Source organism: Solea solea, chromosome 12 (genome assembly GCF_958295425.1).
Source record: "Solea solea chromosome 12, fSolSol10.1, whole genome shotgun sequence".
NCBI classification, from domain to species: Eukaryota; Metazoa; Chordata; class Actinopteri; order Pleuronectiformes; family Soleidae; genus Solea; species Solea solea.
In genome coordinates, this window is record NC_081145.1 from 13,785,715 (window position 1) to 14,038,942 (window position 253,228).

Here is a 253,228-nt window from a genome sequence, read left to right on the forward strand (position 1 = left end):
ACTCCAAACCTACAAGAACACAAACAGCGAGGCCATCACACGCGTCGCACATACAGCATCACAGGACACCACGCACCCTCTCAATCATTATATCCACCGCCTACCATCGCGAAGGAGATTCTAAAAAATATGAAATGCAATAAAGCATGATACCTTCAGCCATCTCCACCTTAAACAAAACAAAGCCATATATGTACTGTATGTGATATGTTTTTCTTTTGTGTCCTATATGTTGTTTTCTGCTGTGAGTCTCACAAAGTGAGACATACAAATGTACAGAAACTGTAAAAAAGGATTTGGAAACTAACTAACTAATTAACTAACTAACTAACTAACTAACTAACTAACTAACTGATTGTTAAAAAAATCGTGACTTTCATACCATCCCTCACAGATTCATAGTTTGAGGTTCAGGCCACCTCTCTGAGTCCACAGCCTCTTCTGGAGGAGGAATGAACGGCAGCAATGCCGAGTACAAGTCTGTACACTTTCCCAGCAGACGCGGCAAGCTGCAGCATGTCGGCCATTCAGGAAGAATGCAGAAGCAAGTGTAATGAGGTTTTTAGTTTCGTTTTTTTTTTTTTTTATTTCTGCTTGCAAGGCGCCTGCTATTATCCTGATTTTGAGCTGATGGCAGTTATTACAGCATTTAGATTAATTCCACAGGATTGCTTCATTTTGTTTATATAGACCAGAGAAGAGAAAAAAAAAAAGATTCAAGCAATTAGAAAAAATTCCACTGAGTAAAGGAGAGGTGCTCAGTGATGGCACTGAACGCGTGCTGCTTTACATTGTTGTCCCTTTACTGGTCATGAAATGCCAGGCGGCCTCTACATACTGTAAGGGCCCACTGTGCTGGGGCTGAACGGGCTCCTGTAGCTGCGGGCTCATTCCTATTAGCGATTGTTTGCCATGTTAATGGCTGTAAGAACATCATCACGCCCATCGCCTCTGACAGGCTGTCGCCACTCATACCTGCAGCCACAGGCGAGGGGATGGGTGTTCACATAAATCTGCCGAGGAATCTGTGAGAACCGTGCCATCGTACTCTGCAACAGGCTGAAGGCGGCGGAGGAGAAGAGATAATAAAAGCAGCAAGTCAACCCGCACCTCAGCACCTGAGCGGGTGACAAGAGTTATCAGAACATGAGTGCATGTCATACACTGAGATAGTTCATGTACATGAGTTACTGCTGGAGGAACATAAATATCCAAGTATAGGAGGTGGAGATGTGAGCAGTGAGTGTAGACAGGTTCTTCTTTTGCTCCCACCTTTTTTATGTTGTGACAAATTTACATTAAAAGGAACACACACACATACAAGGCCTATTTCCTGGCACTAAAGGGAGTTCCTGGGTGCTTTTATTAATCCTAAAACAGTCCAATAATGCAAAGTATTAAAATACAAAAGAGAAAAGTCCTAAAAATGAATTAAATCGCTGAAGCTGAAACTTTTTTTTTGTTCCTATCCCATCAATCATCTCACATACTGTGTGAGTGATCTCAGAATCAATCAGAGAAGTCCGACATTGAAGCGTTTAAATTCAAATCAAAATTAGCCCTTAATACCTATGTAGTTTTACTGTGGCTAAAATCTGAACAGGGTAAGTTTTTCTAAAATAGCCTAAAGTTTTAGTACTTGTAATAAATGATTGTTCTTGGGCCAAGGTGTAACCTATTCTCTCTCCACTTCTGCTCCTCTAAATCTTCCATTCTCTGTCTGCTGCTCTGCCTCTCTCCACCTCTCCCCTGCTCTCTTACAGCAAGGTGCTGACAGAAGTTAGCATTCACAATCTTTCTGTTAAGGCCTTAACAGGAGCCAGATGAAAGACGGCAGCAGATTAAGATGTTAAACAGGGATGGCACGGGACGAGTGAAGCAGTTGGGGCTGGAGACAAACAAAAGCCCAGGAATGTCAGATGGAGATCATGTTGCACAGCCCTCGAGGAATAAGACATGTTATTAACACGGCCTGCTCTCATTGGCTGGGAAACCCTCAGGGAAAGCTTATGTTCTCAAGGGACACCACAAAAGAACCGAGCCCGGGGACTGAAAATGATTTGAAAATTGAACTTCATTGAAAAATTTACAGCTTATTCTTACCACGAGACAACTAGTAAAACAGTGCAGGGAGGTATTGTGTTCAGGATCCATGGTATTCAGCAGAACAGGCAACAACTCTGGGCCAGAGATCACTTCCACTGCAAGGATATTGGCCGGGAGGTGAGCATTCAGTAAAAAGTTACACTACACTTGATTTGCCAAGCCTGACATAGTAATACATCTTAGTTTAAAGCACAGGACAGAGACAGAATCAGGACTAAGTCTGACTCAGGGCCCTTAGGTTTGGATTCATCTACATTTTGGTTTTTTAAGTATATCAGTTGTTTCCTTGTGACTCGACAACACGTGAAGATGCAGCGACGTTTGTGAAATCGATGGTATACTAAATCTGAGCCCCATTTATATCTGTGACAGAGCATCATTAATTAGTGATTTACTTTCTCCTCACATTACCCATATAAACACGGTTCAAAGACGCCGAAATAAACACTATTGTTAAAATAATGAAAACCACGGTGTGCAGCTGGACGCTGGTGTTCACGTCGCTCTCGCTATTAAAGTCGCAGTAAAATGACTGAACAATTATAAACACAAGTTGGTTTTGTTTAGCGAGGCTTTTACACTAAAATAAAACGCAGCACAGCAGCGGTGCAGCGGTTCAGACTCTCTGGATTCCTCAGGGTTTCAAAGGCACAAACTTAAAAGCTGTTTTTTTTTTATTATTATTTCTTTTGGACTCACACCCACCCTCTGAGCTGATTGTGAATGGCATGCATGGAGTAATGAATGCTTAGTTTGATAAAGTGAGCCAAATCCTCCATACATCTGTGTGTACCCCCCCCCCCCCCCCCGTATAACACATGTGAGAGGGGAGGGACTACCTCCTTTGATTGATACGTTCTTTTCGTTGCATGTCTGATGATGTGAATGTTATTTATTTATTGTTACACACATCAGTTTGAATGAAAAACACACACACACACATACACTCACTCCGCCACGTGCAAGTGTACACAAATACACTTGAGCGCGCACACACACACACACACATTTCTGCGCCTCTCGCTGGCACTCGTGCACTCAGCAGGTATGCCAGTTTGGAGACAGGCGGTGGTGTGTGTGCCCCAGGAATGCGAAACCTGACCTCTGGGCTGGAATTTGAGCCTCCTCACTCATCTCCACTCTTCTCAGAGATGCTCTCTCATAGCTGGGCCTCACACTGCTCTACTACCCCCCCCCCCCCCCCGCACAGCACTTCATCCCCGAACAACTGAAGCGCTGAAGGCTGAAGGTTTAAGATCTACACACAGTAAAGAAAATGAGGATCAAGAGAACTTTATCAGTAACTCTCTCTCTGTAGAGCACAGGCTCGCTCATATTCGGTGACTGAAATGTGATCTTTCCTTATAGAAAAGTCAACTTTATAACCGTTCATTTCCATGCATTAGCTGCTTTGGATGTTAATCTACTCCCGTTTGTTAAATGTGTAGAAAAACAGATGAGGCCAGCTGCTAAACTGCTGCTCGTGGCCTCATATTTACTCTTCAGACATCAGCGAGGACTCAATCTTCTCTTCTGACGCTTGGAGGGAAAACTCACCACCAAAATGTTTCACAAAACATGTCAGTCTATTTCTTTTAAAGCAATTCTGAAGCCAGCAGCGTGATGAAGCACGGAGCAACCAGAGGCCTGGATGAGGATGAAGTGCTGTCGTCAAGACCTCAGGACCAAAACCCAGAGAGACGGTTCTCGGTCTTCTGGTTTCTAACAATCAACTTTTATTTCCTAAAAAAAAATATAAGAGCAGCTGATGAAAGTGTAAAACATCACCGGTGATTGAAGAATTATAAATTATAAATCAGCGATTGTATTCAGTATTTATAATCAACTTTCTACAGCTGCACCTACTCAACACACAAGACACTAAGGTGATGCATGGATATTTGAACTTTGTCTGTGGATACAGACTCAAATTAGTTCTCATAAAGTAATATCCTGAGTGTTTTTTCCTCAGTAATGGAGGTGCATTCATGTAAATCCACTCTGCTGTCACATCTCTCTCAACCAAGTGAGGGAGCTGTGCTGTGGTGAGTTGTGTTTCTAGTGTGTTTTCCTTAAGATGTTGTCATGCAAATAAATTCTTTGTGGTTTAGGAAAGCAAACTTCGTAACAGACAACTTGGCGACATCTCAGCTGCCAGACAAACACACAGCTTCTTCTCGTCACGTTGTCTCCATGAACTTAACTTTACTTTGAATAAGAGGGGGATGGGGAGGGAGAGCAGCTGTTATTGGTAACGAAACATTCTAAGTCAGTGTGTTACTGGTCGCATCTGAAGATAGAAGTTTTCCATTCAGTTACAAGAATGATTTGTGATTTCAAATCCAGAGACTGAAACGAGGCAGAATGAAAATGTGACTCTAGCACTGCAGCACAGCCAGAATTAGAGCCTTTTAATGTGCAGTCTACAGGAACTGGCACTCCAGTGCAGGCGGAGAAATATAACAAGACAGAACCATTGACGTGGACATCTCGGCTCCTGAGAAGAGGAGGAAGAAAGCCCACATGGCTGAGCCTAACCACCTCGGCAGCTCCAGCGGTCCAATCAGCCCGACTCCACAGAACCACCAGCACTGCAGGCCAAACCTCAGACTGGAAGCTTGGAAGGCAAAGTAGTGTGACTGCATTTCCTGAGTCCACCCCATTTAAACTCACAATATGGAACATATTAGAAGCCCTGCAGAAGAAAAAAAAAGGGGCGGGGGGGGGGGGCAGCGTTCCTAGATCTTCTCTTTTACAGCCCCTCGGAAAAAAAAAACCCAAAAAAACCTCAGATTTCTAAAAGACAAACCAGGACTGTGGAAAACGTTTCTTAGCACTTGAAGAGATCAATGAGCACGGCGTACTTTAACATAAAGGGTCGCTCCTCAAAACATGTGAGACTGTGTGTTAAGTTCATGTATTTCATGTATTAACAAACTGCAAAAGCATGTGAGCTTGGTAAGACTTACACATGATATCCCTGCTCCACTGTAACAGAAGTGCATTCATGTGCTTCTGCCTCAAAATGCAGACCGAGGGGTCTGCAGGAATTTGATTATAACCCAGAAAAGCAACTTTATTAAAGGCTGGAATAAATGATCTTGACTTCTTGTCACACTGTCAGACAGAACTCAGCAAACATTTTCCCTTTCATCTGTCTTCAGCTTTTTCTTTTATACTCAGCATGCCAACAAGTGATAGAAATATCTGTAAATCCTTTGTGCTCCTATGTTATCAGTTGGACGAGGGAAGGCAGGAATACAACTGTTGATAAATGCTCTCAGGATTGAGCCTAAGGGTATGTGTGTAGCCGCGTGTGTGTGTGTGTGTGTGTCCCAATGTGCGTGTACTCACTGTGGCATTCTTTTAACCTCTGTGGAAACTCACTAAAATAAATCCTTTTCATACGTCAGAGAGGCCCCTGTGCACCCTGTAATTACTGAAGGGAGGGTGGGATCTGCAGAGGAGCATCAGGACCAGGCTGCTTTTGGCTTCTGAAAAACCACCTAAATGCTTACTCAATGGTCTGTTCCAGGCTCAGTTAAGAAGCCTGCACAGTAGCAGAATCATAAGTTTGCCACGAGGGCAATGCGAAACAAAAAGGACTTTCTAAAAGTGTCAGAAAAGTGTGCAAAGCGGCTTCTGATGCTTCTGACATGGACACGCATCGCACACCTGTTCGGATACAGACACAATCAAACCACACCAAAGTACAGACACATGTATTGCCTTGAATTCAGTCTATTAAAGTGGAAAAACACCCTTAAGAAAACGTCTGCCTCTTCTGGCTTACCCTTCATGTCGGCCCATAATCCCCTCTGAGAGCGTGGATCCCCTGCGCACTGGCAAGTGTGAGCATGCCCAGTAAGTGGTGAGCATGGCAGCTGTGAGGAGCCGTAATTAACACCCTCAGCCAAGGTGAGAAGACTTCCATGAGCTGTCTTCATGAGAGAGAGAGAGCAACAGAGGGAACACAGGAAGTGTTTCAGGCGCTCTGTGTAATCTCTCTGCATTTCAAAAGGTGCTATTACCTCACTGTGCTTTTACTGGGGCCAGATGTGCAGGACAGGGTCACTAGAAGGAGTGGATGGTTGCGAGGTTGTGGCAGTTCCACATGAATCCTGCTCCAGTGACCCACTGAATTTTAAAGTTTCAAGTTTTAACTCTCTAAACACCAATTAGAAATAATTATTCTTAAATGTAGTCATCATTTAATACGGGTGCTCAGCTTTTATTTAAAAAAGGAATGAATGTAGTGTCATCGTTATCGTGCTACGAGACCTCAGGCCTTCGCTGAACATGGAAGATCCAGGCCTTAGGAGAAGCTTACAGACAAGAATCTACAGTCTAAGGAATGTGATGAGGCTTTGGCAGAACACAAGTCATAATAACAGGGTTTCAAAATTCAGAGCTCTAAAAAAGAAGTTGTCTGCACACATACTCGCAGGGAGACTCGTGTGCACATGAACACAAACACAGATACGGCCACATGAAGCATTTCCGCGCGCTTCGTGTTTGTGCTGCCGTGAAAAGTAGCAGCTTCGGTTGTTTTCTCTCTCCCATCCGTTTCTAATCAGCGCAAAGTCGCGACTCGGGCTCGGCGCATCATCGACAGCGGAACAAAATGGCGGCTTGGTGTTTGGGGTCGACGAACGACTCAGACTTCTCTAGAAAATGATTGAGGGCTGCAGCCTGCTAATCAATACCATTCCTGAGCTCATGGAACACACAAAGCTGCTTACATGGCTTTTCCCCCTTCTCTGCTCCATCTTACCCAGACTTACAGTCCTCCCGCCACAACCATTCCAGCTCTGGAGCGGAGCAGAGTCGGCGCCTTCACAGAGATGAAGCTTTAGTAGATGTGTACTCTTGCTTGGCCTCTACCCAGACCTGTCTAATTAGGCCCCCTCTCATACCCTGTGTCGTGGCTTGTGTAATCTGCCCACGATGCATCTCAGTTCCTCGCCACCTCATATAATTGTCTGCCAGTTCCTCTCCAGTGGTGATGTGGGCCCTTTTCCCATAACAGAGACACAAAGGAGCAGGATAATGGCCCCCAGTTGTAGGGAAGAGAGCAGAGGCAGAGGCGGAGTGGAGCCACTCCTCTCTGCTGTTTGAACTCTACACAGTCTTGGCTCCAGACAGACAGTGAAGGCTGTCTGAGCCTTCATTGAGGAATGGAAGGACAGAGACACTGCATTCAGCAGCACACCTCAGTGGAAATGAGTTTGGGACACAAAACCAGCCATAAAAAAAGAACCTCTTCACAAAACGCTCGTCCAGCTGATTCAGTGTCTTTGAGGCCCACTTTTAAAAAGGCATATCCTTGCAACAGCATAGTTGAGCGCTCACTGAACCAGGATCAGTGCGTTACTGAATGCCTCTATTGCTGAATGTTGGCAGAGAGGCATCTGCCCCCTTCCTCACTACCACCACCGCCAATCTGACAACCCAACACCAGCAATTATGGAGGAAGCCAGCTAAACCACATCCACCTTGGCTGCAGTTTTTAAGATTCCAGTAGGCTTGTAAAACTTCTTGGTTTCTCTGCATACATTCCAGTATCACAGCGCTGGTTTCATGGTGCCGCATCTCTGGTCAGTTATAACAACGTCCTTTGTGAGACGAGCTGGCCGTGGAGGCCTGAGCCCGGCAACCATGAGCCAGCAATGACGTGCTAAATTAGGAACACCTATAGAGGGACGATCTTACTGGTCTGCCGAGCGTGAGTAGTTCAATTATTTCCTACTTCTCTGTCCTCCACGACACCATGTCTTCTTGATCCTCATTACTGGGGCTCTTTAGGACCTCAAGGACACATGGATCAGCTTGATGCTTGTTACTGTAGATGCAACTGAAATATAAGCATCTTAGGTTTCTAAATTTACTCCACTAAACCAAGGGCTAGTGCGGACATTACTCTTTTAAAAGTGGAGTAAAAGCCCTGCAAAGACAACCACGGGATGAGGACAAGCTGTGATCCTTGTTGTGAAATCACGTACTCCGAACAGAAAGTGGGAAAACAGTATCGCGAATATCAAACTAAATGTCAAAATACACCACAAAACATGTACCTAAATTCAATATAATACAGTATAAGGTTCAGCATAATGTTAGGAAATCAGAACACCATGAAACTGTGAGGGAAAAGTTGTTTGTGTAATAAAACCAAGCTAGTGACACAGACCAAACAAAGAATTATTATGCGAATACTTTATTATCAATGTGTGAATGGTGTTAGCTTTTTGTCTGGATAATAATAGTATATGAAAACTATACACCAAATCCAGGCTCATCCTAATTTTGCTGTATAATTTCTCACGTTGGTATTGAAAGATTCTTTATCTTTATATATATTTATATATATAATATATATAAGCCAAAGTGCATTTTCCATTTTTTTTCCTCTTGTCCATATACACATTGCACCATACATAAATAATTACATTGTAAAAATGACTCCGTATTTACAAGTATAATATATATTTCATATAATATATAAAACTTTATATTAAATCTAGGTAGATGATATTTGGGATAGTTTGTGGGGTCCATCTGTGTTATCTGTGGTTGCTGAGGAGGATCTCCAGCCAGCAGGGGCAGGAGGTGATGAACTGTCTTGAGTAGCAGGGGCCCCAGCCCTTAGCAAAGCTGATGCGCACACTGTTGGGGTCATAGGGTCCGTCGAGGAGGTCAGCCTCTGTGGTGTGCCTCAGGAGGAACGAGCGCTCATAGTCGAATACCTTGATGGAGTAGCCAGGCATCACCTTCCGCACAACCAGAGTTCTGCTGTTGGGCATGTCCAGAGTGGGGGAGTTGACAAATATGGGGTGCTCGCTGCGGTTATACGCCCACACACCGTCCGGCTCTTTGCTGAGGAGGATGCCGTAGCCGATTTTGCCTCGTGTGCGCTGAACGGTGCTGCTGCGGTGTTCCAGGTTGAGCTGGCCCAGGCAGAAGCCCGTGCCCTGAGGTAGATCATAAAAGATGCTGACTGAGTGCTCGTACACTGTGTAGAGGCGACCCACGCGTGTGCGGTGCTCCCAGTACGCCACATTACACCAGTGGCTCTGTTTGGGGGCATCAGGCGACATACTGGCATCTAGAGGAGAGAAAGGAAGAGAGAGAGAGAGAGAGTCATTAAAAAAACATGAACTAGAGAAAGCACTTAGAGAGCATGAACCTACCAACAAAGCTGTTCAGATTCCCACAGTGTCAATAATGTCAATTAGGGCCCAACAATTTATTGTTTTCAAATCAAAATTGCAATTTGAAGAAATGTAAGTTACAATTTAAAAAACAACAACAACATACGGTCCATGTTGTGAACAATTCATAGCTTTAAATTCCACTTATTACATTACATGTATGGTCAAACATGTCTTGATGTTATCCCATGTGGTAATACTCCTAATCGGAATACACAGTGAATATTGAATTTAAGATTGACTCAAGAAAATTGCAAATTGTCAATATCTGTCAACAAAATAGCTTAGATATTTCCCTCAAAAGTGGATAAAAATATAATAATTTCTTCCTTGGGTCACCTACGTACCCAGAAAATCTCATCAAAATCCAGTTTACTTTTTAAACACCTCCTTGGCAGACGTAACAAAAGCAAACAGGGCTAGTAAAAAAGGGAAGGCTTGAGTTTTGAGGGATTAGCTATCTCGTTTTTATTGTTCAGAGCAGATGGCTACACTATAAATACTGACAGAGGTACTGTATTGAAATCTAAGCCTTGTATAAATACCACCGCATGGACATTCGTCTAACACACACACACACACACACACCATTCTATACATATCCTGTACATAGTCCTGGCAATAGAGGGTGTAGTGAGGTCAGTCTGAAGACCCAAAATTCCCTGCTCTGCCTCAAGAGGGCACTGTAATAATTAAACTCTGACTACCCAGTACAGAGCTCGTCTCTGCTGCTCTCACATGCAGATTCAAAATATTTACTAAATATGATTTCAGGATACACTTGATGTTTAGACGGACATCTGACAAAAAAAGCTCATTGCATTTTGTCCTGGACTAAAATGTATTTACTGTACAACTGTATTTTTCACTGTGTTTTTTTCTTTTTACAGTGGGAGCACATTTGCATCTCATTCCCAAACATATCTGTCAGGTAAAGTAACTTGTTAATTCAGCTCTCATGGCTGCAGTCTGTGAACCCTTTGCAGTGACAGCCTCCAGCACTCCAGAGTGAGTTACTGCTCCCTAGGTAGACTTCTGTCTTCACCATAGTGAGCAGACACACACCACTGCTGGCTGCGTTCAGAGGCTGCTGCGCTCCACACGGCTCATAGCTGTCGTACGTTCATGTTGCTTTTAAAAAAAGAAGAAGAAAAAAAAGCGCGGCATGAGGAGTGGAGGGGAGAGACTAATGAATGGGGAAGAAAAAAGTATAATGTTCCATGATCTCACATCCTCACATCCGTCTCTGCACCCACTCCTCCAGGAGTACGAGGGTCCCTCTTTCCTCATCTTCCTCACATTCCACAAGAGTGGGGGGTGACGGCAGAGAGCCAGGCAGGGGGTCTTCCCTCCCCCCTCCACCCAGCTATTCCCCCTGCTGTGGGCCCAGGGACGGCATTCAGCTCCCTGACAACTTAGCACAAGCCTGTGACCCGCTGACCCCCCAGCCTTCATGCTATCAGCTCCCATTAACTCACACACAGAGTGATGCCATTATTTTGCTTCAGAGCGTCTATTGGCACAGAGGATTTAAAGCCTGGGCCTGTGGCCCCATTCCTTTCAATCTCTCTGCTCTCAGGGCTTAATGACCACCCGCCCCATTAACAAACGCCTTTAAGGTGGAGCACCACAGATCCACACATTAACAAAATGTCTCACTCACCTCCCACCCAACTAAACCTTTATGCAGAGTGACCCACACAATTACATCTTTTTTTCTTCTTTCATGCTAACACTAGCAGATATAACTGGGATTTGTTAACCCGGGTGAAGATGATAAAAAGGTGATTAACATCATTCCCTATGCCACACGCTCTGCCTCTTTTTCATCCCTGCAATCACACGTGTGTACACTGTGACGTCACTTCACCAAAGCCCCTAGTGAGAGCCTCCTTAAATCGATCACATGATATACGATCAATGAAACAAAATACGTTGAGAGCTGTCGCTAATTATTAAGGTTCGCAACAAAGACGATGAATGCGCTTCAGAGCATGTTTTGCGCATCACCGCAAAACATGAAGCAGACGAAGACGAAGTCAGCACATTCACCTGGATTCTTGCCGTTCCTCTATTGCCAATCAGATCTGAAGCCAATAAAAACCCATGTGTATTGCAGTAACTTGACCCCAGAGTGAATGCCTAATAAACACATTCCCACTAATGAAAAACACAATTATACGCTGGCTTGTAATTGGAGTAAGTGAGTGAGTGAGGACGTACAGGGAAGGTGGAGACAAACTCTGATGGCTGAACTGAAACATGCATGTGCCATTGGTGAATTCCACACCCCAGCTCCTCCACTCTGAGCTCAGTTTTAAGAACATATTTAGAACTCGGCCCACGACTTGTTTATGGCTCTATTGTCTCACAGCCTCACTTTGAAAACTGTGCATACACACAACACGAAACACCAAAATGAGCCGCCTTTCATCGTTAAACGATGGTAACACCAGGCTCCTGTTGAATTAGATTTAAAAAAAAAAAAAAATCGCAACGTTTTATTATAGGAGTAATACATACATTAATTACACAATAATTTGGACAACAGTATCTACTTGTCACACATAGCCGGGGAACAAAGGTAGTCAGCAAGATTGTGGGAACCAGAAGGAGGAGTGATCAGGACAAAGGTTAGAAATATATCAAATGTTAAGCCTGATCCTGGAGACAATGAGCACACCATGAGCCAGGCCTTTTCCTGTCGTTGTGTTTTGTTCAGTGACTACGTGTGCCTGTGCGCACGTGTCTGTTTGGATTGGGGGGTGGGGGGGTGAACCAGCATGTTTGCGTTTTCATCCTGAACTTGTGTTTTGTCTAGGTGGGGGCCCTGAGTTGAGTGCTCTGACAGAGGAACTCATTACGATCTATTTGACAGAGTAGACCTTCCATCAATGCTGAGACTGTTTGGATGATACCGCCACAACAACTGCTGCCTCCACTCCAGAGCTTAGGCTGGAGTGGCTTAGACTGCTCGCTCGTCTTCAAGTGCTTCGTCTTTAAGGTTTTCCAGCCATGTTTGGGTGTTTCATAAATGTTTATCTTCTTTTTTTTCCAAATCTTGTATAAGAAAGCATGGAGTCCGCTTTTAATCGAGTAGTGTATGACCAGAATCTGAAGCAGAGATTGACTGAGCCAGGGCTCAGACCAAATCTAAAAATCAGACATGAGCCAAAGGGAGGGCTGGGTGTGCTTCTCCCTCCATCTGACCACAGCAGAGACACCCAACTCTCTTTGAGTCCATGTTTGGTTTTCAGAGGGCCTGTTCAGGGTGGAGCCACGTTAGGCTGGGAGCAATTACTGGCGCTCTGCATCCATTTAACCCTGCCACCTTTTAACAGCTCCGTTTACCTATTAGAATAGTAGCGCATGTTATTATTGTTATTTTATTCTCAAAAGCCTCTTCTCTTAGTGTCAGTCTCAGAGTCAATTGATACAGTCACAATATGGCTGCTCCACTTCCTCTTCCTGCAGCCAGAGGAAACAATCTGAGCACTTGAAGAAGTTCACCAACTCTGCTGCCTGACATAAAAAAAAGAAACGTAGATACACAGTTCTGTAGAAGCTATTAAGTCTGTAGGTTTGCATGGCCAACAGGAAATATGCTGAATACATTGGCTACTGGTGTTCTAGCAATATAAGAATGGTCTATGTTTGGTTTCCTTTTATCACTATGAAATAAGTAAATAAATGACAACATCAGAATGCAAAAAAGGATTACTGTCTCTGCACTTGTCTTCGTACCATCACATAGTAAATAGAGATATTTAACAAAAGCTACTACTTTAAAATACAGAATTTAGCGTGCATAGTTAAATTTCAGGTCTGATTGGAAGAATCAAGATAATCAAAAGCAGGATATCTGATCTGATAACAAGCACACGTGTAGCTGTTCAATGGCTTTTGGTCTACATTCATACTACTATGCTTTTATTTTATGTTTGCTCTGAATCTGCATCCACACTTGAAATCATGAATCATGTGACCGTTCAGATACACTGGGCATTGACACTGTGTCAATGTTGCCCCAGAATTTTCAAACAATAATGGAGCCAGCAGCTCCACACAACACCAGGGTAGAACCTGGTGCCTTTTTTAAAAGAACACACAGTGGTGTGGCTGTAGCAACAGTGATACATGCTACAGTGTCAGCAATGTCAGTCTCAAGATTGTCCATGTTTATTATAAATCATTATTCTGCTAAAGAAATCTCCACGTAAAGATGATAATATTACTTAAATAGTAATATTGTAATCAAAAAGACTCAATTACAAATGCACAGCTATTTAGGTTCTCTCTCATGATTAAAGGCCAACATGCCATTAACACAGGTCTTCAATATGCCTCTGGTCAGCCCAACATGCTCACGCCTTTTCCACAGGTTTACATATGGAAAAAGGCAGATCATGCTGCTTTAAGTCCCTTGCACTCCAGGGCACGTCTGGGTAGTAACAACTAAGTACACAAAAATGGGGGTTTCAATGGCAATCCTTGATGATCATCCAGTAATGCTTTTAAAGACAGCATGAAAAGGAGGGGGAAAGGGCAGAGGGAGAGGCAGAAAAGACCTGCCCCGGGGTAAACATGGCTTTGCAGCCTTGGAGTGAGATGAATGGGAGGCCGAGTGTCAGGGACAGGCAGACAAACAACAGCTTCCCCTCCGTGCTAACATTTCCCCACCAAGCTCTCTCCTAATCCAGAGCGGGGAGCAGAGATGAACTCATTCCTCCAAAACTATTCTGAGGAGGGATAAAAAAAATAAATAAAACACTGTTTCCAGTCCCTTTAACTGCACATTTGAGGGGAGGCGAGCGGCAAGGAGAAGAGGGGGAGCAGCAGCCTCTCATCCTTTGCCAAGGATTAGATTCCCCTCCAGCTATTAGACTCCACCAATGAACTAGTCTCGCAGAGCCAGACCCATCTCCATAATGCTGTGTCAGCACTGGTGAATGGTTTTACTGCACCCAATATCATTCAACTATTGGGGAAAACACTCTGGCTAGATTGTATTATTATTTTTTTTTTTTTCCAAACCAATCACAACTCAAGGATACAGCAACTGCAAAATAGTGTTGAGGTTGAACTTTAGGTGGAACATTTGTCCACGGAAAGGGCAACATGGGTCACACAATATTTAAATATGTATTACAGAGTACAAATCTTTACTTTGGGCGCTGCTGTTTCTATCAGATGAAATAGTTTTATATGCAGTCTACATGCAGAGAGTCAGCCTGTCAGTGAACTGGTGGCTTTACTGCTGCAGACACAGGTCCCTACAGACGGTTTCAGGCTGACTGTAACCCCTGAGCAAGCCACATTTAGGCTGGCGTCGGGGCTATCGCTGCCATCAAAGTCGGCTTTATCAGACAGACACGCTAACTGGAGCTGCTCTTATATGTCTATGGATTTTTCTCCCCGAGGTCTGGCATTTCTCTGCTGCGAGACAGAGAGAGAGAGGGAGAGGGAGAGAGAGATGCCAGGCGAAAACACTGTGGGAGTTTGAGAAACTGAATCCAGTCACTAAGCCGCTTTACATTGTCATCCACTTCCTCTCCACTTTCCCTTTGTTTCTGTTTCTGGATGACCCCATGAGGGAGGAAAAGTGCTGTACTCTTGATAACAGATAACAGAATCCATAAATTAAATCAATAAACAACAGAGGGTGTAAAAAGCACAGGAAGTTAAGGAGGCTAATATGAAGGAGCCGTCTGGGTGTGTGAGTAAGAGGCCACTAGTTTGAGGTAGAATGCCTCTATCTTTTTTTGTGCTGCTCATTTGCTCCAGGTTTCCTCCAAAGCTCTGCGATGTGTAAACGCTCAGAGAAAACCGTGGGGGGTGTTAGTGAATGTCATATCTGCAGGCATCGTGAAAGGCCAGCGGAGTCTGCGAGAGCACCAAAAGCAAAACACTCAGTGAACATCCTGCTGGGTGGCTGTGCCCTTTCACCTCCTCATACAACCTATCTGTTTGTCTGTGTGTCTATGTGTGCACGCAACAGTGTTTGTTTGTGAGTGTGTGTGGGAGGTTCGAGCCAAGTAGGCTGGAGCATTTGAGTAGAGGAGACCCTGCACATTCCTGAACTCCCCCTCCTCCTCCTCTCGCTGTGCCTCCTAACTTCCTACTCTGGTTAGGACTGTGGGGGGTTGGGGTGCAGAGAGAAGGTTGCTTACTTCCTTGTGTATTTTGAGTGTTGTTGGATGAAAAGATGAAAAAAAAAAAAAAAAAAAGAAATCCAGTCATGCGAGAGAAAACTCTGACAAACAAACGTTTAACAATGGGAAAAGCAAGACCCCACACTGAGGGAGAAAAAGCATTAGTAGTAGCAATGTATATTCAAACTATGTTGAAAACGTGGTTTCAAATGAACAATAACAAGGAACTCTATTATTACAACTTATATTAGTTGGACTAATTTAAGGCGAAAGGCAGGTATTTGGTTTCCACCGGACAGGGAGGTGGAGCAGCTATGATGGACAGAGTTGCCATTCAAACAATGGTTTCCTATTGATCGGCCCAGTGGATCAGAGTCTGTGAGGAGAATGTGTTCTGTCAGGATAATGTGGCACCAGAGTTTCTGTTTCAATCACAACACTTGCCGGGCTGTAACCCACACTGCTCCACCGCGGACATCCAGACACCAGCTCCCCAAACAAAGACAACTGTTTCCCTCATCTCTGACAAGTCTGTCCGTTCACAACAAGCAAGACATTCATTAAAAATGCAGGAGTGAACATTTCCAATAATTCACCAAGTCCTTCCCTGTCAACATCTGCAAAAAATCTTGAAGCTAAAGGGAATGGCAGGATTTCATTAAGTAAATTATGTGCTGGCAGTCACAGAGAGGGGAAGAGGGGGAAGCTACAGCCAGACCTCTAATCTAAACCGTACCCTGAAATGCGACAGCCTGACTGCACGTACTGAGCCGCACAGCCAAGACTGAAGAAATACACACAAATACAAGATAAGAAAAACACACATTAAAAAAAAGTCCATATAATTTTCCCTGGAGAATATAATCAATATTCAATCAAGAGGACAAATGTGCAAAACTTATACGTGGTCACAAAGTAAAACACCCTTGTCTGAACACTGAGAGAAGTTGCTGTGGAAACTATATTATTACTACCATTAAGAAAATCTGCAAAGATTTAGAAGGCTTCAACGTTAGGTAAAAAAGATCAAAGGTAAAGCATGTGTACTGTGCTTGGCCCCATACTAGGACAAGGGAGTGAAATGATGATATAGCTGCTGCAGATCAAGTTCAAGATAAGGACAAATATCAAGTCACTGTCTCTCAGTTTACACATGTATAGTAGAAAGAAAATGGACCAGGCTTTGATATACAGGGAGTTCACTGTTCATCCATCCACAATGAGCTCCTATCCTTTTCCCTCTGGCTGTAAAAGGCTAGTGTAGAGATGTCGAATGACATGGGCCCCTACAGTTAATCCACACACAGCTTTTTGGAGGGTCAAAGAATGCAGAGGCTATTCTGAGTTTTAAAAATACTGTCAACCAAAAGGTTCAGGCACAACTGTCAATGCTCCTCTGGGCAAAAAAGGGATAAAAAAAAAAAAATGCTAATCTATTTTCACCAGCAATCAAACCACAGGCCTAAATCATAACACACCAAGGCCAGTGTCTGGATTTATAATAGTGGGTAAAACAGTCAGAAAATAAAAACAGCACCCTCAACTGGCATTTCTTTCACTACTCTTTGCCAGGCGATGCAAGGCTCGGACATTTACAGTGGAAGGCTCAAACGGAGTATTGTTCCCCCTCTCAGTCGCGAGAGGAGGCACACTAAAACACTAAACTAACAGTGAGACATTCCATACATTTTTAATGGCATTGCACACTCTTTATTTGTTGCTGTAACCCTGTGCCCTGTGCTGAATGAATGGGGCTATTGGTGGAGGCTGGTACTGTGCTCTGGTGTGAAGAGAGAGAAAATGGCAACAGCAGCTCTCCAAACGATTAGCTCACTCAGTACAATGTAGGGGCAAATATAAAGCCAGAACCTACTGACTGTAAAAGATATTTACACAGTACCCTTTGTAAATTCAGACAATGTCACTGTGAGCCGAGACTTGCAGTCACGTACGAGGCTGTAGATCAATCTTTCGTGAGCTGAAGCCCTTCAGAAGTCGGTCAAACACCCAGCAGCACTGGCCCCGCACTGGTTTGCCAAGCAGACACAGATAAATACAAAGCTCAGCAGGTTAGTTTCTGTTGACATGAAAGAGGTTTTGGGAATCTCTGCTTTAGATTAGCATGGCTTTCACTCTGCGCGAAGAGGTCACATTACTTCACCGTGTCTAACGAGTGTGTGGCTAGCTCTGAAGGAAAATCAACTCTTAGAGCAAAAAAAACCACCAACCATCTAAACACAATGACAACCACACTCCTCTGATTCTGTGACAATTTAAGTCTGCCATCCTGAAACCGTAAACATACTGTACACTACAAATAATTCTAATCTGCAAGCCTAAACTGGTTACTTACATCTGAACACGTACACATGAAACTACACTCGCAAAAACCCATTTTATTGACGAGTCAAAGGGTCACATGGAGTCTGGAGGACTCTACTGGGGTTCATCAATGTCACAACCCCCGCCAGACAAAATGTAATGTCGATTTTAGACACCGTAGTTTTATTGCTCTTATCAATGATTCTCGATGTGTATGTGTGTTACACATGGAAGCCGGCGTCTTAGGACTGGAACACGTACTTGAGACAAGGCCTAAGGGTACAGACTCTACGCCACTACATAGAGAACATAGGACAAGACCCTTCAGGATGTATAGCATAACAACTCCACAAAATTGACAAAAACTGGACATGACAAACGGGTGAGGAGAGCCCCCTCCTGTCCCCGGAGATGCTGGCCTTCTCTTCAACATTCCTCAGTCTCCCCCCACTGTCAAAGGGGTAATTCACCGCCCTACACTGCTACAAAACCCAGGCAGCTTTTTTAAACAGGATGTTTGTCTGAGGCCTCCTTCCCCTCAAATAAACAATCCGCAAAACCTGATTTCGGGAGGCAGGGTGGAAGCACTCAAGTCACATTATTTCCACATCCCGTATCCTGGAGCATTGGGGCTCCTGAGGGAGTGTGGGCGGCCAGGCGCTGGGAAGGCTCAGGGCTGTGGTGGAAACCTGAGGCCAGGCTACAGGGGGAGATGAGCCCAGACTGCATCACTCTGGGGTCTATGGGACACATGAGGGGGACCATGCCTCTAGGTGCGGAGGGGGACATTGCTAACATGCTGATGCTGTTATCACTCCATCAGATCATATCTCCGTCTGCCCATGAAGTCAGAATACAGCCACTGCACCAAGACAGCAGGTCCCCCCAGAGTTACTGTTCTCAATACATTACAGTATGATAAAGTAATGCACAAAGGATTGCGTTAGACGACGACAGTTATTAGTATTCTACTAAATGTTATGGTTCCTGGTCCATGTTTGACCACCAATCGTTCCTCTTACATTATGTCACCCAGCCACCCACTCAGGAGAGATGAAATAGACCAAAACTTCAAAGAACCGTCCATAAAACACTGAGGCCCCTGAATACGTTATCTGATGTGGAAAAACACATAATGAGATATTTCAGAGTAAATTATAGGCAAAATCCATCACAAATCTTTTCAGATGTGTACAGTAGATATGGCATTTAATTAGCTGTTAGCAGAAGTGGAATCACATGTTTTCAAAGCCAGATCAACAAGTACAGATCCAGTACGTCTCTTTTATCAAGAGACGCGTCACATGCGTTGATTAGACTGTCTAATTATTCCTCGTATTTTTACACTGTGACACAGATGGGGGGAGGTCAGTTTGATGCTGAGTGCTGGCCTCTTTCTGACGCAGACAGTCAGGCTGTGATTAGTATTGACTAAAAACATTTGCCTAGCTCTTGCTTGTGAATGTATGTATCTGGACTTTCATGAGGAGTATAAGAAGGAAACACGGGCTTAAACAAAAGCATCACAAATGCATGACTGCGGTCCAAGCAGCGCTGTATTGTGAATTGTGATTGTCCTGAAACATTGGTTGCATGACTCTCATAAAATGCTTCCCATCTACCTACTGTTCTGCCTGGAAGAGTCGGTCAATAACAGAGTGGAGCTAACACAGTGTCTGCCTGCAGCAGAGACATCCAGAGAGACAGTGCGGGCCCTCCCTCCAGAGAGCAGCAGACAGAGCAGAGCCATGTGTGATGACTGTGTGGGAACCTGACTATCTGCTCAAGCCCTTATCCCTCCTGTAAGCTCTGCTGCACTGTGTGTAATCCTTATCTAGCAGCTTTGGATCTCTCAGAATCTTGAGGCCAACTCACCAATATGTCTCTTTTCAAAAGAGGAAGAAAAATATTAAACTATAAAAGGAACAGTGGTTCAGGTCACTCTGCACGTCCTCTCTGGTCACTTAACCGAGCCGATCGGCAGGAGCCCCTCGACTCATAACAGTGATGTCAACTCACAACAACACGAACACAGTGTGTACACACACAGTGTTATGCTGACAAATTCCACTGGGCTGATTGAGGACACAACCTCTGGTGACTGAAGGATGTAGGCAGACTGGAGCCATGATCTTACAATGGGCCTAAGGCGGACACAGAGGAAAGGTCTGCGTCATTAATTGTGTAAAAAGTACTGTAAATAAACTAATCACTACACAATGTGTCACTTATCTTAAAGTGACCATTTCTGAAGAGCCGGCTAAAGCAGCATTAAAATGAAGAAGGGTCCTGATGTAAGAGACAATGCGACTGACTTAATTAAGTGAATGTGTGTGTGTGTGTGTGGGGGGGACACCCCCTCAGACACTCATACAGGAAGCAATGAGACCTGCTTCAAAGAGCTCAACTGTGATGACCACACGACAAGGCCCAGGCTGTGGGGAAACAGGTGTGAGGACAAACTGGGAGGACAGCACCAGCAAAGGCACATTCCCTCACGTGCACAGCTCTGAGGTACATAATGTGTGCAGAGACTGAAAAGCAGGGCTCCCTCATCGTGACGTAGTCAGACCTCACAGAATGCCTTGTGCACCTCTCCATGACACAACAGGGCCTATATAAATCACTGCGAACGGTTCGAACGTCTTTTGCCACACAGCCACTGAAGGTACGAGTATTAAGCTGCCCGAGACATTAATACAGCGATGTGCTCACGAGGAAGCTTTTTAAGAATGCATGAGTAAGAACATTTTAGCAAGTTAAACAAATGCAACAATCAGCCAGAGTGAGAAAGGAAATTCAAGCGTAACATTAACTTAACACGGGCAAGTGTATTGATTTGAAGACATATCACATATTAACATGGCACTAAATATTGTAAGTATGAAATATTTTTCTTAGCACTGGTTGAAGCGGTTGAACATATCTCCCACACCAGTTCTGATTGGTTTCTATGCCATTGTTTGATGCGGAGGAATGCTCAGTGGTTACTTCTGTAGCCCTTGGCTGCAGACTGTAGCTGATTATTTGACTCCTCCAGTGCCCTCCAGACTTGCTTTTCAGAGGTTTACTTGTTCCTGCAAGAGGGGTGGAGTCTGGATCCATACAACTCTGGTTACACAGAGACACTCTTTATATGTACGATGAAGAATATACATTACTGACCTGTATATGAAAGCAGAAATGTGTGTTATGAAGAGGGCTTTAGGTTCTGCTTTACGGTTGAATGTTCGTCAATTTGAGCAACGGGGTCAATACTCTGGATATTCTAGCAGTTCTGTTTCACTTATTGTTGACACTCTTGTATCTACTACACAAAGGCTAAATGCAAGGTGTCAGAGACAGAATGACAACACAATTAACTCACAGCAGAGGAAAACTGACATTCTGCAGAGCACTGGTCATCCCCCTTTAACAATTCAAAGTTAATAGTGTGTCATAGCCACAGCAGAGAGATCTGGCCCGGCTTGTACAAGCAGCGGCACAGCAGTTGGAAGAAACCGAAGCCTAGCACGTCTAGATCCTCCCTCCTCACCACAGTCTCTGAGGAATTGTGGTGCGGGCTCTGACAAGCCCCTCATTTGTTGACTCAGGGAGTGTCGCCGAGCCATACTGAGGTGGTGACAGCATGTGCACTGCGAGGAGGGGGCCCTTGCTGTCTGAAAACTTCCCTGCCAGGTAGCCATGTCAACCCCTCAGTATTTGGGACTGGCAGAGCCTAATACAGCAAACCCCCAAATTGAGGGCTCCGACTCCCCATCTGTGTGATACTGTGCATGCTGGCTGAGGCTCTAGCATGAGGGGGGAGGCAGGCTTACTCTGGGCCATGAGAAATGAGTGTTTCATTTCAAATCAGAGGACAGGGCTGTTTCTGCTCACTTCCTCTGGTGTGGCCCCATTCACAGGAGCAACTCCATTTCCCTGAACCCACCCCTCCCTGTAGCCCACTTACAGCCCCACCAGATAGAGTTGTAAGTGTGAGCGCCTGTGCACATGCATGTGCACAACTATGTGTGCATGTGTGCTTCTGAGTGAGCTTGGATCTTATTACAGTTTGATCCCACTCAAATATTTCTGAAAGAAAAACAGAGGAGGGGAGGCCAGTCTCTGTGGCCGGCGCACACGCCCCACCGAACCTCCACACCGCTCACAATGAAACCTTTATCTTTAAAGCTCCGACTGCTCATAATGGCCCTTAATGAGAAGGAATAAAGAGCAACATCTTAATGAAATAACCTTCACAATTCCACATATTCAGCCAAATACACTCAGCAGCTAAGCAGCATGAGTGATTCACTCATTTTAAGTACTTGTTGTTTATATAGAGACAAAACATTGTCTTAAACATTTAATTGCACTTTTACTTCACCATTTAATTATAATGACTTTGTTTTACTCCAAGAATAGCCATACATTCAAATGTGATTCATCAAGATGAAGTTCTTCAAGTTTCTTCACTCACATGCTCACTCTTCATTCAGAGTAGTCGATGGTCCAATGTACATGTACTATACAGTATGGTCCCTTGTTCGACTGCTTTAAACAGCTGCTCACAAATGCATTTTATCTAGAAATGTAAAACTGATCGTTAAATGAAAAAGGCCTGCATTCACTTTGACATACTGTATTTCAACCCCCAGCTCTCCTGCGAGCTGTGTGTGAGCTTCCTAAACTGTACAGTATGCCTACTACGCCAACAAAAATAAATGCCCCTTACTCTTCTAACAAAATGTATAGCACAAAAATGGTGGTAAGTGAACTTTACATTTTTTCTCATAAACTTGGTCCTTGTTTGACGGATGACTTTGGTATGAACAGACGTGCTCCGCTGGGACGATAAACGCTTGGAAATGATTCATTCCTTAAATCGTGGTAAAACATTTCGGAAACAAACTACTTATTTGGAGACTGATGGGAGTTGGAGAAGCACACCCACCTGAGAATTCCCCTGGTGTGATGTTTGGCGAGCTGGCTGCCTCAGTTTCAGTGTAAGACAATGTGGAGTCTGACAGATCTGAGGGGGAATGAAACAGAACAAGTAGCCATTCATTTCCTGTGTACCTTAACATGAATGACTCTTATTTCATAAGAATAATTTTACACCATGCTGACAACTGAAAATGGGTATTACCTGCTGAAAACTCAGCTATACTATAGAGGCAGGCTCTAGCGCCCCAACAGCCAACACTACATACTACCACACAATGTCTCATCCCAAAGCTACCATGCATTTTTGCCAGTAACTGTGCTAAATTAAAACATTTATAAATCTCCACATTCTTCCTTTCTTTCTTTTACAACAGACCTGAAACAGAATATTACTAATTATTAAAAATATTCTAATATACAATAAAGTCCTGCAATTTACCGATTACAGGTCATAACATGTGGGTCAATAACTAATAGAAAATCATCTCAGATCTGTGTTTGTCACTTACCCAGTGGCTTGTGTTCTTCATTGGGGGAAAGCCTTGAATAGGGAGGTGGGGGTGATTCTGTAACACATAACAATAAGGTAAAATCCAAAACCACACATTCTAATATACACCAAACAATTTTTTTATGTATTACACACACACACACACACGCGCGTGCGCGCACACACGCACACACACACACAAGTACTATTCCCTAAATACCCTAAAACTAACCATTACAATTAAATACCTAAGCCTAACATAAACCTTATTCTAAACCTAACCCTAAAATCAAGTCTTGGTTTTATTTAACCCTGAAAAGGAGCGCACCAGCCTAAATGTTCTCACTTTCGATGGTTTATGTTTTTACATAAACATGCACACAGATTGTAAACATACATAAATCATGTTAAGTTAAATCAATAACAGTAATAGTAATAGCAAATACATGCAATAATGTGAAAGCCTCTGACACGGGTATGGTGGACGATAGACAATCCACTGATTTTAGAATGAATCTTGTATTTACAGTGTTAACACCACATAGTACATGTGATGAGCTCAGTTTATGTTTCATATTACAATATTACAAGCGTCACAAAGTATTGTTGCAACATTATATTCCATGTGAGCTTGTTAACAAAACATAATAAAAAATAAAAGTGCAAAATCATGCTTACACAACCAGACACAAGCCACAATAAAAGCTTAGACACAAACCAGATCCATTTTCAGAGACAGTATTAAACTTATGACGTTGTGCCTGTGCCACAAACTTTAGTTCAAACTCCAGTTTAAAAGCTAATAACGACGACAACAAGATTGCACATTTGTTGCTATTATTTAAGCATATATTACCTAACCAACACAGCCACTTCTACAACCACAGAGCACTTTTAGTTAGTAGTAGTAAATCTGAGTAAATCTTCATTGTGTTGCAAAGCCCTTAACCTTATCTAGTAAAAAAAGAAAATAGCTTGCACAAGAAGGAAAGCACAAAGGAAAGAAAACTTTGTGAGCACTGTGACCTCGCCTACAGGGAAAAGGGGAAGGAGAAAAGCATAATAGCAGCGGGTCCTTTAAGAGTGGCGGCAGTAATTGCCAGGATCTGAACTCAGTCACTCAGATACACAGCTAGTCAGTCTGGCGCCAGTAGTATGCAAACTGTATATTATCACCACTCCTTCACCTAAATAGCATGAGGGGACCTCCTTAGGACAAAAGGGCTTTTAAAGCGCAACTTGAAACTGATCTCATTCGAAAAGTATAATGCCAGGCTAAATAAAAAGAACAAAGTTTTTCTTCACTTCAACCGAAGCTCTCTGTCACACACTAAAGACTGTTTTATACTTCCTTGATTCACAGTTTAAGAATTCTTAACATCACTTGTTTTAGGCAATGTTTGACTGCTTCACAGAGAAGTTTTGAATTAAAATCTAAAATTCTTATTTCTTACTTCCCCATGTGAAACTAATGTAAAAAAAAAACACAAACAAACAGTGGTTAAGATCTTGATTCAAAGCCCCCCTTTTTGAATAGCATGAAAGAAATACCAGCTCTATTGGGCCATGCATGAGCGCATGTGAGCTATGCGTACTACAAACCATAGTCCCAACACGGGGTATGTGCTACTCTCCCCCTTCTGATACTTCATCTTGCTAGTTGCAGTGGAAAGAAACACACAAAGAATAGTCTGATAAAATCCACATCTTTTGGGGGGAAAAAACTGATACTGTGATCCAACACAGTTTGTTCAAACCAGCAGCCACCACATGCAGCCTTGAAGCTATAGATAATCACATCTGATCAGGTTGGGACAGTACAAACTAGTCTCCTGCCTGCATTTGAATTCTGACATTGCTGGACTTACTACTTTAAGCTTGGCACTGCCAGCTGGCTCTAGAAAACATGAATGTTATGGAAAATCCTCCTCCTGTGCCAGTGAGAAAGCAGAAATACTGACGCTTGCAACTTTACACATGATACCATGCGTTGTCATCAGGTCAGTGGGGTCGAGTGGCCCCGTGTTTAAGGTGTGCCAAATCACAGGCCTGGCCCCTGCCAAAATTTAATCTGTTTGATATAGGTCAGAAAGGTTCAGCCACAGATGGATCATTGATGGTAGGAACAAGCTCAACCCTTCACATCAAAACAACTTAAGTAAAGGTCTCTGTGTGTGGCTATACATTCATGTGCTATACATGCATAGTGACTGGACTGGTCAAACTGGTAATTACCCTTCAGGAGGAATGGGTAAGAAATTATGGAATGTCATTCATACTGGAAGCACAGGCATAATACAGCAACAACAGCAACAACAAAACATAAAATGCCAAAGAGAGAATAAACAAACATATTCGTTTACTGGAGTGTCCACATCTCACAGGCCAGTGTGAATGATTCTATGAATTCAAGCAACTGTAATTTTTTTTTTTACAACGGTGCTAACAGAACAACACCAAAACTGGAAACTCTTAGTTCAAATAACTTCCTCAAAATAATATTATTATTGTTCACCTTGCAATAAGAATGCCCACATATATAATTAACTAATAAATAAAATAACCTGCTGTTCTGTCTCTGTGTAGAAGTAAACCAAACAGTATCAGATACATAAAGGGGTGACATGTTAGGGTTGTCTGAGCATATTTCAAGAACCTATACAGTTGCTCATTAATTAAGCAGCTCATTTGTGTCATGTAACTCTTATAATAACATCATCAGTTGTGTTTTAACAAAAACCGAAAAAAAGGTAAATAGACTAAATAAATTGGCCTATTAAACAATTAAACATTTGCTATAAAAGCAAACACACCAGAGTCAGAGACATGGTGTCTGTTGATGGACCGAGTGACTCTTTATTCTCACACACGCACGCGCGCACGCGCACGCACACACACACACACACACACACACAGATGCTCTTACCTGGCCCACAGAGCCGGCTGTAGTGATAGGGATTGCAGCATACTGACGGACTATCCGAAGCCCCAAAACTTCTACACTCACAGAGCGGTTTGAGCTGGGCCGAGTGCTGCAGGTCGGACCAGCGGTACAGTTTACACACAAGCAGCGGTGGAGACGCCACATGGCCGCCAAACCTCAGCTCAGTCCGGGAAACCATAACACAGTCGCTGGGCATCCCTCCTCTGGACTCCACTGCCTCCAGTAAAGTATCCAGCGCCCTTTCCTTGAGCCGCTTCAAAAGAGAGTATGTGGCGGATTTCAGTTCTTGGTCTATGACCGTGCGTGGCATCGCCTCCTGCGCCTCAGGTGAGCTGCTGTCCCGAGGTCCCAGCTTCCTCGGCGCGAAGTGACACGACCCTGGATCCATGGAGCCCTGGGCCGTGTCTGGACCCCGGAGCTCGGAGTGGTCCCGCTCTTTAAATAAGCAGCACGTCACTGTCCTGCACTCGCTGTCCTGCATGGAGCGGGGGCTTCCCTGCTCCGGGACGCACTCTGCACCTCCATCTTGGTCCGACGTGACCCGCAAGCCGCTGCTCTCCACGGGGCTCCGGGCGCGCACACCCCCCGTGTCCCCTAACAAAGACCCGCTGGGGGTCATCGGTCTGAACTCCGTTTTGGGAATTTTCTCCGGGTTGTTGCCGAACATTTCGTCTCTACAGCCCTCACTAGTTTTGCCATTTCCATCTTCCCCTTCGTTATCTGGGATCAAACGGCTTCTCCAGAGTCGCCGCACAAGACCTGAGCGTTTCGTCCTGAACATGCGACAACTTGAAAATCTATATGTGTCTTTTTTTTATTCTTCTTGAACGGGTATCCGAATATTACAGATACTTTTACAGCCGTTGCAAAACATTAATGTCTGTGAAATGCTGCCGTGCAGTGCATGCACAGCGAAGCGACGAGCATTGATGGCAAAGCCGCAACATTAGACTGAAGGCTTTTTTTGTTGCATCTACAACCAGAAAGCTGCGCGGTGAATGCACTGCAGCATTCCGATCAAAATGCATTCACTGAACCGAGTATATACTCAAACAATAAACTGGGATTTAATGTCCAGGAGTGCGGCGGAATGGACTGTTTATGTGTGTGTGCTACGAACAAATAATTAAAACAGCAGCATGCATACTAAAATAATACAATATACTCAGTAACATAATCCAGAGCCAGCAGACCTCCGACCTAAACTCACAGCCTCAGAACAGTTCAGGACTTTTAACAAGCACAGATCTACTTTCTACACCCGCGCGTAAAGCATGAGGTACTTCGAGGAGATTTAATCCCAGGGAAATGCACCAGAAGTCAGGATCCGTGTCGCCGTCTTGAGCTCTTCCTTTAACAATCCCAACAAAAAATCCATGCGAGCTGAATCTACACGAAGAGGAATCAATCCGGTGCTCGAACGCTCTCCTGCTTCTCCGCACAGATCTAAACCAAACTGCAGTTCCAGATCCCTTTCTTTCTTTCTCCGTTTCTCTCTTTCTCCCCCCCCCCCTTCCTCACACACACACACACACACGCGCACGCACACACATAGAGACACACACGCACACACACACAGACACACAGGGCCCCCGAGGAGAGCGGTGGAGCCATTGGCTGACTACCATCATGTGCTAGTCTAGACACTTTGGCGGCTGTGAGCTGCACTGATTGTTGCGCAAACAAGGTTTCAAGTTTCTTAACTCTTAAAGGCGAAACACCCACCTCTCATTTTAAGTTAAAGTTTTCTCAAACTTATTTACATCCAGGGGAACATCCGCTACATGTAAGATGTGACACATTTAAGCAGAAACAACAATAACAAACTATAGCTGAGAAGCTTTCATGAAACTTTTTTTACACTGAAGCAAAGGCACCAGTTGGAAAATGTTGGATGACTTTTCAAAGCTTATTATATAGATTTAAAATAAACTGTGATGAGTCAAAAATGTGGTTATAATCCATAAAAATATACCACATTACAAGTCTTTAATAATAACAATAATGCATCTCAAGAGTTCAACCCCTTTTTTGAATAATGCATAAATAAATATGTAATAATAATATATAAAAAAGATAATAAAAATAACCAAACTAACCAAATAAATATATAATAATAATCCCTAAAAAATGTAATAACACACCTCAAGACCTTTTTTGAAAAATAAAGAAATATTTCTGCAATAATCCATAAAAAGAAAACACATTGCAAGTTTTAAAACCCTTTCAAAAGCATAGGGTATACACACAGATATATACATATATATATATATCTACAAAAACGTACTTAGTTACAATAATTCAGATTTTCTTTTCAAGTGTGGTTTTGACACATTATCAACCCCAACTTTGCCGAACGCTGCCCTTTCAGTGAACCAGCCGGCAACCTGGACATTTTGCTTTCACTGAAAACATGGCCGCCAGCAGGGACAGACAGTAATACTGATTTTAGCCATTTCACGAAAGGGCTCACCAAAATAAATATAAGCCTACTTTGGTTTTCAATATTGAAAAAATATATTTGCTGCTTTTCTCACCATTAGAGAGCCTTTAAAAATCTCCAGCATAAAAGCCTGTGGAGAAAATCTGTGTTTTTGTTAGCTCACAGGGACACAGGAGCTGCTGGTCTTCTGCTGCCTCGTTTGGTAAACATGTGTCACTTAGGTAAATTCCACCAAAGGGTTTCAAACACCAGTCATACAATAACACAACTGAACATACAGCTGGAGGCATCAGTGGACTTAAAACTCCTGTATGCCTTGATGTAAAATCAATGATTTTCTTAATGGAATTTAGTCCAAGGACAGAGCAGATTCTTCAGACTACAGTTTTCAGCAGGAAAAGGCTGTCTGATGGCAAGAAAAAGTGGTGAACATATATTGCTGTAGACTTAATGTGACTGATTTTATTATGTGGGCCTTATTGTTATGTGGGTAAAATAAAACATAAAATTAATATGTTTTTCCCTCTGCAGCCCATTCAGCGGCATGCTCCTCATGAAACTACACTTCAAAAAACCTGTAAAGTATCCCTTTAACATAATAATGTTGTAATGTGTGAAAATATTACTATAGTATCTGTATCGTCCTAAGATGTAAATACAATAAAGGAGTTTTACTTTGTGTGTATGGCAAAAAAAATAAATTATTATTATTTCCTTTACCAAGAAGGTGATCAATGTTTGCCAGACTCTAACCTATAACTCAAAATGACTGATTTTGATGATATTTTCCAAAGAAGCATGGCAAGGCCCAAGAAAGAAATTATTACATTTTGGTACATATCCAGAATAAGGATTGTTTTCAATAATTGTGTAACTGTGGCTGGCGTGTGGACCCAGTGCATCCAGTTAGAAAACAAGTGTTTAAAAAAATCAAGCAATTATCAAAAATTAAGTCATTATCACCTACACAGAGCTCATAGTCTGACGGAACCCTGACTCAATTAACTTGCTATTGCCGCAGCTTCACTAATAATTGATAATTTAGGCCAATGGAGACTGACCTCAAACATACAGTACATTTGGTGTGACTGTACTGAAATCTCCTGTTGTTTTGTGGCTAATTAATATGCTAACATGATCTGCAAATAGTTTAAATATTGCAGAACTCCCATAGATCACATCCTAAATGAAGTTTATAATTAGCAGGTGAAGAGAAACTGACATATCGATGCGACCTGATTTTTGAAACAAGTGACAGCTCTGCTCCATACTTCAATACATATGGATGTCCCCTGATATCACACTGTATTCCAATCCAAAATATTGTACCTGGAGCAAGTGCAGTTGACACCTATGGTCCACATGGACCTGCGCGCGTACATCCACATAGGCTCAATGTGTACCATTGCATACACCATACAGCAGACCTCCTATGAATTGTCCTTAAGACTAGTTAGATTATTTTACAATTTGTGTATCCATACTAGTATAGGTTGGAGAAAATAATTGTTATTTGCACTTAAATTTATAAAAACTATTGCAACCATGGTGCCACACGGTGGTGTAGTGGTTAGCACTCTCGCCTTGCAGCGAGAAGACCCGGGTTCGAGCCCCGGTTGGAACAAGGGCCTTTCTGCATGGAGTTTGCATGTTCTCCCCGTGTCTGCGTGGGTTCTCTCCGGGTTCTCCGGCTTCCTCCCACAGTCCAAAAACATGCAATGTGGGGATAGGTAAATTGAACACTCTAAATTGACCATAGGAGTGAGTGTGAGAGTGAATGGTTGTTTGTCTCTATCTGTCTGTGTGGCCCTGCGATGGACTGGCGAACTGTCCAGGGTGTACCCCGCCTATCGCCCGATGTAGCTGAGATTGGCACAGCACCCCCCGCGACCCTCTGGCAGAGGATTAAGCGGTAGATGATGACTGACTGACTGACTGACAATTGCAACCATGTTTGGATCCCTCATCCACACCCTGGAGGTAAATAACCAGAAAACTGTAGGTTGCAGCAACCCCATGTCAGAAACGGAGGGCTTAGCGCAATTTTGCATAGCGCAATAAAGTACAACCGACCATTAAGTGAAAGAAAGACCTGAACGTGTTCCCTGAAAGACGAAGGAACATGAAACTGTGGATGAAAAGGCCTGTAGCAGGTCAACAACAACCTGTAGTGTCGTAATAGGAACATGACAGTAAAAGTGAATCATGTTCTTTATGACCGTAGGTGTGAGTGTGAGAGTGAATGTTTGTACTTCTCTGTATGTTGGCCCTGCAATTGACCTGTGACCTGTCCAGGGTGTACCCTGCCTTTGGCACTATGTCAGATGGGATTGGCTCCATCTGGCCATTGTCATGAATGAAATGCACTTATTTAATAACTAGTGATGTGACAATACTGTAAATGTTTCCACATAAACACAATTGTTAAGTTCTCTGATGTTATTCTAAGCTTAGGAGACAATTGTAATTGCACATATAAAACTTGCTGTTACGACTATTGTCACTGTATGCGATACCCACAGACTTAAACCACAGACTTAAAATGATCCATTGGCATTAATAGCTTTTAAATATTTTAAGGGTGAATGCTCCAATATACAAAAACACATTTATAATGCAAATCCGCTTGCTCACTGAAGCTCTCAGGGTTGCACTAGTGGAGCAGCAGCAGCAGCAGCAGCAGCAGCAGCAGCAGCAGCAGCAACAGCAGCAGCAGCACATTGTGCCAGTGTCTGAACTGGAATCATGTTTCCCTGGCAGGCTTAGGGCTCTGGGGCAGAGGGAGGTTACTGAGGGTGGACATGGAAGCCCTCATGCCTGCACTGTGTTAGAGGCACCTGTTGCAAATGCATTCCCCTTTGTAACTCAATCACATGTCAGACAAGAAAAAGAAAACTGTTATTACAGAGAACCGCTTCATTTAAATCAGTGTCATGCAATTTTCAATTTAGTCAAAAAGAAAATCCAGCTGGCTCATAAGTCACTGAGGCTGACTGCACTGCTACACCCCCCCCCCCCCCCCCCCCATTGGAACTGATTCATGTGAGACAAATGAAAGCATCAGGAGTATGCAGACATATTAGATGCTTTTAATCTGGTACAGCATAAGTAAAATACAGGTGAACCACTGATAGGGTCTTAACTTGGTGACTGTTACACTGCAGCTGTTTTCAGACATGAACTCCAAACAATGTCCAGTGATTTGGGTCTGAATGTTGTCTGAAATGTGCCGTTCACATACAACAAACGCAGCAGGAGATTCTCCTGTGTACTACTCTATTTAATTGATCAACTGTCCTAGTCATGTATGCAAGCACTAGCGAGGAATCCATTTATTGAATGTAGTGTGTCCCCCTCCGCTACACTAGGTGGCGATGTGTCCCCTTTCAGCTTGTTAGTATTAGGCATTTCCCTGTTGACCTGTTATGTCACAGACAGCAGTCACTTAATCTGGCGGCTAGTTGTTAGCATGCCAAGCACCATTCTGTGTCTTTCTACCATCCATGAACTGTTAAATATCATCTTTGAACTGACAGAACATTAAATCAGTGTCTGAATGTGTTGTCTTCTTCTCCAGCATACCAGCTTCTTCTTTTATTTTGGGGGCCATGGCCATTTTGAGTCCAACTGAAGGTATACGTTCAAACACAATTATTGTCACATTATCAGGGTGTGTTAGTCATTTAAATGTACTGGTTGTCAACAGGCCAGTGAGGGAGCTATTAGAAGGGAGAAAAGGTGTTTAGGAAGAAAATTGTAAGGGCCTAACCAAGTATCTTTCACTTCAGCCTAAATAACAATAATAATAAAAAACAGTGTATTTACTATACTAGATTTAATGCGTTCAGATTAGATAATCCAGACCACTTGTATGTTAAGTCAAAGCAGTACCCCTGCATTCGAGGGCCTAGGTAACAACATTAACCAGAGGAAGCTGGCAGGAGACTCTGGAGAATCTCCAGAGTCATTTCACACTGAGGATATCTGCGTTCAAACAGACAGCCTCTCTGCAATAATATATTTTTATTTTTTAAACTGATATATAAAATAATAATATATTATGAATGTGCATCAAATCACCATATGTAATTTTTCAAGACTGGTTAGACGACAGAGATGTATTAAAAGCTAGAGCTGAAACAATGAATCGATTATTAATCGATTACTAAATAAATCAACAACTATTTTGATCATCGATTAATCGTTTCAAAGCTTTTTTCATGATTAAAACAAGATTTCCGATTGTTTATGGTTCTTAAATGTGAGTATTTTCTTCATTTCTTTGCTCTGGATAACAAAGAACTCATTAAAAGTGAATCATTTTGGTTTGTGGACAAAACAAGACATTTGAGAACATCACCATTTCCAGGTTTGACGAACATGATCAGCATTTTTTAAGGTTTTCCGATATTTTATGGACCAAACGATTAATCGAGAAAATAATCGACAGATTAATGGAGTATGAAAATAATCGTTAGTTGCAGCTCTATTAAAAGCACAACAGAATGACATTCACACAGAATTTCAACTGTCTTCATTTGATGCATTTCCTGTAGTAAATGACATGACTTGAAAAGAAGTGTCTAATGATGACAAATCTTTCTGCCGATTTTCCAGGTATACAAAGGTTAATTTATGAACACCACTTTACTAGCTTGAAATGCTGTTGACCCTAATTTGACCTGGTGATTGAAATAAACAGCATCGTTGAAAAACAATCCTTCACCACAACTCTGTCATCTTTGCTATCAAGTTCTGCTGTAGAGGACAAAAACCATAAAAAACAGTAAATATTTAGTTATGTGATTACTTAGTCATACTTTGCTTATTTAAAAAAAAAAAAAAAAAAAAAAATACTCTAACCATGTTCATTGTGGTGAAATGTGTCCAACTGCAAACAATGTGTTCCTTCAAGTAATGTTGATGTAAATTGAAATTTTGCCGGTATGCTGGCTCCAAAAGCTTTGCATGAACATTATTTTCACAGTAACCGGTATTACATCAGTGGAAAATCAGATACTACTCAATGTTGATACTGCTGAGTTATCCAAGTTACCAAATAAACAAAGAGACACTACAGTACCAATGTGGTTCCTGCATGGAAACATTTCCTGGCTGTCCCACAAATCTTTTCATCTTTTCTGTGATTTTTGTCTTATATTTGAATTCCATTGTCATGGAGTTAACTCAGACCCGTAAAGCTAACCATTTCCTAAAATAGGGTTGAGGCCATCTTTCTGAAATGTTGCTGTGGCAGCTCGGTATGAATGTACACTCTTTTGTACCACATGATAGCCATGTGCTCCAGTGTTACAGTGTAATGAAAACCACTATGGCTCAAACATAGAACAATTTGTGGTTCTACAAAAAACTTTATGGTTTCTGATTGGACGATTACTAGCTGTATGGATTCACGGTTGGTTCCCGTTGCAGAAAAGAGCAAAAAGAAAAAAGAAAAAAATCTGACACACAAACATTTTTAAAAAGCCAATGAAACCATCTGGCCCTTTCTTAAATTGAGAAATCAAAGTTAAGGCATTTGAACTTTTTGTCCTACAGCCATATCTGAGCCATACTCCACTAATGTGTGTTGCATGTGTGAAAGTGTGTAAGAAAAGACTTCTTCAAAGAGTAAGACGTAACTGAGTATGAGGATCTAAAACAGGGCACAGCTGTTCACACAGGCCTGTCCCCTTGTCTGCCCCTCTCCCCGTGAAGGTCCAGGCCCACGAACCCCTGTGGACCCCTGGGTAATAATGCAGTGGTTACGCCAGCCCGACTCCCGACACTTCAGACAAAGTGGCTGAGCAACTCAGATTAATCATGGCAGAGAGACACAACACACAAATTGTTGTAATAATAAATCTAGCAGAAAAACCATTATAAACAATTTGGTGTTTTGTTTCTTCCATGTCATACTCCAGTATAAAGCTCTATGTCAGACAACATCCAGAACAAACCGGTTCTGTGCAGCAGTGGATTATTTGTGCTTTAACCCCATTAGTACAGTGACTTCATCACGATGACTAATTGGATTCAAACCAGGGGTTTAACCCAAAAAAATCTCTTAAATGAAACGTAACATAGCACTGATTGACACTACGAGTTGCCGGGAACTGTGGTGAGTGTAATTAAAACAGAGATACTAGAGCTAATTAGTGATGAGAGTCACTGAAACCATTAACCTGCAATAGAAGCTGCATGTTAAGCCACACAAAACATGGCCATAGTTTGTGGTTTGGGAAGAAATATTTAGTGGAATAATTGTGAGGATGAAATATGGACCTAATTAATATTTAGTTTATTTGAGGGTGATCTCAGCTCTCTGCCTCCCTCATTGATCAGCTGTGTTATTGTGCCGTTTGGAGAACACAGTAATGTCATAGTAAATCTAGCTGAAACCACAGTACCAAAAGACTCTGCACAACAATATACTTATAAAAACAATAAACCTGTTGCTATTATGACACATTTAAGTAAATTCTATTCGTAACTAAGTCAAGTTTTTCCAATATAATTTATTTGATTTCACTTATTGGTGAATTGACAAAGTAAATATGTGGTTATAATGAACCAAGTGTATCAAATGTCCTTCATTACTTCATGGCTGCATTTCAGTACTGTCAATAATAATTGTGCAGAGTAAAATTCATTCATTTTGACCAAAGTATTTACAGTACGCCTTGTTTCCATAACAACGGTAACATCAGTGATTTAAACTCAACACAATCATAAGAAACACATTATATCCACAGAATTAATGAGTTATGAAAAGAAAATATTTAACAACACGTGTGATGAAGTGTAGACACATGTAATAAGAGTGAACCCTGCCTGACACGGCTCTTGAGGATCAAGGCATTGCAGAGATTGCTATGTGGTTAAAATTTCCAAAGTACTCAAACTGTGGATGAGTGGCAGTTTTAGGAGTTGAGGGCACTTAAGAGAGGTGTGGTTCAAGGAAAATGAGCTTTCTAGATACATTATGCATGTAGAAACATAACATCTTAAAGCAGAAAACTAAAAGGTAACATGCTTATATCCAGATCATTTTAACAGCTGTTTATTGCAGAGTAACGCTGCAACGCTCACGACAAAACACAAATATCATAGTCCAAGGAGTGAAATATTTTCTTAGCCTAAAAATCAGATGCGCAAACCAAACTTATGTCAACATTACATGGCAAACCCATTGAGTGTTATTTTCTGATGCAGGGAGTGCAGCATTTTTGTATCACAAAAAAAAACTGCAGCGAGAGAAGATGGAACAGCCGAGGGGAAAGAAGCATAGTTAAATCTTTAATTGGAGGCAATTTGATTCATTTAGCCATGTTGGAGACGAGGAGTCCGGGTAGACAGAGCCTGAGGCAGTGTTTTTGTCATCTTCTTTTTGTATCAGTCAGAGTAATGCATGTCCCCAGGGGCCGACTGTCAGTAGCAAGGCTCCATGAACACATTCCTTCTGATCCAGCCCATTATCGGCCCATTCAGCAGTGCTGGAGCCTGCTTACATGGGCCTCTCTCCGAGCTGACCTCCTGGGCCCTCGCCTGGGCCTGACTCAACACTCCCACTAATCCACACCTCAAAGACTACCCACACAAACTCAGATTAAAGTCTGAGGATGAAGTCACAGCCAGTTATGTGTGCATAGCACGATCAACACCCACACACAAAGAGACGCACACTTGCACACACTCTCTTTAAAAAAATAATAAGACATGTTTGAGCGCTTTTCACTTTTCTGTCATAGCCATCAAGTGTATTGTCTTCAGCCAGCACAGCATTGAAAACACAATAAAGACAAAACCTTTCATTATCATTGACAAGAAACAACAACAATATTTTTTTTTATCATTTAACCTATTAAGCTGGATTTTCTGTCAGAGCAATTTCACTGTTACATTTCACTTGAATGCAAATTAGAGGCATGTCTAACAACAAAGGTAACATGCCCTGTGGTGGGAGCCACACTGCGTCTCCCACCCCACCCTTCTTATAATTGTTTTGGAAATTCTCTGTGGGGTTGGACGCTTTTATGTGAATATGACACATAATCACTGGCTGCCATATTCAAGTGGTGCCACAGGCTCTCTTGTGTGGGCGCCATCTTGCCTCACGGGTCTGAACTATCCACCGGGGGACTTTCCTGTTCCAAGCTGCTCCTATTAAAGCCACACCGCAGTCTTTGAAAAGTATTAAAACCATTGCTGATGTTACATGCTTCTGTAATTTGCCTTCAGTAAATAGGACCTGAGTTTAATTACACAATTATAACTACCATAGAATTACCACTCACTGCAATGACCTAATTTGAACTGTGTAAATGCTGAATCCATTCATAGATTTCCTGTTGGACGACCTGTGTTCCTCCAAACATGCCATGTCAAAATGAAAATAACTAATGAGATGAACTTGAGCCAAAACCAAGTGACAGTGAGCAGATTTTCACACCTCTGGAAAGTACTGCACACCTGCATTGGCATAACATTCACATCCAAATCACATCCAAAACTCTGAAGAGTTTTATTATCTCCGCCCACATTATTTATGGCTCAAAATATTTCCACTTTCATAACCTGCCTCTGTTTAGTCTTTGGGAACAGAAAAGAAGTAACTATTTTAATGCTGCATCCTTCGTTTGAAAAGAGGATCTGTCAAGCAATATTCTCAGATGTGAATCAGGGAGCATTTGTGTGTATACAGAGGCAGTGCAGCGATGGCGAGGCCAATACGTGTTTGTCCCATCTAACTGCTGAACTAACTCAATGTTTTTTGAGCAGTAGAGTTCACTTTTTGTGTGCGCTCCTGTGTGTTTTCAGTTGTACTCCAACCTGTTTGCAGCCGTCTTGCTTTACTCGTGCAATGTAGTTGTTGCCTCTGTCTGTCATGACATAAAACATATCACTTCCTGTGTGCAGTGAGGGAATGTTGCCTGGCAACACAAGATCTAAACATCGCTGTACAGAGAAACACAGAGAGTCATGTGGAGCTGAGGTTGTTTGAATGTAACAGACATTTGTTTATATTTAAGTTATGCACTACAGTTTTAGGCTTGAAAAAAAAAGCGAACATGGTGTTTTGAGGACAACACACGTCAAACGTGCGGCTTGAAAACGCAGTTGAACAACCGTAGCAGTATATGGCACAAAGTCAGGAGAGGGCTGGGGAAACACTACAGAGAGAACAGGCACTTAGTCTGAACCACTGTACTTTTTAATGTTTCCCGAATGCTAGTAAATCTAACCCTCCTAAAATCCACAGTGAAATACTATTCCAAGTATGACATCACCCCTGCACAGACCCGTTTCATGATTTTAAACTTCATTTACAGAGACCAGGGCTGGGCAGGCCACAGAGTCCAGTTTAAAACGGAGTTGCCACATTTAAGAGCAGAGACTAAAGTCACAGACTGGCAAACAGAAGAGGTGGCAGAAATGAGTTGCTCTTTTCTCATCATAGTTTGCTGTGTGCATGTAAAACATCTGCTGTAGTTTCAGTTAAGTTCAGCTTAGCAGAGGTTTTCAATTTTTTACTAGACAAGACAAACTCACTGGGGCCTTTTGTCTGTATTCAGTTTTAATGTTATTCTAAACATTGTTATTGGCACCACTTGCCTTCGGTAACAATCCTTTATCAGATCAGAATTTCCTATCAAAAGCAGTGGAAAACACTGTCAGTCAATAAAAACCTTGTTGTAATTATGTTGCACATTAGTGTATTTCTGACCTAGACAGTTTTACATCATAAAGCTTATGTGTCAGCATCAAATATGCTAGAACAGGCCACATTTATCCAATAATCTATCAGTCACTGGTTCAAATGTTTAGTTATGGACAGATTTGATCTGTGCAATAGCCTCAAAACTGTGAAGCTGCAGTCAAAAATATCAGAGATGTCCAGCAGATTTCTAAAAACCTAAGAGGCTCCATCTACAGTTACATGAAACAGTTCAAGTAACTGCCGATCCTCATCTTTTAGAAGTTTTACTAAATAATGCATTGTTTAACTTTAGCCTGTTAAGTGATGAATCAATTTTAAATGCGGACCCAGAGATAAAACATGAAAACATAACTACACAATTAAGATGTGAAAAGTGGACTGTGTGAGCCCAAAACTATATGGCTTGAATTACTAGTATTCAATCAGAAGCAATCTGCAATAGCAACAACACATATTTGAAAGAAATGGTTCAATGGACATTATGCTAGGCTAAAGTGTAAACCAAACATTTTAATCCCAGTGTCGGCAGTTTGTTTACTGACTGCAGTCATTTTCGGTATGGTTCCTCCTCTCACTCTGTCTATAACACAGACAGCAATAAATTAAAAAATTAACCAGATCCTTGATGAAGTTACTTTCATCAACGCCACTGTATACCTCTGAAGTTAAAACAAACATTTGCATTTTCCCTTAGATTGTGCATTCTGTGGCGTATTTCCTGCTCTGTCAGGAACATGGATAATAGTGTTATTATTGTTCTTTGTGAGTCCCCCCTCAATTTCCCTGTTCAAGGATGCTCATTAGAAGACCAACCAGCTAATCTAGTGTTGGGGTCCTGATAACTGTTTTGCTTGGCGTCACTCTAGTAAATTGCCATGACTCCCTGTTAAAAGCCGGCAGCTGATAGCGGTATCAGGAGACAGACTGCATTGGGGAGACAGAGTGTCCGGCTCCAAATGACCTCCCAAAATAGACAAAGTGCCTCAAGACCAGGGGCCACAGGCACCTCCAGCTGAAGCAAAGGAGCTCATACAAGGCCACCTCAGGAAGAACATTTCATCAGACCTATTGCTGTTAATGGCATGCAGATATCCAAAAGAGGTGGCAGACACCAAGTGACCCCAACCCTCACTATTTAGTTCTCCCACAGAGCAGACCCTTGCCACGCCACAGACAGGTCAGACGTGGTGCCGCCTGTACAGAGTGGAAGCCACTCACCACCACAGAGCTGATAATGACTATGGTCAATTCACTATGACTGACTGTGCGGTCCTCTCAGTCTCTTTGGCTGTCGTCAGAGGACAAACTCAACATGTGGCTCCCAGACTTCACGGATGACCTCTGATACAGAGAGACACTATAGCCTTGTGGAACAAACATCTTCAGACAGTACAGATGTTATTAACATGTAGTTTAAATCATTTGGTAAGCTTATTTAAGGATATCATGAAACAGCAAGACAGTGGCTATTACTAAAAGAGTATATGTCATATCTGTTTCCATTAAGTAACATGTACTACCTCTCTTCAGGTAGCGATTAGGTCCATTGGGCAAAATTTCCACTAGAAATAGTACCAAAAATAACCGTCCCCAACCGTTCCAATGGTACGGTACGGTTAGACCATCTCCACCCACAGCAGTCAGCCAAATGCGCGACAGAAAAACATAATTCCCTTGTGATCGGTGTAAATATCCCATGGTAGTTGAGGCAAACACCGCAGTCTATTCTTATACAAAACTTGACGTCTTGTTGAGACCCCCCACACACAAAAGCTGTAATCCTAAGGAGGGAAACTTTGCCTAGGTTTGTTACAATCTGCAGTCTCACCATTAGATGTCACTAACTCTTACACACTGGACCTTTCTTAGGTCCTCCCTGAAAAGTCACTTGAAAGCGCCACTTGATGAGGCCAACACATGAAAGCTAATTCCAGTCCACAATGCAACCCTTCCACTACCAGTCTGAGTATTTCATTAAGAGTGGAGAACAGAAAGCATCAAATATGGACTAAAAACAAGGCAACTCCAATGTGCCCGAGCTGGACATGTGTAAGCCTTTGAGTGAAGCGAGGTGAGAGGAAGTGGGTAAATGATCCTCTTTAGTTGGAGAAAGCAGACATAGCAGAGAACGCAAACTGCAGGTTTGAAAATTCCTTGCGTACCTGTAGCTTGGTTACACATCACAGATAAGTGAAATTTAATGTTCCATGGCAAAGAACTAACACAGCAGATCTAATGAGATTACACTGTGAACTGGTTCCAAAAAAACATAGCAAATAGTATAACAAAACATAAGGAAATAATTTTTCTAAATGAAGCCCCATGCAGAGGGGGAAAAGTTAAGATTTATGCCCAAACACTGTCCCATTTTGTGCATTGCACACAATATATAATATTAGCCTGGATTTAATAGTTTATGGCAACATTTTTCAAGATTGGAAGGAAAAGTCTTCACAGGCCGTTAAGCGCACACACCCATCAATGTGACAGCTGTTTAATGTGACGTCCTCACAGATCCAGTGTAATAAAAGATTAAAACTCAGTATAGTATAGTAGTAATGCCTTAGTCTGCAAACACCAGATAAAAATTGTGTGAACATTTCAGAGTAAATAATACTTCAGAAGGTCTTTCAGTGGATTAAAAAATATTGTATTCATTGATATTAATGCTGCTATATATTGTTGTTTGAATCAGACAGTTGTCTCTTGTCCCATCAGAAGCTTAGTTACAATCAGCTGGTTGTCACTGCAATCTTGTCATCACCCATGCTTTGGGAGATGAATCTCTATGTGTCTCTTCCAACAGGCTCCCCTGACACGCCAACAAATTAAAATCAATTGGTTTGTCTCTTGTCTTTATAGCCCTCGGCAGCCTGTGAAAAATGGATCCTCTTAAGAGGTAACACAGTATCCATGTGGGGCATGAGTCCAGAGCATGACTAATGGAGTTCCAGTCTATATGCTAATACTACATAACACAATACTAATACTGGCTGCATTAAGTTAGCCATGATACCAGGATGATATCATGTTTGCTGAAAGGAGAGCCAGTCGATGAAAAACGGATGATAGCGCAAAATACCATCTTCATAATGCTCCACATCTCAGACATAGCTGTGTGTAGCTGGGAAAAATGCAGTGGTCATTTAGAAGCTTAAACACTAAGGACTCTTAACTTTGATTTACTTGATCTCCTATCTTGGAGGAAACCATGGATCGCCTACCAGTCTGGCGCTCACAGACTCCCTGTGTGACCTCAGCTAGTAAGCCTGCTCAGTACTCACAATAGGTAGCCCAATAAGGCCCATGTTCCTAGTGATTCAGTCGATGTCGGCCTGAAGAAGGGAAGGAAATCCTGGTAGAAAGCATAGCCGGAAGATGGTGGCCATTTTCATTTTCAGGTCTATCCTTAAGAGGTCAAAATGAGCTTCCCCCCCCCTCCCCAAAGGCCTCCACAATGTCTCCTTCCCTTCCCCTCCTCCTCAAAGACATTCCTTTCTTAAAACCATGTTCAAATCCATCAACATCTCAATACTTTGTTAAACTTAGTTTTTCTGTGTAATCTCACAACAAAGGCTGGCGTGATAGTCAGCACGGTTGTCAGAGGTGGAAAAAACTGTTTATGAGGTGGATTTTCCCCAAGATGATGCTTTTGCTATGGTGAAAATACAATACATGAATGCATCACAGTCACACATACGTTAGGTCGAATTCAAGCATAAACAGCCATGCAGTGACTGCTGTAACCAGAGCAGGTCCTCTGGAGAGACTTAAGAGAGCTGGGAAAACAATCGGGTGCAGGGGAAATAATTGATCAGCAGGATATACAAGAGGGACTAACAGTATAAGACACACATTTCAATGAGAAACTGCAACAAACATACCAACAAACTTCCAATTGCAATGTTGTCCCTGAGGCCATAAACCAAGGGTTTTCCCAATGTGTCACCCACTCGAGGGGTATTAGTGTTTGTGTTACAGTATCTCTCTGTTCTATAAACAATGTGTCTCTTGTGACAGTGAATCAGACATGGCCTGTCCGCTAGGCTCTCCAGCATGAGGCCTGCTTGCCAGAGATTGGTTGGGGGACTGCTGCAGAGCCATGCCATTTGTCACGCTGTATATTTACAGGCTGTGTCAGCACAGGGCGGGTGGAGCGAGACGTCTCTGTGCCTGACTCCATGGACGCCAGGCCCAGAACCTCCCCTCATTCATCTGTTTACTTTCCAAATAGGCCTCTGTTTGGACTTACATCAGTGGGGAGAGAATATCTAAGAAAACGAGGAAGGAAATCTGTGGAAAACAAAGGAAAGGGAAAGAAACTCTCTGTGATAGAGACTGCCCCTTGCTGTTCCTGATTACGGCAGAGTAGCAGAGCTGTTGGCGCCATCAAAATCGGCCATCCAGGCAGCTATGGAGGCCAGACAGGACAGAGGAAGACTGGTAGTGACGCTAGCAAATACCAAGAAGTAGACTGTTAAGGAGTTCTTTTTTGTGTTTATGTGTTTTAGATGGCTGTTTTTGATTTGGTTAAGCAGGAGAGGAAAGATGGATGCCTCCCCACGGTTTACACATCTTTCTGTTGACACGCTTTCTTTATGAATATACAGTACAACTCATTATATTTGGGGAAAAAGCATTATTCAGAAAAAAATTAATCCAAATTTAAATCCAAATAACCCTAACTCTAAGAAATTATTAAAATTTTCACCTGGCATCACTTTAACGCTTTGGTGTATAACTTTTACATATGAATGAATGCATGTTATATCCAAGCAATTGCCAACTGAGTTCAGACAAACCCGAACAAGCCTTTCACCTCCCTATAACTATCTCTGTTTCTCTTCATAGCAATATTTTGTTCCTATGCTGCTCAGTGACATTACTGCACAGGAAGTGACTCCAAGTGATTTGCTTTATATCACGACTAATGGAGGCAAACAAGACGCACAACAGCTACATAGCACTAGTAAAGCAAGACAATTATGGCTGAAAACGCCAACAAGCACCTACGGAAAGTTTCAGAGGTAGATTCTACAGCTAGATCATCACTCATGTATCGTACTGTGCAAAAGTCTCAGGGAACCAACAGCTTTGTTGTCTTTATGTTCGTCAAAATCTGTGATCATTGTCATTTGGATTGGAATGATGTGACTGAAAGTTGGTCTTATATAACAAGCTGTCAGTGAGTTAAACTCATACAACATGTATTTAATGCTCAAGCATGTCTTGAATAAACCTGGTGTAATAGACCTTTATCAGAGCAGATATTTTTCAACATGAAATAGTAGGACAAACACAGGTTTTTACCAATAACATTAATCATGGTTCCACTCCAGTTATAGCAGAGCCAGTGTGGTGTTATTGTTCCAGTGCAAAGGTAGGTCACACTAAATACTTGACACTGTAACCTGTAAAAACTTTCTTTAGAGAGAGAGAGAGAGAAACTTGTTATTTAAAAACTGCATACATGTTTCAACAGTGATTGAGAAACAATATACTGTGTGGTTATTGTAGCATTGCTAAAACAACAAATAATCAAACAAATTTAATGGTGGCCAAAGACTCTTGCACAGTATTGTAGATGATGGCAGTGTTTTGTAATTACTCAAAAATTCCTCATGGGGTGACAGAAGTTTGAAGCTTAAAACAACCATGCACATCAATAAAAATGTTGGAATTGGAATCGGTCCAAAAACATGTTATGCTGGTTTAAAGTCAAGATACGTGCATACGGATTTGGTGACTCAGAGAGATATGCAGCCATTGGCGATTTAAGAGTGGTCATGAACTGAAATTATTTCCAGATTTGTTCTCCGAGGATGTAGTCTTAGTGTTACATAACAACTGATGAAACCTAAAGCCACTGTTTACTTGTGGTCATGAAACATACAAGGCAATACATATGGTAAGTGCAGCACCTAATCTCTCACCATTGAGATTTTCCCAGATGCTATATTTTGTAAAACTGTATATGTAGTCGACATTAATGGTTGGCAATAGTGATATAAGTTGTCCTTTTCTGTTATGTCCCAATGTACCCTGTGTTCCTGATAGCTCTTGGAGCAAATAAGCAGTTCAGTATGCAGCTTTCTTCTGAATCACTTTTAATTTTGATTATTTGTGAAGTATAACTAATTACAGCATTTAATTAAATAATCAAATCTGGTAATCAGTACAGCAGAAAATGAAAGGTAACTCTTGATTTAAAAAAAAAAAGCAGCATAAAGCAAATGAGGAATATGTCACATATTTAATATTTAAAAAAAAAACTCATTCAGACATATATAAGAAACTTTGTGAGTATTGAAATAATAACAATAACTGAATTGCAATAAAAAAAAAATCCTTAAAATGTCTAAATAAGGCTAATATTTTGTTACTTGCTTATCACTTTCACGTACATTCAAACCAGCAATGCTTCTGTCTCTCGTGTCGCCACAGTAGCTCTATCTAATCTACACCAAAAAAACAACAGGACTGGCTGGGGCTGAGGCAAGAGTGAGGAGAAAATCAGCAGTAAAGATTTGAAACAGGAAGAGTGTGGCGTCAGTACAGGCTGGAGATAAGAGCACAGCGCTCCATACACAAACACAGGGTTTCTGTGGCTGAGTGACTCCCAGCTCTCCGGGCGCCCTCACAGTAGCTGTCCTCTCCCTCTGGCTGGCTCCGTACTACAGCACCCAGCCTTGCACACAGCAGATCCAGGGGCCTGATACACTCTCACTGACTCCAGTGGTTTTAAGGGGATTTGTGTAAATCTAAAGGACTGACAGACCCCCTCAGAAAGGCAACCCTGAGAAAAAAAAAAATCCATGTTGTATTTTAACCAGCTACCTTGGTTACAGGTCATTACAGCTCAACCCCAGTGTAACTAATTAAGAACAAAACCTTCCTTAACCTTCCATCTACACAACCTATTTCTTTTCTTGTTGTTGTTCCCCACTCACTGTGTCCAGCTGAGCGAGGCATCTTTCAAACTTAATACTGCAAGGCATCATTGGGACAAAGCCCCATTTCTCAACCATAACACCAATGACCTGTAAGAGACAGGAACCGACCACTACTCCAACAAAAACAAGTTAGCCTTTTCATGATCCATGTTGTTCCAGGCTGGCATTAAACAAGAAATGAAACACAAGGCCTGGGTCATACTATCCACAAGGTCCATGTGACATTTCTTTCCACAGAGTTTCCGTGGTGGTCCTTGTGGACTCTACACATGAGCACACCTCAGGTTTGAGTCTGCACAGACTGTACTGCGCATGCTCCTTGTTACACAACACTTTTCATTCCAGTTGATGGTGCACTCTTTTTAGGACAAAATAGACAATGAAGAAGAATAAGATGATAAACATTTAAAACTTACCTGAAGTTATGTGAGGATGTAAAACTCGGCACTTAAATACAAGGAAATACAAATAAGTGGGGAGATATTGCTGTTACTGGAATGGAATGTAAGATCAAGTATGAATGCATGGAACACTAGCCTGATGCAGACCCTTCTACTGAAAATGTTGTTTACAGAATAGTGAGTAGTGAATTTACAGTTCACAGAAACTTAATACATTGTCAGTGCAATTAGAACATAATAGTTTAGAGCTCTAATATGGCTCGTTGTTTACTGATTTACCTGAACTTCATTGTCACCCTGATTTCCAAAAAAGGGACAACTCATCAAATACTAGCATTGACCTTCCAAATCTGATTCAAATGACTAAATTCTTAGTTGGTACAGCCCTACACTGACATCACAAATGTCTGCTGCATGTTCATACAGAAGAAGGATCACACACTACTTTCGTTCACCACAAAAACCACTATCTGGTGCAAGCATGCTTCAAATTCTATTATCGGAAAATCCTGAGTCAAATATCCTCCCTAGTGAATCTCAACAGGGCCATCATTCAGTTGGGCAGTGTGTGTTATGACAGAGAGGTAGAAAGAAAGAAAGGGCAAACAGCAGAACAGTCAGACGAGCCTCTGCACGAGATACAAGCAGCTAAAAGGTGCAATGGCGTCTAAATTCCACGCCGTTTCATTCTCAATTACCCTTCATGTGAAAAGAGCTTTGCTGATTTTGTCACAGCGCGGAGACGGAGGAGACATTCTAGCTCGATCAGAGACACAACCAAACTGCTATAGGTTACAGGCTCAACATGATAACGTTTTTAGAAGACAGTGTGTGAGTTTGTGTGCATGTGTGTGGATGAGATGCAAGAAAGCGTTTTGGCTCAGGGTTGAGGGCTGGGAATCCTAGCTGGGTTAATAAAAGTGGCCCGTGGGGCACTGTTTTTCCAGGCGCTCTCTGTGATGTTTGAATGTGAACTCAAACAAGCCTTCATTATGTGGCCACAGCTCTGGAGCCCCTGGTGCTGGGAGAGAGGCCCTGCCACTGACAGCCATGGCCTGCTGGCGGGTGCAGACGCCTTCCCTTCTGCTATGACTTTCTCTTTTTTTCACTCCCCCTGCCTCTGATCCCTTTCTCCATACTGCTCTTAGCTTCTAATCCTGCATTCCCTCTCTCCTTCCACCTCAGCCTTTTGACTTCTTTTCCTTATTCTTCCTTCACCACTGCCTCTCTGATTTCTCTTTCCACGCATATTTCCAATCATCAAAAGCACAGATTTGAAAACGGGGCCCTTGTGGAACCTGGAAGCCTCTAATCCACCATCTTTATTTAAGGTTTCAGAGTTTATTTAAGGTTTCAGAGTTTGGCATAAATGTAACATTTTACCATACAATGACAGCTGCTAGGTACTCTATCATGTTTGGTGGTCCACAAAATGCTGACACCAGCATGAAACTAACAGTGACTGGTTTTTTATAACATTAACTCATCCGACATATTTTGGAGCAGTACATCATAATCTCAAAGTGACACTTGTGAAAACAGCCATTATCACTAAAACACAACATTATCATTGGCTTGCTGTGGTGCTGCAGATGTTGTTTCATGAACAGAATGAAGCTGAACTGCTTCAAAGAACCAAATACTCTGGTATGTCTGTGAGTCAGTTTCTCCAAGATGTAGTAGAACAACACGACAAGCTCGTATGCTTTGTGTCTCAACTGAAAATAAGCCACACAACAGCAGAAACACGGAGAGGTGAAGGGAGAGATCTGTAATTAAAACCATCTTTTCTCCCAGTCATTGCAGCCCAGTGTTTCCCAAACCAGTGGTAAAAATAGCGCCCCCACCTACACCCCCCTCCCCCCCGGTCGCGGAGACACCCGCTGTGTCTCTAAGGCCACATTCAGACAGAATTTATTAAGAGTACTGGCACTATATAACTTCTGGGAAGTTAGAGAGTGTGGATACAAACAGGCAAGATTCTGAGAAAAATGATGAATGAATGAATGAATGAATGGCTTTGAAAGATTATGAAAAGTTGTTTTTTGCGGCAAGAAAGGAAGCATGTTTTGCCCTACATTACATTTAAATTGACGGTCAAATATCCAGTGTGATATTTAGCTTTCATTGTTAAAATGACTTGGCTAGTTAACAAACTACTTTTCTTTCATTTAAATGATAGTATTTGAATATCACATGCCTCACTCCAACCCTAACCCAGTGTGTTTACATGCATGTTAAAGGTTCAATTTAAGCCAGACTAAGACAACAATTCGGTTTTCTTAGTTAGTCGTTAGTCCGACTAAAATCGAGTAAGTCTTAGTCGGACTAACATACCTGGATATTCTTTCACTTAGACGGATCCACTTTTAGACTGCCGAAGAGACATGTACAACAGGTATGAAACATACAGAACCACAGCACCATCCACCTTACCATCCATCTCGCCATTCAAAGTTTCTTTTTCTGTGACGTAAAGGTCAACAGGAAACTGATTAAAATATGTGACTTTAAGAGTTTGTTAATGTTAAGCTGTACACCATAGTTCAACTATTTGTGTGGAAAAAAATGAGACATTTTTGTCTCTATAGTTCCGATGCACACCATGCAAACTCAGTACAGCTAATGCACATTACTAAAATATGCTAATAGTCCCCCAACAGTGTGTTTTGCCTATAGCACTGCAAGTCATTAGCAAACACCTAACTGGTGTGCAGACAAAGTTTGCATGCATCTACCACAATCTTGAACACAGCACATTAACCCATTTCACAGCAATGTACTGTAAGTCAGCTTACACGCTTTAATCAACGTGTCCAGTGTTTGTTAAGCTCAGTTATACAGTACAATTCGGGGAACTTTGGTTCACTACGTCTTTTCACCTACACTGGAATTATTGGAATTTGATTGAAGTCAGTGTGCATGTCTGTGTGTACAGAGGCTCTGGAACGTGTGTATGGCCAGAGGCAGGGAATAGACCCAGGTCTAATACTGCACATAGCTCCACAACAACAAAATTATTCATTACCATAGAAACTACTAATGTGAGTCATCTTTTGAATAATCATCAATTATTCATGGAGCAAGGCTCTCGGGCAGTTTCGTCAGCTTTGTAAACACAAAGTAACTCACTTCCCCTTCCCAAAAGTGAAGCGGGTGGCAGATCGCATCCTCCCCTTAGTTTACCGATACACATTTACTTTAAAATCCCTAAACAGGACTAATCCTTAATTACTATTTGCTAAATATCCAAGTTGGACTTTTGGGGAATTCATTGGTAACTATGTAGCTGCAAAGCAGTTACATACTCAACAGATCTATCTCTTTCCTCCCAAGGCTGAAACACAGCAGTGTTTAATTTGTAGCTATACCGGAGCTGTGAGAGCTGTGCCACCTCCTGTAGTGATGAGGCTGACTGGCATGGAAACACCAAACATTCTCCAGGAATCCCAAACGTGTGTTTCATCAAGTGGTGTTGATAAGTCAGCATATTCTGCCACTGAGGATCCTGGGAGTATCAGTGTCAAAGAACTCTCACTGAGTTGGGTCCCGCATTGGGCTGTTATGAGGAATCTTGCTGATCTCTCCTGTGGTGAGCACTTGGGATGGGTCAGCAAAAACAGAGGGTGAGAACTACACCACGCCACAACCTGTCTGGGCAATGTTAAGTCAACACCACTGAACCGTTAGTCCTGTTGAAAGGTCAACCATTCTCACTTCCCTCTGACCTCTAACCCTTGACTTCTTGCCTCTAGCACTGTGCTGTCTGGTCGGCTCTACCCATCTGTCACTCTGCCTATGTCAGTCTTAAACAGCACAAATGAGTCATACACTATATACACAAAGATATAGTGGAAACATAACCAGGTCGTAGTAATAAATGCAAACACTTTAGTTATGATACATTTAAATTATGGCCTGGTTCAAAAGCCAAGGCAGCACAGACAACAATAAAGACATTGCTCAAAGGAATAAGAGGGATTTATTGTAATATTTATATCAAAAGTGTTTTTGTTTTTCTATCAAGGACTTGTGTGTGACTAGTCTTAAAGTGAATTAGCCTTTCAAAATATGTTATTTTTTCTCAGCTCAGGGCCAGGATGTCTGCAGCAGATTTAATTTCTTCGTGAGGAGTAGGTGATTTCCTAGTGTATGCAGAGACATGACCCAGTTAGATAGCACTGTCTGCACAGGCTGGAGTCATTGCTCCTCAGCCCGCCGATAAGAGAGGGATGGATTTGTGTGCACACATTTGTGCGTGCGAGGAGTGTGAGAGCACACTTACAGATCTTGCATCTCTGAGCAGAGCTCTCGCAGGCCAGTAACACTGACAGCTTCAGCATTTCTGGAGACGACAACTAACTTTCTGCAGTGCCATGTGTCTTTATTTACCTGTTGTCTATACTGAGAATGTCTACTTCCATCCAATGTCTGTTATAAATAAACAAACATAAATAAACAAAATCCAGTGGAGCACATTTACATCAGAACCACTGGTTCAGTGGTCTGGTGGTAATGTCACTGTGGCATTTTGCTAAATGTGTCAGCCAGCTCATTCTTCAGCAAAGTGAATGAAAGTACCTTAAAATGTCAGTACCTTAAAATAAGGCTGGCGTGGAGAGCAGGGGTTTGGGGTTTGCAGCGTCGGACAGAGCTGGTACACTGTCGCCTATTGATCAGTACCCCTGGCACCTCTATGCAGACTGTTGTTGAGAGCAGGTCTGCCGACCCTTTCTTTGCAGAGCCGGACAGATTTGAGTGGTGCCGCAACCCAGCGGCTGGGATATGCAGTGAATACAGTCTGCACAGACAAACAGCGCTTTGTTTAGCCGTTTCTTTGCTGCTGCTGAGCCAGCTGATAACAGTGGCGGGAGGGCAGGCAGCTCTTGGCGGCAGTGGACAAGGCCTGGGGAGGCAGACACTCTGGCAGCAGCAATCTCCCTTCCCACATCCCTCACTCCCCCTCCCAGCATGGCTAATCGCACCTCTTTTCTGTCTCTTCACAGACGAAGACTGCATCAGTTAATTGCCACGTGAGAGTGAAAACTATCAGTCAGCACGGCGAGCAGAAAGAACAGAGGGAGAGACGGAAATATTCATATCTCATGCACATAAAGCACATTTATACATGTTATTTCTCTGTCTTTCATCGAAAAAAAATACTCATTCTGCGAAAACCACATTACAATGTAAGGCAAAGTTTTATTGCGTTATGATGATGTTTTAAAAACCAAGTGAATTAAATACCAGATGGAATTACACTCGTTTTGGACAGTTAGTATGAGAAAGTTACTGTGTAGAGAGGTCTAATGTGGGTCCACAGTAGAAGAAAGATGGGAGTTAAACTGCTCTCCCTCTCAACACCACAAGCTATCCTCTCATTGTCTTGGCCCAGTACCAGACTCTGGAGTAATTGCAGCAGTGTGGCATTGTGGGGAATACTTTGCATTCCTACTTTCACAAGGAAGTTTTTCTTCTTCTACCCTTCACACTGCAACCTGCCACCGATAAAACATGTCTCCAACAGTGTTGTTTCCACTGTCACTGTGAGACAATGTGGGTTTGTGTGCCTGTTGGTGTGTCAGGAGCAGAAGAGTCAGCATGTTCCACCAAATGTGAATTCCATGTAGTGAAAAAAATGTATAAGGTGAAGAGTGCGTGTGGGTGGGTGTGTGACTAGCTAAGGTGATGGTGGGATTATCAAAAGTCACAAATGATTAATAGAAAACAGCCATAAAATGGTGGGGTGTGACGTATCACAAATGTCAGAAATTCAGTTAAAAGCCTCGGCCTACAATTTAAATAGGGCAAGAGTTACATCAAATCCTTTAAAAATAAAGTAGGAAGTAAAATTGAGGTAGATTAAGTTTACCGTATCTTGTAAGGAGCTGCACTTTATGGTGTTTTCCATTCTCAGTGTTGCATCTACCACTTCCCCTACCATTTCAATTTATCATATTGTCCCTTAGAACCCTGCTGATAGTACAAACATACCAGAGGATCAGCAATCAATAATGAGGGAACACTCCTCCCAACCTCTCAATACTATTCCCCTACCCGCAGTCCCGCACCCATCTCCACCGTATTCTCAACTTAAGAGGCCACATCTGCTTTTAATATTCTTGCCTCTTTGCTGTGGAGTTACACAATCATGATCAAGTGTGCTTTCTGAAAAGCTCAAACACTCACAAACACAGACAGGGACTCACACCAATAACAACACAAACATACACCCTTTTATGGCACACCAAAGGAATGATCACTGTGATCACTGACTTGGTGGATACAGCGCATTTGGAAAGTATTCAGGCCCCTTCACCCAGGCCCCATTTTGTTATGTTGTAACTTCATGGTGAAATGTTAAACGTTTTCCCCCCCACATCAATCTGCACATAATACTCTGAATACCCATTCATTTCAGAAATATTAGCAAAGTCCCTCTCAAATATCATACATAAATATTAAGGATGTTTCTTCCATTTCTCCCGACACCTTGATTGGAGTCCACACACTGATTTGATCATTCATGCAGAGCATACATGCATGAAGGAGATTTTGGATATTTCAGTAAACTTGTTCACTAATACCAAAGAACAATATTGTACAGACTCTTGATAAATGTTAAGGCATAAGGAGAACATTGTTTTTAACCTGGACATCCAGTAGTGAGCCTGTTTTTCTCTTCTCAGTCTCTATGGAAAAAGTTAACCAACAATAAAGGGCAGAAATACACGTTGCACTATTATCTACAACTGATATGCTAGTATTATAAACTGTACGATCCAAAACATTGGCATTCTTTGAAGTTTCCATTACATGATTTTTCACAAAAATAAGGAAACTTGTTTGGTAAGGAAATAATTTAGCAGCAACTGCTGAAACAGGGGCATCCTGTTGGCCTTTGCTCCATGTACTTTTGACACAACTTTATCTTTGTTGTTTTCCATAGTGACCACATTTTGAAAGAGCTACATTGGAAGGAATCTCCAACAGAGAATTCCCTGATATATTACACAACTGGAAGGATGCCATCAGCTGGTTGGTCCCAGCTTTAAGGCACCTCGAGGACAGGATGACTGCTGTTATGCCTCCAGATCGCCTTACACTACACTTTCCAAGTGGCTCCAGGATTCCAGCAGCAAAACTTAGCTGTCAGATTTTGAACACAGTGGAATTTTTGTGGATGAAGATATTTACTTTGTGTTTTAAAGTCTGCCAGAAGAACTTGAGCCCTTGAATCATTCAAACCTAAGATACTCTATATCAGAAACCCCTCATTGTATGTTATGTAGCTTGGTAGGGGATGGACAATCCTCACTTTGCCAACGCTACAGCACTGTTATGTTTAAATTTATATATTTTAATCTCAAGCAATTTTAATCTTCTTAAGTCAGAATCCTTCACTCTCGCGAGGTACTCATAATCTCAGGCCTCTTAAGCAGACCTTCAGTTGTGTATGACGTCTTGTCTACTATGGTCCTGTAGTATCCCACGTCACCATCCGGTAGCGGTACAAGTCTGGGCACAAGGAACAGGACGCTTTCCTACCAAAGAAGAAGAGAACAATGCCACAGCTCCATCAGACACACCTGGTTCACAGCTGAAAGGCATGTCATGCAAGGGAGTCGGGGTGTCAGTTTGTGGGTCACCAGGTCAAGGCTCGGATGACTATCCTTGGTGACTACTTCTTCTGTTGCCAAAATGTTTTTTCTGCTTGGTGAGAGGGACTTATACCCCACCTATCGATGATGGCGGAAGTTCAGTTTGTGCATTGTGTCATGCGCACAGTGCGTGTGGGGTCAGCATTAGCTGTGCGCAGAAGTATACCAGGGCCTTCAGACATGACATCATAGGCTTATACTACCAGGGAACAAATAACACATGGATCATCTCTGTCTCCCTCTATCTCTATATCATTCGTTACTAAATTCATGTGCTATAAATGCATATCACTGACTTGACAAGTTCTAAGAGTTTTTTTCCAAGAGTCCTTGTGCTCTTTCGCCCCATAGGTTTACATGAATCTTGAAAGAGCCCAGGCTCAGCTCATTGGCGCCTCCAATGACACGGCTTTGTTTAAAACAAAGGTCTACTGCAATCACTAACAACTAAGCATGGGCATGAATATGCGATTATTCGTTTGATTATAAAAAGTCGGTCAGTTAGCGTGACTGTAACTTTATTTAAGGGATACATTAATAAGAGACTGATGATCCGATCTCTTTATCCTCCTGATCACATGGTGTAACTTTTCTTTGTGTCTAGGTCTGAGTGCCACAGGATGTATGGAGCCATTATAGGTTCACATTTTATATTTACTTTTAAATTTGTGGTGTTGTGTTGTAGAGCCAAGACTAGCACTTTTACTTGAAATGCCCATCCCTACGAAAAACCTTATTTCCATAATGCCATAGTTCCTTAGTACCACCATTATTACTGTATATGTTTAACCATAGTACCACGACTAATGCATGTGTACTGTAATACACCATCATCATTATTGTCATAATTATGTATGCTCTGTACACATTGTCTATCCTGGAAGATGGATCCATCCACTGATGCTCTTCCTGATTTTTTTTGGGGGGGGAAGTTGTTCCTAACCCAGGAATGATGGAAAGGGTGTTGCATCATATTCACATTGTAAAGCCAACTAAGGAAAACTGTGATGTGTGAATTTGGGATATACCAATAAGATTGATTTGTGGGGCCAACACAAAAGTCATTTTTGCTGCCTCTTCTGATAGTGGTGACTACATAGTGTTTTCCTTTCCCCCATTGTGATTCTATGCTAGCATTCCTTTGGCTCTTTTTATGACTATGCCAGCTCAGACTGACTCAGCTCTGCCAGGCACCACCACAGCAACACTGGTTTATGGCATTCTCTGATTCTCTGGAACAAGCGCTCCATTATTAATTATCAGTGTAATTATCTGATTCACACTGTTTTAACACTGCCTGAACATACTCAGACATCTCATCAGTCACAGTTTAAAACCTTCTGTCTCAGTATGGGTGCCACTAAAACAAAGTTATGATCAAAAGACTCAAATTAATGAGTTACACTGACGCACGGATGGCATCACACCTTTCTATTTTGGATTTGTGTGAGTGTGTTTGTTGTAACAGGCACACACCGTTTGTCAATCAAATGGTGCCGTCTTTTTGGAAGGAGACTAATGGAGGAAAATGTTAAGTGTGTGGGAGGATGTGAATGCTGCAGTGTGGCACTGACAAGCTTGTATGAACTGGTGCATGAATAAAATGAATTTAGCTTTGTCATAGGTCATAATCTGAGAAAGGCCATGGGTTTCGTACAAAAGTAAACCTGTTTGTCTGCCACCTACACAAATGGGTGCTGGCTATGATTAGTCCCGACAGAACGCAAACAATGACCTAACCTTGATGATGTAGATAGAGTTAGTATGTCACTGGAGGCCGGGTGATAACATTTGTGACCTATGCCTCTGGCCAGCTTTGTGCCTGGCTGGCGCTCCGCTGGTGCCATTCTGTCTTCTGCACACCAGCTGATTGAATGCTTCTTGTCTTTTTCTCACAGCAGATTGCAAACTGTCTAGCCATCCTTGAATAATCCCCCCCCCCACACACCCTCAACTCCACCCAATTCGCCACGCACGACTGCACACTGTGAAGCAGTGAAGGCTCCCAGTGCTATCTGCTTCATCAGACCCTGATGTTAGCGTGGAGACTGGCGTCTGAGCTGGCTGATAGCCGTCGGGTGCTCTCGGTTCATAAATAGAGATGTACAAAAATGGAAAATGATCATGAATTCAGCTATTCTTTTTACTTTATCTTTAATGTCACAAAATCCTCCACACATTATTAGCATAGTATCCTGGTTTGACCTTGTCATTGTGTTTTTGTGTGAGAAAATAGGAAGAAAATATTGTTGCCTAAGCCAAGTATGAAACAAACCTGCTGGACTTAATGTCTCTGATGTGGATTACAATAAAAGCATATTGTGTGCAGGAGAACGTGCCTGTCTACATGTAGCTCTCTTCCTGTCTGTTCTTTTCAGTTTAAAGGTGAGGTGAATGCAGTTCAGTTTGAGCTGCTGCTTCCTGCCGACTCTAAGTCTACTGGTAGTCTCACGACGGGGTCACCACACAGGACTTTGCATTCACAAAAAAGAACAAACAGCAGCAACCTTGACCCTACAGACTCTCCCCCCACTCGTCCGGCTTCTTCCAAGTTTAAAAACTCAATGACAATGCATCAGCTATGTGTGGGCCATGGCTGAGGAGATTCTCCCTGCATTCACAAATTGAGCTTGAAGATCAAAAGTTTAAGAGAATTAGCTCCGTTTCAACAACTTCATCATTGTGAAATAAATCCACAGCATTATTGTAGCCATGCTAAGCAGAGTCAGTCGAGACTCCCAGTAAATGGCCATGTCGCCAGTGCTTTCTGTTGCTGAGCCGACTGACGAAATAATGAACCGCACCAGCTTGTTTGATTTCCTCTGGAGACAGCTCAGCAGGAGTCTGATCCACATGCCGCTCTGGCTCCCACTAACCCAATCTGCTTCACCCCACTCTTTCTCTCTGTCTCTGAAGGAGAGATGGCATTAATACAAGCCTTTTTTAAGGGTACATCTATTCACTGTGATTTGTTGTAAATCAAAAGGCTGGGAGCTCAGTTGCACATCTAAAATGCCCTCTCTGGCTGCCTGGCCATGCTCCACAGTTAGTGAGCTGGTTTCCATTGCCTCTCATGTCCATTTTTCTGCTATTGTAGCAGACCAATAATTCACATGGAATTGTGATTTTTCAAGGAAAGGTTGATTTGCCTTGGTGTTTGCGGTGTATTCTGATCATTATAAAAATATACAGCTTGCATTCTTTGAATATTTTATATACCACAAAATAAAGGAACTGTGCATATAAAACTGCTGTTAAGAACACAAAGTGGGAATAGTGATTTTGGACATGCTGCACTCCACAATGGCAGTAACATAATTATGGGTCCATTATATTGCAATGCAGATTTCCGAAAGACTGGTAAAGGCAGTCATAAAGCAGACCAAATACAGTATTTTTTGGGGAAGCAAGGACACTGGCTTGCATGCAGGCAGTCAGTGGTGATGTGTCTTGGCAGGCACAGATAGGGGCAGTGTAGTCATAGACCCAGTCATCATCATTTGGCCGCACATTCCTACCCTATCTGTGCAGTAAACTGGATCTCCTTTTCCCTCTTATCAGCTGTCAGGAATTTTCTATCAGAGGCCCTCTCTCTCTCTCTCTCTCTCCCTCACTATCTCCTATGCTCTCTTACTGACTCCCTTTCTCTTTTTTTCTCTTTTCCTGTCCCTTCCTTGAAGCTGTATGGTTGACAGAGAGCAGAAACGGTTAATGGTCATTAAGATAAGGAAGCAGGGAGATGTCAGGCGGCTCCTAGGACAGGCTGGAACCCAAACAGATCTGTTGTCTAGTGCACTGGATCCGTGGAGAGCTGTCATCATAAAATGATTTTATCATTATGTTTTTTGTATTTTGGTAACACTTAACATCACATTATACTAACAACATGGTAAAAGGGATGTAATATTAATGTAGTGCCATCTTATTTCTATAGTAGTCACCAAGTAATACTTTGGTAATGCAAAAAAGTGTGACATAAGGGTGGCTGAATTATAACTTTATAATATGGTACCAATTCAGATTCCCAAACATTTTAATGTGAAGGTGTTACACTGATGGTAGCCTGCAGTAATTCTCATTACCAAGCTCTTACCCATTTTGGAAATTACATGGTATTATTGTACCATTACCTCCTTATTACCACTGTTATTACCAAGCTGTTATTGCATTAGAAATAAGATAGTATTACCATAATATAAAACCAAAATAAAAAAAATACCATGTTGGTACTGTTGTGTAATTACAGTCTTAACTGTACATTAGACATTTTTACTATAAAAATTTAAATTAGATCCTATTTATTTATGCAGCTGAAATATTTTTAAGATAATGAGGATATTTTATGAGAGCATCCGTCTAAAAAACAAAACCAAAAACGTTTTGTTGTGAGTACTAACTTAATGATGTCCTGTCCTGCATGTCATCTTAACATCTGGTCCCTACACACTGCAAAGTGAAATATGGCTACAATCCATGCCACTGTGCCTATAATCCTGCAGTATCAAAGCACAGGCAAAGGGGTCTCTCTTTCCTCTCGCTCCCTCCCATTCACCCCCATGTGATGACAGACCCCTGAGAGAAGCCCTTTGTTGGTAATTGAGCTTACCTCATTTTCAAAATACCAAGAGCCCTGCTGGATAATAAAAAATCTGCCTATACTAGGCTACATATTTCTGGCAGAAACTAAACAGCTCTATGCGCACAAGACAGAGCCGTGCTTGTTGTATTAGAGTAAAAGATGTTTTTTCATTCCCTAACTTTTCTCCCCCCCCCCCCTTCTCTCTGCTTAAACTACAGAGAGCGAGAGTGGCCTTGGATGGAGTCTGAATCACTGGGACCTGAGTAATATCTACTCGGGAGCCTGTTATGACTCAGACAGCACTGCTGCCATCAGGCCACTCCTCCACGATTCTGCAGGCCTGACAGCCTGTAAACGTGTCAGTGGCAGGATGTCTCCTCTCCTCTTTATACATTCAAGAGGAAGGTTGGATGTGAGTTAAGAAAAGACCTACAGTGTCTAACAACAGAATTTGCATTCGATTATGATCAATCGAATGAAACACAGTTAGGAATTTAATTATGACACTCATTGGAAAAAAATGCCACTTCTTGCCCATGTGTATACAGTGGTGAACAGCTCCCGAGTTGTGACGTCATGAAAATCACTGGGAAAATGCTCAAGTTGATTCAACTCCTATCACAACAAAAAATAAGGCCCCGTGATTGATGGACCAAATCACACAGATTGACATGTGATCATACACAGGAATGCGTTTCTCCCTCTAACTCGCTCACAGTCTTGGAGTATAGGCTATCTTACCATCAGTGTGGAGGCTGGCAGACTCAAGACTTTGAAATGTGATCCTTGTCCTCGCAAAATCCTGCCTCTCTCACTCTAATTGGATGATTATATCCAGAGCAACATTATTTTAACTCGCAGCGAGACAAGGGAGTCTTTTAATGCCGAGTAAATTCCTCTTGACTTATGATTTGTACCAAAAGAGTTACCAACTTCACACTGTAATATTAATGCCAGATTGTTTAACTGTTACACAGCCATTTAAGTGCCACTGAAATCATGGTGAATACAGCTCCTTGGCCCACAATGTGGACAGATCTGGTATTCAATACATTATTCTTTTCAGATAAGACAAGGCAAAGCATCAACTGGCCACAGTAATTGCATGAGGTTATTATTATGCAATTAATGGTGAGGGTTGACATTGCCCTCAAAGTGGCCTAGACTGACTTCTCCTGCCATCCCTCAGCATCTGCCAAAAGAAGATGGCACACAAATATTATTTCAAATGACAGTTAGTCAGAACGGAATGCAGGATGTGTACCACGAAAATTATTCTCCAGTGCTGGACTCTCTTTACATGAGCTGGTTCTTAAGTTCTAGGGAGAAGTCAGATTGCAGGCCCTCCTGCTAACTCAAACATTCATCTGAAGTTTAGCTCTGAACTGGGAACAAAGCAAGGCTTCACTTGGCCTTGTCAGCACTTTAGCTATTTCAGTGGTCATCCATATATCAAAAAATCCTAAAAACAGACAAAGCCTCTTGAATATTTGCTTAAACTTGTAATGCCCCATAATCATGCCAGTAATGATAGTGTGTTGGCTTTGTCCAAACACCAGAGGCTCTGCTCTAAACACATAGAAACACACACATACACACAGTCAAATACACACACAGAGCTGGGACTATGATTGATGTGAAGAAATTATAGACTGAGGGCACTGAGTCTGCTTCTAGTCATTTAAGTACACAAAAAGCACAAACATTGCCGAACTATACTGAAAAATATTCAATTCACACTGAACAGAACTATTGGTAAAATCATTCAAGTTCAAAACATGGGCAGTTACCTGCTGGCAGACGTGATTTGACTGACCTTAAAGCTCAGTGTTGCTGGATATTACTTCGGGTTATGTTTTCCTACAAGTCATCAAATGACTTTATAAAATTGCTCTTTATAACGAGAAACCCCCTCGTGTTGTACTGTCCGGGGATGCAAATACATTTGACTCAGTAGCAAAGTATTCCCGGGTGATTTTGTTGGGGAACATTAAAAGCTTGAATAAAAAGAAGCTGAAATATCAAAGGCTTTGGTTTAAAAAAACAACATCTACCCAGAGAGGAAAATTACCTACAATGTGCCAGGCTGTTCGCCAGTTGAAAACCAGATCATGGAAAATGTACATATGCAGCACAGAGAACAGGCAAAACCACAAAGTTACATAAGTAATTCCAAAAGTATTGTCATTCTTTATTTAAAAAAATAATCTTTTCTTTGTTTACGATACCAAGAAATTCAGCTGGCAGTCAGCGTGTGCGCAGCCACATATAAGCAAGTTGTAAATCGTGCCTGCTCATTTCCTCACCGCTGATTGAAGTGAGTCAGAATAAATTATACAATGACACAAACACATGCACTAATGTAAGCATTATCCTGTCACCTCTGGTCCGTACAAAGCATCAGTCTTAAGTGTGCCAAGTCATTCATATCAGGGAATTAGAATTAACCTTTGTAACAATGTCAGGGTTCACGTCAGGGGTACGACAGCAGGAGAGAAGTCATATGACCACCGGACTGGAAACTGATGTTTGAGGATATGGACTTCCAGGACATCGGCAGGTGAACAAACACTTCTCTCTCCACAACACGCAGCAGCTTCTGAGCAGCCAAAGCTGTCACTACCTGGCACAGAGCTGGAGCAGCGTTTTCTCTCATGTCCACAACAACGTCAGTGGGTTTTTATATAATTCCCCATGTTTTTTTTTCATTCCAAAGATTGTAGGAAGAAACTACTCCTCAAACATTATGTTTTAAGTGTTATTAATTTAGAATAGTTTATATAGTTTTTACTTAACTATCTCACGTATTTTCCATACCTATGTTTGGCACGTTAACTTTATTGAATGGTGACAGTTTAGGGAGACTGAAAACATTGGGAGTGTCGAGAGGACTGTGGTACTTCCAACAGCTGGAAACTGTTAGACTAGTTGGCTGGCTACATTTTGCATTTTTATTAAACTACTGACAACTAACTGACATAGCACAGTGTAAATATTAGAGATATATATTCATCAATAGCTGCAAAAGAGTGGTACGTGTTGTCAAAGTACTGTTTTTCAAAGATAAATTTTAAACCGATGCCAAGTTGTGACATGACAATGGTTGTGCATGAAACACACGAACAGGTGATGATTCAAACTGGATTTAAATACATTAGTATTTGCAACCTACAAATACATGTTAGTTAGCACATGCATCATTGATGATGTTTTTTTTCACTGCAGCATAAAATGAGCAAGCTTGCATGTATGCATGACGTACAGTACAATGATTTGCAGGCATGTTTTTGTTGGTGTTGTCTCTTTAAGCAGCATTAAAAAACTAACATGATCTTGATTGAGGGCCTATAGAGACAAAAGAAAGTATCCGTCGTCCAGGGTCTTGTTTGTTTGCATTCTTTTCCAGGCTGCCTGGATTCATTCACAGTTAGCCCTTGGCAGCACCCAGTTTGGCACAGGGTTAAGCTGGAGGATGACCATGGATGTGGGACATCCCCACATGAAGAGATGAGGACATGTCTCCACCCAGCTCCCACCCTGCTCTAGCATACATCAATCCTTTTTCTCTTCCTCTGGTATAAACTGGACCAGTTCTGAAGGCTAATTTGGTGAATGTTTACATGCTTTTGCTCAACAGAAGCAATGAATGCAAAGTAAGTACATCTTGAGAGAAGTCAGCAGATTTTAGATCAGGGCACAATAACATGGTGGATGTTGGCTAGAGTGTATGGGTGGGAGTAGACAGGCATTTAAAGACCATGAAGGCAGTACTAAAATCTGAGAGGTTATGTTTCCAGTCATTACTGCTGTGCCTTGTCTAAACCAACTCAGCTGGCCAGGTACTCCCCCTCCCCTCATCCAAAGCCTCAGTGTCACCCACAATGCACCTGGAGCAAGGCCAGGGCTGCTGTTAATTTGGCCTCATTATTAAGTTAAATGCAGTGCGGGCGGCGGTGCTGGAGCTAATGAGCAGTGCAGAGCAGACTGCTCTGCAACCAGCCTCCTGTCCTAGCCATTAGAAAAATTAGAGAGTGGAAAATGAGTCAAGGGTTATGGAGGCCTTAATTGAAGTCTTGAATGAAACTGAGTCAACCCTGCTCTGACTTGGAGTATCTCAACCCTTGGTAAGAGCCAGAACAGCTCCTGTTAGGGCCAGAGTGTGCATTTGTGTCAACAATATCAACATGATTTAGGACAAGCTGCTCCACGTAGATATGTATACATGATAAACAAAGTGTCGACATAAGACTTAATAATTAAACCTACAATGTCTTGCAGTGGTCTTGCAGTGTGTGTGTGTCGCGTGTGTTTTAGAGATGTGTGTGTTTCGTGCACAAGATGGTATCTTAGCTGTGTGGGTGGCAGGGTTTCTGCTCAGGGGGAGCTGTAGCTGGAGAGGAGGAGCCGGGAGCAGGTTGACTACAAAAATACTCCTGTGAGAGGCAAACAGAGAACTCAGCATATCAAAAGGCAAAGAAACACTCAAAATGCTCCTTAAGAGCAAAAAAAATATACTGTTTAGTTTAGCATTAACTGTTCAGATTTGTCCACTACCCCTCTTGAGTCACCTAAGAGACTGTCTACCCTCTAGCTACTCAGCAAAGACTTTGAGAGACTGGGGAGACCCTTTATTTCATTGACTTTGAGGGGTTTTACACGGCAGCCAGGATGAATTGTCTAAACACGACCACACTGGCACTCACTTGCACCTCATCCCAAACACTGCTTATCCTGACCTTTCTGGGAGATGATGGGAAGATAGCTGGCCAAATATTTGAAGCCAAATCAGAATCATACAGAGCTCAGCAGCAGGCTCCTTGTCAGTGTTGATAGGAGAGAAAGATCAGTTCTGTTTGTGGTTGGTTGAACTCTGCTAGGAGAAGAGAACAGCCTGAAGTTTGGGTGTTTCCAAGAACCGGTCAGACATGTCACCTTAATTTGTTGCATGGTTCAGAGGGTACAGTAACTGAGCTATATTCAAGTACCTCATCCAGCCTCTTGTCTCCATCTACCTTTTGCCCCAGTGCCTGGCTGAGGACTGTCTACTGCAAATTCTTGTCACAGTATTGTCCTCCTGCAAGCCTGCTGCGCCTGATGGAAAGCACTTAGCCATGTTTATAGCTGTACAGGTTCAAAGAGAGGCCAGCAGCACAATGGAGTACAGGGCAAGTTGGCTGCAGCACCATTGTGTGGGAAACACCATCACACACTGAGGGATCAAAACAAAGACACAGAAAAGGAAAAACTGCTGCAAGGATTAAGGAAATTGTTATATTTTTCTCCATTCTTATTTGCCCAGTATCAATTCTGCAAAAACATTTCCTCAGCACAACAGCAAACAACACCGTGTGCATGTTTAAGAAAACTGATGAAGGATCTTAGGTCCATAAACATTTTGTATTGAGTGAAAAATATTTTTCAGGAAATAAACTGCCTTACTTAAACAAAAGCATGTCTCTGATTGGAAAATGCTTCTTTCTCTGTGAGCGATTGGCTGTGTGAGTGGGTGGAGCCATAAGGCCATCTATAGGGCAGTGTTGTCAAAAGTATTACTTCAGTGTGCATGACTACTACTAACTGGTTGTAACAGCTCTAACTTTACGTTATGACTTCCCGCCATAAGAACTGAAAACTATGCATACTTGGCATCTGTGTAGGAGGTGAAGGGCAGACATGAACACCACATTAAAGGGATAAAACTGGGTCCTTTGGGTTTTAAGTAAATGTTTGGCTAACACAGCTTCATCACATGTCCAGCATTTAACTAAATAGTGTGCTGACACTGACCATCACATACAATAAAGGCAGCCAGTCTTCTTATGGTGGCCTTCTCACCCCAATGAATCCCTGTGACCTGTCCTTCAGCCCCCTCCTCCAAAGTTTTAATCCAGCTAACCTTGTCAAAACCACCAGACCTCATTCAGAACAAGCAGATGACTCTCTGCACGCCTGTGGCCCCTATAAATAGAAATTTCATTGAGGAGCAGCAGGCTGAATGGGAGGTATTGTAAATAGTGAGCCAGCCTAAAGCCTTACACAGGGCTAACCTGGGAAAGTGATGGAAAGTGGCATGCTGCAGCAATGAAGAACAGAGTACAATAACAAAATGACACCACAGTACCACTGTCCCTCACTTCATATATAAAGGTTTTACCTAACCGTTTCCCCAAACCTATGTGAAAACTGCATAGCAACAACATTCTTTGGGCTAAACACTAAAACAATGTGGTCTATGTTTTTTTTTCCTGAGTAAAAACACGATCTCTTTTGACAGGTTACTGCTTTCCTGTGACGCCCTTAAACATTACAAAAATGAGATGCTTGTGGGGAGATAAAGCAGATTGCTCACAATTGGGTAAATACATGTACAGTATATAGTATGTCTCGTTTTGCTCTAGACATAATAAGTGTTGTTTTTGACCACAAAATTGCATTAGCCTGTGTTGGGCACAGTCCCAGGCTGTCTGCCTGTCTGTCTTTTTTTTTTTTTTTTACACAAGGGGATGTAACAAGCCCGTCTGGCACTGGTTGAAAGGTTTGGCATGGAATTATGTCTTCTTCAGGAAGAAACAAAATATGTTGGCTAAATCAAATTATTATTTTATTAAAAACACAGTGCCATTCAGCGTTGTCAAAAAACAGTTAATTCTGTCAGTTCAGCTATTTGCAAATTGATGGATGCATTTGATGTAATCTCATAGAGAAGAGTACAAATATGTCAGTATGGACTTTGCTGTTGGTACAGTAGAGCAGTAGGGTCTGACTCTGCTTTAGAGACTATTAAAATAGTTTTAATAAAGATATTCTGAGTCTAGGTGTTTCTACCAAAACCTTTAAACACGTGGACAGGCTAAAGGAGTCTAGACAGTCGTCTTTTAAAGAGAGAGACAAAGAGTGGGTGAGAGCTGGTGTGGGTGAGAGAGAGGCTGAACCATTTTTAAGCCACTCATTTGATTCACAATTCACACGCAGATCCCAGCCAGGGGGCAGGGATTTTGAGGAGGAGAGATCAGTAGCGAGGCTTAACTTAAAATGTCAAATGCTTTACTTTGACTTCATGGAAAAAAGATAGTTCAGAGGAACCGACGGGCCACATGCTACCAAGCATTTTCCCTCCTTACTTAAAAAAAATCTTAGAGCAACAGGTACAGACTGGCTCTTTCACCCAGCTGTAGCAAAACAACACGGTGCTTTAACCCTGAAGGCCAGTGATACCTGATCATCAAACTGCCACCAATTAGAGCATTAGGAGAAGCCATTTATTTTGCCTATGTTAAAGAAGGTGCTAAACTCCACCGACCATTCCCACATACCCTTGATGAAATCTTATCCAGAGCAGCTCTGGCCCCCACAGAGAGAAAGAAGGATATTGAGGGGCAAAGTGAGAGGAGGGCCCTGGAGACCCAACAAGCGGTGTAGACGCTGCCAGTCCGGGGGAAGCCTGAGAAACGAAAGACGCTGCATTGCTCATGACTGAAAAATAAATTATTTGCAGGCCAACCAGTCATGGAGCACATATAGGAGCGAATGCAAGTGGAGGTTGTGACTGAAGCCCTTCTCTTTTTTCAGTCGATGACCTAATGCAGGTAAAGACTGTGGCTTGGTGCTAAACTGCTCCCCTCTCTTCAGCCCCACACCCAAATCTCCCCATGTATGTATTTGTTGAACCTCCTGCACTGAAACCACAGCCTTTACAGGAACAGACAGGGTGTTGGGCAGCACACACACATTTCCATCCATGGTGGGCAAAGAAAGGAGATGAAATTAGTTTTCAGCCAACACAGTTCCACAAATAATTACAGAAAGTAACACATTTATCTCATAATAACTACAACTGAAAAAACAAGCAGAACTATACTGTATATCTCTCAACTTACAACATCATGACAAATTAAAAGGAATAGTTTGGATTGTTGAACATTAATTTGTATGGCATAAACACCAGTAGTAGAGTGGGGATCTCTCCCCGAGTGAATAAAAGTAGTTTCAGGAGAGAGCTAGGGTCACATAAGGTTTTACACCACAAACAAGCATACATATGTTATGTAAAAACATTTGAAGAATTAAATAGCTGTCCATCCATATGCCAGATTGCGCTATCAATTTGGCACTATTTTCAAGCCTCTATCACTAAGCCGCATAGTCACAGGTCACGTGTATCACCTGTTTGAATCGGAGCGTGTGAAGGAAATCAAACTAATGTGTCTGACCACGAAACTGATGAGGACGAACTGTTCAGAGAAGATTCAACAGGATATATTTATGAACCAGAGCACACAGATGTGGAACTCCAGAGAGACAGAAAACCTAATGTCCAAAAATTCAACTATAAAACTATTATCCCTTTAAAGGTCCAGTATGTAAAAATGTTGCTAATTGCAGCTGAATATCCCTCAGTTATTAAAACAAAAAAGGTTTGTCCATTGAGCACTAACGTAAAAACATGGTCATCGTAGATATTTTATCTTCAATTTCTGACGAATTCAAATTATTTCACCTAAATATTTACACACTGGACTAGACCTTTAAATGTCAAGTAACATAACGTTTCTTAGTCACAAATCAGCAACTGGAGATGAAAACCACATTTCGTGGAATGAACAAAAATACATGATGGAAAGGAGGATTATACAGTGCACACAGGCTGCCAACTTGTGTGTTTCTGAGGAACAGGAAATTGTGTGTTTGTATGGTGTCTCATCTAAGAGCTGTTTCCAGGTGCTGCTCAAGTGGTTTCCTCTGATTTAGTGCCCTGAAGCTTGTCAGCTAACACCTAAGCTGCCATTGGTTTACCCAGCTCCAGTGACTACATCACTCATGATCATGACATGAGTGGTGATGTATGGGTAAAGGGTTAGGGACACACACACACACACACACACACACACACACACGTGCATGAACACAGTTGTATTATTTTGATTCCTGAGATGAAAAGACAATACATTTCATAATTAAACATTAACATGTTTCCTGCAGTCTTTCTTTACAAACATGCTGCAATTGGTCAGTACGTTTTCCCCCTTCTGATAAATAGCACCCTCTGCTGCTTAGCATCTGTATTTATACATCCTTCACCCATAAAGCTATTAAATGTTCAGGATCAAAAGGGTTAAGCATATCCCATAATATTATTAACTAAACCATTATATATTATATAATATATAATGTTATTATTAAACATTATATATTATATATACATAAATAAATATATGTATAGCATGATAAAATGGACATGGACATAAAATGGACATTTTTAGGCTTGTCATGACACACAAAACAAAAACACCACACTGAACACCATCAATTTCAATTCTGTGAAGTGTTGGCAAAACAGTTTATAAAATAATCTAGGAGTCACACAGAGTCCAGTGCTATACCTTATGAAACATCGAGTCTTAAGAGCAGGAAAATGTGGACCAGTGTAAATCCTTATTTCCTTAAAAGCTACATAAAGACAGTAATGTGTCAATTATCTTACGTATCGGGTATTTTATTTTTGTCTGAAGTGTTCAGGATGATAGTCCATGATTCCCCTGAAGTGGCTCTTGTATGAAGAGTTAATCCCTAACTGGGGAATAGTATATTTCATCCAGTGACTCTACACGGGCCTCCAACAATAACAGCTCCCCAGAGAAAGGAAATTCCCCCGCCTCCTCTGCTCTCGACTGTAACACACAACTCTGCTAATCCCATTCTGGTAAATGACATCACTTCACGATATCCATTTCTCCCATTTTTAAGAATTTGAAAATCAGGAACTTTTGACACATATTTGTATCCCTTATATTTTCCTTTGAATTAATAATCCAACTATGTCAACATGAAAGTCATAGTGTTTCAGATAGTGAGATCAGAGGAGGTGAGGCCTTAGAGCACACATCGGCAACTTCAACCCGTGACATCCCCAACTTGAGTTACCTCAAGTAGACGTTGTGATATTCAGCAGTTGTAGTAACAGAACCAGAGTTAAGGTGAGAGCCTCAGAAAGGCTTTATCTTACATCCGGCACAATGTGGTGCAAAGCGTCATTGCTGGTTTCCAATTGACGCAGCTGTCAGCGCCCTGCACTCGCATTCATCAGTGCGCCCGTGGGTGTTTTAGTCTTAAAATGAGTTGTGGTCAGGAGCATTGCTATCTTGAGGCAGCAAGTGCATACAAGCGTGTAGACACACAGGTGCCTCCTTTTGTTATTGTACTTCTGTTGCTTCCTCTTCTTCATGAGTGAACCGTTCCTGTAACTGATTCAACTGAGAACCGAAATAACAAGTGAAGTGTCTCAGACATGAGAGTCGACGCTCAGCATTTTGTATCATATCAGCACGTCATGTGAGTCTGTGTGCTCCCGTCTCATCACCATCCTCTTCTGTTGCTTGTTCTTAACTTCAAACCTGACTTTGGCTCATTTCTTTAAAAGTTATTTTCTTTTTAAAACACTGCTTTTTCAGCTCTGACTTTTTATTCTGCTCGCATGTCTTCCTTTGCAAATGAGCAGATCCACCTACCAAAGCAGAGAAACTTTCACTTCTCTAGTTTCCTAAATTTGCCATCTAAATAGCCCGATTTTACCTTTTAAAGGCAATGACAGACAAAACTCTGATAGATTTAATTGATGTTCCGCCTAAAACACACATAATTAGATAAATAATAATAACCCCTTTGAGCCTTGCACCTCTCTTTATGTTGAGAGTATGTGCCGAGATCTGTACAAGAGACTGTAAATACAAGCACACATTAATAGCATTTAACTAGTGTAACACAGCCAGACACAGCTAAAATATGATGTATTTTTACAGCTTTTACAGCATGTTGCATAAAGATTGGTTTAAAATGACTGTTTTTGTACAAACTTATTTGTGGCCCTTTGGTTGTGTCATTTATGTCAAAAAAATATTGCCCACCCCCGCCTTAGAAAAACAGATGGCGATGCTCCTCTCATCTTCCACCAAGTGAAGGTGACATTATAAGGCAGAGAAAATGGAAGACAAACGTGAAAAAATGCAATCTCTGCTCGATGTAGAAAGGCACTGGGGGCAGGAAATAAACCTGTATTTAAGCCGATTACCTGAGCTGTGTCCCAACCCTTTATGGCCTCACTACTACCAATGTTAATTAGAGATTGGCCAAAGTGAAAAAAGACAGCCTTGTCAGACTTGTGGGAGTGTTAGTGATGGCTGGCTGGAGTGGGACATGCAGAGCTCTTAATTGGGTCTGTATGCTGTATCAGTGGCTGGCCTGAGCACTGGTGATGATTGCTGTGAGCAGGTGGCTGTGGTGGCAGCTCTGTGCAGCCCGTCCAAGGCTAGCCTGTCTGTTCGTGTCAGGACTTGGAACACTGAGCAGACAGCTTCTGAGCCGCACGCTCATTACGTCAATATGCCCACCCTGTTGCCTAGCAACGCCCTCATAGCCCCTCTACAACACTTCCTCCCTGGTCCCACAGTGTAACCGACAGTCATGGAGGGCTACTTCCACACAGTCCAACCAGGGGGAAACATGCAGTCACTCCTAGTTGTCAGGGTCTTCTACAGTACTTTAAACCAGCCATAATTCCTCCTTTTCCTGCTGCAACCAACAATTCAAACCAAATTGTATGTCACTACCAGTGACAATGAAGGCTGCAAAATTTACGTGAAAATTAGGATAGTCTGATTTGATTTGATCCTTTTAGTGTGCGTGTGTGGATTTGAATCAGGCAATGTCTCAGACACGCCACAGCTGGTCATTCATGACGTTTGCGATTACAATCATCCCACTAACAGTACTTCAAACACCCAAGCACGTAAATGTAGACGTGAACACGTGCGAGCTTCCAGCGCACACAGGAATAGTTAAGATCTTGGAAGCATTCTTGCTAAATCTGCTGCCATCTTTTTCTGGCAGTAATTTCCATTTGCACCAGAGTGAAGCAAAAACAGGAATGGGGGGGGGGGGGGTGTTCAACCCCATGCAACTTCACTACTTCAATGGCAATCGGACAACCTGACCCGAGACTTTATAGAGGCAAATGTGTTCACAGACCTATGTTTTTTTTGTTTTTTCTAACACCACTGGTGTCAATAGTAGTCCTGTTCACAAAATAGGAATCTTTTAAGTTTTTGAGTAATACGACTGCCTCGGGCAGACAGAGAAAGCTCTGAATGTGGGTTTGCATTTGGAGCAGACTATTTTCAATTCAGCAAATGTATTCAGTTCTCTGGGGAAATACATGTCCCAAGAGGGCCTGGGATTTCTTTTGCTGCGGTTAGATTACTTTGGACAGTAGTCAGGACAAGTTTCATGATTCAGTAAAATTTTGATGAATGCTACAAATGAAGTGTAAAAGAATCAATCATGTCAGCGTTTGACTGGATGGACTTTGGAGAAGGGCACATGAAACAGTGCCTGAACTGGAAAATGACAGGGAAATGTAGAATGACATCATCTGTGGCACAGCACAAGGCCTGTTTAATGAAATGGAGAAATCAGTGGGCTTCTATAACGCCTTTTAAAACATGGAGCACACCTCGGGACTGCAGGAGTGAATTCAAAAAGGACATTTTTCATACAACCACAGAAGAAATTGGAGGAGAGTTGGAATTCAATCAAAACCAACATCACCCCCTAATATGCAGTGACTAATCTGGCAGTAGTAGATGTTATTTTCACTTCTCTCTTCTTTAAGAGTTGTGGCTTGAAACTAAAATGAAACCAATGTTGTTTTCTTCTGTGCATAGGTTCTGAATTATTTAAGTTGATTTAATCCAGTCAACAGTTCACTAAATGACACAGAGTCCCCACGGTCCTATCAGTGCACAGGCCGTCCGATGGTGTAAAAGGTCAAAATTAAATCATAGCTCCACCCTGGAGGCTCGCTCTAACATAACAATCCTCACAAGGACTTGTCCACATTCTGTGATGCTACTCTGGTTACAGAAGCAGGAGTGAGGGACAAACTCTCAACCCTAAATCCCTTTTCAATGTGCCAAGGAGGCCACTGCTAAAAACCCGAAGGGCGATCACTTGTCACAGGCAGTTTGCATGTCTGGAATGTCTCAGTTTGTGCACTCAGGATATCTGACAAGTTGGGTGGTGTTCCTTAAGATCAGGGCCGCTCTCATGTCAGACGAACAAAGTGAGTGCGGCTTGAGCTACAACATTCACACGAAGCCGAGTCTTCCCTGGGGTTGCACTTGGGCTGCGGGTGCTAGATCTCACTGTGGAAGTGCCTGAAAATAAATGGTTTTGTCACTGTGTTCACACATTCCTCCAACCAATGGGCCTGCTCTGCCTTATACCTCCATTAGGCTGCCGTCAACCTCTTTACATACCCATGGACCTCACAGAGAGGAACATAATGATACGTTTAGAGGACGTAAAAATGGAATTGAGTTATCGCTACTGGAGCTTAAGTTTCACAATCTTTGATATCATTTCAATTCGTTCATTAAATTGGAATTACATTTAAATTTGGGGAAGTAAGCTCGATTTAATATAATTTACATTTTAGAACATATTCTGAACATGAGCCATTTTTTCCATGGTTAAAAAATGAACTTGTCACTACTCTGTGGTGGACGAGCTACAGAACAGCAACACCATTTCAAAACTTTTTTTCCAGCATTCCTGTTCTCCAAGTCTGAACTCATTGTCCTCTCACTGTAGCTTCATATGACAAACAGATATAAGAGCAGTATCCTCCTCATCTTACTCCCAGAGGCATAGAGGATCAGTGCATTTCCTGAAATATTTAACGTTTTATTTCACTATAGCCATTGGGAATAAACCACTATAGAGCACATCTTTGGCTTTAAAGCGCTGCGTGGGTGCTTGGTTAACGAGTGTAAAGAAATAAAGAAGCCAGGAGAATCTAGCCTATGGTCTTCCCATGGGAAATGCAAGGAACTGCCAAACTTTTGTGGTCGGTATTTACTTAAGATGAAATGACGAACCAGCCGAGTCTTTGACCAGTGATAAGTGAAATGCCAGCAAAAAATCTGACTTGCACATTTCCTCTTCTATGAAATGACTACAGAACAAACCCTATGGGAGTAATCTGACCTTCATTGACTTGTACCCAGATATTTGAGATTGAAAAGGCTCAGCACGAGAGGAAAAAAAAGCCTAAAGACTGAGTAATAATGAATAATTATGAAAAAAGAAATGACAGCTGAAAAGGTAAACACAGTGGATTTCCTTCTTGCTGGTCTGACATTACAAGGATGTTAACTTAGGGCATCAAGGGAGGTGAACAACACAGACCAATACACCAGGCTCGGGAGAGTGGGAGACTGAGCATGAAAGAAAGCAAGAGGGAGAGAGAGGAAAAGGGAAAATGTAATTAATCACTCTACAGTCAGATAGCCGGGTCTAGTGGAGGTGTTGTTGAGTTCTGGGTATGTTTGTTGGTCTCAAGAGAAAAGCAGCGGAACAGACGTGATGTGTATGGGTGGTCAAATTAGTTTACAAACTTAAGCTGTGGCAGAAGCATTTTCCTGAGCTCTGGCCCCCAAAGTCCTTCCCGCCAAACCTGACCAAACCACATCATATCAGGGCCCAAACTCACGCTGTGATCCGAGACTTTCCCTGGGCTGCAACACAAAGAGACTCACTTCATTTAGCCTGACCTAAATCTGCAGCCTTTTACTGTGGCTGAATTGGACTGCTTTACATACATGATCTGCCAGAGCTCTACAGTTTTCCATGCATCTGACATACTTCTGAGAACCAGACCTCCACAACACTGTCACAAGTCTTTTTTTACTTGATCTTTGTGGGCAGATCCTTTTAACAATAAAAAAAGCCAAGCAGCATAAGCAGAACATAAATAAAAGCTGAATATGCAATAAATATGTTTTTCTAAGCTTGTCATGCGTAGGACACTCAATCCGGAGCATCTCCAGGAACACATGTGCTTTCAATAATAAACTGGTGACAGCAACGATGATCAGGTTTTCCAGTTTGGGCAAGGGGGTAATGCCTGGCTTTTACTACACTCGTTTGACAAATGAGGATGGCATCATAGCTGCAGTGGGCACCAAGCTATAACCCTTACACACACACACAAACATGCAAGCGTTGATGGACAAAAACCACACTGTGGACCATACCATACTTGTGCGGGTAACCAGGTAATTAACACCATTATCAATCATCCTCTGTGATCCTATGACAGCGTACTTACTCGGATTAAGCATCTGACCGATTAGTGTGAAGGGTTCCAATGCGCCAAGAACTAATGCACACTGGATGGTTACTCCACATCTTCACTGCACTGCATGGGAGGATGTGATTGTCAGTAGGAATATTTTTAACCACATGGCGTAAGCAACAAAATATGTATCCATATCTTTCTGTCTCTGTGTACGTGCAGAACACTGTGCTGATTACAATGAATGTGCTCCACTGTGTGTGTGTGTATGTGCCAATTTACATTAACATTTGTGTGTGGGAGTTCAGAGCAGGAAATGTAAAGGTTGAGATACTTCCTTGGAAACAAAGGCTCCAGCGTCTTTACATGCACTCTTTCCTTTCATAGGCACCCGGGGCTCCTGTCCCCATCACTGTAAACGCTTAAGAGGAAACATCCTGGAACTGCTGCCCCCTCCCTCACCTTTTTAAGATGACGTGACCTATCGTGCATCACAGTCATGTGAGATGTTACACGTGCAACTACAGGACACAAAATAAGCTTGAAACTCAGAACAGTACTAGTGACTAATTAATATACCGTGTGTCAGAGGTGTTAGAGGTGGGAATCACAGGGCAGTTCACAATACGATACGCGACACATGGTCCACGATACCAATAATGTCACGATAAAACGTTTCTGTGATAATCGAAATATTGCAAGACAATCATATAGAGATACAGTATGTTCTGCTGCCACATAAAACTGATTCTGATTCTGAAAACACAAATGAATGCTTAGTGAAAACAATCACAGCACAAAATGACAGGCACAGAGAAAAAGGCTGAGTGGGCCAGTAAAAGTATAACTTAATTATTTTCTTTTTCTTAATTCTTCCGATGTGAAAGCCCATTGGCAGCCAGTCTAAATTTAAACAAGAAAACAACTCAGAAATACATCTCTCAGATGACGATTGCTCAGAAGACAGTCAGACAAATGTTAATGTCAGAGAAAACAGTGAGAGAGGAATTGTATCAGCCACTGTGAATGTGAGCAGTCTACAGAACATTTGGTAAGCCGTCAAATGCTGTGACATTGTCAGAGGACTACAGCATGTGAAGATCAGAATTAATTTGCAATATCTCCAGTTTTACCAGTGTTCTTTTGTACAGTTACAGTATGATCACTCTCAAAGACGTGGAAAACCCTGCAGTTCATTTCACAAACCCTTCACCTGTCCAACTCAAAACTGTGTCATTCATCTCTTCTTCACTGTTTCTGTTGGCATAATTTTGCTCTGTTTTACTGCTCTGATAGAAAATTGAGTCATAATGTTTTGACGGTACTGTTCAAAGGTCTTCCCCCTCCTCTTGCTCTCTCGCTCTCTCTCTCTCTCTCTCGCTCTCTCTCTAACCACCCCCTTCCCTCCTCTGCCTTTTGGGAGGCCCCTCGTCCAACACACCTAGTGCTGCATTCCACAGACAGTGGGAGCATTTTCAAAGGTTGCACATGCTCAGCAGTCCACCACTCACAGCAGCACACAGGCCGACTGAGCTGCGGCTTCAGCTGCGGCCTCAGCTGCCACCAGACCTCAGCACAAGGCTCAGGCACTGCCAAGGTGAGCTGCTGTGTGGGAGATATCGCAGTGTAACAGCAACCAAGTTTGTGTGATGACAAGGAGAAAGCAACTGTGGCGTTCAAGAAGTAGAGTGATAATTGTACAGTATTAGCCACCTCCAAGCTGCTAAAACCCACTCCAAGTGAAACCCTCATGCCATAGTGAGGCCTCTCACGTCTGTGCCGGGAGTCTGGCAGGTGTGAAAGTGGGGTGTAGGTCTCAGAGCACCTTTTTGCCTGACCCACCCAAAATCCTTAAGGGCTCTTCTGCACTGATGTACAGCTCAGGTTTCAACCTCACAAGGCTCCCTAAACAATATTTCTGTTCTTGTACATGGTAAAATACCACAACACAGCAAATTTAGTGCTGCAATAAAAAGCCAATGAGTCAACCAGCACAAATTAAATAGGTAACTGTTCTTAACTCTTTCCTGAGTAGGTTCTTTGTATTATTATTATTTTACTGCAAAGAACAGGAACTCTCATGTATCATGGAAAAACACTCATGCTGAACACATGATAAAGTTACTACTTACTATAGGCACTTTGTATAACCTGCTCTGCTGTGTGTGATCTGGGACTGGGTCTTCAATGGGACTGGATCTTCAATGGGACTGGGTCTTCAATGGGACTGGGTCTTCATTGTACTGGACAACTGCCATTTCTCACCTTAAGTACAGACAATACAGGATTTTCACAAACTGACATTACAGGCACAAAGATGACAGTGCAAGTCACTAATAATATTTATGATAAATGTATATCAAAAATGTATTTTGTTTTCAAACATGGTTGAAGGTTGTTTGGTTGTTTGTTTTCTGTTTTCTCCATGAGCATATATCAAATGTGTAGATAGCACAGTGGGTTTTGTTTTGACAATGCAAATTGTATGAAATCTACAAAAAACTTCAAAGATTCAGTGAATAAAACATCAAATAAAATGCCCTAAATGTAGATTCAAACAATTATAATAACAAAACCAATGTTACGGAGTCTGTAAAGCTCAGATTTACAAGCTGAGTTTCAAAGATGAGAGACCCCAAAAGAAAAACTCCCGTTACCTCTTGTACCTTTAGTCAGTTTAAGATGAGCTCAAGACAGTTTTGCTGTCTTAATAAATTCACGTAGGGCGGCTTACGTGTGCACACAAACGTGCAGATTCAGAGATTGATAACATCTTAAACTTGTGACTGTATTATACATCTATGGCTACGTTTGAGGGGGAAAAAAGTAGGTTTTGGTTTCAGGGTTTTAAGAATACAGTCATTCTTTAACCCACTAAGGAAAACATATTGATCATCTTTACAAATCTGTTGTTTGTTGGATAAAATGCACTATTATAGTTCAGCTTGTTTTAGAAAAGCAGAGGAACCTTCATCTTATGGCGCTCCTCCTTTCATGTGTGTGTGAACCAAGATGGTCATTTCTCTTATTAGCTTCTCTCCAGTCTTGCCTGAGTGCTGCGATTATCAACGCACACATCTGGATTAATTTAGTCAAAGAATCCTATAAAGAGCCTAATGGGCTCTTCTAACATTTTTTTTGAAGACTGATAAAGAGCCGTTTCAGATCTCCTTTACATCAGTCAGTTCCATCTGTGGTTTATTAAAGTTTTCACTAAATTTGTTACCTCCGCCAAGGATATAATGGTTACATTTGAATGCCTGTTGGTCTGTAAGCATAATAATTCAAAAAGTAATTCTTCTTTTTGAGTTATTGAGTTAAATTATTTGAATTCAATTTACTGGGGATGTAGGTTATGACCCAAGGAAGGAATGAAAAGATTTTGGTGGTGATACGGTACTAAATTCAAAGAAACATCTTTGTTTTTTGTTGTTTACCTTGTGAGATAGCAAGTGGGTTCTCTGACACATGAAAATAGACGCTGTTAGTACTCTGGTTTTCAAAAGAAATGCAATGTTGTCTTGCTTTTCCTAAAATAAATATAACATGTATGGTTACAGGCTGTACAGTGTGTTTTATGAGGGATAGTTGCACCGTCGACTTGTTGCAAGTTAGGCTTCCTAAAGTTGGCACGTTTACATAATATTCACAACATTTTGAAGAGATAGGTGCGAATAATGGCAACCAAAACACGTTTACTAGCTAAGTTAGCTAACTCTTGTTGATATGGTCAAACTACAGGGTACCTACAAAATGATTGCATAAATTAGTTAAAATGCATCTTACATTTAATTTAAATTACGTACATGAACAGTACAGCACATGACATGCTTACCGTCCAAAAGACAAACAGAAAGGCCAAGGGAGACACTACCATCGTCTAACCACAAGATGTCGCCACTGTCGGCAGATTTATCAGTACTCTTTTGTCAATGGTGCATTTAAGTGCAACTCGTTGGGTCCTGTTTCAGATTGTGAGGATACAGAAGAGTGGTCTGTTGATTACATTTTTTTTTATTGTTTTATTGAGGGAATATAAATGTGAAAACAGTACAAAATTACGAAATAGTTTTCCATTTTTTTTGCCAACACAAAAGAACAATTAGAACAACATATGTCTTTTTATTGTGGATTTTGTTAAAATGCTGCAATGAATTAATGGAGTTGTCCTTGGATAGCGTTTTTTATTTTTTTATAATACACCCCGTAATTTATTTCAAATGACCTCTGTCGCGACATGTTTTTTAAAACCCTGTTCAGTCCTTTGGTGCAAATGTTGATGTTTCCGACAGCATTTGGACCGTACACTAATCCCGGAAGTGACGTCATACACGCAGGAACCGAACTGTAGCTTGTAGCAGAGTAGCTAATTAATAAAATCACGTTATTTTCTGTTACCGCATTTGGTGTCGTTATGGACGTGTAGGTAAGATTTATAAATAAACGCAATAGCAAACCGAGTTTTTCTTACATGCCTGAAAAACAACAGCAACATCTGGTCCCGCTGTTCAACCTAATTAGTTTTTTTCCGTAGCAGCTAGCTACTGTAGCAACAACATCAAACCATCATCCGTGTTTACCATTATTTATTTAACGTTGTGCTGCTCTGGTGATGGGCTCTTCAATTAACAATGATATATTCACTTCTACTCAGTAGAAACTTGTAGCTGACATTCGTGTTTATCCCCTTGTTGCGTTGTAAGTTGAAATATCTAGAGATGTGGACAGGATGAGGGTGAAATGGCAAATAAATCCTCCTCGTCAATTTACATACAGTTTGCAGAAGCTTACTGTCTTTGAAGAGACGTGTCGTTTTATTAAGCACAGCAGTAATACTTGTTCTTCAGCACAAATTGTAAGGTAGACACATTTGTAAAGGTTGCCACATTGTAATGGACATACTGTGAATGTTAAAAGTGTAATTTGGCATACGATTGTGTCTCTTACCAATCGTATCTTCCCTGTCAGTGCTGAGGGAATGGTCTGAGTGCAGCAGCTCCAACAAAGATGCACAGCCGTCTGCAGGAGCTGAAGAAGGAAGAGGAGACTCTTCTCAAAATTAAAGTGATGCTGCAAGACCAACTTAACAGACTGAAGGTATGTCAGAGTTCGGGTGGGGAGGGGTAATACATGATACTGATACCCATAGTTTCAATAGTTTTACGTCTGTTTTCACTGTTTCAGTTTGAAGAAGGGGCCTTGAAATCTATCATTAATGCTCAAACGGAAGAAGAAGAAGGAGCGTCTCAACGTCTGTCCACCGAACCTGAGGTAAATGACACTTCAGGGGACAAGCCTTCGAAATGCTCACTGATTGGTCAAACATAACTTTCATCACTTTCATTATTAGATATTCTCATTACGAGTAGTGCCCCACATGTGGGTACTGCCTTGTAGGGAATGTGTTTTGATCACCTCAGTGATTACATTTACATTTACTTCCAGACAAAATCCAAGTCTCATAAACAAGGCATAGACAAAGTATGGTTTACACTTCAATTGCTAAATACTTTATAGCTATTAATGATGATTGATTAGCGATTACTGGTTTTTCCTGAGCAGTGATATTAGATGTTCTGAATGCAAACTTTAATTACTATATAAACTGCAAACACATAATGCAGTGTATTTGAATTTTATGGCTACTTGATCCAGATCAAAGCAGTGGTTAATGTCAGTGTTTCGCACAACACAATTTATACTGTGCAGGCACATGATGTAGCAAATAGCACTGAAAAATGCTGAGTGCCATTGGCAACTGTGTTAACCAAAGAAGGTAACACTCAATATCAGGGATTTGGGACAAATGACAAGTTCTTTGGCTTTTCATACAGATTTTTCTTGTTCAAGAAAAAAACAATTAACTATTATTTTAAATAGTAATATTATAAATATAATAATACTATATTTAAATGCATATTAATTGAAGTACAACAGTTCTAGTAATCAAATTTTTTATTACATTATTATATTTTGAATATATAAAAAATATTAAGCATATTTTCATCATCATACACCTGCCCTGCATACCGTGCTCTTGAAATATCAGAATTGATAATTAACAAACCCACATCAATCTCTTTATACTCTTTCTCATCATGTGATTATCTACTGGAGTTATGCTTTTTAATCCAGTGACCTGTTGTGAGTATTGCGTGTAAAAATGTTAAATTTTTATGTTTTAGGTTTATGTAAATCTTGACGATGAGAGTGAAATCAATCAAACGAAACTGCTCCTGAATGCCGCTGTAGATTGTGATATGGAGGAGGAGGACGAGGAAGAAGACGATGATGATGAGGAGGAGGAAGATGAAGATGATGAGATTGGATTTTTGCCTGAGGAGGATGAGGATGAAGATGATTATTGAGATTGTCAGTGGTTAGTGAGGCTTGTATGTTTGCTTGATTGGATGCAGCTCTTTCTTTGTTCAGTTTTTTTTTCTCCTATCATTTAGGAAGTTTAATTTATTTGGATGGAGTGACTAACAGTTACAGTGTAATGATGTGTGTAACAGTATCCTCTATGTCAATCAGATTTCATTTCAGCCCTTTCACTATATTACAATACATGTGTCAAACCTTGTGAGAAATGTCACACTGATATACAATAAGACTTTGTTATTAGGCGCTTAATAGCTCACTAGATATGCGGTGCATTTCGAACACAGGAAACTGAGCAGCAGTTCATGTAAGAATGTTGAGATGTGTCTTTTAGCATGAAAATGTATGGCTGGGCCATATAGAGATATTGTGAGTACACTTTATGTAAGAAAAAATAATTGTAAGCACAAAATAAATTTTTTTGTATGAAGTTCACTTGACTGACTGTACTGTGTACACTGTGGATGAAGAGATAATGTTCAAGAAAGTCAGTTTTCCACAATCATGGAAAAGAAGTGAAAAAAATTAAATGAAAAGATACTTTCAAAACAAGAAAATGGTCCCAAAAAAAAGTCAGGCTGGTTTGTTAATCTTTAAATATCTGAAAATGTCTTTTGCAAAGCATTTTTGCTTTTGTTATAACTAATAAACCTTTTTTGAATTGCATTAAAATAGTGTTTCTACACAAAATTACTTCCCAGCATGATGAATTATTATGTATTTATTATTATCATGCAATGAGGTCACTTACAAAATGTAGTTTTCAGTTTTGTTGTCCCGGTACTCATTTGAGGTAACACCCATGTTCACTTGTTTAAACCTGACACAGGCAAATGGGTTATGCAGCGCTCACATTTTTGCACTGGCAAACCATTCAGCATTTTTTGAAGCATCTAAAACAATGCAGTGAGGCCCACTCTAAGTGCAGTTTTCACACTGACACCAGGGACAGCTTTGAATAAGGGTGGTGCAACATACAATAGAGACTGCACCCATAGATGTATTCAGCTTTTTTTACATGGTTTACTGTGGAAAGCTGCCATTCACCAAGAGATTTGGGCTCATAACACACCTGCTGCAGATGAGTTCTTCATAAGGTAAACAGTCAGTTGGACATTTATTCATTATTATTACTCTGGAGTGATGGATTTGACTGTTTGCACTAGGGATTTGAAAAACATTTAGGAGAGGAGTACTGATTTTCTTTACTTAATATTTCCAAATGTGTATGATTCTGATTGAAATCAATCACCATGTCTTGCCTAATCTTGCCTAGAGAGAATTCCTAAAGCACAACAGTACCAGAATATAATAACAAAATGTAATGTGATGCTTTTGCAAGCCTCAAATGGAGAGAATTCTCTTTTTGTTTTGGGCCTTCAAATCTGGACATGCACATACTTTGCATATAGTTTGCAAATAATATTGTTTAGAAAAGTTCATACATTGTCATGTTGTTGTGCACTGAAAATATATGAACCACTCTAACATCAGCTTTGCTTGCAGTGCTGAAACAATAGTTTGTATGGGATGTGTCTGCCTCAGCAGAATGAGTTTACACTCCATTGATTTTCAATAGAAGTATTTGGCTCCGCATTGAGGATATGGAAACAATGTAGTGCTTCACATTTGATCCTCCCTGAGTATTTATCATAATTATATCTATATACATTTTTCTGGTAAGAGTATAGACCATTGCAGTGGATTGAGTTGTTGTGTATTTGTGTTCATTGGTTCCCGTCTTTGCAGGTTCAGAAGTACCATGCTTCCTCGTTGTGCACTCGGTTTGTGCCATGTGTTTATGTTGGTGCTGTGTCTGTCTGCGTCTGAGGACTTCGACTGGACAAAGAACGACCATGGTTCCTTCCATTATGGCACTTTTCCAGCTGGTACACACAACTTGTTTTTCCATATTCCTCTTTGGAGCTGGTCAGTGTTGAATGGTTGATGCCAGTGCTGGATTTTTGTTTAGGATTTTCGTGGGGTGCCGGCAGTTCAGCCTACCAAACAGAAGGAGCCTGGGACAAGGACGGCAAAGGACTGAGCATCTGGGACGTGTTCAGTCATAAGAAAGACAAAGTTCAACAAAATAACACTGGGGATTCCTCCTGTGAGGGCTACTACAAAGTCAAGGTGGGAGGTCAGGTGTGAGACATGAAGAAAAGAGAATGGGGCAAAATAAATTCTAAATATTTCACTCTGTGTGTCTCTGTTTGTGTTCGACAGGAGGATGTTTCTTTGATGAAGGAGCTAAAACTGAACCACTATCGCTTCTCCATCTCCTGGCCAAGACTCATCCCCACTGGCATTAAGTGTGAGTAACTGCTGCTGACTTTCATACTCACATACAATTGTTTTTACATATTTTATTTTAATATATGCACCTCATCACGTCGCGTTCACAGCTGACCACATCAATGAAAAGGGAATACAGTACTATGATGAACTGATTGACCATCTGCTGGAAAACAACATCACTCCTATTGTCACTCTGTATCACTGGGATCTTCCTCAGGTTGGTACCTGAGTGAATGAACCCCTAACCTCAGCTGCAGTGTCGTTGCATTGTAGCTCTACTTAAACTCTGCATTTTTCTAGGTCTTACAAGAGAAATATGGCGGGTGGCAGAATATAAGCATGGTCACCCACTTCAATGAGTTTGCTAACCTGTGCTTTGAAAGATTTGGTAACCGAGTCAAGAATTGGATCACTTTCAACAATCCATGGGTAAGATGAAAACAAACATCCACCATGTATGTCAATTTTCCTTTGGTTTATGTGTGTTGTTGTTGGGATATTTGGTCATCAATGCATTACTTTTACCCTCCTCATCCACAGTCAGTAGCAGTTGAAGGCTATGAGACAGGTGAGCATGCTCCGGGACTTAGACTGAGGGGAACAGGAGCATACAGAGCTGCTCACCACATAATCAAGGTAAACACATGCAAATGCATTTAGTTAAGTAAACACTCACTGACCTAGAAATACCTTAAACCAAATGTATCTCTTTATCATAGGCCCATGCACAAGTATGGCATACTTACAATACGCAATGGAGGGGGAAACAAAAAGGTAACCATAGTGACAGCTTAAATTCAGTATTTCCCTCTCAGCAGTGCAGTATGTGAGAGTTGAGAGCTGCTGCTTACATCTGCAGGTCAGGTCGGCATCTCTCTGTCAGCGGACTGGGGAGAACCAGTGGACATCAGCAACCAGAAAGACATAGAAGCAGCTGAGCGATATGTCCAATTCTACCTGGGCTGGTTTGCCACACCCATCTTTCATGGCGACTACCCTCAAGTGATGAAGGACTTCATTGGTAAATTGAATTGTGGAAAGTCAATTCAAGGAGTCATTGTTGAATGAATTGAACACCTCTTGTGACTGTTTTTTTGTTTTGTTTTGTTTTGTTTTTTTAAGGAAGGAAGAGTACACAGCAGGGCCTTGGAGGGTCCCGCCTGCCTAAATTTTCTACCCAGGAGAAGAGTTACATCAAAGGGACCTGCGACTTCCTTGGCATCGGCCATTTCACCACCCGTTACATCACCCAAAAGAACAACCCATCAAGCCCCAGCAGCAGCAGCAGCTTCTTCACTGACCGTGACCTCGCTGAGCTGGTTGATCCCCGATGGCCTGACCCCGGGTCAGAATGGCTCTACTCTGTGCCCTGGGGATTCAGACGGCTGCTTAATTTTATCAAGGTGACTGGCGTAGAGATTGTACATTAAAGCAGCATTGTGTACCTGATGATCATAGCACTGGTTAAATGACGTACTTTCTGTACATGTCTTTCATTTGTCACCTATTTAGAGTCAGTATGGAAACCCACTGATTTATGTGACAGAGAACGGCGTCTCGGAGAAGATGTTTTGCACAGAGCTTTGCGATGACTGGAGAATACAGTATTACAAGGACTACATCAATGAGATGCTTAAAGGTTAATGAAGTTATACATATTGCATGAGGAAATTAAGAGATGATGCTCTGGGGATTCAAGCCTTTGTGGTGAATGCCTCTTTGTTCCCTGTGTTGTCACTCAGCTATCAAAGACGGGGTCAGTGTGAAGGGCTACACCGCATGGTCCCTGCTGGACAAGTTTGAGTGGGATGAAGGCTACTCCGAGAGATTTGGCTTGTACTATGTGGACTTCAGGAACAAAAACAAGCCTCGGTATCCCAAGGCTTCCGTTCAGTTTTACAAACGCATCATCAGCTCCAATGGATTTCCAAATCAAAGAGAGGTGAGAGAAATCCCTACAAAGTTCTACATGTAATCTCAGTCTCTCTGGAGGATTTTTACAAACAACCTTCCAGATACAGATTAGCCACTTTTTTTTATGTGTCCTTGTATTCTTTAATCGTCACAGGTTGAGAACTGGAGGAGGAAGGCGGTTGAGACCTGTTCCTCTAGCAACCAGCTCCTAGCAGCAGGTAAGTTCATCTCTAACATCCCTGATTTAATCAGTCATCAGAGAAGAACAATGACCAGGGGTAAACAAATCAAGATTCTGCCATTAATATATACATATATATATATATATATATAAAAACACTTACTCACATAATCTAATACAATAAATCAGATGCAATTAAAATTTGACTTGAACACACTCCTTCAAAAATATATTGGTCAATTATTAGTCAGATAATAAGTCTGGGAATATAACACACAAATACCAAAATACCAAACACAATATCTGAGATATCTTCTTTGTTTGCCCCTCCAGCTAAAAGAAAATCCAAGGAACATGCAGAAATGCCAAAGGTTTGGCCAGTGCATGATGAAGTTTAGACCTTTATGGTATAGCTCTTCTATTCTTTTCACTTCTTCCTTTCTGTGTGTGGATTTGAATATGACTACGTTGTGCGACTACCTCTTCATTTAGCTCACATTTTAGTGTGCTTTAATTGGATTTTTAAAACCAAGAGCAGCCCTTCTATTTTTGATTTGATTGACTTGACATAATAAAAATATACAAACACAGTATAGCACTGCATCATAAATATTTAAGATGTCAAGGATAAACAAATTATTTCTAGTGTGGTCCTATAGAGGAAGACAAGGTGGCAGTTTTTAAGAAAAAACATTTTAAATGAGCACAATATATATCATCAAATATTCAAAAATGCAGTAAACAGTATATAAAATACTCACACGAACAAATGAATTGACAAGTTATTTCACAAAGCAATTTTAAAATGTAAATTTAACCAGAAACACTGATACATGTGACCGTTTGATTTAGAAGAATGAAGAAGTTTAGATGTTTGGTTGTGGTATTGATGCTGCTTTCTGAAATTACATTACATTAGATTACATTACATGTCATTTAGCAGACAATAGCGACTTACAATAAGTGCATTTAAACATTTGGGTACAAATAAGAGCAAGAAGTAAGTAAGAGCTTCAAGTAAGCCAAATAATATTCCCCAGTACCTGCATGCAGTTCTCAAAGGGTTAAAGTGCAATTGATCAACTCTGAGTCTTCTTTTTCTTTTTATTAGAGGAACAGCGGAGTACTGCTGCCAATATTCTAAGACTTATACATGGTAAGGAATCACTCGTGCTAAAATGTAAATTATAGCAATGATGAATTCATTCAAGGAAGAAAACAATTAACCCTTTGAGTGCTGTGTTTGAGCATCACTACTTGCCTAATAAGTGTTGTCTGAACAATACATTAATGATACAGAGTGTGTGTGTGCGTGTGTTTTTTTCCCAGACCCCTTGACCAGCCACATGGAGATGGTGACAGAGATTGTTGTTCCCACTGTGTGCACACTTTCAATACTCCTCTGTGCCATCTTCTTGATGTTCCTGTTGCGGAAGCATAACTAGAAAACATGCACGTTGACAGGAACATTGACATACATATGCACAGAAGTACAGCAACACTTGTACTGTAAATGCATCTTTTCTTTAATGAACCACGTGTGAATATACAGTAAATGCATTATTTGAACTGAATTATAAGACTAACTTAATTGATTTGATGTGTACTGTAGTGAGTGTGTGCTATAAAACAACTGGGTTCAGCTATAATAATAATAATAACAATTTATTATCAGACACTGTGGATCGCTCTGCAGCAATTCGGATTTTCTTGTTGAAATACCGCTGTGGAATATTACCACTGCAAACATCTCTTACGATCACTATTGAATACATCAGTTCATGGCTGGACAACCTGACAGAACACATGAAGACTGAAAGTTGTTCAGTGAAAACAATGATCGAGATACATCGACAGAAAACCCTGGTATTTCAAAATGTGTTCATTGCTAACGATGACATCAGATGTTGAAATAAACAACTTTGTTCAGATGTGTGCTGTGTAAATTCATGCAAAGTTGACAAGACTGCAGCACACCATGGTGGAGAAAAAGGCAGGATCCTCACTCTCCCCATTCACTGTTTCATTTGGGGAATCTAACGATGGGACAAAAACAAAACAGTTGTCATTACCTTCCTGGTGTTAGTTAACACTTGTAAATACCGAATGTGGCTCGCGTAATTGTTTTACTGCATGAAGATCACCTGTTTCAAAGATGACATGATCAACCAGTGGCCTGTCACTGAGCTGTAAGGATGTCCTGACCTCACGTGGACCATGGCCAGTGGACACCTCAGCTCCCCACAGAACTGCCTGCTCTCTAAGGAACATTAGAGATAAGATAATAGCCCGTGTTAAAACTTTACCCGTCTCTGTCCTACTTTTTGATACTCGTTTGAGTAAAAACATACATAACAGTACACATATAAACAAATATCACACGTTCACATCTTCAGATACAAGGAAGCAGCTAGAGTGAAAGAACCATCAAGCCTCACCTTTGATAAAAATGGCTGATCAGTGCTGGTTTGATCTGGAGTTTGAATTCATGTTCCTCATCATACGGGTATGATTTGTAGTGCTGCAAACATGATCTAAGAGAGAGAGGGAGGGAAAGAAAAGAAAACAAGATCTTTAACTAAATATCTTAATGTCACCAACGGAAATTGAAAACTTGCCGATTTGATTTACTGTGTAAGAAGGAACAGACGGTCGTAGGGCAAAGCCAGGAATTTACTGCAGGTCACAATTATTTCCAGCAGATGGTGCAGTTTCCGCAGCCGGATCACTTGCTCCTGTAGATCAACCTCAGTGCTCAGGTAGTAACACTGTGGTGTAAAACACTCAAACTCAGTATTTTATCAAGAGTCCCTTGAACATACATGTCAGTAAAAAGCCTTAAGCTTACCAAGTGGTTGAGAGTTGTCAATTCTTCACCTAAGAAGAAAAAAAAGAATTTATATAAACAATAGTTAACTTAATCTAGGTTGTACTCTTGATGTTAAAACAGTGATTGTACGAGGTATTTGTTTGTTATGTATTTAGATATTGGTTTGATAGGGTATTTGAATTTTGTTAAGCATACGTTTCTGTCATTTAATATGATTGGTTTGGGAATTAGTTTCGGGCATCACACATTTTTATACCAAGTGACTGGTGAGGGACCACAATGCCTTGTTTGTTTGCTTGCTTTTGGACAATAAACCTACACAAAATTAAAATAACCGGCTTACAATTTTGCCTCCAATAGATTCATACCCAAGTGGTCTTTTGATTGAGTTCAGTTTGTTTTTTGACACACTGCCACAACAGTGAGGTTGATAATTACTCTAAAACAAAAGGTTACACATAGAATCAATGAGGTTACTGATGAGGTAGTTAATGTAGTCCTTTCTCATCTTGTCCAATCCCATCTCCAGCAACATGTGGACAGGAGTGACACCTGTGAGAGACACATGATCGATCTGCTGGTGGTAGGACTCCAAGATGAGCTTGCTGAGGGAGCTACTGCTGTCTCTGTGAATCTGTGGGAAATTAAAGAAGACAAAGCAAAAATAATATTCTGAGACAAAAACCTTCAGAGTTTGCATGTTCCCCCCCGTGTGCATGAGTTTTCTCTGGGTTCTCTGGTTTCCTTCCAGTCCAAAAACATGCAGATTGGGGGATTAGGCAAATTGGACAATCTAAATTGAATGTAGAGTGTCAAATTGGTTGTTTGTTTGTCTCTATGTGGCCCTGTGATGGGCCAGCTACCCCACCTGGGATTGGCACCAGTGCCCCCCTGCGACCCTCATGTGGAGAAGGAAGCGGTAGAAGATGGATGAATGGAAAAACCTTCAGACTTTTCTCAGTGAAACAAACTGTTTATGGAGGCTACATCATTACATACCCATGGTTTAATTTCCCCATATTTCAGGGCTTCAATGACCAATTTCAGACTGTCTCCAATATCTTGATATGAAGTCACACCTGTGATGAAAAGAAAATATGTAAAATTCCATTACTGTCAAGAGATTTTAATTATAAAAAAAAAAAAAAAAACCTCACTCTTCCTCAAGCGAACCCACAACTGTTCCACAAAGTCCAAGTCACTTCGTTCCAAAAGAGAGTTGAAGATGGAAGTGTCTGTGTCGGGTTTCAGCTTTGAGGTCTTAAAGAAAAGATGAAAGACAGAAAGTTCACATATATCCTGAAATATAGGAATAAATCAGTGAAAAGCTTTTGACATTATCATACATCAACTATATTTGTAGCCTTATCCTGGAGCGCATTTGCAGTGCTCTGAAGCTCTGAAAGAAGCATAAAAAATAATGTTACATAACTTTTAGTGTCAAATTAAAGTAAAGCTGCATTTGTTAAACAAAACATACACTGCACCTTCTAGGTAGGCTTTAGTCAGACTGACAGCTGATGTGCTTTGCAAAGGTTCCATCCATTCAGTCTCACCAGTTCTCAAACCATCAGCAAGAGTCTGAAATGACAAGAGTCTTTATATACATACTCATTTATTTGTGTATTGATAGTCAGGATCCATCATATCAGATTACTAAAAGACACAAACCTGAAGAAACTCTAGCTCCCTGTACATCTCAAACATCGGGCTCCTCATGTCACCACTGGCTACTTTGATATTCTGCATATGAACAAAAATACACACTGAACACAGCAAGAACCTCACGTTTGTAAACACAACACTTCTGTTCATCTGCTTTTTAACTGAAACATTGATTAAAGTTTCACTATAAAAATCTATATGAAGGCAGAAGAAAAGACTCTAGTTCTACTAGTTGCTCACCAGTGTAGCGGTCGAGGAAAGGGGTGGGGTTTCAAGGATACGCTCTACATGACTCCAGTTAAAATCCACTGTCACACTGCTCTGTGACTCAATCATGGTGTTTTCAATGACAGTCGAGCCAAACAAGTTGAACCTGGCACTGCCTTTGATTCCCATCTGGAAACACAGAGAGTTTAATGGTAAAGAAGCATCCATTCCCACTCACTCAAAAGCAAGAATGCACACTCACTGAAGACGTGTGATGCCTTTTCTTGTGCTCCTGTTTAAGCTCATCCAAGGTCATGAAAGCACTTTTGTCCACCGTTGAGCCTAAGACATTCCAAATGAAATGAAACACTATCAAAAAATCATACAGTAACTGATACATAAATATTAACAAATACCGATTATGTTTAATGGGTGATTTAAAGCTGCAGTGCTTTAAATACAATAATCTGGTGATTATTGTTGTATTGATGTTATTATACTGCCCCGGATTGTCTTTGTGAACAGAAATTATATAACATTATTTGTATGCTGCATCCTTCATGTGAAAAAGGAATCGGTCAAGCAAGTTTTTGGAGCAGTATAATTCACTTCTGAACTTTTCATAGGTGCCTCTTTGCGTTTTCAGTCATAATAAAACCTGTTTGTAGTTGCCTTGCTTGACTAGAGCTGTGTTGTTTTTGTCACTATCTAAATCGAACACCAGTACACTGAGAAACCCAGAGAGAGTCGCATGGAGCTGATCGGCTTAATAAACATTGTGGGGACTAATTTGACAATGTTTTGAATGTTACAGATATTTGTTTACAATGAAAGGTTTTGCATTACAGTTTTAAAAGGGTATAGAGCACTTGAGCTACCTTTGCATGTAACGGAGTATAACTTTACACCGGACACTTTATTGCCAAAGCAGACCGTTTCAGCCCCCATCCAGGTTGTTCTAGCAGGATCAGACATGTCACATCGCACCCAAAGAGGATGTAATGCCAGGTTGTTGTCCACACCTGACATATTAGTATTTTGAGATAGTGTGTACCAAGACAGCAGCTGCCTGTAAAAAGAGAAAGAAATACTACATTTTTACATTACATGTAATGTACATGTCTGTCACATGTACATGAGCTGTCATTTTAGACTGACAGCTACAGTGTATTACACACATAATTTTCAAATGATCCTACTCACACTTCCTCATTTAGATGACAAGTTAAGTTTCTTGGAATTGGGTACCTTGCTTTCATGCTTGTGAGTGGCTGAGGTCCCGGGTCAGTTTGGAGAACACACACATCAGCATCAGCATCATCACCATCACCATCACCATCGACATTTGTTTCATTTATTTTTGGAACCTTGTAAAATTTAAGAAATAACAACATGTTCAAAGGTGAGCACTAATGAGAGGAAAAGTAATGGTAAGTACAAGTAAGTTATACCAAATAACAATGGTCCATGCTGCATTTGTCACACACAGTAAACAAGAATGACGACTAAACTGAAATTCAAGACTAGTGGAGTCTATTGATCATCCTATTTCAGCAGTTTAACTAAATCTGCCCATCCAGTACCTAATCGAATTAATCTTTTAAGTTAAAAATCCTGTAACATGTCGTTCATAATTGTTTATTCAAATTAATATATGATAATGCAATATTTGTCTTGGGCTTGCAGGACTACAGATTGTTTACTCACCTCTTTTTGACAGATGAAGACTGGCTGGTTACCACAGTACATATTCACCACATCAACTCTGTCTCCATTCATCTTTAATATTTGGATGTCCTCCTGAAACAAGTACCAACATTAGGGCTTTGACACCACTTATGTTTTATAACTCTTGCATTTGATGGTATATAATACATTTGAATGATGTTTTTTTGCTTTTCTATATAAACCTTTCATCTTCACATTTTATTTTACATTACATACAATAATATTACCTCATGTGTACATTGATGGTTGCTTTCCTCATCTTGAAGAGATCTGGGGCACAAGACATCAAATCTATAATTACTTCTGTTGTATTTAGGTTACTACACACCATTTGAACATTTACCAACTTTCTAGCTTAACAAGCTAAGTTAACTCACCGAAGAATCTTTAAAAAGGCCTTAGCACTAGATATCACCTTCGAAGCCATCGCAAAACTATACAACAGAAAAAGCTACCGTGGACGAAACATAGAAGAGAAGTTAACAGCGTTTCACTTCCACAGATAAAACTTTGGCTTTGTGTTCCTGGTGTTTTGACAGTCGCGCGCTCAGTCTTCAACTGTGACGTAGCGGGGTCAAGGGGCATTGTTATATCTGTGTCATATTGTATCTAATAAATTAATAAATAACACCGGATGCATGCATACATGATATTGTGTCGCATACACGAACGAAAACACTGTCAAAAAATAATATATACGAGAAAATAAAAAAAATTAAAATTACTACGTAAGTAGTTCCGTAAACACGACTGTCCTCCGTCAAGATCGGAGTAAAGAAATAGTCCCAACTTTAACAACAAACTTAAAGTATTTTTGTTTGATCTCAGGAGTTCTGAGGCGTGATTCACTAACATGATTATTTTGCACTGATATAAATGTATCATTCGTGATTTTCCTGAATCAAAATAAAAAATTTTTGAAGAAACGCTATTAGCGGAAGTGGTTTGCTCCCAAGCGGAGGCATAAGGCACTCAAGGCAACTCACTAACTTCCTTTTTACTGTGGCCGCCATAGAGTGAGGAGCGTGGTTCCCGGCGAGCCGAAAATATCTTACGAAAATGGTGAGAAATTGAAGCCATATCGCTGTCCGTATACTTAACGATACGCCCGGGCCATTCTGTCGTGTGCATACTCCAAACAATAGCACACGCGATGGTATTACGAATAACTTAATTTAGTTTATTCGGGGCGGAAATATGTTAAGGTCCCGGCTAGGAAAGCTAACACGAGGAGCCATTTTGGATGAGCTGCTTCTCAGTACACGTGTAGCAGACGCTTCGGTGGCAGATACGCATCTACAAATGAATGTTGTACATTATAGCGGGTTTTTTCCCCCACTATGTTGAGACTGATAATGATTTTCGAACTATATGTAACTCGATCGTGTTTACTAGGTGTTACAACGAGTATGGAAATTGATGCTAATATTAGCGTGTCTAGACGCGGTAGGCCATGTCCTGGAAGTAGTCCAGATATGACATTTATCAACATAACAATATAATAACCTCAACGATGTCTCATTGTTGCTAGATAGATGTAATATGAAATAGTTGCGCCGTCATATTTTGCAAGCATTATGCACGTTTGTTTGCCTGAGCACGGTGTAACTGGTGTTCTTAACGCTTAAAACTTTTCTAACTTGTGCTGCAATTAATTAATATTCTCGTAATCGAATTATTTGTTTTTCTTCACTTGCTGAGCAATTTTGTCCCTTAAGTGCTGATAATGTTTTGAAATGTTTACATGTTCAAATCAATTACAATTTCTCCTATTTCTGTGTTCTCAAATTAACAATTAATTTACAGCCTCACTATAGTAAATAAATGTATAATGAACTTTACATTAATAAATTCAGATTAATCTTATATTGAAGTAGTCTGCAGTCAAGTTGGTAATCTTATTTTCGACTCTAATCACAGGACATGCACCACTTAACCCATCATGTAGTGGTCTGATTGACATGCTAAATGACATGTTATGTATTCTTTCTTTTTATTTTACCTTCTAGGCTTGTGCCCGACCCCTGATCTCGGTGTATTCCGAGAAAGGAGAATCCTCAGGCAAAAATGTTGTCATGCCTGCTGTGTTCAAGGCCCCAATTCGGCCTGATGTTGTGAATTTTGTGCACACCAACATGCGCAAAAACAACCGCCAGCCATATGCAGTTAGCGAACTGGCAGGTGAGTGTATAGTGTATGTTCTTAGCTTTTCTCACTGTTTTTGAAATACATTTTTATATGGTTAAACTATAGATTTATTCTCAAAGTTCTGTAATTGTGTATTTCAGGTCACCAGACCAGTGCTGAGTCCTGGGGTACAGGAAGAGCTGTGGCCCGTATTCCCCGTGTGAGAGGTGGTGGTACTCACCGCTCTGGTCAGGGTGCTTTTGGAAATGTATCCTTTTGGTCAATGTTGACACTTAAGTATTTCCTCCTTTGCTTTATTTGAAACATAACATTTTTAAACTTGCTGTGATTGTGTAATTTGCGACCGACTCTGTGACCAGTGACAGAATGCCTGCTGTCATATACTGGAACAGATGGCTGACGAACAAACATTGAGTCTGAGCAGGTATTTAGTTCTTCTGCACTGTAGGCACTTCACTAGCTGTCATTCAGACTTCCTTGACTTTTATATAGATGTGTCGTGGAGGTCGTATGTTTGCTCCCACCAAGACCTGGCGTCGTTGGCACCGCAGGATCAACACAACCCAGAAGCGCTATGCCATCTGCTCTGCCCTGGCTGCTTCTGCCCTTCCTGCACTTGTGATGTCCAAAGGTAAAATCAATTGGCCATGTTTTTGTAGAGAACAGGTGTGGGGCTCAAGAGCCATTCAAGTACTGTGAAACTTATTAGGTGTTCATACAAACACTTGTGATTTGCTATGATGGTGTAATTTGCGTCTGAGCCAGTGAACAGTGACGGTTGCCTGCCGTCTTTAAGCTGTCACAAGGTATTGATGTCCATTGAATTCTGAGCAATCACTTGTCACACTCATGTAATTGAAAATTACATGTTTCTGTATTTTGACATTCTTTGATTCAATTTTGTCTGTTAGGACACCGCATTGAGGAAATCCCTGAGGTCCCACTGGTGGTTGAAGACAAAGTGGAGAACTACAAGAAGACCAAGGAGGCTGTGCTTCTGCTGAAGAAGCTTAAAGCCTGGAATGACATCAAAAAGGTAATTAAATTCAGATGGACTTATAGAATAAAGGTTTCCACATACTTTCCACATACATACTAGACTTCAGGAGCCAGCTGTTTTATATTTATTGCACACTTTATTTGCGCATAATGATTCATCTTGTAAATATTCTATTTCAGGTCTACGCTTCTCAGCGCATGCGTGCTGGTAAAGGTAAAATGAGGAACCGCCGTAGGATCCAGCGTAAAGGACCATGCATCATCTACAACCAAGATGCTGGAATCATCAAAGCCTTCAGAAATATCCCAGGTATGTTAAGAGATGGATTTACTGTTTTTGTTTTTTTGTCAGGACATTACCTATGTGTGTCACTTTGAAAATGGTCTTAAATGTATGTGAAATTACTCTAAAAATGAGAAACAAGTGGATGTGCCGTCAGACTTTGAGCTTTCAACATTGCCTTTGTCTTATGCAGGCATCACTTTGCAAAACGTGAATAAACTGAACCTTCTGAGGCTTGCCCCTGGTGGTCACATTGGACGTTTTTTGATATGGACTGAGAGCGCTTTCCGCAAGCTGGATGAGCTCTACGGCACCGGGCGCAAAGCTTCCTCCCTGAAAGTTGACTACAAGTGAGTACTGGAGGAGCACACTGGCCAAATCAGTAGTAAAATCGGTGTTTGTCCTTTTACAGTGATGAGCTTCCACTTCAGGTCCGTGTTTTTGAATCTTTGTGATATTTAGTGAAGTTCTGAGATTGAGTGACAAAGGAGAGGAGTTGGATACTTGCTTGTATTTAGTTTCTATTTGTTAAACTACCTGTCTCTAATTTCAGCCTGCCAATGCACAAGATGACCAACACAGACCTGAGCAGGATTCTTAAGAGTGAGGAGATCCAGAAAGCACTTCGTGCACCAAAGTAAGCACAGCTCAGTTATTTCTTAATGTTAAATGGTTCAGTCAACCATGATGAGCTTTCACTTCAGGTCCGTGTTTCTGAATCCTGATTATTATTATGAAGTTCTGAGCTACACAGAATTCATTTCCTAAGTGTAGCTCTAAGGCAGTTCATAGTAACCAATGGTTTTTTTTTATTTTTATTATTTTACAGCAAGAAGATCAATCGCAGAGTACTGAAGAAGAATCCTCTGAAGAACTTGAGGATAATGCTCAAACTGAACCCTTATGCGAAGACAGCAAGACGTCTTGCCATCCTCAAGCACGACCCTACGGTAAGAAGTGAAGCTAGTTGAGATTTGAAAGAAAAAAAATTAAATTAAGATGCAATTGTCAGGTGTTACTTAAAAAAAAAAATGTGTTCTTTGTAGATCAAGGCCAAGATGCTGAAACCCAAGAAGAAGCCTGGAAAGAAGGGAGCACCCAAAAAACCCAAGGCATAAATTTATACATGGCAGACTGGACGTTCAGTAAAAATAAAACCGTGGTTTCAAATTCATGAGTTTGATGTCAAAATTTTATTTCATAAGACTCGCACACGTTAAAGATTTAAATCTATTGGTGCAGAGAGGATGTTGGTGTATATTAAGCACATTGTGTTGAGCAGCGTTTGTCATGATTTAAATAATTTGTTCATTAGAAAAACATGGCTTTTGAAGGCAGGCCAACAATAGAGCCCCAAGAGCTGTTTCAATGCATTAATTTCGCATGGCATGTAGATTTGTACACTAAGTATCTATTGACTGCACAAACCTAACAAGTAGACTTTGTATAAACAAATGATTCACTCGTAATACAAATCGGTCAAAAGACGACCATGTGGTGTTTGACGGATGGGTCACAACGCAGTACCGTGGGTGAGTATCACCGTTTCAGCGCATGCAAGGTAAGATGAGGAACCACCTTAGGCTACAGCGCAAAGGACCAGGCATCATTTCCAACCAAGATGCTGGAATCATCAAAGCCTTCAGAAATATCCCAGGTGTGTTAAATGGATTTACTTTGTTTTTTATCAGATCATTACCTTTTGTGTTTCTGTCTGAAAATAGATTTAAATGCATGTGAAAATACACAAAAGAAGAAACAAGAGGATGTGCCCTCAGACTTTGAGTTTTCAACATTGCCTTTGTCTTATGCAGGCATCACTTTGCAGAACGTGAATAAACTGAACCTTCTGAGGCTTGCCCCTGGTGGTCACATTGGACACTTTTTGATATGGACTGAGTGCTTTCCACAGGCAGGACGAGCTCTACGGCACCATGCGCAAACTTGCCTCCCTGAAAGTTGCCTTAAAGTGAGTACCAGAGGAGCACACACCAAATTAATAGTTAAACTAGCGTTTGTCCTCTTACAGTGATGAGCTTCCACTTCAGGTCCGTGTTTTTGAATCCGTGTGATATTTAGCGAAGTTCTGAGATTGAGCAACAAAGCATGGGAGTCGCATACTCGCTTGTATTTAGTTTCTTTTTGTTAAACTACTTGTCTCTAATTTCAGCTTGCCAATGCACAAGATGGCCAACACAGACCTGAGCAGGATTCTCAAAAGTGAGGAGATCCAGAAAGAACTTCATGCACCAAAGTAAGCAATGCTCAGTTATTTCTTAATGTTACATCGTCAGTCAACTATGATGAGCTTTCACTTCAGGTCCGTGTTTTTGAATCAGTGATATTTATTGAAGTTCTGAGATTGAGCAACAAAGGATAGGAGTTGCAAACTTGCTTGTATTTAGTTTCTTTTTGTTAAACTACTTGTCTCTAATTTCAGCTTGCCAATGCACAAGATGGCCAACACAGACCTGAGCAGGATTCTCCAGAGTGAGGAGATCCAGAAAGCACTTCATGCACCAAAGTAAGCACTGCTCAGTTATTTCTTAATGTTACATCGTCAGTCAACTATGATGAGCTTTCACTTCAGGTCCGTGTTTTTGAATCAGTGATATTTATTGAAGTTCTGAGATTGAGCAACAAAGGATGGGAGTCACATACTCGCTTGTATTTAGTTTCTTTTTGTTAAACAACTTGTCTCTATTTTCAGCTTGCCAATGCACAAGATGGCCAACACAGACCTGAGCAGGATTCTCAAGAGTGAGGAGATCCAGAAAGCACTTAATGCACCAAAGTAAGCACTGCTCATTTATTTCTTAATGTTACATCGTCAGTCAACTATGATGAGCTTTCACTTCAGGTCCGTGTTTTTGAATCAGTGATATTTATCGAAGTTCTGAGATTGAGCAACAAAGGAGGAGTCAGATACTCGTATTTAGTTTCTTTTTGTTAAACTACTTGTCTCTATTTTCAGCTTGCCAATGCACAAGATGACCAACACAGACCTGAGCAGGATTCTCAAGAGTGAGATCCACAAAGTAAGCACTTCTCAGTTATTTCTGTATTTTAAATGGTCAGTCAACCATGATGATGTTCCACTTCAGGTCCGTGTTTCTGAATCCTGATTATTATGAAGTTCTGAGCGACACAGGGAATTAATTTCATAAGTGTAGCTCCAAGGCAGTTCATAGTAATTGATGTTTTTTTGTTTTTTTTCCAAAACAGTAAGAAGATCAATCTCAGTGTACTGAAGAAGAATCCTCTGAAGAACTTGAGGATAATGCTCCAACTTACGCTAAGAGAGCAAGACGTCATGCCGTCCTCAAGCACAACCCTGCGTTAAGTGAAGCTTGTCGAGATGTTTTGTATTTTTCTTTTTTTTTTTTTTTAAATGAAAATCCAATTGTCAGTTGTGGCTTTAAAAAAAAAAAGTGTTCTTTGTAGATCAAGGCCTAGATGCTGAAACCCAAGAAGAAGCCTGGAAAGATGGGAGCACCCAAAAAACCGTGGCAGACTGGATGTTCAATAAAAAATAAAACAATGCTTTCCAATTCATGAGTCTGATGTCAAAATTTTATTTCACAAGACTCGCATAAGTTAAAGATTTGAATCTATTGGTGCTGAAGAGTCATTAGGGTATGTTGGGGTATATTAAGCACATCGTGTTGAGCAGCATTTGTCATGATTTAAATAATTTGATCTTTAGAAAAACATGGCTTTTCAAGGCAGGCCAACAATAAAGCCCAAAGAAATGTTCCGACACATTAATTTCACTTGGCATGTAGATTTGTACACTAAATATCTATCGACTGCACAAACTAACACGAATACCTGGTATAAACAAATACAATTCACTCGTAATACAAATCGGTCAAAAGACGACCATGTGATGTTTGACAGATGGTTCACATTGCAGTGCCATGGGTGGGTGTCACGGGCTGATTGAGTCCAATAGTGCTGCACAACCAGCCAGCAAAGTCAACTTGTTCTGCCTCTGACTGCCTGATGAAAGGGTGTACCTGGAAGAAGGGGGAAACCATATTAGCTGACTTAAACAAAATAGAATTAAATGAGAATACTAATAATGGACACCCACCATCAACTGTTTCAGGTCTGCCCTCTCTGCTGGGTTTTTAATCAAACTGAAATGATGAGAGAAGGGACTTCAGGTTATGTAGTCCATATTAACACCACTAGGTGGTGTAATGTCTTAAAATGTGTACATACCATTTGTTCACAAAGTCTTGAAATTCAGGGCTAAATATCCCAGGTAGCTTTGGTGGAGGCTGAAAAATGTATGGACAGGACTGAGGTCACATGGTGCAAGCTGCAGGTGTAGTCGTTTGTTTAATCAATAACAGCAAGTGGACCTCACCTCATTGACGATATAATCAAGCAGCTCAAATATAGCCATTGGTGGCCTGCTGTCAGGGCCGTATGCTATGGGGAGATACAAACAGAAACTTCCTGTCAAAGCTGAAGTTTATTTACAGTGATGTTTTAACAGAATATTAGAGTTGTATCCAAGTACTGCCTTGAGGAATTGAAATGGACCAGTGTCATGTCAGACTTACAGCTGCATGGTCGCCCAGGAGGCTGCGGCTTTGGGGAGGAGTCACCAGAGGCTGCTTCTCCCTCCACTGCAAAGCCAAAAATCTGCTCCAGTTCCTTAGCATCGGGCGGTGGGATCGGGAAGCGTCCAATGGCCATTTCGACCAGAGACAGGCCCATGCTCCAGATGTCTGACTGAACAGAGTAATGGGTGCCTTGCAAACGCTCTGGCTGCAAAACAAACAAGACAATCGTGTAATTATGCTGTAGTAAATATTTCTATACATCACGTAAACATTCACACAGCAGCTGCTTTGTCAGGTCACGTTAGGGAAAAGCACAGGTGTAAATCAAAGTAATGACGGCAAAGTTTAATGTTACTTCTTAAGTTTCAAGGTGCATGCTGGTTCACTGTCGCAGAACCATCGTTAATGTGATCATTAACACTCTTCCTGCTTAAATGATGTCAAAGTGGCTGCATTACTCTCAAAGTGGAACAAATAACTGGCTGTATATAACAAACCTTTAACATAAAAGATTTGTGGCCCACTTGATGTGAAGCCGATGCATGCAATGACTCCTATATTTTTTTTAGTTCTATATGTGACTGAAAGCAGCAGAAAAAGATGTGTTTCACTCACAGACATGTAAGAGCGAGTGCCCACAAAGGAATTGGCCATGGAGTCTATGAGCTGTCCGCTCACTCCAAAGTCACACAGCTTGATCTCACCGCGGGAATTCACAAGGATGTTGGAAGGCTTGACATCTGAAACGGATACATACAGTATTTAGGAGAACACAGTAGGCAAGTGTTCAGCAGGGAAAAGCATGCGGACTGATATAGAATTTGTTCATGAACATCTATTCTATGCTACTGCGATAAGGGATTACTATTTGTGACACTCAATAGTTTTAGTCTGGTTATTTAGAGCATACAGTGTTTATGCAGCGAGGTAAACAGCCCACACTTAAACTGGCCATTAAAATGCCCTTTCTTAATGTGCTCCCAGTGTAAGTGATGGCAAACAAAGTCCACAGTCTGTTCTGTGTAGAAATTTATCTGAAGCCAATATAAGGCATCACCACTCCGACTTGCATAAATCAAAAAGATATATTTTAAAGTTGCAGCCGTTTTTGTTGCCATCCTCCCACTGCATCTAAAAATGTTAATACAACATGGATTTTGTACTAAAAAAAAGGGCTATAACTTTGAAAGATATCCTAACTTGCCTCACCAAAGCTTCAGATTAGCCTCTGATGAACATAAGGATATATAAACAACATTGAACACACATTTATAAAGGATCTCATAGTGGCCCTCAAGCATAGCCTGCCTAATGTATTGATGAGACTAAACATCTTGTAATAAAGGCAGAACTGTATTTGATTTGAAACACATTTTAGTCAATTACTATCAAACCTCTGTGCATGATCTTGTGTTTCTCTCTCAGGTAGGAAAGTCCTTTAATGACCTGAAAGGACAAATGATTCATTTCAGATGTTTATATTTTTAAAACAACACAAAAATAACTATAATGTGGCCGAGAGAGCAATAATGGAAAGCGGTGCTACAACTACCCACAGCGATGCTGACTTTGCCGAGGATTTCCTCTGGGATCTTCCCTGCTTTCTTGAGTGACTGGTCCAGGGAGCCACCGTCCTGCAACCAGCAGCAAAGACAAATACTCTCAGTACAAACTGTAAAGCAGCACCTAAAAGTGAAAACAAGCAGTCGTAATGTGTCGATCAAAGAGCGGTTACCATGTGCTCCATGCAAATGCTGATTTCTCCATCACTGTAGAAAGCTCCGTAGAAGCCTACAATGTAGGGGGAGTTACACTCGTGCAGCACCTGCAGCTCCCTAATGATCTGGTTCCTGATCGCTGGTTTGATCTCCAGGTGGATCAGCTGGAACACAGCACACAGCAACTTTTACTGATGCCCTCATATCACTCAGAGATATGACACAAGCAGGTTAGGGAGAAAATGCATTATAAATATACTTGAATAAGAAAGACAGAAAACTGAAATGATTAGTGGTTAAAAAATCAATGTGGTAATGTACTGTCAGTGTACACGTTCCATCTATGCAGCAATAGCAGTACCTTCCTTGCCATAATCAGACCAGAGGGCCGGTGGGAGACCTTGAAGACAACTCCTCCGTTGCCTGCACCGAGCTCACAGATCTTCTCGAAGTCATCGTCCTTCAGCTCCCCCACCTTTTGCTTCTGTGTCAGAAAGGCCTCCAGGCGTATCCGCTGCTGCTCATCTAACTCCAGCTCCTCCAGTTTCTTCTGCAATGCCTCCAAGTTGGTTCTTATAAACAGTAAGGTAAAGGAAAAGACAAAGAGATGACGACTGATTTGTGTATTCATATTGTAAAAGGTCACATTTGCAGACTGAATCATTGGTTGTCCCTCCATAAGACATGCGGGCATTTATAGTGTATCCAGATCTTATCTGTTGTAGTCGTGTACTGTCAGAGAAAAGTGTATCCAATCCAATGTATTTATTTTTATAAATTATTATATAATTATGTAATATTTAAATTCTGTCTTTAAGAGAAATTTAGAAACACAACAGACAGTGATGGTTCCAGAATTTGTTTGCCCCAACTGCGAAAACCTGATCCCCTCTGGGATTCAGCTTTGTAGAGGTAGAGGCAGGGTGGAGCAGGATCACTGACACATAGAGAGTGTATGACAGCGAAAGCTGCAACAGCAGTAGTCATGCCATCGGCATTGCTGTTGCCATTGGCAACCAACCAAAGAAGTTAGAGGGGATCGCTGGGTCTGTTTCATCATTCCTTCCCAGATCCCAATGTGAGGAATCTCAGAGTACTTGATCTGTTGTCATGGCGATCAACATCCTTGACGAGTCAACTGGAAAGTGAACTCCGTTCATCTGCCGCTCATTGAATACCCGCCCACCCCCCCACGTCAATGGTCAGTCGAAGCTTTTCTCATTACCTTTATGAGACCGCAATGTAAAGACCAGTGAGTCATTAGGACATTCCAGCTGATTAGATAGTGGAGCATCTGTGTGAGCATTTTCCCCTTCATGGATTTTTATCCGTTTGGAATTATGGAAAAAGGGGCAAAAAAATAAGCAGTAGTCTAAAAATTCTTAAAAATATAGTGGCCAGGATTTTCTGGATCAATAATTCCATAATAACATTTCAGCATATACTGTATATCTGCAGTGTTAGAGGAGGCTTAGACCCAGACACAAGGCAGTTCAGAAGGAGACTGAGCAGACTGGCTGTTCCACAAATTGTTGTTTTTTTTTGATAGGGTTTGAAACAGTAAAGCCCTCGTTCAGGCTTGCTCTTCGACGGAGAACAGTACCTTTAATTGGTGCTGCGCCCGATGGCCGCGTCAGTGAGATATGCCGACACTGACATTGAACGTGACACAACAGACAACAATGGAGGACATCCAGCAGCTCGGTTTTTTCATGCTCAGTTTGTGGCTGTTTGTCTCAACAAGACGTCAAGCTCAGCTGACTGTTGTGGGTGATTATCATGATGCTCATAACAGGGTTAAAAGATAGCAATAAAAAAAAGGCAGATTCAGAGGAGAGGTTGTCTCAGGTCTGCAGATTAAAACCGGCAATCAAATCTTTTTTCCAGTGATTCTGTCTACTACAGCTTTAAATGATCAAAAGTGACGTATACATGCATGATTTGAGTTGATATGCTCACCAGCATTCAGTCAATAGTTCTTGTGCTATGTTTACAAATGTGTATCATACTTTAACACTTTTCTCATCAAGTGGTTTTAGTCACGACACAGTGGAGGGCGGCTTAGTATGCTCTTCTCTCTGCTGTTCCACCACACAGTGAAGAGAGGGTTAAGTGGTTTTATTTTTGAATATCCATGGAGACAAGGTGCTGAGTTTGAGTTGGCTGTGGGCAGCGTGGGCGTTTTTGTCGACAAGAGCTGGAGGTGGATGGAGGAGGATGGAGGAGGATGGAGGAACTGAGGAGAGGAGCAGCCTCAAACCCACTCAACACAATATGTAGGAGAGAGGGACTAGAGCTGCTGCACACTGCAGCCTCCCTCCTCCCTGTAGGAGCAGGAAGAATGAGCACGACTCTGGCTTTTGTGCCTCTATCCTCACAGTGTCCAAGGACAGCCTGTAGAACTTCAATGCAAGACATGAACTCTCTCTGCAGTGTGCAGTGAAGCGTCACAAAAAAAAGGAATCACTGTTGTGTGTCATAAGTCACATACTGTACATTAGAGTCAGGATTTAGTTTGTGGTTTAAATTGTAACCGTGAACAGTTTTTTCCTGTCAAGGAATAGAATTCTAACAGTTGAGAGAATAAAGCTATGAAGCACGGATTGATTTAACTGATTTAATGAACACAAATGAAACTATGTTAGCTCAGTGTGGATCACAGCGAACTGCAAGAGACATGATGGATGATGGAAGGGGGTTGAGTTGTTATATTATCCATAATATAACTCTTTCTATCACTCACTTTTCTTTCTATCTGATAAACCAGTTGAGTTTTGTTTGTCAGTTGGTTTGCTCGCCTGGTTTTGTAGCCTCAGTTCAGTTGAGTTCTGTTCTCTTCTCTTCTGTTCTGCTTGTTTGGCATCTTTTACTGGCATCAAACCATGTTGTTCAAACATTTTTGAATATTCCATTTTTGTCATTTTTTGGTTGTGAATTAACTCTTTACTTTAAAAACAAACAAACTGTGTTTACTCGTTCCTTTCACGTTGACAATTCTGCCCCTCCTCTGACCCATTTATTACGGCCTCACAGCTAAATCTGTAGCAGCACTTGAGGCTTTGAAAGAGAGAGAGAGAGACACTCACAGACAGAGACAATGAGACAAGAGAAAGAGAGACAATGGGTGCTTCTATTGGCTGTTTATCTACACCTATCGTACACACAGGTTATTTCCAGCAACAACAAATTGCCAGTGTGTAAAAAGAAAAGAAATAGACAACAAATGCAGTAAACTCCCTTTATTTTTGGACTTGTGTCCTTTGTGTGTGAATACATCCCCTAAAGCCCATACAAAGAAATAATAGCAGTTATTAAAAAATAATAAGCTCTAATGGATAAATGACTTAATTCACTTTACGCAGCCACTTAAAGTCTGCATGTATTCTACATTTGATAATATCTTGGATCTTATCCAAGGTATTTGGTCATGAGCAAATTGGCTGTTTTGTATTTTGTTCTTAGATTTCCTCTGATAATCTCACAGGTTTGGTTGGCATTATGTGGGCCGCTCAGCACTGCTGGCTTTCAGCCACTTTCACACTGACGAAGCATTTTGTTGGCTCCACCGGCAATTCCTTCTCACCAGCATGGAATGGACTGGTTTCAGGTAGAGGCTAATCAGTAGCATCTACAAAATGCGACATCCATGCTGCTAGTATGAGCATTCTTCCTCAGTCGTGTTGGTCCAAATTCTATTGAAACATCAATTGATTTAACATACTTTTTTGTACATCACTATGTTTGTTTAGTTACGTCCACTGAAATTATGCCGCAGCAAAAAACGATTTTTGTGCCATAAATGACATTGTGAGAGAGCAGCTGTTCAATTTGTGACACATCAACCATATGTATCTCGAAGCGTCACCTCTTAAACTGCTAGCTGTGATGTCACCATGGTGATGTGACTGATACATACGAATCCTGTATTGTACTCATAGGCACACGGAGGCCAGAGGTCACGTTCAGACACTCTTCACCTCTTACAACATTATTTGGGCTTTAAATAAGTGGGATGATTTAAGTTGGTGATTAAAAGAGGACGGACCTTTACATGCTACTCTAGAGTCTAATTTGTACTGACTAGGTTATAATATATACAGTATATACTCACTACAACAAATCCTATATTCATAAAGCAGTTGAAATGACTTTAGAGGAGCATTGATTACCACACACACACACAGGTTGGCACAGCTATTCTTCTTTATGCATTGACTTCCATTCATTTACACAGCTTAAACAAAGCCTTATCCCTGACCTTAACTCCTAACCCCAAACCTAACCTAACCACAGTTCAAATCTTAGGCCTAAACAAGCTCCACAGCTCAAACAGCTCCACAGAAATGAGGTTATGTCTCAGTAAGACCAGCTTTTGGTCCCTGCAAGTGTTTATTACACACACACACACACACACACACACAGGCATTGCCAAAGTGGGATCCCTCCACAGCAGAGCTTGCCAAATCTCTGACATGCTGCTCCTTGGCTTGTTACAGCCGGCCCAGCAGCAGCGGCAGCAGCAGCTGGAATGTGTGCAGCATTCACCAAACATTATATCATTGTCAACAACTACTAAACAAAGCAGAGGCCCATCTCCATTGAGCAACAGTTTCAGTGTGCCTATCCCCCATCACGAATGCACAAAGAATCTTAAACCGTAGCTTAACGTCGTCGATGATTTAATGGTTATAGATAGATGTTGTATTCAGTTTCCACTTTAAAATTAAACATTACAGTCGCGGTGTTCTCTACTCAGTGTCAGCTCATCTCGACTAGTTTCTGTCAGTTGTTTTTTGATAGAAACTTTACTGAACTATTTTTTTTTATAGAACAAGAGTAATCGTCATAGAGCACAAACTTCCACTTAGATTTAGATTGTACACAGTTTATTGCAAAACACACAAAAGGCCCTCTAGTGTGTTATCTAGTGATGAAACAAAGAATGATTCCACCTCTACAGTACATTAGAAAAGCAGCCATCACAGCGATGACAGGTTATGTAATTCTCATCTCTTCTGACCCAACTAGTTTCTGGACAGACTGAGCTTTTTCTCTGTGACCTGAAAACTGGATCATCACGACAATTTGATGTCGCCCATCAACGTCCCACACGAATAAGACGCTGCACGCCGTCTCTTTGCAAAGGTCAATCTCTGACTGATCACTGTCCACAGTTAGAGTGATGACAGAGATAATGTTAAATGAGGACCAAAGAGTTAGTTAGAAATGTATTCATTGATTTGGTTTATCTTGTATATCACAGATAAGATTTCCTTATGTCTAGTGATTTGTGTGACAGAAAATGTTATTTGAAATAGGGATGGACACACAGTTGTGTTTCACTGGTACTCACCTCATTGAATTTATGTCTATTTTCTATTGAGGTGACTCAGTACCACATTTTCCCCTCTGTTACTGATATCACAAGCACAAGTACTGATGCTAATATCAGTCTTTTACCCCCCTTTTAAACAACTTAGGTGTTAATAACACATTTGTGCTATGAACACTTAGACCACCTTGTGATATCCAGCCATTTTTAAAACACGCATAATGCTCCAAAAGTGTTGCAGACTCGTGTAACTCCCACTCGCCTCCTGGTCACATGATGATGGTAGTGTGCACATCTCTCTTTACAGCATGTCACTGATGCTTAGTGAAGCATTTATATGATATTTAAGGTGTACAAACTGTATCGGATATTACTATTTTTTATTTTTATAAATAAAGATAGAGTATCAGGCTGATGCCAATACTGAATGTTGGACTGGCTCATGATTCCTATTTTTAGTCTTATTCTTTTACTTGGAATTGAAATTGATATTGACTGATAAGTCAGTAAAATCATCACTGTTATCTCTATAATGTCCACTGGCACTGATAGCCAGATAGTCGAATCACTTTGTTAGTTAATTAATTAAAACAAGTCAATATACTTACATGCCATGCTGGCTCTTGTCCCACTATTAAGGTCATTTTACAATTTCGATTTTTACCCATAAAATACTGTATTATTATTATTATTTATTTATTTTAATTTGTCTTATTGTTATTATTTTGTGTGGCTAATATGATGGTTTTTGGATCAATGTGGGCACATTATTTTTATATTAAATGTTCCATTTAATTTTATGCCTCTCCCTGCACTATCTGTCTATATGTATTTTACATTTTTTACATTTATTTGCATTTTAATATGCAAAATAGATCAAATCCAGCCTGAGTGATATCACACAGCGACACATCCACCCTGCCCTCGTAACACACACACACACACACACACACACACAGACTTAAGTTCTATTGGGTTAATAGTGCAGGACGCTTTGGTATGATGACCATCAGCGTCCACACCGTCACCAGTGTGCACCGTTGCTGGTAGATGAACGCTGTCACTCACTCTGTGGCTCCTGTGCCATTGATAGTGTTTCCATCCGGGATCGGGTTAAGTTGGATTGGCTCCGGCTTCCTTCTTTTCTGCATTTTCTGTACAGAAAACACACGGACCACGGCAGCGAGGATGGAGATCCACAGTCAGAGCAGAGCTGTGGCATCAAACACGGACACGCTCAGGCCACAGATGACAAACACTCCGCCGTTAGTGTCATAAGCTGCAGCTACAGGAGTTATATTCTTCTTCTTGGAGATGGGTGGGTGTGAATGAGACGGGAGATGAAACGTCACAACAATATTTACACTCCTCCCCTCTGCTGGTGATAGAGGGTATTACACTGTAAGAGTAAAAACAAAACAACGCACATTCAAAATCAGGGAGTTTGCAACCTGTGGCTCTATATGGCTCTAGAGTCCCTCTGCAGTGGCTCACATACGGCTCAGATAGATAGATAGATAGATAGATAGATAGATAGATAGATAGATAGATAGATAGATAGATAGATAGAAAGATAGATAGATAAAACAACTCAATTTATACACTACTTTATCCAATCACCAAATATTTACAGTATTTTCTTTATGCTTTTAATGTTTACACAAGAATACATCTGGCTTTAACAAGACCATTTCCATTACCGTCCTGGATTACACTGTTGTTCTTCATCCTTTATTTATGGATATACTGTGTATATATATATATGTTTTCTTTCAAAACATGCGTAGGGTTAGGGTTAGAATTAAAAGGGTGGTGGGGCAGGTGCCACTAGTAAACCAGGCATGTCCAAACTGTGTGATCTGGGGCCAAAGGCAGCCCAGCCCTGGGGACTGAAATATGGACCTCCACAAATTATTGTTTGATTCATTTCTATCACCGAGATGGGCACTCATTTTCTCTAAGGACAACCTTTGGGACATGTAGTCATGTAGGGGCAGTAGGAAACTTCACAACGACACCTTTTTCATTGTAAGGGCACCCGTAGGAAACATAGGAAGATGCAAAATGTATATTTAGCTTTAGAGGAATTGGCAGCCAACAAATGAATGGCAGCCTCATGTTTGTCTTGTGTCAAGAGGACAATTTAGTGCTTTTATTTTTTAGTCCATGCCATTGACCGGACCAAAAAAAGAGGTCTTAAAACCAGTCTGTTTCTCACATTTGACTGGCCATCATTACCTCCCTAATGAATGACACGTAAGCTGTCAGTGTAACCTCACCATGAAGATTAAATGTAAAGTACAACTTGAAACCGGCTGCCATTTCTGCTCTAATGCCTTTACACATTGTCCTGACAGACACAAGGGCAGTCAGCCGTGCCTGGTTTATAAAATGCATCTCACTGCCAAAATCATCTTTTTCTTCATAAACCAGGACTGACAGGGAGGAAAGATTGTCCATGTCCTGTCTCCAGCTCGTGGACAGTAACCACGTGAATTTTAAGTTGCTTTTGACAAATTGGCTTGTGTGCACTCAGGCATATCACACCTGACTACAGTTCATGGTCTCCCATGTGGATTATGAACCATCTACACTAGTGATTTTTTCTCTTAAGGGTCTCCACTGACACAGTTTGTTGCAAAATGTGCACTAGAGCACAAAAAATGTTCCTGCTGCAAAACATTTGTCCTAATTTTGGGAGTATTTGTGGTAGCTTACAAGAAGGAGATTTGTAGTCACACCTGGTTAAAGCGCCGTAATCTTCATGTTGACACTTGGGATAGTTGTAAGCTGCAGACTGCTTTATTAAAAAAGCATCTGCTGAACCAAAACCTAGTTTTTTATTAAAGACCGGACACAGTCTTTACCCCTTACACAAGATGATTTGGCTCTCAATTTCTTGCTGGGGGCCTTTCCCCTGCACAGGGGACTGAGAACAGGAGGCCACGGAGAAATTCTAAAATATTTTAACAGGCACTTCCTGTCAGCATCATCTGCTCCTCGTGTTCTCCTGTGGGAACAGGCATCCGAAAAAGGACAAGACACTTTTTTTACTGATTTGAACAAAACCATAAAAAACATAAAGCCTCAAAGTTGGCCTTTTAACCCCAAAATAATTTATTTAGTCCACTTTTAATAGTGAGACAGTTGGAAAACTTCACTCAGCTGTCTTGGATACAAGCTGATGAAGGATAAACAACGTCTTCTGCTGCTTTATCAGTGGTGATTTTGTTCATCTTACCCGATAAGCACACGTGGCCATCCCTTTTAAGTGGGACCAGGAAGCCTCAACTGTATCGCAGAGATTAAAGGACCCTTTTTGTCTCAGCCCCATGCATCAGCCCCATGATCCAGCCATTACCCTGCTACTAATCTGTGATTGATGTGGATGACTCTGATACTGAGGTCGGAGCACTTTTATCTTAATACTTTGACTCTGATAACAAATTACACCTCCTGATTTCTTATCCTGTCGCGTGTCTCTTGCAGAGAGAAAAACTGATGTAGAAAACTGGGAGTTCCTCTCTGAAAATGGTCCTGAAGGTGTGGCGCCTGGTGACACTGCTGGAAACAGTGGCACAACCTCTAAACCATTTAGCTCCAGGTAGGCACACTGGGTGTTTCTGCCTCTACAACGTAACACTCAGTCTTACTGAATCAGATGATCACTCCATATATACATGTATGTATATATATATATATATATATATATATATATATATATATATATATATATATATATATATATATATATATATACATATATGTAAGCACTGTTATATAAGGGCCGTTTCAAACTAACAATGAAACAATCAATGCCAGACATTGACAACAATTCAACACAAATAACTTAGCTTTTACATTAGATTCAAAGTGTTTATTGTCATATGCACAGTATTTCACTGTAAAATGAAATTCTTACTTTGCAGTCTGCTCAAAAATACCAGCAAAAAGTAAACAAGAAATAGTATTTAAAAAAAATTGTATATAAATATATATATGTACATATACATATGTATATGATATATATTATCACCTACATTTGTGTGAACAAGCACCAGTGCTTATCATACACATTATGTGAAAATACCATATTCAGTGAGTAAACAAGTATATCATTTATTAAAATGATTAATTTGCAATTAATGATGTACTTGACAGGTTCCACAAAGCTGTATTTTATAAGATCTTGCATTATGGAGTTGGTAAAAATGCAATAATTTGTCAACATCTTGAAAATAAATACATGTAGTTCAATGATGCATGAATTATGTCTCATATATAGAAAGCATTTTGGAAAGAGTTAATAGCTACTGTGAGATTGCCATTTGGTTTTCAGCCCCAATGACCAGAGGCAGAAGTGATCAGGTTCAGTGAGTTAATATCTCCTCTTCTCATAGTGTTCTCTTGGCTTTCAACCATCTTGAGGAACATCACACTGTACGCAGAACAAACGTATCAGACATTGTATTCCAGCTTCTGAGAATGAACCAGGTCAGAGTGTTTGGATTTTGTCCAAGAACATTCCTCTGAAGTGAGAGCTCAGGAATCTTTTCTCTCATTTCATTTGCCCCTTCATCATCAAAAGAATCATCAATCCCTCATGTTCCTCGGCTAAAGCCAGTTTTCTCTCGCAAGCTTTTAAGACACTATATATTATCCAAAGTGAAGTATTACACATCATTAACATGTCAGGTCGGTGTCCATTATACCTCTCTGTCGACAGTTCTTCATCATGATTTCTTTGTATGAAAATAGACGTCTGTGCCCCTGTATATTAACCCAGGAGGGAAAATAATGCTTGAAAACAGCCAACGCCCCAAACAGGTACAAATTCCTATTAAGAGAACATTACAAAATAATGACTGTCAAATGATTTGTCTTGCTGTCCGTGTTATTCTGGTCACCTTTAGAAATTAAGAAACTAATTGGCTGATTGGCGCAATTAAAGCCATCACAGAAATCTATTTGTCTATTTGTGTCCTTCGAGCAGAAGATGAACACGTTGACTTGAAGCCTGCACCACAAAAGGCCTGTAAAAACCTGCAGCCCCGCTCAGAGATGAAATATAAAGAGGATCAAACTCAGATACACTGTGTGAGCATGACCAGCAGACCTGGGAAAGCAGAATATGTTATGTCTTGTCTGATGGTGCAGCTTTGTTGCCTCATGTACTACTTTGTTTTGGGGTAGTGTGGGATTTGAGGTCAACGTTTCCAGCAGTCCACAGAAGCAGCTTCTGAAGTGGCTGATAACAGCAGCCAGTCGCTCTGACTGAGAAGAGAAGGATAGTGGTTGTGGAGCCAAATATGCAAATTAGAAATGGCCGAAAATGTGACCACAGGATGGGACATATAGTACAGAAGGCCAGGGAGAAATATCTGATTTGAAGTGATAACATTTTCCTCTAGAATCCATATGATCACATATGTGACATAAATTACATTGAGTGTTTCTTCAGATAAAAACCAACCTCCTATTTTATTATCAGATATGTGTCAAATTTTGTTTCATTGACTACCGTTCGTGTGGATGCGCATGCAAAAAGTCAAATTACGCCAGCCCCAAATCAAACTGCCGATTATACTTTATTTTATCTGCCATTGGGCTTTAATGTGAACAACTTTAACGGTGTATTTAACTGTTTAAAGTGCAGAGAGGCTGCACTTTATGAACTTGAAATAGGTGACTTAATGACACCCAGTAACATGCAGGATTCTGTTTAATGCAATGCAAGACTCCACATAGAGCATTATGTCTTTATGGGGCCAGCATGGTTCCACAGCCTTTCTCCGGCAGGATGGTCTTTACACGCTTCAGTATCCTGGTTTATGTATATCCCAGCAGGTGTAGTAATCCCATGGTTATCTGCTTCACTGTGAACTGTGAAATGGGATTAGCAACATAGCACAGAGACATGATCACCACCTGTACTGTATGACTGACTGACTGAATGAACCACGTCACTTATGTGTTCCTTTTATCTAATGGTAAAAGTGTGTTCATAGAACAACCATGCTGCTGCAGCCTCCTCTCCATGAACCATACTTTCACCTCGTCTAATTGCACAACCCTGACAGGCTGCGGCTTCTTTAACTTCGGCTCAGTTTAAATAGCAACTCCCATTCAACTCTGAACCACACGTTTTTTTGTGTGTGCACAAACTAATGTTGAAACATTGTCCAAATGAAGGTACCAGGCCTGTATCTCCTTCATAGTCATTGTATATATATCATATATCATAGTATATCCATATAAATCTACTCAAATTAGAGCTTAAACCTGGCACTTAATCGTGGGATCCAAAACGTTTGTATCTACTGTGTATTTTAATCCAATACTTGTCAGTTACAGATATTACATTTGACAATGTAACATAATTCATATCTACATGTTTCTTATTGTGAGCCACACGGTTTGTGTAGTGATCAGCACACATGCCTTGTGTGTGTGTGTGTTCTCCCAGAGACTGAAACACTCTAAATTGACCATAGGTGTGAGTGTGAGAGTGAATGGTTGTTTGTCTCTATCACTGGCAACCTGCTCTTTGCCCAATGTCAGGAGGGATTGGCACCAGTGACCCTCATGTGGAGGATAAAGCAGGAGACAATGAGTGAATGAGTGAATGAGTGTTTCTTATTGTCACTAAATCTCATGCTTTTTCTTCACAAAACACTATTTTAAGAACAGATGGACATAATCTTTCAGAAAATATTACTGTAAACGTTGGGGCTGAATATACATTTGCTACTCTGGTGAGTTGGTGCTGCAGCGGGACTGTGTGGGTGGGATGGACTCAGCGCAGCGCCTATGTTAAGTGTAATGATGGCAGATGTCACACAATGCAAAAATGTGGCTCGCTGGCGTGTTTTTGTTTGTCTAATGAGAAGACGGGGATTAAAATAAACCAAAGACAACACTTGTTTCGAAACGATGTTGTTGTTGTTGTCGTCGTCGTGTCTGCCCTTTTCACCGGATTCGCTTCCCTTAAGAAAAATGTGTGCCGCCAGACTGGAACTTATTTTTCAAGTAAAAATCATCATTTATCAAAGAAGGAACATTTAGCTGAAAAGGTCTGTCCACAACACTCAACACCTTCTCACCCCCACTGAGAAACAAACCTCTGTTAAATGTCACTGAAATGGTGCTAGGTTCTAAATCCTCCATGTGGAAAATCAAAAGTCTTGTCTGTCCTTGAAAACAACAGGATTGCAGGATATTTTTTTTAGTGATGCCAAGATTAGAAACTTCGCTCAGGTTCACCAATGAAAAGCTCCCGTGCTGTCAATCAACTTCATATCTAAAATGGAGCAGAAATCTGTCATACAGTATAGGCACATGTGGAAATGTCAGTACAGGTGGATTAAAAAAAAAATCACCTGAATGCTGAAGAAAAACTTGATTCTACCTGATCAGGCGTTTACTGATCCTTTTACTGGTTTAAAGCAGAACTGAAGAGTTTACCTCGTACAAAAAAGTAAGATCTAATTACAATAATTACAATGTTCCAGGTAATTTTCCCACCTGCACACTTTGTACCTCATCTAATTTTGAATATTGCAGCTACCTGTCAAAGCTGTAATAAAGGTGTTTATGTGTATTTAGAGATGTCCATGGTCTCTGTCCACCACATATATAGATTCTTTTTTTGTTTAGCAAATCCAGCTTCTTCAAGGAGATACAGAATTTAAAGGAGCAGTGTGTAAAAATCAGTGGCATCTAGTGGTGAGACTGCAGATTGCAACAAATCGGAGGACTCCTCTGCTCACCCCTCTCTTTCCTAAGCACGTCAGGGAGCTTTAGCCGTGATTCCACTCCATAAAAGACATACTTTTACTTGGTAGGCGGATTGTGTACAATCATGTGACTCTGGACTGGTGGCACAGACCTGATTTGTCCTCTTAAAGCAACACTTTTAATGCCACATGTTTTCAAATGCTTTGACTGTATGCTAGACTGTATCATATGACGTACTGTATCTCTGTCTTACTGTGCCGACGCTTTTAAGTTCCCAGTGCGGCACAAGGAGATAGAATGCTGCAGTTTTTTTTAATGAGAGGTTTGTGATCACTTCAATCAAAACAAGTGTATTTGGGCTCTTGGATATTTTTACTGGGCCACCAAGTCAAAGAAATGCCAAGGTACCGGAAAATGGAACAGTTGGGGCCGGTTATTTTGGTACTATTCCTAATGGAATATTAATACGTACCGTACTGAACCGAACCGTTCCACTGGGTGGAAACACGCCATATGGTGGCCACATACTGGACAGAATGTCATCAGCAACAGTTGTCACATTTTTTTTTATCATATTCATTATTTCATTCGTAAAAACCTTAAGTCATAGTCATGTCAGACGACTGACTACTGCCGGCTCTTTTTCTTTTTTTAATAAATTGAGCTTTTGCTTCACAATGTAAAAATTGGGATGTATGTCAAACTTTAAATGATGACCTTTATCCAAAGTACATATAAAAGTCTTATAATAATACATGTTATTTGTTGGCGCCTTTCTGGCACTCAAGGTCACCTTACATACAAAAGCAAACATCAAAATAGAATAAAATACAAGCAAATGTAATAATAAAAGACATTCTAAGAGTATTATATTCAGTTTCTTCCAATATAACCTCTTTCACCACTTGTGACTTCATTCATGCTGCTGATTTATTTTATGACCTTCTATGTTGATATTGAGAAGCACTTTGTGACGTGAAATCTGACCTCTAGTTACTGTTGTTGTTGTTTGTTATTATTATAGGTGGCGGTCAGGTTGGGTGGGTGGGCTCAGCACCAGCATCAGTGTCCATGACGTCAGCAGAGTTTAAAGTGGGCCGCGCTTCACCCACAGTGAGGGAGAGGAGAGAGAGACAGAGAGAGGAGGGAGGAAGCGTCGACTGCTCTTCTCTCAGCTTCTTACTTTAAAGCTGCTGGACTGAACTCCTGCAAAACTACCTGCACGCTGAATAAACACGGGACACCGCGTTGCACCGAGGAGCCGCTGATTTTCTCTTTAGTCGAGGGCGACAACTTTAAATCTCCTCACGGGTGAGTTTAATAATAATAATAAATGTTTTTATTTTTAAAAGAAAGGATTTGAGTTAATCGACAGTGGCTGCTGCTGCTGCCGCCGCACACATGTCACATCCACGGACCGCGTCTTTGTCTGCGTTGATGGACAGCTTTGGAGATGTTTGCTGAGAGAGACTCGTGTTATTTTGTGTTGGTTTGTTTTTGTTGTATTTTGTTGGTGTGGTGCGGTAAGTTGGGGCGCAGTCTTTTGGCATCTGGGTGAGCTGCTGTTGCCTGGTGGATGTGACAAATTGCGCTTTCTATTTAATTAGGCTATTGGCGAATCTATCGCGTGGAAATGTGCGAGCTGTGCCAAAGAAAACGACTCTATCATCCACAGGAGTTTTATAATCTAGTGCCGCTAAGTGTGTGTGTGTGTGTGTGTGTGTACACACTCGTCTTTGTTGCCTCTTAATTACCTTTTTTCTGGTATAACAGACTTTTGTCAGAACCTGTAGTCCTTAAAATGTGATTTATGGTGAATTGTGGTTAGGGTTATAGGCATTCATTGGTTATGGTAATAAGGTTAGTGACAACTATCTCAAAGCATTTTACAAGCTGCTTTTGAATAGGTTGTTAAAATGTGTGTTTAGAAAAAAAATGTGTCATGTGTTACTTTATGATTGAAGTTGAATTACCATCTAATTTCTGGGCTCATGATAAACATTTGACATCAGTGTAAGTGGTGCCTGTGTAACTGCAGTGCCACAATGTCTCCCACAGTGTGATATTAATTTATTTAACAAGATTTAATATGTTTTCTTCCTTTTAAAGTAAACAAATGTTGAGTGAACCCAGCAGTAGCAGCAGCAGCAGCAATGATGGACATTTTGACTCCGTCCAAGAGCACAATTTGGATGTTATGCCATTTTGTAACCACTAGATGGCAACAGAGTGCCGGCTAAAGCAGCTGATTAAACTTGCATTCGTCTATAAGTCAATGAGCTAGATCTGCACCATGGTTTAATAATGAAATCATTACTGTTGTTGATTTGTTTTGTGGAATAATAAACAGACCAGGAGGCCCTTTTTGTAGAATCAATGATTTTTATTAAAGGACTAGCTGATACACACACACACACACACACACACACACGTTCGACATTCATGACTTGAGGGGACATTGCATTGACTTACATTCATTTCCTGGAGACTTACTCTAACCTTAAGCACAATTACTACTGGGCCTAATCCTAACCCTGACCCTAACCTTACCCTAATCTCAACCTAACCTTAAAACATATCTTCACCTTAAAATGTAGTACTTTACGTTATGGGGACTTGCTTTTTGTCCCCACAAGGAAGACAAGTCCCCATGACTGTGTGATGTGTAAACAGGATTAGGTCCCCACAACATTAGTAATACCTGGACACACACACACACACACACACACACTTATGAAACGTGGTGCCTTGCAGTCATTACTATTGTTTTGCCTGGTTGAAGTTACATTATAGATTATGAAATGGGTTCCCAGCATTAAAGGGATTTTGTTAAGGCCATTTTTTATGAATGCACATCATCACTGCAGCCGTGCAAGATTCTTTTTTCATTCCCCAAAAAAGAATATTTGCTTTCATTTGCCTTGTTTCCTTTTGTTGTTTGTTTGTTTTTTTGGATTCGTATTGACACACATTTACGTCATTTAATAACCGAACCATTCCAACACCCTTTGTTCTTTTTCCCCCACAACAACATCATGTCTTTTCATTTATAAATAATAATGCACATCGTCAGTCAAACTCATATTTATCTTATGATTACTGTTTGCTTTGTACTACATGATCAGTGTCATAATCAAAACTGTTTAACAAAGCCAGTCGTGACTTTGGACGCTGACCCTTATCATGTACATGATAATAATTTACATGTGCTGATATGTAAATGAACAAAAACAGGAATTTGCATTAATAGTGATTATTGAATACATTTTAGTTTATTGGCTACTTCATGCACCGAGAGTACTTTCAGTATGTCATGATCTATTATACACTGGTTCAGTGGGTTTTTCAACTTCTTTTTTGTCTATAATTATGTGGCTATTTATTAAAAAGCGATCTAGTGATGGGGACAGTCAGTCCCAGGTCTTTCATGGAACTTCTTTTAGAGGTCATGTCACCAGTAAACAAAAGGACTCTCCGTCCATCCTCAGTGAAGCCAAGAACGTTACTGCGATTGAGATGCTATGAAATCAGACAAACGTATAGTGAGCACGCAGACACATCTTTGTCTCATTTTCTGAGTCTCTTTCAAAGCAAGCGTCTCTTTCAAGGACACACAAGTGGCTCATGCATTTGTTGGGGGTTTTTTGTGCACTTTACCGTCTAGTAAACCCTTTCAGCTGGAAACCCCGATGTTTGCCTCAATCAATACATTTAATTAGTGCTGATTAATGAAAGTGTGTGGCTGTGGAAGGCTGAGTGCTTACTCACTTCACAAGGATACATTCTATTGGCAGCCGGGGAGAAATTGCTTTCAATGGTAGGAATTTGATTTCACATATCCATTCACAGTGTAAATTAGGATTAATGAAACAATATATGAGATAATAGTGGCAAGTGCAATACACGATTTTGTTTGATTTAGAAGACAGTCTCATTCATTTCTTAAATTGTTAAATGCATTTTACGCATTTTATATTTTATATATGAATATAATTTCAAAGCATATATATATATATATATATATATATATATATATATATATATATGTATATATGTTTATATATATATATATTTATATTTATGTATGTATATATATATTTATATTTATGTATGTATATATATATATATATATATATATATATATATATATATATATATATATATATATATCTCATTCCCTCAGGTCAGCAGTATAAGACTGGTAAATACACTGCTTTCAGTGTTCTGACCGATAAGTGGGTTGGGTTCCGTTCATGAAGGTAAATCATAATAGTCAGCTCAGCATTAGAAAGTTGACACCAGCTTTGAAAACTACATGTGAACACTTCAGCATCATTGTAGTATACCAAGGCGAGAGTTTATTCCGTCGTTGGAGTCAGAGTCCCACAAAAGTTACAGCTCCAATGACCTTTATTCTGCAAATTAAGCTGTTTTTGCACCGCACTGACTGATAGGTCTTATTATTTCAGCAAAAGTGCATTCAGCATCGAGCAAATACCCCGGAGCCACAGCAACTACATTAACAAAAGTTAATGAAATATACAGAGGCTGGACCTGGACTTTGCTTTACTTTTGAAAGCTGTGACATTTACATTTTGCACATCTATGGAGACGCAATGAAAATGATATACACTAATGCAATGCATACATACACCCACATCTTATCTTATACTTGTCCTTACGCACACATTTATGCTTCTTTACTGAATTGTTGGTCTGTAAACAGCAGGTCCGTTTATGAGTCTGGATTATTGAGATTGCACGTGTTCTGCATCAAAAAAATGTAAAGTGAGGCTAAAAAATTTAAGGCCACAAGATTTTGTCCATAAAAGAGCTTATCTAGCTGGCATTGAAAAGGAAGAAGACATTTAAATTCCGCTTTACTTCTGTATTAGTATTCCCATAGGTCTGAAAGGTCTGCACCTGATTATGCTTGCATGCATTTAATTAATAATTCGACAATGTGTGGCATTGATGTTGGTCAGCCAACAGTCTGCAGGGGAATAGATTGCCTGAGTCTGATATCCAGCCGCAGCCTCTTAGCGAGCAGCAGAAAGGATGAGCTCAGGCAGATTTCAGATACAGGAGCTCCAGCATGGAGCTGCGATAATCCCCCCTCCCTCAGGTGTATTCACTCCCGGGGAGAAATGCCTCAGACCAGCTCACCAATGATGCTTCGCTATGCTCTGATTAATGCACACATCAGTTCTTTCCTTGTTTGTTTTAATGACAAGCATGTCCCTTGTGGGAATCTGGTGACTTTTTGCAAATACTGCTGATGCGTCTGCTTTCACCTGCCACTTCCCCCCCCCCCTCTTCCTTGTCTTGTGAAAGGACTGTTGCCGTGAAGCCTGAGTCTTTTGACATGACTAGCCTGTCAGTTACATTGCAGGGAACCACATGGCACTTTTTTTTCCCCACCAGAGATACAGGAAATGCACAAGCTAGAGAAATGAGCACTGATAAGATGTCCGCGTGTTGGCATGCGGTGTGCTCTGTTGATAAGGCTATTACACGTTATTATGCCTTAGACAGCAGAAATCCACTCTTCATCTCAAGTATACGCTTTGTACACATAATTAACTCAGTGCAACTTGCAGATGAGTCGAACTGGATTGTATTACTGAGAAGTTAATTTACTTATTGAGACCGAGGGCATTGAGCAAAAATGTGGCCGCCTCAGAAACATGCTAAAGATGTACGTTTGATGATAATTTGACAGAGAAATCTTCAGCCACTCCCCCTTTCCTCTTTAAACAACACTTTGTAGACTTTGCATGACTCCTACCTCTGTTTAAACTTCTTAGACAGTCTCCTCAGTGTAAAACTATATGTAATCCAACATTTAATTTCATGTGCTAGCAAAAGAGACGCACTGTGTGAACTTTTAGAAAGTAAAATTAATTTGGGAAAGTTCAACATCATTCTATAGAGAACAGGCAATTAGTGTGAAACAGTGACCGGAGCATGATTTCTCCTGAGGCCACAAGACTGTTACGTAGGGGTTTCTTTACGAAAGGTGCAACAGTGAGTCCTGTATATCACAGACATGGCTGACATGGTAATTATTACTACATTTTAATATTGCAGGAACGCGAAAGACGCCGGTCATGCCACATTTGGCTGCCATACATGTGACTGATGTTAAAAGTCAGCCAACAATTCACTCTCTCTCTCTCCCTCTCAACTGTCTATTAATAGTGTGATGCCTGTTAGTGTGATACTTTGCCTCTGGCAGCTTTCAGAGAGGGACCTCATCACAGACAGTTTTTTTTTTTTTCCACAGTGTGTTTCTGTGTATGGGTTGTATCAATGTGTTTATCTGGACGAAGTGGTATAATCACAGAACACCAGAAATGTTTACTTATGCATCTCCGTGATCGCTACAACACGTGACGCATCACTGCCACGTCTCAGTTACACTCTGCGCTTCGCTCGTCGCTCTACCTACACATCCTGTCAAGCCGTCTGATCAGTTCTCAGGCACTCTGGACCGTTTCCAGTGTCTGGTGATTGATCGTTATGTTATCAGTGCAGTGCTTTGAGCACTATAACATAAAGCTGTGGTGTTTCATCTGCACCCAGGAACATGGCTTGTGATCAATGGCCAGCAGTCAGGACAGGAAACGGAGCACATATTGAACACATTTAGGTGCAAAATAGATGCAACGTAGGTGTATTATGCACTAGACTGCTGAGAGCCCAGCTTCTTTGGCCTTTCACGGGCATGGTTTGACCAATCAGACCATGTCCAGAGGGCAAAAGGTCAGAAGCAGGACCAGTCAGTTCCACCTGGCATAATCCTGGGAGAAGGCAGAGAATAACAGAGCAGAAAGGAAAGGTTAGAAATTTCAGACATGGACTGTGGTTAAGCTTCTGGAGATTTGTGTGTGGATGGAGTGGGTGAACTCCAGTTTTGAGGTCTTGAGATTGCCCATTTGACTTGCGCCATGTTTCTGTTTTTAAACCAGCAGACGTCACTTGTAGGCTCCTATTGGACATTACCTGTTGTCCATGTGTTACGCATTATCCTCTGTTGTCCTCAAAATGGGACCATTCATTCATTGTCTATGGCATTATCCTCCACATGAGGGTCGGGAAGGGTTGGAGCCAATCCCAGCTGATATAGGGCACACCCTGGACAGGTCGCCAGTTCATCGCAGGGCCAACATAGAGACAAACAACTATTCACACTCGCATTCACACAGGCGGTCAATTTACAGTCAATTGTCCAATTAACCTCTGCATGTTTTTGGACTATGGAAGGAAGTGCACACACTGGGAGAACATGCAAACTCCACACAGAAACGGCCTTGATCCGAACTGGAGACCTCGTTGCTGTAAGGGAACAATGGTAGCCACTGCACCATCATGTATGGTGAGGACATACTCCAGAATCTGGCACTCACATTTGATGTATACAGCACTCACAACAGCAGGAGAATCTCCAAAGGATTCAGATGAGGGTAGCATCTGGTCTGAGTCCGCAAGATGGCAGAACACTTTCCCATTTACTTCAGATTTGCTGGAGTTTCTTTTGCTCAGTTCTCACACGATTGCACTCAGACATTAACCAGAGATTATGCAAGAGAGCTGGAAGGATAATCTCCAGAGAATCACCAAAGTAACTTTTGCATCCATTTGCATTCACACCTACGATATAGCCTTGCTGGACAATCTCCAAAGAACCCGTGGAGTTGAGTGCATGTCAGAAAGAAGCTGGACGAGAGTGTGAGGAAATGTGACAAAAAGGAAAAGGTCTGTATGTGCTACATTACAACACAGGCCAGTGTATGCTGGGATGGCAAATATAAATGCAGTGTTGTTGTCCTACCATTCAGCCTGCAGGCTGATGATTTTGCTGCAAGATGAGTGCGAGGTTTTGTGTTGTGCATGTCGGATTGCGTTGTGGTTTTAATACCATTGTGATATATGATGGAATTACACGCCAGCCCATATTACAAATTACAGAGAAATAGAGACATACAGTGAGTTTTAACAACGTGTACCTCCTAATGAAGCACATGATTTATAAAGAAGACACATCTGCACATTGTTTGTGAAGCCCGGTGGATATATTCAGCGTCCTAATGACTGTACAAACAAATTCCTAATGACTTTGTACGCAGTCTGTCACAACAGTGATGAAAATAAGCATTTTCTGCATGTATTTATTAGGTAGCCTGGATAAAGCCACTCACACGCTGCTTGTCAAGGTAGACGTACTGTATTGTGCTCAAGTGCTTTCAAGGGCATTTAAAAGGTCACACGGGCAAACATTGGACATACATCTTTAATGCAAAACTGGTTGATGGAGTTCTCATTTTCGCCAAACTCTGATCACCTGGTTGCACCATGGGCAGGTTTAACACACAGTTAATGACAGTTTATTTTTGAGTACATTTACAGAGTTAACAATCATGACAGCGCATCACTCCTCCTTTCAGTCATTGACCAGTGATCCAAAAGGTTAATGTGCTGCTGTGATAGCTGCGTGAGTCAACCACTGATCTAGAGAGGGATGTTCGAGATATTGTAGCTTTCAGTGGAAGATAAAGTATTTTATTTTAATTGGGTATTTTTCTCTGAAAGAAATCCCACTTATCCATACACACATTTTTCTAGTAGGAGATCCCACAGCTTCTTACCATTAACAGCAGATAGTGAAGTTTGGCCTCGACTTGATTGATTAAATGACCAAAAACTACAGTAACACTGGTGTTGAGAATAGACTAATTGCATGTACAGTTTGCCGGTGCTATACACTTCCACTCCACTCCAGTATATTTCAGAGGGAAAGTGTGTCTGACTGGGAAAGCTGCAAATAGTTTTTTATAATTAGGATGAATCCTTGTCTGGTTTTAGATATTGAAATATCTAGTTTGGAGTCCCACAGATTTCAGCAGTTTGTTACAATTACTTAACGGTTAATAATATGTCAGAGATCAGAGAAAATATAATAGTTTGTGTTTTATCTCTCTCATTAAATCTCGCACTGCCTTCAAGGGTCCTTGACCTCTAGCTCGAGAAACACAACTTAACAACTGTATGAAGAACTGACATAAAAATACCATATGCAATGATCAATAATCAGGCGTGAAAGATGAGAGAACTTCTTCCACCACATTTGGCGGTTTTACATATTTTCCCAGTGTGGGATGAATATAAAGATCAGTAGCCTGCGGTGAGACCTCACAGATTTGTCTGCGTGCAAAGTGAGGTGTATCCAGGCGCAGTGGGCTTTTCACTTCTATGCCCGCCTCTTGTCTGCTTCACACACCGCTTACTCTGCGACATTTGGGACGGGTTTCTCACTGCTTGGCTTCTCACATCTTGGACATTGACACAAAATAAATTAAGACACAAAGAAGACACAAGGTTTAGAGTTTGAAGGAGTTGGTGGCTGAGGTGTGAAATTATTGGGGTGTAAAATTGCCCTGGCAGCCGTGCTGTTGTTTCAGCATTTCGTGGCGAACTGCTCAGCTATAACCTTCCTACTTGCCTTTTCAGTGCCGTCTTCCCTCCACCTTTCACGTTTGTTTTTTTTTTTTTTTTTTCGTTTGCACCTCTGCTGAGTACGGCCACAGCTCTGCAGAAGCTGTAACTTTATAAAATACAGTGATGACTCTTTAGCCTGCTTAGTATGCAGGATTGTTCCACTGTGCTTCCTTGACCACAGAGCTGCAGACAGCGATGTAGATTGGTGAAGTTTCCTCCCCTCTAAAACATCCTGGTGGGAGACGGCAGAAGGTTCAACAGGCTAATATTCACACATTAATTTGCCCTAAGATGTCCAACTGTTCTCCAGCAGCTCTCATTACTCGCAATCAGTCACTGGGCGGTTAATTGTCTGTGTGGGAAGGAGATCCTTACTGGTGCGCGGAGGAGCATGACCAGTGCCTCCGAATGGTGAAAGCAGGGGGCCAGAGAGGACAGACGTAGCACAGAGGGCACTGCAACACATTTGGCTGTCAATATGATGCCTGCGGTTGGCTATGAGAAGCATGGGGTGAAATATAGTGACTATTCTAAGCAGCAGGCAGTGCGGATGTGACATCCGGCTCATTGTTATTTTGGTCCATTAAGTGGTGATTTCTCTCTAATTAGTTTTCTTACAGAACATTTTGGGCCTAAAGTTGATAATTGGTGACATGTTTTTGATTGTAGATTAGGTGCATCTTATGTGAATAAGAATCCAATTAATTACAAAAAAAAACTTGTGTTTGACAGTTGAAAGCACATTGAAAAGATTTAGAGCAATGTTGCATGTGCTGTATTGCATTATCTATATTTGATGATCATGCTCACTCGTATTAGTTTAAAGGTGACATAGACCGGAAGCTCCAATTAACGCTGCGTTTGTGTGTGTATCTGCGTCATTACCTCGTTTATGAAACCCTAAAGTTTCAGAACAAACAATTCAGCCACTGCTGAGAAAATAGTGTTGCATTGTTTTCCTGGGCTCTGCGAAGCGGATCGACACTTCCTTAATTTGATGTCGTCATCAGAAATCCTCACCACCGTAGCGCCTCCCGGTGCGGGCACTAGTCTGGGCACATCCGGTTGCGTACATTCAACCGCAGAAGAAGAAGAACTACTCTCGTTGTAGCTGCTGAGATGCAGAGCATCCACCGTGCCAGAGGGGGAGCTGTGTATCTGAGAGCTGGCCTATCTATTACGTCACTTCCAGGTACCTGGCCAATCACAGGACAGTTGTAAAGCTCTCGTTGGCTGGCCAATCACAGCAACTGTTTGGTCTGAAACAGCGCGGCTGACGAGAGCGTCAGTGAGGAGATATTTTGATCGGCTCGTTTGCAGCGATTAGGAGGTTTTTAATCATGAAAACATGTTAATATATGTAAGTAGACCTCCATAACTAACATATATGTGTGATACAAGCATTCGATGTCACCTTTAAAAGTGTCTTTCTTTGAAGCACTTCTGAACAGATGGCTCGCCTGGCGCCGCTGCTCTGCTCCTCTGTTTGTCTGATTCTACATTCATAAAGCTAATGTTAGGCTGGATTACTTCATCTGGTGTCTGTGAAGAAATGTGTCATTATTGCCTGTGGTTGGGAGTGGACAGACTGCAGATCGGGAGCACGCCGGACCGCGTTTGTCTGCCCTGACAGGCTGCACAGAGTCTTTGTGCTCAGAATAAAAAGAAATAAAGGTACAAGCAGAGCCTCCCTCCAATGGCCTGTGTCTGGTGTTGGGCTGCCCTGCGGTAAGGCAAGGTTATTCAGATGAAAGATGGTGTTGAGATTAGTGAGCCCTGCCCGAGCGTGTGGACGTCCAGCATGCCGCACTGCGTGATTTATGAGAGTCGTGATATCAGCGGCGCCACATGAATAAACCATGTGGCCAGAATTAAGCTCCTGTTAAACGACGCACAGCATTTTCCCAGGTGCCTCAATCTTAAGAGTGGAAATCATACTCATACTTGCTGTTGTGTTAGCACAGTGTCGTGGGAAAACTTCCTGAAGGCCCCTGTGCAGCGGTTGCACGACTACTATAAATCTTTGAGCTTGAGCGACGTGAAACACCAACATTATGATAATGCAACAAAGCTCCATGTAACCAAGCCAAACACATGAGCATTTATTTTGACTTCACAGAACAATTTCATGTTAATATTACATTTATTATATAATAATTATACCAGAACATAATTTGGCCTGAATTTCAGTATATGAAGAAATGAGTAGACAAATCAATCCATTCAACTCCACCATATTCAACTTAAAGTGATGTATGGAAAACTGATTTTACACATTGTTAACTTGTTTTTTATTTTTTTTAATTTTATTACTCTGTTGTGTAGTATATTGTTTATTACTCTAGTTGTATTGCTCTATCGTATTGTGTGTATAACTTTGCCTTGTAAGGTGACCTTGGGTGTTTTTAAATCATCATTATTATCGTTATTATTATTATTATGAAAACTAAGCAATAAATATTTTGATGGGAGAATAAATGACCCAACCAATTAATCACTTATCAAAAAGTAGTTGCCAGATAATTTTCTGCTGATTGATTTCATTTCTTGTTGACTGATGTGTTTTTCTCACAGTCAGTGTCTCCACTTTAATTTGACCTCAGACAGCCAAGAGTCAATTGATGACATAAATCAGGTCGATCTGTATAAGAGTGATCGTGTAATTTTACAAGCAATCAAATGATAATTTGAGCTCAACTCTGACTGTTTTCTATTTTTAATACAATATATTATCAGAGAGTTACAATCTATTGTGCGGCAGAGGTTGGGCCTTCTCTTGAGAACGTGACATGAATATTGCGCATCAGTCTTCTGTTCCCGTTGTCAATCTTCACTCTCAGCTCTGGGAATCATATGTAAAAGGAAAAGCCCTGGGCTAAAGCAGGCTGGAAGTTTCTTACCGAGTCGCTGTATGAGAAATCCAAACTTTAATTCACAAATGACTTGAGCGGCTAATGTCCATAACCTAAGTAGTCAGTATAGTCATAGAGTGTCCAGGTTGGCGGATTGTGAACTTAATCTTACGCAGTCCAGCTGACATTTCTAATCACTGAAGTGTATTAAAAGGTATTTTTAAAACTTAAGACAAGATGGTAAATGTGAGTACATTTTTACTGAGATCACGTGTACAACACTTGCTGCCTTGGCTGCACTTCATACTGTCAGCATTACTGAAATTGCCATAAAAGCTACAACAAACACACTCGGAGGCTTTATGACCCCTGTACACTTGATGCCAACTCAACTTAAACAATAAATCACACTATAAAACAAAACACTGACTAGGTTCTGTGTCGCCATCAAGATCGAGCACAGACAAATGTTCGTTCTGCACATACAGTGGAGGGAGAAATATTCAGAACCTTTTTAATTCATAATAGATAGGATCAACAGCGAGGCGTCATTCTATTACTACAGCCTATGACTGTGGAACAGTTCTGAGGACCTGAGGGCAGAACAGAGTGTGGATACTTTTAAATGCAGATGCATCCCATAGTTTTTCCATTTGGCTTTTTTTTTTTTTGGCAAATCCTGTTTAGTTTTCCATTTATTTATATTTTAGCCTGATTTACATACTTTTTGATTTACAACATTTCTTGCCATCCCCACTTCATTCACTTTTTAAAAACATTTATTTTAAGGATTTTATTCATTTATTATTTGCATTTTTTTATTTGGATAATAATAACTTACTAGTTTACTAACTAAAACTCTGACCCTAGTTTTGGCGTTAGTGTACTGTATTGTAGGTATTGTGTATACTGTGTGTATTATGTATAATTGCTTACATTTTGATTTGCTAATGTCAAATATAAACACAAATATAATTCAGTCGTCATTGCAAAATGAAAATGACACACATTTTCAAGATCATTAACACATTAACAGATACAGAAATTTTTTCTTAAATCATTTTGCTTTTGTAGTCTTAGAATAAGGGTTTTTAATGTACTGTAATGGAAAGGGCCTTGTTTTATGGCCAGATCACGCCTTTCGTATTTAAAAGCAGAAACTGGTATGTGGTTATTTTATACTAAACCTTCTGTTATTCCTGGTGGAATAATTTGTCAATAGAGAAAATAAAATACAATGGTTTTTCGGGTTGGAATGTGCAATTCAGGTCAAAGACTTGTGCCCCGGCATGTCATTTCCTTCTCAGCTTGGTCCCTAACATATCAGACACATGTGGCTGAAACCAGGGGAGATGGTGTCTATGATGCACCACATCATGACCTCTCTAATGAGGCCTGACTCTTAATGCCCCCAGCAGCATACAGGGATGGCTACTGTAGTAGGGCTTATCTCATTGGCACTCTGCACTGCACGGTTACCCAGTTACACCTGTATTATTTAGATCACTCCAAATTAGTTTGCTCTGGGAAATATTTCAGAAGCCATTACAAAAATAGACTGAGTGGCTGGTAGAATTCTCATAAAAATTGTATATGAGCCCATAGCTTGAATTTAGAAAAGGGATAATGGGCTGATTGCATAAAGACACAGAAGCCCCGCAACTTATCAGGTATTCTCTCTGCTGCTCCACACAAGATGGCAACACCAAGCAACGTTTCTGTTGACTGCTTTCCATTATGCAAATGTATATTAACACGAGCAAGACTAAAGACTAGGCAATGTGATGAATGAGCACATACAGCAGTAAAATGAGGATGAAAAGCAGCTGGGATCCATCAATGGGAGTTGCACTTGTGACTTGTGCCAGTCAGTCATGCCTGCTGAGCATCTTTCATAGGAGAGTGCATAAGCTGGTCAGCCAAGAGACAGGCTGGTTAATTGCATTGCACTTTAATAAGTCACACACTAAAGGTTTGTGGCTTTAATCACGCAGATGTCTCTGCTGATAGGCAGCACAGGGGACAGAGGTGGCTCAGTCTCATCAGCGTCAGTGTTTGTGCATGCACTTGTCTGATGTTAACCGTGGTGTGTTCATGTCAGGAGTCAAAAGTCCTTATTTTCACATAGACTCAACGCTACAGCGCACTCGTGCACTTTCCACGTGTGTCTCCGTCAGTCGTCTGGAAGATGTTGCGACTTCAGCAGATTGTCGGCAGAATCACATGCTGCAGATCTACTGAGACGGTTTCGTCTTCCTTGTAATCAAAAGAACAAGAGGGAAATTCATTTAGGAGCGAGTGCTGTCCCTTGAGATTTTTTTTCTTTTGTTTGCCGCAAAGTGAAAATGTTTAAAATGAAAACTGAAACAAACTGTTTTGTGGATGTCAGCAAATGTAGGAAGGAAGGAGGCTGCAGCACAGCCCCAAGTGATGAGTGTCATATTGATCCAGCAGTTCTGTTGTGTTAATTCATGTTGTATGCAGAATAAACAATGAATGGAAGGTCACCCACATTAATTATTAAATAGATTGTCTCTGTCTTAAATCAAATGCTAAAATCCACTTAATCCGTTCATATCAGATTTTCTTTTGATTCAGGCTGCATGGATATCTCATTGATTGCTGCCAGAACAGGGCATTCATTTGGCATTGATCCTTGTGTGATGGCACAACAGAGACAAACTGGTTTTCAGAATTTGTTAATGTGTTGAACTTTTGATGACAACAATAATGTACATAGCCTGCTGTATGATTCATCATTTAAGTAAATTATTTATTTATTTAATGAATTATGCTACAAACAAAAATCACAAGTGAAGTTAAATGTGTTTTCAATCTGTGAGAATCTGCCACGTCCAGCGTCTGTCAGTTGTTTTTAAATTTCTTTATGCACTCCTAAACATAATGTACATATATTGTGTCAAAGACAATTATGTAACATTATTGTCACGTCTTTCTTCAGGCTGGAATAAAATTAATTTAGTGAGGAAGGTGTATGGAAGTTCATCCAGTTTTGATCATGATTTGTCCAATTTATCATAGAGGGTCCAATTAACTGCTGAATGTTTCTACACTGTGGGAGGAAAACGGAGAAGCCGGAGAAACCCCCCCCCCCCCACACACACACACAGGGGAAACATGCAAACTCCATGCAGAGGCACTCTGATAGACCCGGGTCGCAAACCTGGGTCTTTTTGCTGCAAGGCAACAGTGCTAACCACTACTCTGCCATGTGGCCCTTGTTGTGGTTTTATTGTGTATAAAAATAAAATGTCATAACCAATAGTCAGTTGTGAAGGGCCCTTAATTAAGTAAAAATGCTTTGTTGCATCTTTGAGGATTTATTGCACCTTTTCAGCTGAGAAAACCACTTATTCAAATATTCATTATTCTCTTGATAAATTGATGCTTGTTGTTCATGAAACTGTGGTGCGTTTTTGTGTAGTTGTCAGCTGTTGGAGCACATCTTTGTATTCTATTAAAATTCAGTCCTTTATATTAAATAGAAAATATCAATAACATGGCTTGACTCAAGACAGTAGTGACAGTATAGTATAGTATAAATAGCTTTTTGCAACATGGTCAACCTCTACTGTTTTTTTAGGAATAAAGTTCGAGCTTTGATGTTGTCCTTCATGAGGCCATTGACATGGTATGGTATAACTGCAGCAGGCGCATATCAATGAAATATTTACAACCTGGCAGAGCATAGTGAGGATCCGAGCAGGATATAAGTTAGCTGAACCCTTTCCACAAGAGATTTCCTCAGACCAAATTTCACACATTGCCAATGTATTTTCTTTTGCAGATGTCTTGTAACTGCCTTTAAAGAAACCACAAATCAAACTATACAAACACATCAGCTGATAACAATCGGTGGCTTATTGATCAGAGCACTCTTACTAGACAAGAGCATAGTAAGTAATTGTATTGTATTCTCCTGTTCCCCCCAGCAACAGTTTGCATGTGATACAGCGATGTTGAATAATTTATTTCGCCCAGAACATAAATTGGCATAATGTTTTGTTGTGTTTGTGTTTACATCTTAATTCATGATGGGCAGAAGAATCTCAAACGTGCCCTCTGACCTTCTGGGGGAATCATTATGAGCAGTGCAGTGTGAGAGATGACGAATACATCAATGTTCGGCTCACATTTGCATTATCATTGGCGTAACCCTTGTGTAGGATTTACTAATGAGCATGGATAACAGGATTTTGTCTCATCGTGAACAAGCCACTTATAGTGTTTGAAGTGTGAACCGAGTTCATTTTATCAGCCCCTCTTGAGTTAATGTAGGTGGTTATTTCTGTGTACAACTTGAGAGTTTCTGTGGATACAAGGTAGGAGGGACATAGGAAAATGGAACGAGGACTGTGTGGTCGGATGTGCAGGCTGTGTGGAGTAAATTGGCCTTTCAAGAGCACCTTTTGTGAACTATACCCCTGTTGAGATTCTTGATCCCATAAGAAATTTATGTGTGCACGCATGATGTGAGAACAAGGACAGAAACGTGTCTTGTGTGTGTCATCATAAGCTCATTATTTTTCTTCTCTCTTATAGATCTGTGACCGGTCGTCACCTCCCAGTAAGTGTGTGTGTGTGAGTGTGAGCGCAGCTGCACTTCTGTCACTCTGTGCTTCCAGAGCCCCATCAGACTCCACAAAGCACCCAGCTACCACAGGTCCTAAGGTAAGGTGAGATCCAGGCCAAGTGCCTCCGGCTGTTAGATCTATCACTGTGTCTTTCTTCAAGGGCTCTGCAGCACTTACTTTGCTTACAACTATCACTGAAGGCAACTAAAATCCATCGATACACTTAATCTCACCACGTATTCAAGATAATCCTAATTTTATTAGCTTTTAGCCTGTGACTGAGAACGTGTGGTGTTTGAACGGGGTGACTTGATGAGAAGTTATGGGGTATTCTGCTTGTCCAGAGCCATTTAGATAAAATGACGCAGGGTGGGGATGTTATCACAGGAGCAATAAAAGATTTCCAGTCAATCAAGCAGGGTCCCCGCAGTACTCGATGGGATTATATCAGAGATGGGCCTGAATATGAAAGCAGATGTAGCCTGTAACCTGTGTGTACCTTGATTAATCATCCTGTTAAGGAAATGAACATGACTTCAACCTCTGTTCAGATGAACTGCTACTTAGAGGAAGTGGAGGTCTGATTGATTTTCTCTCACATGTGAGTGAACTACATGCAGCTATCAATGCCGAAGATTAGCTGAACATGCGAATGCCTGTGTTATTGGATACAGTCACTCAGAAATATTGAACACGGGCACTGTAACACCCTGAGGCACACACAGAGCACACATATGCTGTATGTATACATGTAAACAAACTATCACTGAGCCATACGGAACATATCATTCTCATGCGATCCTTCTTTATAATAAATACTGTTTTCCTTTATAAAAAGGTCATATTACGTTCAGTGTTCACATATGAGATACACTACGTTGTGTGTCACTCATTCAAACATTCTTTATCTTAGGCGGCGATTTACCAAGGTACGACCTGAGCATATGGAGAATCCATCATCATATGTGCTCTCGCTCTGCCGATACATTTAATGAAACATCCTGCTGGTCTGAACAAATCAGCATCTCTGTCACTGTCGCACGAAGGTGTGAGCTCTGCAGTCACTCACTGAGAGTGTACGTGGCTTTTGAAGGTCTTACTGAAGGAGACGGCAAATGTTAAACAAGCAGTGGAATATATTTTGATATTCACAGTTGGCAAAAAAAAAAGAGGGAAAGTACAAGGTTGGACATTTATTGCGAGCCACACTGTGTATAGTGTACTCTGATGACTTCTCCTGAATTGTTGGCTAGAATACAAGCCAATTAAGATGTCATCCGTCTGCATAACTGTGGTGGTAAACAGTGACGCTGATCAAGACTTTAGCACTTGCAGTAGTAGGAATCCAGTGGGGTGCAGGATATGAACAAAGGACTAAGGAAAAGAAGCTTCTTTAATTCAATGAGACTTTTCATGCTGTATTGGTAGATGTAGGTCATAGCAGGCAGAGGTGGTGCCAGGATTATATTTCATAGTATGCACAAGAACGTGAGGTGAAGTCCAAGTGCACATACTTCTCAGTGAATAAAAGAGATTCATAAATGTGTTTAATTTAGCCATCTTTTTTTGTTTTTGGTCAAAGCTCTAAGGCTTTTACAGGCCTTAGAATGGTAGTAACGCAAACTGAAATCATTCACAACACTTGGCATAAATAAACTAATAATAATAATAATGATGATACAAAAGCAGGGAATGGGTGAAAGTGGAAGTATACATTTGTTGTGTACCACACGACTGAGAGAAGGTTGCTTCATTATTATTTTACACCATAGCAAATATAGCCCAGAGAAGTGTTCAGTGAAAGTTAAAAAAGCAAACAGTAAACACTGTACTAGGCTAATGACACCAGAAAAAACAAGGCACGTTGGTGAACAATCAAAGGGAGATGAGGCAGTTAAATGAAAAACAGTATTGGAACTTCACTCTGTACTTCCATATGACATTGAACTCTTCTTGTAGAACAGCTTCCATGTCAATGGTGATGTTTTGATTAATCACACTGCAAGTTCACTCAGTGTTTTCTATATAATTCCTCATATATATGTATTATAAGTCATGTAGACACATGAAAGAACACTCAGTGCTGGCACTGGATGCCATGATAGTGAACCCTATGGGTAGAATCCTGCAGACATTCTAAACACCTGCAGATGTCACTGATGGAAGGCTTATGTAGTTTGTGTTGCCTCCGTTGTTTAAGCTCCTCATGCAGTCTCAACACTGGACATGAAGGCACCATACTCCTTGTTTATTCTCTCAGTGCACTCCCAGTGCAAAATAGAATAACAAATAAGAAAAAAATAACAAAATGGACACAGTCTTCCAGATTTAAAAGTGAAGCCCAGGAAGTAGGACAGAAGCAACTCTGCTGGTTTATCAAACTTCCCACTTGATTTATAATGTCAGTAAACATTTTCTTTTTCTTTTCACAAGTTAATAGCCTCAATCACTAGTTTCAGGTTTTCTTCATTGCATGATGTCAAGTTTGTTAATTATGTTTCCATTTAGAGGAAAATGGACGATAAAGTGTGTCACATATGAGTGGGGTTATTGGCAGTTGGTATCATCCAATTTGAGCTTAATTGCAGGCGATGACGGTAAAGGTCCAGTTTCAAAAAGTGTCAAGACTTCAACCAGATGTCAAAATCCATTTTTATATACAGTCTATGTTCCACACTTTCAGATTTCTTTTCTGACTGTCTTTTAGTTGCAAGACAACAACAACAGCCATCTTTGATCCTCAACCCTCTGAAAGTACCATGTTGTACTCCCAATGAACTATGACCCCCAAAATATTGTTGCATCCTTTTTCACATTGGTCTGGGACAGACCTTCATTACAAAATCACACATGCTTTGAAAACGGATTTCCATTTTTAGAAAAGGTGCAAAGTCTGCCCACATGCATCTGTGTGTTTTTAGATAGAATATGCATTTCCATGTGTTTCCCCTCTTTACATAGTTACATAGAAAATTCATAAAACCACAAAAAAAGTGAAATGTATTCTTTTGTTTCAGATAACTTTGTGCCCATGTGTTTGCACTGTGTCTGTAAACACAGTAAAGCCAACTAATTAGAAATCTGAGCTCACTGGTATGTGGATTTTGTCACATTTGTACAGATTAAGCCACACTAGTTTTCAGGCCAGCTTCAGACGGCAACCTCATTTGATGTGCAAACATTACAATAGTGTCAAGCATCTAATTGTCTCATTAAGACAATGGATTTGCATATTTCCTAAAACAATTCATACATTTTGTCCCAAAAAGGACCCTAGTCCCAATGACGAATAAGGTCTTAAAAAAAGGCAATTTAACAGTGAATCCATCTGTCTGTACAGCCTTTTATCTTTATTTCCTGTCTCCTCAGAGTGAAGTATGGGGTCATCCTCTGCCCTGTTGCTTGTCTTGGGCTTTGCCACGAGTATATGGAGTCTGAACCCAGATGACCCCAATGTCTGCAGCCACTGGGAAAGGTAAGGATGTATCCTGTTGTGCTTACTACACGAAGCTGAATTTTAGATTTGAGCCAGAATCTGACTGATATTGTTGGTCCTGGAACTTTTTTCAGTACAAATGTTACAATCTGTCTTAACCAAAGTTCTAGATCTATTCTGAAAGTCCAAACAGCAGTATTGATCTCACACAGCTCAAGTGGCCAAGCTCTGAGAGATTGTAGGAGTTGCAGCTTCAAATGAAATTCGCAGGCAAATTGATCAGTGTACTCTCATTCCAATCAATCATGACAGCCACAGAGCCTGAATAATTATTAGTTGTGCTGGTCGGTGTCACTTTTGAGAAATAAGGAGGAATAATTTCTGTCCTCAATGCAAAGGGGAGGAAAGGAAGCTGTGAAGATAGATCATCTATATTATTGCCTGGCCAAGGTGAGAGTACTGGGGCTCATGGTTATACTTTGTGGGTTTCAAAATAAATTCCCTAAGTGGGTTGTGGTCATGGCTTTGAGGTCCTCAGTCTGCCGCTGGCTGTATATATATACACATGAAAAACCTTAGGTCCTTTCAAGTCTTTTCTTTTGGACATTCAAGTCATTGTATTACTTTGTTTGGATTGTGTCTATTGGCAGGACCTGTGCACTGTTATTGTTTGCTCCTAATACCTTCAAGGAGCATGAAAATGTACTCATTACTCTTTATCTTTACTCTGAATAATACAACGTTTTTTCATTGGTGTATTCAAATTTTAAGTCCATGTACCAATGCCATTTTGTGAATTCACTCGTATCAGTATCTGACCGATACTGATACCTACGATACCAATTCCCATCCCTAGTTTCTAGCTATTAACCTACTGAAAACTAGTTATATGCTAGCAAACTCTAACATCATGACACCGCAATTCTGAGATAATCAATATACTGCAAGACAGTCATATAAGGATACATTATTATATCTGTCTGAGGAAAACAAATACCCCGTGGAAAGGTCAAATGTAGGATTTGGTGTAGTAACATTCTTGTCACCGCTATCTTGCTGTCAGCTTCTACTTCTTCAGCCAGTCAATTTCTGTTGATGTTATCCTCGTTTTTTGTGATAACCACAAGCTGCACCACAGGCAGTTATGAAACAGTGACTCTGGTCTGTTAAACAGTGGAGAAATCTTATAGAGCAGGGCTCCTCAATCCTGGTCCTGGGGACCCACTGCCCTGCATGTCTTATATCACATTTTTGGGGCAGGGACCCCTACTATATTGTATAAAATTGTTTTTATATTAAACTGGGCCTATTGCCATGTATAAACCTACCTTGTTATTTTGCATTAAATACTAACCTATTCAAATACGACACAGGTTTATATATTCACATTTGTATTTTATTTGAGTGGGGCGGCCATGCCACTGCCTTTTATAAACATACATTCTTAACTGATACCAATGCCAATATCCACAATGTCTGTCAATTGCATGACAAGCTATTCAAATTGACGTTTTTATTTTGAACATAAATGTGGAAACGAAAATGAGTGATGGCCTTTTAGTGCCACTGCCAGGCATGAACATACCAGTGATGTTGCGTACAAGACTGAGCTATTAAAATAATTGATTGATTAATGTTTTTATTTTAAACATGTGTAGTAGGGACAGTAAATCCTCAAGACATCTGTGGATGGCACACATGATGAGTAGCACATAACTTATCTAACCTTGGATGGATGGAGGTTGGAGGCAGTGTTTCATATTTAAATTTGGGGGGGGGAAGAAAAAGTTTTCTTTTATTGGGAGAAGGCTGTCTGTTTGCGACGGAATACACCTGTTGTTATTTATTTGGCCTAATTTATTTGTCCCGTACGTGCCCTCTCTTGTCCCGTTTATTGACTGTTACGCTGATCTCACCACTAAATGATACAACAACAACAACAGCCGCAGTGCTGATCACGACACTTGAGAATTATCAACGACACCTGTCCTCATCCAATCACAGTGTGATGATGACAGGTGCCGTCCCACCTCGCGCCGGAAGACATCAGTCGCACATGATCAGTATACTCTAAATAAACGCACAAATTCATCGTAATTAAACTACAATGGATAAACCTGCTAAAAAGAAGAGACTGTGCAGCTACAACAAATTATGGTAAGTTAAAAAGGCGTGGGGTAAGCCCGTCAGTGGTGATTCAACGAAAGCCTTCTGCACTTTGTGTCGGAGGGAATTTTCAGTTGGCCACACACAGAGGGTGCACATTCTGAGTCACTGCTATTGTATTCCTCTGCAAAACTGCTATCATTATGACAAATGCCTTAAAACAATACTCACAAAACCATACTCGTCACCTCACCTTGTGTCCCTTATTTCATAGTGACAAAGTTGGAAGAGTATTGCTAGTGGGTTAGCCACCCGGTTTTGTTTTCCCCGTGGACACCTCAACCTCGGGGTTAGCTGCTGCTCCCCCGGCAAGGAAATAAATCCAGCTCAGTTGAATTCTCCACAGTGTAGTTACATCACATTTACATATATAAAACTGTCTGATCAACCAAACATTTCACAGACCTCTGTTTGAGATGTTTCCCTGCTCCAACACACCTGATTCAAATGAATGGCTCGTTATCAGGCTTCTGCAGAGCTTCTTAACGAGCTGTTCATTTGAATCAGGTGTGTTGGAGCAGGGAAACATCTAAAACATGCAGGGCAGAGGGTCCCCAGCACCAGGATGGAGAAACACTGTAAGTTTTTTTTAAATATTGACAGCAGTTTGGCAGCAGTTTATAAATAATTCCATCTCACAAGTATGGATGAAGCTATGTTGCCGTATTGATATTTTGTCCCACTTCTAATCAGAAAAATCGTACAGAATTGTTGAGTAAACTGTAGAGGCACTATTTCCCTCCATACTGTAGTAGAGCTGAGTATAAAGCAGCAACAAATGGAAGAACAAAAACCTTAAAATAGTGCTTAAAGTACATTACTTCATTCTGACCACTTTGTCTTTCAGCTACGCTGTAACTGTACAGGAATCCTACGCTCACCCGTTTGACCAGATCTATTACACCCGGTGCACAGATATCCTCAACTGGTTTAAATGCACAAGGCACAGGTGAGTTTACAAGAGTGTTGTCCTCGTGTTTATTACATCAGTAGCCACAACCTTTATAGTCTCCCAAAAAACCAGATCACAGACTGTGAAGGTCATAATAAACACCCGTGTTAATGTTGCTATGAAGGAGTAAGAGCCAGAATCTGTCTGTAATCCACTTAGAGTAAATGTTGAAATTACGCTGTTAAGGTTTATAGTGAACATTGAATTAAATAAATACACAGAGATTCATGTCCCAATTGCTGACTTTTATATAGAGGGTGTTTTACACAAAATCCCACTGGCTTTTAATTCTTCCTCCTCAAGTGGACATAATATTGGCCATAAAAAAACTAAATATCATGGCACAAGTTACCCCTCTATACATTTCCCTGCCCTTCAGAAAGAGTCACTCTTTACATCACATAGCTGTCTCGTGTGCCTTTTCCTCCAGGATCAGCTATAAGACGGCTTACCGCCGGGGAGTGAGGACCATGTACCGGCGTCGCTCACAGTGTTGCCCTGGTTACTTTGAAAGCGGAGACTTGTGTGTTCGTGAGTGTCCTTTTTTTTCATTCTTTTGTCCTCACTGATGACATTTCAGGTAATGTCTGCCAGACATTTTGAGGAAATAGGAAATATTATGATTGATCCTTACTGTGCAAGACTTTGCAGATAAAGCTACAACTCCCTGCCAGGCCGCTGCCACCCCCCGCCTCCAGCACTGCTGTTCTAGTCTGACCCTGTTTATCATCAGCATCCAACAACGTGAACATCCACTGACTCCTCCTTTAGAATCCAATGCAGGTTTTTAACATGATTGGAACTGCATTTTACGCTGTAGTCTGCTGCCAGCTTTACTCTTCCTGCAAGAGTAGTTTTATTAAAGTTATATAACAATGAGAAAAATTAACGAGCCAAGAGGTCTCTGGTTACAGAATGAGTAGTTATAGCATTCGCCATAAACCCTCACTGGAATTCAATAACATAAAAGGAGCTGAAGACATGATCTTAGACTGTAGCAATATGCTGATTACAGTCCTTCACTGTCATCTCTGCAGCTTTATTAATGTCATAAATTCTATTTTTACTCACGCACACATCAAACTGAATATTTTTGTATGTTGGCCAAATAAAGACCGAAGACATGACTTCTTAGCTACGGTTTTCACATTCTTGCCGTACCTAATGTTTTATTCTCTTTTAAATAAGAATGGAATCGCATTTTAATATTTCCCTAGATCTTTTGCAACACGAGGGAGTCACTGATACACTGACTGCAGACATGTGGGTTTGCTCTTTGACCACAGCTGAGCTTGTCCTTGCCTGGACTTTACCAGCTTCGGGGCAGCAGAGCACTGAAGGCGTGATTATCTGGAGCTCTTGAGAAGGGAGGTGCAGATTGATCAATAATGTATTCATTAACCATTCAGCTGACAATGGAGGTATTGGTGCATTACTTTTCAGCATGTCAGGCAGGTGAATCGGCACACTGTGGATGTGCCTCTCTCATGTGACCTCCCCCACTGTATGAACAATAGGCTTTTATTTTGATACTGTGTCAGGTAAAGAGTGAGAATAGTCGACCTCCCCTTTAACCCCCTCTTTAGTGGAACTGCATTGATCAGGCCAAGAGGGCAGTTTTTGCTTTCTGCTGCCGTTGCAAACTCTTCCTCCCCCTTTAATCCTAGAACTCTCACTGCAAGGATTAAAAGATTTGTACTTGCCAAGCTGTTTTGCATGTAGTGACAAAAGGCTGGCCCCTTTTGTAAATTGATCCAAAATATACTCAAGTCGTCTATTTACGGACACTGTGTTGTTTACTGAATGCAATATATACCTCCTCCAGTGTATTAGTTAACTGTAGCTTTCGTCATGAAATCTATATCATTAAAAGTAAGAAGTGTTTGCCTTTGATTCTGGTCTGTTTTTTGTTTTTTGTTTTTTTTTCTTTTTTGTTTTTTCTTTATCGTTTTCTGACGGTTGCTTGACTGAAGGAATTTCAGTACATGAAGACATTAAATGAACCCGATATTAGTGCAGAAATAACCAAAAAGAGAACAGTTCTGACACAAAATCAACAACATTATGTTTTTTTCAATTAAATTAGATTTAATTCTGCCTTTGTTTGTGCTCCCATTGAACGTCAGTCTGTGTCATTAATGTAGATGGCTTTAGTAACTCTGTGACCTTTGATTTGCTGTGAGTTATTACTTTACTCTCTAATGATGTGAGCACATTGTTTCCCTCTTAATAAGCATGATTATTGCAGTTGTACATTAGGAAGTGAGAGGAGCTTGCAAATGACAGCAGCGTGTTATATCTTCAGAGGTCGATGGGCTATGATTCCCTCTTTCTTGCAGTCAAGTATTTAGACCAAGATGACCAAGATTCTCGCCTGTCCCGTGCTGCAGTTTAATTCCAAAAATGACTTTGGTGGCAGAATTAGTTCTGATAAAGTTGCAGACAGGAATATGTTAGCACATTTTACATTTAGGTTTTGATGATTGGGAAGATGATGAGGTTTTTCCTCCAGAAAGGGAGAATTGGCTTTTGATTTCTTTTTCATTTTGGCTTTGTTGCATTTTTTAATGCTTCAAAGACACAGTTTTAAAATAAATCTTCCCGGGTGCCAGATAGAGGCATGTGGAAGAAGCTGTGTAATACGTTCTGTATGCACCTCTCTTAGACTGATTTAGCCATAAGCTGCATCACAGCAGTGTTTCCATGCTTTTCACTTTACTTGTTCTACAAAACTCTATACTGCTTCAAAAAACCACAAACAAACAAGTAGATCTTGTTTTTCTGTGAAGACACTGTGAAAGTCTGTTTTATCTGACATTTTAAAAAAGATTGTGGTTTGACTGGGCAGGAATATTTAATTTGTTAACACTACATGACAATCACCAATTAGCTCCATTGTTCCCTGTTCTGATAACACTTCTGCATAATGAGTGAGATTAGCTTTTTATCTAGATGAAAGACTCAATTTTCCAACAGATTCTTCAGACATGAGTTAAGCAGAGTGATTCATGAATTTCAATTAAAATGAAAGACCTACCTCCTACTTTATTATGCCATCCCTCAATACACTGGTTCAGATCTCAGGAGAAGGGTGGACTTTATCCCCTCTCCCATATTCAAAACCTAATTTCCATATTTCTTTTTTCCTAACGGATGAGACACATTTGCATTTCCCTGTTCTCGCTGATCAGAATTTGCTGATTGAAACTAAATGAAATCACCTCTTCATGGTGACATTGAATTTGTCTCCTTTTTTTTTTTTAAAATTCTCTGCAAACTGGACTCATTGATTACAGGTAGTCGATGTCACACCTTCGTCAGCACAAATGCTAGAGCTCTTCCCCATTTTCCTTTTTGCTGGCTTCCTGAAATTAGACATTTGATGCTTAGAAATTTGCCTTGAATAGTCTTTCAATCTCTGGTTTACTGTTTTTGCATCGGGAGCATTTCTGCAATTAGCACCAGCTTTTGGGTGTTTGGGATTCACTCCTACTTCACCTCTCTCGTTACATCTCTCTTCTGGCTGTGGATCCCAATCGAATCCTGATTGAGTGATAATCTATATTAGCACTCCTTAGGCCAGCAGCCAGCTCCTGCTGCCCTCTTTGACTGCAGAAAGAGCACCATAATGTAGCACGCAGAGCTACAAAGTTGCCCTAGTGCTTGTGTTTAAAAAGAAAAACCTCAAAGATGCTGTCTTCATGCCCTCTTTTCAGTTTTAATGACAAAAAAACTGGAGATGCAGAACATGGCTGAAGTGTTGGATGAGGTCTGGTCATCATTAAGATGATGGAATCCGCCGCCCTTGGATTGCGTATCAGCACTCCTCAGGTCATGTGGACTGCAGATTCTCATCAGGCTGGTTTTGTCTCTCATTGTATTGGCCTGACTGTCTCCCTCCTCAGATAAGAGTCTCCATGTCTTAACCCTGCTGGCCAGATGCCCTTGCCACAGATTTATTAATGTTAAGTGCTTTTGTGATATTTTGCCTTCACACACAAAACTAGCTCTTTAAAAAAAAAAAAACCCGAAACCTCTTTGTAGGACACTGTATTATACAGCAGAAGCAAACTTCCAACCCTCGTGAACATGCTCCCAGGAATAATAATGCAGACCCAATCAATGAGTTGCTGTGTTGCTCAATATGAATGATCAAGAAAACTGCACACTTAGTAAACACTGTGGCGCCCACACCTGCTACATTAAAGCATCACTATATGACAAAGCACTGGCTGATCAAATTAGAGGGGATTTACAGCTTTTTCCCGCCTGACTCACCCTGCTGATAACAGCTCATTGTAGAAAGTAAAGGTGTATGATAAACGAAGATGTTGACCAAGGGCTCAGTCTCCTCAGAAATCATTTAGCCCCATGTCAAGAAGTTAAAATGGATGTTGGACATCGGTGTCATTGTGAAGATTTAGTTCCTTGATTGTATTGGAGAGATATTGAGTGTTCAATCTTATGGACTGTTTTCCTTAAATTGTTATCCTTGAGGTTTTCATTATGCTGTTAATTGGTGGTTTAATGATGTTTTACACTCTGTTTGTGTGTGTCAATCTAATTATAAACTGCACTAATGAGGGAAACGTCTCTGTGTGTCTCAGCTCTGTGCACGGAGGAGTGTGTCCATGGTCGCTGTGTGTCCCCCGATACATGCCAGTGTGAGCCTGGATGGGGCGGGCTGGACTGCTCCAGTGGTGAGTGCACAACTTCTAAACCTGCAATCATTCAGTTTATTCACAGCCATGTAGTCCATAAGACTTTCCTGTAAATCAGTTTTTGCCTCAATGTACGTCTACCTCAAAGCTGCTCAGCTTTGTATCCTCTCTTCTTAGCAAACACAGCCAATGGAACAGGTAAGTCACAATGAATTCCTTCTCATTTGCTGGAAGTGGAAGTGATTTGCTTGATGAGCATAGCGAGTGGATGGATGGTTGCCTCCCCCTGTGTCCACAGACTTCTCTGTTATGGTCTTAATCATGATTAGTCTGGTGTTCAGGGGGAATGATAAATCACTGCCAACCTGAAACAGACCACTGTGGTGGCTTTAATGTTTACTGGTTACTTCAGCTTCCAGAGCTAGAATGGAATGAATGGACTTAGGCATCTCTTTCCTCAATCAGCTAAATGCTGGAGCATCACTGGACTCGAACAGGAGGAAATAATGTATTTGTACCTTTTGATATTTACAATATGTCTACAGAGAAATATTGAATGAGCAAACTGGAGGCTCCTTTTCTCAGGGCAGGGCAGAGATAGCAATAACCCAAATTCATCTGAAACATCTGACCCCAGGTTCCTCCACCAGCTGCTCGTGGTAGCATTTAACTCTTATTGCCTATGGAATATTTTGGTATGAGTAATGGGAGCTAAACTCATATCAGTAGTGTTGTTGTATAGATCTATGAGTTTTCATTAGCAGGAGAGCAATTCAGCTGATTAGCAACTGTGTGTAAATCAGCTGCTCTCACAGCAGTGTTGCTCCATTGGAGGTGGATTCATGGGCATAAATGACATGCCTGAGCTGTTTGTTGCTGCTCCCTCCCTGTAGACGGGTGAGAGTCCAGTGGGGATAATGTGAGGTTCAGGGCCTCCAGGGACTCTCATCCCACTCTTGGTTGGTTAAGAGTGCAGCCGTGTGTGCTTTTCAGCCTTCAGGTGCTGGGCTAATCCACTTTATTAAAACAGACTTGGTGATTGAGACAGAGGCATTATTCATAACTTTAGATTTCCATACCAGGCATGATTCCAGGCTTTTTCATTTACGAGCTTTCATCTGTAGAAATGAGGAATGCGTGCCAATTTTTAAATTAAATCTGCACTCCTTTCCCTACGTGTAAATGGTTCAGCATGTTTTTTTGTCTTTCACTGTGAATTTTACTTTCACCCGGCACAGGCAGATGATGTGAGCTTCAGTATCCTTCATGTAAGTGGATGTAAACATCATGTGCTGAAACACACTCATTAACATCAATTTAGTTCCAATTTAGCCAGTGCTATGGTTGATTTGCTGTTTCCTTTATATTATTATGTTGGTATATTATTATGGTACCTCATGCTTGCATAAGAGCCAATTCTCTGGTATGATTTCTGGTGAGAGGGCAGAATGGGCTTTTTAGTGACAATGGGTGGGTGTGGCGATGTGATAAAAAAAGAACGTCCAGGCTTGGAGATGAAGCGCTGCTGTGGGATGCTAAAACTAAAGTGACTTTGAGCCAGTGATGTGGAGCTGGATCAAAGGCTTGGACAATGTTTCTGGAGCAGCACCCACCAGGAAACTGTTTTGTATATGGGTCAGGTGGTGAAAATAAGAGTCTGACTGGCCAGAAAAGTGAAGACGATTAGGTGGGAGGGATTCAGCGAGTTGTGTTGGGAGCAGTGGTGAAAGGCTGAAGAAAGATATTGCCTGCTTTTCACCCACTGTTGTCCACCTGCTGTAGCCAGAAAACATTTCATCCTTTTTCTCAGCCTGAGGCTGTTGTCCCACTGAGAACAGACCTGCCCTGTGACCTGTCTGGAGTCCTGGGGCATCTTAGACTCATCTCAAGGACACACTGGTACATGTGGACAACAGATAAAGAAATGGCAAAAATGGGATGTGTTGTTGTCGACTGTTGTTTGTCTCGCTCTACATCTATTACAATGTGGATGTGGAACATTCTGACATTGTTTTCTCCCAAAAGTGTGATGAATGAACAATTGTTGCTGTTGGTTTAGTGTGATTGCTCTAATAACTGTGTGTTGTGTACTGTGTGGAACATGTGGAACATATCCTATTTTTTCATTTAACAGCTCAGGACGTTGAAAGAGTGTGTTGACACATACCTGTTAATGTTTTAATTATTTTGTCCCTTTTTTCCCTCTGTCGTGTTTGTGTTTTGTGCTGCTTTTGCCTTCTGCTCGTTCTATTTTAAAATGTACTGTTTGTTTTCCCTGTGCCTCTGTGTATACTTTGTTTTATCAGTTGGGTTTATCCTGGAAAACTTTGTTGAGTACATAAAAACTGAATGATGAAAAAATATTAGACTCAATAAGATAGAGACAGCAGAAACCTTTGCACAGGCGGATCATTAAACTAAAATGACTTAAGACATTGTGTTTGACGGACTCATAAGCAGAGCTCCATCTATGTGAAGTATATATAGTTCTGTGTTTTGCCAAAGTACTGATATTATTGCTTGTAGTATATGTTACTGTAAGTGAACAGCACACTGTGAGATAAAATGGAAAATCAAATCATTGTAGAATATGTAGAGTTTATTGAATGAAAGCAGTATGGCTCTTTTTTCCCCCCCCATGATCTTATGAGTTTCTTTAAACGTTTAAAAGTAGACTTTCCTTTTTCAGAAGTTGCAGAGAAATTACCCAGCACCTTTGCCTCCATTTCTGTGTACTTTCTCCAGCACTCGGGATTTAATCCATGATGATGACTCAGTCACATCGGGTCAGTATATGCTACAGTAATAACAGCTTTTCAAATGAAGAGAATGATAAAGATAGATGTTGTATGCACAAGGTATATTTAGTCATAGACTGCCATCACTTCTTAAATATTATGTGCACTGAAGCACTAACATTGATTTCATGTGCTTCAGCTGGATAATTACATGTCCCCCGTGCTCAGGGATAAGAGATGTGCATAACTACGCACCTCTGATTGTAGCGTCTCAACTCTACATCTGCTTAGAGTTTGCTGTTCTTTATCGCGGTGGAAATGTTCACCCGCTTGTGCAGAGATTCTACAAATCAATGCTACCAAGATACGTATCTGAAAAGTCTTCGGAGTAGTTTAGCTTTGTTAACCACAAAGCATCCTTTGTGTTCCAAGAAGAAATCTATCACACTTAATAGCCAAATCTAATGTGGTTGGTCAGCCGAGGTCCATGGGGTAACATATTCCTCCCCAATGTATTCAGATGGGAAGGCAGCCGCTGCTGCGGGTGCTGTACACATGGTTAATTGATGAATGTGGCCTATGAACGTTTGTTTATGAGGTATTGCACTATAGTCATGGGAGCTGTATTCTTTTTATTTTATATTAATTGTCAAATAAAACCGTACCATTATTCATTATTAAGGTTTTACATCAGTGATTGGTTTTATTAGTACTTTCTAACTTACTGTTTAGCAGATTTTTTCCTTTAGCTTTATTAGCTCACTTTTTTGCAGAGGACAATAAAAGCAGTTGTAAAATGAAACAGCAACCTGGAACAAAATAATGCAGTTTACCTTCACGTTGGGTTGAAAAACACCCTTGTGAAGAATCCCTCTGGCATCCGTTGACAGTACTTAGACACTATTCTCTGAGGTGCGTCTATAAGCCAGATGGTTCCTCCTCAACACCAAAGCAGCAGGACATTGACAAGCATTGCTGTCTGAAGACTGAGACTGTGAATCACTCTAAAACACTCACTAGACACATGACACCAAATGACTGAATACTAATTGCTGTCCTTATTAACAAGTTGTATTTGCGTATGATTGTTTAAATGTATGCATCTGTGTTAAAGCAACAGGTCACTTTAATTTTGAGAGGTGTTATCAGCAGTAGTCTAAATCGATTGAATTCTTTATTATACAAGCATGTAATAGAAGATATTTTGGGAGAACTAGGAATATTCTGACTGAATAGTTCTGATTGGGGTTCCTCGCTGCTTGTCGCAGTCGATGCAGACTGCCTCATTTGTTCTGATGGATCAAAGTGTCCAGTAAACGCTATCTCTTGAGGGGACAGAAGATGACTTGATCTATAGAGTCTCATGGAGCATATTTAATACGCTCTCTTTGTCTGTCTCTGTTGGATTTTTTTTTAAGTTCAGGCTGGATGAAGTTTATCTGTACTGCAGTAGGACATTTTGTAAGGTGCAGTGGTTTGGGTCACTGCACCTTGATTAATTCATCGAGTTAATGGAGATGCTTGGTGTTTTTCCTCCATGTCTTGAACAGAACTTAATGTTTATTCTTTGATTAACCTACCATTATAAGTGACTGATTCAAATGATGCCTAATAAACTCAAATGGGTGGATTTAAATTTTATTTTAAATACTTTTAAGTATAACTTAACCCCCTGCTCTGATTCTCACTCCACTCCACTCTTCTCTGCTCGACTTTGAATGAGCAGGGACTGGTTGTTATATTTTGGATGGGTGGGGGGGTTGGCCAGAAGAGGACGGTTACTGATGAAAGAGCAGGGTACACCAGCAAATGGCTAAATTCAAATGCTTATTCCATTTGATCTAAATGAAATTATTGGCTGTGTTTCTTAAAGTATTTTAAGACATTAGTTTTTTATTTGTTGACAGCCATCAGGTGTGGTAATCAAGAGTTTATAGAAAAAAATGCTCTAGCTTTCCCACAGTATACCTCAAACATGATGCCAAGAATATTAGACTTACTGACCAAATAATAATGGTGTGGAAACTGGTGTCAACTGACTGAACCATGTGAATATAGATGTCACTGCTGAGGCTTTCACAGAGATGTGAGCAGATGTGGCTTGGTAATTTTTGCCTCACAGATCCTCCGCTGTATGTCTCTCAGTGACTCATGTGACTTATGTCTGATGTAAATCACTGTGCCGCGACGTCAACTGACTGATGGCGAGTCCATCACATGAATTGCGGTGTGCGCACACTGTAGCTGGGACCTGTCTTTCTGCTGACAACACACACACACACACAAATGCTGATCATGAGTTAAAAATGTTTAAAGTATTCTCACTGAAAGCAACCGACACATTATTTTGAAAATGTTTCGCATTAGTATCATGCATCAGCTGGCTGTATACAGGCGCGCTCTCTCTCTCTCTCTCTCTCTTTCTCTCACACACACGCACACGCACACACACACACACACACACACACACACACACACACACACACACACACACACACACTCATATCTGTAACGCACATAAGTGTCATCGGCCCAGTATACAGATTGACTTTGCTTGACTGAAGATTTTTTTGTACCATCCCATTAAGCAGGATTTATTGTTCCCAAGAGCGCACTGCTCCATTACATTTGGTAGAATGCCTAACATTTGTGTGTGTGTGTGTGTGTGTGTGTGTGTGTGTGTGTGTGTGTGTGTGTGTGTGTGTGTGTGTGTGTGTGTGTGTGTGTGTGTGTGTGTGTGTGTGTGTGTGTGTGTGTGTGTGTGTGTGTGTGTGTGTGTGTGTGTGTGTGTGTGTGTGTGTGTGTGTGTGTGTGTGTGTGTGTGTGTGTGTGTGTGTGTGTGTGTGTGTGTGTGTGTGTGTGTGTGAGAAGGAATTTGCATGCACTCTCAATCCCTCACATATACACACCAAAAGCTGATGGATATCATCTCATGTTATGTTGATGTTTAGCACAATACGACATTGATTCCCACTGGTCATTATCACTGTATTGTTTGTCATAAGTCAGTTACAGAGCGAGTTAAAAGCTTCTGGAACACACTACAGAACTCTGACTCTGCATCGATGGCTTGATTTAATAAGGACATTAAAAACCCTTATCTCCTGTCCTTAAGAGAAGGTCAGTGTGTCTAAAATAGTTAAAATGCTATGATAGCAGTTTAGAACGATAAGGGATCTCCTACTAATACAAAACCTATAAGACTGTCGATAAGACTTTTGTGTCCATGATGTTTGTAATCAAATATTCAATAGAGTTTTACTGAACATGGCCTTTAATGAGCTTTTTCACTGTATATATGGTAGATGGAATTCCCGCGTCTTTAAGCTATGCCTCGTGGCAAGAAGGCTGCCCGTTCGCATCCCGGTTTGGGCCGTTCCGTGCAGAGTTTGCACATTTTCCCTGTGTGTGTGTGTGTGTGTGTGTGTGTGTGTGTGGGTTTGTTGATTCCTCCTACAGTCCATAAACATGCAGAGGTTAAAGCGGCCATAGCATGGTCCTATCTCACTTATATGTGAGATATGGAGGTGTACTTACAAACATGAAGTCGTTTTTATGGTCAAAAACGTCCTGGTCGCTACAAACGAGCCGATGTAAGTGTCTCATCACTGACACTCTCGCCAGCCGTGCTGTTTCAGACCAAAACCACACCCGCAGAACACGGATTGTCTTGTGATTGGCCAGCCAACGAGAGCTTTCCCACTGTCTTGTGATTGGCCACATACCTGGAAGTGACTTAATTGCCACGTCAGCTCTCAGACCCGCAGCTCCCCCTCTGCAAAGGCAGATGCACCGCTAGCAATTATCAAAACATTGAGTGATGCCGTAATCCCTTACACATTTGATCCAGAGTGTGACCCAGAGTCAAAAGACACTGTGACAATTGAAAGACTGCTGCAGGACGCCTGTAGCTTGGATAACGTTGTGGTTACCGAGATGATAAACACACACAAGCACGAAACATGAGTGTAGCTTAGCGTGTAGCTTAGCGTGTAGACAAAACAAGCACACAAAGACAGTTATATACGTATTGTTGTCACTGCTCCTTCCTTTAGGTGAAGTTTGGTGCTGTGTCTTGCTTTATATTGCTACTTTCAACCGTAGAAGAGTAGTTCTTCTTCTTCTTCTACGTCACCGGATGTGCCCGGACTAGGAGGTGCTACCGTTATGAAATTCGCCAGTGACGTAACTAGTCAACGGAAGTGCCGTTCCGCTTCGTAGAGCTCAGGAAAACAATCAAACCCTGCACTCTCAGCAGTGGCTGAACTGATTGTTATGGACTTTTAGAGCTTCATAAACTAGGTAATGACGCAGATACACACAAAAATGCAGTGTTAATTGGCACTTCTGGGCTATGGGATCTTTAACTCAACACTCTAAATTGTGAGAGTGAATGGTCATATGTATCTCTGGCTCCCTTCACACCTGGCATTAAAATGCGTTTTTTGTGATCAGATAGCGATCGGATTGCACTTCACCACATGCATTTATACCTGGTAACATGTGTATCCAGTGTCCACATCGACATCCGATCACTGTCTGATCACACTCATCCCCCCTCTGCGCTGCCATATCCACAACAACAACAACAATGTTCGCCACACGTGAAGTCGCGCATTGTATGGACTCCTCTTAGATTTTTGAAGCAGGGGAAAAAGTCATCTTTGACCAGTGGAAAACTGACAAAAGCAGATGAGAGGACGCATCGCATTTACACTTCTGTTTAATCTGGTCACAATGAGTCTCCAACCACCTCCCAAAGTGGTTTGACAGATCGGATAACAATCTATCCTCCGGTGTATTTATTGCCTGTAAACTGGGCATTTGTGTTGGCCCGGCGATAGACTGTATTCAGAATACAATTAATTGCTACTGCCCATTGCGCCGGCATTCACACATCATAGAACTATATAGCATGAAAGGAAACAAGGTAGATATAGATGTGAAAAAACATTTAAAAACATGTCAATTAAGTATAAAAATAGTGCTGTGGTTGCAAAATATTGCTCTAGTCACGTATTGCACAGTATGTCGATAGGAACATAGCTTTACAGAGTCAGCTGGGATTGACTCTAGTAGCCCTGTGACCCTTACATGGAGGATAAAGTGGTAGAAAATGAATGAATGAATGAATGAAGGACTAAGGCTATCATAGTGTTAAAACACAGCTTGATTTAGTTGTTTGAGTCACACTATGCTCTTGAGGGGCAACACTGTTCTAAGGCATCATCACAATCTTTTGGGTGCCGTGTTGCAGTGTCCTTGGTTTGCTTTGGGAGTGGGAGCATATTAGTAGTCTTTCTCAGATCCTCTGGTGCACCTGCAATCTCCTGATGTTTAACCCTGGACTTCATTGGAGTGTTGCAGTGATTACAGGCCGTCCTGAGGGACATCGATTGTCCTGCTCCTCCTAGGCAAGCCCCACACAATGCTGACGAATGAACTCGTGGCCCTGCCAAGTCCAATTAACTGTCAGTGCCGCATCGACGAGCTCCTCCGTTTGTTGAGAGTGAAGAAAAACAAACTTTTAATCAAATTTGCCTCTGAGCCCCAGGGTATTTGGGGTTGTATTTTGCATTCCACTGTGTTCTGCCTCGCCTGCAGTCGTGCCACCCTCTCAGAAGGTTATATTGCATGTTGTTTGTGTGAGTGTCCAACACTTTACTTTAATGGCAGCCCTATTTTTGCACTGATAAATCATCCATCTCTAGCATCTTCTTATTATATAGCCACAAAGCAGAATGAAACAAAAGATGAGGAAACCAGGTCAACTCATATAAAATTTATTTGCTCACATTGGTATTGTTTTAAAGTAAACACAGCATTTTGGCCTGTGAAGTAGACTCACATTATTGTGCATCTTTGTGAGTTTACTGCATTTTAACACCAGATACATGGTTTCTTCTTGACGCCTGAGTGCATGTCACTGTCTCCAATATGTATAAGCACCTTTGACTAGCTAATCAATAAAAGCTTAGGATGCGATCTGGCAGAATAGTTTCGTCCTTTCCATTTTTTTCCTCCAAAGCATTAACGTCACCACAAATACCCTCTGCTAATTCTACCAAGGTCGAGATAAACAACTCCACTCTCCTCATCTCTGATTAGAGTAATGCAGACATTAAAAGCCCAGAAATTCAATTAAATTGGTAGCTTTTTCCACAGAGGAAAACGAAAAGGACAAAATGTGAGAAGACGCTATCGCATAGCTTGGGTGTACTGAGTAGAACAAAGAGATGTAGCCTGGGATCCAAACATTGACAAAAGGGCATCTCCGTGATTAGGATCAAAGGAAATTTTTAAAGGAAACAAAATCATTACCACACACAAGGATCCAGTTTTGCAGAAAGCGATTCAAAATGAGTTCTAAAGCCGACACAAAAACACGTGTCCTCGACTACTGTGATGAGCTGAAAAAAGCAGACCTGTTATAGGAGCTTATCATTCCATATTACATGCACTTTTCAGTTGAGTTTAGGTGCATGAAGTCCAAAAATGCTGACGTACTGCTTCAGACACATGCATCCTTAGTGATAAATCCCCCCCTGAGGAATTTGATTCACGGAGAAACTTGACACCATGTGATTGTTTCAGCCTCACACTTTAAACATTAGCTGATATTATGATTCTGGGACTCACCTCCATTGTAGGTGCAGGCATACTGTAGTATGAATGACAAAATCACCCTCTGCCAGAGAACAAAAAGAGGGGCAAGGTCCACGGATCAATACCACTGGTCATTGCCTTGATTTTGGAATAAGGTTTTTGGATGGAATTTCTTTCTTTTGTTTTCCTTTTGCCCTTAAACAACACAAAGTTAGTTTAATCAGATGTGACCAGTGATTACATTTATTGTTGTTCTTGCTTTAACCATTTTATTAGCCGGTCCTTCACTTATAATGATCCATGTCGAAGAGATTCAGCATCAGGCTCCATAGTGACAAGGACAGCAACTTCCTGCTCTTTCCAGATGACTACATTCATGTCTAATCTTCCCGTTTATTACAACAACAGTATCTCGTTTTCATTCCCTCACCCTTTCTCTCCCCCTCTATCTCTCTCTCGCTCTGTGTCTTTCACTCTCACACGCACACACAATACTCCCTAAGTTGCTGTTGTATACTTTTCACTTCGCTTTGACTTTGAAAATCGGTGAGAATAATTCATGGGTCTTGTGAGTTTCAGAGACACGGAGAAAAATGTTGCTTTCAAAGCCAGCAGTTCATTTGAGATGAACTCTGAAATTTCCTTTTGGCGGCCTGAGAAGTCTCCAAAGTTTCTGCATCATCCTGCAGAGATTATGGTAAAAAAGGGAAAAGCCTTAACGTACAGTTTTCTGTGTTAATCAAAGGCTGTAGATGTTTTCCTGTTTCTGTCCTTCCCGATTGTACCAGCTATCAATCCATTCAGTGCTGCTGCTCTAAATACCTAATTGAGCATAACATTCCACTATGGTTTTCACACTTCTGTTTTTCAGATATTTCAATGTTTCACACGATCCAGTGCTAGTTTTGTAGGCCATTAAACTGACAGCTGTGCCACATTTTGCCTATTTTAAATAAATATTGAGTCAGCAAAATTGTGCTCAGAAATATTTTTTTTCTGAAAGTTATGTTTATAATTTTCTAATATTTTCTTGCTTCTTTCTTGGTTTGGATTATTTACAGACACAGTTCTGTAGTTTATGATTTCAACAAAGTATTTGCCTCATAACTTTCCTCACGCAACACAGTGTCAGTGTATTGGCATGACTGCTGGTTGGGCAGGTAGAAAGTCCCTCCTAGATTTATGGCTCCTTGATGATAATTTGCATAATGTGAGATCATTAAAAGGCAATTATCTCTGTGTGTGTGTGTGTGATTCTGTATTGTTGGGATTAATTTAGAAGGTGTGGAGGCGCACTGATTGTCCACATTTAAGCAAAATCATGTTTGTATTTGCAGGGAACAGCAGATCCATACACAGTGACATGTTTGACCCATAACTTCATTAGTTGGAGTCAGAAATTGACCAGTTCTGTTTGCTTACACAACATACCAATGAGAGAAACGGTCGTACTCAAACAAACAGAAACAAACTTCAATCATAACTTTCGGCTCATTTGCATTTTGTACAGTCATGTTGGTCGATAGGCCTTTTAATGCGTAGGAGCAGGTGGAAGTAATTCCAGTCAAATACACAGATGGGAAATGAAAATGTTGGGCTGCAAGGCTTGAATTTTTTTAAATGTCCATTATATTTCATGCATTTTAGAGACTATATTCAATATTGTTCTCTGGAAAATATTATGTCAAACATATTAAATGTGTATTCTAACTGTTTTAAGATTGATTTGGAATATATTCAGGTGACTCTTTTCTTTCTTGGACTGTTAAAGTACTTGATGCACTACAGGTCCTGGAGCAAACAATTAAAAAACTAAAAAGATTGAGAGTGAAAGAGAAATAATTCTGCTTTCCTCTGACTCTGTATATACTTCCACTTCCACATACATAACCATCAGATGCTTGTACTTGATACACATCTGGGCCAAATCTGGTGTGCACACACAAAAAAATCTTCCTGACTGTCAGCCAACACTGGAAAACTGCCAAATTTAACAGCTGCCTTTCTGGCACACCAAGAGTTGAGTCTTAGCTGTGCCTTTTATTATTGATTATTGAAGTTGTGTATAATCCATCCATCCATCCATCCATCCATCCATCCATTTTGTTCTTTGAGGGTTGCGGCTGCAGTTGGAGCCAATCCCAGCTGACACTGGGCAAAAGGCTGTGTACGCCCTGAACAGGTTGCCAGTGTATCTATATTATAAATTGTAAAATTTAAGTAGCAGTAGGAGGCGTTAATGTCTGTAACATCAGAGGAAATGAAGAGTGCCAATAGTTGTTGATATATGGTGGCGTATGTTGCTGCTATATTGCATTGTTGTAGTAATAGTTGTGTCTTGCACAAAGTGGAGGAATGTTGTGGTGTCCTCACATTCCCCCTCTTGCCTGCAGTATCCACAGTTTCCAGCCCAGTGAAATGAGCAGAGGCCAGAGTGTCCTTTCAGTCACTTGATTTTAAACGTCCTTGTTACAGTACTCACTTGGATCTACCTTTTTTTTTAGCAAACTTTTCCACCTCCCTCACGCGTAAAAACCTTTAATGCAATATTTCAAGACTCAAATTTTATGTGCAATCACAAATGTGCATCAAAACAGGCTGATGGAAAACACCCTACTGTAACTGTATCATCCCACAGGTTTATCAGTCTCATTTCCTCCTGGAAGTCAAGCATGTTCATTGAACATTTTTAATTCAGCAAAAAACATTTTTGCATACAGTAGATTGTTTGTAATTTTGGGGAAAAACAGTCACAGATTGACAGATATCCCATGAATGTTAATCAGTATTTTCTGGACATTTGAACAGACCGGATGAAAAATGGATTCATGAATAATCAGAAGAAAAATAATTAGTAGATTAACGGATGGAGAAAACAATCATGTATTCAGTCCTACTCACATCTTTAGAAATAAAGTTAATCTATTATACTCATGCTGTGTCATTTGTAGGCTATGTTATGTTTGTTCACAAAACAAATGTTTGATTGGTGAGTGTTTGTTATATTGGTCACTTGTACCAGGGTACCTACTGAGATTATGCTTTTCTGTTTTATGTGCAGTGCGGAACCTGCTATTGTCACTACAGCAGCCTGGCATGTACATAGATAATTGATGAAATTGAAAAATTGATCAAATGAAACTCTTCTCGTACAGTGATATTCACCTGAATCCGTCTGGTTCTGTTGTCGTGTGTGCGTCTGGTGCAGAAGTGCAGCCATGCTGTGCACATAAAGGCGCACCAATTAGAACCAATGTGTACAATTCAACAGCTTTCGCTGGCTTAGTGCCTCATTTGTAAAGACCAGCCATGCAAATAAAGTCAGCCACGATGTCTCTAATGAGACGAAAGACCCACATAGTGCAGCGTTTCACTTAAAATGAAAGACTGTCATGTCAGCAAGTTACTGCATGTCCATGTCTTTCTTATTTTTTTGTCTTTTAGTAAATTTAGTACTAAGTTAGTAATACATTGTGTACACAGATAAGGTTTTACCTGCTGTGGTGGAATAAGTATTCAGTCCATTTTGGACTATAAGTACATAGATATTATAGTTTTGCTGAATTAGCCCCTTTATGGTCTTACTGGATAACAATTATTGACACAATGATATGTTTAACAATACATGGAGATTCAAATAGAACTAAAGGAGGGAGAGGAGGCCTAGGTGTGGTGGGAGATTTCCACATGTGACAAAAAAGCACTTGAATAAATTGATGTAGTTATTACTTGTCTGTGAAAGTCTCACACGCGACTGCCCCAGAAACTGAAATGAAATATTACCTTGAGGATCCTTTGACTTTATCACAATGCTAATGAGGATGCCCTACACCGACATTATGCACATGTCCATCAGTCTCACTCTGCTACTGCACCCCTACACATCGACCCGTGTTGCCCTGTGGCACAATTCTACTATATCCTAATTAGAATTAATAATTGAAAATAGGAAATCAATGTGTGCAAATTAAGTGTGCTAACAGTTGGTTTTATCGGATTGACATTGTTTTTTTGACCATCAACATCAGTGCTCATGACGGATCCACAGTTGTGTGTATAACCATGTGTGTTGTGTGTTGTGCCATATAACCATTGCCTTTTTTTTATTATTATTTTACACCAATCACCAGTGTGGTGGTGTGTACTGTAGATAAATTCCCACCTCTACAGTGATTGCTTTTTTGTTGTCCTGTGGCAAGAGAGCAAACTGTTTGTTTTCTGCAGGACAGGGTGAGGGATAAATTATTAATTGAAAGGAGCAATGGCCTGTGTAACAATTTGCTCTTCCAGAAGCACGAGTCAAGTCAGGTTCACTTGAACAAGTGACCAGTTTAATGCACTGAACTAAAGGCATCTATCACACTTAGCTTTTCCATCTGATCATGGCTTTTAGAAATGGAGGCAGCTCTTTTAAATGTTTAGTGTATAGGATTCAGTGACATCACTTGGTGAAGTTGCATGTTGCAGCCAGTTTTGTATAAAGTACCTGAAAGGGATACTTGAATAAAAGTATCTTACCATAAAACTGACTTTGGTAGGAGTTGAAGTCACTTTTTATAATATTACTTAAGTAAAATTATATGACATTTACTAAATGTAAAAATATTTAAAAAAGTGAATGGTTTGGATTGAGCCATGGTAGCTCAGTGGTAGGGCAGGTTGTCTTTCCACTGCAAGGTTGTGGGTTCAATTCCTGGCTCTGCTAATCTGTATGTGTCCTTGGTCAAGACACTTAACCCCATTGCAGCTTGTGAAATGGTGTGAATGGTAAAACTATAGTGTAAAGCAGCTCATCAATCTTCTTCTGATTTTATTTGGTAGTAACGGGTAACAATGATAGAGGAATTGTTGTGGAGTAAAAGTCAAATTTGCTCGAAATATAAATGACAAAGAACAGCTTAAGTACATTACAACACTGGCTGCAGCTGAATATCTCTCCCCTCTTCTAATCATGTGAGAGAGTGTGAGAGAGTTAGCCTTCAGTTATCATTAAAACTGTTTCTGTTATTATTCAATCACTTCAGTCTGTCCATTAAAAACATGCTGGTCCAACATGGCCGCCTCGGTATCGAAGCCCCACCCCTGAAGTCAATATAAAGTGATAAAGTGCTCATTCTATGGTAATAGAAACAACATTTGGTGTAATTTGTTGTAATTATTTCATGCCTGATTTTTTGTAAGTAATCTCTCTCTTGGGTGTTTGTTTAGACTATGGTGCGAAATGACCCAGCCCTATCTGTCTTGGTCAGCCGCCTCTGGCCCTGTTGACCATGTTAGAGCCGCTCTGCAGAGGAGACGTCTGGCACCTGCAGGGCTGGTATTGATCCAGGTTCACATCCTGAAGAGAAGTTGGACAAATGATCAGATCCTCCTCCTCAGGATAAACAACCAGGCTTTTTAATCAGTAATGTAGTCTTAAAAGAATTAAGTTATTTGCTCATTAGTTTCGTGGTTCCAAACAGGCAACAGTCAAATTGTGTTTGGCATTATACATCTGTACGGCGCTATCAGGCAGAGTATGTGCTGCATTTCATTGAACTGAACATGTAGGCAGAAAACTATGGCGAGTCTCTCTGTGTTATGTTGTGGGCTTGGTCCTGTGTTGCTCTTTGCGTGAGGGGATTGCGATCACACTGACTCTCAGCTAAGATGAATTAGGACAAGACGAACGACACGCCCAACAGCCGAGTACACAGCGCGCCGTTATTTCAATTCAGCAGAATTGCCCGCATGACTATTGGCAATTTTTTCTGTATATTTACAAATTCATTTGTCAAGCTCAGCGGATGGATCCACACCGTGGTCTAGGTTTTATGAGGACTGATAAATAACAGTGTAATAGGTGTCAGCAGAACATGGAGACTGTGGGGACAGTGGCAGTGTATTTGGCCGCTTTAACAGCTGCAAGTTTACCCACAGTGTGAGACATTTGTCACTCAGTGCCATTTTGCACAACAATCATCACTTTCCCTCTAGACTCCTCTCTACTTTGCACTCCGTTAGTCTGTGTCATTGACTAGTGGAGCTGTGATGAATTGCTGAATGCTCTGTTAATAAGTACTCTTGATAATGATTGCCTCAGACTGACTGAGGAAGAGAGTTTTTTTTGTGTCAGCTTAATTGTCGGTATGTTTCATTGTTCATTTGAAAATGATTTCTCACATCGTGACATTTAGAATCTGTAAAGAAAGCGTGATATGGGATTAATTCTGGACATTAAGTGTAATTTGAAAATTGTGATCTGTCAAGGAAAGAGAGAAAATTCAAAGTGAGATGAGACAACATGGCTCTCAGAGGTGCACTCCTTACAAGTCAGAGCAGAACACTTGTTAAGACAATGTGTCGCGCTGGTTCGCTTTGCCACAATCTCGGCTCTCAGGAGCCAGAGCAATTTGTCTTCTAATGTCTTGTGTGACTTAAGTTATTCCTCAAGTGTGTTAATAAAAGTTATGTGACAGTGAGTGGCAGTGGGGATTGAAGTCAGGCTGCAAGCCAAATATTCCAGTCACAATAATGTGGATTTCCCAGTTAAGAGTTGGCAACTGTCTGCAGTAAAAGCATCTTGAGTGCTCAGCATTCATGCAGTCCAGCCGTGATTGTAATTGAAGTTTGCCTTTGCCCTGTGTCCAGTTCGATAAATGAGAAATAAAACTAGGATGCCATTTGAATGGAGAGTGATCTATTTAAAGAACTTGACTCAAGCCCTCATTTTAAAATGTAGTTTTGAGAGGCTTATGACAGCTTTCTGTGGCACACACTCCCTCTCATACAGAACAGGAACAAACATTTTGCTGAAGAGGCCAAGTTCAGGAGAATTTCTGAATGCAGTTAGCTGCTGAAAGCCGTTTGGTTTTAATCCCGTTGCAGCCGGCTCCCTGATCATGCAGACACTTGAGCACACTTCAAAGCTCAGCGCCACCATGATGATGCTCTCAGCCCAGACTTTGGACATCACCTTCAGAAGTTTACCATCTGTCAGTAGCCCTCAATGTGATCTGTTTTGTTCCAGCCAGGGGGATTAGCACCTTGGGATTCTACCTTTCCTTGTGTGTGTGAGGTTATGCACGTTCTAACTATTATGTATTCTGAGCTCTGAGAGTCCAGGCTGGCTAGTGGATGTGTCCTTTGGTCAGACACAGTGACCCAGACCAGAACTGTTAATGAGCCGGACTACAGCTTCTCTATAGTTGCACACCACAACCCACAGGGGGTCCTCATCGCCTCACACAATTTAGCTGCACTTGCGAGAAGCCTTCATGCTACATGCTACCGTTCTCCTGTTGTGTTTTGGCCCATAGCTCATCATGATCTCTGACACCGTAATCACAGTTAAATGCTGTCAAAGCCAGGGAGGGAGAGACTAGTGGGTAAAGTTTGAGAACCTCTGTGTTGGAAAAGAGACAGGGAGAGAATGTGCTTTGCGCCCAGTGTGCCGAAGCCTCTAACTGCAAGCTATACAACATTTATAACTTCAAATAATACGATTTACTGAACTCTTAAGCACCAGAAAATTGCAAATTAAGTGTTAGATAGACTTAGTTTTTATTCTGTTTTTTTCCACTGTGGCTATATTTTTTATTCATGTAGGTAAATGAAATGTACTCGGTGTGGTCAAGATTTGAGGCTGAAATCAGAGGTGATGATATCTTTAGTGCACTGCTTGTTTGTTCTGCTGTGCTGAGGGAGCACTGATGAGTACTTATATACTGCTAAACCAAGTTGCAGCTAAACTGCTCATCCATTACCCCGGGCCGCCAGCACACACCTCAGATTTAATGTTCTTGGGTCGTTTGCGTGGCAGCAGCTCAACCTCCAGGGAGCTCATTCATGCCAGGTTGGAAGCCAGGAGCAGATTAGATCAAATCAATGTGAGCCTTGTAATGTGGCCTCTAGTCCGTCCAACCATAGATGTAATACTGCACTAGCCCAGTGTTTCGGGACCCCCTTCAGGGCAGACCTGTCTGTATCAAGGAAAGGCTGATCATCTTCCTGCTGCGTACATGGAAAAACAGGCGTCAGTGCTGACCATGAAACAGGCTTCATTAAGCCTGCACTCCGGCTGATGAAAGCTCTGACAAAGCGAGCATACAAGGAGAAGGCGTAGCATCTTTACATTTACTACTGAGTCTGAGATGATGTGAGAATCAATAGTAGAATATTCTCCATCCTGGTTGTTGTGCCGGTCTGGATCTCAAGCTGGGCTTTTATGTGAGGCAACACAGCTGCTGCTGCTGCTGCTGCTGCTGCGGCTGTGGCTGCTGCTGATGGAGACACATAAGGCCATATACCAATCACTTAAATCACCACTAGATCCTGGGAAGAACAGGACCCTGGTGAGAGGGAAGACAGCCCATTCACCCAGCTCAGTGCAGCTTGTTCCCTCACATAAAAGCTGGTTGTTCATTTAACCTTGAGGATTAGCAATGTTCTTGCAGTTTACGGGCATATTGAGTTTTTCTGAACAAACACATTCCCTGAGGAATGTGGAAATTGCTTGTCTTATATCATTCCCTTAGATACCACTTAGTAATGTCATTGAGCTCTTTACATTAACCCATGTAAAGCAGCCAGGTCATATCACTCAAGCAATTTTCTTGAGTGTCAATACTGCAGCACAGCTGGAAAAACAAATTTGCTGCTCATCATTACGGGAACACCTCTGTGTATTTGCAGTCATTGCTCAGGATGAACATTGTCTCATCCAGGTGTTATTCCATTAAATATAAAAATTTTGGTCTCAGAACAATTAGATAGAAAAGTGTTGAATATATATGAACAGAGGTTTCACTGCCTCCCTGTCCTACTGTCTCTTCAGCATTTTTTTCTTACTGTGTCCATTTTGACAGCAGGACATGAAAAAAAAAGTGACAAACTGTTATATATGAACTGTTATAACTGTTTTATATGAAACATAGCTTGTTTCTTGTGTTCTTTATCTTTACGTCCCTCAAGTTGCTGAAAGGTGTGAACAGCTTGCCCATTTGCTTCATTTCTGCAGTTAAATATCAGGGTGTGATATGAAGACCTGAGTTTAGTTATCCTATATTCCAGGAATTCAAATTAAAGCAGATTAAAACTGTGTAAGTGTAAGGTTGTGTGTCATGTTTTGTAATGTAGTAGAACAATCACACAGAGTTCACAGAGTTTACTCTTATAGAAGAAAAAAAATGTCAATTGACAATCAGTGCCAAACATTCACTGCACCCATCCTTTCAAATATATAAAGTTAAAAAAAAAAAAATCTGTTTTAATATTAGATTATGTTTGCCTGCTGGGTGAATGAAAAAAAAAAACAATTTGAAGATGCCACATAAAGCTAGAATATATAATGTTTTCTGAGTATCTATCAGCTTGTTTTGACATTTTTCTTCTCCCCCCCAGTGGTCAAAACCAATTAATGTAGCTTTAACAGAAATACATCACAGCTGCTGCCAATTAATTATTCTCTTAGCATTAGCAGTCTTCCTGGACGACAAGGCTAATGTAAGGACACTTTTCTTGAAAAAGAAAAAAAGAGACAGTTAAATTATTTACTTTCTTTCAAACATGTTTTTTTTTTTTTGCAGGGACCAGGAGCTTTCTTTAATCTCTACCAGCAGGTTTGCTTACAGCTTGATTGATGTTTATGAAAGCTCATATTGGCAAGAGATATGAATTCTGTTCTGCAGTGTTGCTGCCGTCGTATACATCTCACAGAAGCTTTGCACACACTAGAGGAGTGTTTGTGGGAAACAGAGGCTCAGCAGTAACACACTGAGTCTCAATTTGATTTCTGGCCAGGTCCTTTTTTGTGTGGAGTTTGCATGTTATTTCTGTGTCTGTGAACGTGTGTGAGGGATAGTTATTGGATAGCTGTGTGATGGCTGGCACCCTGTGGAGGGAATTACTCTCACCTTCTTCCACTCTGAGTGGGAATGAAGGCATTGAATTCATTTACAACTGTAAAAGATAAGGATTATTTTTTTTAAATAAATGCGCTAGTGAGTTGTTTTGTAATGCAGGCGTTTGCACCTTTCAAGCTCTTTTGGGAAACATAATGTTCAAATGTATCTGCCAGTTGAATAATTCCCTGAATTCTGTTGTTATGCTGCTGTCGAGCTCCAGGTTCAGGGCCGTGTGTTATCAGTCAAGCATGTGGAAGCACTGGTAAAACTGTCTCCTATAACTCTAATGTATGTTTTTTCCCCTTTCTTCTTCTTGTTTTTGATGATTTCTTTTATTGTTGTTGTTGTTTTTACTTAAATGGGCCTTGGTCTGGCAATAAAACTGAACTGAACCTTACATACTGTATTTCATGTAAGGTTAGTCTGTCTGTCTGTCTGTCTGTCTGACTGACTTCCGTGTGTTGTGTTTTATTTGGCACTCAGCCAGGGACCATTTTCTACTGTTTTCATTTGTTTTTAAAGAGCGAAATAACCTCAATTTACAGAAAATATTCTAACCACAACATTTGGTGTGTTAGGTGAGTGTTGATTATTAAATTACAGCATAAAAAAAATGTATGTGTGATATTAACTAAATAAATTAATGTGTGAAAGAAACATTATTGTCGGTGGCCTTATCCTGTCCCACCACAATATGGAATTACACTGAAAAGTGTTATGTTTAGTAATAGAAAAAAACCCCGAATATGTCAATTAACTGACAATGAACATTAGGAAAATAACATCTATGCAGCACAATAAGAAAATGGCTTTCATACTATAATTATAATAAGTAAGCAGTTAGAGAGAGTACATCCCTAAAATATTTACTCTCCATGATGAACTATCACATGCATTATTTATGAGTAGTTTTTATTACTTTCTTAGTTTATTTGATGTATTATTTCCTGAGGGTAAAGGCTTTTGCAGACTGTCTTTGGTTTGTTCCTCTGGCCTTTCTGATGCTTCTCCTCTTTGTGTCTGCAGGTTGTGAGAGTGACTACTGGGGACCTCACTGCAGCAACCGGTGCCAGTGTCATAATGGCGCTAAGTGTAACCCCATCACAGGAGCCTGTGTCTGCACCGATGGGTACCAGGGATGGCGTTGTGAGGAGCCCTGTGAGCACGGTTACTATGGCAAGGCGTGCCAGCTTCCCTGCCAGTGTCTCAATGGTGCCACCTGCAACCACGAGACAGGAGAGTGCATCTGTGCACCGGGGTACACAGGTGCTTTGTGAGTAACACCAACATATTTACCCCATCGAGTCTTTCTGTTTCTGTTTGTTGTTTATGCAAAGAGCTGAAGGCAAACACAGGTTATGTGTCTGAGACGTTTGACTCCTGACTTGTTTGGTGACAGCTGTGGAGAACGCTGCCCCTCCGGTAGTCACGGGCCTCAGTGCGAGCAGCGCTGCCCCTGTCAGAATGGAGGGACATGCCACCACATCACTGGAGATTGTTCCTGCCCTTCTGGGTGGACGGTAGGTCACAAAAGCAAAAGCAGGGGGGAAAAAAAAATGTGGGGTCAAGAGCAGAGACGATGCAACACATCGTGGCCACTGTGCTCTTGTTTGTTTGATGCTCATTTCTATTTAAAATAATGTGTTTGTGCGTGCGAAAGGTGCTGCATGTGAACGACCCCTAAGTGTGTAATTTTGTCAATACACAAACACTGAAATAAATGGTTTCAACTGTCATTGAAAAAGTGGAATTATCCGCTTGTACAATGGAGTCAGAGCTTACTTTCTTAAACTCCAGTTTAAATGTTACTTCAGGCACATCCTTGTGCATCAGTAATTTAAAACAATATTCCCTTTTTTTTAACCGTGTTGGTTGGTTGTGTGAGTCTAGCCTCAGCTACTTCAGTCCTGCAGAGGTGTTATCATGAGTGCTTGTTGTTTATTGTCTGATTTTCAGGGTTCAGTGTGTGCCCAGCCCTGCCCTCTTGGCAAGTATGGTATCAACTGCAGCAAAGACTGCTCCTGCCGTAATGGAGGAGTATGTGATCACATTATTGGGCAGTGCCAGTGCCCGGCTGGCTTCAGTGGACGCAGGTATGTAGCTGACACCGCTGGCAGGCCCAACTGCAAAAGGCTTTTGTAAAGTACAAACTTTTATCTCCTACTTTAAAAAACGGGTCAGACAATGGCATGATTTATTAATATTAGTATTTATTGCAGAGGGGTGGAATTCATGCTGTTGCTCATTGACCTATTCTCTCTGTTGACGTCCAAAAAATGCACTTGGTTGTTAAAAGAGAAATAAATGCTTGAATAATCTCAGGTTTAAGAATAGTAAACTTTTTTTAAATAGCCATTAATCCATTGTAGGTGGATGGGAAGCTCTTAATAGGAGTGTTTATGTTTAATTAATCTCGTACTTCATGCCGGCCAGCTAGGTTTCATGTCTCAGGCCGCCATCCTTCTCCACTCCCAACCCGTCTATTGATCTCACCATGGACTACATGCTATGTGGAATCTGCTCATTAATTATAAGTAATGGGCTCATATAAAGGTCTCATTGAAATCCACAGATCCTTTTAGTTCCTTGTTCCTACCAGAGCAGCCCAGAGCAGTCTGGGTTTATTAGTTCAGCTAAAGCAATTGTCTCTTGGATGGAAACACTACTCCGACAAGACCTTTCCTTTTACTTTATTATTTTGCAAAATTGCCCTCATTCATTTTCTCAGTGGCAGGTGAATTAACCTGCCAGGAATAATCTCAGATTGTGTTAGCCTCCACCTTCCGCTGTCTTGTATAATAATACAGTTGTCCCCTGACAAAACTAAAGCTCAGGTAATTTAAACATGAAACATATCTTGACCAGTAATGTAATTGAGCTATTTGTAATAACGTTGTTAGACTCGTGGGACTGATACTCCACCGGGGTCGTAGAGTTAAGTCACTGTAATTGTCTGATCTATTTTGAGAAACTCCTCAGCAATTCCATTTTTTTTTTTGTATTTGAGGTCTTGTGTTTACAAAGTCTTGTCTGATTCCTGCAGAGAAACTCAGTTTCTGACTGCTGACTGCACTAAGCTGGGTTTTGTGCTTCCTTGTCATGTGCATGTTAAAGTCTTTTGGATTTATGAAAATATGTCCAAATTAACTATCCGTGATATCAATGATGAAATATAAAAATACTGTTAATAATGTATGCTACGCAGAGGTAGAAAGTAATGAATTACATTTACTCGCATTATTGTAATTGAGTAGGTTTTTTGTAGTACTGAATGTCGAAAAAAAACAAACAACCTTGTTACCTTGTTAAGTAACTTTTGCTTTTGAGTAGATTTTTTACTGTACTTAAGTAAAAAAATTTTAGAATAAAAATAGTGGTACTTTTACTTGAGTAGAAACGCTTAAATGTTTTATTCTAAAATCATGTTTTTCTTACAATGACAACAATGAAAGAGAACTTTTAAAAACAGTTAAAGCAAATCTTTCCATAGTTCATATTTTCTACTTTACACTAGTTTTAAATATCACATCAGCATTATTGGTACTAGTGCTAATATGATGAAAGAGATACTGCCAGAAAATCTAATTATTATGAGTCAGTTTTCAAAGCTGTATCATATATTTAAACATTATATATGTTGTATGTTACACTTTTTAAATAGATGAATCTGCAAGTAATCATATTACTGTAACAATGGGATAGAATCATACTTTCCTACAGTTTTTAAATTTTTTACCAACAACTTCAAAGATTTAGGACAATATGAGAAAGATTTTCATATTTGAAGAGCTTGAAACTGAAAGAGTTTGAGATAGTTATTAATTATAAGTCTATTTTTTCCAAGTATCACGTCTTGGTGTAATTTCATGTTATGGGTCATGACTGTATTTAAATAATGCACATTGTTAAAACACCAACTTAATATGGAGTTGATGTATTTCTTTTTCCACCAGGTGTCAGGATGACTGTCCAGTCGGCACCTTTGGTCCTCAGTGTAACCAGAGGTGTGAGTGTCGGAATGGAGCCAAGTGTCACCACATCACTGGAGCCTGTTTGTGTGAAACAGGATTCAAAGGGCCTAATTGCCAAGAGCGATTCTGCCCCTCAGGCCTTTACGGCCTCATCTGTGACAAGTATTGCCCCTGCAATACCACCAACACTGTAAGGTAAGTGAGATACCGAGGCCATGCACTGAAAACATTTTTCCCTCATCATGAGCCACGGCTCATTCTTGAGTCTGGACACCTCTTCACCATGTCATTCAGTTAGCTTTTAATCGCAACCTTTGCCTCATCCATAATTTCTCAACCACATTCATAGTTAATGCAATGTTAATGCTCTGATTCCAGCTAGAGTTGCGTACTGACCCTAAAAGTCATTACAGAAAGAAGGAGAAAAGGGACATCTATCTGATTTAAAAGAAAAAAAAGCACATACACCCATACATGGATAAATTGGTGTTGGCACAGACCTCACACTTTGACCCTGCTCTGGAATGAAGTGTTGGAATTCTTTTGTTTTTCTTCTCATTATGTTGTAGCTGCCACCCACTTTCTGGTGAATGCACATGCTCTGCAGGCTGGACGGGGCTTTACTGTAATGAGACCTGCTCACCTGGATACTATGGAGAGGGATGCATGTTCCCTTGCAGCTGCACCAATGGAGCTGACTGCCATCCTGTCACAGGTGCATGCATATGCGCTCCAGGCTTTATGGTGAGTGTTCAATTCAATTCAATTCAATTCAATTCAATTCAATTCAATTCAATTCAATTCAATTCAATTCAATTCAGTTCCACTCATTTTTATTTGTATAGCACCGAATCACAACATACTCATCTCAAGGCACTGTACGTAGACAACATTATCCAGAGCAGAGAAACCTAACAATTCACACAATGAGCAAGCACTATAGGCATCAGTGGAGAGAAAAAAAACTCCCTTTTAACAGAAGACAATCTCTGACAGAACCAGACTCATAAAATTTCTGAGTCTGGTCGACGGCAGACGCAGACCAGTCTGACTCGACCTGTTGGGGTGAAAGGAAAAAATTGGGGACAGAGGAGAGGTAGGGGACAGAAAGGGGGGAGAGAAATGACAAGAGAGAGTAGAGACAGTAGAGAGAGACCAGGAGCAGATACAACAATTGTATCAAGTTGTATATTATATACTGTACACTTACTGCTTTGATTGTACTTGTGTCAGTGGCTGCTATAATGGTCATATTTAACTAGCAAGAAATTTGGGTGTCATGATTCATGACCAGTTGACCTTTAGAGATCATGTTGCTTCTGTCACCCGGTCATGTCGCTTTGCAATATTCAGTATAAGAATAAACAGACCGTACCTAACTAGACGCCAGGTCTTCAATCAGCCTAAAGGGTCACATGTTACCCCTCTGTTCATTGAGCTTCACTGGCTACACTTATCTGCCCATATCAAATTCAAATCACTGGTGCTTCATGGGTCTGCTCCCACCTACTTAAATGCTCTCCTAAAGGCTTATGTTACCCCTCGACTACACTGTTCATCAAAGGATTGTGGTCTGGCGGTGCCAACACCCCGCACAAGACAATCCAGACTCTCTTCATGTGTCGTTCCACGCTGGTGGAATGACCTACCAAGCGCTGCTAGAACAGGGGCGTCCCTGTCTATCTTCAAGAAGCTCTTGAAAACCCAGCTCTTCCAAGAGCATCTTCTGTCCTACCACTTACCCTTCTGCACTTGCATCCACCTCAGCACTCTCACCCTCCAACAGTCCACTTTTCCTATCGAGTGGAGTTCTTTCCAAGACTTCTTCTATGTAGCTTATTCCTCTCTTGTAAGTCGCTTTGGATAAAAGTGTCTGCTGAATGCTTAATTGTAAATGTAACAACTTGTTCATTATTTTACCTTTATGTGGTCTGACAACATGAAGCAAACGTGTCAGATGAAAAACACAATTTTAACATAGGCAATGTTTACTGAAAGATTAACAATAATGATGTGAGGCAAAATAGGAAAATGTGGCCTTTGGGGTTGTTCCACAGACCAGCCTGCCAGAGGAGCAAAGAACACTGCGACCACTAAATGTTTTTAATATTAATTTAAGATCTTGTTCTAGCATGCTTTATTTATGTTATTGCTAATTTAATTGCTGTATTTCTTCATTTTATTGTGTGACTTGTTTTATGTGTGACTACTTGTTAAGCACTTTGTATTAATCTTACACAAAACGACTGACTGATTGATGAAGTGATACATTCAGTTAGGTTACTTATGCTGAACATCATGAAAAACAGCATAAAAGGAAATTAAAAGAAATAAAAGGAGATTCCCTTATGAGTAACTCATACTACATGCTATGAATACTTTGTGCATCTAGAGGATGAGTTTTACTTGAAGAGGTTGTAGTGTTGATTTATATGTCGTGCTTTTTTTTTGTAGCCGCGGTAAAATGTATGCGTCATTGTGGTCGTAATGTCCTGGAACTGGTCCCAGTATTACTTTAGAAGCTTTTTTTACACAAGCAGGCAGAAGCAAGGTGAGATATTTTATTATTATGTTATTATGGATGTGCTCAGTTGCACCATAAGAAATCCCTGTCCAAATTATTAACCCTTAGGATACAGAGCATTTTGGCTGCTTTTTTCCATTACTATGTTTAAACTTACAGTAAATACAGAGGCTTTAAGAATGTGTGCACCAAAGAGTGCCTTATATCCTTTTTTTCAGCACAACCTAGGCAATCTGATGACAAAAATCTTTAATTTTGACAAATTATATAAAGACACCTGAGCAAAAAATACTCAAAATGTTTAAGATCCGATTGAATTTGTGAAATTTGGAAATCTGGCACAGTTCAAATTTCACTCTGCTCGTTTTTATGAACAAAAAGAAGAACTCTATTTTGTGACTTCTGCACAATTATTGCTACTTTATATCACCACTAAAAATGCGATATAAAATTAATCATAACTTTGACTCAACAATACATAAGAAGATGAATAAAACCCCACATTTTTAAATGAATATGTGACCTATAAACACACAAACCCCCAGGATGTTCATATAAGGAGTTTAGTTATATATATATATTCATATTTAGTTGTTTGATAACAGCATCAGCAAATTTAGATCTAAACTCAATCACCAACAGGGAGAAACTTCCTGTCCTATCGTAGGTTTTTGTTTTAGTAGTTTTTCTGCAGCTACATTGTCCCTTTTACAACTGTCAAATTAGTTTGGTAACTTCAATCAGTTTTCCCATTGTATTTCTTGTCTTGCAATCTGAAGTTACAGAGCAACAGAGACCAAGAGGGAACATTTCTGCCAGCATTACATTTCAGTGGAAATTGCCTGTGTCTTACAGCGGACTGCTGTGGTGAATTGAGCTACCGAGCGAGGCCGCAGACTGTGTCTTAATTTGCTCCACCTGTTCTTTTTGGCGGCTGCTTGGAAAGGCTGCCAGACCCATTAAACAGACCTAGAGGGCAGGAGCTGGATAGAAAAGGAGGCAGTCAGATGGGAACAGACACACCTCATATGGACAGTTTTTGTGTGTCAGAGTGGGGGGGTGAGTGTGAGCACTCATGGTCGTTTTTTTGATTTCCTTTCTTTTCTTTTTTTTTAAACAAAGCTGCTGCTGTGAAAACAACACATAGATTGTTAGAGAGCTAGAGGTGCGATCATGGCTTTTGTCAGTGTGTTACTTTTTTGTCTTGCCTTTTGTGTGGCATGTGATAGTTATCATGCAGTTGGATTTTTAAAAACTTGGCTGATTATGGTGTTGAGGCTAAGATTAATGGTGAAATTATTTCTCTAGGGGACAGCTGATAGGACTAAGCCTACCCACTGAATCTTTGTTCTGGAGTCCCACCATGGAGGGAGGTAAACTAAGCAAAGTGTTGGAGCAGACTGAGCTCCTGCACGCTTGATTTAGCTCTAGTAATTGGACATGCTCTTTTTGACTGGGACAAAGTGATTACATGTTACCTATTCAAGCATTGTCCCTTGCAATTTGCAAAATGTACTCACAGTAGCATTTCTCTCCCATTTCTACAGATAATATATGTTTTATTGACACTTCAATATCAGGAATAGGAACACAGTGGAAAATGGCTTCCAGTCTGCATGTGTAGGTAGTGCAAATAAACCATTTTCTTTCATTTTTTTTGCTTCAGTATTAGGTTCATTTTCTGTCATGCTGCATGTCACTCTTCCAGAAGTTAGATGAACTGTTACAAGGTGAGACTGATTGGTAATTAGTGGGCCATTTGCATAGTTTCACTAGGTACCAGGCTGATCAATGATTTGTCAGAAGACCTGAACATTTTTTTTGTTAGATACTAATATGTATGATTTAGGTCCTGGACAAGAACGACATGACTGTGTCTCATCATCTCAAGTCTGATTGTTGCCTCCTTTGGCTGCATAGTTATGTAAGGTCCTGCTGATCCCATGCAATGGACTGACAGCCCGTGTATTAATAATGATTCTCCACATACAGACTTCTATCCTTCACAGCTCAGAAGGAATATGAATCAGTAAACTAACGAGAGAGCTGACTTCTCCCACTTGAGAGCAGACCAACCACTGGTCTCTGCACCCTTAGGGTTAAACCAAGTGGAATCTGATGCAGCCATGGATGCAACAAAATCCATGTGGTCATTTGTGGCTGCATGAAGTTTTATCCACGAGTCCAGTCATCAGTAAATTACCTCCACTGGCCTAAAAAACCCCACCCCTTATCCTTCCACATGCCCTGGCCAGTCAAACTTCTCTTCACACTTAACAACTGGAACTGAACTGCTATTGTTAGCAGTCTTGAAGCTGTCATTTTCAACAGAACAAAGGTTATTGCGACCGATTGATAAAAATTTAATCCACAGACAGCTGCTTTTTATGTGAAGTTCGAGGGAGGAGAGATGTTTTAAGATGTGTGTTCTGCCCCTGGCGTCCACTGGCACATCTCCTCCTGTCTCCTGTTTAAACTGAGTTCAAAATGATAATGAGAGCAGTGAGCGGCCAATGGTCCCCAGTGCTCTGGTGAGTGAAGCAAGAGCCACTCAGGACTCCACTGGGCCACTAATTGGAACTCTAAATCATTGTGTCACCTGCCACTCAACACAGGGTTTGGGAAGAAGGATGTGTGAATCTTTAGACTGGCTGTGATCTCAAGCTTAGGGAGGGACAAGTCTAGTGGAGGTGGGCTGTGCTCAGCCTTTAAAGCAGAGAAAGCTTAATTACAGAAAGCTGCAGAGGACAGAGAAGTACTACGCCGTGCCCTTAGACAGCGCACTCTAATGTGATGGCAACAGGCTGCACCATCATGACTGGTGTTATTTAACAGAAGTTCGCGATCTAGCTGCATTCTGGTATGGACATCTGTTACTGAATCTTTGCATCTTTCACCTGGCTAGAATCAAAGAAGAAGAATCAACTCCAGTTGACTTGTATCATAAATTATTGTTTAATCTAAAAGTGGTTAAAAAGACACATAGATTTGACAGTAGTTGGAGATGAATTGAAGAAGTGTCTGGGTTCTCTGGGCTTGGAGTTCTGCCAGTCTCTCCACTGATGAAATGGGGGAGACCCCCCTAGGAGAGAAAGCTAAAGGGAGAGAGTGAGAGGGCAGGAGATAATGAAAGAGAAGTGGAGAAATTGGATTGGAATGGGAGTTGCCAAATCTGAGGCATAGCAGGCAGTAGGTGCTGTCAGTTTATATAGACTGCATAATTGGGAGCCAGGATGAGATAGAATGCAGTGATCAAGAGTCATCTGTCTTCTTCAACTACACTTACAGTCATATATCCATTCAATTTCACAATTGCATTTCTCCACATCCTGTTTACCGATATAACTGGTCTAAAAACAGCTCACTGAGAAAAACAGTGAACTGTCTGGATCTTTTTTTCTTTTTCTTGCATCTGTGCAGACTATTTTGTCCCTGTTTTAGGTCAGCCACAGGCAGGCAGACGTTTATTGTCATGCTGATGATTTCATGACTCATGACTTTATGTATACCATAGGGTGAGGACTGTGCCACAGTGTGTCCTCCTGGTCTGTATGGACCAAGCTGCATGTCCACCTGCTCCTGCCATAATCACGCGTCCTGCTCTCCTGTTGATGGCTCCTGCATCTGCAGGGAAGGTACAGTACAACTGGCAAATTGGGGTGTCAATTGGTTTTAAAACTTTTGTTTTTGGTTGATAACCTTTTAAAGTGAGACAGCATTGACCTGAGGACTCACGTCTTTAAGGTACAAACCTTTGTGTACATGTTGGATGTGAGCTTTTCGACCCAAGAACTTTTTTTTTCTCTTCTCAGACTGTTATTGCTGAATGATTTTTTTCAGGCCATGAAGAGGTGATAGTATTTCAGCAAAGGCATTCGATCAAGTGTGAAGTTACCTGCTTCAAGTCCAGCTGGGAACAACTGTCGCATGTTACTCAATCTCAATACTGAGTCTCTTCCTCCCCTGTTTGCTTTCAACTATTGAATAAAGTCATAACAATAAAATAGTCTGGTACAGAAATCTACAGGCACAGCTCTTGTGTTGGGATGGTGCAGAGACCTAAATGCAAACCTCTTTCCTTCTTTCTTTTACTGCTACGTCTTCTGATCAATACATTGTAACCAAATGCCTGCATAATTAATAGCCTGAAATGAGCTTTTCAACTTTTACAAATTAGTGCTAGTATTAACAAAGTCTGGATGTAGATTCTCGGCCATCCACAAATGTTCATCTCCCCAGTAGTAATCAGCAACACTAATAATAATATTTAATAATAATAAAGATAAAATATTTCACTGTCAACCAAGGTCCAAGCTCCAAATAAACCAAAAGAAAGTTATATCAAAAGTATGACTTTCTTTCATATTCTTTAATCTTGTTCCTTTAGTCGATCGTCAGATTTATTTCGCGGGTTCAATCCCAGGTTGGGAATCACAGTGCCATACTATTATTTTGGTTGTTTTTCTGTTTAAATTATTAATTTCAATCTAGCTGTATGTACAAAACTTAAATAAATGATGTCTTAAGTTTGACATGTCTCTGCTTTTCCTTCCCTCAGGATGGCAGGGAGTGGACTGCTCCATCCTCTGTCCCAGTGGCACATGGGGCCTGTGCTGTAATCAAACATGCTTATGTGCCAATGGAGCTGCCTGTGACCCCGTGGATGGCACCTGCACTTGTTCTCCAGGATGGAGGGGGGAGCACTGCGATGAGTCGTGCCCTGTAAGTGTGTCTACCAGCTGAGAGGAGGAAACATTTGGGCCCTGAAAGTTTTTGGAGCTCCATACAACATAGTGTGTGTGTGTGTGTGTATTACCCATTTAAAACCAGTGAGTCTTTATCACTTACAGGATGGCACTTACGGATTGGAGTGTCGTGAGCGCTGTGACTGTACCCATGCCGATGGCTGTGACCCAGTGAGTGGCTACTGCCGCTGCTATCCCGGCTGGACAGGTCAGTACTGCTCCTCCAAAAGAACATTCAAGAACAGAGACAACATTTAAACTGTGTAACTAGCTGAACATCTTCAGCGTCTTAACATGCTTGTCAGGTATATTTATATCCCCGAACAGAAAACATGCTGCCCTTTGTGAGTGTTTTACAGTGTGTCAACAGAATGTCTCAGTAGTGTTTTTGTTAAATGTTCAATTTGTTTTGCTACTGAGCTGACGGGGTATGTGAGTGAGAGATGATTGGAATTTAGCTCTAAATGAATTCTCTTGGCTTCCACGCTGGATGCTGATATGCAGTCATGCGTGTAGTGCGTCCATTATTGGTTATATACAACATCTTGCATGATTTAGCAGATAAATATTTGGAGACTAAATCAAACCTTTGCTCTCAAGACTTTTAAACACAGAAATGTACCCTATGATGTTTTCATTTTTGGATCTTGTTGTATTATTGTATTGTATTGTATTGTATATATATACCGTATTTATTTAATAGGAGATTCACTTTTTCTTGGGCCCTCTATTTGATCTATGATCCCCCTCCACACCCATGTTTAATTTTATGTGAACATATGTTGCTCTTTGTTGCTTGTCATTTCAAACATTTGCTTACAGGGAAGGAGCAGGTGGCAGAAAAGTGTGAATGTCACAGCAAGGGTGAAAGGATCATTATGCTCAAAAATGTATCGTCACATCTGAATGTCAAATGCAGGGAGTTAGGTAAGGACCTGGTCTCTGAGCCGGGTGGAGAGGTGCAGTCAGGGAAGGAATAGATTCAGTAGGAAAGGTCAAGCCTGTGAGATCTCAGGAGCACCTTCCTTCCAGCCTCCTGAGCTTAGGGCATTTATTCTGGGAAACAATGTGGGTTTTATTATCTGCAAGAGCAGTTCTGGCAAAACGGGGCTCTCATGCTCTGAATCCTGCACAGGTCGGGACCATCTGCCTGCCGTAATTGAGTCACCAGGGTGCAGGGCTGGGGGCAGTGTGCAACCCAGTGGGCCAGACAAACACATACATATTTGAATCATCAAGGCTTGTCAGTATTCTCTCTGAAGGAAGGAGCACCTAGAGAGAGGAGATGTGGGATTTGTCACAGGACTAAGTGAGAGATTGAATAAAATAGCCGTTTACAGAAACACAGTTTTTTTGTGTGTTTAGTTTGTTTGTTTTTCTCTGTAATCATCAGTGCACACACTCGCCCCAGAGTTGGTACGATATCCTACTTTGCTGTCAACTTGGTGTTTGTTGTAGCGTGTGGTTTGCATAGACTGTCAAGAAGTCTAGGACTCTAGGAATGTGTGCGGGTAAGTGGCTAAGCAGTCTGAGACCCTTTAAGTTGTTGCCAGATTGTTGTAAGTCTGACATCAGCCAACGGAGATGTTAAACTGAGTAACCACTTGATGCAGGAGCTTGGTGCTAGTCCATATTAAGTAGGTCTCAACCTTTTATTTCTGAAGAGATTATAGTTCATATGAGAGAGCAGGTGATGTGTATGTGTGTGTGTGTTTACATGACATGAGAGAGAAAGGAAGAGGTTTGCACTGCCCTGCTCACTCTGTACAAAGTGGATAATAGGAACATTGGCACTTCTCAGTGAAAAGCCTCCTTTGAAGAGACTTCAGTTCTGGCTTCTCTAACTCTTTCTTCTTCTTCCTCACTAGGCATCCAAAGCCCCTCTGTTTGTCACCATTAGACTGAAAAGTGTGATGCTCTGTCCGCATTCATTTTCTCACAGTAAAGGCATTTTTTTATTCTGCCTGGTCTAGCAGAACCTCAAACACACATGCACAAGCCTTGCCCTCCTTTTGAAGTCCACGGCTGGGTTTCTAACTAAATCACTGCAACCATGCCCCTTCCTCATCAACGGCAACATTTCCTCTCAGTTACACCTTCATCCGAGCCCTAAGGCACTCTAGTTACTGTACAACATTAGTCCCCAGAGTTTAGTCCAGGTTTAACTCAAAGGTACTGCACTAATGCTGCTTTAACGACCTCACCATTCTCAGATATTCTCATTCAAAGGAAATATCAAATGAGGCTTCGAACTAAGGGCGGATGCATGAAAGGTTGCTGGAGTGCCAACGCGTGTGTCGGAGTGTGTGACTGTGTGTGTGTGTGTGTGTGTGTGTGTGTGCTATTGTCTGTGTTTGCAGCAATGTGCTTTATTCTATGAACCTGAGCATACATATGTAGCACAGTATATTACATGTCATTTTGCCCCTCCGTATTTTGAAGGCAGGGTTATGGCTGAGAGAAAATGTGTTGCTCTGATGAATGTGCTAATGCATCCATGTGCATGGGGAGAGCTCTGTGTTGATGCAGTGTTTTGCATTTGTTGGTTGGAGTTATGCCAAACACGCAATGACACATCCAGACTGTGTGCTTGTAGCCTGAGTACTTCCCTTCGGCACTGTACACTACCCCGGTTCTGCTGAAAGAGAATGGAAGACAAGCCTGGCCTCTCTGGAGACCCAACCCTCTTAATCAACACAGTGCACTGGCAGGGAGCCTCAGTCAGATCAAAAAATAAAATACATCGGGAAAAAAGAAACAGGAGTCTGAGCGGGTGGGCTGAACTAAAAAAAAATAAAACACACACAAAACTACAAATTCTTCATCCAGGACTAAAATCAATCAACGATCCATGCTGGATGTATAACTCTCCACAGATCTGCTGTGATAAGACACTGTAGATGCTGTGCTTTGGTGGTGTGTGGATTTTATAACTGTTTAATATATTTCAACACACCAGACTTTCCTACTTAGTGTGCATTCGCCGAATAATTATCATTGTAATGTGTCTGCAGGAATCCATTGTGACAACGTGTGCCCACAAGGCTTCTGGGGACCCAACTGTTCGTTCACCTGCTCCTGTCAGAACGGAGGATCCTGCTCTCCAGAGGACGGTACATGTGTGTGTGCACCCGGATACAGAGGCACCTCCTGCAAAAGAAGTGAGCCTCCTTTTTACTATATAAAGGCCACCTTCTTTCTGTCAAGTTTATCAGAAACGAGTGAGACCGAAGGTGGTACAGTAACACGCTCCATGAGAGAGCTGACCTTGCTTTGATCTTGGAGGAACTTGTTTGAAGGTTGAGCCAGCTGAGGAGAAGCACTTGGTTGTTGCTCCCAACTGCTCGAGTGTAAACCCTTCATCAGTGCTATAACTTAATAACAGTGGCCTTACAACATTACAACACACACACACACACACACACACAGACATGTGTGCACACACACGCATGCGCACACACACACACACACACACACACACACACACAACCCCCTACCCTGTCCTCAATTACCAACTCTCAGTGGGAGATTCACAGTCTTTACCCAAGCCTCATCAGAGGGCGCGCTCACTGGAAGCGCCATCTCTGGTTTCTGAATGAGGTCGGTCTGAAGCTGCACTCAAGTGATGCGTCCACTGATTGGGAGTGAAATTCACAGTCACAATCCTGTGATGTGATTGTGTGTCCATATTCAGCATCAAACACAGGTTATTTTATCCTCACCGCCACAGTTTTGCTGTTAAAACTTTAACTGAAACATTACACACGTCTCCAAAGGCTGCACTAGATGCTTTAAATTTTCCAGAATCACTGTTTGAAAACAGGAATGTAACTATCCTGAGAAGAAAATATGTTTTTATTAATAATTGCAGCCTCTTATCATGGTTGCACAATTAAGACTCTCTGAATCCTGTAAAATCTCTGTGCAATTATCTGTATAATGCCTTAGAGCAGTAGAATAGAATAATAGTTTCCATTATTTCAATTAAATCCACGTTATTAATACACAGTTGTGTGTTTATCTGTTTTGGGTATTCATAGAGCTACTCTCAAGATATTACATAAAATGTAATATCTTACTCTTCCATCTCTGGCAGATGAAATAAGAGTGATTAATACAGTGACTGACTTTCCTTTCCTCTCCCTTGCTCTCTCTCTCTCCCTTGCTCTGTCTGTCTTTTCTGCTCAAATTCTTTCAGCCATGATTATTATGCCTCCGTGGCTGCCAGAGACATCATGTTTTTTGGGTGTCCATCCGTGCACCCATCTGTCCCTGTCACACATTTTGATGGTCAAAGTTGAGGGTTGCTGTGCACGGTGGCTACAATATCTCACAAACACCTCAAGGGAATGTTGTCAAATTTGGTACAGAGACGTTAAATAAGACCTTTGATTTTGGTGATTAAAAGTCAAGGTCACTGTAAGCTTACAAAAAAACTTGCTTCATTTTTCGAACAAAATATCTCACCATCTCAATCGCTGGGACAAACAAAATGAAAATGTGCTAATTAGATTTAGATATTCAAATGTTAACATCACTTATACAGAAGAATAAAGATGGCATGTTTGGGAAGAAAATAGTGTAATCTGAGACTGTACTGGTCATTGGAGGCATACAACTGTACGTAGAATGACAGCCAACATTCCAGCCAACATTTATTGACGTATTTCCTTTATCCTGCCGCGCTGTACCGGCTGCAGGCTGCTCTCCAGGCTTCTACGGCCACCGCTGCAGCCAGTCGTGTCCACAGTGTGTCCACAGCACCGGGCCCTGCCACCATATCACAGGCCACTGCGAGTGTCTGTCCGGTTTCTCTGGTTCTCTGTGCAATCAAGGTAAGTGATTGCTGTGTCTTTTTGACCTTTAGCTTCTGTTTCATCAAGTCTTAAATTAATTCACTGTGAAGTTTAAGAAAAACACAGCTTATATCTGAAAATGTCTTGACAGCTGGTTTCATCATAAAATAATTTTAATAATGATTTAAATTGTCAATAAAATTGCATCAATTATAACAACATAGAATAATGTGTAGGTTACAATACAGTTTGATGTTCTGGGCCTCAGTAACATGAAATTAAACCTTCTTATTTGAGGACATAGACACATACGTGCAGTATAGTCCCTGCTCTTCTTACTGGCTCTAATAAGATCAACGTATAACCTGCACCTTCTCCCACTGTCATCTCAGCCCTAAAACTTTGAATAATTTCTATTATCAGTGCAACCCAGACCAAGAAGAAAGCAATAGTTCGCCATCAACATAATCCTAAATATTGCTGAGAGACACTTTTTTAAATGAAGGATGAATTCTTTTTTTTTTTTTACTTGCACCCCGTCCTGAGTGTGCAGTGAACGGTGCATGTAAAATGTTTCACTTTTACAGCATATGGAGACAAAGACCTAGCACTTGTGTTCTCCTGGTTACCTTTTGATTTCAAGGCAGCCAGGCAAAACTATCTCGTTGAATTGCCTTTGTGTTGTTGTTGTTCTTGCACTTGAGTTATAAATAATTTTTATCACAACTGTTTTTCCTAAGCCAACACAGGATATGAAAAATGCTTTCCTATAAAAAGTAATGTCTTTTATTTAATGATGTAGATAGCTACTCATTGTACGTCTGTGTTAAAACGTAAATGTTAAAAGTTTAAATGTGAAACAAAAAAGAGAGGAAAATGTAATATAATAATACTATTATAATGATACTAATATTATTATATTTGGCCCATATATAATATAACAATACTCAATCATCTTATAATATACATACATACATCTTTATAAATTACAGATAGGCAATGGGGAATGTTTGAATTCTCTTTTATGGCTTTGAGCAGTGTCTTACAAATTAAAGTTTAATAGGTTAGCATAGGAAAAAAGAAGTAATGAGAGCTGGTCCTAATTTGCCTGGACTATAATTACTGGTGAGCAGGCGTTTAGCCAGGAGGGACAAAGGTGGCCAAAAAACATGCACGGTGTCCCCTTGTTGCTCCACGTTGGCATCGTCACATGTCCTCTGTCCGGCACACAATCTCTCAGCCTAATGAAGCCCTCCCGGTGTGTTGAGGTTTGAATCCCCAGAAGCAGCCGTATAGGAGAGGCAACCTCGTGGCCTAATGACAACCTGCTTGAAGAAGCTTGAAAGAGCTCTCAAGAAGAGGGGAAAGCCAGTTGAAATGTAATCATTAAAATCACTCCACATGAAAATGAGTTAGACCCATCTCTTTTATAGCCAGCCACCTTATCTGATATTTCCAACACTGGGCTATTTTCGCTCTATGAAGCGTTTGATGTATCTGCTGTCACTGCAGCTCCCTGATCCTGATGGTTAGATACACCTTGGTTCAATTAGTCCCACAGTCCAACAAGAAAACACAATGGAGGTTTCATTTGAAAGTGACATCTTTTATTAAATAGTGCTAGAGAGCATTGAAATATTAATTTCATAAAAAATGTATACAGTGGTCTGTGTACATGGTCTATTTCAGAGGCACATCATTCATTCCACTCCAGTGACTGTAAATGGGGCAGTTGTGCCAGTGGAGGTAGTGATCAAATCCTCTGTTTGTCTAAACAGATCACTTCATGTCCACTCAAATAAAACAGCATCATCCATTAGAGAAATATGTTTACTCGTACACTTTGTTGTCGTAATGTTATTGAGTTTTACTTGGAGACCAGGCTTATGGGTGAAACTTGTGTGTGTGTGTGTGTGTTCTAGTGTGTCCGAGTGGCAGGTATGGCAGGGTCTGTGGTGAGATCTGCCTCTGCACCAACAATGGCACATGCAACCCCATCGACGGCTCCTGTCAATGTTTCCCCGGTTGGATAGGAGAGGACTGCTCTCAGGGTATCGCTTATTTCCTTCCTCTTGTGCTTAATTTGCTCCGTTTCTTTAATTTCCCTGATCTTGTAGTCCGTCTCCACTCCTAATTTCTCTCCCACACTAACCTCTGGACACATGATCAATTTTCATGACCCCTCACACTCCAACTTCTACGCTCAATCCCCGCTGATGTGAAACACAGCTTGCTTAAATGATTGTTGTAATGCATTATGCTCTTTGATTTACAGCACTGTAGGCCAAAGATCATTAGCAGATCATGAGCCGCCATGATGTGGGAAATTGACGTGTGTGTGCGTGTGCGTGCATGTGTATGTGTGTGTATTATTGCATTGCACTACTTTACGTAAAAATACCTTGCAATCGGAAATACAGTTACATTACCAGTAATTTACTGATTTCACTGATTTCTCAACAAAAATAATGGGTTTGTTGGCAGAAAAACAAAACTCTGGCTTTTCTGTAAGTATTTGTATGAAGTATTTGGGCCAATATTGCATGTTATCTACATTATGCTGAGAATATCTAGGCATTTCCTTAAATGTGGACGCAGAGTTGTATGTGCCAGTGTGACCATGAGCTTAAATTTGCAGCTTGCCCCTCTGGACACTGGGGCCCCGATTGTCTCAACTCATGTAATTGTCATAACGGCGCCCAGTGCAGTGCATACGATGGCGAGTGCAGGTGCAGCCCAGGCTGGACTGGACTCTACTGTACACAGCGTGAGTCACTCACATGCAGTCAGCAGACACACACTGTCACCTACTGGCCGTCTAACAGAACTGCTGTCGATGTATGTACATATATATATATATATATGTATATATATATATATATATATATACACACACACACATATATATATTTATGTGTATATATTTTTATATATATATATATACATATATACACACACACACATATATATATTTATGTGTATATATATATATATATATATATATATATATATATATACATATATATATATATATATTATTAAGTTTTAAGTTTTCTTTTTTAGGGACCCATCAAAACAACACTAATGGTCACTTCATGGTTTTTCTTATTATGCATTCCAGTCATTCACCAAAAGACTAATGCAGATCATCAACATCATTCCACTAATATGAATTCCATTATTTATCACCCTAAGGGTGGAATAATGTTTTCTGCTGTTGGACATAGACATCTCATTTGTTGTATTTTTCTTTCTCTCACATCTATATCCAGCTATATCCAGTTGTCTTGTTCTTTGTCTCCACCTCTGTGGTAACAGCATACACGCGTTTTCTGCTGAAGAAGGAAATGTTTCATTTCCATTAATTGTCATTGTCCTTTATTGAGTATGCTGCAGAGACTTTGAAAGATATTGATTTCCCTGTTCCTTAGCAATATGACCTTGATTCTTTACATTGTCTTCCCTTCTCTTTGTTTTATCCGCCCTCCCTCCCACCCCGACATTTCGTACATCCCTGTCTCAGGCTGTCCTTCAGGTTTCTATGGCAGAGATTGTTCAGAGGTCTGCCGCTGCCAAAATGGAGCAGACTGTGACCACATCAGTGGCCAGTGTGCTTGCCGAACTGGCTTCATTGGGACGAGCTGTGAGCAGAGTTGAGTCGGCCCAGCACATGTTAAATTACCCTTTGTGTGTATATGTGTGTGAGTGTGTTCCATAAACTCACACACTCATAGTGCTTTAATTTAGTCATGTGCCTCTCTCCCATGCAGAGTGTCCTGCTGGTACATTTGGATACGGTTGCCAGCAGCTGTGTGAGTGCTTGAATAATGCCACCTGTGACTATGTGACGGGAACATGCTACTGCAGCCCCGGCTATAAAGGCATTCGTTGTGATCAAGGTACAATTATATCATCAAAGCTCTCCAGTATGTTATCACTCCAACACAGTGTTGAAACAACCTGCACTCTGTGTTTTCCCTTTAGCAGCTCTGATGATGGAGGAGCTGAACCCGTACACCAAGATTAGCCCGGCAAGAGGGTCAGAGCGCCTGTCGGCCGGGGCTGTCATGGGCATCATCTTTCTCCTGCTCATCATCATGGCCATGCTCTCTCTGTTTGTGTGGTACAGACAGAGACAGAGGGACAAAGGTCATGAGATCCAGCCCAGTGTCTCCTACACACAGGCAATGCATATCACTAACACTGACTATTCCCTCTCCGGTAAGAGACTTTAAAGACTCACCTGTTATGACAAACACTAAACAAACCTTTATCCACAAATTCACAATATATATTTTTCATTGTATTTAATGTTTTGTTACAACTGCCTATGATAATAAATTATGTAGAAGATTACATAAGTTGAAAAGATATTTAAAAAGAACATTCCAGACAGAGAAAAGAAAAGATCTAGACTATATGATTTGGTACATTGTGACCTTCTGATGAAAATGATTGTTTCTTTTTTTGTTCATTTAAAAAAAATGTTGCAGCTTTTTTGGTATTCTGCTGCCAATATGTTTTATTTGATCATGTTTAAATAAAGAGTGTGGCAGCACAGTAGCAATGAGGAGCAGTGCTGCAGAGGTCAATCAGAGCCAGAGCAGCAGCAGCAGCGGCCAATGCTTCTCCAACCCCAGTTACCACACGGTGGCCCAGTGTAATGTCGTCTCGACCATCTCCAGCAACCTGGATGGTACACTGATCCTCAAAGTATGATCACTCTTCCTCTGTATTTCCACAAAACATCATCCCTATAACACACTACAGTATAAAGAAACACCAAGCTGTGCCTTTCTTTTCTCTTCGCAGTCGAGCACGCTGAAGAACAGAAACGGCTCAGAGTGGAGAGCCTACTGCAACCTTAACGACTTAGGTTGGTTTTTTAACGCTCTCTTTTCATGATGCACCACACACACATACATACTGGATGTGGACGGTGTGGGATTCTGTGTCACTTCAAAGTCAAAAAGCAATGTCATTTGTACAGACCTTATACTGGCATGAACCCGGGATCCTACTACCCTGCTGTGAATGAAGATGAACCAAAGGGTCTCTGGTTAGATATAACCTTTGCTCTGATTTTTGATAAGTTATGCAGGTGGGACAGAGAAATCACTGGTGCAGGGGTGAAAGGGGGTCAGAGTGAGCTCATTATTCTTCTCTCACTTTCCCCAGTTGCACATTTTTCTGTGATGGCTTACACTGGGTCAAGCAGTGCACTCCTGCTCTGTGGATTATAGAACATTAAGTGTGGCAGTAAAATGACTTAATCATAGCTCACATCTCATCAGTATTTTCACAACACCCACAACCCATGTAGCATTCATATGCAGTTTTTAATAAACCACATCATAGCACACCATAATGTAGTTTTGAACAGATATGGGTGCATTTGTCTTTTGGACTCCAGTGTAAAACACACTGCAGTGATAGAATACGTGTCAATTTTTAACTCCCACTATACATTTATAAACTAAAATAATGATATAATGATTTATAAATGTTAATATAGTTTTAATATGTAATATTATACTGTATGTAATAAATCCATAAATCAAATCAAATAAATCTGTGTTTCTGATGTTTTGATTCCAGTCTAATTAAGTAGCACTCAAAAATCTAAAAAAAAAGTGTTGCCCTGCTACACTTTTATGTCAGATGTCTGCACACAGCACGTCAATCATAATGACAAATGTTGTGCATGTTCATCCTGATGTATTGGGCTAATAGAGTGATGTAGCCTTAAACAGACTTGTCTTCTATTCATGGTGTTTGGTTGTTTGGCAAAAGACCACGATTGATTATACAGTATAAACTTGTAAGCCTTGCGGGAATGTGAACACAAGCGAGTAAAACATTCAATAAAAACTTAAGTTCACAGTCTTCATGTTCTTCCAAAAAAAGAGACATAGTAAATTGTACTTTAATGAGTGATTTCCTGTCAATGTTCACACATTGAGAGGTTTCATAAAAGCTGTTTGACTTTAATGATTTGACATTTGTTGTAGATGTTCAACAGGGGGAGACGCAGACGCAGCGAGGGGCGAGGAAAGGTAAATAATTCATTGTGAAAAACTGTGTGTGTGTGTGTGTGTGTGTGCATTTCTGTAGCGGACTGTGTGGACTAACTGTGACTCAAACCGATCTTTGTGAGGACATTTAGGCTGGTTTAGGGTTAGGCATGTAGTTGTGATGGTTAAGGTTTGGGTAAGGGGCCAGAGATTGCATTAAGTCTATGAGTGTCCTCACTGAGAATTATGTACAAGTCTGTCTCTGTGTGTGTGTAGACAAATACTGTGTGAGTGATTCTTTTCGACTTCACCAGCAACAATATTACAGATCTTTTTGTGTCCAGCACCCCATGTATCAGTTTGGCTTTTATTCCTCTGTGAAACTGCTATTTCTGTGACACAAAATCCCATGTCCTCATATTCCCTGTGATTTATGTGAAAGCTCAATGCACTTTGGACAAGATCATGGTGGGCTGAAGTTTTGTTCCAAGGGTAATTGCTCTCCATGGCTCTGTGCCTGATACATCATTTTGTCTCCCACCCTGCAGTCGGTGGTGAATTTGAGAGACCCTGGGGTCTAAAGGAGCTTTGCTATGGTTTCTAATGAGGCCTCTTATCGGACTGATGAGACTGTTATGGATGGGATTAGCCTTCCTCTCTTTCCCCTCTGTACTCTGATGACTGTAGACCACCATTTGTCACCTGTCAGAAACAAAAGAAGTGAAACTGCTTCAGAATGGCAAAGATTTGTTTTGCTGTTCTCCAGGCCAAACTGGGGTGTCTATGTAAATGTTGGTTATAATATGAGAGTCTAGAACTTAATACAGCAGCTGTAATTAAAGCTGCAGCATATAACTTTTGGTGAAGAAGCATTTACCCACAAAACTGCTGAAAGACCAGTTTTTTTGAGCAGTAGAATTCACTGCTGAAACTTTACATGAGCGCTTCTTTGAGTTCTCAGTCAAATTCCAACCTTTCTGCAGCCTAGTGCAACATGGCATAAAACATGCATCACTTCCTGTGTGCAGATTTAGCGTTACACATGTAACATTGACATTTTGTTAAATGGTTAAAAGTGAATAAGTTGTGAGTGAAAATACCTTTGCTAAATCATCTCTGCTGATACTGCGTTGTGCTGCGTGTCTCTGTCTAGTGGCGACTGCAGATTACATCAAGGGCTCCATGTGCAGCAACAGCTCCTGCTCCCTGAACAGTGAGAATCCATATGCCACCATTAGAGACCCACCAGGGCTTGCTTGCAAACATACAGAGAGCAGCTATGTAGAGATGAAGTCTCCCTCCCACCGTGAAGTGCCCTTTGGAGGCACTGCCACCCTCCTGGGTAGTGCGAGCAGGAATGTCTATGATGTTGGTGAGTGCGTTGTTGCTGTGATGTGTGGAGCTCAGCAGGGGGCTGCAGTTTGTGGCCTCTCTGGTCAGGACACCTGCTGTGAGCCTGTGTGGACTTTGTAAACCTTGATAAGAGGAAGTGTGAGCCGCCTTTCTATTGCATGCACATCTCCTTTCTCCTTCTTCCTCAGCCTGTGCCTACTACTCCTCTGTCTCACTAACCCTGTTCAGTTCTGGTATAAACATCCGTCCTCAGTGATCCAATCACGCGTGACTAGTGGTTCGTACCATTAAATGCATCCAGGATGTGTCTCCCGTGACCACATATGATCGGATCTGGGCTTCCTCAATTCCCCGCACTGATGGCATGACAAAATGATGTTTTTAACATGTGCATGTGCACAGTGACAGAGAAGGACACTGAGACAAAAGAAAATTATTTTAACCGTTAGAAAAAATAAATCATATGGCAATTCGCAAACCCAGGTCTTTTTGCTGCAAGGCAACTGTGCTAGTCACTACACCACTGTGTGGTTGTAGCACTGGTTATTGCAAAAAACACTTTGAAACTACTGCCGTCGACTATTCTGTCCTCAGTTCATGAATGTGGCCATATGGGACCTCTGTGGTTTCTGTGATCGGATCTCAGCGTTGGGACCATTCAAACCTGTACTTAACGTGATCTGGATGTGATTGGATCACTCAGGACGAATGTGAATACCAGCACTGAATGGGGGCACTGAGTATTACGTACTTCTCCAATTGTTTTCTTCCTTCTTTCCCAAACTACCACAGAGCCGACTGTGAGTGTCCTACAGGGACCTAATGGAATGGCGACTGGCTTCTCCCAGAGCCCCTATGACCTTCCCCGCAGCAGCCACATCTCGGGCCATTATGACATACTGCCCATGCGTCACAGCCCTACACACACACCCCCGCCTCCCCCAGAAAGCCCCAGCTCCCTGCTCTAGAGGGCGTGCCGGCATCCAACTTTCAATCAGCGGCCCTCCCAATGTCTCTGTATGTGTTTGGTTTAGATACTGAGATTTTGAGATGGAAGGGGGCAGCCACAGCTCCTCTGGACCCTGCTCTCTTTGGCTCCCTCAATCGCAATCTTCCTGTGTCCCTGAAGGAGGCAGGGGAGGAAGGAGTGTCCCACACACCAGCGACCATTCATCCATTTTATTTTCTCATGGAACTAATCACTCAAACTGCTGCCCAGCCTCTTTATGAACCACCTGAAGTGGAACATAATGGCAAACAGCACCAAGGGTGGCTTACACGGATTGTTTGGACTGGTTATTTAAAGGGAAAGAGTAATACTCAAACTCATTTTAATTCATGGTTTAAGGTTATTATTCAAGGGCAGCCAAGTGTTTATAATATCCTCTAAGTCATTTTCTCCTCAGGAAGAAAGGTATAGCAACATTGACCATGTCAAAGCAGGCAAAGATTTATTACACAGAGATACCACACTTTATGGATCTTCACCATGCAGCAGCTGCAGATTAGCGCAGCTGATTCGAGGTGTTCAGGATTATTTATACTCAGAAATGTTCTGTCATATAGGAGAGAACGACGATCTAAATGTTAAACATGGAAACTTAGCTGAGAGTGAGCGGAGTCTGACAAAGCATGGATAAATCATAAAATAGTCTTAATGGTCCTTGATTCATTCTCACTTCGTTATGATGACACTTAGTTGCGGTGGAAATGAAGCTCAGTGTATCTGGAGATGTGTCCAGTGTTCGTGCATTTCTTGCATCACTGAGTCACACACACATTCAACAGGATTTTACCCCACACTGACACTAGCGTCAGATCTTGTGATTATTTATTTTGTTTGTTTTTTATGTGAAAGTATTTTCTTGTCTTACTTTACATTTTTGAAATATTAACAGTGTTAAGAAGAGGTTGCTTTGACCTTTCTATATTTTGTATTGATAAAAAAATGATGTTTATTTATTAAATTATAATAGTGATGGTGAATCTTTATCAATGTCCCACTAGAACTGAAAGAAAAAAAAAAGCATGATCAGATAATGGATACCCACTGATGTAGATAACACACAATTTACTCTTCTTGTGAGATGATCAGTGTCATTTTGTGAAGCGTTTTTGAAGTTACTTAAAATGTTCTTTCTTTCTCTGTCAAATTGTAAATTGAAAGTAAGGGTTCCATTCGATCGATTCCACACCTACAAATACCCTGTGCTGTATCTACAAAGGGAACCATGTGTAAAAAAAAAAATAATAATACATTTTTTTTAAATGTTTTAAGTTTGTATCTGGCTACTTTCTTTTATTGAACTAAACTGACTGATTTACTTTGTGGACGTCATTTCACCCTCTGTAGAAGCAATAACATGTTGACAATCGATGCCCAGGCAGCATCTCATTAGTGCTGGACATGATATTTTGCCATCTTTGACCAATGTGGTGACAGTGAATCATATTCTATGTGACTGTTTATTTTTCTCTAAGGGAAGTTTTTTTGGGGGTTTTTTTTCATGTCAATGCTGCTTGTTGTTTTGGTACATACATTTCAGATTAAAAGCCTACTCTGCCATCAGACACATGTTTCAGTCAGGTTAATCATCCTGACACATGGAGTTAATGAATTGAAATCTCAAGTGTGAGACAGGACTTGTCTCTTTTAATCTGTGGCTCTCAGTATTGAAATGTCAGGTCAATTAATGTTTGTTTGCTGGTAAATGAAGAATTTCACTCTGACAAATAACACATTTTCTTCCAGTTTGCAACAGAGTGCTTTGAATTTCTGAGCTGCTTCTGTCTGAATGAAGTGTTTAAAGTGTTTTGATTTCTGGAGGCTGTGGGTGAAGAAATCCATGGCTGCGCATTATTCTCCAAATACATCTTCTCAATTCATGAATTGGGGGCATTTTTTAAAAGAGTTCTTGTGTTAAATTGGCTTATTTAAAAGGTTATTTTTTTTATTAATTAACCAGGCTTCACAGTTCAGTACATCCTCTGAAAGAACCTTTTTTGTTTTTGTTTTTTTATGTATGATAGATAATTGTATTTGTTCCAGTGGAGTTATTGGGTTGCACATGCATTTATTTGAGAAAAAGAGAGAAATAGTTGATTCAGCTTAAACACAGCCTCACATATAGCACAGCATCATAATGAACTAACAACAGTGTTGTCAGGTATCAGTGTTGGTGTACAGTATTTCAGGGTGTGTTAGGTTACACTGTCATTTCCCTTAGCACCTTCCTTACAGGTCTGAGTAAGACAACACTGTTTGGTTACTAAACAGTTTAAGAAATTAATCTTTTTATTTCATTTTGCACCATGAAAATATAGAATGATCTCTGCAGCAAGAAGACCCGGGTTCTCGACCTGGTCGGAAACAAAGAGTTTGCATGTTCTCCCTGTGTGTGTGTGTGTGTGTGTGTGTGTGTGTGTGTGTGTGTGTGTGTGTGTGTGTGTGTGTGTGTGTGTGGTTCTCTCCGGGTTCTCTGGCTTTCTCCCGCAGTCCAAAAACATGTGGAACAATATGTGGATTAAATTGAACTCTAAATTAAACTCTAAATTGACCATAGGTGTGAATGGTTGGTGTACATGTGCCCCTGTGATGGACTGGAGAAATGTACCCCGCCTATCGCCCTATGTCAGCTGAGATTGACACAGCACCCCCGCGACCCTCATGTGAAGGATAAAGCGGTAGAAGATGAAAGGATGGATGTTTAGTCTGCGGCATTTGTGCATGGTTTCAAATGTAATGCAGTCTGACATTGAACTATACTCATTCAAGTATCTGACAACTTCAACCACAGATACAGAAACAATGAGAACATGCAACATCAACAGTCAACTCAATGTGCGTTCAGTGTAATAAGTCTATGTATAACTAACTACAGGATGTTTGATTTTATAAAGAGACAAAGTGGAATCAGTGCTGAAAATGATCATATTACTGGAGCTGGAAGAAGCTACTCTGAGAACCACTACAGTGGAGGAGCTGTGGTTGTTCCACAGATGATAGACATGCTGCCCAGCTGACTGCCAACAAGCCCTGAGTGATGCCTCACTAAAAGGGAAGTGCCGCCAGTAAGTCAAGGAGTTAATGGACTGAATAAATGCAAGTACTTCAGAGAGAGTTGGAAAGAGAGAGAGAGAAGCATTAAAAAAGAGACGAGGTCACGCTGCAGCGAGGCAAGCTCTCAAGAGATTTTCACCGCAGGTGTAGCTTGTTGAATATGCTCTCAATAGGCCACTGAAATGATTCATTCAGCGCAAGATGAGAATTTAAGACGGCAACAAAACAGAAAAGTGGTCAAATGTGTTCAAATCAGATGTTTCTCATTTTTCCAAGCATAACATTTGATGGGAAAGAGTAACTAAGAGCAGTACTTCTCCAAAAGTCATTGAATCAGTGGCAACTCGAGCAGAGTTCCTGAAGATGTTTCACCTGTCATCCAAGAGGCTTCTTTAAAGACGACTTGATGACTCTACAAGCCCAACTGCTGCTACTTCAGTGACTTTTGGAGAAGTAGTGCTGTCGTTACTCTTTTCCATCAAATGTCATGCTCGGAAGAATGTGAAGCATCGGATTTTCACATATTTGATGACGTATTTTCACCTTTCACTCTGTCCAGCTCTCAGTCTAATTGAATGAAATCTCTGTTTTGTTGCTGCCTTTAATTCTCATCTTCAGTTGTATAAACAATGTCAGTGGCCTGTTGAGACAATATTCAACAAGCTACAGCTACAGTATGGTGAACTATGACCTCGATAATGAGAATATTCACAGGCAACACCCCTGCTTCTGCTCATATGCAGATCTGATTTTTATAAGATTTGAAATATGATTTAAAATATTTCAATGTGTCTTATATTAAAATGCACAGTAGTGTGTGACCATGATGTATGAGTAGTTTAACAGTTGACCATATACACCTATAACATGCTGCATAATGTCAAATTGTGCCATTGAGAATAGAATTGATGAAAAGATGGAAATGAAGCAATCTGCTTGAATTTAACCTTTACTAGAAATTACATGAAAACATATACGCTGCTGTGGGTTCATATAGGTGTACACCATGGAAAAATAGAATATTGTTTTTTATGTTGATCAGTAAAGGATGATCATTAAAACATTGCATTGTCAGTTAGTTCTTCCAGCCAAAGCTGCCTCTTTTATAGGATGTGACAGAGCTGCACCTGGATGCTGACCACACTGCTGCAGGAAGACCTTTCTGTCTGACATTGGTCTGTTCGTAGCTTGTACAGAACTTACCACCATGACAGAAGCTTTGACTAAATTAGATTGGTACATGAAGGAGTAAATACTAAATATGCATTATGTTTTACATGAAATACCCTTTTTCATTAGTATTCTGTGGTGTTAATGTTTTCCTTCTCTGGTCTGTAGGAGGTTAGAAGTGTTGGATAGAAGTTGTGCATACCAGCTATTTGTTTGTTTGTTTGCTTGACATGGACAATGCATATTGATTCATTTTCTGTGAATATCAAAATATCATCTGCAATCCATGGCTTACAATGGTCTCACTGAACAGCAAGGTTATGATAACAGCCATGATAATACTGCTAAAATAATAACAATTTTAAACACTCAAACTAAATAAAAGCACCGGGACAACGATACAAATAACACTGTAGTAAGAGCATACATAAGCATATCACACAATTAGAGCAGACAACATTAAGCAGCATTTACACCTTTACAATATTACAAAGAGCATAATAATTGAGAATTACTTGGTGACATGTCATGGTTACATTGTCATTAACAGTAATCTCATTTTCAGTACAGCTGGTGTCATCCTTCTGTCCTCTCATGAATGGAGTCACAGGGTATTCATAGTGCAGTCTTCACAGTGACTGTATTATCATTATATTAAGACACATTGACTTATTTTGGGACATGTTTGTGATACAGCAGAAAGTAATTAAAATAGGAAATAGAGATGAATATCAGGTAAATAGAGAAAATATAACATACTTTATAAATACAAGCACATACACACCCTTTAAAACAATAGGAATATAATATAACCAAGTTCCACAGCATCTCAAATCCAACACAAAATGTTTATAAAATAATCTGCAACCGTTTTAAATGACCATGAATTCAGGTGTAAACACTGCTGTTCCTATTTCTTCCAACAGGGGGCAGCCGCGTGGACCAGCTGATGAGTGAATGAAACGTTAAACATGTACATACTCCTGTGGATACATTTGCACACTTGAATGTTAAATCATGTTGATGTTAAATTAAGTTTTAATAGAACGTTGGTCTCTGAATCCAGCAACCAAACTTCAGATCTCAGTGGAACCTACTTTTTCCCCAGATGAAGTAACTGTTTATGGAAACATGAGGAATCACTCATGCTTTTAAAATATGCCACACTTTGTAGTACACTTATTTAATTTTGAATATGGGGACAACGAGACAAAGTGTGATACTTTGTATACAAATGGGAAAATTAAGTAATAATACGTTAGTTATAAGTCAGTATTATTAGAGACACATGAGGACACCTAATAATGTGGCAGAACAGTTTGACCTCACAGTTTGACACATGTAGTGTATTCAGCAATGGTCCTCTGCATACCTTAGTTTTAACAAGTGGTTATTTGAGTCACCTTCACCTTTCCATCATTTTGAACCAGTCAAGACATTCTCCTTTGACCCCTGGCATCAACAACACATTTCTGCACTGGGGAACTGCTCACTGGATATTTTCTCTTTTTCCTGGCCCTTCTGTTTAAACACTAGAGTGGTTGGTGAGTTTGTGAAATACTCGGCGCAGCATGCCTGACACCAACAACCCATGTTCATCTTTCCTCCCCATTCTGATGCTCAGATAGAACTTTGATGGGTTGACTTGTCTACAGTATGTGCCTTTTTTTAGGCTGATTATTTATGTTAAGAATACAGGTGCACCAGTTCAAAGGTATAATCATATTTTGTAGATGTATTATTATTGTGTAACTCTTCCAAAGAGGCCACGTTTTTGGGTGCAAGCATTGTGCTTTCTTGTGCAAATGTGTTTGTTTTAGTAAAGAAATTCACTCATATACAGTGGGAAGATATAGACCTAATTACAACATTAACGATACAGCAAAACATCCAAAAGTGTTTGGATTCTCCATCCATCCATCCATTATCTACCACTTTATCCTCCACTGGAGGGTCGTGGGGGGTGCTGTGCCAATCTCAGCTGACATAGGGCGATAGGCGGGGTGCACCCTGGACAGTTCGCCAGTCCATCGCAGGGCCACACACATAGAGACAGTTTGGATTCTCATGGTGCTCAAATATTCTTGTTTCAAGAAAACTGTCTGTTTTTCAAACAACCACAAAAGGGCAGCAGAGGGCAAGATAACAGTTAGCTGTCTGCAGCAGTGCCAACATCACAGCCTGTCCAGTGAAGCACTGACATCAGTTGCATTGTTTTTTACCCCTTACATATACTGTTAATGTATCTTTTGTGATATATATCCTACTTCTCAAGATTTGTAATAACTTCAAATTACTTCCAATTCTCCATTTCATATTTATTTCAAAGTGGGTCACTTTTAATTTGACCAATGTTCCACAAATAATGGAAGGACACAAAGAAAGGTCGACATAGTTCTGTGTTTTATTTCAAAATAGGCCTAAACATGCCAACAGTGGCGTTTTGTGTGTGTTGTCCTTTGCCAACAGCCATGACATGTCTTTTTTCTAGCTCTTAAATTTCACAAACAACAAACTACAGTTATCATATTTATCTATAAAACTTTATCCATGATGTTATCTTCATTTTGTGGGTCAGATGTCAAAAATGTCTCTTCTGATACTCGAGGTTGCAGAGTAATAAGTGCATATGATGATTAGGAAACATTTCCCAGCATTCACGTCTTCTGATTTCACAGTAGACGTTGCTTCACTCACAGCAGCAGCAGCAGCAGTAACAGCAGCAGGCGTTTTTCCCCTGTCACGGCTGCCAGCGCGGTCATCAGTGACGTCAGTGACGTTTGTAATCAGTCACGTGACGCGCGCAGGTCTGGATAATACGGCGCAGCTCGGGACTAAACACGGCGCCGCTGCTGCTGCGATGTCTTCATACCTCTGTGAAATATTGTAATGTACTGTTTTGTATGAGAGAACGCAAGACGCAATAAAGCCAGCGATAATATTCAGAATCAACGGAAGTCTGGATTTTCATCTCGCCGGAGCGTCGCGTTGGTCACATTCATCTTTGAGTCGTCGTCAATCTGAGAAGTGAGTGCAAATTACAATGAAATATAACTGTCACACATGCAGTGTGTGTTATGAACATGCTGTTCATACATGTTCTATATAAACTGTGGTGTTATTAGAGACGATGGCTGGCAGCCGGTGATACCTCCATCTGTGGTAGTATTATTATTATTATTATTTTATCGTTGATTGAGCAGCTTAAATGAATGGATTATACATGTTATTCTATATAGAACATGTACGATTTTGTTCCCCTTTTATCTGCATCGTTTCCTGTGAAATGTGAGAGATTCGCTACATTTCCAAAAGAGCGTTCATTGGTCACAATATTATTCCGTTGCATCCTGAGTATAGACGCTCCATAAGATGGCCTCCTCCTCTGCTGTGGCCTTATAGACAAACCCTGTCTGTATTATTGTGGTCGATACGGTCAGTTGTTGTTGTTGTTGTTGTTGTGTTTTTTTTTTTGCTTTATTGTTATTCTAATATTTGTCATTGCAGTTACAGCGTCATCGTGCGTGGTGTTTTTATTTATGTCCAGCATCAAAGACTTAGATTATAGACTCAATTGTGCTCCTCATCTTTCTGCTGTGTTTATCTTGGGCGTGTGTGTGTGTGTTTTTTCCTCATCAAAGGAGATCCTTCCCTGTCAAATGTAAGGAATGCAAATGACTGGTGAGGGTTGTCTAATAAAACATGGCTATGAGGGAACAGATGCTGAGTGAAATGTTGTGGTGGTTCCATCCTCCAACGTCCCCCCCCCCCCCCTGCTGTTGACTCAACCCTCTATAATCCGTGCACAGCCTGTGTCCCCCCCTGTCCAGCAGCCGCTGCATCTGTGTTTCATTAGGGATGGGACGATACCACTTTTTTTTGTGTCCGATACCGATATCACAAACTCCAGTATCTGCTGATCCAAAATCCAAAAATCTACTTATAGTTCTAAATTAGTCCGATAAAGTCATTTTAGAGCATTTATGAACCGTGAAGCTGTTAACAACACATTTGTGCCGAGTCATTTCCTCCAACTGTGTAACAAATGTTGTTCTCCCAAAAAGAAGAAAATAAACAGCCCAAACATGACTCAACTAAAATGCTTTTGATTTGAATTTACATTTGTACAGTGTGTGCATAGTGATGCATGCGATATAAAGGATATTGGATTGTATCGGATTTTACAGTTTTATTTGTCCGATATCTGATCCAGTGATTTTGAGACCGCATCGGACAGATACTGACCGCTTCCCATCCCTGTTTTTCACAAACCATCATGCTCAAAGCAAAAGTCTTACAAAAAAGTTTGACAACTCAGATGCACGACAGCAAAAGTACATTTTCAGTACATTTCAAATGTGACAGTTCTGCTGTTCTGTGGAAAAATGTTTCTTGCCTCAAATGACACGGACCAAAATTATCATGGTTTTAAACGACATGGTTTTTAATCACAAAACAACTGCTCAAGTTTTTTTTTTTATCTTTTCATTATTGTTTTTAGAAGCTGAACATATTTCAGCTCTCACATCGTTACAGTCTGGCTCTGAACCATGAGCCACACTGCCCTGTATTGTTTAAAATGATGCACCAGACATTATTACATTTGAACTAATTACTAAAAACCTCTAGACTATCACACAGTGTGGGAGAAAATGCGACTTTTTGTGGGAGAAATCAAGGTGAGAACATTGTGGCATAAGTGGTAAACAAATTGCTGTAAAGCTGTCAGTTTGAGGTGACTCATAAAACCACTAGTGGATGTGCATAGGGAAGTTGGTTTGTCAGATGGTAAAAGAGGAAATCCGCCGTGTCCTTATTTGTCTGCTTTCATGAAGAAAAGTGTGGTGAATGAAAAGTTTGCAGTTTTGGGGAGGTAGTGAGTCATTTACTTTGAGGCTTGAAAGAACATGGAGTAACTTACAGTAAGAGTGATACCACAGAGATTGTTAGAATCTTGTGTGGAAAATGAACTAATCGGGTCGAGTCAAGTTTATTTAATGGGGGTTTAATGGGGGTTTTGTAAATGGATCAATTAAAGTGAGGCAGTGTTGAAACAAAACAAAGCACACAACACGTGACAGGAGGCCAGTGACCTCTTTACACTAGTGCAGCTTAAAGCATGTGCACACACACACACACATACATAGGTTTGCACAGCTAGTCTTCTTAGGACACTGCAGTGACATAATTCAAACCTTCAAACTGTTTAAATCTTAGGCCTAAACTTAACCACTTGCTCAGAAATTAGGTTCTGCCTCTTTAGGACCAGATTTTGTTCTCTACAGGGTCTACTGGTCCTGATAAGGTTAGTGTATATGCCAGAAAATGTCCTAAAGAGGTGACACACACACACACACACACTGTGATAACAGCTTCCAAGTTGATACAACATAAACTTTTATTATTATTTTTTGTCACTAAAATATATCCTGATATACATTACATAATATTTAAACAGAACTTCAGTCAATTTTTCTTGTATTTTTATTTTCTGATCCCGAAAATAGTTCCTGGCTGATTCCAGCACCACAGTGACAATTGTTCAGTGATGTTGTTGCTATGGTGAGGGTTCAGTATGATTTTTAGGTCTTCGCTTCCTGCTGAGGGGGAGGGAGCAATAGACACAGCGAATGCCTTGGTGGTTGGAACTGGAGATTATGTCTATATTTAATCCTGAACCTTCTAAGTACTGTATGACACATCTGCTATGCGAACAGCTGTATATTTAGCAGCACTCTTACAATACCTACTGAGAGCAGGGGCTTTTCTGCAGTGTTGCGTCACATGAGATGAAAGCATAATTAAACATTATTTCGTTGTTCATCCTGGAACAATGTAACAATGTCATTTTTAAAAGACAATTAAACTTTTGCAGTGCCTCAGTTAAGATGATTCACGATGACCCCAAGTTCTGCTGGGACACAGAGTCGTGTCTAATAATTCAAAATAGCATCTCATGTTCTTTCAAAGACAACTCAATGTTGAAAAAGTAAATGCTGCTTGGTTAAAAATACCATCTCTCATCGTCAAAGTGATCGAAAACAACAACCACTTACTAGACTATCGTGGACAAAAGATGAGTAAATGTCAAGCAAAAAAGTTTATTTTAGACATTTTTTGTTTTTCCAGAAATCATTTGAATAGCTCATAACACTTTTGAGAGCAAGAGATGGATAGCAAGGAAAGTACAATAAATCCATGAGTATAAAGTAACAGCTGTGTACAAATAACCTGCATCCAAAGTGGTATCAGCTTTTAAAGACTCAGAAACAGTGTTAAAATAGCGCTGAGCTTTCTGTCACAATGTACAAACCCGGATGACGACAGCACACAGATCCATTAGATTAATTGAAACCGTAAATTATGGTAACACCCTCGTGTGTGCCAGGGTTTGTGGTGATGACACGTCTCACAGAGAGGAGCGGAACAACTCGATGTTTAACTCCCTCATATGCCAATGGAAAGAATAGGTGGCTGTTTATCAGTTTGCCAGTGAGTGTGGACGAACTGGAGAGAAAGATAAGCAAACTCTTCAACTCAAGCCCGGCGCTGAAAGGGCTTCCAGGGCACCAGTGCTTTGTGTGATAAAGCTGAATCACAGGCGCTCCGTCTGTTCTTTTCTTTTGCACAACATTGTTTTGCACAGCATATACAGTACAAAACTCCACCATTGCTCAATTGTAGGTCTGGTATTTGTCTTTGTTTCCACAGATGCATGTGTTTTACTTGACATAATGTAACAAGGCCATTGGTCTTTAAGTTCCCTCATATATCTTTGTGTGATATTGTGCTTTTGCAGACAGGATTCCAAGCTAAATGTCTCCAGATGTGCTCATTATATTTTGTTATTTCTCCAGTATAGAATATATTATAGTAATATCGGTCAGGTCCATATTTTACATGCTGTATGGAATTTCTGTTTCCACGTTAATTATAGCAGCAAGACAATTACAGTAATACATTATGCTCAGGCAGTTCCCCTGGGTCCTTTTGCGATAGCTAAGCTACACTGTGTCATATGTAATTGCAATAATGTGTATTGAAATATGTTTAAAATGCTCTTTCTCCCTCTCACTCTTGTTTCCAGCCCACAGGGTGGGAATGGGAAATGATGGAGGATAAAGGGCCTCGTGTTGCTGACTACTTTGTGGTTGCCGGCCTCACTGACTCGTGCAAACCTCTTGAGGAGGAGCTCCACCTTGACGATGCCGGTCCCAAGTCTGTGAAGCCCAATGCCCCCATCACTGATGTAGCTGTGGTGATCCGCTCCCTGGGTGAGGAGGTACCACCAGGTTTCGTCTGTATTGAAAACACCCCCTCCGGCCTCTCTGCAGAGCTCAATGGAGCCAGCCTCCGGGGCCCACAGATATTCTTGTGCTTCAAGCGAGGTAGAGATAAGCCTCCACTGACAGATCTTGGGTAAGCAGTAATCCACAGACTATGACCCTTTACTCGCACAGAACCACTAATCGCGTATCTGCTTTGAGTCACTCTAATCTGCTCTTAAACGCATCCTTTGGTCTAATATTACTGCAACAAATACATTATCAGAGACATATTTTCAAGAGTTTATTAATCAATATCTGTTAAAGCTGCAGTGTGTAACTTTTTTTAAACGTAATTTCTTCCTCTGTTTGGTCTTTGGGAAAAAAAAAAGGATGCAACATGATTTGTTTGCTGTGTCCATGATCTGAAAAGAGGCTCTGTTAAGCATAACTACCAGACCTGACTGAGGGAGCGTTTGTGTATACACTGGCAGCACAGGGACGGGTGGAGACAAGAAGCATTTATCACGTCAAACTGCTGAACGTTCCATGTTATTTGAGCAGTAAAATTCCTGCTGTAAAACTCCAGCCTGTTTGCAGCCACCTCACTTTACTGATGCAGTGTTGCTGTTGGCTCTCTCTCTGTCGTGACATGAAGCAAGTCACTTCCTTTCTGCAGGCGACACAACTGTTAAACGTGTGTGTTACTCAGCAACACAGAGAGAATTACAGTATGTGGCGCTGATAGGCTTAATCAGCACTGTGTGAACTAATTCGACAGTGGTTTGAATATAACTGATATTTATCCATATTTATAAGTTTTGCACGACAGTGCTAAATTAACACTACCTCGTGTTTCAGGGTCCTGTACGAGTGGAAAGAGAAACTGAAGCCTGGATGTCACATCGTCCAGACCACGCCCTCAGGTCGCCCTGCCAACATTAGCAGCTCGTCCTCCCAACGCATCTACATCACTTACCGCCGTGCGCCAAAGAGCCAGCCTCATACTTCACTCGCCGTCACCGATGTCTGCATCATCATCCCCGGCAAAGGAGAGATACCCCCTCACACCTTCTGCAAGGTGGACAAAAACCTCAACAGCAGCATGGTGGGACACAGCTTTGAACACAATTATATCTCACAAGCATGTTTGCAAACCATGACCTCTTTATTGATCTGTGATGGCCTCTGTTTTTCATATTCCAGTGGGGATCCTCTGTCTATCTTTGTTATAAGAAATCACTGGCTAAAGCGAACACTATTGCATACAAAGCAGGTAAACTAATGTCAGATCTGTGTATGAATGTATGAATTGCACATCCACGTACATTTTACACCCTCTTGCCTTTTGTATCAGCACGTTGACATGTTTTACTGTGTGTGTATGTTTAGGTCTGCTGTGTCGTTACCCTGAAGAAGACTATGAGTCCTTCCCACTGCCTGAGTCAGTGCCAATTTTCTGTCTGCCCATGGGGGCAACAATTGAATGCTGGCCAGCACACACCAAACACTCCCTGCCTGTTTTTTCCACATTTGTGCTAACAGGCGGCTCCGGAGAAAAGGTAAAACACCTACTTACATTAAGTGTTACGGATAATCATGTTCCTTTCTCATGATTATGACACACAAATCCACCATTCACGCGTGTATAGTCTTGATCAGTTTGCATTATCTAATGTCTCAAAGGATGGTGTCAGTTTGTTGCCACTTAAAACATAAATTCTCGCTTAATTGCTTTATTATGTTTTGTTTTGTCTTATTTTATTCAACCATTATTTAACCAGAAAGTCACTTGAGGTTGAAATATTTTCGAGAGACCTCACAAAGACAGCTCAGTCAAATATACATACAAGGAGAGAATAGAACAAATTCAGTTAAAAACGCTGCAATTTCCAGTAATTTGCCAGTTTCTCAAATGTCGGCATCAGTTTTTTGCTCCTTAAAACAGAAATTCACACCTCCCTCTGTGCTTTAGTTTCCCTTACAGATCCATTTGCTGATGAACTACAGGAATGTTTAACACCCGTCAGTCTCAATCTGCTTCTACTCGATTAAATTAAAAATGGTCTAAAGGCTGTGTCTGGAATAGCTAAAGACTGGTAGTCTTCTAAAGCAGTGCAGCATAAAACATTTTCGCAGCTCATCTTTTGAATAATGCATAATGCACGTCGTGTGCACCGCTCGGGCTGGTGCATGAGTTTTAAATGCCTCAGTGCTCACTCCTTCTTTTCTGCAACCTGTAGTTTTGAGGTACTTAATGTCTGCTATGCTTTTTTTAAATGATATGGAGGGGGAAGAACTTCAAAGGATTAAGAATGATTTTGCAGATGTTTGATGATGAAAACGCTTCAGCAGAGAAGCCAATATATATTTCCTGAAAAAAGTTCTTTGAAAGATTCTTTTCCTTTAGTTTTTAATCAAGTCCTTTTCCTTTTTGTGCATATTTGGGCATATGTCTTGTATATATACAGTATGAATAATGTGTGTATGTATGTGCAGGTGTACGGAGCAGCCATCCAGTTCTACGAGCCTCACTCAGAAGAGAACCTGTCCGAGCGTCAGCGGTCACAGCTCGGCCTGCCAAGCACCGACCTCAGACCTGACAGGACCAGAAGTGTTTACAGCAACAAGAGCATTTGTCTGCTCTCCCACTGGCCCTTCTTCCAGTCGTTCAAGAGCTTTCTTACGTTCCTCTACCGATACTCCATATCTGGACCACATGCTCTACCTATTGAAAAGTGAGCAAATGTTACAGTTTCACTAGTGCTTAAATATAGCCTAAAAGGAACCTGTTCATTAAAGATGGGTCATTCTTACTCACAGGACTGAACAACATTTTTAATGCATTTTATTTTTTTTTATTTTTCAGACACATCTCTCACTTCATGCAAAATGTGCCATTCCCTTCCATTCAGAGACCGCGCATCCTAGTGCAGGTGAGCTCAAAATGTACAATTTGATGATTGAAGTAATAGCTTCAGCGCCATGTTCCTGATTTATTTTGTTTACGGTGATCATCTGTAAACGCAGTAAAATCACATACACAGTACATCCTCCACACACTGATAGTCTAACCTTCTGTGGATCTTTCACAGCTGTCTCCACATGATAGCCTGATGCTGAGTCAACCTGTGTCATCCCCACTGCCCCTGAGGTGAGGAAACATCAGTAAAATGTAAAGGAAAACTCGATTTGTTGCCTTCTTGATCCAAACCCTCTTCTTTCATTTTTGTGTGCACTAGTGGTGGAAGCCTCTCCACATTACTTCTGAATCTGGGCCCAAAGAATGCAGCCACTCTGCTGGTGCTGGCTGTCACTGAGCACAAGATCCTGGTTCATTCCCTGCGTCCAGCTGTACTCACCAGTGTTACAGAGGCGCTTGTGTCTGTAGGTGTTTTGTTATTTCCTTTCTACTTTTCTAAGTACTGAAGTTAGACTTTAATGTGATTATAGGTACAATGGTGAATGAGGTAAGAGGCAGGGCTGTGGTATCAATGAATCACCCATCATCACATCCAGAGAAGGCCCTCACATAGAGAACACTTACAACGCTTTTGATGACTCACTCCCTGTTGAAATCTTTTTTTTTTGTCTATCTTTGCTGTGTATGTATAAATTATATAATTGCAATGTACTAATGGATGCATTGCCGTGTTTTTTTTGGTTTTTTTACAGATGATCTTTCCTTTCCACTGGCCATGCCCCTACATTCCTCTGTGCCCACTCGCCTTGGCTGATGTGCTCAGTGCACCGTGTCCTTTCATCGTGGGTCTGGACTCCAGATACTTTGACCTTTACCTGCCCCCGGCTGACATTAGCTGCGTGGATCTGGACACAAACACAATCTCCCAGTATGTGACCTCTGACCACTGATCTCTGTGATGAATGGCCCCCCTTCGACTTTTAAGACACCAAAACAAAACACCTCCCATGTTTTATGGGTTTTTATTTTATTGTCCACCAGTGAGAGGATCACTAGTGTAATAACAAAAGAGCGTTCGGCACCACTTGTCTACCACATCAATTCAAAAGCTAATGTAATCATAATTGCTGTAAGATTACATTTCATTGCCGATGTCAGTACATTCATATCCCTCCTTATTTCTTTTCTGCGATGTTGCTTGACTGTCCTCCCATGTAACGAAAACCATATGGCGTGCTTTCAGAAAAGAAGACAAGAAGGCGTTAACATGGAAAATCCTGCCCAGACGAGCTTGCAAATGTCTCCTGAATACACTGAATAAGCTCTACCAGCAGCTCGCTGAAGGTGAGTCTTTGTCTGATGCTTTCAGTTTGCATGTGTATGGTCTCATGAATATTTGAGAAGTTGGCTTCTCAAGCCTGTTGAGTCAGCATGTGTTGCTGATTTACAGGAAAATGCATCATGCTTACATTGTTATAAAAAAACAACCACAACGTTTAGAGCATCCCAGGGGATACTGAGGATATACTGTAATTGAATCTCAGTGCTTTACCCAGTGCTGCTCAATCTACCTTGTCTACCATAGGCTAATTCAATAAATATCATGTGACATTTCCTAAATCGCCACCATTAAAGCTACAGTGCGTAACATTTGATTTTTTTGTTTGTTTTTTGTTAACATTCTGCCTCGATTTGGTCTTCATGAACAGAAATAATGTAACATTATTTGTATGCTCCGTACTTCATCTGAAAACAAGCTCTGTCAAGCAAAACTATCAGACTATTTTACTGAGGGAGCATTATGTGTATACACCAGCAGCACAGGAGCAGACTGTGGCAAGAAGCATTTATCCTGTCAGACTGTTGAAGAACTGTTTTTTGAGCAGAAAAAATTACTTCTGAAACTTTTTGTGGGCACTTTTTTGAGCTTTCAGTCAAATGTCTACCTGTGTGTGGAGCTGAGTCGATTAGCATTGTGTGAACCATTTGACAATGGTTTCACAATGGTGCTTTTGTTTAAAAGTTATGCATTACAGTTTTAAACTTAATTATTTCTATTTGTAACACCTTCAACATAGTCAGGAATGCTTCGTCGTGTTATTGTTTATGTCCTGTTTCTACATACCCTGCTGTTGTGACCTCTCAGGTGGTCAGGTGAACCGTGAAGATGTGCAGATGGAGCAAATGGTGACTGACAGTGAGCTCAACGGGGGGAAAAGCCTCCACACGCTGGAGCTGGAAATCCAGGAGGCATTCCTGAGGTTCATGGCAGCCATCCTTCGAGGCTACCGCTCGTACCTGCTGCCCATCACCCAAGCACCGTCTGAGAAGACCACAGATGCCAGCTCCCTCTTTGACCTCCAAGGTACTCCTCAGCCTGTAACATGCTGACAAGCTGTTGCTGCCTTGCTTTCATGTGATTTACTGTTGTAGTGGGTCAGGGGGTTGCGTTTGGCCTGTGTCACAGCCATAGTAACTCTGGTGATTTAGCTTTAAGCCTCGGCAGAAAACGGGTGGGTATGAAAAGTCAGACAAACAGCCGTGATTAATAGCACAGTGTCCTCACACATCTGTGCGCTGTTATGAAACCAGAGAGAAACTTGTTTCACGGCTCAGTATTAATTTCCTGTGTAATCCGTGTCTTGACCCTGTAAAATTAAGATAAGAAAAAAACAGCATAAGAAATGATTGTCCAACATCGTTGTTGTAATTCGTTATAATTTCATGCAACATATATATATTTTTTTTGTTTATTAGGCTTCCTGAAGAGCAGAGACCGCTCCCAACAGAGGTTTTACTCCCTCATGACCAAGACACAAATGTTCAGCCGATTCATAGAGGAGTGCTCCTTTGTCAGTGATAAAGATGCCAGCCTGGCTTTCTTTGACGAGTGTGTTGATAAGGTGAGGCTCGCAGCTAATCTTTACCATGGATTTTCTGTGCCAGAGACAATTAATTTGAAAAACTGAAGGTGCGTGTTGCATAAGAACAAGGTCCCCAGCAGGCAAACAGTATCAGACTGACCTCAACACATTTGTAGAGAAATATTAATCACCTGCTATCGCTAAGATGTGACATTGAGGTTATCAATTCATTTGAAGATGTTTATTTCCCCCCTCTTCTCTTCAACCCCTGATGTTTTTTCTACCTTTTTCTTCATCTAATTTTCTGCCTTTTGTCTTCTTTCTCTGCTCCTTTGCTTATCATCCTGCCTGGTAGCTATTCACCACTGGAGGAAAGGTAAGCCCTTAGAGCTTGTGCCATTGTTTAAAGCTGAGTACGTGTTTTTTTACGTGTTTCCCTTTTTTCAGTAGCAGCAGCAGCACTGGGTGAAATTGTCTTATCTGCTGAGCATGACTCGTACACTTTTGTGTATGGTGATTATGAATAAATCAAAGTGAGGTTAAGAGAGTGAAGGTAAAAGTGCAGGGAGGTCTTAAAATGACAGGATGTGCATTAGACGTCTGTGTGTGTGTCAGCAAGATTATTATATATTATTGAACCAGCTGCTTTTAGGAAGAACTGCATTGGCAGGTTATGCACATTATTAAAGGTGATGCAGAGACAGACAAACATATCTTTATTCTGTCCTGACTTCAGTATCCTCTGAGAAATATTATGTACAAGAATGAAACGGGACCTATTTGTCAAAACTGGTTTATCATCGGGGGATTTGACAGCTTTGATGAACACATCCGCCCCTGCACATGTTTTGTAATACACAAAAAAGACAAAAAAACATCCTCTCTGAAAAACCCTGTGTGTTTGCAAACTTGTGCAATCGGGAAGTCACATTGACATCCGGCACGGACACTTTGAGCGCCTGTATGAATGGCCTCTGCGGTTATTATTGAGAAGTGGAAGGATTGATTCATTCAGCGTCACCGCTGCTGAGGTTGACAACAAGTGCGTGATTGAGAAAGACCTCTTGTCTGCAAGAGGAAGGGCAATGAGTGGAGAATGCACTGAGTGCAGTCGAAGTAAGGGCAAACAGGTCAGTGACAGTCGCTTGACTGAATCATCCACTCGACCGAGTGGAACAAATGCTGTAGCACAGATCCACCGGTGAGCTATTCATCTGCTGCCATAATATTAATGTTTTTGTGATAAGCTAGTAATGGAATCAGATAAGCCGACTGACTGCACACCAGCATTGCAGGGTTTATAATAATAAAAAAAAAAAAGACAGCTACTCAGTGGTGATTTTTCTCCTTAAAACAAACACACAAGCTTTATGGAGACACTGGTCTCCATTAAATATCCATTGGTCACTTTTTAATTGAATGAAATGTGGCAGCTAAGTATCAAATGTTGCTGCCAGAGCAGTGAAGTGGTTTAATGTACAATACAGCGCCATTGGCATTTTGTCCGGGTCACTGCTGCCAGGATTAAATTGGTCTTGGAAGATTCATGGACTCGAGCCTTGACAATAGCTGAATAGACTGGGGACACAGACCGTGTATCTAGATGTAGATGGACTCATTACTGGCATCTGTTTCTCCTCACTGATCCTCATACCTGATGTGATCTGAGAGCTCATATGGTATCAAATGCCCATGAGCCTCCATGCAGCATTACCTTGTGGATTTACATTAAGAGCCAAGCTGGGAGGAAAGAGGCGAAGCAATGACGCAACGTGTGTTTCTCTTGCAAACCAGACGGACAGCGAGCGACAGGAGGATACCAGGCTGATCGAACTGGATGAATCGCACCGCAGTGAGCACACGGTCTATATCAACCCTCCAGAGCTGCCTCCACTTCCACAGGGAGAAGAGCATCCTCTGTGCTATAGGTAACACAATGCAGATCAATCCCTGCACACACAATAGATGCAAAACAAGCTGATTACTTCTTTTACACTCTCGGTGGAGAGACCATGCATAAATTGCTAAAGCTTCCAGGATCTCAGAGTCACAGTTGCTGTGCATGACATTTGCCTTTATTGATGTTGGATTTTGTGTCTGTCTCAGTTTACATCATCGTACAGAGTTTGAGAGAATATATAATGTCTTCCCGCAGCTACTCTAGCTTCCCTGTACTTAATGCTGAGCTGCTGGAGCCACTGGAGGGACAAAATTCTTCATCAGCCAGCATGACTTCACGCCACAGCAGCCCAGCCAGCCCCACAGCCATCTTCAGACGCTCTAAGCAGGTAGGCTGCATAAAAGTGTGATTGTCTTGAAAATGCACCAATAATTACGCATTATTCATGCAGTAGACACACCAAAAGAAAAGCCATCGGCTTCTAAAGAAGATCAAACATTGTTTTTCAGGAGATCAAGTTGGCTCAAAAGATGGCCAAAACCTACTCATCTATGCCTCAGATGTGGTCCAAATGTCTTCTACGCCATTGCTATGGCCTGTGGTTCATCTGCCTGCCAGGATTTGTCGGGAACTCTCCCTCTAAGGTGCGAGCTCTGCGTACAGCTTACGACGTGTTGAGGAAGATGCAGGACAAGAAGTTGCAGGCTCCTGATGAGGTAGGAAATTGAATAAGAGAAAACTCTATATTATATTTATAATGTAGCTATGATATTAATTGGTGTTACTGTGTTTTTTCTGGCCAAGGTGTGTTACCGAGTGTTGTTGCAGTTGTGTGGCCAGTACAGCCAGCCTGTCCTTGCTGTGAGGGTGTTGTTTGAGATGAAAAAGGCTGGAGTCCAACCTAATGCCATCACGTATGGCTACTACAACAAGGTATGTGATCCTAATAACAACTGCACCAACAAATAGTTACCAATAAAGAATTTCCAAGTGGAACAATTTGTTTTAAATGTTGACATTTAAGCCCATGTTCCTTCTCCAGGCCGTGTTGGAGAGCACTTGGCCGTCCACCACCAGAGGAGGCTACTTTCTGTGGAGAAAGCTGAGGAACGTGGTCCTCGGTGTTCTCCAGTTCAAGCAAGCAGGGAGAAAACAACAGACTCCTCACAGAGATCCTCAGCTTTCAGGTAAGTCCATGGTAATATTTCTCATTTTATTGTAAATATTTTATACAAAACATATTTCTAATAGGATAATAATCATGTTTTAGCAAATGAAGCCCTGAAGGCTTTCCTACAGTGTTAAGCTATTGCTTCAAGGGAAAACCAGATTTTGTTAATATTAGAAATTTAAAATTAGAAATATACCACATTATAAATATGAACACATATGCCAGTAGTGATTACTATAAGCACAAGATGTTGTTTGGATTGCAGCAAGTCACAGTTACTATTTCAGTAAGTGCGTCTTCTTCCTGTCGTGCTTCATGAATAAGATGTAATTCAATGTCATCCTGTGGAAAGAGTCGTTTCTTCAAGGTGTGTTTTCTGGTCTCATAACAAGGTTTATCTTGATTCAGGCTTCCTCCAGCACAAATTGTTCCCAGACCACTTTCTTTTAATGACAGTAATTAAACCGTGCACAGAGGTTTCCCTCCCCAGCAGTCACTGCGCACAGGTTGCTTTTGATGTCAGCCCTTAATTCCCACAACATCCCAGAGACTCATTACCATAATGACATGAAGGAACATCAGGCTTTTTAGACCGTATAGTGTGTGTGTGTGTGTGTGTGTGTGTGTGTGTGTGTGTGTGTGTGTGTGTGTGTTCTTGCATTTGTGGCTTTGTGAGGACCAAAACTTGTAAAACCATACAGAGTGAGGACATTTTGCCTGCTGGTCCTCACATCTTTAGGTGCATCTTAGGTTTTTTTGGAGGTTAAGACCTGGTTTTAGGGTTAGGGTTAGAAGGTTTAGGCAGTTAGTTGTGATGGTTAAGGTTAAGGTAAGGGGCTAAGGAACGCATCATGTCCTCACTATGAAGGAAGCGCAAACGTGCGTGTGTTTTGTCAAATTTCATTCACAAAGGGGACTTTATAGAAACATTGCCAAAATGGAAATGTGATCATTTTGAACACAAATCTCCTCTGAGTTAAAACCCTGATTTTATTTGCTCTCATCTCATCCTTTTATGTTGAGTAATGTTCAGTCATGATGGCAGCCGCTTTATGTGGTCTCATAAACTGTTCACTTGATGAAGTGGTGTGATTTCAGCTGAGCAGTAGTTATTCTAGTAATTCTGTTGCTGCTACTCCTTTTTTTTTGTCATTCGCTTCAGCCTCTTTTCTGTTATCTCCCCCCAGACGGCAGCGATCTTGACACTGTCAGTCACGAGAGTTTGGACAGTGCTAATGACTCTGCTGAGCGAACATCCATCGACACCGACTTCACTAAAATGGACTCCAGTGACGATGGATTTAGCACAGGTAGGAAGCCACAGCTCTGCTTCTGTTTAAATGTCACCATACCCCCCCCCCACACACACCTACTGCTCTCTCTCCGTCATCACTCATTACACTCAAACACTACCAAGAAATGTCACCAAAATGTTATTATGTTGTATGTTATATGTTAGCCCAGCTGTAAAACAAAGATTAGTCAATGAAAACTGATTTTTAAAAAAGACACTTGTCCAACTGCATTTAAAAGTGATTGAAGAAAATAAAATGTTTTATCATATAATGTTTTTTTAATTATTATTTTACATGAACTCAAGAGAGGAAGAGCAAAGTAGACTGAGTTTGTTTTGCCCCTTACTAAAGGACAGCAGTGGTGGTGGTTAGTATGAGCAGGCTGAGGTTCTGGTACTAACATTATCATGGATCTGGAGCTTGGTTTATATTTGTTTTCTTGCAGTCTGTCCTTGTAAATGGATGATGCAGGATGATTCAATGTGTCTTGCACTGTGTTGCTAAACCTGCCTTTCTATTCTGGGACTGTTGTGTGCTGTGAGCTGTAAGGAATACCACCACACTCTGTCGTATGAAGGATCCATGGAGTTTCTTTTTAATTACCTTGGCTCTTTGAACGAAAAAAAAGAAGTAGTGGGAACAGAAACTAATGCTTGTTCTCTTTTTCCAGGTGGACAGTCAGACCAGGGCTACGATTCACTGTCCAAAGAGGAGGAGAGGCTGTGCGTCAGACACAGCGACAGCAGCACACCACTGGTAGAAGACAAAGGAGCCAGGCAGTCCAGTGAGTGTAAGGATTAGATGTTATCTTTAATCTCTGACACTTAATGACCGTTTCTGCAGAAGTGAACCACTGCTGACTGTGAACATAATGAACTCTCCCTATAAAAGCCGAGCGTTCATGTCGCAGTGTGGGTGTAATGTCTTCTCTACCTATCCAGCTGCTGAAAGTATATTTACAATTAACCAATTCAAAGTTTGTGAGTTCTTGAGCATAAAATACAAGGATGATAAACACCTGACCCATAAGGAATTGCACACCTGCCAGTTTTCTTCATTTGTACTCCTCGATTTGTAGGGATCAATATTAATAAATGTAACTGAGTGGAGATTTTCTATAATCCATGTTATCTCTTTAACAAATCATGTTGTTTACATCTCTAGTACCTGAGATCGAGGTCCCAACCAGCAGCACGCCTCCTTCTATGAAAAGTTATAAATCAACAGAAGCCAGCACAGGTGAGGTTTATTCAGAAAGGTCTGCATGAAGCAGTGATGGCTCTTAAACAGTTCCCCAGGTTTTCAGTCTTACTGTGTCAGAGATCAATGACTCGACATGTCTTCACTCTCGCAGGCAACGGCAGCAGGCTGGTGCACAGTACATCAGGTGACACCGTTGTGTGTGGAGCCCTCCCAAAGGCAGAGAGACCAAAATCACTTGACTTGTCTGGTGCGCTGGAAACACTGCGGTTCGCTGTGCCTCACGTAAGCTCAGTAAAGCAGCTTCACCTAGGTGCTGACAGACTGCATGGTGTTGAGGAAGAGGAGACAGAGACTGATAAACAGAAACCTCTGGCGGAGAGGAGTGTGAGCTGCAGCGGTGCTGTGGCGAGGCCAGGTGTCTCCATGGAGAGGAGTGTCAGCTTTAATGCTGAGAGTGTAAGAAGGACAGGTATCGAGACGGGGTCTGACCCCCTGTCACTGATAGCAGCCAATGCAGTGCAAGAGTTTGACCAGGACAACAACTGCAACAGCCCTCTTAGCAGCCGCACACCCAGTATGGACTTGCAGAATCACTCAAGCCCCTTGTTTCGATCCTCCTCGTCTCTTCACTCGTCACCGAGAGCTTCCTCTCTACTGCGCGCCAACTCACACCTCCCACTGCCCGTCAAATCCAAGGAGAAGCTGCAGCCATCGCCGTCTCTTCCTCTGGGCGTCGGTTACAAAGACAGAGAGAGGCCTTCCTCGTTAGCGTCACCCTCCTCGCCCACAACGTCCACCTCATCGTTTTCCATGGACTCTCTCTTCACGCCGACTCTGGACATCTTCAAGAGCAGTGTTATATCCGCAGGAAAGGGTGTGGCTGAGAAGGCCAGCCGCCTTTACTCTCGCCTGTCCTCACAGACATCATTAACTCAGGTTAGTAGCACCATTTCTTATATTCCTGGCATATATCTGTTGATGATATGAAATTCCATCCTCGAATAAGCTCTTGTAATGTGACACTAATTTCTCTTTCTTCTCCCCTGCAGGATGCAAACTGCGATGGTGTAAGTGTGTCTTCACTGACTTCAGCAGAGGCAGACTGCTCCTGGCTGCTTGATAATGATCTGGACCCAGACGGCTTCACCTCCCCCCAGCATGGCAGCATGACCCGACTCAGGAGAACCCCTGTTGTGGGCCAAGCATGCGCGGGCAGTCCCAGCACCCCCGACAGAGTGTTCAGACACAACTCCTTCTCTGGTGTGTTTTACATCTTTAACTTTCAGTGCTGCTGTTTTTGGTTTTAGTTTTTGAACACAAACCACGATAAATGTATTTAAAGTAGTTTACAGTCTCTGATAAAGCATATCTAATGTAAAAAACAAAACAAAAAAACTGTCCGTGTTCCCTTGTGAAATCGCTATTTTAACTGCTGCTCCTAGAAAAGCACTTCTAATCTAAATTTAGAATAAGAGTAGGGCTCAACAATGGAGAGAGTTGGGTGTTATGATGGAAACTAGGCCATCGGGCATGATGGCTGCTTTACTGTGTGGGCTTTTCTGTGCTCGGCCACACGCCCTTTGCTAAACTGCTCATGTGCAAATTTTAAGAAATACAAATGTGAGAAACAATTCACTCAACATCAAACATTAATGCTGTGTTACTTTGTTTAATTCTTGCACTTTTAGTTTTGTGTCTAATTATTAAATCCTCCATTATTTCCAGGTGGTTTGGCACTTCCTTCTAAATCTCTTCACACTCCAGATTCCTCCCTCGAAACCAGCCGCTTCCAACCCACTCCCAGTTACGCCATAGAGGTATGTTAGTCACATATCGCAGACTCATTTTCAGACGCCAACTGCCATGATCGACTTCTGCAAATAAATTTGATTTCCTCCACATCGTAGGTGCAGATTTCCAGTTGTTCGCTCTGTAAGACGTGTGACTGTCTGGTGTATGATGAGGAGATCATGGCCGGCTGGACGGCCAACGACTCAAACCTCAACAGCACTTGTCCCTTCTGCGGCACAGCCTTCCTGCCTTTCCTCAACGTGGAAATCAAAGACCTGAGACCACAGAGCAGGTAGGTTCTCCTTTTACATGCACCAACTGTGTATGTACACATTCTATGAATCATCTCTTCCCATAATTTCACACTGAATTCAATTATGATATGAGTCATCGTGTCTTTAGGGCCTTACAATCCTGGCTGCAGACCAAACTCTCTCAAACTAGATTGTCTGGACTGTGTCTCCACACTCAGTATGCTTTATCCCTGTGGCCTCTTTAAAGAGATCCATTATGTGTCTCCTCACAGGTCCTCTAAGGAAAGTAATCCTGTTACAGAGGAGGACACGTCCGTCTCACTCAACCCCAAGGCCGAAATGTCTGCAACAGATTGTGCAGCTCGGTCATCTGCAGTTCCTCTGCAGGAGAACAGTGGGGGAGTTGGCACAGCAGGACCAGCCTCAGTGCCCGCCTCCACCTCTACTCCGGTGACGGTGCCGTACCTGAGCCCACTGGTCCTGTGGAAGGAGCTCGAGAGCCTGCTGGTGAACGAGGGCGACCAGGCCATCTCCACGCCGAGCGTGGTCGACCAGCACCCCATCGTTTTCTGGAACCTTGTGTGGTACTTCCGCAGGCTGGAGCTGCCGAGTAATCTACCGGCTCTTATCCTGTCCTCCCAGCACTGTTGCCGTGGAGACCAGGTAAATATTTCAACATATGTCTTTGTCTCCAGATTGAAGTCACTTAACACTTTGAGTTAAAACTCTTTTGTGGAGGACGTGCACATCTCTGACATCAGTAGCCTCAAGTGGTTGATAATTGTTCCAAAAACGTAAGGCAGCACAAATCATAGATAATTATATATGCATATATTTGTATAATTATATGTTTTTGTTTGTTTTTATTTAGCAAATGAAGAGCAAGTATTTGTAAAGATGTGACAGCATGCATTAAAATTCTCTCCACAAGGGCTGTGAGAAACTGTGAGAGGGGATTAATCTTCCACACATTTTTACCTCCTTTAGACTCCTCAGAGCGTTTCATCCGAGGACAGCAAGCAGGTGCTTGTGAGGATTATGTGGGACAACCTGAAGTTGCACCAAGATAAAGTTCAGCCGTGCTATGTCCTGTGGAACACACACTGTAAGTCATTTCACATTCTACTTCAAAAGACTGAGGTGTGCGTGTTATGTTTTCAAAAGGTGGAATTTCTCAAAAGCAGTGGTAGCGTTTCATCAAGGTCAGACATTTAGATGCAGGTTAAGTAATGCGTGTGAAGGAAGTAGGAAATCATGCATAATTCAGTTCAAACCTCCTATTAGTCATGGTCACTGTACCAGTGCTACAGTTTTTTTTCTGAGTGAAGGAGATGAACAAGCGTTTGATGAGGGTGACTTTTTATCTCTCCGTGTAGGCGCCAACTCCCTAATTCGCTCCGGGCTGTGTGAAGAAGGCCAGCTCTTCACTGTGGAGCTCCTGCAGGGTTTTGTGAGGAGTATTAAGAAGAGTGATGTCTATCAGCCCATGAGCCAAATTATTCAGCTGCTGGGGCCAGAGCTGGGCTTCAAGAGACAGAGGTGAGGAAATAAACATGTCAGCGTAAAGTCATGTCGTGAAGATGAAGAGAAAGACTAATCTCCACTTTTTCTTTCTTCTTCCAAAAGGAGCCTTTATAGGGATTTGTTGTTCCTTGCACTGGTGGCACTGGGGAAAAACAACATTAATATAAGTAAGTCTGTTGTATGGATGCTCCACCACTGTTGCCCTGGTTTAAATAACTCTAAATAAAACCTGGTAAATAAATCAATGTTGCCCTGAGAATCACACGAATCCTCAAGACTTTGGTGATCCCATGACTTTTCCTTGAGCACCACCAGCAGGTCAAACTTTGAAAAACACTCCCATCGGCTGCATCTACTTTGTTTAGTGGCAGTTAGAAGAAAAAAAGTTAGCCTGTTAATGTGTTAAATTACTATACATAATCTTATGGAAATCATTGTTTATTTGCAGATGCCTTTGACCGGGAGTACAAACTGGCTTATGATCGCCTCACACCAAACTTGGTCAAGCTGACACACAACTGTGACCGGCCTCCTGGACCGGGGGTCATGGAGTGCAGGAAGACTTTTAAAGAGCCCAGTCTGTGAACCACTACTCTTTCCCTTTGTACAAGTATGTTTTGGTCAGTGCTGCTGTTTTTTCTTTTGTGTAGTTTATTTGATTTTATTTGGACTGCTCTTTAGACTCAGGACCAACTCACCTGACTGAGGCACTGAGCTCTTCAAAGCACAACAGGAAATGTACGATTAATGTAAAGCAACTGCCACAGTATCCTTGTAGCCCGTCATAGCTGGGACGCATGGACGTACAGGACTTGCATTTGTACATATTTTATAAAATTCCACTGTATTTTCAGCACAACTATAGTCAAATATTTGTATAGTAATTATACAGTCCTCTATTTTATGACTGCTTCTGTTCAAGCTGTGAGTAAATATGTAAAAGTGAGTGTATGATCACGTTGTCTATTCCTTGTTGGTCCTGGTGACCTTGTTAAGACTGTTGTTGAGTACAGTTCGTACCCGCTTTTAGACATTCATGTTTTTACAAAGCACTTTGACAAGACACGTTCATTATGGCCCGGCAGCCAACTGTCAGTGACAAATTCCTCCTCATTTGTACACTGTAAACCCGTTTCCATATGCCTGAACACACTAAAGTAGACGTTAACATCAAAAATATTGTCTTTTTTTTTTTTTTTTTTTACCAAAAAGGGAGTTCTCAATTATTGTACGGTATATGCACAAATTTATTTATGTATCTTTTTTGTACAGTGCTCAAAAAGAAACCCCAAAAAGGGGAGTATGATGATATGATTTATTAACACTTTTCTACACAATACCTTTTTTTTAGAATGAATAATGTATGTGTTGTATGGGACCATCAAAGATGAACTTTCTTGAAACAGTACAATCAAACTATTAGAGAAGTAAACGCTTAAAAAAATAATCAACGCAGCTTTTTGATAAAGTAATCCATGTATTCACACAGTAACATATCTATGAAACTGTACAGTGTATTTGATTGTTGTATTTTGTGTATTTTCCTTTTTGGTCCTCACTCTCTGTAGTACTGTACAATGACAATCGTATACTGTTTTAAGTCATTTGAACCACTTATGAAGAAACTGACTGTTTTTAACCGATGACAGTGCAGGACTTTTTGCACTCATTAAAAGGTGTTCAAGTGTCTAAGTTCACAGGTCGAATCTACCCAAATTCAAAGTAATGTTTGTCAATGAGTGTGTTTATTCACTGTGTCGATATATTGTCTTTCACTCTAAATGACAAACTGCCTCACTATTATTATAGTAATGTGGCTGCACAGCCTGTAACTGAACTTCACCATTACTTACTCACCAATACGATGCTGGATGAAAGGCAGCTGTGTGCTGGGAATGAACGACAGTCTCACACAATGTACATTTGAATTTTAACCTCCATGTAAGTTTGTACCCAGCGACAAAAAAGCAGAACCAAAACATAATTTGATGTCTATGTATCTTAATTTGTCAATTTACACAATGTCAATGAAATATTATTTTTTCATTTGTAACTCAAGATACTAAATTTGTATAATTTTTATCTAAATTAGAAACCATTTTCCCTGGCTGGATCTATACTTTGTTTTCATTTATGAATAAACACATTTATTCTATGTAGATTCACTCTTGCCTGACCTTTTGATCAAAACAGACGTTAAAGAACAATACAGTGAATGTTGTTGTTGCAAGTTATTTAATAATAATAATTCAATTTTTATACAAAATGCAACCTACATTAATCAAAATGTGCACATGTTCTAGATTCCTGATTTTATTGTGATGCCGTTTTGTAAACAGTGGGGAAAAAGGTTGTCCCTACCTCTACATTACCTTGAACAGTAAATTCTGAATCTCCTGTTGTGATAGAAAATGTATAACCTGCCAATGGTACTAAATATAAATGTAACACATAAAATAAAATATTGTAGTCGGTATACTGCTGCTCACAAGTGAGACAAACATCACAGGCAGCAGTGCAAAGTCACTCCAGTGGTTTTCTGAAGATAACCAGACTCTTGCTCATGAGACTCGCTCACTTGTGTTCAGATAGAAACAGGGCAGGTTATGATTCGATCCTCCAGCATCACACTGAGCACCAGGAAGATAAAGTAGAGCAGGAACATGGTGAAACCCAGCACCTTATTCATCTTCCACTTACAGAACGCAATGGAGATGATGACAAAGATGAGCATGAGGAAGAGGAGCACGATGGCACAGAAAAGCCCATTGCTGCTGACAGCCACTGGAGCGAAACCGTGGCCCATGGAGAACAGGAGCCATGGCACTGGCAGACTTTGAAACAAAGTGACAGAGGGAGGAAACAGGAAAAACTTGAGACTCTTAAAAAAGAATTATGAGGATTTCTTCAAATGTGACACACAGTACTGGAGCTCACCCCACAGTGATGTCAAAGATGTTACTGCCTACAGAGCTGGACACAGCCATGTCCCCCAGGCCTTTACGTGCCACGATCACACTCGTTATGAGGTCAGGAATGGACGTGCCTGCTGCCAGGATTGTAAGGCCCATAATCTCCTCTGAGATTCCGATGGTCTCGCCCACCTATAAGAGCACATCAGAGTTTGGATGTATTTTCAGGATTCCATTGTGAATTAGAGTTAAGTTTCATTTCAGCGAGTTCAAACTGATCAAACCAGACTCGTTATCTTTATAAAAAACGATCAGCTGAGCTGCGCAGTGTGTTCATCTGTAAATAAATACCTTTAGAGAGTTAAAAATGCAATTGTTGATAAATGTATGCATACAAGGCAATTGAGACATTTTACATTGTACTTTTTAAGAGTTTTTAAATTGTACTTTTTAAATGTTTAAACATACTTCATAATAACACCAGTGTGCACCTAATTTGGACACAAGACAAAAAAAATGCAAAATGTAAGTATTAAACTGACCTGATGGGCCCACCACACCATGAGATAGGAGAAGATACCAATCCATACAATAGAGCCGAGAAAAGTGAACGCGAAGAATTTTCTGGATTTCTGTCGTGAAAGTGATTAAAGTTAAAAAACACAACATTCAGGACTGATCTCAGAGATGTGTGCGGGCCTCACCTGGTTGCGGACGTCAGGGACTGTGAGCCACAGAGGGAAAACTATGGGCAGCAGGAAGAGGTAGGTGGCTTGTTTTTGCCGCGTGTCAGGCCACTCTAAAGACAGGGGCTCTTCTTCTTCTTCCTCGTCTTCCTCCTCCTCCTCCTGCTCATCATCACCATCTTCACTGGACTCATCACTGTCTTCATTGCTGCCACTGTCATCACTGTCAGAGTCTTCAGACCCGTCCGATCCCTCCTCTCCTGCTGCTGCGTCCTCCTAAAGTGGAGGGACATGATGATGGACGTCAGCAAAGGATAAAGAGGACATTTTTCCTACGGTTGCAGCTCCATATCCAGTCTAACATAGACAGTAATTAAATGGGCTTTTTGAGAACCATAGGGATGTGGTATGAGAGTACCTTGCTGTCCTCTGACTGCTCCCTCATCTCTGCATCTTTAACTGGCTTTTTGGTTTGCTTTTCACCACCTGCAAAAGAAAGTGCAAGAATTGTGTATCTCTCTAATTCCTCAAACTCAGTTAGGTGTATAAAAAAATCCCATGTCATTTCACAAGATTTGAGGTTTGGTATCAAGAAATCAAGTGTCAGTGTTGGAGGATTGTATTACTTGGTACAGTGTGAACTTTGTCTTGGTTGTACGTACCCTGTGAATGTTGTTTTTATACATTATGATGTATAATACTCCTTTTGTTTTTTTTTCAAACTTACCTGGTTCATATATAACTCATATTGTACACATCACCCAGCATAAAGATGTGTTTAAAACACATTTTCACTAGGGGGCAACAAAGTTACGTTAATTTGAGAGACAGAACCTGAGTGTGTTTATGTTTGTGACTTTGTTTTAAAGAGGAACGAGTGTCTGCTCTGATCTAAAGAGTGAATGTACATCACATTCTTCTGTGTTACCTTCGCCTTTGTCTTCCGTTTTTCTCTCTGCCTTTCGTCTAGCCACATTATTCAGAGTCTCTGCCTTATCCTTAAATTTTCCTATGGACAAACAAAAACACGCTGAGAATGCTATGCTGAATTACTCAACCATTTCATAGCAGTGAGAATAATAATTCCCCAATCACATTTGGAGGACAAACAATTACAGCCACAAGACACAGCACTCATGAATTAAGCACAGAGCAAAATATACACAGTAACAATATCAAAAGCACCTCCATCAGCATAAACCTGTGTGCACCACAGAGCAAAAGGAAAATAAAGAGCTCATCGAAGGAAGAGATGTACAAGACACGATCTTACCCTTGCTCTTCACTGAAAACCCATTATCCTGCAAATTCATTTTACTGCCTCTCTGACCACCAGACATTTGCTTCCATACAAATATAGATACAATTATTTAATGTTTCTATGTGATCCAAGGTATTTGAGTCAATAAAACCTCTTCGCATGAGCAGAAATTAGGTTTATAAGAGATAACAGTGTAGGACAGACGAGCCAGGAAACAACCTCAAACACCCACTTCTTTTAAATTTAGTTTTTCTGCAAATGTGCTGCTCATATTCTCCAAATATGAGAAATACGTTTGAATTATATATTTTAGCACCAGCAATATTTGGATGAACCACAGTTGTAATGCATTGTTTTGATGCCTCTCCATGAGTGGTTTGCTATGGGGTCAGTTAGCAGTTCCAATCTGAATGTTTGTTATCTACCTAATTCAAGTAATAGGCACTTCTGTGAATGACTTCTACTTCATCAATAAAAATTATTAATTTATATAGATTATAGTTTATAGTTTGTACAATCACTATACTGATTACGGTCATAGGAGTTGGCTTCTACTTCACAGTAGGCCTCTGAATGGAGCCCTCCATAGTCTCAGAGGGGTATTTATCTGCTTAGTCCCAATCTGGATTTAGAGCTGACTTCACTTGAGACAGTTCACTAATCCCTTTTACTAAGAAAATGATGTAGTCCCCACATAAGGACACTGTTACCAATTATGTGACTTGTTATCATATTGATGTTATATTCACCTTCTCCAAGTGGGTCTAACGTGTGAATCATGAGTTGGAAGATGGTGGTTCTCATGGTGCTGTTGTGTAAAGACGCTGAACTTCCGCCTCGCTGAAGAGACGGCTTCAACTGGGGACAAATACAAGAGTCATGACAATGTAACTCGCAACAACAGACAGTGACAACTAACCACCGTTAGACAATCATGTCAGTGTCTTCAGTGCATTTACATGCTCCAACACTTGACCAAACGCCTATTGGTATTATACATAGGTCTGTATCTATGGTAAGAGTTGTTTCAGGGTCTTTCTTTCAATGATTGATTTTTTACCTTTAACCGATTCTTGTCCTCAGGAGCAGGAGGCGCATTGTCGTCATCATCCTCATTTGTCTGCATGCAACAATGTTTTTTCAGTAATAATCATTCACTGAATAAGGACCAAGGTTATTTACATTGTGAAAGAGCTGATAAACTGATTACTATTTTACATTTAGCACACTCAGTGGGTCTTTTTCTTCTTATATACATGATAGATGGTCCTGTGCGGATTATAGGATGGTGAAATAACATTTCTTGCCACACTAAAACCAAACCATAGTGTAAGTCATAGTGTTAATATACTGTAGTATGTATGATATGAAGCAATTGTTTTCAACTGATGAAATAATCACATTAAGTCACTGGGAAGCCCAGCTAGGACAGAATATCCAGCTCCACAAAAGCCTCCTGAGTGCACAAAATACTAAGGTTAAATACATCGTATCTATCAATGCTACAGTTTGTACAGAGGTGTGACTGCGCGGAGGATTAATTTAGATTAGCCGAGTAGTTTTAGTTCACTGAGATCTTTGCTAGTGTCAATTTACTCTTGTCATTATTTGCAAAAAAAAACTACAGATGGTATTAGAGGTGTGGCGTTATGTGTGATATGGCTTTATCCTTCAGTGATACACCACAATGTTTGTGATAAGGATCATGGGCCATGAGTGACTCGGTTAGTTTCACTTTTGAGTATAGATGTATGTGTATTTCCATGTTACAGTGTTATGAAGTTTAGTTCTTTCATGTTGACGACCTTGAACTGCAACAATTGAGCTGATATTTTCTATGTAGAGCACAGATTTTTAACATATATATCAAGATCAACTCATTGTTTTTTGTCCCAGTGGTGCTTACCTTTTCGGGCTCCTCCACAGTGATTTTGATGATGTTCTTATGTTTGTGGAGCTGGGTTTTGAAGGCATGCTCTATCTGCCTGTTAAACTTCATGAAAATCACATACAGAGTGTAGCAGGCCACCAGCATTATGCTCTCCCACCACATTATCACATTGTCCAGAAAGAAGATGATGAGTAAGATGAGGCCCACAATGTAGAAGGACACATCTCTGAAAATTGGCCACCAGGTCAGCTGTAGTACCTCCCGAGAAAACAGAGCACACATTCCAATAACAAACAAAATGTTGAAAACTGCTGAGCCAACTATTGTGCCAATGCCCACATTGCTGTGGGCAATGAAAACTCCTATCAATGAGGTAAAAAGCTCAGGGGCAGAACCTCCAGCTGCCATGAATGTGGCTCCTGCCACATCATCAGAGATGTCCAACTTGTCAGTGATCACCCCCAGTGCAGGAACAAAGAACTCATCACACACTATTGCAAGTGAGATAAACATGTATATCATCCCAAAAATGTGGAGGGTCACCCAGCCTCTTCTGCGGTCTTCTACAGAAAATATATCTTCAGGGTATTCACCCTTGGCATGTGGAGCCTCACCAGGAGATGCTGGAGTGATGGTAGTTAGAGGAGGAGCTGGAGCTGGTGTAGGTGTGGGTGTCTCTTCGGGAGGTTCTGGGACCACATAGATGCAGTGCACAATTGTCTGATTTTTGGTTGGCAATAGTGGAGTTGGAGTGGATGCTTGCAAATCTGATGTGGTTTCCTGATGATTTACCACATGCGTGGCAGGTGTGGTCTGATCTGTGGGCTCAAATTCATGAATTGCAGTAACAGGTTCCTCCAGCACCTCAGTTGCCTCCTCGACCTCCTCTGTTGAACCCTCTCCAAAATCCTCTCCAATCTGAGGCAAGGGGAATGGTTCATGCAGTCTGGCACTGATGGTCAGCTGGTATAGGGTGCAAAGGAAAACCCCAGAGAGGAGAAATAGAACTCTGTTCAGCTGCAGTCGCTTTCTTTTTGTACAGTACATTTTCCTCCAAAGCAGTGTTGCTACTGGCTATGTAGATTTAAGGTGCATAAATGGGCTGTGGCAGACAAGTCCTGTTCTCTCCCAAGCAGACCATGGGGTGACTCCAGCAGACTCCAGCAGTCGGATGCATATCACATCCTCTGCAATCTATTGCAAATTAAATAAGCATTAGAGATATAGTAGCATTTTGGTACCAGTTGTGTACATGTTTGCAAGCATCTGAAATGTATTGCATTGCATACATCAGCTGTTATGAATAATATTAGATATAATATGAGAAAGAGCACCAATAAAACAATTAATTTTGATTGAAATGCAGACTTACCACAAAATTAATACTGAATAGTGAAAGTCAGGGTCACTACATTTTCCAAACACAGATGTCCATAACTGGATAGTGTGGCACACGTAAGAATCCAAACTGTTGACAGGGTTGACAGGGTTATGTAGGACACAGGACACAAGTCCTCACAATGGATCAGCATAACACCTAATACCTGAAGTGTGTTAAGAGGATTATGTGCATTGTCTCACTCTCACTTTATCATGAGCCTGTCATAGCAATATCTATTTGCAAACTGATGTTTGAGTCTGATGATACTGTGTTGCATATTTATTGCACAAAAATCATTTTGCACAGCCTTTTATTTTTATTTCTTTCATGTATGAGACAGTGACAGTGTGAACAAATGAAGGGTGGTACTCCAGGTGTACCAGTAGGCCTGCATCTTAGTTTTCCATAGCAATATTATCATCGTTAACATACATTTAAGATCCAGGGTGTAGAAATTGATAACATCTAATGATGAGACTGAAGATTGTCTAATAGGACAGCTGCATCCAATATGCCTTCAGCTTTATTGCAGGAACGGCTTTGTCGTTGATGAAGCTTTGCATTATTTCAAGCAGAGCATTGGTAGTCATACACTCAGCTGACCGCAATCTATTACTTACTCTCCAGTCTCACTCCATTTATAAGACTTCCTCGCTCAATTCTTGCTACATCAATGCTGCCTCACTCAGATGGTGCTGGCAAAGCTTTGCCGCCATCACCCCATCCTAGAGCAAATGAAGATTAGTTTAGAGCATTTTCCTCTGAGGGTGGTGACTCAGTGGCTCCTGGATAAACATGTGGCCGACACCTTCAGTGTGCCTCTGACTAGAAGCAGCGAGATAGGACAGGATCCGATTCCTCTCTCATGACCAACAGGTTAGAGTTGGTTAGTCTGATTCATTAAATTCAAAGTGCATGACACTGATTTTACCTGGCGTTGTCTCCCTGTGGGGTCGTGGCCATACTGTCAAGGGGGATCATTAGGTCTTAGTGGTTCCTCATCATCACACACCATTTGGTATTTAGAGACCATCTGTCCCAGTGGTTTCATCAGCAGTGGGGACGGGCCTTGGGTACATGCATAACCTCAGCAGTCTGAATATCATCAGGTATTTAATAAACTGACACTTAAATGTGAGACAAAAGTCTGAATATATTTATTTACATAATCATTCTTTCAGAATCAGAATCAGAATCAGAATTATTACATCACCTTTATTGTCATTATACAGTGTACAACGAGATAAAAGGACAGTTCTAGTAGTGCAAGTGAAAAGATAAGAGTAGAAGAAGAAGACCAACTGATTGTAATGAGCAAGAAAATGATTTAAAAACCAAAAAGAATGACTAAATATAGAGAAAGCATGCTTCATCTTCTGCCGATTTCTTGGTCGCTATCTCCTAATATTTTTTTCAATTACTTGCCACAATTCCAACATCACAATATTTGGCTCCTTCAGGACATTGGTGCAACTAGTAAGATGTTTGTACTAAAATATGTAATGTTTAATGCATTTTTTTCTCCTAGAAAATGAATTACAGCAGATCACAGGCAAGCAAGGTAGACAAAACACACATCACAGGCAACAATATGTTGCTGACATAAAGCATTCTTACTGGCTAAGCCTGGACTTTACAATGCTGGCGCACAGAAGCCAAAACACTTGGTATGTGTTAATGCATTTGGATATGAGCCCTTTTGCCAACAGTACCTTCATGAGCTGCAGTGACCGTTCCTCCAGCCATTTAGTTTTCTCATCACCCTCTGTTGAATCTTCTGCAAAATCCTTTTCAGTCTGAGGTATTGGGCCTATGGAGTCTGACACAGATGCTTAGCTGATAAAGGATGCAGAGGAAACCCCCACTGAGAAGAAACAGAACTCGACTCAGCTGCATACGATATAATTCATTTTGGCACACAGAAGCACTTGTATTGTCTACAAAAATCACTGTATTAAAGAGCAAGTCCAACTTTTTAACATGCAGTCAGGATCCAAAACATCAGCAGTGTGCTGTAATAAAAATTACAGCACACTGGAAAGGGAAAAAGGAGATTATTAATAAAGTTGAGATAAAGCATAATTTCTGAACAGTAAGTGTGTCTACAAAGCTCAATTTTAAATCACAGCTGCAACTTTTTAATGGAAGAAACCATTTTCATTATATGAAATGTTCCTCATGTAGACCACGCCTTGAGTCATAAACAGATTATATAGCAATGTTTCTCACATATAAACAAACATTGTTTGTACAACCAGCCAGTGATACAGCCTGACGGGCGTTGACAGTATTTAATAACATGAGTAAACACAGTAGTCAGATCAGTTGATGTAAGAATAGCAGCTGTGCACTTGTTCCTTTATCATTTATCGTTTACAATATGGATAAGCCAACAGTCGTATTATTGAACTCACTGCCCGGCTCATTTTTCTGTGGATCTTACAGCACACAAACAAGAAAAACAATTCCAACATACGGGAACTGTGTGATGCACGCACACTGTTTTCACCCGGACGGGGAGAAATGCTACACACACGTCACAACAGAAGCTGTATGGCAAACGAAACCCTGAATGGCACGTACATGTCTTTATTTTTTAATTAAGTCACTCGTTTTCATTTGTTTGTTGATGGTAATGCAAACAGTGCACTTCGTGGTTCGGTTCCTTCTCGCATTCGTTGAATAATAACCTGAGCGTTCGTTTCGTCGACGGTTTTGCTGTTATATTAGCGAGCACTAGCGTAAATTAGCCAGCACTAGCTAACATACATCTGCTGTGTACAACTGTGTAATCACTTTAGCACGGATTTAACCACTGTTACTGTAATGTGGTAAACTAAATACCCGATGAATGCACCTCATAACATGTCCTACATCAACAAAAGAAGAATGAGCTGCGCAATAAAAGGCCAAGTCGGTTTCGTAGACTAGTACTCACATTATGTCATTGTTAGGTGGAATTCTTTCAGCTCTTCATATTAGAGAATATTTCTCCTTATGGTGTTGATTTACAGCAACTACTCTGCTCAAGTTTGCCATCAAATGTAACTCCAAAGAGTGATTTTATGCTAAATCTGAGTCTTTATCAACAGACCAAACGCTTATTGTGATGAAAAAATGTGATTTGGGTCACAGTATCAGGAATTTGTTTGATTTAGGACTGCAACTAATAACGGTTATTTTCTCAGTTCATCGATTAATCGTTTGGTCCAAAAATGTCTTGGAAAAGATGTCTTCTTCTGTCCCCAAACCAAGAAATTCAGTTTTAATGATTTAATTAGCAAAGAATCCAAAAGAAATTCACATTTTAGAAGCTGAAAAATCTGAAAACTTGTTTTAATCATGAAAAAAAGTCAAACTGAACAGCCAACCAATAGTTGATAGTTCATTTAGTAATGATTAATAATCGATTGTTTCAGCCATAGATTGATGCAAAGCAATCACAAATTCAGTCTCCACAAAACATGTCTTCTTTTCAATTTATGCTTCTGTAATGAACACATTTTATGTTGTTACTCACTCATAAATTGAAATGTAATCGTTTAATTGTTTTTCTACCCTTAGTGGCTGCAGACGCTGGAGGATACATTAAGTTCATTGCCGTATTGTGAGTGTCCATAAACAACGAGCCATGCCTACCGTGGTGTTAATGGACGTGTCTTTGTCCATGACACGGCCCGTGTCACTTGACGGCAGTGAGGAGTTTCAGAGGAAGAACCTGGCTGTCCATGGGCTCAACATGCTATTTGAACACATGGCCTCAAACTACCGCATGGAGTTCACATCTCTGATGGCCTTTTCCTCCCTCTGGGAGCTCTTGGTGCCTTTCACCAGAGATTATAATGCATTACAGGTGAAGTGTGCTTCAAAGTCAAAGCACAGTGTTTCAGTGAGATTTTTGTTACTAAGATATGTATTTTTTCTTTGCAGGAGGCTCTGAGCACATTGGAAGACTATGATAAGACGTGTATTGAAGCGGCTCTTCATGGTGTCAGCAATGTTGTCCAACAGGAGTGGGGCACCACCTGTTCCTGTCAGGTAATATGGCAAGCCAAGAGTACACTTTTTTTCAATTCAAACAGTTTTAAAGATTCACAAGAGGGTCCACAGTAGATGTGCCTTATCTGAGTTTAATCTTGATTAAACAAAGCTAGTGCACAGAAAAGAGGATTTTTACATTACTATTTAATTGTTGTGTTGGGTTTAATTGTTTGTTTGTTTGTTTGTTCATATTCTTCCTTCTTATGTCCTATAGATGGTGCTGGTTACTGATGGATCACTTGGTATCGGAAAGGGTTCTCTACGTCACTCCCTAAAAACAATGAAGCAACGTGGGGACGACAAGAAGTTCCCTATTCCTTTCCCTTTCCCTACTAAAGTGTATATCATGTGTGTAGCCAGTGCAGAGGAGGTACCTATAACCTTTATTTGCTGCCTTTTCAAAAGCTGAGTAATGTTTTGTTTACTTGAGCCTGTATTCTAATTCAGTCGGTGTAATACCTAGAAGGATAAAGCGGTAGATAATGGATAGATGGATGGAAATTTGCAACTAAAAGCAGCTTTTCACAATCAGGATGTAACGTTACAGCTTCGACTGTGCCTTCAGATTCTAGATATTGCTGAATGGCAAGCAATGGCCAAGAGAAAAGGAATTTGCTTATAACCTTCCTGTTGCCAGTTCACATCCCAGTATGGGTGATGGGCATTAACCATTGCTCTCTGGGTTCATGCAATTCAGAATAGTGTCACTAATTGGTTTTGCAGGTGAAATATTCAAGGAGATTGAAAAATGAAAGCAGACTGAAGTAAATGTATTTTTGTGTGTACGTCTGACAAATCTTAATGAAGTGGACTAATTTAGTGCTCCATAATTTGCACCCATGTATATATTTTTTCCTAACATGTTGCAACAGATTTACAGCTGTTACAATGGTAGCCCCATGTTTTGTGTAATTACAGTTACAGATGACTGATGCCATGGACAACTTAGAGGAGCTACTTCGCCTCAGTGGAGGCGATGGACAAATATTCACTATGGAGGGACCGCTTTGCATGAAGAGTGTACAGGCTATGTTTGGGTATGTTTATAACTGGGTAAATTAAATGGTACCCTAATTACACGTTACTTTAATGTGCATCTTTTATACCATTTTTCATTTTAATATGTATCCAGGAGGCTGATAGATTACGCATACTCTCCTTTCCATGCGGTCCTTCATTGTGGGAATCTGTCCTCTGACGTTCAAGTGTTCCCTCGTCCTGAGCCTATTGTGGTGGATGAAGAGGTGGACCCCATGCCACGAATAGTTAGTACAGGTACCATACAGTACATTGTGTTATTGCCTGAGAGTTAAATTGTACCTTTTTTTCTAAAGAGAAATCTTAATTCTGTTTTTCATGTTTCAGATTTGGAAATTGTAGGCTTTATTGAAATAGGTGATATTTCCAGTCCTCCTGCTGTCTCCAGACACTTGGTACTGCCTATTGCTGTAAACAAAGGTTAGTGTTGTGCTGTATGTCCACCCTTGAACATGTATTATTTTTTTTCAAATATGAAACCTCAGTTTACTACATGTGACTGTTTGCATCAGTAACAGATGTTGGTTGTACTTGATTTCAGAGGTGGATGAAGTTGGCACAGGAGCCACAGACGAGCTTGAGGACGAACCCTCTGCCAGTCAGATGGCAGGCAAAAATCCAAACTTCTGTGTGCTTTTACATGGCAGTCTGAAAGTTGAGGGCATGGTGGCACTGGTTCAGCTGGGGTGAGAATAAACAAAGATTATATTTTACATATTTGGGAGAATTGTGTGTTTAAATTAAACACAGAACATTACAACAAACAAACCAACAGCTAATGTCTGGTTTGCCTTTTTTCCTCAGGCCAGAGTGGTATGGCATATTGTACTCTCAAGCAGACAGTAAGAAGAAATCAAACTTGATGATGTCTCTGTTTGAGCCTGGTCCAGAGCCTCTGCCTTGGCTGGGCAAGATTTCATATTTAGGACCCATCTCAGGTAACCTGTCTCACACAGAGCATATTTTCTGCCTATTCACACAGCAAAGATTTGGCTTCTTTTGATGGTAGTGTTCACTAGTGCCTCGTGTCTGAAGGCATCACTTTAAGATTGTGATTCTTTTAGTGTGCCTTTTCCTGTTATATCTGACACAATAACCTATGTACAGGATTACAATTCTAAAGGAGCAAAGGGTACACACACACAATCACTCAGTTAATAATTTACACAGCTAATCCTTTGCAATGTAGTAGAAAAATGTTGGTGTTTTCTGGTATTTCAGAGGCTGCTGAAAATCCCTATGGTGAGGATGACAGTAAAAGTCCCTTTCCAGTGCAGCCACACATCAAACGAAGCTATGCTCAGAATATTACTGTGTGGATAAAGGCCAGTGGACTTCAGGTATGTTAAAATCGCTGTATTGTTTCAAAAATGATTCTTCTATAGGAATGTGACAAAGTACCTGCTCATAAAATCCCATTTTGAGTGTCAATTATTCTTGTCATTTCAGACTGATGTGCAGAAGATTCTGAGGAATGCAAGGAAACTACCAGACAAAACTCAAACCTTCTATAAGGTAAGTTTTGAATAAGAAATGCTCAGATTTGAACTTATCTTTCACAATTTAAATTCCTGTTTTGTGTTCTATCATGTCAGGAGCTCAACCGTCTGCGTAAGGCTGCATTGGCTTTTGGTTTCTGGGAGCTGCTGAAGGGGGTGGCTGATCTGCTGGAGAGAGAGTGCACCATGTTGCCCGACTCTGCCCATCCTGATGCTGCGTTCCAGCTTTCCCATGCCGCACAGCAGCTCAAACTGGCAAGCACAGGTGACTCTCAGTACGCTGCCTTTGATCACAACATTGCCCCCATGCACACTGACTTCTCCAGCTAATCCACGCCTGAATTTACAAGTGGACTGAAGTGTACCTGGCTTAGCATGTGTGGATTTATGTGGAGACAACACCTGTGGTGTGTTGAATGCTGTTAAAAGGACCCAAGCAGCTTCAGGAGATGTGTCATGATGGAAAACTGATAACTCTTCTGTGGCACTGTCTAAACATGACAATATGTAGATAGGACATATTTGTAAAAATGTTTGTGTACATATTTTTTTACATGTTAGTTTGCAGGATGCTTTTTCACTTATTAATGTACTTTTAAATTCAATTCACTGTCAAATAACCGGGGACTTCAGTTTGCTTTCATGTTGAGATATTTATCAGAAATAACACATCACATCAAGGATTGAGAATAAAATATTCTTTGTAGCAGGTAATCGTTAAAAAGGGGACAATTTATTTCAGAAATCACCACTAATACAGTTTTTCCCTGAGGTTTGTGTGACAGCTCAGATAAATGGAGTAACAAATACGTTTGTCAAATGTTGTTTCCCTTTACACTCATGCAAAAATACTGTTACTGAAATGACCAGCACTTGTTGCAATTTTTAAACCAAGAAACCACTCCATTAAAAAAACAAGATCACCCACACACACCACCCTACCTTCTATCAAAGTATAACAATACAGGTTTTTTTTTTACTAATTTAATCAATCAATGAGAGGAAAATGCTTCATAACATCAGAGATTTTATGGGATAATTTCAGACGTACAGGCAGCAAAGGTGTATCCTGTTGCTGGAGCTGAATTTAATACGCCTTCCTCTTCTTGGTACGGAAACGACGCTTTCTCTGCTTGTATAGATGACGAAAGTTGAACAAAAGTCCTGAGGACAGCATGGGACGAGAAGATTGTTGTTGAAAAAGGCTGACATAAATGGATTTGAATATGTCAAATATTTATTTCTGCTGACTTACCTAGAAACAGGAGAACAAGGTAAAGATACAGGACGTAAGAGAAGTTGATGGAGGTGCCAATGGCTTTGGGCAGTGGAATGCTCAAGAGTTCAGTCTTGTAGAAGTGAGGAATGGATTGTATGACAGCAACAGCTACATGACAATGGGAGGTAATATACATTTTAGCATAGGTGTGTGGACAATTCTACTATATCAATTCAGAGAGAAGTGAGGAAGCTCACCTTCAGCTACAACACCAAATGGGTATAGTGGTATCCATATTGTGTAACGCAGCCAGGTGAGGGTTTTCCACTCTGTATTAAAACAACCCAGCATGTAAAATGGATACCTGAGATAAGAGCATCCTGTTAGTTTTGGGCAACAACCAAGTTATGTTGTAACAATCACAATAATGCGTCCTAAATGACTCCCTGGTATATTGACCTTCACACTGCTGATTGATAAACATCAGTTTAATTTCTGACAATGTATAACAGTTTATGCTATATGTTACTTCAATTAAGACCTAAATGTTTCTGAGTGAGTATAATCATGCTAAATGTGAGTATTATGTGAAGCTCAAACTGTGTTAATGCTTGTAGATCTAATGGACACTAACTAGAAAAATACTTACCTAAAAATCTCAATGGCACTCCACAGATAGAAAACAAAAAACACAACTGGCCGATTGTGCATTTCCTCGACACCACCAAAAATCACAAACAGGATAAAATTGCGTCCAACCACCTAGAGAATAAAACAAACAAAGCACTTCATGATTGTTTGCACTCACACTACTTGACATGATATTTGTTTCCTCCTGAAGATGAAACTCTGGTAAAGCAACATTCCCATACCTGAATAAGAGTTGGGACAACACCTGTTCTGACTATGCCAAAAGCAGCATTGAGGACTTCCACTACTGCCAGGCTCTGGCAGAAGAACATCATATCCGATATAGTGTGAAATGTGTCGTACAGAGAGTCTGGAATGACAGCAAAGTTATAAATGGAAGGTTCCTATCAGGGTTTTGAGAAGTCTCTAAAGAAAGATGATTTTCACCTTGGCCAAAGATGAAGAGTCGCACAGTCATGTTGACAAAGATCCATGAAAAACCAAGAAACTGCACCAGGTTATATACAAACAGAAATCCTGTTTTCAGGCTGACAAAACCTGAAACATAAAAAAAACACTTAAATAAGACAAATGCAATATACAGTACATATGAATAAAAAAAAGACTTGAGATGAAAGGAGAAACAGGTGAAAGTTGAAACCAACTTAAAATACATTTCCTATTGATATTTGTATTCACCTTCCTCTTTATGCCTTGAAGCCTTCAGCCTGTTCCTTTTCTCCTCCTGTTCAAAGTAAAAAACATTTCAGTCTGGGGGACACACTACAAGCCAGATTTTACCCACGATTCAGTTGGACAGAGTCTGCAAAAGTCCGCACTAATTGGGGAGTCAGCATGGCTAGTTTGTGCAGAAATCTGTTAGTGTGTGCGAGAGGTAAAGACTCAAAAAGTGTGTTAGGGTAGTGTGTACCGATTACTGACCCAACTGCAAACACATGTTGCTAACAGCCAATAAAAAAAAGAGTAGGTAGGACACAGGAAATAGCTTCAGAATATGGAGACAGGAATAAGCGGGAACATCTAAACAATGGTGATGTTTGTCTACCCTTTAAACTGTTGCTCTCGTAGACAAGGTTGCTCTGTTCAGTTGGTTTGACAAATCGTGACAAAGTGACCCACCACTCAACAAAAAATGTTGAGTGGTGGGTCCCCAGATTTAGCCTTCTGGGTCAACTGTTTAAGGTTTATTTGGAAATCTTTTATTTATTATCTTTATATAAGGAGAGCATTTTCATCAAACAGCACTTTAATCTCACCTTTTCACGGATCTCCATCTCAGCGTCTGACTCGTCCAGCCAGCGGTCAAAGTCTGGTGCCAGGAAGACAGGTTTACGCTCCTGTACAACCAGTCTGTCCCACCAGCCATGCTGCTCTTTCTCCACAGTGATATTTACCAGCCGTTGTGTGGACCTGTAGCTGACCTGGACACACATTTTTAGATGAGCACAGTCATCAAAACTGAAAAGCATAAGTGAGAAAGAACTACAGATAATCTATGACTGATGAACAAATACGTACCTCTGGCTTTACTGAAGAAAAAAACTCCAATCTGAACTCGTATTCATTTTGTCCTTTTGCACCAACACCCTGGGCTACACATAATAACACCATATACAGTGTCAATGCAGAAGTAAATGTAAGAATATATACGAAATCAAATGTGCATGAAACGTCACCTTGAAACAGCAGCACGTTTTCACGAACATGGATATTAATATTCTGCAAAAACAAATGAGGATGAGTGTACTTCCTCACACTCCTTGACTATTCAAGTATCACAGTGGTTCCTGTTTTAATAATGAAATAAAGTTGAAGATGTGTTTTAAAGTTACACATAGAAAACAGAGTACAACAACAGCTTGCTATCCAACATCAATAAAAACAAAAATACCAGTCTACATGGCAAATGTGGAAGGTAAAACACTGAAGGTACTTAACTGTCAACATCACTAACTTCACATGTTTGACTGACACGAGTCACAAAACCACATACACATCACACATTCAAAGCATTACTGAGCAGGTTTTGTTGGATCTGGTAGATAACGCATCGCCTTTTAATATTTTTTATAAACAGCAGATAGTGCCAAACCTCTACAGAAACATCCAAGCCAGGATGTAGAACAAAACACCAAGAAGCTAACAGATACAATTTAATTTTGGCCACAACTAAGAGGCATCTAAACACATTAAGACATTGAGTTTTTGTATTCGTATAAATGGACAATAAATAACATCGATTTTTACTAGTCTGGTATTTATGACGATAAATACAGACTATATCTGTAAACGTTTACCGTTAAAAGGCAAATTTGAACATAATATAATAATTAATGTAATTTTACTGCTATTTCTGCAACGCCTAATATTATTTTGAGTAGGTATGCCAGCCATTTTCAATACACATCTTTATTTAAACAACGTTATTTAAAACATATACTTACTCATCTTACGTACAAATCTGTAACACAAACAATTAACTAAAACTTAGCTTGATAATGAAAAGCTAGTGCCTATGGTTGAATTACCACCGAGGACCCAGGCTAGGTTAGCTCACCTTAGCGTCCGTCAACTCCACTCGCAGGTAAACATCTTTATGACGTTGAGCCCAGTAAACGAGAGGCGTGAGCGTCATAGTTGAGGTGTTGTTTTGTTTGGGTTTTACAGAGCTTTGTTTTTAAACAGTTTGTAATAAATTCCCATGTGTTCATGCTAACTAAGCTGAACAACTAACCCGAGCCCTCAGCAAATAAACACCAAGATTGTTCTGTGAACGCGCGCTTGTCAGACGTTGACGTGCTCCGACGTGCTCGTCCATGAGACAGTCTAACGTTCTTCTTCTTCTCCGATTGGTTTGCTCTTATTGTTTACGGAAGTCTTGAAGATTTGTTTGATTGTTTGAAGGAAGCAGTGGGTAGTGGAGTGAATGGACGTGTCTGGAATCTCATTAACGCTAACATGGAGACAGAAGACATTGTTTCTTGTTCTAATACAGATTTGTTGAAATCTTGCGGGACATTTCGTGTCCTTGTCGGCGTAACCGGAAGCGTGGCAGCCTTGAAATTACCTCTTTTGATCACTCAGCTTCTTCAGCTTCCTGGGGTGAGCTATTTCATTTTTAATGTTTTTGTATTATTATTACATCACCTTAGTACTGCATTTTCTTAGTTAGAGTGGTAACATATAGAGCCATCAACACAAAATCTTTTTGAATCAGTTAGCAACAATATATTTGTAGAACTTTCTAGCAGGCAAAGCTATTTATCATTCATTCTATTTATCTGTTCATTGTTGTTATTGGTATCAAAGCACCGTTGCCTTTAAAGTGCCTTTAAGGTGCATTGTCAAAGCCATGTTTTGTTATATATTGCCTTCGTATGCGCCTTTGTAAATCTGTCTATCATCAGAACCTGTACGACGTGTCGGTTTTACAACCTGACTAATGTCTAATGAACTGCTAACTAACTAACTGACTGTAGTTAGTAGCTAATAACTGTCTAACTTCAAACTAACAAACTGTCTTACTGCTAACTGACTGCTGCTTAACTGTGTATGTGGAATAAACCTTCAGAAAGACAGTCGAGTTGTGCCCGCCGTACTTGTTCTGGTTACCCTTTCCAGAAGGGAGTATTGAGCTGGAAAGACCAGCCAGCAGAAATCTGGACAATATTTTCTTTTCAAACACGTATGATATTTATGTACATATTTAATGTATGTAAAATGCACAGTGTACAGTTACAACATCCAATGCACTGTACCAGATTATCAGATTATTTTAAAGATTATTTGTCTCTGCTATTCCTTGGTAGGTCAGAACAACACAGACCACACATAGTTTAGCAAAAATAACATTGACACAGCAAACATAGTAATCAACAAATTACATGCACTATAGATGTCTGCTTGATGAAAATAAAATAGAATAAAGGCATTAGGAAGTGTCAAAATCAGCAAGTGCAGAACTGAGCAGCTTTATATACTGTACACATCATACATGAACACACATTTAAGAACATCATTTATAAACATAAACAAACAAGCAGAAAAGCAAACACAACAAAAACAAAATATTAAACTGTAGAGTAACAAAACAGTGACATTAACGTATCAAGCTTCACAAAATAAAAAAAACGGATACTTAAAAGTAAGCTTTTCAAATCTGTATAGAAATTTGGCATATCCCTTATTAAATAAAGGCAGAGGTTTAAATCAAATTTTGTCACTTATACTGATTATTTATTCACTGAGTGATGAAATTAACAAGTCCAACATTTTGTTTTAAAACAGATTACAATACAATAAACATATGCATACATGCTCTTTCTGCTTTACATGTTTTGCAGACAGACAGAATTATGAGTTATCTTTGTAGAGTCTCTATGTATTTATTGGCTTGAGAGAAAAAAATTGTGAAGACATTTGCCTCTTTTATTTGGTTACTTATAAATTGATGGTCTGTTCCTCTCCACGTGTTTACCTGAATATTTAAATTTTACCTCAACTCTGGATCATTTCCTCCAATCTTTAGTGGGGCTTGGGAACATGCATTTAGGGCAGAGTCATCTTTTGTTGGAACATTTTATGTTGAACACTGGATAACCCAGGTTTTTGTGATTTACAATATGCTTTTAAATTATGCTGTCTGCCATGAACTGAGGGGTTTTTCCTGTTTTGTATGAATTAACGACCGCCTGTCCTTGAACAACACAGCTGTACACTGTCTGTCTGCCAGTTTTGACAGCACCATAAATATGCACTTTTGCTCCCCCTTTATGCAGTGAGTGTCTTCTTCATTCCCTTTCCCTGTAAAATGTGTCTACAGCTGAAGTCTCCAATTGCATTATGTGAATGTAGTGTACACCGATTCCTCTGGGTCCAAAGAACGAGCACAAAGACAATCCAGTTATCAGTCAATATTTATTTTCCAGATTTCCACCACACATCATTAGATTAAAAACAAAGTCAGTTGCTTTGGGACTGAAGCCAGTCTCAAAGACAGGGAACACCATGGACCCAGTCTATCACAGGGCCCAACATACAGAGAACAATTTACTAGGGCTGCAACTAATGACTATTTACATAATCTGTTGATTATTTTCTTGATTGATCAATTTGTTTGTTTGTTTGGTGTATAAAACGTCAGAAAATGTTGAAAAATTATGTTTTGTTTTGTCCACAAACCAAAATGATTCAGGTTTAATGATTTATTTGTTATATGGAGCAAATAAACCAGATTAATCTCCTGAAAGACTTGATGATGATGAAGGGGGCATCATGTGCATAGATGCCCCTGTTTTCAGCAAAGAAACCAGAAAATATTCACATTCAAGAAGCTGGAAAATAAAAAATAAAAAAACAACAAGAGTCTTCAGTTAACCAAACCCCCACTCTGCATGCCAGTCATGCACCTGCATGACTTTGGACTGTGTGTTACCCAGAGAGAACCACACACACACACACACAAACAAACAAACAGGGGAAGTGCTTCTGTCCAACTTGGGTTTTTAACCAGTGACCTTCCTGCTGTGAGGCGACACCTCTAACTACAATTCCACTGTTTGGTCACTTTACTTTTATTGTCTTAAACAGTGTTTCCCAACCCTGGTCCTCAGGGAACACTGCCCTGCATGTTTTAGATGTTGCCCTGCTCCAACCCACCTGATTCAGATGGTCAGCTCGTCAGCAAGCTCTGCAGAAGCCTGGTAACGAGCTGTTAATCTGAATCAGTGTTCCCTGAGGACCAGGGTTGGGAAACACTGGTCTAAAAGCTTGACTCGGTATTTCTGATGCTCATGCAGCTGCAGACGTTATTGTTTCTCTGCCACACCTTACCCACAAGATGGAGATGTTGCAGCTGTTAAGCAGCAGTGTAACCACTGCAACATCATAGCACTGCACTTGTTTATATTCCTTCTGTTGGGCTATGGTAAACAGTTGGGAGCACCTAATTGTCTCCATAGGGAAAAATATTTTTCAGTGAGTAAAAGGTGTCAAGACTTCATAGCCATCACAATATACAGAGTAAACGCACAAGACACTTTGACTAGTTGACCTAGTTCACCAGTCACAGTGCTAGTATTGCACTTCCTTAAAAAACACAGTGCCCCAGCATTGCACAGACCATGCATTATGCAAATAAAGCAAATATTAGTTTCTGATGTAAAACATTATTTTGGTCACTGATATTTGTTTTCCATTTTAAGCCAGTGTATTTTCATCAGCACATGATTTTGCAAACCTACTGTAACTGCTTATTAAGCCACTTAAGTAGAATGTCAATGAGGAACTAAAGAGAAATTAAAGCGGGTTAAGATTTAGGTTAAGGTTAAGTGACATACGGCACTGACATTTTTTTGACATGTAAAACAAATGCAGTTTAAACCTTTCAAACTGCATTTGGGAGTCAAGAAAGTAACTCTCTGCAATGACACAAGCTAATGAATGTTTCACTGTAATGATAACAAATAATTAAATTATAATACAAGTGATTAAAAACATTATACTGCTGAATACAGGTCATATGGTTCAAATCCCAGACTTATTGCACACATCTAGTTCAATGTTCACACACCTGACACCTAAGATAGAGAGCATTTATTTCTCAAAACTATGATAAACCCATTTTAAAAGACTCAGTGGCTGTCACTGTCTTGTTTTATGGTTCAGGTGGATGTACGAGTGGTCACTACAGAGCATGCCAAGCACTTCTACAATCCTGCAGAGGTTTCAGTAAAGATCTACAGTGACAAGGATGAGTGGGAGGTAACAAGCCATTATTAAATGATAAATGTAATGCCACTAATACATTGACATGATTTTTACAAGATTCTAATATGGTGGGTATTTCTGATGTTGTAGCTGTGGACGCAGAGATCTGACCCCGTGCTACACATTGAACTAAGACGCTGGGCAGACTTACTCGTCATTGCCCCCCTGGACGCCAACACGCTTGGAAAGATTACTAATGGAATTTGTGATAATTTGCTTGTGAGTACATGATATCTTAGCAGAACAATAAGTTGTTAATCATAAAAATGTATTATACAATTGCTCAGAAAAAATATTTCTGCACAGATTTAAAAAATAAAAATGTTTTCATTGGCAGACATGTGTGGTAAGAGCCTGGGATATCAGTCGACCTCTCCTCTTCTGCCCAGCAATGAATACAGCCATGTGGCAGCATCCCATTACAGCCCAGCAGGTATCCAGGCTGAAAGAGTATGGATATGTGGAAATCCCCTGCATATCTAAGAAGCTAGTGTGTGGAGATGAAGGTGGGTTTTTCAGTTTCAAGAACTGTCTCATTTTATGTCTGATATCTAAGGGTAGTGTGTTCCAAAGGTTAGGGGCGTAAGTATCAAAGGCAGCATCCCCGATTTTCTTTTGACTGTTGTGGAGAACCTCCAATAAACCAGCAGCAGACAATCTCAGTGTTCTTTGCTGTAAATAGCTAACAAGGGAGTTGGCAATGTAGCTTGGTCCAAGCCCATGAAGTGCTTTGTATACAAGGTGGAGGACCATTGTAGTCTTTTGAATTGAGATTTGATATTTGTTTTAAAGTGTGTGAGTTACCTAAGCTGATGAGTTGAATATGTACAGCACAGGATGAACTGATGTAAAAAGCTGGTAGTGGGTAGCAGTTTGGGTTAAATCATGATATCAATGGTCTCCCGGCTTGTTGTACAAAAAGACACACCAGATAAATTCTGGTATTGCACAAAAATGGCTTATTTCATAATGGCTTGATTCTTTAAATGGGGTTGAGATGAAAGTTTCCATATATATATATATAACCAGACTGTTGCTGTTTGGAAGAAAGGGAACTGTCTTTCACCAGACCGATGTAAGATAAACAGCGAAGCATGTAGAAAAATTTAGCAACTCTTCTTCCTCCTCTTCAAAAATGGGGGCACGATGCTCACAAACAAAAATGACAAGAAGCGTGCAAAGGAAATAAGTGCAAGTTTAAAGAAATCATTAAATTTACTGAACATAATCGCATACGCCACACATGCTGCCACGTGGCACTCTCTTTGTCTCTTGGTTCAAAACACACTGAACACACTGTCTGCTTAATTGGAAATATTTTTGGTCTCCAAAATAAGGTGTGCCAGGTACGGGTGTGTCTATCATAAAATGTGCAGTATCCTCCTCTGTTTACATAACCCACAGTCAGAAAGCTAACTGACTCCACCTGCTACTTGGCAGAAAGTACAACTTATCTTTGTAACCATCCTCGGTGGCACCACTGCAGTGACCCCCATGTTGGCGTTCTTTCTCCGGCTCCCATTTGTGGGCCTCAGCCAAATGACCTCAGGTATGAAGGAAGGTTGCTGGATTAGAACTGTTGCTCTTTCACAATGAAAAGGTGCCAGTTGAGGTGGTTTGCCTGCCAGACATAACTCCCTGTTAAGAGATGATCAGGTAGAGCCCTCCATAAACTTCCAACTATTCCAGAATTCAGCTGCCCACATCATCACCAGAAAACCCTCATTCCACCACATCACGCCCAACCTACAAAAACCATACTGGCTCCCGGTCAATCTGAGAATATAAAATCCTCCTGCATGCCTTCCAGGCCATCCACAACCTCGCCCCTCCTTGTCACGCTGACCTTCTCTACAACGCCACCTCCTCCCGCTCCCTCAGATCCTCCATCCATCTCACCGTGCCCTCCGCCCACCCGGAGCAGAGTAGAGCAGCTGAAAGCTCTGCTCCCCTGATTCTCTGGAATTCACTCCCACCAGACATCCACAACTCTGACTCTCTTCCCCTCTTTAAATCCAGACTCAAAACACCTCAGAAACTTCCAGGCCAGATAAGGCAAGTAGTAGGGCATGACATTACCAGTTCACAATATGCTCCAAACCTTTATCCAGACAATAGAGCCTTCACATCTGCGATGGAATTTCACTGAGCCATATTATTACTTTAAATTTTATTGTGCTATGATTTTTCTTGTTTTTTAAGTTTTGCAATGGACCGTTATACGTCAACACCTACTTACGAGCAGCTCTCCTCTAGTAATGTTTGGCAGTAGTAGACATTAGCCCCCACTGGACAAAAAGCAACTACACTTACTGACATCTGGCTTTTGTCTTCAGCGGAAAAGGCCATAAACTGCATTCACTCCTGCTTGTACTAGTCAGTTATTTATTGCCTCCAGCTCTGATCAACGGTTATAGAACCAGGGCAAACTGTGGATTGGCTAAATGTTGCTCCTTTTCTTTAACTCGTGTCATGAATGCTATCAGCTTGTCACCACATGACGAAGGATCCACCTACAGCTATTTAGACCTCTTGTCATCAGTGACAAAGGAGCGTCCAAATGATGCCCGAAGCTTAACATCAACTACTTCCACACTTTCCCTGAACTTGAATGCTGCTGCTTTGATTGTTAAGATTTTAACCTTAACTATTATGTTAATGGTATTCATTACATTAACACATTCCCAGCAATAGTGCACTTTTGAGTCTGGCAAACCTCTCTTTCATTTACAGGATACGATTGATAGATAAAGTATAGAAGATGCAATAGATAGGTGGCTTAGGCGAGAATGGAAAATGTACACAGGGACCGCTAATGTCACCACATTCTTCTTTCTGTTGCAGGTAAAGGTGCCATGGCAGAAGTATCATCCATTGTCAGCATTGTCAAGCAGTATGTTCTTAAAACAGATGAGTCACCTCAGTAACCATGAACGTCAACTGGCAACTGGCTTGTTTTTAAAAGGCTGTTGTACTTGATTAATTCTCATGTTGGGATTGTGTTGGGTGTATACAGATTGCCATGAATTGGCCTCTCTTTTGTATGTTTCATTGCACGTATCAAGGCAGGACAGCACGCACCTTTACCCCTTTGTATTTGGTATTTTATGACCTCATGGAATTTCCACGTATGGTGTGGAAGTACACCCTCTTTAGCCTCATGAGACACTGTTTAGAGCTCAAAGTCTGATGGGAGCTGCTTTTATATGTGTCACCTTGCTAAAGCCAGAGTTCCAGTTCAAAGAATTCTGATCAGTCACCCCAAACACTACCTCTACCAAAGTTCACAAATGGGATCCCACAGTTTGAAATGTGTGTCGCCCCAACTCTGAAATCTAGTTTCTAATCAAGAAATTGCTTCTTTTGTGTCCTTCGTGACTTTGTGTGAACAGATTTTGCTCATCTGAATATAAATACAGTATATATATACGTATGTATATATGTGTATATATATATACATATATGTATATATGTGTGTGTATATATACTGTGATATTTTATTTATGACTGTAGCTGTATAAACAATACTGTTACAGTTATGATATTGTCACGCCTAGTGGAAAAATGTGAGTGTAATCCCAGAGTTGTAAACACTGCCAAATTTGGATCAAAAGACTGTTATTAAAGTTTTTGTTTTTTAAATTTGTTTTCCCTGTAATTGTTTGTTTTCTTAGCACTACAATTCAGGTAAAACAGTCTAAAACATCTTGCCAAATGTCACATCAGCATTAACTGTCATACTTCTTGACATTTCGGTGTCCCTGTAACAACAGAAAGCAAACTTAAATTAGTAGTTGCTCACTATGCAATTAACAAACGTCTGCTTATTAAGTCATCATCATTTTTCTTTCTCGTTAGTGTCGGTAGTTAGCTGTCATGTCGTCTGTGGGGTTAACTATGAGACAGTGTCACTGTGGCGTGACAGTTTGGCAAACAGTTGTGACTGTGGTGAAACTCGTTTGTTAAGAAACGGTTGTTTCTGAGTCAGTGAACATTTTTGCTACGAGTGGCATTTAAACAAACATATTGTCAAATATTTAAAAAACTGATTTTTTTTTTTTCCTTTTTGCCATGACTGAGGTGAAAGGTGAAACGTGACGAAACCCATGATTCACATTAATGTTATAGATGTTTATCTTTGTGAAAACCCTCAGTCTCGTAACAGAGAGAGACATACTCTGGATTGTGTCAAGAGAATGTTGAACCTAACCAGTAAATGATGTGTTTATACTGTGTTACTGAGAGAGAGAAAAAAAGGAGCATCATATTGGAGGTATGTAGGACAAGTAGCATAAACGCTGTAGTCTAAGAGCTCAACTTGTTAGTTGACCAAATACAGTTGACAAGTTTGCAAATCTTGATCACATGTTCACATGATCTGTTTCCACCGCTGGTGTTCGTTTGAGGTTTATCATTATTTATTTTCTTATTTTTTTTCAACAAACAAATAACTCATCCTGATATTTTCCATTTGCCGGCTCATGCTTTTCATATGTTTCCGCCATGCCGTATTTTATTTTGGTTTATCTTTGTTCCGAATGAATCCAAGGTAAACGGGGGAAATTTGGTTAGCAAATAACCTGGGGGGTTGAGCTGTTGCACTTACAGAACGTGGAGCCGTGTGAGTGGCTCTGCGACTGAAAAGCATGCTTGCTGATGCACCGTTTGTCATGCTGCTATTGGCTGCTGTGAGATTCTGCTAATGAGGCCAGAGGCACATTACATCAGCCACAGCAATGAAGGGAGTGTCACTGTGGCCTTGGCAGCACTGTGGGGCCTGTAGGTGGGTATAATGGGAATTAACACCATGTTCTCACAGCTATAGTCAAATCACCAACTACTGATAGGATAAAGTCAGGAGCAGCGTGAACTGCTTTTCAAGACGAAACATATACTGCCTCTCGGCCAGCAGTTCCCGTTCTTCAAAAATAGTTTGCTTCCGAGAACAATTCTGATCATTGTCCCAAATGCTCTCTATTAATCCTCTTTGCTTTTAGTATTAGCCAAGAAAATCAGAAGATGCCAGATTCATGCTTCACTGTCAATGTCTTTACCTCGTCTCTAACATCAACATTTCTTTAATCGAGTCATCCTATTTCAATCGAGACACCAAAACAACCCACACAAAAGGGGACCATTTATTTCCTATGCTCCATGAAAAAAAAAACTAAAACTAAAAACTGGAAACTAATAGACACCAAGTGCGTGTGAGGCTTTAAAATCGACATCAAAATTTTAATTATTAATTCAGCATACTTTGATACTTTTGTAACGTGCATTTTCTCCCCCGATACTATTCTGCCAAGGTCAGTGCATCTGTGGTGACTGTGCAGAATGAGCTATTTGATTGCATAGGCTAATGAAGTAAGAACATTTACATGAGAAATCTAAGGCAGTCTGGAATTCTGACTGAAGTCATTCAGATAGACAACTGTATTGAGCAAGCACCTTCCACTTTTTCAAGGAAGTTAACAAAGGGGAGACAGAGGTCTGTGCAAAGTGGACTTTCTCCATCATGCTGACTATTGATCTTTTGAATTAAGTCAAATATTAGCCTTTGTGGGTTAGTTATTCTTTATTCGTTGTGTGGAAATCTACACTGATGTGACTGAATTCTTTCATTTTCAACAGCCTTGCCGTACTCCAAACATGCTATCCTGTTCTCTGCGACAATACGTGTGCATATTCAGGTGCATCTCAAGTGTCTGATGCAACTCGCAGTCTCTAGGCTCAACCTCTGGCCTGTGGGAACGTTCGCCGGTGTTTCATCAGAAACCCGAATCCTGAGAGATCAGCTCTGTGTCACCACAACGTGTTTATGGGTGGTAAACACTTTGTGGATTCACTCAGGGGCAAGAAGAAATGAATGAAGTGCATTCGTCTCAGATGAATTACACGTTGTACATTATAAAAAAAAAACACTGAATGGAACATGTTACCTATACAGAAAAAAACCTTTTGGACAACTTGTTTACTTTAAAATGGTTAAAATGATACATGAAAAGGTTGCTACGTGTTATTGTGTGATATTAAACAGAGAAGTTTCACTGTGAATATACATGTTTAGGTTCCCAGGATCCCTTTTCTTTGCTGCATCGTCTGTGCATGTCTAATTTCCGTTCCAGTTTAAAAGAAAATATTGAAACAGCTGACCACATTTAGTGTGTTTAATGCATCAGTGCAACTTTAACTTTGAACATCTGTGTTGCAGTACCCAGTAAGATATATTGTCAGCCCCTTGGTGCCTTGTGTTGGTTAGCCTGAAGCTAAAATGCCATGGTAACTGGAAGTGTGGGAGATGTGAGAGTGCTCAGCGGGGAAAAGTCCCTGCCACCTCTCTTCTGTCAAACCCCCACGATGAGGGTCTCTTCACCTGCGAGGCCACAGGGACTGATGGAAGTCACCAACTTGTCTAGACTAAACTGTAGCGGCCCCGCGAGATGCACAAATTAGACTCCAACTCACAGGTGAAGAGGGACCGGAATGATGCAAGTGCAACAAGAAATGAAGTCACTCAGAGTTAATCAAGTGGAAGAATTCACGTTCATCCAAGATGATGTTGGACTGTCTGTATCTCAGCGTTATGATCCTGCGTCAAAGTGTCAGGTGTCCTGCTGAGTCCAACACTGAAGGCATTGTGTGTGTGTGTGTGTGTGTTTGTGTGTCTGTCAATGTTTAAAAACAAAAACATGTGGGACATAAACGATGAGCGGAGGTTAAAAAGGCAGACTAACTGAAGTAACGTGTGACCTGGTTTTCACTGTGGTCAACCATTAACTACTTTAGTATGAGGCCAACCAATGGTGAGTCTGAATCTATCATCGCTGAACTCTTTCAGAGATGAGCCTCACAGTAGGGTTTTGTTTACATTTTCAGATGATATCATTTATATGTAATCATTTTATTTCATTCACTGCCTCATCTTTAATTCTTTTGATTTGCATTTAATTAAATGTTGTAGAATTGTATTATATGGAAAAATGATCTGTTGAATTCCTTTAGGAAAACCTGAAAGTATATATATATATATATATATATATTTTTTAAGTTCATTTTGAATCGAAACAACATCTGATAACTCCTAATCTCTGACTTTCTCTCTGCCTTATTCATGCAGATGGAGTCAAGACCTGTGAGGCTGTAATGATAATAATAATGATAATAATAATAATAGTTTGACAAACAAATAAAAAACGAGAAAAAGAACAATAAATATAAATGTAAATATAAATAAAGAAATCAAGTAATGAAAACCAGAGATTTAACTTATATATACACTGTAATTTATACATCTATATTTTATAGCCTGTAGCTTATATACAACAGTGTGTACACGGAAAGTTATTAAAGGCATCTGTGTTACATACATAATTCATACTCATGTTAATAGTTTATACTAGGTTTTTTGTGAGATGGTAAATATCTTTGATATTATACTTTATGACAATGTTCAGGCGCATCTCATATGACAAAATGAGTCCTTTTGTGTTGTTTAAGGGAAAAAACTATGCTGCCACTAGAATATCATCATGTTTCTTTCTTTCTTTCACCCTCGTCCATAGTTGAAATGCAGAGGAAGCAAAGGTCTGAGAAGTAAATAATAAAAGTGCTGTGTGGTTCACTACATCCTGGACTGTTTGTGAATGAACATCCTGTATAACAGAGTGAACCAAAATGTTAAACTAATGGCTAAAGTTGGATTATTAAAGGATTATTTTCTTATTTTCAAAGGGGATAGAGAGGAAACCCCCTCCTGGTTTGGGAACACGTTTAAAAAGAAAGAGAGAAGTATTGAAATCAATAACACACACCTGTATCATGTGGACATAGGAAATAACAGGACGTGCGTTCTCTGGTGTTTGCAGAATTGGATGTGCAGCCAATAAAAGAGAAAGTGAGCAGCAGGAAAACAACACATGAGCTGAAGAAAACAAGCTGTGGACAGACAGACAGACAGTCAGAGGGTGTGACTCCGCCTATTGATCAAAGACCATCCTCCTTCCTTTTGTCTTTCCTTCACTTGGTTAACTTCTCCAAAAGCCGCGTGGACTTCGGTCACGCTATTCAAACCTCCTGCCAGGCCTTTTTTTTTTTTCCCCCTGCTGCTCTTCAGTCCGTGGGATTCTGTTACATCCGGCCTGACAAGTCCAGAACCAGGCAGCGGGGCAGGACAGCCCATTTCCCCCCCTGCAGCAGTTCTCACAAGCTGCCTTTCATGGAGTTTTTGTGGAAACCATTAATTGCCATCAGTGCAGCGGCGAGGTAAGAACTTTGTATTTACTGCCGCTGCTGCTGCAGCAGCCGTCACGTGTCCGCATGCGCGACACGTTAGTATCAGATCATGTGTTGCGAAAGAGGGAAAGGAAAGTGGGAAACAAATGGTGGCAAACGTGATGTGAACATGTGGAAATGTTTCATCCATGAATCAGTGCGTCCGGAGCGTTTCCAGCCGCAGTGTGAACTCACTTTTAATTCTTTTTTTTTCTGTGACAGTCGATCACTTGCACTTCATTTGTTCGTCTCACATTGTTCTGTTATCAATGTGTGAAGTTGCACACGGAGACGCATGAAACATGTATGCGCTTTCTCTCTTTACCCCCGCAAATGTGCGTGAGTCCATACACGCAACAAAACCACTTAATTAAATCATTTCTAAAGTTGCAAGTTCCCGTTTTTTTTTTATGTCTGAGCGTGACAATGTTTGAATTGCTCATTTCGAAACAGTTTTTTTCTTTTTCTTACTGTCATGTCACGTGAACTTGTTGACATCTTCTTCTCGACCCTGCTGACTATTTAATCATCCGATTAATGATTGCGAACTTTCACATATGAGCACAGTCATTCCTCTAACACGTGCTTTGGGTTTCTTGTGGACGGTTTGCTTTCGGAAGTCACATCACTTTATCACCCTTACCCTACAGACACACACACACACACACACACACACTCAGAGGTTTGTACAACTATTCTTGTCAGGACTCTCCATTGAGTCCCATTCACTTGGACAGGCCAACTAAAACCTTAAGATCCAGGATGAAATGACAGAGGGGTCAGCATTTGTGATTTAGAAGGAATTGGTTGCACCGGCTCCATCACATTATAGACTGCTACTTCAAAGTTAACTACGTGTAGAGGCGTAAATATTCATGTCAGCCATAGGAATGTGAAGCCTGGAGATTTGTGATTTTGACCTGTGCCAAACCAGGACGACACCAGCTGTCACACTGGTGTCCGCTCATAATATGTGTCCTGCTTTATCGTCTGCCTTCCTATAATCGGGAACATCATTTTCCAAAAAAACGGCATCGCGTTCTGTTGCACAAGATCTGAAACCAGAGATCGAGACCATGAGCTGCTTGGAACAATGTAGAAATAGGCAGATTTTCCCACAGACCTGGATTCAAATGAAGTTCTATTTGGAAACCGCAGAGTTGCTCCCCAATGGATAATTAACGCATTCTTATTTCCTGGTTCACTGTAGGAGGAAACCGTAAGATATACATGTACAGTACGGTCAATGAGCACAGCACTAAATATTATTTTGTGTATGTGAATGACTTTCAGTCCGTTGGAATCGGCTGCACAGCTGTTTGGGACGTCCATTTCTGCTATGTGCACAGTACAACTGTGCAGTCCTAGAGTCGCACATACTTTTGTTGTCCTTAACAGTAAATATAGACACATAAAGCGTCAACAAAGTGGGCAGAATATGCGACTTATGAGAGGGCTTAGCCCCCCCTTATGACCTCTCATCGCACTGGGTCTGCATCTTAACTAGAGCCTTAGAATTGAGGTCTGCCTCGTCAGGACCAGGCTTTGGACCCCATGATGTTTACTGGTCCTGACACGTTCAGTGTTTATACCAGAAAAGGTCACCAAGAGGTAACAGAAAACACACGCACACACACACAGGCACGCACACCGTTTTAACTATTGACTTGTAAACCCTCACTGAGCTGTTTCCTCTTTGCACGCTTGTAAACCACATTCGCTACATGCAGATCAACCACTGCGCTGTACATTTCAGAAACGTGTCAACAGGATGAACTGATAACATCTGGACTGTTAAAGTGAGCTGTCACGACCCTGGATGTAATTGATGCCTTTGTGGGGGTTATACAGTGAGAATTTGAATTTTCAGAAGTTTAGCCTGCAGACATGTCAGAGACTATGACATTATTTAAGTTTCTTGGAGCAGATACAGCTGTTACAGCGGTACTGGCAGATATGGTACCATTAGTGGAGTAAACTGGAGAGGACAGGGAAATTTACTACTTATAAAAAAAAAAAAAGAATTGAAAAAAGAATAGACATGTGGTTTTGTTGTCTGGCTGGTTTGTGCAGAAAGACTTGTGTGACAGAGTTATGAATTAATCAAGTGATGAGGTCATCTTTCTTTCTCCTCCTACGAGCTGTCTGTCAGAAAGATTGTGTGCTGCCTTCAGGTGCCTCTGGGAGAATTAGAATTAGGATATCAAGAAGCAAAGGGTAAATTAAATAAGTAATGTAACTGATTTATTTATTTCTTTTGTGGTTCCATAGTGTTTATAATTTCCGTTCTCTAATTTCTTGAAACAATAACCCGTCATCTTTACAAAATCAGTGAACATCCCCTGTCAGTCTGATATTTAATATAAATGATCTGAAACTGTGGCTCATAACATGCACATTTTAAATGAGCTTATTCAGCCTCCAGCGCTTCCATTATCACTGGCACCACTGCTGCATTTTCTCTCTACTTCTTTTCTAACTAAAGAAACAAGCTTATAGTGATGAGAATCTTATAAATGATTGTGCTAGTGTACCGGGCGAATATGAAGAAATCACCTGAAGTTACTGCGGTATTAAAATGAAGAAATGACTTGCATTACTGCACTATTAATTATGGAATAAGATGGAAAGTACCCAAAAATGTCTTAACAGGAAGAGGGACAGATGACACCTCCTCAGGGGAGGTTATACAACATCATGCAACCAATCAGAGAAGGGTGTAAACACTCTCCTTAGAGTTTTGTAAAATGTTTAAAAAAAAAGGAAAAACAAGATGGCTAGACCCGATTAAAACTGTTAAACGCTAATGGTGGAAAAACCACTATATTGTGATGATATGAACAGGGGCCAGGGGAGGAGCTGGCCCCAACGTGTTTGGCCCACAACGTTTATGTTTCCGTGTACTTCTGTACTCTCACCTTGGTGTTTGATTTTTGGATCCAGAAATAAATGCTTTTTTTGCGGCCTCAACTCTTTATTATTTTCGCAGAGTGAATGTTGCTTGTTTGATAGCTGATGTAACAAGATAGATAACTTAAGTAACTCTTGATGTTGATGTTGCTACATCTGCATTCTTCTGTTATTTGTCAACCATCATGACGTCAAGTTAGTCAGCACTCAGTTTTGTCAGTCCAGATCTGCAAGTCCCGCAGGACCTTGCAGATATATTATTCTGGATCACTTTAGGATGTGACATGTTTCAGTACGAAAGGTACGGTTGATTTTCCATAGTAACAATGGTTCACTTCAACAAAGTCAGGACAGCGTGACGAATGAATGAGGAAACTAAATGGAAAACAGCCACCATTAATTTGATTATGTATTTCTGTGCTTGTCTGCCACGATCAAGGCCCATTGTGTAATTGAAGTAACGCAGACATTTTTAATCTGCAGATCAAACATGAATCTGCAGATATTTTGATCATTTACATAAACAATAAACCAAATAATTCTGCTGTAAAGTAAGTGAGAATCATCGTTTTATTGCAGAATGGTGGGTATTAAAAAGGAGCTATGTTAGAGTGAGGGCTTGTGGTGATAAAACGCAGAATAGATAAGGTCTATGTGCTCACCAGATGAGTTCTACTTTGGTAAAAGTAAAGCTGAACCTTTTCAGTGTGATGGTGATTGGGGGGAAAAATCCATGAAATATGACTTTAGTTATATCACAGTAAGTCCGATTTCACACTGTAAAAGGCTGTTTCAGCACTGTGTCCCATTTTTATTCCAACATTTTTTAAAGGCTCACCAAAGAAGCAATGTATTGTTTCTAGGTTTAACCTGTGATGTAGAGGGAAAGTCTGATTTCACTTTATATCTTGTTGCATCCCATATGACATGGGTTGTGAGTACGGAGAACAGACCTGCCATTATCTCATATTTCATGTGTTCCTTATGACTTCATATCCTCTGCATGTGCATGAACATACTCTTTCTGAACTCATCTGACTGTTTTAAGAACACTGTTCTCGTCGCACGGAGACAGTGGAACCATTATCAATCCACTCCTGTTCACTATATATATGTGTGTATATATATATATATATATATACACATATATGTATATGTGTATATATGTACAGTATATATATGTGTGTATATGTACAGTATATATATGTGTGTATATGTATGTGTATGTGTATATATATATATATATATATGTGTGTATATATATATATATACTGTATGTGTGTATATGTATATATATGTGTATGTATGTATGTATATATATGTACGTATACACATATATGTGTATATATGTGTGTATATATGTGTATATTTATGTATATATGTGTATATATGTATATACTGTATGTATATATGTGTATATATATACATATACATAAGCATACATACGTATAAGACACTGATGTTAATCCTTTCTTTGTTCAATTCCTGTACAAACTCTGTGTGACTCTGTATTGGTCTTGCATTCATCAACAAACCAGAGTAAAAGTTCATATTTCAACCACAGTTGGTTGGAAAGCATATTTGTACAATTTCTTTAATATACATTCCCCTCAGGGTAATTCTTTCTCTACATTTAACCCATCCTATTGTTGGCTTGCGCTGCATGCCTACATTGAGAAGATAAAAAACCCCTAAACTAATTAAAGCTGTAGTGCGTAACTTGTAAATAAGAAAATGAATTCAAACCATTGTCAAATGAGTTCACACAATGTCCACACACTGTGTCTCAGTATTGCTGTTTTTGATGTCTTTATTACTAATTAAGTGTTACTTACTTAAGTGTGTTAAGAGTGTTTTTCCAATAATTAAAACAAGCATTTCAGCTTCTTAAATGTGAATATTTTCTGGTTTATTTGCTGAATATAACAAAGAAATCATTAAAACTGAACGCCTTTTCAACATTTTGTTTCATTTTATGGACCAAACAAGTCGATTAAAACAGATGAATCCCTGTTACCATTACCACACTGCACACAGTGCAATGGGTTTTATGTCACGACTGACAGGAGGCGGATGCACAACAGCTACGACAGTAAAGTGACACAGCAGAAAATGTTGGAATATGGACCTTGTGTCCTTTCAGAAAGCCTCACGTGAGGAGCAGACGAGCCTGACGTTGGCTGAACATGTCATGAGGCGTGCACGAGAAATGTCCTCATGGTCCTGACTCACGCAGATAGCCTCTCAGCTCCTGTCATGTTTTTACCGCTTGAGAAACTAACCTGATTCAGGAGTTGTGAAACAAGACATGGTCCCATAGTTTTGGTCAGTTTAGTAGGGTTGAACTGGAATGTGACTTAGCTTGAGACAACATAACATGGTGCAGTAAAATTGTTTGACATGCGATTATCAAGGGTACACATTACCAACGCTTGTTAGTCATTCTAAAACAAACACGGGCTTGAGAGAGATGTTAATGATAATATTACATGAAGATACTGTAGCGCTTAGCTGTTACTCAGTATTGAAACATCTGGATTTCACCGAACTAGAGAAGAATTAGCACGCACATAATTTAGTCCTGGTGATAAAATTATAAATGTAAATGTTCTCATTACATAATTTGTCATTTTCAATATCTTTTTGGTCTGGAGGACAGGATCCAAGTTATTATTTAGGTTTTTTTATTGTCATTTTATATTAAGATACAACAAAATGTGGTTGAGCAGCAAGTCTCACTCAGCAGCTTTGAGGATGGAAATAAATGATAATTACAAGACAAAGCAAATCATTTGATAAATATTTTTTTTTATTTACAACAATATTATAAGCCATGAGAAAACTTGTATTTCTTTATTCTTGAATATTTCACAGGCTTGGACATGTAGAGGTAATAAAAGGGAAGAAGAAGACTTTTCTTTCCTAGGAGTAAAATAATGCTTAAACTCATCACTGTCATGTCTCTGTCGAGGCTGATTGACTACCTTAAGCTTGTTGTTTCTCATGTTGATGCATTTTTCTGTGACGTATTCAGTGCTGATGTCTTAGGGATGGACCTCTTGCACTAATGTAACATAAACATGGCATATATTATATATATTAATTCCAGTGTGTAATTGTTTTTTTTTTGTATTCCTAGATCTGGGCCTGTGTCAGCGTGCCACCATATTGAAAGTTCCTACATGAAGAACAGCCACTCCATGCAGACTCTCGTTGACCCAGTGTTTTAAAGCAAGATGCCATTATTCGACGGAACGATAACACCTACAGTTCCGCCAAAACCACAAAATATGCAAGATTTCTTGCATAAGCAGGCACTGCAGTACAGCGGGGTATATTTTGCTTATGACCCTAGAAGAAGGGAAGGAGCAGGTTTCCCTGTGCTGGATGGCCGGAATCCTGCGAGTCACCTATCTGGTATGGAGGGACACAACCACATATTTTACAGGCAAGAAAAGAATTCTCCAGAAGAAGAACATTCTCATTCTTCCGTCTGTCATGCTCCAGTAAAACAGGGGTTTGCCTTGTACACTAAAAGTCCTGGGAGCAGTAACGCCACAGCTTCCGCATCAGTGACTGTTGGAGAACCAAAAACTGGAGGTGAGAATTTACCTCCTCCGTCTGAAAACTCCATCTACCTTGCCGTTCCTAAGCCAGTTTATGGACACAGTCCTTGCTGTAATGAAGTGGGCTGTGTGATGGGACGATACAGTGTGGAGCATGGCTCGCTGAGGATACCGAAAAATGTCTACCAGCACGACTGGATGCAGAGTGATGGTCATTACACTGAAAGGCAACCCATTGAGAGAAAGACGCAGGACACGCTGCTGCAGCAGAGAGGTTTACAGTATGAGCACAGTGCTGAACCACTCAAGAGGATCAGTGTGGAAACATACAGTCCGAGTCCGACTAGGACTTTGCCTGCTATGATTGACCCAAACTACAGCGGTTACCCTTGCACCCCAACTCGCACACTGTTAAATTCTTTAAGTGAGCGCAGCCAGCGGTTACAGGCCTCCCCCAGAAGCTACCCCAGTTTATACCCCTCCCATCCTACATATGAGCATATGACCTCAGAGGTTTATCAGGAGCGTTCTCCCATGTCCAAATATGGCCAGCTAACACAGTACCCAGTGTTTTACTACCCCCAGGCAAACGAGGAGCCACAGAACAGCACACAGTGTAAAAGCATTGGCAGTAAGCAGAGAGAAGATGTCCCTGTTATACTTAAACACACAATCTCAAACCCCCGGGAACATTACATAGTGCCTCAGTCACTTCATGGAGAAATTCCTTTGCCTCGATCTGAAACCTTGCCAAATCATTCCTTCTTGCAAGGCTTCGACTATCCATGCTACGCGGTCCCTAGAATTAATTTAAATGCAAGCCAAATCAGAGTGCCCCTTACTAAGCAGCATCCATTTCCCAGTTTTCACAGTAATGGCATAAATGTTTCCCCATCTAGTCAACATCGGGACCATCCCTTGACGTCTGCGGTCAATCTACATAAGGACAAGCCCAACACCAGCCTGCATGTTGAGCAGCCCAATCCCTCCTCACCATTCCTCTGCAGGAATCTGTCCAGTTCAACCAGATGTACAAACCACCCCGGCGTCTCACCACCAAACATAAAAACAAGTCGCTTTTTTCCTTCAATCTCCAGTCTGCTCGTAGACCAGCACGTCTGTCCACCAGGTGGTTTGAACATGAACAGACTGATGGACTATCCCCCCTGTGAATCCCACGTGCCATGGCCAGAACAGCCAAAATATCTTCCTGTTTCCCCGGGAGCATGGCTGCCCCGACCTCCCAGTCAGAGTTCAGATCGCATCCACACAGCTGTGAGTAACGGTGCAAATGTCAGAAAAATAATTTATTCCCCTGCTGTCCCACAAGGAAATAACAACAATAGTCCTATATCCACTTCAGGCACCACTGTTATTAAAGGGTGTTTGAAGAGAAGTGTTTCTCATCCATCACCACCTATCAAAATAAAAGAAGAGAGTAGGGATTTTTGTGAAGTGGACTCGAAGAAACGACAAAAGCTGGAAGTGATGGAGAAGGTCAAAGTAGAAAATAACGCTGCTAAACATCCTATGCCAGTTATTGACAGTGTCTTTAGTTTGGCACAGTACCAAACATACCTGCAAGGCACCAGAATTATATCTGCAGGCCAAGTCCCTCAGAGTACTGGTCAGTCCTCTGAGGATGGTGAAGTCAAAATCAAACCAGAAGTCAAACTGAAAATGCCAGATCGAGATGAAGAGCAGCCTGTTGTCTCTGTAGTTCCCCACGAAACGTGCCCAGATACTCCAATAGAGCAGCCTGTTGTAGAAATCCCTAAACACAAGAATATCAAACTGGAAAAAGTAGATTCGACAGACGCAGATGACGCTGCAGACTCTCTTGTGAGTCAGCAGGAGTACAGTAAAGTCATCATCAAACAAGAGCCCGAAGAGGCTGATTTATATGATGGTGAACACATGCTGGTGATAGAAAAATGTGAAGCAGATGAGCCTGAATACAAAGCCTCTTATACAGATGAAAAAAAGACTTCAGATGAGGCTAAACCTGTTGAGTTGACCACACCGATGCACTCGTCTTCTGACACATACACACCGCATGAGCAGGCGGCCACCCTTCAATCCACACCCAGTACTCCAATGCAAGTATCTGAGAGCAACGTAGATTTCAAAAACGTTCCTCCCCAGTACTTAAAACTGACCGCGGTCAGAATCCTTCTCCCTGACATTAAATATTCCAGTCCAGCTCCTCCACCAGAGAAGTCACCAGTGCAGCCAACAGCCGATGGCGCACCAAAACTAGAGCTCCAAACGCCGGCCCGCAAGCACTTCCTCGAGTTGCACAATTCCCTGTGCAAGCTAGTGTCTAAATCTGTGTCGGCCTCTTCAGAGCAGGAGCTGAAAGCCTGGTTGTCTCAGTTGCAACTGACTGATCCTACATCTCCGTCAACCAAAGTCCAGAAGGTGTCATGTTTGCTGGGGGTAAACGCCAGAGAAAAGTGGCTCAATGAGGAGATGACGACGGCCCTTCATAAGGTCCTCGAGAGGCTGCGAGAGTACACCAGCCAGAAGCGCTGTCCTTTCCCACACGTCATGAGAGCGGGAGCCGTGTTTCTCCCCATGCTGGTGATGAAGGAGCTGCTGTTTCCGGTGGTCCAGGGCACTTTCATCGACCAGGTCCTGCACGAGCACAAAGTGGAGCTGCGTCCCACGACGCTGTCCGAAGAGAAGATCCTCATCCAGCTTCACAAGCGGGCCTGTTCCTCCCGGCTCAGGAGACTGATGTCCCTCAAACACTTGCCCGATATCTACGCCGACGTGGTCAACCTTTTGTATCACGCCTGCGTTTGCAAACATCTCGGTGAGTGCACGTTCATTTCAGAGTGACGGAGGTGATGCGATGACTTGTGCGTTGAATGTTGTCCTTGCAAAGGAAGGAAGACACTGACGTTGCAGCGATCGAACATTATTTCTTTTGAATATTGATGACAGTTTTCTGAAATGACGTTGCCGTGTGACAGTGCCATGGCATTGTGTCTCTCTAGGTACTGTCACCACACAAATTAGATGTGTTACCAGCAATGGTTGTGCTAATTACCCCTCGTGGGACATAGAGGACACAGTGAAGCAAACAAATGTTCTTCAAGAGACAGGAAATGGATGGATAATTTAGGGTCACTCTGAACATCCCTGCTGTTTCTAGTGCAAAATAAGCACAGTTTAATTGGTAAAAATCTAAATGTAAGTCAGTGAGAAGTGTTATTTATGATGGATAACAAGACACAATGAATGAATGTTGTCACTATTGCATATATGCATATCCTTATGTTAAAAGATATGATGTAAACATCATGACTGTTTTCCTTGTAGATTTCTGGAAATCCCCTTTTAGTTGATGATGTGATTCTTTTGGGTTTTATTATAAACAAATTCTCTTTTTTTTCAGTATTATTAGTCACATTTTCTGTATTTTGACACCTACCCTTTTTTTGAAACTTTACTTCTTCAATATAAAATCCATTTATTTTTTACAGAACCAACTTCACCAGATGTCCAAAAGAGAGTCCAGGTATATTTGTTTTTTTATGTTGTCCCTCAGTCTCACTATTCTTTGCTTTTTTTCCCTCTGATTAGAAAGCAGAAGAGTCTCTTCGTGCTAATTTTCAGTTTCGAATCACAAAACAAGTTGCATGATTACATTTATGCTTCATGGGTGCTGGGCTGCAGAAAAATTGAAAAGGCTGGCTGTTGGATCACAGTGCTAGAGGAAGGAAGTGACAGCTGGCAGCACACAGGAATTAGACTGTTAAAACAGTTAAATGTCCGTGTTTGTTTAAAGGACAATGATGGTGAAATCTAATGAAAATTAGATGCACTTGATTATATTCAAGTGCATATTTGTGGCACAAATCATGCGTTTCCTATTTCT

At 40.8% G+C, this 253,228-nt stretch overlaps 14 protein-coding genes and 9 non-coding genes across 43 annotated transcripts in view; 18 read left to right on the plus strand and 5 right to left on the minus strand.

Annotated features, from left to right (window-relative positions):
• Nucleotides 1-8,304: 8,304 nt before the first annotated feature.
• Nucleotides 8,305-27,632, minus strand: smad6b (SMAD family member 6b). The gene is made up of 4 exons (XM_058644863.1): nt 26,134-27,632; nt 23,227-23,283; nt 22,725-22,802; nt 8,305-9,208 (listed from the first exon to the last, which is right to left on the minus strand). Exons 1-4 carry the CDS (start codon nt 26,930-26,932, stop codon nt 8,667-8,669), a joined length of 1,476 nt encoding a protein of 491 aa, XP_058500846.1. The 5' UTR covers nt 26,933-27,632; the 3' UTR covers nt 8,305-8,666.
• Nucleotides 27,633-77,344: 49,712 nt separating this feature from the next.
• On the plus strand, nt 77,345-79,850 carry snapc5 (small nuclear RNA activating complex, polypeptide 5). Of its 2 annotated transcripts, none has more exons than XM_058644865.1 (4): nt 77,345-77,465; nt 78,008-78,136; nt 78,224-78,310; nt 79,225-79,850. In XM_058644865.1, the coding sequence occupies exons 2-4, from the start codon at nt 78,047-78,049 to the stop codon at nt 79,405-79,407; spliced, it is 360 nt and encodes a 119-aa protein (XP_058500848.1). In that variant the 5' UTR covers nt 77,345-77,465; nt 78,008-78,046; the 3' UTR covers nt 79,408-79,850. The 2 variants fall into 2 exon arrangements, with proteins under 2 accessions (XP_058500848.1, XP_058500847.1); XM_058644864.1 differs by having other exon boundaries at nt 77,359-77,461.
• Nucleotides 79,851-80,241: 391 nt separating this feature from the next.
• lctlb (lactase-like b) lies at nt 80,242-85,742 on the plus strand. Of its 3 annotated transcripts, XR_009241825.1 has the most exons (16): nt 80,243-80,517; nt 81,170-81,309; nt 81,393-81,553; nt 81,647-81,734; nt 81,826-81,935; nt 82,019-82,147; nt 82,259-82,354; nt 82,438-82,492; nt 82,578-82,739; nt 82,841-83,121; nt 83,231-83,357; nt 83,461-83,660; nt 83,787-83,850; nt 84,147-84,220; nt 84,925-84,969; nt 85,143-85,208. XR_009241825.1 is itself a non-coding variant. In XM_058644859.1 (15 exons), the coding sequence occupies exons 2-15, from the start codon at nt 81,183-81,185 to the stop codon at nt 85,256-85,258; spliced, it is 1,761 nt and encodes a 586-aa protein (XP_058500842.1). In that variant the 5' UTR covers nt 80,243-80,517; nt 81,170-81,182; the 3' UTR covers nt 85,259-85,742. The 3 variants fall into 3 exon arrangements, 2 of the variants coding, with proteins under 2 accessions (XP_058500843.1, XP_058500842.1); XM_058644859.1 differs by lacking the exon at nt 84,147-84,220 and having other exon boundaries at nt 85,143-85,742; XM_058644860.1 differs by lacking the exons at nt 84,147-84,220; nt 84,925-84,969 and having other exon boundaries at nt 80,242-80,517; nt 85,143-85,742.
• zwilch (zwilch kinetochore protein) lies at nt 85,316-90,855 on the minus strand. Its single transcript, XM_058644862.1, has 18 exons — nt 90,621-90,855; nt 90,471-90,513; nt 90,223-90,315; nt 89,764-89,882; nt 89,394-89,584; nt 88,778-88,857; nt 88,549-88,704; nt 88,315-88,386; nt 88,131-88,224; nt 87,990-88,042; nt 87,801-87,903; nt 87,643-87,722; nt 87,121-87,277; nt 86,662-86,690; nt 86,445-86,581; nt 86,252-86,347; nt 85,958-86,073; nt 85,316-85,849 (listed from the first exon to the last, which is right to left on the minus strand). The coding sequence occupies exons 1-18, from the start codon at nt 90,668-90,670 to the stop codon at nt 85,761-85,763; spliced, it is 1,758 nt and encodes a 585-aa protein (XP_058500845.1). The 5' UTR covers nt 90,671-90,855; the 3' UTR covers nt 85,316-85,760.
• A 345-nt stretch (nt 90,856-91,200) lies between these two features.
• On the plus strand, nt 91,201-94,847 carry LOC131470064 (large ribosomal subunit protein uL4B). The gene is made up of 10 exons (XM_058645567.1): nt 91,201-91,305; nt 92,253-92,424; nt 92,532-92,638; nt 92,884-93,022; nt 93,303-93,427; nt 93,571-93,700; nt 93,867-94,023; nt 94,227-94,310; nt 94,503-94,623; nt 94,720-94,847. The coding sequence occupies exons 1-10, from the start codon at nt 91,303-91,305 to the stop codon at nt 94,789-94,791; spliced, it is 1,110 nt and encodes a 369-aa protein (XP_058501550.1). The 5' UTR covers nt 91,201-91,302; the 3' UTR covers nt 94,792-94,847.
• LOC131470698 (small nucleolar RNA SNORD16) lies at nt 92,712-92,814 on the plus strand. Its single transcript, XR_009241928.1, has one exon. It is a non-coding gene; the product is annotated as a small nucleolar RNA SNORD16 (small nucleolar RNA).
• Nucleotides 93,125-93,224, plus strand: LOC131470697 (small nucleolar RNA SNORD16). Its single transcript, XR_009241927.1, has one exon. It is a non-coding gene; the product is annotated as a small nucleolar RNA SNORD16 (small nucleolar RNA).
• LOC131470693 (small nucleolar RNA SNORD18) lies at nt 94,080-94,150 on the plus strand. The gene has a single exon (XR_009241923.1). It is a non-coding gene; the product is annotated as a small nucleolar RNA SNORD18 (small nucleolar RNA).
• LOC131470694 (small nucleolar RNA SNORD18) lies at nt 94,353-94,422 on the plus strand. Its single transcript, XR_009241924.1, has one exon. It is a non-coding gene; the product is annotated as a small nucleolar RNA SNORD18 (small nucleolar RNA).
• A 106-nt stretch (nt 94,848-94,953) lies between the features above and the next one.
• On the plus strand, nt 94,954-97,228 carry LOC131470065 (large ribosomal subunit protein uL4-like). Of its 6 annotated transcripts, none has more exons than XM_058645569.1 (6): nt 94,954-95,642; nt 95,844-95,927; nt 96,114-96,197; nt 96,384-96,467; nt 96,648-96,777; nt 96,899-97,228. In XM_058645569.1, the coding sequence occupies exons 1-6, from the start codon at nt 95,608-95,610 to the stop codon at nt 96,899-96,901; spliced, it is 420 nt and encodes a 139-aa protein (XP_058501552.1). In that variant the 5' UTR covers nt 94,954-95,607; the 3' UTR covers nt 96,902-97,228. The 6 variants fall into 6 exon arrangements, with proteins under 6 accessions (XP_058501552.1, XP_058501551.1, XP_058501555.1 ...); XM_058645568.1 differs by having other exon boundaries at nt 96,648-96,746; XM_058645572.1 differs by having other exon boundaries at nt 96,648-96,711.
• LOC131470692 (small nucleolar RNA SNORD18) lies at nt 95,697-95,767 on the plus strand. The gene has a single exon (XR_009241922.1). It is a non-coding gene; the product is annotated as a small nucleolar RNA SNORD18 (small nucleolar RNA).
• On the plus strand, nt 95,969-96,037 carry LOC131470689 (small nucleolar RNA SNORD18). Its single transcript, XR_009241919.1, has one exon. It is a non-coding gene; the product is annotated as a small nucleolar RNA SNORD18 (small nucleolar RNA).
• On the plus strand, nt 96,239-96,307 carry LOC131470690 (small nucleolar RNA SNORD18). The gene has a single exon (XR_009241920.1). It is a non-coding gene; the product is annotated as a small nucleolar RNA SNORD18 (small nucleolar RNA).
• LOC131470691 (small nucleolar RNA SNORD18) lies at nt 96,509-96,577 on the plus strand. The gene has a single exon (XR_009241921.1). It is a non-coding gene; the product is annotated as a small nucleolar RNA SNORD18 (small nucleolar RNA).
• Nucleotides 96,753-96,819, plus strand: LOC131470696 (small nucleolar RNA SNORD18). The gene has a single exon (XR_009241926.1). It is a non-coding gene; the product is annotated as a small nucleolar RNA SNORD18 (small nucleolar RNA).
• A 4-nt stretch (nt 97,229-97,232) lies between the features above and the next one.
• Nucleotides 97,233-106,621, minus strand: map2k1 (mitogen-activated protein kinase kinase 1). Its single transcript, XM_058645566.1, has 11 exons — nt 106,369-106,621; nt 100,330-100,540; nt 99,986-100,132; nt 99,807-99,884; nt 99,645-99,696; nt 98,866-98,990; nt 98,248-98,455; nt 98,049-98,113; nt 97,901-97,959; nt 97,770-97,815; nt 97,233-97,692 (listed from the first exon to the last, which is right to left on the minus strand). The coding sequence occupies exons 1-11, from the start codon at nt 106,449-106,451 to the stop codon at nt 97,579-97,581; spliced, it is 1,188 nt and encodes a 395-aa protein (XP_058501549.1). The 5' UTR covers nt 106,452-106,621; the 3' UTR covers nt 97,233-97,578.
• A 7,556-nt stretch (nt 106,622-114,177) lies between these two features.
• megf11 (multiple EGF-like-domains 11) lies at nt 114,178-187,075 on the plus strand. Of its 7 annotated transcripts, none has more exons than XM_058646185.1 (27): nt 114,178-114,348; nt 129,951-130,079; nt 133,352-133,457; nt 136,432-136,533; nt 136,967-137,067; nt 141,144-141,236; nt 141,375-141,395; nt 161,452-161,698; nt 161,825-161,945; nt 162,382-162,518; nt 164,379-164,591; nt 164,966-165,140; nt 170,435-170,555; nt 171,479-171,642; nt 171,771-171,873; nt 174,680-174,826; nt 176,366-176,500; nt 178,384-178,512; nt 179,100-179,228; nt 179,985-180,113; nt 180,232-180,360; nt 180,446-180,682; nt 181,008-181,174; nt 181,274-181,337; nt 182,473-182,517; nt 183,629-183,688; nt 184,621-187,075. In XM_058646185.1, exons 3-27 carry the CDS (start codon nt 133,360-133,362, stop codon nt 184,794-184,796), a joined length of 3,243 nt encoding a protein of 1,080 aa, XP_058502168.1. In that variant the 5' UTR covers nt 114,178-114,348; nt 129,951-130,079; nt 133,352-133,359; the 3' UTR covers nt 184,797-187,075. The 7 variants fall into 7 exon arrangements, with proteins under 7 accessions (XP_058502168.1, XP_058502161.1, XP_058502163.1 ...); XM_058646178.1 differs by having other exon boundaries at nt 183,629-183,847; nt 184,621-187,074; XM_058646180.1 differs by having other exon boundaries at nt 180,449-180,682; nt 183,629-183,847; nt 184,621-187,074.
• A 4,791-nt stretch (nt 187,076-191,866) lies between these two features.
• On the plus strand, nt 191,867-213,409 carry dennd4a (DENN/MADD domain containing 4A). Of its 3 annotated transcripts, none has more exons than XM_058645643.1 (31): nt 191,867-192,085; nt 196,146-196,477; nt 197,185-197,431; nt 197,530-197,599; nt 197,716-197,885; nt 198,823-199,061; nt 199,193-199,259; nt 199,419-199,477; nt 199,566-199,710; nt 199,999-200,174; nt 200,490-200,590; nt 201,393-201,611; nt 202,004-202,149; nt 202,466-202,486; nt 203,905-204,038; nt 204,266-204,398; nt 204,520-204,726; nt 204,815-204,943; nt 205,053-205,197; nt 206,369-206,491; nt 207,147-207,266; nt 207,641-207,715; nt 207,831-208,615; nt 208,729-208,939; nt 209,405-209,496; nt 209,587-209,762; nt 209,997-210,387; nt 210,712-210,829; nt 211,101-211,263; nt 211,351-211,415; nt 211,697-213,409. In XM_058645643.1, the coding sequence occupies exons 2-31, from the start codon at nt 196,167-196,169 to the stop codon at nt 211,831-211,833; spliced, it is 5,175 nt and encodes a 1,724-aa protein (XP_058501626.1). In that variant the 5' UTR covers nt 191,867-192,085; nt 196,146-196,166; the 3' UTR covers nt 211,834-213,409. The 3 variants fall into 3 exon arrangements, with proteins under 3 accessions (XP_058501626.1, XP_058501627.1, XP_058501628.1); XM_058645644.1 differs by having other exon boundaries at nt 207,147-207,260; XM_058645645.1 differs by lacking the exon at nt 202,466-202,486.
• On the minus strand, nt 213,354-219,481 carry slc24a1 (solute carrier family 24 member 1). 2 transcript variants are annotated; one of them, XM_058645646.1, is made up of 10 exons: nt 219,371-219,481; nt 218,014-219,192; nt 217,168-217,227; nt 216,857-216,965; nt 215,775-215,855; nt 215,265-215,332; nt 214,865-215,122; nt 214,703-214,792; nt 214,186-214,352; nt 213,354-214,082 (listed from the first exon to the last, which is right to left on the minus strand). In XM_058645646.1, the coding sequence occupies exons 2-10, from the start codon at nt 219,043-219,045 to the stop codon at nt 213,833-213,835; spliced, it is 2,115 nt and encodes a 704-aa protein (XP_058501629.1). In that variant the 5' UTR covers nt 219,046-219,192; nt 219,371-219,481; the 3' UTR covers nt 213,354-213,832. The 2 variants fall into 2 exon arrangements, with proteins under 2 accessions (XP_058501629.1, XP_058501630.1); XM_058645647.1 differs by lacking the exon at nt 215,775-215,855.
• Nucleotides 219,482-221,886: 2,405 nt separating this feature from the next.
• ints14 (integrator complex subunit 14) lies at nt 221,887-227,542 on the plus strand. The gene is made up of 12 exons (XM_058645582.1): nt 221,887-221,954; nt 222,944-223,232; nt 223,310-223,417; nt 223,635-223,790; nt 224,339-224,457; nt 224,553-224,695; nt 224,786-224,878; nt 225,000-225,144; nt 225,263-225,396; nt 225,680-225,798; nt 225,908-225,973; nt 226,054-227,542. Exons 2-12 carry the CDS (start codon nt 223,011-223,013, stop codon nt 226,285-226,287), a joined length of 1,539 nt encoding a protein of 512 aa, XP_058501565.1. The 5' UTR covers nt 221,887-221,954; nt 222,944-223,010; the 3' UTR covers nt 226,288-227,542.
• On the minus strand, nt 226,669-230,605 carry hacd3 (3-hydroxyacyl-CoA dehydratase 3). Its single transcript, XM_058645584.1, has 11 exons — nt 230,385-230,605; nt 229,504-229,546; nt 229,346-229,419; nt 229,084-229,248; nt 228,506-228,551; nt 228,254-228,364; nt 228,049-228,176; nt 227,826-227,938; nt 227,434-227,540; nt 227,213-227,344; nt 226,669-227,121 (listed from the first exon to the last, which is right to left on the minus strand). The coding sequence occupies exons 1-11, from the start codon at nt 230,460-230,462 to the stop codon at nt 227,045-227,047; spliced, it is 1,074 nt and encodes a 357-aa protein (XP_058501567.1). The 5' UTR covers nt 230,463-230,605; the 3' UTR covers nt 226,669-227,044.
• Nucleotides 230,606-230,651: 46 nt separating this feature from the next.
• ppcdc (phosphopantothenoylcysteine decarboxylase) lies at nt 230,652-237,920 on the plus strand. 2 transcript variants are annotated; one of them, XM_058645585.1, is made up of 5 exons: nt 230,652-230,929; nt 234,494-234,589; nt 234,686-234,814; nt 234,933-235,101; nt 237,440-237,920. In XM_058645585.1, the coding sequence occupies exons 1-5, from the start codon at nt 230,786-230,788 to the stop codon at nt 237,520-237,522; spliced, it is 621 nt and encodes a 206-aa protein (XP_058501568.1). In that variant the 5' UTR covers nt 230,652-230,785; the 3' UTR covers nt 237,523-237,920. The 2 variants fall into 2 exon arrangements, with proteins under 2 accessions (XP_058501568.1, XP_058501569.1); XM_058645586.1 differs by lacking the exon at nt 237,440-237,920 and adding an exon at nt 236,406-237,428.
• Nucleotides 237,921-242,529: 4,609 nt separating this feature from the next.
• c12h15orf39 (chromosome 12 C15orf39 homolog) overlaps nt 242,530-253,228 on the plus strand; it is a 13,486-nt gene continuing 2,787 nt past the window's right edge. Inside the window, exons 1-3 of one of the 3 annotated variants that reach the window (XM_058646444.1) lie at nt 242,530-242,857; nt 248,916-252,160; nt 252,834-253,228. The exon at nt 252,834-253,228 is cut by the window's right edge and continues 128 nt beyond it. In XM_058646444.1, the coding sequence (XP_058502427.1) occupies nt 249,013-252,160; nt 252,834-253,159 (3,474 nt within the window). In that variant the 5' untranslated portion in view covers nt 242,530-242,857; nt 248,916-249,012 and the 3' untranslated portion in view covers nt 253,160-253,228. The remainder of the gene's footprint in view (nt 242,858-248,915; nt 252,161-252,833) is intronic. The other 2 variants (XM_058646445.1, XM_058646443.1) reach the window with 2 other exon arrangements.

Coding starts and splice junctions, on each gene's coding strand:
- dennd4a (XM_058645643.1), top strand. CDS start 196,167: ATGATGGAGGATAAAGGGCCTCGTGTTGCTGACTACTTTGTGGTTGCC. Junction 199,478..199,565: donor TCATCCCCACTGCCCCTGAG/GTGAGGAAACAT, acceptor TGTGTGCACTAG/TGGTGGAAGCCTCTCCACAT. Junction 199,711..199,998: donor TTACAGAGGCGCTTGTGTCT/GTAGGTGTTTTG, acceptor GTTTTTTTACAG/ATGATCTTTCCTTTCCACTG.
- lctlb (XM_058644859.1), top strand. CDS start 81,183: ATGCTTCCTCGTTGTGCACTCGGTTTGTGCCATGTGTTTATGTTGGTG. Junction 81,735..81,825: donor CATCCCCACTGGCATTAAGT/GTGAGTAACTGC, acceptor TCGCGTTCACAG/CTGACCACATCAATGAAAAG. Junction 84,970..85,142: donor TATTCTAAGACTTATACATG/GTAAGGAATCAC, acceptor TTTTTTTCCCAG/ACCCCTTGACCAGCCACATG.
- smad6b (XM_058644863.1), bottom strand. CDS start 26,932: ATGTTCAGGACGAAACGCTCAGGTCTTGTGCGGCGACTCTGGAGAAGC. Junction 22,803..23,226: donor TGAAGAACACAAGCCACTGG/GTAAGTGACAAA, acceptor ATTCCCCCTCAG/ATCTGTCAGACTCCACATTG. Junction 9,209..22,724: donor CACACCAGGGGAATTCTCAG/GTGGGTGTGCTT, acceptor TCTCTCCTCTAG/ATGCCAGTATGTCGCCTGAT.
- slc24a1 (XM_058645646.1), bottom strand. CDS start 219,045: ATGTACTGTACAAAAAGAAAGCGACTGCAGCTGAACAGAGTTCTATTT. Junction 214,793..214,864: donor TCCCTGACGTCCGCAACCAG/GTGAGGCCCGCA, acceptor CTTTCACGACAG/AAATCCAGAAAATTCTTCGC. Junction 214,353..214,702: donor TGGTGTGGTGGGCCCATCAG/GTCAGTTTAATA, acceptor GTGCTCTTATAG/GTGGGCGAGACCATCGGAAT.
- LOC131470064 (XM_058645567.1), top strand. Junction 92,639..92,883: donor GTCAGGGTGCTTTTGGAAAT/GTATCCTTTTGG, acceptor ACTTTTATATAG/ATGTGTCGTGGAGGTCGTAT. Junction 94,624..94,719: donor TCCTCAAGCACGACCCTACG/GTAAGAAGTGAA, acceptor TGTTCTTTGTAG/ATCAAGGCCAAGATGCTGAA.
- megf11 (XM_058646178.1), top strand. CDS start 133,360: ATGGGGTCATCCTCTGCCCTGTTGCTTGTCTTGGGCTTTGCCACGAGT. Junction 141,396..161,451: donor AAACACAGCCAATGGAACAG/GTAAGTCACAAT, acceptor TTGTGTCTGCAG/GTTGTGAGAGTGACTACTGG. Junction 162,519..164,378: donor GCTGGCTTCAGTGGACGCAG/GTATGTAGCTGA, acceptor TTTTTCCACCAG/GTGTCAGGATGACTGTCCAG.
- LOC131470065 (XM_058645568.1), top strand. CDS start 95,608: ATGCGCAAACTTGCCTCCCTGAAAGTTGCCTTAAA. Junction 95,643..95,843: donor TCCCTGAAAGTTGCCTTAAA/GTGAGTACCAGA, acceptor CTCTAATTTCAG/CTTGCCAATGCACAAGATGG. Junction 96,468..96,647: donor AAAGCACTTAATGCACCAAA/GTAAGCACTGCT, acceptor CTCTATTTTCAG/CTTGCCAATGCACAAGATGA.
- ints14 (XM_058645582.1), top strand. CDS start 223,011: ATGCCTACCGTGGTGTTAATGGACGTGTCTTTGTCCATGACACGGCCC. Junction 223,791..224,338: donor GTGTAGCCAGTGCAGAGGAG/GTACCTATAACC, acceptor GTGTAATTACAG/TTACAGATGACTGATGCCAT. Junction 224,458..224,552: donor AGTGTACAGGCTATGTTTGG/GTATGTTTATAA, acceptor ATATGTATCCAG/GAGGCTGATAGATTACGCAT.
- ppcdc (XM_058645585.1), top strand. CDS start 230,786: ATGGAGACAGAAGACATTGTTTCTTGTTCTAATACAGATTTGTTGAAA. Junction 230,930..234,493: donor AGCTTCTTCAGCTTCCTGGG/GTGAGCTATTTC, acceptor TTTATGGTTCAG/GTGGATGTACGAGTGGTCAC. Junction 235,102..237,439: donor GCTAGTGTGTGGAGATGAAG/GTGGGTTTTTCA, acceptor TTTCTGTTGCAG/GTAAAGGTGCCATGGCAGAA.
- hacd3 (XM_058645584.1), bottom strand. CDS start 230,462: ATGACGCTCACGCCTCTCGTTTACTGGGCTCAACGTCATAAAGATGTT. Junction 228,365..228,505: donor TTCAAGGCATAAAGAGGAAG/GTGAATACAAAT, acceptor TTTATGTTTCAG/GTTTTGTCAGCCTGAAAACA. Junction 227,541..227,825: donor AGTGCCATTGAGATTTTTAG/GTAAGTATTTTT, acceptor CTCTTATCTCAG/GTATCCATTTTACATGCTGG.
- snapc5 (XM_058644865.1), top strand. CDS start 78,047: ATGCACAGCCGTCTGCAGGAGCTGAAGAAGGAAGAGGAGACTCTTCTC. Junction 78,137..78,223: donor ACCAACTTAACAGACTGAAG/GTATGTCAGAGT, acceptor TCACTGTTTCAG/TTTGAAGAAGGGGCCTTGAA. Junction 78,311..79,224: donor GTCTGTCCACCGAACCTGAG/GTAAATGACACT, acceptor TTTATGTTTTAG/GTTTATGTAAATCTTGACGA.
- zwilch (XM_058644862.1), bottom strand. CDS start 90,670: ATGGCTTCGAAGGTGATATCTAGTGCTAAGGCCTTTTTAAAGATTCTT. Junction 88,858..89,393: donor ATACTCCGTTACATGCAAAG/GTAGCTCAAGTG, acceptor GGAATGTCTTAG/GCTCAACGGTGGACAAAAGT. Junction 86,074..86,251: donor ATCAGCCATTTTTATCAAAG/GTGAGGCTTGAT, acceptor AATGTTCCTTAG/AGAGCAGGCAGTTCTGTGGG.
- map2k1 (XM_058645566.1), bottom strand. CDS start 106,451: ATGCAGAAAAGAAGGAAGCCGGAGCCAATCCAACTTAACCCGATCCCG. Junction 99,885..99,985: donor GCATTTGCATGGAGCACATG/GTAACCGCTCTT, acceptor TGCTGGTTGCAG/GACGGTGGCTCCCTGGACCA. Junction 97,693..97,769: donor CAGACCTGAAACAGTTGATG/GTGGGTGTCCAT, acceptor CCCTTCTTCCAG/GTACACCCTTTCATCAGGCA.